Genomic DNA, 288,358 nt, shown 5'->3' with positions numbered 1-288,358 from the left:
ATATTTATAGTACAGTTTTCTGGAGCTCAAGTATGCAAATTGGGATACTTGGAATAATTGGGATACTCCCTGCAACTTTGGTCCATAGCAATCTCTCCGCCTCTTCCAGTTTAAAGCGGAGAAAGAACCAGTTCTGGTCTATCAAAGTAATTCGCTGAACAAAAATTACACTAGCTTTCCAAATGTGGTTATGGAAAATAGATTTACTGCGCAACCATCTACCTATTTGCTAGTAAAGGTAAAGGTACCCCTGCCCGTACGGGCCAGTCTTGACAGACTCTAGGGTTGTGCGCTCATCTCACTCTAGAGGCCGGGAGCCAGTGCTGTCCGGAGACACTTCCGGGTCATGTGGCCAGCGTGACGAAGCTGCTCTGGCGAACCGGCACCAGAGCAGCACACAGAAACGCCGTTTACCTTCCCGCTAGAAAGCAGTACCTATTTATCTACTTGCACTTAAGGGTGCTTTCGAACTGCTAGGTGGGCAGGAGCTGGGACCGAACGACAGGAGCTCACCCCGCCGCGGGGATTCGAACCGCCGACCATGCGATCGGCAAGTCCTAGGCGCTGAGGTTTTACCCACAGCGCCACCCGCGTCCCTATTTGCTACACAGCCCCAAAACAGTGCACAACTATGGAATCAGTTCTGCCCCTCTCATTCAATGTTTACAATCTCTTATAAAAACACCAGGTGTACTAAAATCTAGTGTGGAACTAGGGAAAGATTTATTCAGTTCTTACAAGGGCAACAGATCTACTATTCTCATGAGCTTTTGAGCAGTTTTCCCCAATGTGGGACAGACAACTCGAGGCTGGCTTCCAACAAGATCCCTGCTGCACCCAGGTCTAATATAGGAAGTCAACAGTCCCAGACACATAGTCATCAAAGCAGCTAGTTTATTTCACTGCTTAGCAGAATGCACTGCTGAAGGTCATATGCCACTGCAAGTTTTACTTTCACTTCCTCTACCACAGGGAGCCATTACTAACCTACTGATTTTTTTAAGAGTCACATAGCATTTGTAACACAGAGATTACAGCTATAATGTACAAGGAGAGAGTGAAGTATATCAGTTTATTATGCCCTACAAGTACCAGAGTCTATCTTGAATACATGAGTAAGCATAGATGTGGCGCGCTACTGTCTTAAGATGGTTCAGTAGTATAACTAAGATAACTGAGATAGTTCCATTGGATAGAGTGTGGTGCTGATAATGGCGAGGCTGCAGGTTCGATCCCCGTAAGGGACAGCTGTATAATCCTGCATAGCAGGGGGCTGGACTAGATGATGCTCAGGGTCCCTTCCAACTCTTACGATTCTAGGATCTACTCCCAGCAAGCTGCACATTCTATTTCTCTAGTTTAGCAGTCCTATAATCTTAAATCTGATTGCAGTTGAGCTGTTGGGAAAAGGCATTGCGTAAGCTAATAAAATCAAAGCAAAGTATACACGAAGATACCTACCAGGACTTTCCACTCGCTTATAGTGATAGGGATTGATGCAAACTTCCTTCTGCTTTGAACCAAAGGGAAACTCACAGCATTCCAGTGGTTTAAGTTCATGATGGCTCTGCAGATCAGGCCAGCGCCACACACGGCAATAAATTACATGGGGCAGCCCTTTCCGATGGGACACCTGGAGCCTCCCATCCAGCGAACGAGGAATTGTGACACAGTTGCTGGGCTGACCTGGGCAGCTCAATGCCTTCTCCAACTCTTCCATTGCTCCTTTTTTCTTCTTCAGTTTTTTTACTAGGGCATCGACAGCTTTCTCAGCCCATTTTTCCTCTTCGTCCCCTTGCTTCCATCCTAGCAGTCTTTTAACAGCTGGGCTTGTGAAGGAGAACAAGCTCGTCACGTTCATGGTGAGTGATCAAACACTTGAGTACAGCAAATCCTTCAAGGACTGCCCTACAACAGTCTTGGGCGAATTTATATGATTCCTTTAATCTTCCTAACCCAGAGATCTTGAAAAGTTGAAACTAACATTCCAGCTTGTCAGATGTTCTTTCTTTAGTCTTTGGGATTCCAAATGCAAGTCAGGCACCTACGAAAGGGTAAAAGTGAGAAAAGGCAAAGATCAGATCTCTTTCATACAAACAATCTGAAGAAGCACAAATACTCTACCAGAATCTTACAGACCACTGTTGGGTTATTGCAGAACTTTATGCCCGGGCAGAATTCAAACTATGGGGAAGTTGTCAGGAATTAGCATAGGAAGAGCCACTGCTTCAGCTGACTCATGAAGAAGACCAATTCCTCTTGAGTGATGAAAACTGCTTTCTGCCATCCCCTTCACGAAACCACAATTAGTCAAGGTGGCACATTTAGCCAAGTATAGAGAGAGTAGGATGCATTTCGCATCAGATTTCAAAGTCATTAAGCAGTTGGAATTAATTAAGAGATCTTCACACAGCTGGTCAGCTGACTACAACAATACAGTACTTGGATGTGTTCTGTACTCGAGTTAGAACACCAAAAGTAACAAGTCAGCATTTTCTGAGTCACCAGAAAATTTACTACATGGAAACTTTAAAATAAAAAGTTGATCAAGTTAACCACCTGCTTACAAAACCAGCAGAGACAGGACAAATTCATTTCAAATGCCTCAGAACCGTTGCGTTCTTAAGACACCTTCCAACAAAATCAAGAATTATTTCTCAAAAGGGATTTTAGCAGATATGGTTGCCGTGGCGTTTGTAAATATGGTGAGACTAGAACGTTCCAAATCGGGTTTGCACACTTGGAGGAACAACCTGAAAGGGTGCTCGATTCAGCGATGACCCTCAAAGGGTTGAGCATTTCAACCTGCGTTGCCCCACCATCACATAAAGCCTGCTGCCCTGAGGACAGTGCTGGGAGGAAGGTGTTGGAGGGTGGGGAATATCAGAACTGAGTGTATGTGGGACTTCCCCTATCTTTCACCAGGAATCTGTGTGAACCTCTGTGTACCAGTCAGTGGGATGGCACAAGCAGGGCAGTGTTGCTCACTTGCCTTCTAGACACACGGTGTTGCAGCTGGTTCCCAACAGGGTGGAGAGAGGTATACAGAGCTCAGCATGGTGGCACAGCCAATCCAATGCTTCTGCCCAGCTCACATCACATGAAGCACCCCTCGCCACAGCATCCTTTAATGGTTGGAAGATAGGTGGGCTACCTCACTGAGTTCTACTGCCTCTGCTGAAAGCATCTTTTTAAATGGTGATTCCGCCCCCAGTGCTATGGCTTGATAATTTGTTGACTTTCATTATACACACACACTTACATGCTTTCTGGCTTCTGTTGCTTTTGAGATCCAAATATAAAAAAGATAAACAAAAGATGCTACATAGGTGTTTTGAAATAAACACTCAAGCACATGTCTGCCAAGTTTCTAGTTTCCAAGAAGCCTTCTTGCTTCTGAGATTTTGCCAATACATTCCATTTTCCTTTCTGCCACTTTTAGTTTCTGCAGTGCATCATTTCCTGTATTGCTCTGAGCACAAAGTAGCCTTATCAGCCAGAAGTACAAACAACAGTTAACATGAGTTTGCATATGACACCTACTCTGTACTTTCCCAAATAAATGTACCCTTCTGAGAAATAGGCTTCTGTGCTTCCAGCAACCCAGCAACTTCCCAGCCCATGAATATAAGTGTCTGTGCAAAAGGCAGGGCACTCAACATAAACCGGTCGAGTTCCTTTCCCCAAAAAATACCTTGACCCAATTTTTGTCATCACCTGGTTCTGATCCCAATTAGCATCCACTGTTTTATACCTAGTGTGATAAAGCAGCTACTTTGAATATTAGGGACGTAGAGAGTCCATTCCTCTTTGGAATTTGAATTTCAATCCTTTGGTTATCATGCAACAACAATGAAGTAACTCAGTGTAAGCAGTTTTAGAACATAAGTTATAATGACCAATTTCTCTACTTCTGTCTGGACACCAGATGCTTAAAACTCAAGCCTACGCCCACATGAAGCACCAAGATAATATTTGGAAGCCCTTCTCTAAGCGCCCCCCCCCCCAATGTTCTGAGGTGAGATGGTGGTGTGTGGGACTGGCTGGGGAAGACCTGTTTGGTTGTGGCACCCTGCTAACCGAACTCTCTCCCTCCAGACAGAATCATCAGCCACCTACCAACATAGAAAGAAATGGGAATCCTCCAAGATTACTGCATCATCATTTATCGCTCAGACCCTGGGTGAAATCCAGTGTTGGACAAACAGACCTTGCCCTTCTGATCCTCCTCAAAATCTGCCTGCCTCTATCTCTAGAGCAGATATGGGGAGGGGAACATGAGGTATTGTAGGGGTCGGCAAACTAAGGTCCATGGGCTGGATGTGGCCCAATCGCCTTCTCAATCCGGCCCGCGGGCAGTCCAGGAATTAGCCTGATTTTACATGAATAGAATGCGTCCTTTTATTTAAAATGTATCTCTGGGTTATTTGTGGGGCATAGGAATTTGTTCATATATTTTTTTCAAAATATTGTCCGGCCCACCACATGGTCTGTGGGATGGTGGACCGGCCTCCTGCTGAAAAAGGTCGCTGACACCTGGGGTATTGCAAGGGAAAGTCACTTCAACTCATGCACCCACACAACTGGATATCATCCCCCCCCCACAACCCCGTGTTAGAAACTCAGATATACAAGCTAATCGCCAAATGGTGCCTTAAACCTGGGTTGCAGTCACCAGTACAGACCGTCTGGTCACTATTCCTCTCCCTCGTGGAAATAATAATAAATTAGAAATAAATAAATAAATAAATAAATTCATTTGTCTACAGTTTTGTAGTTTAAAGGGGGAAAATCTCAAAGCAGTTTACAACATTAAAAAAAAAATCAAATAAAACAATCCAGAATAAAACAGGGACAAGACTCAGATCAGCCTGCTGACTTCTTTTCTACCAGCCTATAAAGAGACTAGTAGCCAGCATGTGGGTGGCGCTGTGGTCTAAACCACAGAGCCTCTTGGGCTTTTCGATCAGAAGGTCGGCGGTTCGAATCCCCACAATGGGGTAAGCTCCCATTGCTCGGTCCCTGCTACTGCCAACCTAGCAGTTCAAAAGCATGTCAAAGTGCAAGTAGATAAATAGGTACCACTCCGGCGGGAAGGTAAACGGCGTTTCTGTGCGCAGCTCTGGTTCACCAGAAGCGGCTTAGTCATGCTGGCCACATGACACAGAAGCTGTACGCCGGCTCCCTCGGCCAGTGAAGCGAGTTGAGCGCTGCAACCCCAGTCATCTGCGACTGGACCTAACGGTCAGAGGTCCCTTTACCTTTACCTAGCCAGCATTTCTATGCCAGATGAAGAATAGGGGAAACCGATCTGTAATAGTTTTGCCAGCTGTGGCATGAAGACTACATCCTCTCACCCAAGCACCTGTAGAGGGCTGCACAAAGAGCCACAGGTACATGCACACCTTGCATTCGTGAGAAATATCTATGAATTTCAGCACACTGGTGGAAAGGCAGCACAAACAATTACGGTACTTTTTCAAGAACAGAGTGCTGTAAGCTTCCACAGTGCTTTTGCCTTTCCACAAAGATCCATCACCACTCCCAACTGCGACTGTTACAAACACCTGTTTTTTTAACGGCAGCTTTACACACACTGCGTGGGTGTGTTAAGATACACAAAAGCAGGATACCAGACGTTTCTGCCTATTTTTAGATCTGCCTGGTCAGCTGTAATTGCATAATTTCATCAGGACCTTCTGCAACGGAAATACATCCATATTCATCGCACAGGCATCAAAGGAAACATCTTTACAAGCCATATCCTTTTACAAACCAACACATGGTCTCATGCCACTCTCCCCAATTGTTGAATTCCTCCTTTAGGAAGGGCAGGGGATTTTATTCCTTTATCAATAGCAAAGTCATTTCCCCTTATGGTTAGAAGGACAAAAAAGGTGGGGCTTTTCTCACAGGTGAACGAAGCGGGGAGTGGAAACAACCGAGAGAAGGGGGAACTGCTTTGCCACTAATGAAGTTCTGACAAGAAAGAGAGCTCTTTGGGATCAACTTCACAAATGTGGTAGAAAGCGCTTTGGGAACTCAAACGCATTTGGGGATGTTTTGCATTTATATTATAGAAGCAGGTTTTGCTTCGTTCCTACATGTGGTCAAAAGTCATCGACTTTCCTCACGGAAAGGCAAGATCTCTTTGGTATGCACCGCATGGAGGCTCCTTTTATGGCACACAGCTGCCGCTTCGGTGTGGCTCAGGCATGCCCCATGAGGAGGCCAGCTGGAGTTAGTCAGCCATTCCTGGCAGAAGCATATCTGTCAAGGTGTTTGTCTTTCCTTACAGCACAAATCTGCTGGCAAAAACAGGGAAAAAATTTACCTGAGCATTCCTGCCCAAGCAGTGTCTCTCAAAAGGGGTGTCCTTCATTCCTTTCCCCTCCCACAGCAGCTATGCACTACAGATTTTTTTCCTCCTCAAGGAGTACGTGACCAGTCTGACAGGAGAGATCTCACTACCTTAGGAAATAGTCACTTACAGAGGATTTCATTGTTGAATGGGCTGAAGAGCCTAGATCTGCTGCAGTTTTATTAATACCTGAATCCCTTAAGCAACTAAGAGTTCACTATTCCAAATTAAAAATCCACTTGCCTTTTAAAAGCTCTGCATTGTACTTAAAGCGAAGGCACAGAATCCACTTTTTAATCAAAACAAGGTGTTCAATTGGTGTCTGTTGTCTTGACACGTGAAAATACTCCAATATCTATTCAGTACCAAAAAAGGGAAAGAGTGGTATTCAGTTAAGTTTTAGTCATAAAGGTAAAGGTACCCCTGCCCATACGGGCCAGTCTTGACAGGCTCTAGGGTTGTGCGCCCATCTCACTCTATAGGCCGGGAGCCAGCGCTGTCCGCAGACACTTCCGGGTCACGTGGCCAGCATGACAAGCTGCATCTGGCGAGCCAGCGCAGCACACGGAACGCCGTTTACCTTCCCGCTAGTAAGCAGTCCCTATTTATCTACTTGCACCCGGGGGTGCTTTTGAACTGCTAGGTTGGCAGGCGCTGGGACCGAGCGACGGGAGCGCACCCCGCCACGGGGATTCGAACCGCCGACCTTTCGATCAGCAAGTCCTAGGCGCTGAGGCTTTTACCCACAGCGCCACCCGCGTCCCAGTTTTAGTCATAGGCTCACGGAAATTAATAAACAAGGTGTAGGTCCATTTATTTCAGTGGGTCTACTCTGAGTAAGACTTGATCAAATACCACCTTTCCTCTGTCATGTTATGTTCCTTACTTTAAATAAAGCTAAGCCAAATTCCAAAAGGTAACCACACAGAGAGATGCAAAAACCCTGGATACAATAGGTGACACTTGGTCAACTAAATGCACCAAGAACAGAAGCTACAACTGCTGCCTTTAGAAACCCAGAATAGGGACTTGGCAATTCTGATGAATACTGTATATGGGCTGCTTCATACATCACAGGAAGTGAACCTGTGTTTTCTTTCTTCACAAGAAAGAAAGCACAAGCACTGGTTCTCACCTAACACTGAGCCAAGGCTCCTGGTTTCATCGACTGGACAGGGTGGAGCCAAAATTGTAAGCCATAAACCAAGGGTAGGAAACTTCCACACTGCAGACCAATTGTGGGCCACTAGGGGTCCAATTTGACCCATGACCAAATTTCCCCAAACCATGCTCACCATGGACTAGTGATGTCAGCTAATGGGTTAGGAGGACAGGTTTAAGTTTAATTCTACAATGGCTGTGTTTTGAACCCCTTAAAATGCATTGTTCAGCTACATATGTTTTGGAGATATTCAGGTTCAGTTCTCATTACATGTTCCTTTGGCAACCTCCAAAAATAAGCTTTTTACAAACTGTGAAGTTGTGTTTGATAGCAGAAACTCCAAAGCCCGTAAAAGCATATTAGCCAAACAATGTACAAATAGGTACCATGCTCAATTTTGCCCCAATATATGCACTACATATGCCTATATATCAAAAGAAGCTGCATCTTTTGAATATACACGCAAGTCCCGCTATCACTCGCTATCTGAAAATTCACTTATCTACACAAAAGGAATTATGCTTAAACCTTGCTATATGCCCCACAGATTCATTTATCTGAAGAGCCAGCGTCCTGGCTTCCTGGTTTCTTTGTGGTTTGCTGCTTGGCAGCAGCCATTTTGGGGCAAAAACCATAGCGAGAGGGAGGGAGACTGGACAAATCAGTTTCCTCCTTTGGCTACAGCCATTTCAGGAAGAAACCATGGAGAGAGTGAGGAAAGAGCAGACAAATCCCACAATAGAAATATTTCCATAGGAAATAATGGAGATAATGGACTCGTTATGCACATGCTCGTCTAACAAAAGATTTCCAGAGAATGCGTTGTGTTCGTAAGGCGGGACATGTCTATCTAATTAGTCATAAATGTGTAGAAATTTTATATAGTTAATTCCATAATAGAATGCCATTTTACTTTGCAGTTTCTTCGAGAGGGATGGAAAACATGCAGTTATTTGACTTGGGGAATCTCTAGATCAAAATTCTTTCCATGCAGAGTTTGTGAGATGCCCACTGGCATGTACAACCCAGATTTCTCTACCCTAAACCATGTTCACTTAAACCAAGGAATAGAGTTGCATTTTGGAAGCCTAAGAGTTTTCTTTCGCTGAACACAGAAAATGAAACAAGCTGTAACTTGCAGATTCTCCTCATAAATCAAATTTGCAATACAAGTCATCCAACTTAGATTTGGAACTCTTGCAGATCTAGGAATATACCAAGTTTCCTCATAGACTGCTAGTGTGAGAAACTTATAAACAGAAGTGAAAACACTTGTCTAAGACATTCAATAGAAACTGCCTCTTCCCCAATTTTCTTTCATGAACATGCAGCTGCCTCTTGCTTTAAGTTGTGTACTACAGTATATCTGATTTATAAAGGCTATGTTTGGGCATGTACACTTATGCTGAATTTATTACTAGTGCATGCAAATTGACTACCTAACTGGAGTTTCTCCCTGACCCCCAGGGAACTGCATTAAATACAAGTTTTGCAACAGGGTGAAAGTTAAGCATGTGAACATATGCAGCACAACTCAATCTGTTTAAATACCAGAGGGAAGATGTGAAATAACAGAGGGGAGGAGTCATATATATTTTTTAAAAATCTAACATTGTAGTAACCTAATTGTACACAAATCTATTTATTCTGGAATACTGCGTAACATTTGATCATAGAAAAAAATTCCACTCAGATAACGTTCATCCCAATTACACATTTAAGACAACCTCTAGTTTTACTAAGCTACCCTAGTATGCCTCAATCGTAAAAGTTGTCATGACAGCTGACAGTTCAAGTTACACATTCTGAGAAAGCCATTTTAAATATTTGGCCTTTTGTGAAATTTTTACACACCAAAGAAAGCTTATACTGTACTCCTGAAGCTTTCAGCTGGTTTAACCACAAAAGGTGCTCAAAGTTATAAATAAGTTATAAATGAGATCTTCAAAGTCTACCACCTTAGAAGTATTATCAACTTTTAAAACAGGGGCTTTTAATTTCTATCTCGAAGGATTAGGACGGGCTACAGTTGTATTACACAAGATACAATAAAGCCCACATCCTTAAGTGCGTAACAATGAGCACCAAGGCCAGGCCTGCCTTAAAGGTCTTGAAAACATCTCCAGGTAGAAAAAGTTCACAGCTGTCCAACAGCCATCAAGACCGCCATACTATTCACTCTTCTGTCTAAACCTGTCATATGGTTGCAAGATTCAGTTTCCTCTGCTCTGAGAAATCACAAGGGAATATTGGGGAGGATGAAATATAACATATGTCGTGCTCAAGTAATTTAATGTTTTAAAATAGGACTGCATTGTTTCATTTTTTGTTTTTCTTCCCATCCTTTATTCATATTGTGGATGATTTTGCTACCCCACCCTATTTTATCCTCACAAGAATCCTGAAAGGTAGGTTCAACCAAGTGGTGGTGGCTGGCCCAAGGTCATGGCCAAGTTGGGATTCAAACTTGGGCTTCCTCGTCCTTGTCTAAACAACTCTACAACATTGACAACATTTGATTAAAGACCGATCACCACACCAATCACTCCTCAAATCTACTAAGGAGGTGCGTCAGATTAGTCAGGCACATTCTTACAATACAACAACAACTGCCATCTGAAGAGTTCCATCATTTCTTACACACTGCATCTAAAAACAACAGAATAGGATCCAGAACTATTGTTCTCATTCATATTCGTGTTTAAAGCTCAACCACCCAACAAAGATTTCTTTGTCTGGGTGTCAGCCCTGGTTTATAAATATTCAAACAAAATGAAAGGTGCAGGCTTTGAAACACAACAGGAGATACCAATGCAGACACTGGTGGTATCTGCAATTCACCAACAGAAGCTGGTGGTATCTGCTTGGTACCAATTCAAGCCGCTGAGTCTTTAACAGGCATTCTAGGCAGAACACACATTTCTACTCTAGTCTCAGTTCGTGCCAGTTACTGGGACAGAGTTTGGGGGAACAAAATGGTTGCAGCCTTCGCAACATCTGTACTGAAAAGGACTCCTCCCTGGGCTTTCAAAACAGAAGCCTCAACACATCTAAGACCACTCCAAAATTTTACAGTATTCAAGGAAAATGAACATTATACCACCATTACCAGTGATGTATGGCATTAAGTTTTCTACAAAGTCTTTTTTTATTTCATAAAATTGGTAACACAATGAATGAACACAACACAACAGGGCAGTTGGAATGGAAACGATACCAGTCAAGACTAAAATCAGAGTTGTAATATCACTTTTGAGGTGACTATAACCCGGAGACACAGGTTACTAACAAAATCAGTATGTTAACCATTGTCTTTACCTTAAAATGTAAATAATGTAAAGAACTGTATGCAATTGAGTAGTCATAACTTAACATTCCAATAAAACTAATATCCAAATATCCCAATTTAAATGTTTAAGCCAGGCAGGCAGAGCAATCCTAACACAGGTGAATCATACTGGCCAGGACAAAAGGTGGGGGGGGGGGCAGGAGAAATGTTTTTGCTGAACCAGTTCCAGGCTTGTAGAACTTAAAGTCCCAGATTGGGCCCCACTCAAAAGGATGAAACAGCTTTGGATCCAGCAGATCAATGGCTGCCTCTGCTCTATCCCCACCCTGCCCTCATAATATCCCCTTTGGGGTGGGGACTACGTTTGTTACAGCCAGCAGAAAGACTCCCAATGATAGATACTCAACTGTCTACACTTCTTACTGCTTACAGGCACAGACTCTGTATGGATAAATAGAATAACATTTCGAATGAGTTTATACAAAATGTAGTAGGCTATTAAAATTTACATAAGCACTAGGACAATAACACTATACCAATTTATACAAGAATGTATGGGAATATCATATATTGCTCTCTCTCTCTCTTCTTTGCATATTTTTGCTTTTATCTTTGTTGTTGTTTTTCTCCCTCTCACTTTTCCTTCTTTTTTTCTTCATCACTTTATTTCTTTTAACTGAAATCACCTTAATAAAATATAAGGATTTTTTTTAAAAAAATTGCCTGCACTTCTCGCACCTACACCAGGAGGCAAATATCAGGAGCTTAGGACAGTTTTGCTTATTGATCCCCCACCCACCCATATCAAATGTTTTTGTTCAGCTGCTTTTTTGGAGAGGGAGGGAATGAGATAATTTATACAACATGTGAAATTTAACATGGTACATATTTAGTAAACAGACCTAAAACAAAACAAGTATGTTAAAACAAAATTTTAATTGATTTAGGGCAGCCGGAAATTTTCCATGAAGTTTCCAAATTCAAGATTTCCCAGAAAATCCACAACACTTCCTCTCTCTCCCGCTACTCAGTTCACAGGATTTGCCAACCATCACTTCCTCCCTTCTTAACTGGATTTCATTTTATATCCCTGGTTTTGGATGAAGTCGCATCTAACTCATATTGCACCAGGTGGTACAAAAAAACCCCCACAACCAATAACTTATCTGAAGCACTAACACACTGTATCCCCATGTAAAACTACCCTGGCTATTTTCTGAATGCATAAGAATGTCATCTGTACAGTCTTTTTGTTCAGCAGAATGCAACTCTTGAGGAAATAACATTTTCCAGTTTGTAGCAGAATTCAGCAGCACCAATTGGCTGAGGCTGGTGATGAGACCAAGAAGCCTCCCCCTGGAGTAGATTTTCAACCAATTTTAACTTTCTCCTTAAATATAAAGGTGCCAACTGTATTTATGCATTAAGAATTCAATTCCCCCCACCCCCGAAAGCCAGATAAAACATGTGAACTGGGAATGTGGATGGGAACAAAAGGGAAACAAGGACCAGGTCAGGATTGGAACTAGAACAAAATCTGTTCTTTTCAGTTGAAAGCCAGACACACACCACAGGAGAGAAAACTGTGCCAGTGTCTGACTTGAGATATGTCTGTATGAAACCCAATTTGCCACTTTCATACATGAAAATCAAAGCTGTTAAGTGCCCAAGCCTTGAGCAAGTCACCAAGTAGATGTTAGGAAGCTTGAATTGAACAGGTTTACACCATGTTCAAGTCACAAAGTTACTGTGCAGCCATGGTGCAATTAGTAGTTTTGAGATTCAATGGTCTCTTACATGATTTGTTACCCATCTCCATAAACATTATCCGTATACAGGAATATAACCAGGATTTGCAGAAAGCTGCATTAAGATTTGTATCTCACTTCTTTCCTAAACACATTGAATGCTTACTTTTGGACAAACAATACTAAAATGCTGTCTTCTATTTTTCAGCTGAATTTTTTTTCATGGGAATTTGGAGGTACTATTATTCCTTTATTTGCCAAAATTCCATATGCTAACATTTATCCAAATCTTCATCTTTATCCCTACAGCCCCAAGACATTTTGCTCTGAAAAACAGTCATTGTTTTGTTGCACAGTATGGCATGGATACCATAGCTAGATGGATGGCAGTGTATTTTGGAAAGACTGTTGTTCCAAGAGCATTTTCTTTCCTTCCAATCTCATAACTGTTTGATCTGGAAGCATGATTGGGCATGCACCTACCAGAAATAGGGCTACTGGAAGAAGGTATTTTCACACACTATTCAGCAAAATCATTTCCTGCATCAGTCCAAGCTGAAAGGCACATTGTCCCTTGCCCCAATTCAAGTGTATTTATGGGCCCTGAACATTCCAAAAACTTTCTACCAATCAAACCTTCTATTTTCCAGCTCCAATAGTAAGTTGATTTGTAGTGGCCAACACTGTTGTTGTGACCCAAGTCTTGTTTGTTCAGCACAAAAGCAAGCCCAGTTGGTCTGCTGGATCCAAGATCCTAACAGTGCCAAGGACTGCAGCTTGCATACAAAAGTACAGCACATGCAATTTACTTTTTTCTTATTGTTATTTGATACTCAAAAGCAGGATCTGTAGTTTCTGCAGCACCATGACTGCCACAGAGCTTGCTGCATTCACAATCTGGATTAACTGCAAAGTGTTTGCTTGCAGACAAAGCAGCTTTCATTAGCCTCCTCACATCTGTATCCCACCCATGCCCCCAAGCAGAATTTCTGCTATACAACTCTTGAGAGTTAAACTGGGCTGAATGGTGATTTTTAGCTGGACTCTCAGTACAAAGACATAATGCCAAATGGCAATGATAATCTGGTGGCCTGCTGCAAAGTGGTGTACCAGGATAAGCCAGCTTTCAATTTAATTTAATTTAGAATATTTGTAGTTTAATTTTTACTTTACATTGTTTAGTTAGCATGTGGGGGGCGGGGTTCCCCTGTAGTAGTCTGTTCTTCAATAAGCTCCCTTACCAATTTAAGTTTTATGAGAACATATTTGCAAAGACAAACAGGGCTCTCAATTATTTACTTCTAAATATTCACCTCTGCATTGCTCACAAAAGAAGAATATGGGTGTTGGAGTTCCAACACTTGCTTTCATAATATATTTAATTATGATGACTGAACTAACAAGCTCACAGGCTGACCCCCCTCATTTCACCCTGATGTATCATTTTGCATTTCACTGCTGTAAGTCAATTTGAGATCTACAGCAGGTTGGAAAGGCTAGTAATGATGCTCTCTGCAGTCTCTAGGGAGTCCACATTATACACAGCTTACATTATTTATAAAGCCTAGATGATGCGTCCATTAGCCTTGCAGGATTACACACCAAGAGATACCACTTACACTTGACAGTACTGACTGCTGCATTGCCAGCACAGCTTAATTCAAGTTTACCTACTCCCTAAGCTGATCTTTCCTTCTGTTTACATACATTAAGGTGGATTGCTGTGAGAAATTTGTTTGGAAATAATCACTGCCACTTTAGGTTCATGCTTTCATTCTCAGAACAAACCAGACTTTACACATAAAAGCTCTTTTGAGCTTCTCTCTGCTATGCAGCAGCATGCAAGTGGGAAAGGAAGAACTGTGTTTTAAAAAGCACATTTAAAATCTATTAATTTTTGCAGCATCATAGATTTACAATCACAATTTCAATCTGTTGTCACCTGTGAACATATACTTTCTTTCTCCACCTCCCACTATCCTTTAAAGTTGAATACACTTTCGGGAATGGCTTTTCCAATGTTTAATCTCCCCTTCCCATACAGAAACAAGGGGGAAGCCACATTGTCAGTTCCACAACACTGGGGGGGGGGGGGCAGAGAGAGAGAATTAACACCCACCCTCTTTCTCTGCTATCCTTGCTATTAATGTCCTAAAACAAGGGAGGGAGATGTGTTTATCTTCAGGAGGGGTATGTATAAGCATAAGAGGGTGGTGAAAAGACAGGGCTTTCCTCCTGTCCCTGTCAGTTTTACAAGAATACAGAGGGAGGAAATGATGGTGCAGTGATATGGGACAAATGATGCTTGTGGGATTGCATCCGTCTATTCACAGGGCAGTATAGGATAGCATCTGGTATAAGCAGGTGGGGATATGTTTTCTCCCACTCCAGCGCCAAGGGCTGCAGTGACATTTGAAACAGGAAAGCCATAATTTGTGAATAGTGGCAGATGTGCATTAACTGAAGGGATGGGGAAAGGCCGAACAATAAACAAAGGTGTCTTAATATTTTCCCTATCTTTCTCCTGCGGAACTTTAAAACGTGCGATTGCAGCCGTAAGAGTTTTTCGCCATCAGCGCTATTATCTAGAATCTATATTGCCTTCGCCTCTCTCAACACTGCTCAGAAGTGTTTTTGAGTCATCAGATCGTCAAGGATATACACTAAAAACCACAACTAGAGAGAGGGACAATGCAGAACAGAACTGTATTTGATTACATTTTGGGGAGCGAAGGGGTCATAATTAAAGCAAGGACAAATCACTATCCTTGTAACCTAATCTGGCCTTGAACTGAAGTGATCTTATCTGGCTGGGGAGGTGACTAGGAAGCACTGCAAGGCTCTGAGCTTTTGGAGACCCTGTTTGTGCCTTGAAAACAGAAGGTCCAAGTATTACAGTTAGCAAGTAGGATAAGCATTTCCAGAAGCTTTTTTTAAACAGAGCAGAATGGAGTTGTCTCTCAGTCCTCAGCAGTGATCTCCAATCTGTTTCTGGGTGTAATGCACACAATGAGAGTTAATCTTGTCTTGTGGCAAACCAATTTATTATGACCCATGTTTTTATGGACTCAAAGCCCATCTGACAAAGTGGGCCTGAGTTCACAAAAGCTTATGAGTCCACAGAAGCTTAATAAATGTGTTTGCCTCCAAGGTGTCATAAGACTGATCATTTCTGCTGCAAGAGACAAACACTACTACCACTCCAGAATTTTTTCCAATGAAAAATAAGCATCTAATAAGTATAATGTAGCAACAGTCTGGAAGAATATAATCTGTTTGTTACTCCCCAGCAGCCAAACATCAAATGTTTTGGAAAGAGAATCTTTGTAGTTATAGTAGTTCCAGTTTCAAAATAGTTATACAAACAAGAAGTCACATGCACAAACTGCAGAGCAAGACCATTAAGTGAGACACAACTTTTACAAGTGTTTTTGCTATAATTCAAGTGCAAACTATAGTTATACAGTACAGTCAACTTAATTAAGAATGTATCTGTCCATCCTAGGCCTGTGAAGGCACCCTGGGACCCATTTGGGAACATGAATTTTCACCAGTAAACACTTTTCCTAAGCACTGCTTAGGAGCCTTTCAGTCATAAGTAGTTGGTACTGGAATATATACAGGGGGGAAATCCGTATTAATTTTGGTCTCCACAGAGTAACTCACACATTATGTGTATACATGCGCTACAGTGAAGATCAGTTGTTTCCTGAAGCATGAAGCCACTCCTCAAATTAAAGCAGCCATTCATATTCATACCCTGTATGAAGAACTGCTAAGCCAGCCCACACACAGCTTCATCAACTATTAACAAAGGGCCAGAAATTGCTGCCCCCGGTTTTGGCATAACTTGTCTTCCCACCAATTCCCAGAAAGGTTGCTAGAATATAATGAGCCAACTATTTTCGGGCTGGGAGGGAGGAAGTCACCCCCAGATTTCACCGAGCCATCCCTGTCACCCCGGTTCGATAGAGGCTGGAAAAATAACATTTCAGAAGGGGAAGTGCTAGGGCACAGATGCCTCTTAGGAAGTCTGAGAAAGATGGCTCAGTAACATCACCCTCACACCGGGGGGGGGGGAGCATTAGAAAGCAACAGAGAGAAGAGTAAATCTATTGTGTTGGTTTCCCTGAACCGCACAACTCCGGCCTCATCCTGCCGCCCGGGAGAGAAGCCGCGTCTCAGGCGCGCAGGCGAAGAAGCCGTGGCAAGTTTCCCCCGACTTGGCTCCGAGCACAAAAGGGGCCCGGACGCCGGGGGAAATCTCCGCGCAGCCGGGGAACAAGGGCTCTTGTCTTCTGCTGCATTTCTTCTCCCTCCCTGGCTCGGGACGTGTCTCCTTCGCGCCCCCAGAGCCACCCCGACCGTCTCCATGCAGACTCTCGGGAAACAAGGGAAGATCGGGATGAGGGGGAAGGGAGGGAGGTTGGCCCGACGGGACACTTTTTAAGACAACGAAGTTTTAAGAAGGGGGGGGACCCCACCGCGGCTTCGGCCCCCGTCGGCCCCACGGCTAACTACAGCCGCCATCATGATGGGAACGAAGCCTCTCTCTCTCTCTCCCTTTCCATTCCCCTCCCAGGCAGCCAGACGCGCGCGCCTCCAGTCCTTCCCTCCTGCCTCCTCGCCGCCCTTTCGGCTGCACGGAGGAGGAGAGCGGCGAGGAAGGAGAAGGCGAAGCAGCCCAGGGAGGCAGGGACGCTCCGTTGTCCTTTGAGAAGCAGAAAGATCCCCAAACCAGGAGGAGGCCGCCGCTTGGGGTGGAGGGGAGTTGCTGGATGCAGGCAGGACTCCGGGCAGGAAGGAGAAGGGGGAGAGGGCGAGGGAGTTTTTCTTACCGGCTCTCGGTGGGGCGAGCAGAAAAGAGCGTGCAAACGAGCCACCCGCCGCCGCTGGGCCGATGAGCGAAGTCCCGCTCTGCTTTTGGGGGTTTTTTGCCTTGCCGCCCCCCCGCTTCTCTCCTCCTTTGCCGCTCCCGCTTCCAGCGTCGTCGCTGCCGCCGAGCAGCCGTGCGCTCGCTCTGCTGCTGCGCCTGGATTGATCTGGTCTCACTGGCGTCAGAGAGTCGGAGCCACCCAGCCTCCACTTACCCCGCTGCCAATATGCAACATACATATATACACACACACACACTCGCTCACACACACACACGCGTGCGCGCGCTCTCTCTAGGCCAAGTTAGGGATCCTCTCCAAATGCCCGCCCCCGCTCCGACGAGGAAGGCACCGCTGGCTTGGCTGCAGAAGGCAAGCCTCTCTCGCTTCTTCCCTCTTGTCTTTTTTTTCTGCCCACCCCCCTCGCTCCTTCTCTCCCTCTCCTCCCCCAAGGAGGATTCTCAGCCGCGGCTGGGACGGGCGGGCAGGCGGGCGGCCTGCGGCGGGGTTGGAGCTCCGTCAGCGACCATCGGCGGAGGGTGGCGAGCCGAGCAGGGCAAGGCTTTCATGTTGTCGCTTCCAGCTCCCTGCCGCTTCCGCGCGGGTTAGGCGGCCATCCGCGGAGCTGCAGCCTCGTCCTCCCGAGAGCAACAGGTCCCGAGGCTCGGGAAACAAGCGGCTGTTGTGCCAGTGGATCCCAGAAGCCCCGGTTCTGAACCCAGTTATCTGCAAGATATTTGAGAGGCTTTATGAAGGCATATTTTGAGAGAAAAGACCCCCAAATATACATTTTTAGTTGCATATACAATTTGTGTATGGACTTTGATCCTTTTGTCCATCGCTAGGCATTCAAGCCCTAGCATGTTTTCTGTTCCAGGAAATTCTCAAGACTGCATGTTATTTTGGATAGCCCTACACGTTACAATTGTTGAAAATCCTAGTGGTTCCCCAAGAATGCGTGCAAGACATGGCCATCTTACAAACAAGGTGTAGATGTAAACACATCTTTAACAACCAGTGTACACATGGCTGGGCAGCTTCCCAAATGTGTACATTTCTCTTCGCCACCAACCTGAAAACCTCCACTCCCCTAAGTCTGATTTTAGTAGCGGACCATATTGAATTTTCTACTCTTTTAAGTGAGAACACAATACAGTGGTACCTCGGGTTAAGTACTTAATTCGTTCCGGAGGTCCGTACTTAACCTGAAACTGTTCTTAACCTGAAGCACCACTTTAGCTAATGGGGCCTCCTGCTGCTACTGCGCCGCCGGAGCCCAATTTCTGTTCTCATCCTGAAGCAAAGTTCTTAACCTGAAGCACTATTTGTATGTAACCTGAAGCGTATGTAACCTAAAGCGTATGTAACCCGAGGTACCACTGCACTATCCAAACAAGCTAGCCATTTTTCTTCAAGATCTATATGCCAGGGTACTCCCATCAAGAATGAGTCAAGTTCTGAGTTGAAATTACTTGGAATGTGGGCGCTGAAAAAGCTCAGCTTACTAGATAACTCTCAGATAGGGTTTTACAAATTTGTTCCAGCGAGAAGTCTGTTTGTGCTATAGCTAGGGTTGAAAACTGCTTTGAAAGTCTTCTCATTTATTATTGTCACAACCATGAGGCCAAATTATACTGAGGCGCTCAGAGAGTTTAATTGGCCAAGGAAGGATTTGAACTCGCATAGCATGCTATCTACTACCACTTGCAAACATGCCATTCAACAACCCCTACTAAGGAAAAAAAATTAAATCAAGGAGAGTCGAAGATGATGATAGAAACAAAACCATGCACATCCCTAAAGAAAGCCTCGTGGTTGGAAATAGCCCAAAACATGTGGATTCAAGATGTGCTTCTGATATGCAAAGGCTGGAAGGGACAAAGAAGAAGGGACATACATTAAGTGGGCCACTGAATAAAAGAGTACCAAAGACTTTATTATCCACCTCACTGCCTTTTTCAGTGTGTGGACCCATGAAGGAAGCTTTTGAATCTAGCCTTCCTGGGCCTAACACATTTTGATCTGAAAACCTTTTCCTCTAGTGATACGGGGTTTGGGGACTGCTTGAAATTATATATGGTAGTCATGAGGGAGAGGCACTATGCACATGCTCAAAGACACCCCTATGTTCCAGGGCTAAAGCTGCAGTCCTAATTCCACTTACCTGGGTGAAAGCCTCACTGAGTTCAGTAGGTCTTAACATCTGGGTAGACACAGTAAGTCCAGATATTAAAAATGGGTCCTAAACTAGGCTGAAATGAGTATGAGGGCCAAAGTACAGTGGTAACTCAGATAATTCATTCTGGAGGTCCCTTCTTAACCTGAAACTGTTCTTAACCTGAGGTACTTTAGCCAATGGGGCTTGCCGCGCCGCCGGAACATGATTTCTGTTCTCATCCTGAAGCAAAGTTCTTAACCCGAGGTACTATTTCTGGGTTAGCGGAGTCTATAACCTGAAGTGTCTGTAACCCGAGGTACCACTGTACGTTAAATGTGCTGTCACATACATGCACAGCTATTATAACACCTATTATCTGATAATAACACCTATTCTCTGATACAGATTAGAACTGCCATGCCATTTTCCCAACCAGGGGAGTTGTGTCCCCAATAGTGTGGGAGGGGGCGCTGCCTCCGCCTCTCTGATGCTTTTGTCCCCTTGTCAGGCTTGACCCGGGGGTCAAGCTGTCGCTGGCTGGTGGCTGAGCCCTCCCTCTCCCTCTCAGCTGGCCCAGCAGCGGCCCTAAAGAGAAGGAGCCGCTGCTGCTGCGATATGGGAAATCTAGTGGGGCGCCTGGTTGCGTCCCTCAAAAAAATGTCCCCAGGGCAATGATCCCCCCAGCCCTGCCATGCTACGCCACTGATCCCAACAGTCCCTCCTCTCCATTGAACACAGTGGGAAATATATCTAGGTAAGTGTGCTTGGGTCTAGGGTTCCAGATGGAACTGTAACATAGGAGAGGTTTGTTATATGTGGTATGCAAGGATTTCACCTCCCTGGTAAAGGCCCTTGCCTCTTTAGCAGATGCAGAAAGGCAGATAGCACTTTGAAAGGCAGATAAGATAGCTGGTGATAGTACTTGCCAGTATTAGGCATCCATGAGTGGTTGAACTCTAGCACTCAAGAGACCAGCGAGGAGAGTAGATTAAGGAGCATGGATGTGATTGGTCCATGTGCTCTTAGTAGGAGAAGGAAGTTATTTGATACAGAGTCAGACCTACCTGGAGACAAGGAGGATTGAACCTGGAACTTTTATGCATTCAAAGCAGATGTTCTGCCACTAAGCTCCAGCCCTTCCCCAATGGAATGTATCTTGCTAGTGAGATGCTGCAGATTCTGCTGGGCTCATGAAAATTTAGAAAATAAACTGATAAAGCTTTCCCCATCACTGAATAACAAACACATCTGTATTCTTGCCAACTGAGCTTTAGCTGTTGAAACCTACCTGCTTTCTAGCAGTAAAAGGCATAGCCACTTCCGAGTAAAATAAAGTTGGCAGCTCGGCCTTATAGGATTGGTTAAATATGACATCCTATGTAAACTGACAGAGAACCTAAGCAAATGTTCTTTGGTAAATCCTGCAATCTACTGTAAAGAATATAAGGGCCTTTTTAAATAACTTTCAGTGGCTATCCTAAAGCAAACAGAAGCAGTCCCTTATTTCATCCTTCAACACAGCATTTTTCTACGGAATTAAGCACAGGTTATGAAGCACGCAGAATCACCAAGCAAATGAAAACATTCTAATATTATTAAATGCACTTCACTCTTTTAATTTAGATAATACTTCTGCAGAAATATATCTAGATGCCAAAAAAAGTATTTGCTTGGCTTCAATTCATTTATCTTTCCTGTTTATGCTCTGATGGGACTCAGACCAAAATTCATTACTTAGGTAAGATTAATGTATCCCTCCATAGCAGCCAAGATCCTGATTAAAGGTTTTAAATTAAAAGTTTGGGGAGTGAGACAAGGAGACTTGCCCATTGTCTCCTTCACTGCCTGTCATCACCACTTACATTTGGATAAAGAGAGTTCATTCCAGCAACTGTGTTTACTAGTTTAGAAGTTAGAAATCTGGAATATCAAGTTATATATTTGATGTCAGTAGGAGTGGTCTCCTTGCAAGTCGTATCCATTCTGTATACTGGAGCTATCCCTTCTCAATGCTGAAGTGGAAGATAGGGCTGCTAGCAGGCCTACTCATGCCTCTGAAGTATTCCCCACACCCCTCCTTGGGCCTCGGTAAGATAGCCTGAGGATTCCGCACGGAGTCGTTGAAAATAAATTATTTCCTTCTAACTATTCCACTTGGAGACATTTACATAACTGGATTAACGTGGTCTTCTGTTTGTATCTTGGAAGACACCTTACCATGAGTCTGCTCTGGCATATTAATTACGCTTTCCCATTTCTTATGAGCTCTGCCCCAGTTACATCTCGTTAAAAACTGCAAAGTGGTTTATTAAAATGTGTTTCGACACACAGCAGGCTCAGAATTAAATCTCTCCATTTACTAGTTGTTGGGCACTGTCAAACATTGTGGTTCGGCAGCAAAGTCAAAGGACCAGTCCGCACATGCATCTATATGTCTGCTTCCCCTCATTCCACTCAGTCCCTTCCAACTATCACTGGGTATATAACAGCATGGAGAAACATCAGCGTGAACCAAACTAGACACAGATACAGCCAGCAACTGTCAGCAACTTTTCCAGTGATTGCAGCAGCTGGAAATGGTGCTGCTACAATTGCTGCTGGCAATATCCACATGCAGCACAGTTCAAACTGATTTTTCTGTACACCTTGGGACAGCTGAAATGATGTTCATCATGCAGTGGGAGCCAGCACTTGTAAGCAGAATGCTGTGAGCTGTTCCTTAGACCCATAAACTGTCTGGTGCAGAAAGGCCTGCAAACAGCTCTGGTGATCTAGGGAAGCCTTAAAAATCCAAGTTAGCTGTCCTGGATATATTTATTTTGTCCTCCTTTAGTATATACAGCATTGAAATATCTAATCCAGTCCTCAAAGTGTCCTGTGTGGAAAAGTTGCAGCAAAAATCACTGTATTGGGAACCAAGGCTGCAGTAATATGCACACATACAATGGCAGATATCTGATTGAACTTATTTCTGAATAAAATGGCTAGTGTTTATTCACCAGAGAGAGAGAGTGTTTACAAATTGTGCATCTTAAAAAACACACACCATGAACAGACTTTTGGATGGCATATTATAAACGATAAGATTGGTAAGAAGATTGTTGTTGTAATTGACTTTTAGGAAATGTTGCAATTACCTTATAAAGTGTTGCAATTGCCTTCTAGGAAAGATTGTGAAGGCTGGATTATATCATGGCCACAATCCAAAACTCCACACAAAACACACACACACAAAAAAAAAACCACTGGCACACACATGAAGCTCAGTGTGTACAGGGGATATTCTGTTCTCTTCAGTGTCAGGAAATGCTTGTGCCCACTGCATATACACAGAACATTCCCAAACCAGTATCAGTCCCTGTGAGAGTAGAGCATAAAATAACTGGATAATAGCATATATGGAGATAGATTTCTGATACCATGCATTGTCCCATGTCACAACCGTAAAACAGTACACAGAGCGGTGCTATGCAGAAAAGTTGGTGTTAATGATTTAAAACCCCTTTTGAGTACTATGCATATATACACATTGAACATTTAGATCGTTTCTTGTAATCTAGTCGATTTACAAAATGTTTTAGAACCAAATAACAATTTAAAAAACTTTTCAAAATCATAACCAACCACACCAAAATTCACATGACCAAAGTAGTAACAAACCAATAAAATCAATCTAAGCAGCAGTGTAAAACAGCAAATGAAAATAAATGAAAAGAGCAGCAACATGTTGTTGTTTAGTCGTTTAGTCATGTCTGACTCTTAGCATCGCATTATTCTTTCAGTCTGGATGAATAAAACCACCTTGGCCTGGTGCCAAAAACTCCAGTGAGCCGCAGGCAAACCTTTCTGGATAGGGAATTATATAAACTGGGTGCTACCACAAAAAAGGCCTTATCCCTGGTTGCCACACCAACCAACTTCTGATTCTTTTAGGGGGGAGGCAGCGAAATAGGGTCTCAAATGTCAGTCTGCTAGCTAGGAAACAAAGAAAGAAGGTTGCAATCTGATGTAAAGGGCAAAAACTGCTACTAGACCCAGGGCCTTGGACTTGGAAGACAAACCTTTTGCTATCTATGCCCATGAAATTTGAAGAATGTTGCTAATAGTTATATTGTCCATAGGACAAGTAGAGAATTCTAATGATAGGCGACTTCAATTATCAGTGTTCTTAAGAGTTCCATTGGAATCAGCCACATAAACACACAAATGAAGCTATTTAGAATAAGAGTGCCTCATAAGTAAAAGGTAAAGGGACCCCTGACCATTAGGTCCAGTTGTGACCAGCTCTGGGTTTGCAGCGCTCATCTCACTTTATTGCCCGAGGGAGCTGGCATACAGCCTCCAGGTCATGTGGCCAGCATGACCAAGCCGCTTCTGGTGAACCAGAGCAGTGCACGGAAATGCCGTTTACCTTCCCGTCAGAGTGGTACCTATTTATCTACTTGCACTTTGACGTGCTTTCGAACTGCTAGGTTGGCAGGAGCAAGGACCAAGCAACAGGAGCTCACCCCGTCACGGGGATTCGAACCGCCAACCTTCTGATCGGCAAGTCCTAGGCTCTGTGGTTTAACCCACAGCGCCACCCACGTCCCTTGCCTCATAAGTGTTGTTGTTGTTGTTTAGTCGTTTAGTCGTGTGCGACTCTTCGTGACCCCATGGACCAGAGCACGCCAGGCACCTCTGTCCTCCACTACTTCCCGCAGTTTGGTCAGACTCATGCTGGTAACCTCGAAAACACTATCCAACCATCTCGTCCTCTGTCGCCCCCTTCTGGTTGTGCCCTCCATCTTTCCCAGCATCAGTGTCTTCTCCAGGGAGTCTTCTCTTCTCATGAGGTGGCCAAAGTACTAGAGCCTCAACTTCACGACCTGTCCTTCCAGTGAGCACTCAGAGCTGATTTCCTTCAGAATGGATGCGTTTGATCTTCTTGCAGTCCATGGGACTCTCAAGAGTCTTCTCCAGCACCATAATTCAAAAGCATCAATTCTTCGGCGATCAGCCTTCTTTATGGTCCAGCTCTCACTTCCATACATCACTACTGGGAAAACCATGGCTTTAACTATACGGACCTTTGTTGGCAAGGTGACGTCTCTACTTCTCAAGATGCTGTCTAGGCCTGTCATTGCCCTTCTCCCAAGAAGGAGGCGTCTTTTAATTTCGTGGCTGCTGTCACCATCTGCAGTGATCATGGAGCCCAAGAAAGTAAAATCTCTCACTGCCTCCATTTCTTCCCCTTCTATTTGCCAGGAGGTGATGGGACCAGTGGCCATGATCTTCGTTTTTTTTATGTTGAGCTTCAGACCATATTTTGCACTCTCCTCTTTCACCCTCATTAAAAGGTTCTTTAATTCCTCCTCACTTTCTGCCATCAAGGTTGTGTCATCTGCATATCTGAGGTTGTTGATATTTCTTCCGGCAATCTTAATTCCAGTTTGGGATTCATCCAGCCCAGCCTTTCGCATGATGTATTCTGCATATAAATTAAATAAGCAGGGAGACAAAATACAGCCTTGTCGTACTCCTTTCCCAATTTTGAACCAATCAGTTGTTCCATATCCAGTTCTAACTGTAGCTTCTTGTCCCACATAGAGATTTCTCAGGAGACAGATGAGGTGATCAGGCACTCCCATTTCTTTAAGAACTTGCCATAGTTTGCTGTGGTCGACACAGTCAAAGGCTTTTGCATAGTCAATGAAGCAGAAGTAGATGTCTTTCTGGAACTCTCTAGCTTTCTCCATAATCCAGCGCATGTTTGCAATTTGGTCTCTGGTTCCTCTGCCTCTTCTAAATCCAGCTTGCACTTCTGGGAGTTCTCGATCCACATACTGCTTAAGCCTTCCTTGTAGAATTTTAAGCATAACCTTGCTTGCCTCATAAGTAGTGGGAGACAAATTTACCATTTGTAGTAAAATGAACTACAAGTATACTAAAATGTACTAAAATGAGATTCATTCAAGTACAGAAAAAGGCTAAGGATGCAATACTACGCATACCTAAATTTCTGATGAGTTACATAGGATTTACCTTTACCTAGATATGTGCAGGACTGCAGTGCAAGGGTTACTCATCTGATTTTTCTCTCTAGTGTCCCAAGAAACTAAAAAGATATTGCTGCCTTTTTCATATTTATTGTGTAACTGTGCAGGTTCTGTATGGGTTTTTGACTTGGCATCTGAAACAGATTTTTTAAAGATATTGTTATAGATCTGAGGGGGAGGATTCCCCTAAACCTTAGGAATGAGGAAATATTAGGATTTTGATTAATTGGGATATGGATTAAAGTGCAGAACTGTGCCAGGCAGGGAATTCAGGAAACTCCTGGCCTAGTTTATGCAAACCAGCCTCGCCAGGCTAGGGCCATTAAGGGAACAATAATGGGCCATTGAGGAGAGGAATCCTTTAGCCTGTGGGGTGAGATGCTACCAAGGTAATGGGGTGTATGTTTGAGGGGACAGGAAAGGGGAGTGTGGAAGCAAGGGGTTTTCTGGGAAGAAGGAGGAGGAAGCTGAGCGGGAAGGCTGCCTGCAATGCTGTGGGCCATGCTGCAAGATCTGGACTCCCTCCATACAGACTGGAGATGTAAATAGGCGAATAAACCATATTTCTTAAAGCACGACAGTCTCCGCCGTGTCTTCTATTCTCCAAAGGGACACAGACCCTGTGTGTGCCTTTGACCCCATGGGCTCTTGTCACCGCTTGGCAGAGAGACGGGCAGGCACGGCACTTTTGTAACAATATAATTGTACCTGGCAGGTCTACAGCAGCCAACCTTCTGCTGGCATTAGCTGTATGCCCACCCATACTCATGCACCTTCCTCTTTGACAAGCTGGATATACTTTAGAGGGCTCCCTGGCTCTACATCAAGCCTGGATGCAACTAAACCTTAAACAGGAGATAGAATGGGGGCTGTCTAGCTCTCTGTCCCGGGGCAGCAGGTTCTTGGCAGGTACTTTATGACAGATGGTCTTGAGACAAATCTCTCTCTCTTTCCATTTGCACCTCCTGGAGCAAGATGTGCTGCAGATTCTAAGCATCCTGACAGTGACACGTTTACACAAGCTCTTGGAAATCTAACCTTGATGTGAACAAAGTTGGTAGCAAATGTCAGTTCAGTGCAAAACAGCAGTGCCTCTTCTGAAATTAAGCAGCATTGTTTTGTTTTTTTCAGCAGTTAAATGTCCCACCTATTATAAAGCATTTAACTTCACCCCTTAGACCTGATTCTAAACCACCAGTAATCCTTTGGGTTGGGTGGTAGTGGTGAAGACATGGAGAAAGGGTCCACGAGTGGAAGAAAATAGAGATGTTGTATGTTTGGTGCAGGGTAGGCTGTATGCCTGAGCCCCTTCCAGTTCTTGGATCCAACAGGGACTCAATTGCTGGAATGGCCAGACACCTTTATTGGTGATATCCCTCTAAGTATGGGTGCTTAAGGTAACAAAGGAAGTGGCTCTGTGCCAGAGGCCAAATGGGTGGGGCCATCTCCTTCAACTGTCTGGTAGTTAGGAAGACAAAAGCCAGAGTTATTTGTGTGCAGGCAAGAAGATGGAAGCAAGGCAGAGCCATGCCTGATTTCAGCTGGAATCCAAGACTGTGGCTATGGGAGAAGGAGACCTTTTTGGGTGTTAATGCTGTGAGCCCCTCCATCATAGGATTAGTTGTATATATGTGCAAATAAACCATATATCATAAAGATACCACAGTCTCCACTGTGCCTCATTTCCAAAAGGAAACACAGAACCTGGGTCTGGAACACTGCCCTAATCAGAGATTGAGATGGCATGCAACCAGAGGGATGACTGGGGAGTAAGGAAAGGTAGCCGGGTGTGTGTGTGTGTGTGTGTGTGTGTGTGTGTGTGCACAATTCAAAAGAGGTTATGCAAAAGAGGACATTTCAGCAGGCATAACTTGCATGGCAAGGAAACACAAGCTTTGTGTCTCTGTTTAGAGAGACAGCCATGATCAAAAGACTGTAACGAGAGGGTGTGAGTAACCCCCTAAAAAGGACACTCCTTTTTTGCAATGTGTAAGGAAGGGTCACCTTCGAGTGACCAGGTGCCCTCATTTATAGAGGATGCCCCACCATTTAGAGGACGACCTTCTGTTTGAACTTGAAGGAGTCTTCTGTTTGAAGTACTGTCCTGTGAGTCCAAGTCTAGTTTAAAGATAGAAAACCAGAAGAAGGGAGAGTGAGCAGAGACCCTGAAGTTGCAAATAAACACTGGGCAACAGGCTGAGTAGGAACACAGGTCTCAAGTCTCCCCCCTAGGATGAGATGTGTTTCTATTTAAATTATAGCAATCATTTCTGTTCTAATTGTTATGTTGTCTTAATGGGTTTGTTAATTTTATGTTTTAATTGTGGGTGTTAATTTTAATGTTTTGGTGAAATTGCTTTATTGTGTACTTTAATTATATGTGGTCATATTTTTGGATCATTAGTTTTATACGGGTAAACCACTTAGAAACCATTTTGGCAAGTGCTATGTAAACTACTAAATATTAATGATGATGACAATTGGCATCTATCATATAAATTGATATATGCAAATGTTATGCACATCTGTGGCCTCCTTTTTTGGCAACATTGAAGTGACTACCTTACATCCTTCGCATTTGGGCTCTGTTCTGTTTCTCCAAGCCCTTTCCAAGTGGCCCACAAGCTGAATGCTCTTCAGAAGTCCACCTTCAGACAGACAAACAAACAAACAAATGATAAGTATATCTGTTGCTTGTAATCATGATGGCTGTAGGTACCCTCCAGGCAGTGTACTACGGAATACTATCTGCCAAGAAGCAACAGGAGAAGACAACATTCTCTATGTCCTGTTTTGGTCCTCTCAGAGGCAACTGGTTGAGCATTGTGGGGGAAACCCTGTGTTACTCCTTAAAGGAATTCAATATAATAACAAAAGGTATAGAGATCAAAGCATTTTCTATTAATTACCAAGCCAAATATAGGGCCAATTATGTTAAATGAAATCACACTTTGGGGCTATGTTATCAGTAAAGGAAGAGAAGCAATACTCAACAATGATTACATATTCAACTAAATTTTACTGGCTATTGAAATAAATTGGTCTAGCTTAGTCATGTTCACTAATTTTAGTAGCTCTACTCCGACTGGAACTTAGTAAACCAGCTAAAATTAGTGAACATAACTAAGTTAGGTCCGTTCATTTCAGTAGTGACTAAACTTAGCTGAATACCACCCATACAAAATAATATTTCTTGCAGACACTGCTCAAGAAGTATGAAAGGGAGATAGAGAATCAAAGAGAATTGTGGGTTAGAGCAATTTGTAGGTGCTGTATACATTTACTTGGAATGTGAATGCCACTTGTAGCGTCTCTGATATCAAATGAATAATAATAATAATAATAATACTACAGGGATCATGTAGCAATCTGCCTGGAGTCACTCACATCATGCAGCGATAAAGGATGCAAACGAAGTGTGTCTCAGCCCTCATTAACTACAAGCATAATATACATTAGTCAGAGTAACCAACAGGAGGGACATAACTCAGGTTTATGGCTTGCATTTCTACAGCCAAATTACAGTCATATTTCAAGCCACACAGGGCAGGTCCGATTGGCAGTTGGATGGGAGACATGGAAGGAAAGTCATGAGTATTTCAGGAAACGATGGCAGGGGATGATTCAACTGCTGATACACTCCATGCTGCGTCACTTTTGGACACATTTCCAGATCTAGGGCCAACACAGCGATTCCACAAACAGATGGTTAGGGGCATTTATTGAAACCAGGGGAATGAAAAACAAACCTTCACCTTTATAGTATCAGATCACGATGGTGCTGTTTTTGCCAGATGGGCAGTTCTCCGGGTGTCACAGGCAGTTCTACGAAGAGAAGGTCATTTACCTGTCTAACCCCCCCGCAATCTAAAAACACACACATGTGAAATAGATGTCAAAGAGTTATTTCCTCAGCACACGAGCATAGACTGACCTGGAGTTGTAAAGAGAAGTCAAATGTGATGAAACAGGCAATGAGTAACACAACCCAGTGCGTGGTTTTAGTCTTAACAGCGTACCTGTTATTTGTGGAAATACTCAGTGGTGGCCGGTCCTTTAGGGCTAAGGGGAGCTGCCCCACCAACTTCAGTCTGCCATTAGCCAGTCCCTCACCTACAGCCAGCCTGGGGTGGGCAAACATTCCACATATCTGGGCAGGCTTGTCTAAACAAAAGCAACTGCTGAAAAGAGTACAGTGAAGGCGCCTGCCTCATGTCAATAGGTAGGGAGTTCCAAAATGTGGGTGCCGACATACTAAAAGATTGATTCCTTTTCATTTATTTTATGGCCAGAATGGGCCAAAAGCAGCCCTCCAGGCAAGTCTTATCTGGCCTTCCGGACTCTTCCAAGGCTAAGCTAATCAGCAGCTGTGCTCCACATGCTCTTCAAGGGCTTTTGCCTGGTTGGGGTGTTTCCTTGAACTACGATTGTGCTCCTTGCATAACTGGATGGAGAGAGGAAAGTGGGGGTGCAGAAGTTTCTGGAATGCAGCACACTGTACCAAGAGTCACCTTTGCCGCTCAGCTCCCTTTTGCCTCTGCCCCCCCCCCCCCCACTGGCCCTGGAATGTTGAACACAAAAGGAGTGCAGCCCATGGGTTGGAAAATGCCCTCCCTCACCCCCTGGGTTCATGGCATACCCTTCTCTGGTACAAGTGCAGATAAGGGGTGGGCTTTACATATTTTAATAGTAAACAGTCAAATGAGCAAATCAATGCAGAGGAGGATATGATGATGCGTCCCCAGCTGCGTTGCCATTGGCTGCGGACTTCCTGTGATGTCACAAAAGTGCACGGCAGATGAGTGGATATATAAAGGTGGGCCAAGGGGAAAACCAAGGCAAAAGCTTTTTTCCTTCCCAAAGAGAACACAGTGGCCCACAGTAGTGGGATTCAGTACTGGATGATCTCCTTCCACATGGAGGCAAACTGGCAGATAGGAAACCTGCAGTGAGACACTGTGAAGCAATGAGAAGGAGGCAAGTTCATGGGCAGAGTGGGATCACAGCTTGAAGGCGGCTGATATCCACGGTCAGAGACGGCCCTGGTGAAAGCTTGCAGATGTTGGTGGACACCATTTTGAGCTCCTTGAAAGAAAAACGTGGTACATAAATGTAATAAACAAACAGTGAGGGCAGGCTTTACAGCAGCTTTAACAGCAGATATTATTGGACTGCAACTGAGATTCATCTCTGATCACTGTTCATGTTCTCTGGGGCTGAAGGGAATTGGAGTTCAACATCTGGAAGGTCATAAATCCCCCCCCCCACTTTTTTACATGGCAGTTTCTTCTCAAGCAGAGAGGACTGAGGCAACAGTCATTTTTTTCCTAAAAGAATGTTTAGGGGTACTCTCATTTTCCTACTCATATTGAAATATTGCCCCACAATGGGGCCAAACTTAGATTCACAAAATGTTTAGGGGTATGCGTACCCCTGCGTACCCCCAGAAAAAAAGCACTGGATACAGACAAGTGTTTTTTGTAGTGGTCTGCTTATTTCCATATGCACAGGTACAACATTACAGGGGCACAAGAAGAAGAAGAAGCAGAAGAAGAAGAGTTGGGATTTGATATCCCGCTTTATCACTACCCGAAGGAGTCTCAAAGCGGCTAACATTCTCCTTTCCCTTCCTCCCCCACAACAAACACTCTGTGAGGTGAGTGGGGCTGAGAGACTTCAAAGAAGTGTGACTAGCCCAAGGTCACCCAGCAGCTGCATGTGGAGGAGCGGGGAAGTGAACCTGGTTCACCAGATTACGAGTCTATCGCTCTTAACCACTACACCACACTGCCTTTACAGGCCGCTACCATAGTTATTGTGTTTGTGTGTACATGATATGTGTCGTGCCCAATTACTCTCCATCTCCTCTCTCTTTTTCGCCTAGCAGAGAAATGACTGGTTTGAAGCTACAATCAAATGAAAGATAAGTCAATTGGTCTCTCAGCTACACCCCATTGCCATCTGTAACACAAAATTATCTCTGGCTAGTGTAACTCTTAGAACTTGTCTGTGGTCATAAATGCCTGTTATCAAAATAAAAACTACTCAGGTTTCTCTGTAATGTTTGTTTGAACTTCTGGTGCTGACTGCTATCCTTACTGCTCTGCCTCTGTATTGTTATCCTATCAGTATTGTATTTGAGCAAGCTCAGTGCAATTTTTCTGATGCCGTCCAAATGTGGGGAGGGCTGCATCCTCTTTTATAACCGTGGAACCTGTTAGAGAAGAAGCAGGAGGGCTATGCAGTTTGGGATGTGGAAACCCCAAATGGACACAATAATTGTGTTTGATATGATGTAGCATTTGTCCTCAGAAAGGTTTTCATTTATGGTAAGAGGCAGTCAGAAATGCTTATCTTTGCTTTTAGTCAGTAATGTCTATCCATCTAGAGAGAGAGACTGTGAACCATATGCCCACGAGCACTTCTTAATTTATACGAGTGTTCAAAATTAAATTAAATGACACACAGGTATTCCTACTAGCAAGGGTCTTGAAAGCCTTTAAAGGGACCAGGCAGACTTAAGCTGCAAATGGCAGCTTCTCTTTCTAAGCCACAATGGGCTAATTCAGAAAAAAAATGTACATTTTGTTTCTATATACCCTGCTTTTTATCAGTCTTGATATTCAAGGTGGCTAATAACAAATACAAAACAATCGGAAAATGGAAGAGCACAAAATGAAGTTAAAATTAAATTAAGCAGACTTCAGATGAATAGCATCAGTCAAAAGCATATCAATAACATTGCCAGCCGTAACTCAGATCACTGCATCAAAAGCCTTCTTAAGAAATAAATTGTGGGTCATGCACTGCAAAGCAGAGACGGCGCCAGGTAGACTTCCTGTGGAAAGGCTTCCCTGTCTTCTGTGCTCATCTGCTGAACTTCAGGTGGTGGAAGAGAATGAAGCAGAGTATCTGAACTGAGTTAAGTGTGTGGATAAGTATATGTAGAATGAGGTTATCTTTATCTGTCTGTACATAATGATAACTAGTTGTCAGAAACCATAGCCCCTGGAACCACAGCTTTCTACTTCCATAAGACCACCATTGGCTTCTCATGATCTAAAGGTAAAGGTAAAGAAACCTTGACAGTTAAGTCCAGTTGCAAACGACTCTGGGGTTACGGCGCTCATCTCACTTTACTGGCCGAGGGAGCCGACGTTTGTCTGCAGACAGTTTTCCTGGGTCATGTGGGCAGCATGACTAAGCCGCTTCTAGCGAAACCATGGAAACGCCGTTTACGGGCTATAAAAGCTTCCAGGTCAGGCTTGGACCTGTCTGGGCCACAGTCAGTCTTGACCTAGTCTGCCCAGATACTGTTCTGGTTTTTGTAAGCAGGATTACCACCAGATGGATTCTTCTCAAGTCCTGGTCCCAGAGACTTGTGCCTCCTGCTCCCTACCATGCCAATTACCTAACCATAGAAAATATTTACTGAAGGTGCCCGCCTTCCTACCACTCCTTAAGACTCCTCCTCTGGTTCCTTCCCCAGTAAGCTAAGGCTTGTCTCTCATCGCTCTGCCCTCTTCATTTCTCTGTGTGTTCTGGGAGACCAGGGAGAGGAGTTGCGGCAGAAGAGGGAGACTTCCTGGATTCTTCAGCAGCTTGCCACTCCTCTGTCTTCTGGCCCCTCTCCTCTCCTGCTTCTGATTCTGGATTGTCCTCTGCCACAACCTCTCCCTGCTCACTAAACCCTGTTGCCTCTTCAGCTTCCGACACCTCCTCCTCCCAGTCTGCTCCCTCTTCTTCCTCTGACCATTCATCGCCATCCCACCACCAATCCCCTGGCTCTGAGCCTCCTTCCCTTGGGGATTTCATTGGAGGTTGTTCAGCTGGTGCCTCCCAGCACTCCTCTGCATGCAGCCAGTCCATGTCATCCAGTGAGTTTTGTGGTGATTTGAAGCTAGGTCTCGAGTTCTGCTGGTACTCTCTTGACAGTGCCTGATTTAGCACAGTGTGGATGGTTCTCCTAAGGGGGCAAATAACAACAACACATATGTTGGGGGGGGGGCAAATTTTGCCATCACTCAGGGCACCGTATTACCAAAGTCCACTCCTGGTCTTGAAGCCACTCTTCCCTAACCTTGTACTCTCCATATGTTTTGGACTATAGCTCCAATTATCTCTGGTGGTTGGCTATGCTGGCTGAGGCTGATGGGAGTTGGAGTCCAGCAATAACTAGAGGGCACCAGCTTGGGGCCCACAGTTCTGGGCTGACCATAGTCCAGCTTCACAATGCCAGTGCTCTGGAACCATTTCTATTGCTTCCTTTTAGCTATCAGAACCAAACAAGTTCAATCCACTTATTTCATCATGCCTATGTCTTAGACAAGGACGCGGGTGGCGCTGTGGGTAAAACCTCAGCGCCTAGGACTTGCCGATCGAAAGGTCGGCGGTTCGAATCCCCGCGGTGGGGTGCGCTCCCGTTGCTCGGTCCGAGCGCCTGCCCACCTAGCAGTTCAAAAGCACCCCCGGGTGCAAGTAGATAAATAGGGACCGCTTACTAGCGGGAAGGTAAACAGCGTTTCTGTGTGCTGCGCTGGCTCACCAGATGCAGCTTGTCACGCTGGTCACGTGACCCAGACGTGTCTGCAGACAGCGCTGGCCCCCGGCCTCTTAAGTGAGATGGGCGTACAACCCTAGAGTCGGACACGACTGACCCGTACGGGCAGGGGTACCTTTACCTTTACCTTTTTATGTCTTAGACAGCATCTTAAAAAGCAGAGACATCACTTTGCCAACAAAGGTCCGTATAGTTAAAGCTATGGTTTTCCCAGTAGTGATATATGGAAGTGAGAGCTGGACCATAAAGAAGGCTGATCGCCGAAGAATTGATGCTTTTAAATTATGGTGCTGGAGGAGACTCTTGAGAGTCCCATGGACTGCAAGAAGATCAAACCTATCCATTCTTAAGGAAATCAGACCTGAGTGCTCACTGGAAGGACAGATCCTGAAGCTGAGGCTCCAATACTTTGGCCACCTCATGAGAAGAGAAGACTCCCTGGAAAAGACCCTGATGTTGGGAAATATTGAGGGCACAAGGAGAAGGGGACAACAGAGGACAAGATGGTTGGATAGTGTTCTCGAAGCTACCAGCATGAGTTTGACCAAACTGCGGGAGGCAGTGGAAGACAGGAGTGCCTGGCACGCTCTGGTCCAGGGGGTCATGAAAAGTCGGACACGACTAAACGACTAAACAACAAAACGTCTTCCCCAAGCTGGTGCCTTTCAGCTGTTGTTGGACTACCCTCCAGATAATTTGGACTAGAACTTCCATCACCCCTGACCATTGCTCGTGCTGGCTGATGGGAACTGTAAGTTTAAAACATCTAGAGGACACCAGCTCAGGGAAGGCTAGCTTATGTATTCACCAATCTTTAACAAATTGTGCAAATGGTGCATGGTAAATGATTGCATTTGTCAGTGAAGAGAGACATGATCATACAATGCTTTGGCAAGACTGATATAACTTGTAAGTTCACTGCCACGTTAGTTTGCTTTAGTTGTACCTTTAGTATAAAAATTGTCCAAAAATGTATGATCTCAGCCAGTGCTTTTTTTCTGGGGGGACGCAGCAGTACGCATACCCCTAAACATTTTGTGAATCTAAGTTTGACCTCATTGAGGGACAGTTTTTCAATATGAGTAGGAAAATTAGAGTACCCCTAAACATTTTTTAAAGAAAGCAAGCACTGGTCTCAGCAACAAATATCTCTTAGGTGGGATAACACAAATTGAATATAAAATATTGAGAATACGTTCAAAGGCAATGTGAAAATTGCTTTCGACAGTCCAAAATGCAAAGTCTGTGTTGTGCAGAGATGATTATGTAAATAATAATAACAATATGTATCATTAGAGCAGGGCATGTACCAAAATGCATGTTTTTTTAGAATGTGGGGTGATAGACCTGGATAGCTCAGTTGGTTAGAGTGTGGTTCTGATGATGCCAAGGTTGCAGGTTTGATCCCTGTATGGGGCAGCTGCATAGTCTTGCATTGCAGGGGGTTGGAGTAGATGATCCTCAGGGTCCCTTCCAACTCTACACTTCTATGATTCTATGGTTTACTGTGTCAGACTGGGACTTGGGGTGGGCAGATCCATTTTCAAATCCCCATGAAGCTCACTGGTGACCTTGAACCAGTTACTATCTTGCAGCATTAGCCTGAAGATAAAATAGGGGATGGGGTGCTATGCAAACTGTCCTGGTATCCTTGGAGGAAGGGCAGGAAATAAACGAATGAATAAAAAACCCAACAGTTTTTACGTAGCACTTTGAAGGACTAAATAATTTCACAAGCATTATCTCAGTTTTATTTATAAGGACCTTGCAAGGTCAGTGTTATTATCTCCATGAGGTTGAGTATGAGATATATTGTCAAGCTTAAAGCAACCTTGTGGATTTCATAGCAGAGATAAGACCTGTATGCCGGTAGGGACTTTCCAACTCTCATGTAGTCTTTCCACACTGTCAGCTCCTTTTTCCCTTATTCTTTTATTCCTACATTTACACAAATGTGGAATAGAAGTATTGTGAAAGAAAGTGATTTAACGGTGATTTAATCTTATGCATGTCTGCTTAGAAGCAAGTTCAATTTCATTTAATTATTCCCACATAAGTAGGTCTAAAAAGAGCAGCTAATTCGTTTTGAATAGCTAATTCATGATGCTGTTACCTCTCCTGAATCTTTACAAAGGATAGAAATATATGGAGCTCAATACACAAGTTAAGCTACCACACAAATGGCGCACACACACACACACACACACACACACACACACACACACCAACAGTTGATTAAACACTCCCTTCTCAATTTCAAAAACAATTTGCCATGTGGAATTTTGGGGTGCTGTTGGAGAAGAACAAATCTGGAGCCCTTTTGAGTCTGTGAAAATAGTTTGTGCTTTGGAGTTTGTGTGTGTGTGTGTGTGTGTGTGTGTGCACGTGCATGCGTGTGTCCCATATAGAAAGTGTTTCTTTTGGTGACCTGTGTACAGTGTAGCCAAAGGACAAGATTCCCAGCAGACCAGGGATAGGACCCAGCATGGGTAAAAATTTCCAGAGAGGTACCCGTGCTAGTCTCTTACAGCAAAACAAACAAAGAGTCTTGCAGCACATTAAAGACTAACCAATTTATTATGGCATAAGCTTTTATGAAGCCCACTTCATCAGATGCATGAAGTGAAATCTTAGTTGGCAGGTACATAAAGGTGGAAATTGTACAGTGAAAGTTGAATGGCAATGAGATGCAAAAAAAGTACAATCAGTACATTCGTTCTTCGGACATCTCTGAAAATTGAGTTGAAGTGCCAGAAGCAAGAGTTAATTGAATTAATCGAAAAGCACAACATTGTCTCACAACTCCCCAGAAACGCAAGCTGACAACTGAATTTAAGATAAAACTGACTCACACTCCTGCGCTGGCTTCCCCCACCTAAAGTTTTAGTGCTATCACTGGTATTATCTGAAAAAAGGGCCAGCCCTACCATTAGGCACAGAGCTTTTGAGTGTCACAAAAGGGCAGCAAATTGTTAGTTATTTAATTTATTATTGTTGTATCTAACTACCGAGGAGGAAGAGAGGTATTTCACAGATTTTGTGCCTCGGGTTCAAACTGCACCTTGAATTGTGAGGTAGGCATTATTTGCTGCTTTGCCTCAGGCAGCAAAATACCTTGGGCAGATTCTGAGGGATGCTCCAAAGGCTACCACTTTTCTGTAAACTTGCTGTGGATCAACTGCATATTTTCTGTAATGGCTGAACAGCATTCGTGCATCTCAAAAATGTGGCAAACATAATGGGCTATGTGCCTCTTTCAGCCATGTTTATGATGTATTTTCAGGCTCTAAAATACCCTTCAAATGTTACCAAAAAAATTGCAAGTGGCTCATGGTGGAAATGTGTGCACCATAAGTACAAGCACAAAGAACAGGGCCTTTTCTGTGGGAGCACCAACACAGTGGAAGTTAGTTATTCAGTCTCTATCATTGCTCACCTTTTGCCAAACAGCTATAGTATATTTTCTAGGAGCATTTTTTAGATATGATATTTTACTACAGATATCTTACAGGTGGCTTTTAGTATTTTTTTTTTAATTGATAATTTGAAATATTGTTGGGATTTAAAAAAAACACGTATTTGCCTTAACAGGACTTGCATCAGTTCATGGCAATCTTGGGCACCTCCTGGGCTCCCAGAGCCCCAGTAGAGGCCACTGCTACCCTCTTTAACCTGGAGATTCTGGACCCTCTGTGCTGTATGACTTGGAGCCACCATGTTAGTTTCTCATAATGCCCCAGGGTGATTGTGCATGGGGGGAAGGGCACTGTAGGAAATCAAAACAGTGGCTTCAATGGAGCTGGCTGCTTCCAGCACAGGTATAGTTCCCCCACCCCCATTTCTCATAAAAATCAGTAGCATCTCATGCAAATAAGTCTCACAGTGCAAATCAAAACCAAGATCCATCAGGGTGAGAGAGTTTAGATATGGGCTTTCTCAGCCAGGCCTGCGACAGCTTACATCCCTCACCCTGGCCTGGGTCAGGTGCAGCTAGTGGAACTCAAGCCAATGGAACTTATACTGCTCTGAGTCCCCACCCCCACCCCCAAATGGTGTCCCTGGGGCATGACAGGCCAATAAGAGACTCATATGTACAGTGGTACCTCGGGTTACATACACTTCAGGTTACAGACTCCGCTAACCCAGAAATAGTACCTCGGGTTAAGAACTTTGCTTCAGGATGAGAACAGAAATCGTGCTCTGGCAGCGCGGCAGCAGCTGGAGGCCCCATTAGCTAAAGTGGTGCTTCAGGTTAAGAACAGTTTCAGGTTAAGAACGGACCTCTGGAATGAATTAAGTACTTAACTCGAGGTACCACTGTATTACAAACCCCGCTGAGCTCGGTCCTGTGATGTAGGGCCCAGCGCTCAGGCCAGGGGCCCACATTTACCTGCCTGCTTAGCTGGCAACAGCTCTTCCCATAGGCTTCTGAACGGAGTTCAGAATAGGGAAATGATTCCAACCTAAGTTACGCTGGCTTCTTATAGGTTAGATCATTCTGTTAGTTAGTAGTAGTAGTAGTAGTAATAGTGGATGACAACATTAATATCAACACATTATTACTATTAACACTCTGAGAAGTTCTCCTGCATGCGCCACATTGAAATTAATGGAAGTTGAGCAAGAGCACTACCTTGCAATCATTTTAATGGCACTTGCTGTTGAACTGTGTCATTTTTTTAGACAAGGAAGGAAGCATCTGAACATTATGTTTCTGCTGACTGCAGCCATTTAATTTCAGTATCTGCAGCTGTGAAGTTACCAGGGAATTCTCCGCCATGTGTTTTCCCCACATCTGTCTGCCAAATCAGAGATACAAATGATAAAAATTGAGTACCTTGAGGCATTTTGTGGATCTGAGACACTCCCTGAAACACTGGACCAAACAGATGCAAAAGAACACAATTAGCATAGCCTCTTCTCTGACACTTATAAAATTGTTTGGGCTTGGTTTGGAAGAAGAAGAAGAAGAAGAGGAAGAAGAAGAAAGTTTTTGCCTATTAGCATGCAGGGTGGAAAACAATATTGTATCCAAATGGGGCTACAGCATATGAGACAATACATTTGGCATATGGTTTTGAAACATTATACAGCAGGGATAAGCAAAACTGAGTAAATGCTTGTTTTTAATTGCATTACAGTACCATGTTCAAGCAAAGCCCTAGTGGAATGGAAACTGAGGTTAAAGTAGATAGGCAGGACATTTTCACAGATGATCCTCAAACTCATGGTTTGAGACTGCCTTCACTATTTTCTCCTAAGTAATTTCAGCAACAAATAATCTCTAACCATGCAACTTCCTAGTAACAACGAATCACATAAACCGAGAGTTTAGTCCTATTGAACTCAGTGGACCTTACTCCTTCCCTTCCACCCAAATACAGTAGTTTTATTGATTTTGCAATAATATGCATTAACTGAAGACAATTAACATCCATACAATCTAAATGCCCCCCCTTCCACCAGACAGCTGGTATTATAATTCATATTCTATTTATGACTTATCATTTCTTTATGTATTAAATTTGTAAGCCGCCCTATACTCATAGATCTCAGGGCAGTTCACGTCATGAAATTACAATATTAAAAAAAACCCACAATCTTCACTCGTGTTTGTTTCTTATCTATTTTTGCCATTCCTTCAAGAGAGATTTTATGTAACATATCATCATAGTCTCTGTCACCCAAAGGAGATCGGACACACATGAACATTATTTTAACAAAGGGTAAGCAATCAGTACAGAAAGTCTGTGCTGATGAAGCTGACACTCCCAGAGTATTAACATATGTAGTAAATGGCCACCAACTGGCATAGAAAATATCTGGATTCTTTTTTCCCCTTCAATGCTGCTACATCATGGGTTATTTTCTCCCCAAATTCCTATTCTCCATACATTCTCAAACCATAAATCTAGTCCCATACCTTGTAAGTTTCACCAGTTTTGAACTATGGAGATTCTTGCTGCAACTAGTAACCTCCTTTACTGGCCTTTGGTCTTAATGTCTTTATTGATCCCCTCAAAAAGAGAAAGAACGGGCAATTGAGGGGTGAAATCAATTTGTCCCCAGATTATCTTTGAAATCTCCACACGCACTACCCCCTGAAAGGTCTGCACCATTGGGCAGGTCCAACACATTTGGTAGTGCCTTCCCTTATGATCACACCCTCTCCAACATGTAGGAGATAATCCAGGGGTCATATGGGGCAGTTGCACCAGCGTTCTGCATCATCTAAACAACCTTGCTAGAGCTCTCCTTAATATATGCCAATACTGACTTGAAGAAGAAGAAGAAGAAGAAGAGGAGGAGAAGGAGGAGGAGGAGGAGTTTGGATTTGATATCCCACTTTATCACTACCCGAAGGAGTCTCAAAGCAGAGAACATTCTCCTTTCCCTTCCTCCCCCACAACAAACACTCTGTAAGGCAAGTGGGGCTGAGAGACTTCAGAGAAGTGTGACTAGCCCAAGGTCACCCAGCAGCTGCATGTGGAGGAGCGGAGACGCGAACCCAGCTCACCAGATTACGTGTCTACCGCTCTTAACCACTACACCACACTACACCACACTTGAAAAGTTTGGTTGTCCATAGCTGTGCCCAGTTGTATTCACCTATGTTAGTCCCAACACTAGTTTCCCATAAGTAAACGTTACAGTACTTTTCAGTAAACAAGTGTAAGATCAGGCTGTTTGGTTCCACATTGATATGGGATGAGTGCATTTATTTTATCCCCATGCAGTAAGGCAAGAGAATCAACATACCCAGAAGCTAGAATATTGTCTGAACTGTGCAGAATCTGAGCTGGTTTTTGTTAAGTAAAGTACTTAAGTCTGCACATTTCCCCAGCATGGCAAATAGCATGGAGATGTGGCCAGCCATGTCAGTGTTGTGTTGACATATAGCATTAACTTGAAGCCCTGGGTTTTTCTGAGTTTCCATAAATCTGATGACTCCTGCTTCTTTCCTGCTGCATGCAAATGTGAAGTAGCTGGCATGCATTTGTTCAGTAAATGCTAATATTTCTGTTTGATTTCATTAATCTTGCCCACTGCTCACTCACTCACTTGTGTTATGCTGGTTGTTATGTATACAGTGGTCTGTGTCTGCCTGAGTTTGAGTCTGGACTAAGGATTCTGAGCCCCTGTGTTCCGATTCGATACATGATATCCAATCACAGAACATTTCAGGATTTGGGCTACTGCCATTGGCCCTTAAACTCTAAGTTATTATTTGCAGCTTGGGAGTTTAGACAGCCAATCATGTTGACAGTGGGAGTGGTCAAGGCCTTCAGAAATGTATATAAGCAGTTTCTTTGCCCCTGTTGTCCAGTTCTGTTAGTTCAATAAAAGTTCTTGCTGTTATCACTGTGTCTTGCTTTGTGGGAGCCCACCTACACTAGTCCAAATAATCAGAGTTGTGCCTGGGGCACACTATCTGCTGTGAGCTATTTCCTTCATCTCCAGTAGCAACTCATGGTCAACTTTCTGTATGACATGTGAAATAACTCTCCTTCTCAAGAGCGATTTTGTCTTCGGCAGGGGTGCCTGAAATTATCTTTCTGTATGTTGACATTACCTCCTTGATCACCACTGCACAAAGTGATGGTACTAACTGCTGCTGTTCTATTACTGGTTAATCCTAACTTGGTGTCATGGGCAATCGAAGTTCTGGCAGAGGACGTCAGGACCGGGGGCAAGATGGCAGGGTTGGAGCAGGAACAGGGGTCCAGAAGTCAGGAGCCAAGAGTCCAAGGGTCAGAGAGCCAGGAGTCAAGAAGCCAAGGGTCCGAGGAAGCAAGCAGTCAAGAAGTCAAGGGTCCGAGGATCAAGAAGCAGGGAGTCAATAAGCCAAAGTTCAAGGATCAGGAAGCAAGAAGCCAAAGGCAAGAAGCGTGTTGCTGTGGCAAAGAGCCGAAGGGAAATGCTGACCTTATATCCCTTCCCAGCTCTTGCCACCAGTTGCTGTGAATTACCAATCGGCCTCACCTGTGAGGCTGTGCCTTGGCTCTTCAGAACAAACTTAGGAAGGCCCCAGTCCTGCAAAGTCCTATTGGTCACAGGGTCTGGCTCCTGCACGCACACCTGACACTTGGGTCCTTAGTGTGGTGCCTGTGAAGAACAACTGCACCAGGAGCGAGCTTTGGTTATTCAGATTTCAGTGGTGCCATGTGTGAGGCCAAAGTTTGATAACCCCTTCCTTCCATTCTGCTTAATTCAATATTTCATAGTTGCGACCTAGGCTCAGTGCCCAGTGTAGTGAAACTAGTAAGACTGTCCTAAACCTGCCTCTGAACTACACTCGCAGACACTCCCCTTTGGGGTCACCCAAAACCTTCTGTTTCTCTCAATTTTATTGAATTTGAAAGTTTGGGAGAGCTGCATGCTCCCCCCCCCATTTTACTTGTTTCTTTGTTTTTGGAGGTACAGGTATTTTGGCTGTTTTTTTAACTGGGGTTGAGCATTGCCATTTTTTATTCTGTGAAATGGGCATTTTGTGGTTCTCACAATAATTTCTTAGATTTTAAAATGTGCCCTTGGGCTCAATAAAAGTTGGGGACCCCTGACCTAGGCCAAAACCACAAAGTAAATAGCATTGTACCTCAAAATTTGGAAGACCAGCACTACACCAACACTTACCAGTTCACTGTGGAATTGGATCCTCAGGCATGGCTGAGCCATTCAAAAGGAATCAATGGAACAAAACAAATATTTGAACAGGTGCAAAGTAGTTTTGCATGCCATAGATACTTTGCAGCTCAAAACTCACAGCACAAGTTAAAAATAAGGTATATTGTGAATCGGTAGTGGTTGTTCTGCAGAGTTTTATGATAATTTTCTAGAAACACCTTGATGATATTCTAGAACACATCCTTATTTGCCATTTCCTTGTTTCCATCACACTCTGGAATGACCCAGAAAGAACATTAATTTCCCGTATTTCTTTAAATAGCTCAGGCATTTTCCAGGCGTCTTCTCTCTCTTTTTCCAGCTCATCTCAAAACAAGGCACAATGTATTATTCCAGTCTATCTTGACTGGAGGGGCTCATGGAACTGGCCTTAAATTCATGCTCTCAGTCTGAACTAGGGTTGTTGTTAGGGAAAACATTAAGAACCCTATGTACTCTCTGAAAGGTAGTCACTTACGCCTTCAAATAAAGGAATTTATTCTCTAAAATAGGGACCATGCCAACCCAGATGCTTTGATTTAGGCAGCTACTCAACATCATGTCAGACCATTGGTTCTTCTAGCTTAGTTCTGCCTTCACTGGCTGATAGCAGCTCTCCAAGGTTTCAGACAGGAGTCTTCTGTAGCCCTTCCTCAAGATGCCAGGGATTGAACCTGTGACCTTTTGCAAGCAAAGCATGTGTTCAACTATTGAATAAAGGCTCTTGGAGAAAGGCCAGAATATCATTTACCCTGTTCTTCCACATTAAATCAATAGGTGAGATCCACCCAATATTTAGGTGTCATCAATATGTGAATACCCACCTCTCCTTTTGGCATCCCACAGAGGCAATGGTACCAAATCAGTGTCTGAGATCAGTAAAGAGTGAAATGCAGGTGGACACAGTTAAGATTAATCCAGACAAGATGGAATTGCTGGTGGCTGGCAGAAGAGTTGTTATAGATTTAGGTGTTTAATTTGGTTCGGATGAGGCTGTACTCCCCATAAAGAATTAGAGTCACAGGTGCCCTTAGATTTTCTAGATCTTCAGGCAGTGACACTGACCAGTTTCCTTTTCCAGGTTAGTCTGCCAGCTGCACCTGTTCTTGGAGATATCTAATCAAACATGCCTTGGTAATGTCCAGATTAGACAACTGTAAACATAATCTACGTAGGGCTGTATTTGAAGAGTATTCAGAAACTTCTACTGGTTTGAAATGAAGCAGTGAGGGTCGCAACTTGCCTCCAGGACCTATTTAAATGAAGTTCTAGAGATGACCTTTAAAATGCTGAATGGCCCAGGCTTGGAGTATTTGAAGGATTACTTCATTCAATAAGAGCCAACCTGAGCACTTGTATTGATTGGTTTTTGAGAGTGCCACCTCTCAAAATTCCTTTCCTCAGGAGTCATACTTTCCTTTTTATATTTTGGTCATCTAACACAGGGAATATGTGGCCCTTGAAATGTTGTTGGACTCCAACTCCCATGAGCCTCAGCTAGCAAAGGAGTAATAGTTCAGCAACATCTGGAGAGCTGTACATTCCCCACCTCCTAAGAAACCTTAATTTGGTGGGTACTTGGAAATATGAGTCTTCTATCTGTTGCTTCTCTTGCATATTTAGTTTGGTTGCTGCAATTCACCGTTTTATGTTATTTCTCTGCTTTTTGTTTTAATTACATTCATTCATTTTTAATTCTTTAATTTTCTCATTTTACGACTCATGATAGTATTTTTTTAAAAAAAGAAACCCAAAAGAAAATCGGTGTTATGGAGGAACTGCGTATGTGAGGTAAGGCAGAATTAAAATGTGTTGAATAAATAAATAGCATGCAGGTGTGGTAATTAAATACTCAACATGTAAATTGGGGGCGGTGTGTGTTTGTGTGTGGCAGAAACTTCCATTATGGCTCCTTAGAACACAACATTCTCCTCTGCGGTCTGGCAGTATTATGTCTTCTGTGAGTGGAAATAAATAATCGGTTATCAGCCATCGCCTCAGCCTAAATACTGTCGGAATATTCCTTATCTATGGTCTCACAACAGTTACTGGAACACCAGGGGTAGGCAAGCAGCCAAGGCGGCAAAGATATGGAGGCAGCAATTGGGAATCAGGTGGACTCAAGAGGACCAAAGGCCCAGACAGTCAGCCAACAAGCATTTAGCAGCTGCAGCTGTATCTCAGCTGTTCCCAGCTGAGGATTGCTCTATCAGCCAAGAGGGAATTATCAGAGAGACATGCCTGGCAGGCAGGCAGCAACTGTGGAGTTCTTGTGGACAGACATCTGTGTGAAGAAACGGGGCTCTGAGTCCCAGCAGAAATAGTGAAACCTGCTGAGAGTTATGTGCTGCTTTCTGACATTTTTAACATGGGATAGAAAAATGCCAAAGGGTTTCTGAGAGACAAAAACCTTAAAGTGGCATTTATTTTAGGCTTACATCTGTGGGGTTAGGGTGTGCAGCATCAGACAACATTTATTCAAGTGGTCTGTAAAATAGTGTTGGCCAGGCTGTGAAACAGGACCACATTCAGACTTGAAGAGGCCCTAAATTATGTCAAGTTTAAGAGGCCCCATGGCATTCCCCCAAAATGTGTATTAGGTAATTATGTAAAACCTGAACATTTGTTTCTCCGCGTGTTTTTTTCTTTTCCTATTTAGAGACACCTCATAAGCTGAGGCCCTAAACTGTAATTTACTAAGCTGCCATGAAGGTAAGCTGTTACAGAAGAAAGCATTTTCTAGCTCTGTGTAAAAAGCACTATCATTTTATTTGTTCATATTACATTTATATCTCACTTTTCCTCTAAAGAGCTCAAGGTGGCGTATATGTGTCTCGCCTTTTCTATTTTAGTCTCAAAGCAATCCTCTGGAGTAGGTTAGTCTTAGAGATGGGCTGCTATTCACATTTTCCTCAGAGTAGATCCACTGAAATAATGAACATGACAATGTTCGGTCCATTCATTTCATTAGGTCTGTTCTGAGTGAACTGATTACCACACATATTGACTTGACCCAAGGTCAGTCAGGGAACTTCATGGTTGAGCAGGGATTAGTCTCCTAGGTCCTAGTTGAACACTCTAACCACTACACCACACATTTTTGCATGCTAAAAAGGATATCTAAATTGCAGAGTGTACATTTCCACATATTCAGCTTAACATTTGAACTGATGAGATTAAGTCTCTTGGCTTCCTAAATAGCTTACAGCATAGATCTGTGTATGTCTGCTTGTTCCCAGGTGGGTGGGTATAGGATTTCAGCCTTTATTTATGGTTTTTGTTGCACCACCACTTATGATCACATTTCCCCCCCTCTACTGACATACCATAGAACAGTCTTGTCAGCCTGGTGCCCTTGTTCTGTCTGAACCTGGCCATTGTTGACAGGAACAGCCACAGCATGACATCTCCTAGACTAGCTTTGCATATTACCTAGAAGTACACACAGAATGTGTATGAGCAACTGGCACATTCTCTGCACATGCTTCTGGATCCAACATAGAGGGGGGAAATTCAGTGTCTACCTGCAGGTAGATTTTACCTCCTCATCATGAGCCCTCTTAGGCCTCATTTCCCCATCCCATTAGTTCTCTCTTTGCAGGAGCTAAAGAAATGTATATACAGTGGTACCTCGGGTTACAGACGCTTCAGGTTACAGACTCCGGTAACCCAGAAATAATACCTCAGGTTAAGAACTTTGCTTCAGGATGAGAGCAGAAATCGTGCTGCGGCTTGGCAGCAGCGGGAGGCCCCATTAGCTAAAGTGGTACCTCAGGTTAAGAACAGTTTCAGGTTAAAAACGGACCTCCAGAACAAATTAAGTTCCTAACCCGAGGTATCACTGTACTGTAATGGGAAGAGTCATTTCAGCTTCCTTTTGCAGCCTTTGGGTAACTTGCAAAGAAGCTTCAAGCGAAGGCTGGCCTTGAAACCAGGAAGGGACTGACTGAGGGAAAGGCTTTATCGGAAGAACACAGAAAGTGGGAGAGCAAAGAACAGAGTATGCTGCAAGGTTACACAACAGAGGACTTCAAGTCACCAAGTAGCCAGACTTGGCAGATATGACTGTTGAAGGCATATGGCAAGTCTGCTTTTGGTTCAGAAACTAAACAGGTATTAGAGTGAAGCTATTCCTAACTTGTCCTCCTCTCTGTGTCCATTCATAATGGACAAGAGTTACAGTTTACAGGCTGCTTCTGCCTTGGCTAACATTATAATGTTCCCTCTTTCCATTGGCATATTACACTTCAGAATTTGGCCTGAGGAGCCGAGTAATTCCCTCTCTGACTTCTCGCGTTCAATGGTGCAGTTTATCTCACTGTATTCACCTCTGCCCTGGCAAATCAGTTTTCTACGCAGAATTTCCAAGATCAATATGTGATTATTCTGTTTGTCCTGGCACCTCTGATGCTGAATGACGAGAGTTGCAACCCAGCTGGGATATCTGGAACTCTGCAACACTGGATTGTGGAGGCAAGGTCACTTGAGGTTCCAGACTGTTTTGCATTTCATCACAAAGCATTTGGGGGCCAGTGTTTACTGTAGGCCTTCCATCAGCTGTAATTTTAGTAGTGTCATCATGAGTTTGTACTGCATGCTGAATCTATCACTTCCTGTGGAATTTTTTCCTCCTGTCTGGATAGCCTGCATAAGTACCTCTCATTATGACATAAAATGCATGCTTTATATGCTGAGGATCACCAAATATGAAAATGTGTCAAGCTTGGAAATAAAGCAGAAAGAAATCCATACAGCTCGCTCACAGGAGTTTTTGTTTAAATAGTATCCTGTCTCAAGTTTGTAGAAGGAGCTCTTTGTCTCAGTTAGGCACATTCAGATATAAGACTATATACAGCATGAGGTAAAGTATGCTATATAGATAATGGTCACATTATTCAATCCATCTTGACTGATCTCTTCAGAAAGCTTCTTAAGTAAGGTGCATTTATGATAATTCCTTGTGGAATTATGTGTTTATTTTAATCCCCCCCCCAACTTTAGATACATGGGTTCAGTGTCTGCATCCTTGTGGGGCCTTAAATAAGCAAACAACAAATGGGATCTTAATTAATTTTATTTATGTGCCACTTCATATTCCAGCAGAAATCTCTAAGCAGTTTACACATCTCAACAAAAAGAGGAATAAACATAATTAGAAATACAATACAAAATGCCTCCAATATTTAGCAACATACAGTGCACTTCATGCTTCACTGTTCTAAGATGGGCATGGCAATCCTACCCTAAAATTTTGCCAGGGGTGGAGATTCACAATCATTATGTTGTTGGGATGGGTACTCTCCTCCTCTGTGAAACTAAGTCCCCTTTCTTCTTTTACTAAAAAAACCCAATCAAGCTAATGGCATCATTTTAACTTTGAACTACTGTTTGGTTAAATGCTTAAGCACAAATCAAGCTCTTTTTCTTATAGAACCAAACATTAGTTGGGGGGGGAAGCAGCTGGTTCAAAGGCTACAGATTCTAAAGAAAGACAATCACAGTGATTCTGTAGAGAGAAGCAGAACTGAACTCCAGAGGCAAACAACAAACAGGTGGAATCAGTTTCAAGTTCTATTTGTGTGGCCTAGCAAATTGTTAGTTCGGTTTCTGAAGGGGATTGCCTAAAGTAGGGAAGACCAACTAACCTGATCAACTCTTGTGCAAATTATTTACAAATCTAGGGAATGGGGACAGTATATGTTAATGATTGATATGTTGTTAAAGATGGTAAGGACAGATGAAACAGAGAACTGATTACACCTATTTATTTAACAAAATGAATGTACCGCTTGATTATAAGAGAATCTCTGAGTGGCTTACAAAAATGTAGGCTTTGGCCAAGAGAATGGCCACAAGACGCATAATTCTACCACAGAAGCATAGTTGGTCTCTTTTTGTAAACGGTCATGATTGGGAAACGCTTAGGAAATACAGAAAAAGAAATTGAGCTTCTTGAAGAAAGAGCAAGGCATACCTGCAACAAAGAAACCTGTTTCATACCCAACAGCAGAAGGCTATGAAGTTGCAACAAGGCATAAATTCATAATTCATATGCCCAGTGCTTTTTCCTGGGGGGACGCAGGGGTACGCATAACCCTAAAGTTTGGCCTCGTTGAGAGGCAGTATTTCAATATGAGTAGGAAAATGAGAGTACCCCTAAACTTTTTTTTAATAGAAAAAAAGCATTGCATATGCCTGTACAAAACCTGCTGTTAGGTTTATTTTCATTAAAATAAAAATTCCATACATAAACAAAGTTGATATCACTCACTCACTCACTCACTCACTCACCCCTCACCCATTAAATAGATTATAGCAGACTCCCATACCCGCCAACATTTCTCCAGTGAAAATAAGGACGTCCCATTCCATAACGATAATTTTACTATTTATACCCCACACCTTTTACTGGGTTGTCCCAACCACTCTGGACAGCTTCCAACATATACAGGATTGCCTTCAGACAGCTTAGGAGTCGAATAACTCCATACCCTCCAATGTTTCTCCAGTGAAAATAGGAACGTCCTAAGGAAAAGCGGGACATTCCTGATCAAATCAGAAACTGGTTCTCTAAATCAGGGACGTCCCTGGACACTGTAAAATAGGGACACTTGGGTGGAATCTACACACATATAAAAAGTGTTCTGAAAATGCTTTTTTTAAAAGAAGCATTTTTAAAAATACTTCGAATTTCCCATAAGGCTTACCATCACCATCTAAAATTCCTTCCAGTAGCACCTTAAAGACCAACTAAGTTAGTTCTTGGTATGAGCTTTCGTGTGCATGCACACTTCTTCAGATACCTGAAGAAGTATCTGAAGAAGTGTGCATGCACACAAAAGCTCATACCAAGAACTAACTTAGTTGGTCTTTAAGGTGCTACTGGAAGGAATTTTTTTTGTTTTGACTATGGCAGACCAACACGGCTACCTATCTGTAACATCACCATCTAGTGTCACATTGTATATTACACTTAAGACACACTTAAAACGTTTTATTTGCAGCTGAATAGCTGAGTCCTTGGAGGGTCTGGACTCCAGAATGGCTGGATTTTTTTTTTATTGCATATTTGAGCTCATCCACTGCCTCTGATTTCTAGCCGTAGGTATGAGAGGATTTTATTTTGTCCTGTTGCTTTCCCAAGGAATACCCGCTGTTTACTGCTGAATTGGAACAAATGTCAATCTGCAAACAAACAAACAAACAAACAAACAAACAAACACTGATTTACATTTGTTTCAATTCAGCAGTAAGCAGCAGGTTTCCCCAGGGAAGTGACGGGTCAGAAGAAAAACACATTGGACCCATGACTAGAAATCACAGAACAAACAGAAATGTGGGCGAGCCCATAGTTTGGCTTACCTTTAGGCCTGGGTGTTCAAGGCTAAATGATGGCCTACAATGAATCACACTCTGATGCAATGTGTTGGGTGCCTCAAATCATCTGTCAGAGGCCTACCTTCTTCTTGCATTAGAATTTCATCCCTCGTTTGAATAAGGCATATATAAGGAACATGTACAGCCAACCACATACTGACAAGCTGTGATGAGCAGAACCATGTAAAATGATTGCAGTATGAAGGGGTCTTCACTAAATCCACTTGGGTTTTTAATTTTTTCCAAGGGTATCAAAATGTACAGACACTGTGCCTTATTGTGAACTATAGCAGGACTGCTCTAACTAAGTTGTGTCAGCAGGGAGGACATTTCAACCTCATAGGAAACTCTAACTGCTGCTGATCTTAAAGTTACCATTTTGGGGGGAAAGGCATTTCAAAAGGAAACTCCAGCATGAAACCTCCGCATTACAATATTTCAGGAAATTCAATTCTGTCACCTGTGGCTTGAATTAAGATTGCAGTTTTTATCCCATTACATGCACTAATCGGTTTATTGGTATCAAGATGTTTGCCTTATCAAGAAACTGCCTTGTTCATGGCCACTTATTCTGTTTTGACGTAATTGCCTCTGTGTTCTTTAATCACTACATTTCCCTCTGACCTTGGTCTTCTCCATTCTATTCCTCCTGCCATGCTTATATATGTCTGCTAGTTTAGGATTATACTTCATGCCTGGGATGAAGTGGGCAGTCCTTCATAAAACCTTTACGCCATAATAAATGTGTTAGTCTTTTGAACATGGCTACTCATCTGAAACTGACTTCTAAGCGAAGATACTTATACTGTAGGCTATAATCGAGCATTACTTTGTAATCTTACCCTGTATCTTACCCTTTCCAGCCCTCCCTACTCCCTCTATTATATAATAGTGATTAAATGTGGTGGAGAAAGGGTGCTATGTTACAAGAAAATGCAATGATTTTTTCATATGTTTTTCATTATGTTTATATATGTTCACAATAGAAGGGTTATAGTTCACTGGTCTAGCATTAAATTTGCACGCAGAAGGCCGTAGGTTCAATCCGCAGCTTGAATGTTTTTGTTTGGTTGGAATGTGTCTTTGAGCTGTGATAATGTCTCCTGGTTGCCTGGATAGTGAATGGAAAGATCTGGGCACAGAAACCTTTGACTTTGGCATGGCTAGAATGTAGTCTGCTGTAAAAAAACAAACAAACAAAAAATGGGTAAAGGACCCCTCGACGGTTAAGTCCAGTGAAAGGCAACTATGGGGTTATGGCACTCATCTCACTTTCAGGCCGAGGGAGCCGGTGTTTGTCCACAGGCAGCTTTCCGGGTCATGGCCAGCATGACTAAACTGCTTCGGGCACAACGGAACACCATGACGGAAACTAGAGCAGACAGAAATGCCGTTTCCCTTCCCGCCGCAGTGGTACCTATTTATCTACTTGCACTGGCGTGCTTTCAAATGCTAGGTTGGCAGGAGCTGGGATAGAGCAATGGGAGCTTATGCTGCTGCGAGGATTCAAACCGCTGACCTTCTGATTGGCAAGCCCAAGAGGCTCAGTGGTTTAGACCACAGTGCCACCTGTAGTGACTCCCCGACTCTGCCCATCCCTGGCATATGTCCCTCAGAAGTCACCCATGAGGAAACCCTTGCTTCACATTGACTGCAAGTGGCTTTCCAGGCTTTCAGATAAGGGTCTTTCCCAGACCTACCTGGGGGAGTGACAGGAGTTGAATATGAGACCTTCTGCATGCAACGCGACTGCCCTGCCACTGAACTATTCCTTTACAACTGAGCGCCTCTTTATGGTCATATGTCAGCCACACAACTGCAACACTCACATCTGAACCAATCTCAGAAACCCTACTTCTGAATCTCAAGTCTTCATCCACACCATAGATTTAAAGCACATGATTTCCGCCCCAAAAGCCTGGGAGACATAATTTGCCCTTCACAGAGCTGCTCTTCCCAGCACTCTTAACAACCCACAGTTCCCAAGATTCTTAGGGGAAGCAATCCACTTCAACGGTGCTTTAAATGTATGGTGCAGATGAAGACATGAGATCTCCAGAAGTAGTATTTTTGAGATTGTTGGCCTCAAGATTTAAACTTGCTGTGCTAACAATTGACCCCCAAATTGAGTGTGACTTGTCAGCTCTATGCCCAAAATTACCCCTTAATGAAAGAATTGTTCAAGTCAAGAGGGACAAGCATGGAATAAGAGAAGGAAAACAACACAAGAGACCCCCAAACCTCTCACTCCCCCAAACCACCCTTGTTTTTCAGCTCCATTCGTGGTGGACAGGATCCATCAACAAATGTCATCATGGGGTACACGCTGGCTACATTAATCTGGCTTTGCTTGTGCAAGAGTTTACTTTTATAGCCCTTTCTGTGGCTGAGAGAAACCATCTGAGTTCAACGTTTCACAGATTTCTGGGAAGCTAGTAAGAAGTGTGGCGATGGGCCTTGCCAAGGAGGAGGCAAATGGCTTCAGAGAAGCATTTCAAGTCGCTTCAGAATCCTTTGCTGAATCTGATTAGTTTCAACGCCTGTGTGACTGACTCCACATCAAAACCAGAAAATATGTTTCTGCTCATCTTCAAGATTGCTGCTGCTAATTTGCAACATCTGCCTCAAAAGCAAAACAAACTGAAGAGTGGAGACACTGAGCCATGTGTCTGAAAAGCTAACACAGCCATTCAAATTAACAGAAGTAAACACCAGGGCTGCAGATGTGGCATCTGCTTGAACAGCAAGATGTTTCTCATAAATGGAGTGCAAAATGGTGGCTGTGCTGTCAACAGCACAAAAATGTTAGGGTTAATGCCTTTTTTTTTAAAAAAGTGTTTTTCAATGAGCATTGTTAAATATAGAATTACAAAGGGAAGGGCTGTAGCTCAGTGGTAGAACATCTGCTTTACATGCAGAAGGTCCATGGTTCAACCCCCCATTTCTCCATGAAGGGCTGGGAGAGACTTCTGCCTGAAACTGTGGAGAGCTGTGCCCATAAGTGTAGACCAGGGGTAGACAACACGATGCCCTGCAGATGTTGCTGGACTACTGCTTACATCGTCCTTGACAACTGGCCATGCTGGCTGGGACTGAGTTGTAGTCCAATGATATCTGGAGCGCAGCACAGCTATTCTTGGTGTAGCCGATACTGAACTGGATGGACCACTGGTCTGATCTGGCGGATACTTCCTATGTTTGTTTAGGAAAGACTAATGGAACACATATGACCATGCATGTATTGTCCTAATTAAAGCAGCAATTCCCAACTGGATGCAGAGGTGGACCTCTTACCATGGGTTTACTATAACTTTACCACATTGCTGGGATTTCCATGCTGCTATGGAGGTATCAGAGTCCAAGGTCTGGACCACACACCTCTGAATCTGAGGCTATGACTTAGCTCTCAAGACTTGCTATCCTTAAAAAAACACACACATGTGATAATAGGGGTCTGGGACCTCAGTCCCCATGCTTAGCAGGCAATATGAAGCCTTTGTATTTACCAGATTTAGTATTAATACTAGGAGGCGACCTACTCCTCCTGTGACTTCAGACCATTGTCTGAGATCAAAGTCATGTTGATTGCTCTCTTTCCCCATAATTCTGAAAAATCAACTCCTTCCAAATTCTTAGCAATGTTGAATAGGGGACTCCCAGCAACTAAATCCTGAATTAGTATTCGATACCCTTGCTTGACAAGCTTACTATACTCCTCCTGTCTTTTAAGAGACCACCACTGCAGGGAAATGGTAACTTCCAGTTTTTTTTCTTTTAAACACAATAGAGATGGGAAATTAATTATTCCCCCTATTTTGTTAAAGATCAATATGGTTGGTTACATTTTCAGATGGAGAAGTAATATAATATTCCAAATCTCTCTCTCTCTCTCTCTCTCTCTCTCTCTCTCTCTCACACACACACACACACACACACACACACACACACGTGGGGTGTAGCATAAGGCAGGAACCAGAGCCTATTCCCATATAAGAGACTTTAAATAACCTTCAATATTACCCACCCACACAGCTGCCATGGAACCAACAAACTGGTGCAGGACCAATTTTGCTGCTGAAACTATAGCAAGGAAGATTTACGGAAGAGTAGAGTAGTCTCTACATTTAATTTCACTCTGACCTCACTTTTTACAATCCCACCCAACCACGTCTATATATACATACAACTCAGGATAGCACTTCATGTATCTGAGACTAGTCTACAGAAACTTAGGCCATAATAAAATAGTTTAAATCTTTAAAGTGCCGCAAGATGCTTTGTTAGAGCTGGCCTTTATGATTGGCACAACAGAAGCAGTACAGTAGCCATAGGATATATTGTAGTTCTTCTTCTTTGGCGATCACTCATAGCCGAGTAAGATTGTCTTCCATAAACACGGTTTCAACAATGAGTACATTAGCAGTGACACATGTGTGAACTCACTCACCTTAATATTTTGCTTATTTATCACATCACCCTCCAGCCCTTCCGCCAAAGGGAGCAGGATATATGGGGTTATTTGGTGTCAACCTAGGAACAACCCTCTGAGGTAGATGAGGCTGAGAAAACATAGTCACTTGGCCTAAGGCCACCTATTGAGCTTCATAATGTTGGCCCAACAATAAACTCACACTAAGCTACTGGAATTATTATTATTTTAGTCTTTCCATGGCAACCACAGAAAATTAGCCTGTATTTTCTGGGAGCATGGAAATTCCATCCCTCAAGCATCCATTTCCTATTTGCCTTAGAACAGGGGCTCTCAAATGTTCTATAGCCCCAGGGCCCTGCTGAGGCAGCTGTAAATTACAGAGGCCCACCAGTCACAAAATGGTGTTTCAGGGGCTGAGCCATTAACATGATGGTGGCAGGTGAAGGTAGAGTTTGGTATAATCAGCTGGCTATTACTGACTGATGTTTAATCCATGTTTGGAAATTGCTAAATTCTTTGCCACACCATTTCCCCCATGTTAAGTAAAGGCATTTCTTCTGGAGGCATTGTAACAGCCTCCCCACTTTAGGAAGAATTTGCTGGTCCAGAGGTTCTAAAGTAGAGATGGCTTTTTCTTTTATATTTTTCCTTTCTCAATATATATTTTTTACCTAGCTCCTTCTGTTTCAGGTTTGCTCCTGTATGCACCCTGCTGTGGCTCAGATCCAGCTTCTGTTTACAACATATCAAAATATTGGGTGAGGCCATCCACATACCTAACAAGGCCTTTCCAACACATCTGAAACAGGCAATAGGATACTTGGTGGATTTCATAAGTACTCACTACCTTTGTCCCATAGTCACTATCCTTCTGTGTTTTAGAGCCAGGCCCAGGGGGCTGTAGATATCAATTTGGTAAGGGATTATGAGACAATTGCATTGGCAACTCTGCATGCTGAACATCAGTAGAGGAGGCTTATCAAAGAAGGTTCATGTGTGATGGATGTATTGAATTCAGAAGTGGTACATTCCTAATTCAGGTTATCTATATCTTTGCTTGCGAAAATACTCCTAACATCAGTCATGGGCTTATCAGTCCATTGGCTATTTAAATTCTGACAATTTTGAAATTTTCATACACCCACCTATACCACACAATTGGTGTCCATTTTTTTTGTGATGCACGTCTTCTTTTTGGGCATTGGCCAGCCTAGTCCAATAGGTAGCTGGAATATGTGAACTCAACCAGGGCCATCTTAAGCATATCTGGCGCCGTGGTGCAAATATCCTTCCTGCACCCCAACCCCTGTTTCCCAGAGTTGTTGACCTTTTCCCAAGCCTCCGTGGGGATCACTCTCCTCCCGTGGGGGCTTTTGAAGGAAGCTGCACGCCCGCCAGCCATATAGTTGGCAGAGCGCAGCTTCCATCCTAAGCCTCTGTGGCGATCGCTCTCCTCCCGCAGAAGCTTGGGAGGCAAGCTGCATGCCCACCAGCAATATGGTTGACAGGGCGCAGATGGCAGGTGTGCAGGAGGGAAAGGAGTGGACGCCGGCAAAGCCGCACAGCTCCCCCACTCGCTGGGGCGCCCATGAGAGGCTGGTGCCCTGGCACAACATGCCAGTAAACCCAATGGGAAAGACGGCTCTGAACTCAACTATTTGAAGTCAGAGATGGGGAACCTGTGGCCCTCCATATATTGTTGTTGGACTTCAACCCCCATCTGCCCTAACCAGCATGGCCAGTTATCCCCAATCTAAATTATTTCCATGAGGCTCTATCCATTCTTTGAGGACTTCCAGATGGAAATTTTAAAGAAATGCTAAAAGATTATTGTAAAGGGAAGCGGGTGGTGCTGTGGTCTAAACCACAGAGCCTAGGACTTGCCGATCAGAAGGTTGGCGGTTCGCTCTCGTTGCTCGGTCCCTGCTCCTGCCAACCTAGCAGTTCGAAATCACGTCAAAGGGAAGGTAAACGGCATTTCCATGCACTGCTCTGGTTCGCCAGAAGTGGCTTAGTCATGCTGGCCACATGACCCGGAAGCTGTACGCCGGCTCCCTCGGCCAGTAAAGCAAGATGAGCGCCGCAACTCCAGAGTCGGTCACAACTGGACCTAATGGTCAGGGGTCCCTTTACCTTTACTTTAAAAGATTATTGTAGCAGAAATGTCTGCATGAATGAATTCTCTGTGCTATCTCCTAATGGTATACAAAATTTAGCTGGTCACATATGGCAAGAATATTGTCACAGAGAAATGGGGGAGTGGGGAAATCAATAGATGACCCAGGAAAATGGGAAAGCGATTGGCATTTTTAGCATTTACTGGTAGCTTCCTAATGATGCAGACAGCATGATCAAATCATGCTTTGGGAATAGGAAGGAAGGTTGTTCTGAGATAGAAGGATGTTTTTACTAGCCTTATGACTCCTACAAGTTTCACCCAGAAGGTTAAGATTTTCTACTCTGCCCTCAGAGAGTTACCAGAAGATAAAACAGGTGAAGGAAGTATTTGCACAAATTTTATAGATGCCCAAACAGAAAACACAGCCAAAGGGAGATGTGACTAGACTTCCATATTAACCAGCAACTAGACTTCTTTACTATTTATATTTTGGATTTAATCACCCAGAATATTATGACTAAACCAAATAAATATTTGTTGTTCATTTTAACAGAACTGTAAAATTAATAGGAAAGTGTTTATTATCACTTTGACATTGCGCTTCAAAAGTGGATACATTTTGGCATATTGCTAATTTCTGTATTAGTTGCTCTTTTTATACTCCATGAGGCGGGAAGGGGATTTCTACCTGTATTGCTATGAAAACCAGAGAGGTGCAGGCCTATTTTACCAAACCAGCAGAGAACACTACCTTCCCTGGACTTTTGGCAAGCTCATCCCATGTAGCGTTCGGCTGATGACGCACAGACTTCTTGCTCTGCAGCAGTGAAGAGGAGCCACAAGGTGAACTGTAATGAGCCATTGAGCATTTCCTTTCGTCCCTTCCTCTGTGTATACTCCAGATTTTGAGGAGCTCTTGGGAAAGGACCCCCCGACCCCTTTTCTTCAGTAAGTCTTACTTACACCACAAACACCAGCTGCTGCTTCTCTTCCTCACCATTGCTACCTATGTTGCCTGCTGACCATTGGGATTGGTAGGATCAGGTGGAAAGCAGAGATATCAACAGTGGGTAGAGCCAGGCTCATCATTCACATCATACATTTAAAGCACTGCGGTACCACTTTAAAACACGGATGCCACCTTAAACAGTCATGGCTTCTCCTCCCCCCTCCCAAAAATAATCTGGGAGCTGTAGTTTGTTAAGGGTGCTGAGAGTTGTCAGAAGACACTTCTTCTCCTCATAGTCAAATCAAATCAAAGAGTTACAATACTCAGAGGGGTTTAACAGTCAGTCTCTCTTCACAGGGAACTCTAGGATTTGGCCATGCCTGCTGGGGTTGATGAGAGCCCAGAGACATATGGAAGGCCACAGGATCCCCATCCCTGATGTTGAAGTCAATGGAGGATGGACACCTGGGATCAGGGCAGCAGGCTGCAGGACAGTTCCTGCAGGCCATGTTCATCTGTTAGGAGGATTCTCAATCATATCTGTTTGCAACTACTGGATCACAGCTATTCCACCTTAATCTGTCTGAACTGACACTATACATGAGTGTGATTTGCTATATGTACAGTCTTACTAAAGTTTTCAATTCTGGTACAGTAGAAAACATATTTATTTTCAGACCTTCACATATTTATAGCAGGATCAGAGGGCAGGTGTAGATAAGGTACTGTACACCACTTCAAAAATATCTCTCAGACAAGGAATAAACATACCTCAGGGCATAAGATAGAGGCTTGTATCTGAAAAAGAAGCCTTTGATGATCTGACAAAAGCTCTTTACAAAATAGAGACTTTTATACAGGCTAACTGAAAGAAACTGGGACGCGGGTAGCGCTGTGGGTAAAACCTCAGCGCCTAGGACTTGCCGATCGCATGGTCGGCGGTTCGAATCCACGCAGCGGGGTGTGCTCCCGTCGTTCGGTCCCAGTGCCTGCCAACCTAGCAGTTTGAAAGCACCCTCGGGTGCAAGTAGATAAATAGGGACCGCTTACCAGTGGGAAGATAAACAGCGTTCCGTGTGCTGCGCTGGCTCGCCAGATGCAGCTTGTCATGCTGGCCACGTGACCCGGAAGTGTCTGCGGACAGCGCTGGCTCCCGGCCTATAGAGAGAGATGAGCGCACAACCCTAGAGTCTGTCAAGACTGGCCCGTATGTTGCAGGGGTACCTTTACCTTTACCTAACTGAAAGAAAGCGGGGAAAGCAACATTATTTCTGATCTTAATATTCATGCGGTCTGACTTGGGGTCACTGATATTCAAGAGGCAAATTAACTGCGTTAAGCTATGATATTTATGCAAAACTAGAAACAGTATGAAAATGCACTTGTGCAATGTACGTTGGAAAAGTTAATGCAGTAACAAAAGTTCTCCATTATCTCAGTATATGTGCAAGAACCTTGATTTTCCTTTTCTTAAATCAAAAAACCCAAATGATGTCAATATGGTAAGATGTGATGCATCTTTAAGGAAGCTAAATAGTAAACTTGGCAATTCAGTGAGTAACGGTGATGAGAGACATAATGGCTTGTTCCCACACAAGAATCACATCAGTAGGCTGAATTCATCATTGTGGGTTATGTTCCTGGAATGTGCAGAGAATTAATCAGCACACAAAACAGGGAAGAGAAACAATTTTGGCAGCTCTCAAAGAAAGAGGTGCCAGGCAGGGCTTGAAGAAAAGCAGTCAGCTGAAAAGAAGAAGAAAAAATAAAACAAGAAAAGCCCATTCAACGTGTTGAGACAAGTGCTCAAATGCCTCCTTTAGCAACTAGCAAGAATGTCGCCTAATTTGTAGGTCCCAGCAATTACTTGATTAAATTGTATTCAGGTGACAATGTGAAGACATTGCTCGCTTAAGGTGAAGCAGGAAGAAGAATGTTTCAGTGCATTTAATGAGAACGGGTCAGTTAAACTTCAAAGAGTGGCATCATTAGAAAAAGAGTTGAAGGGGGCAGGGAAAGTCTATGTTAGCAACAATGCTGTGCTAACGATGAACCTACACGTCATGGGACAGTCCTGTGATTATGTAGTGCACAGAAAGGCTTCTGGGCTGTATTTGCAAAAGCAGTTTTGCCAAAACCTTGTGCCTGAAACCATCCTGAACACTAGGAGCTGGATACTAGAAGCAAGAAGCAAGGAAGGATGCCATGCAAGGAGTTCAGCAGTTGGAAGCCAACTTCGTAGCTTAGCAACTAAAGCTGAAAGGGAGCTGGGAACTTCTCAAAAAAGTGGGCGAGAGGGGCAGAAGGGGCACGCAAGATGAAAAAACAAGTTTAGATGAAAAGGGGGAAGTCGGGAGCAAAAGCATTAGAAAAGGGTGTAAGGTGAAAATACAACTAAGCCGTGTGCCAAGGTCAGGGCCAAATTTAGGTTTGATGAGGCCCCAAGCTACAGAAGGTAATGGGTCCCTTTATATGTCTAGCTGTCCTTTGTCAACAACAAATTGTCGCTGTTTTTTGTGTTGAATATATGTTATATGGTAATTTGTGGACCTAATAGGTGTCTAAAGCCATTTGCACATAACAAAATACGTATTTTATCAAAGTAATTGTTGAACTAAAATACAATTAAGAAGTATAATAGTGAAATACAATTAAGAAGTATATTAATAGTGAAATAATTATTAAGCTCTAACTGTATGTAGGTTTTATTTTATTTGTGCTTATTTGTGGAGGGCGGTTTGAGAGTCAAGAGCAGGTTTATTGTGGTGTTTGGGGGTCACGGGGCGTCGTCGAGGCGGCTCCTCTGAGGCGGGCTTGGGCTTTGTGGGGCCTAGCGGTACTTGGAGGTCAGCACGACGACATGGCAGCCCAGGAACTTGTCCATGGAGACGAGGGTGCTGGCCTGGAGGAGCCCTGGGTGGTTGGCGGCGATGGCCACCAGGATACAGTGGCCCAGCAGTGCGAAGTTGACGGGGTCCACGTGCAGTTTCTGAGCGTGCAGGTCGCTGAGCTTGTCGATGTGTGCCACGGCCTTGCTGATGGCCACTGCGAACTTCCTGCCGTGCGCCATGATGTCAGCGGAGCTGGGGCTCACGTCGATGTGCACGAAGTAGGTCTAAGTGGTGGGGTGCGTCGCGAACATCCTGGTGATGGCCTTGGCGCCGATGTCCTCAGCGTAGGACTGGATCACACTCCAAACGTGCTTCATGTGGCTCTTGTCGTCATTGGTCAACACCATCCTGGCAGCTCAAAGTCTCGGGTCATTTTATTTGTTTTATATCTTATGGAAATGTACATCTAGGTTTTTCCCCTTTAATTTTTTTGGGGGGCTCCAAGAGAGTGGGGCCCTAAGCTTTAGCTTATACATAAATCAAGCACTGGCCAAAGACCAAAGCATGGTGTGATTTAGTCGTCCTGTGGCTTGGGCTTACTGAATACTTTTGCCAGCATAAAGCAGGGGTGGGCAACTATGGCATTGTAGACCATCTTGTGGAGGGCCACAGGGCCCCCATCCCAACTATCACATATATGGCCTTATCTTTATAATAACGTGTGTTTCAAAATATCCAATACCTTGGTATTGTGCAGCATTCTGAGCAGATTGGAGAATGTCATCTCTCAATGTTTTGATCATCGGAGTCAACTGGCCTTGCTCCACAACTGCAATGCATGCACACACGCACGTTGAACCTCTGACCCTTTTTGAAATGCACAGAAGTCTGCAGCACCTGGAACAGGCCAGTAATTTATGATGCATAAGAGTGCTGGAAGCTCATGCTTTAGTGTCATCAACAAAACGGTGCTCTCATCCCAGGCAAGCTTTTAAAAATTACATATATAATAATATTTTATCTTTTACTTTAATGCAAGCTTCAGTCTTGAGGCCATTCCATAAGAGCACATATTTAGCCAATGAACTTGGAAATGTTACTCATATATAAAATCTGGTTTATTAATGGATAGCTTTAAAGAAGGTGGGACTGTCCACTAGGCATTTCCAGAATGTACATGAGGTAAATGGCTGTGCTGTTTTTTTTATGGAGTGTCCATCTGGAAGCTGAGAAAAACAACAGCAGAAAAATATAAATTTCTCTCTGTCCTGAGTCTGAAATTGAAACGCAGCCTCTTGTGTCTGTCATGTGAGCTCTAGCTGAAGTGGGGGCAAAGGCATTCATCGCATTTTAGATATTCAAACTAATAATAGTTCCAAGGCTGAGTTCCGGGCAAAGAATCCGTTCTGCCTAGAAAGTGTGGCTTTCTTACAGTGAAACAGACAAACAAAAAGCTGTGATCCCTCTGGTCTCTGTATCAAGAAATATATGCCTTGTTACCTTGGGTATACACACAATAATTTGGCCATTATAAAAGCAGTTGTTAGCTTCAGGCTGATCACACCCCATTAAATCCTTCAAATGTTCAGCAGTGTCCTGTGGCATACAGATGTGATTCCAATAATAGTAAGTGAGCTCATCCTTGGTGTAGAAGATTATTCATAAGGGAGAGAATGGTGTAACTGATATCATCATTACATCACCTTTTCCTGTGCCTTATTCTCACTGCAGCTGATAGGGAAAGCACACCTCAGTCCTAAGTTATGTCTTTTTCTGCTTTTGCAGAATATGCTAAACAGAATGTGGTTTGAAAGGACGTTCTTCCTCCATTAAACCTCAGAACTGATCATCAGTGAGAAAAACACATGCAACGGTGGAAATGCTTTGCTTGTGTCCCTTTTCCTCCTTAAACATAGTTTATGTTCGTCAGCAACTGATTAGTAATGATTTTCAGCCATTGAAATACTCTTGTGATCCAATCACATGACCAAGACTGGAAACACTCTTGCAAACCAGTATACTATAATCCCATGACCAAAAATGGTTTACTGAAGCCCATTTGAACAAAGAGATTTAAGTTTCTGGAAATCTTTCAGCATATACGACCCAGTCAAGGGAATGATGAAATCGACCATATCAGATTGCAAGCATCTTTTGCTCTCATTAATTCCACTTCTAAAACCAAACAAGAATGTTCTGAAATAGTTGGGTAAAGTTGACTTGTGCCTTTTCTTTTATTTCAAGGACTACAAGAACACTATTCACATCTCATCTTTATACATATTAAAAGTACCTTAAGAAAAAACCCTCTGGGCATTGCAGAGCATGTTTACTCATCATGTGCATATCATGTGCACAGTCTAATATCCATGACAAATGCACCAAAACATAAAGACATCTCTTGTAGAAATGTATGCTGTTCATGTTTCTGGAGGTTTGTTTGACTTTTTCCATTGTGCATCTTGAAGTGCTACTAACCTTAGGCAGCAGCTTGGACTCCAACTCAGAAGGGGATGAGGTCAGCCAGTTTGTGATCAGTGTTGTGACCAGTGGCGTAAGCTGCAGAAGTGTCAAACTTGGACCCTGATGATGACACTGAGTCAAACAGCCAGAACATGCAGCCCCCTCAAGCCAGGTCTCCTGGAGAAAGTACCCTCTGAGCCAAATTCCCCCAAGAAACCCAACCCTTCCATAGAAGGGCCTTGTGCTCTCTTATGCCTGCTCACACCAACACAGGCAACACATCAGACAGGCCTGAATAGAGTGGCTAGATAACTACAAAAAAGTCATTGTCTCTCATTAGGCTCATTCATGCACACTGTTCCATCTTGCTTTGCCAATTTCGTTACCAGTGGGAGTGGGTCATACCAACTCTGATTGGATCTTTTCACCTTTTCAACAGGCTTTGTTTGCTTTACATAGGCTCTACAGGGTGATAGCTCTTGCATCTGTTGGGCCTTTTGGCTTGGCTTTGCAATAACATCATCCCCCATACCACTGCCTGTTTCAGCTGAGGATGCATTAAGCTGATGTGATGAAGAGCACTCTGCCCATGAAAGCTTATCCTGCAATAAACATGTTTGTCTTTAAGATGCCACAGAACTCTTTTCCTGCAACAAATTAACACTGGAATTTAGATCCCTTGCTATTCATTTCACACATACCCCATGTTCTTTTTTTTAAAAAAAGTCTCTTCTTAAGAGTCTGCCATGGAACTGTCTCTAATTTCCTTTCAATTTTACAGTTTCCTTTTCTACATAAACTGGCTGGGCGTTGACCACATATTACAAATGCGAGCAAACACTGCAATAAAGCATTTCCCATTTTTTCCCCTTTTGTGTATCCTAACATCCTGTTTGCTAGTATCTGCAAGGAGAATTAACATCTTTATTGAGTTCACAAAACCCTTAGCATATACTATAGAATCTTGAAAGGATTTTGGGTATGATTTCTGGAGAACCAGTAAATTTTTGTAGGATCCTTTCTAAAGTTGTTAACATATTCCTGTCCTTGGTGCTTATGAATTCCATCATTGGGGGGGGGGGGGAGGAAGGAAGGAAGGAAGGAAGGAAGGAAGGAAGGAAGGAAGGAAGAGGCAAAAAGAGAGATATTTGCATGTCCACTTCTGGTTGGATTTTCCTTACCAGCTCCTATAGTCCTAATATGTGAATCTCTATGGCTTTATATCATGGCACTACATCCAAAGAGTCTGAATAACCTATGGGGATCAAAAAGGAACAAAGAATAATTCGGGAGTCTGATGCAAAGCCAGCTTTTATGCAAGAGTCAGAAATGTGTCAACCTATGAAACATGAAACATTTGGATGCCAACATGGTTCTTCCTCTTGAATAGGCCACCAGCGGGTGACTGTGGCCTGTCAGTTGCCTCTCTTAAGCTTCTGTACGAAATGGTTTTAAGACACTCATTTACAAAGGCTGTTATTATGGTCTATGAAGTCACAGAGTCCAGTCTATAAATGTGAGCTGGCATCATAAGCTAAAGTATTTGTGTTAGAACAGAAATAGAGATTGAGAGGAAGTTTAGCTATAAAGGCTTTGTCCTGAAAAGGAATTGATAGAAAGCTACTTCCTGTCCCTTTTACAGTGCCAGCCCTGGTGTGAATGGGGAAAATATGACATTACACTATGCATGGGCATAGGAAGCTGCTTTATCAATGGGCTGAGTCAGGCCATTGGTCTCTATAGTATTGCCTCCTCTGACTGGCAGAAGCTCTCCAGGGATTCAGACAGGGGCCTCCCACAGCCCTACTGGAGATGCCAGGGACTCAGCCATGGAAAGTGGATGCTCTGCCACTGATTAGGCTATTTATCCTACAGTTAACTATTAATATTGCCTGAGCTCTGTCTGCTGTAATGCAAAGTATCCTGAAGCTTTGGTGTGACTTGGTTTTGAATGGGCAATCAAGGCCCATCAATCTTACAAAAGGCCTTTCCTGGAAATGGAAGCAGCTCGAACTAGTTTGTCAACTCTTGAGCAGATAGAAGGAAGGGGAACTCCCTAACTAAAGTGCTGGAAGAAGATATGGGATTAGACAGAATCTTGAGGTCTTGGTCTCATGTTGCATGGAGGCCAATAACTCTTCTTAAACTGGCTGCCTACACCTACAAAGCTCAGCCATTACAAAAATAACTATAATACCCCCAATAATTTCTCCTTCAAAAGGAGAAATTATATATTATTTCAGTACAATTATATATATATATGTTGATTCAGAAGCAATCCCCATTGAGTTCAATGACTTACTCCCAGGTAAGAGTGTTTGCAGCCTAAACCTCATAGAGCCATCCCTGGAAATGCAGCAATGTTGTTACTCTTTCTACCATTTTCAATATTAACATTTGGTAGCGTCTTGAAAAGAGTTCTCTCCTTGGCCCTATGGCAACCTCTAGAGCAGGGATGGGGTACCTGTGGCCCAACGCTCCTCGTCTCTGACCATTAGCCATACTGACTGAGACCAGTGGGAGTTGGAATCCTACAACATCTGCAGGGCCACAAGTTCCTCTGCAACTTTTTGCTAGGGCCTTGAGAGCATCAAATTAGAGAACTGCATGCACCAACTGCCCTCAAATGCTGGACCATTTTATTCAACAAACAGACTGGTCATAACAAAGAGCTCATATAGAAGATCAGCTTACCGTGTGTAGGTTCTTCCACCATGAGGTTGCTTGGTTGTTTGTATTACTACACTACACTATAAACACAATTTCTGCCTCCTATGAGTTGTGAAACTAGGGATATTTACTAAGTAGTAGGCCTTCCTCATGTAGTTGTCTGCAGTCACACATTATTTGTGCAAAATAAGCATACCTCCTTCTGATGTTACAACTCACCCCTAACTTTAACTACGGTATTTCAGAAGCTAATTTAGCAGGTTGACTTGGTTTAATTCCCTCCATGCAGTGTAGTGTGAGCATTGCCCAAGTCAAAAAATAGTGGAGACGGGTGTATCCCAGAAGCTCACACACCCTAAAGCAACTTGTTCTCCTGGGCAACCTGCTTTGCGGGCACACGCGCTAAACCCTGTCTGTGGTGCCTACCCCTTTCCCCAAATGATAACACAAGAGACCAGAGTATGGGTTCAAATTGGCCACAACTTTATTGAGCTTCAGAAGTGGGAAACTTGGCACAGGCCTTGGCAGGTAACCCTCTCAGCCCGCCTGGCTGAGGATATGCAGGCAGTTGAGGCCCAGTGAGAGGGGACTGCAAAGCGCAAACTTACACAGCATGCCCTTCCACTGACCTCGTCCGGGGAGTTTGACCTACATGCCGCCGCTCTAGGGCCAGGGACTCCCGGTTTGCCCTTTAATGGGCCCTGCACGCGCCGCCGCATGGGGAGGGAGCATGAATGCATCCCCCCCAACTTGATGTTAGACTAAAGGCTACCTTGCCAAGGCCTAAAACCGCCACTCGAGGCCCTAAAGGGCCTCGCCGCCAAGTCCCACAACCGAGGACCAATTAAACCCCGCAATCTATCCAGTCCCCAAGGGCTTGTCGCAAGTCGTGGAGCCAGACTTCATTGCCCAGTGGGGTCAGGTGCACCCTGTCCCCCCGGAATAGGTCAACTCTATCTGATGTGATGGTGGGATGTGGGATAGAGAACCCACCAATTTGGCGCATGGTGTTGCGCATGGCCCTGTTAATGTTACTCACCGCATAATTGAGGCGAGAGGGATTGGAAGCCCCCCTCCAGTGAAGACGGGGTAGGAGATTGGACCAGCCGATGGTCATTGATGGGTACAAGGCATGCAGGCTTTTTAGCTCTGCCCTTGCAGCAAGGGTAAGGGCAATGCCTTTTTGCTCCACTAGATCGTTCTCCCCCGCATGTATAATCAAGACCCTTGGAGGATCATGGGTCGCTGCGGCACTACGCAGCATGGGCATCAAGCTCCGCCAACGCATGCTCCACTGGGCCATCCAATAAAAGCATACCTTGGGGTGATCCCAGATGGAAGAACAGCAAAAGAGGCTTGAGCTCAGCCTCTTTTCTTTTGGCCTTAGGCCCACCCCCAGCCGGCCGTCCATTGTCCTCCCTGGCTGAGGGCGGGTCAAAGGCCAGCTCAGGCAGGTGGGTGGCACCCGCCCAGGTGAGCCTCGCTTGGTGCCGCAAACCCCGCCCACCTGTGGGGAAGGGTGGGCGGATATTGCAGTTCCTCATCCTCAGGCAATCCTGAGGCTGTCTATGTTGGCAAGCAGTGGCTCTTTTAGGCAAGGATCTTTCCCAATCCTACTAGGAGATATTGGGGATTGAACCTGGGACCTTCAGTACTAGTGCTACACAGAGTAGACCCATTAATGTTAAGGCGCATGACTAATTGTATCCATCAATTCCAATGACTCTTTGAGTAGGGCTTAGTTGAAAACCACTCTAAGTTTCTGGTCATTAAGTTATGATATGTGGGACAGTGGCTGGAATATTGGACTAGGACTTGGGAGCCCAGGGTTCAAACCCTCACTGGGTGATCTTGGGCCAGTCACTGTTGTTGTTGTTTAGTCGTGTCCGACTCTTCGTGACCCCATGGACCAGAGCACGCCAGGCACCCCTGTCTTCCACTGCCTCTCACAGTTTGGTCAAACTCATGCTGGTAGCTTCGAGAACACTATCCAACCATCTCGTCCTCTGTCGTCCCCTTCTCCTTGTGCCCTCAATCTTTCCCAACATCAGGGTCTTTTCCAGGGAGTCTTCTCTTCTCGTGAGGTGGCCAAAGTATTGGAGCCTCAGCTTCAGGATCTGTCCTTCCAGTGAGCACTCAAGTCTGATTTCCTTCAGAATGGATAGGTTTGATCTTCTTGCAGTCCATGGGACTCTCAAGAGTCTCCTCCAGCACTGTAATTCAAAAGCATCAATTCTTCGGCGGTCAGCCTTCTTTATGGTCCAGCTCTCACTTCCATACATCACTACTGGGAAACACAGGGTTGTTGTGAGGATAAAATGGGGAGAGGAGAAGTGCCATGTATCCCGCTTTGAGATCTGTGGAAGAGAGGTGGTCTGCAAACGTAATAAATAAATACCTGGATGGCGGTGGCGGCGGCAGCAGCAGCAGCAGCAGCAGCAGCAGCAGCAGGCTGCTATGTTCCCCCTTTGTTTTTGTATTTCCCTGTAGAATACAGACAAGTTTCCCTTGCATATGCAGTCTGGATGTCTTGCCCTGTAAAAGTAAGGTTTAAAACATTATAGGACACTACAATCTGGACCATATGGCCTGATACAATGATGCATTGTGGATGGCTCCTACATCTGTAGCCAGAGATAAACTTCAGGTCCCTTTGGTATCTATGAGCCCATGATTCCAATTAGAGAGCTGTTTGGATTAGAACATCACACTTCCCTTTTCCCTGCTGAAGATCCACACACTGTTTGACCTCTGTTAAGGCTGATGCTGCTAGCTTCTTCCACTCTTTCACCTGATTAACAGTAATTAGCCACCTGCAACTGCATTGTCCTTTCCACAAACAGTTTAAACTCAGGGGAGAAAACACCCCAAATGCTTGTTTTGAAAATGCCAGTCTGACTCCCGCATTTTTTGGCACTAACATAAAATTCTCCTTTCTCGGTTGTAAGTATGCATGAATGAAAGAGGAAAGAAGGTAGTAACGATCCTGCTTTGTTTTTCTTTGACAGTCTGCTTAATTTCTCTCCTTTTCTGCAGTTTGCTTGCATGCTCTAGGCTGCATTTAGCAACTGTTACTATTCCTTAATGGGAACTGCAATTAATCTTAGTTCCCAGACATTTTGGTAGGTAAAACACTTTGTGACATAACTATTCTTTTTTATAGATGGAAGACGCTGAACTATGAAGATAGTAGGTTGCTGAAAGCTATCCTCTTTGGTGGCTTTTGGAAGATTTGAACCATTTATCTGCTATGTTCAAGATGAGGACAGTGCTGTGTTGCCACTAGGCCACAAGTGATCTGATGCGGCTGGAGCTGTTCACTATTAGTCACTATATCAAACTAGTGTCCCTTCCCCCAACAGAATTATCTTGTGATCTGCATTAAAAAAGAAAGAAAGAACAAACCTCCATCTAGTTTAATGGTGCCTGAATTAACATCGCTATGCAGATAAAAGTCATGGAGGCCTGCTTCCATATGCAGATCTCCCTGGCTATTCAATAAAAAATAAGTAATAAAGCAAACATTTATTGATGACATGACTTTCTTTCTTCAATAAAGTCCTGTGAAACCTACCCTGGACATAGGAAATAATTTTGTTTCTAGTAGAGATATTGCATTGTGCACTTAAGTCCACAATAATAATAATTAATAATAACAATAATTAATGCCGTAATAAGAGTGACTTTTTTGTTGTTATTAAACATTCGAAGTCTTTAAAACTCAGTGTCCTTAACTATTCATCCCCTCCTCCAAATAATAATCTTCAATTAATTCTTTGTCTAATAGTACCAAGACAGAAACCATTCTAACTTTTTTATTTGGTAATTTATTTGGCAGAGCTTTCCAAACTTGTCATGTTAGTGACACACTTTTTAGACATGCATCGTTTCGTGACACAGTAATTCACCTTTACTAGCAAATCGGAGGTTAAACTAACCCCTTTCCAGCTTTGGGAGGAGCGCAGGGAACGTTTGTGTGACACACGACACACTGTAGTTGACACATTGACATGTCGCGACACACAGTTTTGAAAGCTCTGGGATAAGGGCTCCCCTAATCTAAATGAATTACAGGAATTAAATCTCAGTTTAATTTCCATAGGATAGGCACAATCCAGAGAAAGGTTTGCACATAAACCAATATTAACTGTCTCCGCTCTGACCCTAGTAGGTTTAGAGTATGGTGCACAGAGAAAAAGCCGTCTTGCAGTGAGTGTTTTGCTCTGGGCTGCTCTGATATTTCAGGCAACTAACCATTATTTCAGCAGGGGTGGGGAAGCTGTGGCTTTCCAGATGCACTACTAAACGTAGCATCCCTGACTATTGCCCTTGCTGGCCAAGACTGATAGGAATTGAAGTCCAACAATAACTGGAGGGCCACAGATTCCCCAAACACTGTATTTCAAAGTCAATGGGCTCCTGATGTTCAAAAATATTTAGACCAAAGTTGAAGAAAGACACCCTCTCTGTTAGTAGACAATTTGCAGTAGACTATATGATGTCAGAACAATGAAAATAGTCTGTGGGAAGGCAAATTTAGGATAACTTAGAGATATTTTTTTCAAGCACCCTTTGCATGTGCTTTAATTATATATCCAAAAGCTAGGAATATTAACTGGCCAGATGAACAGTTGATGAAAGGCAGTGCAGTAGCAGAGCCAACAGGGATGTGGCAAAACCCTGGCAGCGCAAGCCCCTGCATGTTTGCTCAGAAGTAAGCCCAACAGAGTTCAGTGGGGTTTGCTAGCAGGTAAGTGTACACACTTTGTAGCATAGGATGGATTACAGATTGCAATCCTATACACCAGGAATGTGGAACCTGTAACCTTTCACCTGTTGTTGGACTCCAACTCCCATTAGCTTCAGGCAACATGGCCAATAGACAGGAATGATGGGAGTTGTAGTCTGGCCACAGGTTCCCTGTCCCTGCTATACACACTTATCTGGAAGAAAGCCCCACTAAACTAGTTGGGTTTACCTCTGGGGAAACATACACAGGCTTGTCTGTTAAGAGCAGCAATACACTGGCCATCTCATTCAGACACCATTCTGTTCTCCAGTTCGTAAACTGGCATTAGGAACTAGGAGGCAAGGGACTTCTACAATGGTTTAGGGCAGTGGTTCCTAAAACAGACCACTTGCAGGAGTCATTGCCAACTGAATCATCTCTATTTGCTTACAAAATATCATTAGAAAGAAGCAGAGTTGACTGAATGGAACAAATGTCAAAACAGTTGTTTTAAAATGGCAAGCCTCTAAAAAACTTGTCATATGTAGAAAAGCAGAATAGCTATCATGTGCCATTTGGGGGATGGAAGCAAAATGCCAGACAAATAAGCAAATGCCACACCTATGCCTTCTTACTAAGTTTAGATTTGACTGCCGAAATAAAAGCCTAACACTATTCCTTTGGTTAAGAGATCAGCACCTGCCTAGGTGGTCAGCTTGATTGCTTGGTAAATAATAACAGTATATAGTTTTTAAGTTCAAAGAAACTAGCACTGTCAACATTTCACATTGTTCCAAAACCTTGCAATTTGATCATTAGAATTTTTGACATAATTTTTCATAGGGCCCTATTTCTGGAATCTCATGGACCTTTTGAAGAAATATTTTGTGAGGTTGAAGGGAATCTGTACAGTCTTGAAACAATCCAAAATCGCAAACTGACCTTACCAAGGTCTTAGCCAAGGAAGAAGCTCATGATTACACTGAGCTACTGATAAAACAAGAATGAGCCATAAGATTAGCAATTAACCTGTTCATTCTCACGCTACTTAGCATACTGCCATCTAATGCTTATTTAAGTGTACAGCTCCTTTGCTTCTCAGACACCATTCTGCAAGCTATATACATTACCCCCAACTCCCCCCGCCAGCTGCTCAAACCTGTCAGGACCCAGTGTGGTAGAAGCCAAACAACTTAACTAAGTTTGGGTCAAGTCCATGAGAATAACTATGGATCCAAGGGGCCCAAACAGATGTGGGCCAAGGCAGGCAGGTAAATTTTGGAATGGGTAGACAAAACATCAGAGGCAGGCAGTGAACTTCCAAGAGTTCTACTACTGCTCCCAGCGACAACCTGCTCAGAGTAAGATTCAGATGCATTATATAATCTCGTTGGTTATCCAAGCCATTTGATTCAGCTGGGCTGCAGTCCCCTTTCCTGCCATGATGAAAGGGGCGCTGTAGAGCTGAGCCCGCCACTTCTTTTAACCCCCAAGCTGACCTGGTGGAGGAAAGAATAAGGTGCTTAAGCCCTGCTGTCAGATAGGCTGTTTTGAGTGCTCTAATGCCTTATGGTTTCTTGAATATAAATACATGTGCCATACTGGCTATCTGACAAATTACAAGAAGCCCCACAACTTATATCCTAAAGTTTCTAATTAACATACTTTCCACCACTGAGAAAGTAAAATTAGATCTAGGCACAAGATCTCACTAAATTAGAAAAAATAAACTTTACCTTCTGGCACACGATCTCCACCCTCATGCTGCTAATAGATGATGAGCCTCACCTGTGAAACTGATCCTATTGTCTGTGCTGTGCAATTTGGTTTCCAAAGGGTTTTATGTACGGGCTCTAATTATTTTAAATTTGTTACTGCCCATGTAATAAATTGTGTGTTGTATCCATCTAAACCATACTCATAGTAGACCCCTTGAAATTAATGAAGCTAAATTAGCCACGTCCATTAATTTCAATACTCCTAGGACAAGCAATGGGCCCATCTTTTTAAAAAAATCTTTGTGAAAAAATGTTTAAAATTATATACGAATAAACGGGGGAAATGGAAAGCACACTCTCATCGGAACATAACTGTTGTTGCATATTTATACAGTCAGATCAGTATACCTGGTGTTTTACAGAAAAATATAAACAAAACACAGAGAACTCTAGAGCATGAGATTCTTTATCTTAGGGCTGTGGGTTCGAAACCACGGGCAAAAAAAGATTCTTGCATCGAAAGGTTGGACTAGATGACTCTCATGGTCCCTTCCAACTCTAAGATTCTCTGATTCTGTCTTGAGGAGCCTACAGTCAAAATTGTAATATTTTGGGGCTGTTGTCTTGTGTAGGATGCCTACAGTATTTCAGCCCTGGATGTTTTGCTAACATGTCTAAGGATTTAGTGCCATCTGGAGGCTATCACATGCTATAGAAACTATTTCCAGAGAGGCGGCTGTGTTAAGCTTCTTGCAGCGATAGCAACAGAGTCCAAGCTCTCATAGACTACAGTCCACTCCATCAGGGGAATAAAGTGTTGTTACCTGGTTGCTAGGAGATATGGATTGTATACAGTGGGCTGCCCGGATGTTGTGATGCTGACCATCCTAACACTGCTGGATACTGTGTCAGACTATTGATCCATCTAACAGAGTATTTTCTCCAGTGACTGTCAAGGGCCCTTCAGGGTTTCAGCTTAGCTGCACAGTATCTGCTTTGCTTGCAGAAAATCTCAGGTTTAATCTCAGGTTTAATCCCTGGCACCTCTGGGCTGAGAGAACCTTCGTCTGAAACCCTGAAGCTACTGCCATTCAATGTAGACAATACAGTGGTACCTCGGGTTACATACGCTTCAGGTTACAGACTCCGCTAACCCAGAAATGGTACCTTGGGTTAAGAACTTTGCTTCAGGATGAGAACAGAAATCGTGCTCTGGCGGCACGGCGGCAGCAGGAGGCCCCATTAGCTAAAGTGGTGCTTCAGGTTAAGAACAGTTTTGGGTTAAGAATGGACCTCCGGAACGAATTAAGTACTTAACCCGAGGTACCACTGTACTGAGCTAGATGGGCCATTGGATTCACTTGATATAAGGCAGCTCCCTATGTCTCTCCCAGTCTTACTTGGCAATGCTGAGCATTGGCCTTGAACTTACTGCTTTCAATGCAGGTGTTCTACCTGTGAGCCTATGGACCTTCCCCTTATCCTGGTCCTATCCTAGGCAAATGAACATAACACACCTTCTGTTCAACAAGGGGAAACAAAATAAAAAAAAAATCCTTCCAGTAGCACCTTAGAGACCAACTAAGTTTGTTATTGGTATGAGCTTTCATACCAACGACAGACCAACATGGCTACCTACCTGTAACTGTTCAACAAGTCTTAGTCATGTGTTCTTCAACTGCTGAAGGGGAGCAAAAGGAACCTTAATCTTCTCTTCCTACTCGCCTAGTAGGGGAATATGTTTCCCTGAGCCAGATACCTCAGGAAGAATGGCTGCAGCTCCTCCTGACTGGAGACCAGACGCTGAAAAGGAAAGAGAAAATCCTCATACAAGATTTGTTTAAAAAGCATTTCGCTTAATTGCAATGCAAGTATTGTGAATATTATCTTTTCTTCTGTTTGCTGCAGATTTTTCATTGTTCATTGAAATGGGTAAGAATCCAAGAACACTGGGCAAGGCCTAGCTGCTCCTTATCAAATTAAAATAGCCTGTACTGTAACTTCTTGTCCCTTGACAGCCGTTTTCATCAGATAAAGCAACAGTCTGGGTGTGTAACATGATTCCCCCCACCTCCCCATAGTTCAGTATCTTGTTTTCAGTATCTTGGAAGAGTTTTTGGTCCCAGTAAAAGGCTTCATCACACCCAAAGACAGCACATTATTATCTAGCTCATTCTTCGCTAACCTAGGTGGAATCTAGACACATTAAAAAGTTGTGAAAATGCTTTTTTGAAAAAATGTTTTGAAAAATATATTGAATTCGCCATAGCTTGCCATCGCCATCTAGTACCATATTTTTATAATGCACTTTACAATACACTTAAAACATTTTATTTGCAGCTGTATAGCTGAGTCCCTGGTGCCTTATGGTTGCTTTTGGACTATAATTCCCACCAGCCCCCAGCCAGCATGTGGAAGAAAAACAACAACACCTTGGAAGGCATACAAACTTACTGTGTTAGAAGCTTCTGTGGATCAAAACCTGTTTAATTAGATACACAAAGTACTGTAACTTGGCAAATTACAAACACACACACAACAGAAAGAATAATCGTGTGTATTAACTGTTACTAAGTGAGGGCAGAAGACACATCAATGCAAAAGCCATCACTATGCAAAATTTAATGCAAACAAGGTCTACAGAAGGGAGTAAAATATACAATCAAGCCTCGGTGTGATCTACTGCCAGCCATGTAATGAATGAATGGGCAAAACAAGATGAATAGTGTTTATGCACACCTAATTACTTTCCGCAGTCAGGCAGAGCTGCTCCCAATCTCCAGTCCAAGTCTAATGGTTCAGCAGCTTCTGTTTAGCCGCATTGATTAAGTGGACCATAATCCATGAATGATAATAAATTATTATTCATGATAAAAACAATAATTTGTTAACATTTAAAGGAGCCACAAAAGCCTGTGTTGTTTTTGATACCAGCTGGTAAGATCTCACAAGCTCCTGCAAAATTAGGGACTCTCTAAAGTGCCACCAGCAGCTCTTTCTTGAGCTTGCTCCATTCTCTCAGGATGTTCCAAATAACCAATATGGGGCAAACAAGCAATGTGTGCTCACTTTTGAAAAGAGAACAATATTCTCCTTAAATATTGTATCCTTGTGATATGTAAATTGGTAGCACGTTGTGGATATTTGAGTTTTATGTTGGTTGTGGTTGTTATTGCATTTGGATTTTAATTGAATGGATGTTGCTTTTGTGTCTATGGCTGAAAAAGGAGCATATTAAGCCTGGCTGCTTCTGGACAAGGTAGCTCCTAGTGATACCCAATCATCGTTCTTCCATTGCAGGTGACAAGCAGAATTGCAATTGACTTTCCACACTGGTGGGAGTGTTGTACCTTTTCTGTGTACATCCCACTACATTCTGTCTACACCACCTGGGCATGATACCAGTGGCGTAGCGTGGGGGGTGCAGGGGGGCCCGGCCGCACCGGGCGCAACATCTGGGGGTTAGGGTTAGGGGCGCAAATCCACGGGTTAGGGGGCGCAAATCCATGGGTTAGGGGGCGCAAATTACTTGCCTTGCCCCGGGTGCTGACAACCCACGCTACGCCACTGCATGATACACCCATTTTATCGTCACAACAACTCTGAGAGGGAATTGAGGCTGAGAGATACTGTGCTTGGCCTAAGATCACCCAGGGCGCTTGGTGCTATGGGAGGGGTGTCATTTGCAACTCAACATTCCACACAGATAACCGGTGTGGGGAGTGCCATTTTAAGACCCAGCTTATTGGAGCATACTGTACTGGCTTGCTTGTGAGGCAGAGAAGTAAAGAAAAATGCAGTCATTGTATCCACAAACGTTACTCTTCAGTCACTGATTAGAGAGAAGGAAAGACACTCTGCACATGCTTAAACTCCCTCTTCTCTGTCACTTCACATCCAAAGCTCATTTGCAGAAAAGGAGGGATACAACTCCCAGCAACTCTTAACTACAGTGCCCCGTTATCTGATGGAACGAATGTGCTTTTATGGTATGACGTGTGTGCACAGCCCACTGAATGTTTGCAATCTCCACCCTCGAACTGGGTCTAAAAATGCAGGTCTCATGGCTTAAACACCCAGCCTAACTTTTGGACTTTTTTGGGGGGGGGGTACTTTGTAACATTTAGCTTCAGAAAGACTTCTGGAGAGCTTGAAAGCTTGCTTTGCGGAGTTTTGTTTGGTCTTAATGAAGGTGGTGTTGCCCAGCTGTGGATTCTAAAGTTTCCAGAACCCTCATCGCCCCCTAAGCCGGAAGCTTGGCCACCAATATCACAGCTATCGCGCTGTGGCCAAGGATTCCTCCGCGGGAAAGAGCAGCTGCTTTGCTCCTCCGCTCTCCTATAAGAGGAGTCCGCGCTTCCCTGCAAGCCCCTTTGCCTCCCGGCTCCCTCCCTCCCTCCCCGCCGCGGCCGCCGCTTCCTGCAGCGGCCGAACCACAACTCCCAGAAGCCCTTTGGGTGTCGGTCTGGCTCTGAAAGTGAAAACAAACTTCAGGGCTGCCCGTTTCAGGGAAGGAAAGCGCCACATGTTTCGTTTCTCTTTTGTTTCCGCTCCGGGAGCCCAGTGATGCGTAAAGGGAGCGGGCGAGAGCCGCCTTCCCAAGCGGGGCAGCAGGAGGAGCGCGCAAGTTCTCCGCGCCGGGCTTGAAGCCAAGGAAACTCCGGCGGGAAGGCCGAGCAAGAAGCGGCAGACGCTGCCGCCGCCCGGTGCATGCGGGGCGCCTCGCAGGAGACCTGCGAACGGGAGTCCGGTTCCCGCTGCGCCGCCAGCCGCCCTTGGAGCGAGGGGCTTGAGGTGCATCTCTCCCGCTTTCTCCTGCAGCATGTGGGGCTGAAGCCGCGATTTCCCTGCAACCCCCGGAGCAATAAATAAACATGGAGGCGACGGCTGCTACGGCTGTTGCAGAAGAGAAGCCAGGTGGCGAGGAGCAGAGCCCCCCGGGCTCGGGCGCGGAGGCCCCGCCGGATTCCTCCATGGACGCCTGCCTGCGATCTCAGGGGTTGTACCGCAAGCGAGTGGCGAAGGATGGGTCATGCCTCTTCCGAGCCGTGGCGGAGCAGGTGAGTGCGGAAGGTCTCCCTTTGCAAGCGGAGGGCGCGAGGGTCGTGAGAGGCGGCTTTGTTCGGGGAGAGGGTCTCTCTCCCTCCTCTCCGAGGTCCAGCTAGAATCCCCTGGGAAGGAGGACTTTGACCTGCCGGCGCGCCTCGGCTGTCTCTGGCTTCAGGCGGCGGAGAAAGCCGGGGGAAACGAGTTGGTGGAAGTTTTTTTGCGAATCTGGGCTGCGCGGTCTCCAGGGCCAAACGCGAGCGGTTAGGGGCGCAGCCGCCCAAGGAAAGCAACCCGTCCGGGAAAAAGAATATGTGTGGAAAGCGGAGTTGAGCGCCCTCCGCGAACTTGTTGCACTGTTGAGAGAGAGATTTGCTAGTTGCCTTTTTTTAGTTTCGAGAGAAACGATTTTCTTTCCTCCCCAGCTCTTTGGTCAAGTTGTTTCGGTTGCACCTCCCATGTTTATTATGTTCCCAACTCCCAATTTTGTAGACTGCTATTTAAAATCTGCCGGTAAACGAAAGGAGACACGATATTTATCCTTCCTTTTGTATATGCTTGATGGGATGCTTGTATATTATTTATATACGATGGTGAAAGGGGGAAAAAAAAGTTAAACTTCGGCCTCCTTAAGTGCGTAGCCTGAAAACGCAAAACGCCTTGCCTCTGGTCTGCTTTATTTCTGTTGCGGCTCAGCCGACTCGTGGATCATTTATGTCCAGACTGGAATATGGCATTCGGCTTGGGGGAAATGGGTGCAACACTGTCTGGCTTGCAGAGTGCAAAACACCCCCAGGGCTGCTTTGAAATTAGGTCAGCTTCCTGTCGCTATAATGACTCTGCACCTTCCCAAAGCTGAATGTAGGGGACTTAGCTTGTGCTTAGTAACACTTCTAGGGGCAGTTGTGGGGCGACAGAGGGGGGGGCACAGGGTTGGGCTGTATTGTCAGATTGATTCCTGATGCTTATAACTGAATCACTTCTGAGAACACGTTGTTTGTTTTTTTTAAAACACACCATAATTTCCGAGTTAGATTGTTGCAACAAAAAGTCTTGTGGTACCTTGAAAAGGCTGGCAATGTAATTTATAGCCTAAGCTTTTGTGAAGTCCATTTCAGCAGATGTTTTATGCCGTAACAATTTCATTAGTCCTTTTAAGGTGCCGCAAGCCTGCTGGGTTGGCTTATCAGGGTTGTCAGGGAGCAGCTGAGTGAATTAAGAACTCCTGAGCAGCCTTTCTCCACCTGTGGGTCCCCAGATGTTGTGAATTAATTAGGAATCAGGTGAGTGTCTCTGTCTCTTTCTTCCCCTCCCCAGTATGGGAAGAAGGACAGAACTGAACTACTTCGCAGGATTGTTGTAAGGACAGCATAATATGTGTGCAGTGATTTGAAGCCTCTGAAGCACTAAATAGCCTTGTAAAATAAGCCCACAAAGAAGGCTGGCAGAGGGAAGGGAGTTGTATTTCTATATTGGGCACCAAGGAGGGTTTTTTTCTCCTCTAGCAGGCTGCTTGGTTTCTGTCATGGACCATCCCTCCTGCCTATTGACTCACTTGGGGGGGGGGCCCAAAAAGTTATTGAGCTTTTTTTGAGATCATGGGTAAAAATCCCCCCCTCAAAAAGGGAACATTATAGGTGGGGGGCAGGCTTCTGCTGGGGGAAGGAGAACCTCAGTTAATTGAGCATTTTTAATGCTTTTCACTGGACGCGGGTGGCGCTGTGGTGTAAAGCACTGAGCCTTGGGCTTGCCGGTCGGAAGGTTGGCGGTTCAAATCCCGTTGTTTGGTCCCAGCTCCTGCCAGCCCAGCAGTTCAAAAGCACGTCAAAGTGCAAGTAGATAAATACCGGTAGGTACCACTCCGATGGGAAGGTAAATGGCGTTTCCGTGCACTGCTCTGGTTTCGCCAGAAGCGGCTTAGTCATGCTGGCCACATGACCCAGAAAAACTGTCTGTGGACAAACGTCAGCACCCTCGGCCAGTAAAGCGAGATGAGCGCCGCAACCCCAGAGTCGTTCGCGACTGGTCTTAACAGTCAGGGGTCCTTTACATTTACTAATGCTTTTCAATGCTTTTTGAGGATGGGGGGGTTCAGCTATATACCACAATACAAAACCATGTAAAAAGATTGAATTGAGCAACGTCACATAACATAACATTCTTAAAATATTCTCTTAAAGCTGTGATCTGGGAGAAGCTATTGCTCAGCTGGACTTGATTGAGGGTGGTGAGGCTCTCTTTTCGTGCCCTCCTTTGCCCGTTCCAACTGAGGGAACTGGTAGGACACTGAGGCAGTCATAGTTGTCAAAGTGAGATGGAGCAGCAAGGTATTATAGCTACATCTCTTATGTCTTTCAGACTGCTTTTCACTGGACGCGGGTGGCGCTGTGGTGTGTTCATGTGGGAAATACCATTTTCAGTCTCTCCCTAAACTTGAGAAATAAAACCCACATAACTAAGGAAAAGCATGGACACACTTTTCACAGAGTGCCATACTTGCCCCAATTAAAATTTGGGCAGTCTACTCTTCCACTTCAGACTCCAGATGTGCAGATCAGGCCTCAGTTTTTGCTGTATATTTGTCTTTTATTTTGCCTTTGCTACTAAGGCAGCAGCTTTTTGACTCCTTACATTTGAGTGCATGAGCCTATGCAAGTTTGAAACTCAGTAATGTGTCTGTTCATTGGTACCAGTTCATTAAACACTTCGTCGCTGTTGTTTTTATCTGACTCCTCTAGGTTTTCCATTCCCAGGCTCAACATCTGGACATTAGGATGGCTTGTATACACTTCCTGCGGAACAACAGAGAGCATTTTGAAGCGGTAAGCAAGCGATGTTTTCATTGTGCAGGGTGTCTTATCAGGGGCAGTGCTGTTTCTCACGGCTCTGCTTTGTGGGTGTACGCCAGGTTGGCAAAAAATAAAATAAAATGCTGGCTTGGGCTGATGAGGGTTGTAGTCCAAAATGGAGGGTACCAGGTTAGCGAAGGTTGGTGTAAACAACCGTTTCCTTTCCCACTTTCCCTGGGTCTACGCTCCTTCCAACACACTCTGGCTAAGGGCAACTTTGTTTTGCTTTGTTCAGATGGTTTATGGTTGCAGGACATGGGCTGAAGACACATGATGCAGCCATCTCTTAATGCAAGCTAAGCGGGTCTGAATCTGGTCAGGGCCTGGAGGAGACGCAGCCAGGGAAACCCCCTTGTACTTTGCCTTGAGTTCCACAATGGGAAGAGATAAACGAACATAGTAAATTAATAAGTGCTCTAAATAAATGCAGTGTGGTGTAGTGGTCAGAGTATTAGACTAGGACCTTGGAGATCAGGGTGCAAATCACCGCTCAGTCATGAAGCTCACCGGATGATTTTTGGGCCAGTCACTTCTTCTCAGCCTAATTTACCTTACAGGGCTGTTGTGGTACCTCGGTTTACGAACTTAATCCATTCTGGAAGTCTGTTCTTAAACCGAAACCGTTCTTAAACTGAGGCGCGCTTTCCCTAATGAGGCCTCCCACCGCCGGTGCCCTTCCATCGTTCGGATTCCGTTCTTAGACCAAGGTAAAGTTTACAAACCGGGACACTACTTCCGGTTTTGTGGAGTTCATAAACCGAATCGTTTGTAAACAGGGCTGTTCTTAAACCGAGGTACCACTGTATAGGTGTGGCTTTTGTAGATACTTCATCTGAGTCAGCTTTTTTTTCAGGGCACTGGAACTTGTTCTGAGGGGGGTGTCCAAATACCGTGAAACCAGCATTCCTGTCAGCTGCTGCTTGCATTAGATTGCTTGCATGCATTCTTAACAGAGTAGCTGCATTTTCTTCAGTTATTGTCAATTACTTTGTTATGAACAAAAGCAGTACACATGTATGTACACACATAGATATGCATATTGTAACTGTATGATGTGTATCTTCCTAATGTTGCAAGAGTCAGATTTGTATTGTGAACCTGCTTACTTTGGCGCACCTGCCAGAAGCTTGTCATCTGGATGCATCTCTTAGATGCTCATCAGTCCCAAGCTCAAAGCTTGGGAGCTTCCTCAAAGAGGGCCCATGGTCCCTGCATGCAGTGTGGCCTGAGCTGCCTTGGGGATTTTCACATCTGTATTCTTGTGGAGGAGGAGGCAATGCGTGGCCTGGTGTATCCTCAGATGCTGCCAGGAAGAGTTTGCTGTGATTCTTGTGGCCTTGGCAATACTTTCTCAAGTTGCTTCGATAGTGGAGATGGCCACTCTGGGATGCGTCAGATCACTTTCAACATCTGTTGTGTCTTCCATGCAGATTGTGTGGCTGGGGTTGTTTTGCCTATGTGAACTGTTCTAGGCTTATTATTTTTTACATTTGGAATTGAATCGTAGACTGTTTTTGTCTGTGGCTGATTAAGTGTTATGTTGGAAAAGAAGAATCGACATAACCTTTTGTACAAAATTGCGATTGTTGCAGCCTTTATGAGTAATTTGCTGAGGGTAGGCTATTTGCCAGGCAGGACTGCATTACATTAGGGATAACAACAGTGGTTAGAGTGTTGTTGGACTAGGGCCTGGGAGACCAGGGTTCAACTACTCACTCAGCCATGAAACTCACTGGGTAATCTTGGACCAGTCACTCGCTCCCAGCCTAACTACCTCACAGGGTTGTTGTGAGGATCAAATAGGGCAGTGGTGTCCAAACTTTTTTCAAAGAGGGCCAGATTTGATTGTTGTTGACAAAGTTGTTGACCTTTTTTAAGGACTGAAGTTGTTGAGCTTTTTTGAGGACTTTACCCCAGGAAATAAACTGCCATGGACCAGATTAAACTGACCAGCGGGCTGGATTAGGCCCCTGAAACAGACTTTGGACATGCCTGAAATAGGGAAAAGAATAACTGTATGCCACCTTGAGCTCCTGGGAGGAAAGGTGGGAGAGACATGCAGTAAATGATAAATAAAAACAGTGAAGTTATTGAAGGCTTTGTTTTGATACGCAGAGTTGAATTTGTACCAGGGCTCAGCTCTGACACCTGTTTTTAATCCCAGCAATTTAACCCTGGAACATATGAAGTTCCTCTGAGCAGGTGCAGAGTGCATTTTCCTTCCCCCTTAAATCTGAGACTTGAGCAGCAGGTGGGGAACCTATTTTTAGCTTGAAGGCCTTAACTTTTTAGCAGCTGCGTGCCAATGGTTGGCAGAAAGTGTGTGGAACAATGACTGTGACTTTTACTTTTGTATGGCAGGCTACATTCTAGCCATGCAGAAGGCAGAGGTTTCTATACACCTAGGACATGTGAACACACCTGTCTAGGGCAGCAAGAGGCATTATCACAGTTAAAGGACACTTTTCAGCTAGATAAAAGCACCCGAGGATGGTTACAGACCAGAGAACCTTGAAGGCTGAATCAGCAAACCTTGCGGGTTGCATTCAGTCACAGAATCATATAATTGGAAGGGACCAAAGGGTCATCTAGTCCAACCCCCTGCAATACCAATGTGGGGCTCGAACCGCTGACCCTGAGATTAAGAGTCCCTGGGCCTCTGAAGGTCCCCTGCTCTGGAAAGGCTTTCAGATCACATAGTGGGTTTCCAGACAGAGCTGAACTTTTTCTGGAATTCTGTCAAAGCTGTTTCACCACAATTTCGCTAACAAATTCTTTTCATTGTTAATATTTTACAGTTTATAGAGGGGCCATTTGAAGAATACCTGAAGAGCCTTGAAAACCCTCAGGTATGTGTTGTTGGATTAAGTATGCAGTGTGTGATGTAAAGCACACTACTTGACTGCAGCTGGCTCATCTGTTTCCCCTAAATATTAATCCGGAAGTGTTCACAAGCTTTTCTTGTGTCTTGGCGTTACATGTGATGTGCTCTTCACAAGCCCTGCTAAAAAAATGATTTGAGTCCATATGCGTGTTTGTGGAATTTGCAAAAGGGATAATAACAGTACCCATTACCCCATATTGATGGTGGAGGAACACACATTTTGTTTTGTTTTTTAATTAAATTTTTAATTAAATTTTCCAATATACATTTATAGTGTCGAATCTAAATTTATCACATATTTTCTCTTTTAGACTTCCTTCAACCTCTCTGACAATCATCCATTATTCAAATTTTTAAATACGCATTTCCTAATTTTATATTGCATTTTATAAACCTTCACACACTTAGTTTTCATCAATACAATAGTCTTCTATCATTTACAGAACTTCTTGAAATCCCACTAGCGTTATTTGCTCATGACATACACATTTCAGATAGTCTGAAAATTTTCCCCAGTCTTCAATGAACTTTTGATCTCGTATATATCTGATCTTTCCTGTTTGTCCAGTTCAGCATACTCCATCAGTTTCATTCTCCATTCTTCGAGCGTCGGCAGTTGTTCCTGTTTCCATTTTTGGGCCAATAATATTCTCGTTGCTGTTACTGCATATTGGAAAAGTTTACAGTCCATTCTATTTATTTCATTTCCTACTATTCCTCGAAGAGAAGCCTCTGGTTTCTTAACAAACGTATATTTCAACATCTTTTTCATCTCATTATATATCATTTCCCAGAAGCCCTTCACCTTCTTACAGTCCCACCAGATATGATAAAATGTTCCTTCTTTTTCTTTACATTTCCAACACTTATTACATGTTTTATACATTTTTGCCAGTTTCACGGGTGTGATGTACCATCTATAAATCATTTTCATAACATTTTCCTTTAACGCAGTACATGCCGTAAATTTTATATTTTCATTCCACAGTTTTATCCAATCGTTAAACTGTATATTATAACCCAGATCTCTGGCCCAGTGTATCATAACCGATTTAACTTCCTCGTCTTTTGTATACCATGCTAGCAAGATTTTATACATCTTGGACAAAATTTTATTTTCATTGTTTATTATTTCTATTTGAAATTTCGATTCTTTTTCCTCATAACCTCTTTCTTTTAAGTCCTTTTTAAACTTTTCGTTAACCTGATAATAATGCAACCAATCATACACATACTCTTTCACTTCTTCATAGGGTTTCATTTTCCATTTTCCTCCTTCCTTTATAATCAATTCTTTATATGTAATACAGTTCCCCCTCATATTGACTTTCTTAAGATTCATAACTTCTAACGGAGATAGCCAGTGGGGAGTTCTTGATTCTAATAAACCTCTATATCTCTCCCATATTTCTATGAGAGATCTTCTAAAGATGTGGTTTTCAAAGCCTTTATGAATCTTTCTTTTCTCACACCATAGATATGCGTGCCACCCAAATCTGTTATCAAAACCTTCTAAGTCCAATAACTCAGTATTTTTTAACTTTATACATTCTTTCAACCAACAGAGACATGAAGCTTCATAATATAATTTCAAGTCTGGCAGAGGAACACACATTTTGAATTGCACAGACTTTGCTGGTCCCTGCAAGTAGGAATTCAGAAACCGTTTTGCCCTGTCCTTAGCTGGCTTTAGCAAGCTGCCAAAGATTTAAAGGGAGAGGAAAGCCTCTAATAGTATCTAAATGTAGGCATTTACTGTCGAGAGTGCCATATTCATTTGGGCAAACCAGGGGTCAGCAACCTTTTTCAGCCATGGGCCGGTCCACCATCCCTCAGATTATGTGGTGGGCCCGGATTATATTTTGGAAAAAATATATGAACGAATTCCTATGCCCCACAAATAACCCAGAGATGCATTTTAAATAAAAGGACACCTTCTACTCATGTAAAAACACGCTGATTCCCAGACCGTCCGTGGGCCAGATTGAGAAAGTGATTGGGCCGCACCCGGGCCTTAGGTTGCCTACCCCTGGGGTAAACAATGAAAGCATCAACAATTAAAAAACAAGAAGATACAGACCAGGCTTTTCACAAAAGGAAGTCCTTCAGTAGGCAGTACAGTAGAAAGATAACAGAGGTTTGCCACCTGCCAGATAAGTAGCTTGGGTGGGTCTGAGTTGCCAACTCGGTCTGAGTCCTATAGACCGCCTAATCAAATAGGCCAGTTGCTTAAGTCAATGTCCTGTGTGCGCTGTTGGACACATGGAAAACAGTTTGGGGAAGAGGGGTGCCAAGCATTGGTATTGGGGGCTAATCCACCCCCCCCCCCCAGTATTTTGCACAATATACTTCACGGAGGATGAGGTTATTTGGATTGAAATGACTTTTAAACTTTCATTTAATATCCCTAAATATAATTCTGATGAGCTGCAGCAAATGCACATTAGTCGAGGTACGATGAAACTTTGAAAATGTTATTCTGTTGCTGGTAACTTGATGTGTGTTCTTGAGCAACTTGGTGACTTTCCACTGGGCTTGTGGAGAAGAAGCTCTTGGTGGGCTTGTGTTCTAACTTGATGTAAAAAGTATTCTTCCTCAGTGATGGTTTTTCATTGCAATATCCCCCCCCCCTTTGATATAGGAATGGGTCGGACAAGTGGAAATAAGTGCCCTTTCTCTTATGTACAGGTAAGAAATACTTCTACATTTTCCTTCAGTATGAATCAATGCAGACATTTGGCTACTGTGAAGAATTATTGTTCAAGAATTTGGCAACAATTGATGTTGCCATTTTCTTAGTGGATATATATGGTTCTGGGACTGTTTGGATGTGGATGATTGTACTGTTAATGATATTGTACTGTTAATTTTATTTTAAAATCTGTTATTAATACATTTCCCCCCTTTGCATATTCTTTTAGAAAAGACTTCATAATATATCAGGAACCAAATTCTGCTCCTTCGCATGTAACTGAAAATGGCTTTCCTGACAAGGTAAGAGAAGTGCTAATATTGGCAAACTTGCAGCGGAATAGTTAGGGCAGAGCTGGTGTGGCATGTTTTGCCATGTGGGGATAATGGCATGCTACCTCTGAGCCCAAAGCAAGAGTACAGCATTATAACAATACAGAGGTACCTCAGGTTACAAACTTAATTCATTCCGGAGGTCCGTTCTTAACCCGAAACCGTTCTTAACCTGAGGCGCGCTTTTGCTAATGGGGCCTCCTGCTGCCGCTGCGCAATTTCCGTTCTCATCCTGGGGCAAAGTTTGTAACCTGAGGTACTACTTCCGGGTTTGCAGAGTTTGTAACCTGTGGTGTCTGTAACCTGAGGTACCACTGTACATGCTTGGCATCCTTAGCTTAGCTTAGGGTCTTGAAGCCAGACTAAAACGTTGTGTTGTTAGTTTCTCCTGCATCTTGAAAATAAATATCAACAGCTTCTATGTCGGATTTGAATCAGGGCTGGAGAGGAAGTTCCTTCCCCCTGTCACTTTTCCTAGTCTTAATGCTATTTCCCATACTGGGGAGGCAACTTACAAGTATTGTGCAGTAGCAGTGAGCATTTCTTTGTTCTGTTTCTTTTTTGTGTTTGTTCTGAAGCTTAATAACAATTGCATTTTTAAAAAAAGCAGCCCTGTGCCTATGGCTGAAATCTTGGCTTGGGGATGTGATATTTGAGGCAGGGGAGGAGTGTTAACCCTCCTCCTCTGATATCAGAGTCCCAAATCTGAATTCTCCACCCCACCCAACAAACCTGCTATCAATATTCTAAAAATTCTTATCCTGGATTGTCTACATATCTGAGCCTAATAAAATTCAAGTCAACGCACTTCTGTTGGGTTTCTTCTACTGCTTGAGTATATCCAGGAAACATAGACAGTATTCAGCTAGTTAAGTATAGAGTCTTGAAACAGTTCTACTTGCTAAATGTTTCTTTAAAATTGCTTTGTGGAGGTATTTGTTGATTTGGTTTTTGGTCAGTGTGTTGGTTTCTGATTGTACTGTTTCAATATTATTCTTCTGCTTCCTCTTAGGTATTGCTGTGTTTCACCAGTGGAAGCCACTACGATATTGTCTATCCGGTAGAATACACGGTCAATGCTGCTCTTTGCCAGTGTAAGTACTGATATTTTGATGGTGAGCCTTGGCAGACCCAGCTGAAGCTTCACGTTCCCATGTTCCTTGGAGACAACCATTTCCAGTGCTTACTTGCCTTAAAACTGCAGCATGGTTTGAAGGCACAACCTTCTGTGTCTTGTTTTGGTTTGAAGGTGGCCAACTTGTGGAAAGTAAGTAAGTTTGGATGGGAGACCACATGGGAATCCATGTATGTCACCTTGAGTTCCATGTTGGAAGCAAGGAGGAATATAAATATAATAAATAAGAGGCAGTGGAATGGACTGAGAGGAGTTTTGAGCATTTGATGAAAAACTGTGTTTTCTGCCGATGGAAGGGACTCTCCAGATCAGAGCAGTTATTCTGGCATCTGGAATACAATCTGGCATTTTCGTTATAAATCTTTTTGTTGAAACCAAGAATGGCCTTTTCCTGCTTAGGAACTGGAAGCTGTATAGATATGCTGAAGTTTTACCCAGAAAGTGAATTGTAGTATTTCTCCAAAAGTACACACAAACCGAAGAATAATTGTTGCCTGTTCATGCCAAATGTGGTTATCCAAACGCAGCCCTTGACTCGTTAATCAGCTAAGTTTTGGCTACTTTCCCAGATTGCTTAACTCTCTTGAAGAAATCTACAGGACACATTGGCAGCATCAATACCTCTCAGATAGTATCCTTGATGCTTAATTTCAACATGTAATTAAAGCTCTGTAAACTGATGTCGCATGTAGAACTGTTTAAATTATGAATGCTTAAACCTGACAAATGCTGTTTTGTTGCCCTGATTAGCTATTCTGTATGAAATTCTGTACGAGAAAGTGTTCGGGGTCGATGTGAGTAAAATCTTAAAAGAACTCAGCCCTCCTGAAGTGACTAAGGATGCCGACGGAAACAGTGAAGCGTCTGATTCAGAGGACGGAGACATGGAGTAAGTCTACAAATTCAGTGTTAAAAAGCACAGGGAGTATCATGTTGGCTGAGATGTTTGATGCCTGATACAGGGATTTTTAATTTTTTTAAAATACAGTGTTTCTAAAAAACAAAGCAAAAAATTAGTAGCAACACCTGGTTCTTCCTCTATGTCTGCTCAGAAGACATAAAAAATTCAAACTTTTACAGAATCTGTATTCCTTTAAAAACAACTGGATGCTTGCTGAACGGTTGCTTGCAAGTCTGATTTCAGCAGCCTGGTTAAACCAGAATACTTACATTTAAAATAAATTAGTCCTACTAATGCCAGTGAGTCTGGAATGGATTATCTTGCCATATTCAATTGATGTTTGCTGCTTTCATAAGGGCAAAATATTTAACACCTTACCTGGCAGCCATAGGTGGCCAGGAGTTCCATCCCAGACAGTAAGTGGCTTGGCTTTCTCTTTGCTAGACTGGGACATGAAGTGGGCTTCCTTTGTCCCCAGTGCACTTGATAGAAGGCAGATTTATTTAGCAGCCAGTGTTTCCATGGTTTTAGCCTCTTAGCAGGCTAGCAAAAAAATCTATACGTTAGTAATGTTTGTGAACTTATTTACAAAGCTGGGTGCTAGTGTCAAAACAAAAATACGGAGTTTGTTGTTGTTGCAAAAAAAGCTTTTCTATACCTTTGCTCCTCACAGAAGTGAAACGGCTGCAGCCAATCATACCAATGGATTGAAGCCACTTGAAGGCAAACAGGTATATTGCTTTAATTTTTGTTCTTTAATTTCTCTCAGTTACCTATAAGGTTCTGTGTCTCTGTGTCAATGTAGCTGAGGATATTACCATTGGCGTTTAGGAGCTTGACTTAATTTCATCCAGGGAATGCTAGCTGGCATAAGGTGTACGCAAGAGAAATTTCAGTGCACTGACGCTAATGAGTGCACCGCCATAGTTCACATTGCTAAGGCTGTACTCCTACATGCACTTAACTATTTAGTGTAGGGTTGCCAACACAACTATCGTGGGCGCACATGTGCCCACAGAGATCTTTCATGGTGTCATGTAGTTTTCCTTCCCCATGAAAGTAGGCTTGAAAAAAGCATTATTTTTTTCTGCAGCCAGTAGATTAGGTTTCATTGCATGAGTAGTGACCACAACAGTTTGTTCCAGTTTGCAAATGTGTCCTCAGACCCCCGCATGTATATATCATGTAAGAATCTAAAAATCAATAAACAGTAAGCCTGTAACCTATATGTATTTAACTTGTGCACATTCTGCTTTACACACTTGGCTAAATGAATGAACGAGGAGCAGAAAGGGAGTGACTGTCCAGGAAAAAAGGCTTTAGAAATCCTACCCGCCATTGCACCCCAATGTGTTTTGGCTATATATGATTTTGGCTTTAGTGATCCTGGAATGTAAGTTGTGGTCTTACTGTGTTGCAAACAATACTTGCATTTGTGCCCAAGCTTGTTCATATCTGTGCAAAAAAATAGAGATTTTTGAAATATTAAGTGGTATGAATGCTTTTATATAAAGAAATACGTAAAGACAAATATTCCGTCGTTGCAATGGATATTCTTCCTTAATTTTTTAATGTATTTTTTATTAAATTCTTTTTTATTTCTATTACACAGCAGCTTCACAAACGTGGAAGATCCAACTCCTTTACCTTGCCTAGAGGCGTTCTTAGGTCACTGAATCCATCAGTCTACCAAAATATTGAATATGAAGCCTGGCAGCAGTCAAAACGAGGTGAGCTCCGTAGTTTGAAATCAGTTTCTTGGTGCAAGAAGAGCATCAAGCATTATTCTGTGCTCACCTGCTAGTGTATAATGACGTGTTTTCATTTTGTGCTTGCAGATCAGCAAAAGCAAGATTTCTCTATTGCTGCTGGCATGCAGTATTCCGTTGGCGATAAATGCAAAGTAGGTGACGTTGAATGTGAACCAATTCTGCTTAACTACCATTTCTTTCCTCAGTCTTGTGTGCCACTGTGGGGTTGCCACTTCTTTTCTTGATAGAAGTTTTGTGCCTTTAAAAGCAGAAATGCAAGGCTGAAATCAAACTGGGCTCCTCCCCTGGCATAGAGATTCAGTTCTGAGGGAAGCTGCTGAAATGAAAGGCCCAGAATCTCTCTGGAACAAAAAGGTGGCAATCCTTATAGTTCATCCTCATCCTTCTCTTCCCACTCTGCTTCTAAATGCTGGTCCTTTTTGAAAGTGCCAGCGATCACAACACCAAGCGTTGCACTTGATGACAATCAGCGCAGTGCTTTTGCCTGCTACAGGCAAAGGAAATTGTATCACCCGATGTCATTTTGATGCCTAGTAAACAGACCTCCCCCCAAGCCAAGGTTAGTCTTCACAGGTTGATGCGAGATAAGAATCCATCCTGTCAGATCCAGTTCCCCCACTCCTGGGATTATGGTAACAAGGGTTCTGTTCTCCTAAACAGAATTACTACCTCCATAATTCTCCTTTCTGCATCTCGCAGAACTTCTAGGTATCAGCAGGAAACAGTGTTTTGTCTTGGATGTGGTTTTGAATATTAAAATGCCAGGCAAAGAAGTCCATAAGGTGGAGAATGTGTAGTACCTGTGCTGGTTGTGGTCCCATCTGCACTATATAAAAAGTATCATGCCGCTTTAAACAGTCGTGGCTTCCCAAAAAGAAAATCATGGGAAGCGTAGTTTAAGGGTCCTGAGAGGTGTTAGGCGATCCCTATTCCCTTCACAGAGCTACAATTTCCAGAGTTCCCTGGGTGGAGGGATGATCTGTTAAACCATACTGTGTTTCTGTGAGGGGGATAGTAGTCTCCTAATGACTCTCGGGACCCATAACAACCTTTACTTCCCAGGATTCTTTGGGGGAAGCCATTACGGTTTAATGTGGTATGATGCTGCTCTAAATGTATAGTCCAGGTAGGGATTGTGGCTCATCTGTGAGTTTTGCTTCCAGGCCAGTTAAGTCTTTGCCCCTGGCTGTAGGAGGATTGGATTGTGAGGGATGTAGATAGGTGAGTTGATGGCAGGAATTTGTGTGGGGCTGCTGATGTGACAACACAAGGGAAAGCAGTGTTATTCCTTATGTGGTCCCAATAGGAGATGTATGGATCTGCTTTGTGAAAGGTTCCAGGATCTCTCAAACTGTATTAAGTTACTTCTCTCTTCTTGGCATCTATCAGTACTGCTTCTACTTGATACTGGCACAGTGGTTCAGGAGGAGAGACATTATTTTACAGAAACATTTCCTTTCCTCTTCATTACTCCATAGGTGCGTTTAGACCAAAGTGGAAGGTTCTATAATGCTCACATCCAAGAAGTCCAGTCTCCAAACGGGCCAGTTGTTGTTTTTGTGGAAGAGCTTGGTGCCAAGTAAGTGAAACAATGTCATTTTCTGCATAGTCAGACATCTTGGTGACTGGTGACATAGGCGCAAAAAAATGACAGTAGGTGCACTAGTCAATGCTAGATTCTTTTGAATCAGTCTCCAAAATCTGCAGGTATTTTTGCAGGCTTTGTGTCTGCCTGACTTCCATCAAAAGGAGCAAAGGCAATACTGTAAACTAGCCCCAAACCGTGTTTCTATTTTATTTCCTCTGAGGTGGTGGGGAAGCTGTGGCCCTCCAGACAGTGCGGGACTCCAACTCCCATCATTCCCAGCCAGCATGGCCAGTAGATGGGGATAATGGGAGTTGTAATCCAGCCACATCTGGTTCCCCATCCTTGTCCTAAGATGCTTTTGGAAGTGAGCCCAAGCGCTGTGGCAACGGTGTCTGTGAATACAACTGCATAAAATGGTAAGAAGGACGCGGGTGGCACTGTGGGTTAAACCACAGAGCCTAGGACTTGCCAATCAGAAGGTCGGCGGTTCGAATCCCGCGACGGGGTGAGCTCCCGTTGCTCGGTCCCTGCTCCTGCCAACCTAGCAGTTCAAAAGCACGTCAAAGCGCAAATAGATAAATAGGTACCGCTGCAGCGGGAAGGTAAACGGCATTTCTGTGCTCTGCTCTGGTTCGCCAGAAGCGGCTTAGTCATGCTGGCCACGTGACCAGGAAGCTGTACGCCAGCTCCCTTGGCCAATAAAGCGAGATGAGTGCCGCAACCACAGAGTCGCCCACGACTGGACCTAATGGCCAGGGGTCCCTTTACCTTTTACCTTTAAGGTGGTAACATTAGCAATGGCACTTACAATGTTTGGAGAAATATGCTGTTTTAGTTCCATTTTTATAATGCATGTCAGCATTTTCTGGGAAATTCTCATAACTGAGTTGTGGAACTGACTTTCATCCGTTCCCCACCCCGTACTGCAGACCCCCAGGCCACATCCTGTTCTCTTCCAAAAGCTCCTCCAACCGCGGGCTGAGGGAAGGGGAAGGTGGCTGTAAGGCATAAATGGCTAAGGGAGAATTGGTGAAAATTGAGTGGCCCACGTCATGTGAGATGAAGTGCTTTCATCTAAGGCAAATGCTTCATTGAAGGCACGGCTATGTTTCTTCCATACAGAAAGTGATGGTGTGTTTTTTTGGGAAAACGTTTTCTGTTTGGGTAACTGCTTGGGGAAATGAAACATGGTCTTGGAAGGAGGGAGTGGGAATTAGTTATGTAGACTGTTTCTTGCTTGCTTCAAAGAAACACGATTGCTCAAAATGCTTCAGAGCTTGGCCGGAGCCAGAACTTGCTGATGCTGGGATGACGGGCTCCTGTTGGAGGCTAACCTAAATAGCTGGTATTGAACACAATCTTCAGCTTCTACATCCTTTAAAGGTGGGGAACCCGTGAGCCTCAAGATGTTTCTGGACTCCAACTCCCATCCGCCAACATGGCCAGTGGCTACGGATGTAGGGATTTGTAGTCCAGCAACAGACACCACAGGTTCTCCCTGTCCCTGCTTGGAAAGAAATCTCTGAGTTTTATAAGGAGTTAGTAGACCATGGCCTAGTAGACCACTAGACTTTCCAGCATCTGGCTGGAATGAGCTGATAGTGGCTTTAGAAGTTTAATGTTGGAAAACGATTGCCTTTAAATCTTGCCTGTTCGTATTTTATTGTATGTCTTGTTCTTCAGTGTTTCTTCCTGTGTGAAATATAAATGTAAGAATTGTCGATACACAGTCCCCATTGGAGGATTTGTGTGAAGTCAGGGCGTGGGAGGGGATCAAAAATGAAGGCAGCTTTTTAAATGGCAGTTTTAAACAATGGCAAAGGTTTGAATTGAGCAGGAATGGAGGAACACAGGAGCGATGAGGGAATGGAGGGTTGGGGTGAGGTGTAAAGGGAGGTGTTAGTTGGGGTTGGTGAGCAACGTGAGTCGGGGCGGGAGCTCTTGGTAATATATATTTATTGTAAACCATTCTGAGCTATGCTGTTGGGGTTGTTTTTTTTTGAGTTGCAGCACAGTGCCATAGCATTGGTGATTGCCTTCTCTTCTCCCCTGCAGGCATTCCGTACTCCTGAAGAACCTTAAGCCAATCCCACAAGCAGCTCCTCTGGAAAGCTGGAACACTGTGCCAGGGAAGAAGATAAAAAAGCCAATTTCACCCCATGGGCAGTTTAGTCATTTTGGTAGGTTTCCTTCCGCTTTTGCATATTGTACAGCCTTTTTTTTTTTTTGCCAAGCAGTCTGCCTGTGATAAATCCGGCAACCTCTTGTTGTTTCAGATGGAGACTTCAGAGGGTCAAAGAATTCAAACAAGGCAATGAAAAACGCATCAGGGCTACCTCCTCGACTGCATGGCACGAGGCAGCATCACATGTCCTGCCCTGGGATTTATTTCCAGCAAACTTCTCCGGAACACAGCACTCCAGGCAGAAATCCCTCTCAGGCATTAAGGTGAATTCAACCTGTTACTAAAACCTCTTAATTTGGAGGGCTTGGTATTTTATTCTTGGTGCTTTTAATAATTTAGGGACCACAACTTCCGAACGTTCATGAATATTCTAATATAGGGCTGCTTCCTGCTCAGAAGCTTCCTCTCATTGTCAGATTTCTGATCTTGAGAGGAGTGCCTTTATAGCAATAACTATTGTGATGACCTGTGAGTTTTCCCCCAAGAGATAGATGTGCCCCTCAGTTCTAGCAGAGGTGTGAACATTGGTCCTGAGGCAGTTAACGTCTTGTCAATCTTTGAATATGGGTGAGTTTGTTCCAGTGGGGTGAGGCTTTAGATTGGTGTTGTGGGAAAGTTTAGTGTGGATGAACCCATAACCTGGCAGTCATTTCCCTCCCTCTTAAAAAAAAAAGTCATGTAGCCATTGTGTCTCATGAGGTGTACAGTACCTTAATTGTATTTTCTAAATCGAACTCAACTGAGCATTTGAATAATTATGGGAGCGGGTATTATACTTGATGTCTTTTGGAAAAGGAGCTATTTAAACTGTTTAAGTGGCTGTAAACCATTTCTTCCCCTCTTCAGAAGGGCAGGTCGTGAGAGAACAGAAGACTTGGAGTATACGAACAGCAGAGATTGTAACTACTTTGGCCTTTCTCCAGAGGAGCGCCGGGAGAGAGAGGCCATAGAGGAAACACATTCACTTTATGAGATTCAGTTCTGGGATGAAGTAGCCTTTCCTGCGCTTTCGGTACGTGTACAGGACACAGAATGCTTCTTGAAGCGCACTGTTTCCTTGTTCAGTGAATGATGAAAATGAGTTGCAAAATCAGTGCTGCTTCTCTTCTCACCGCTGCAGTGTTAACCTGGTATATCTTTTTATGACAGTTTTTAAGTATGGTGTAAATATAGTGGTATCATAACAGAAGAGACACAGTGCAATAATCCCCACCCCCCACCGAAAATACCCAACCAGAAGAACCAACACTGTGGAACGTTTTGCTTCTAGAATAAGAGGTTCTGGGTAACAGTGGTGCCAAGTAGATTTATGTTCCTGCCTAGCACACATGGGTGGACTAAAGCCAAAGTATTAAAGATGCCACCCACAAGACAAACACATCAGAGGCGAGGAAGCATCATTTAACATGGATGGATTTATTTGTATTCTATACAATTTTTCTGCTACAAAACTGGGCACACACAAGTCATAAAACATGATAAAACATGCCCCTCCCTCCTCACGTAATCTCCACAACAACTCTGTGAGGTAGGTTAGGCTGAGAGGCAGGCCCGAGATCACCCAGTGAGCTTTGTGGCCAAGTGGGGGATGGAACCCGGGTCTCCTGACACTGTACTCACACACTGGTGAGTATACGCACACCACTTTGGCTGGACGCTCATGGTAGTAACCTGCCTGTCAACTACTGGTGGGTGGGCACCCACAGAGTGGGTGCTCTCAGTATCACTGGAGACCCCCACCAAGGGCAGTTTGCTTAGGAAATCTGGAACTGGGCCTGTCTGCTTCTGTTTCTTTCTTTAATTAAGGAATTTAGCCGGGGGGGGGGGTGATTCATGGAATAGGTAAAGGTAAAGGGACCCCTGACCTTTAGGTCCAGTCGTGGCCAACTCTGGGGTTGCGGCGCTCATCTCTATTGGCCGAGGGAAGCGGCGTACAGCTTCCGGGTCATGTGGCCAGCATGACTTAAGCCGCTTCTGGCAAACCAGTGCAGCGCACAGAAACGCCGTTTACCTTCCTACCGGATCGGTACCTATTTATCTACTTGCACTTTGATGTGCTTTCAAACTGCTAGGTTGGCAGGAGCAGGGACCGAACAACGGGAGCTCACCCGTTGCGGGGATTCGAACCGCCGACTTTCTGATCGGCAAGTCCTAGGCTCTGTGATTTAACCCACAGCGCCACCCACGTCCCTTCGATTCATGGAATAGTGTGGGGTAATAAGTAGTACTGAAGGTTAGGGACAGTATTTGGCCTTGTAACTATCATAAGCCAGCAAGATATTAGCCATCATTCTTCTGGCATTCTAGTCTGCTGAAACTGTTCTCCCCCCCCCCATCTCTCCCCACCCCCAAATGAGAAGGACAGAAGAGTGTCATAAAATATAACAACAATCCAGGTTTTCAGTTATAATCTGTGGAAGCTACCAGATGTTGTCCTCATACTGGACAGAATACAATAAATCATGGAACGTATATTTTAAACACTTCCATTTCATACATGGTGCTCCCACGGTGCCACTTTTAGAATTGAGGCTGGGGGTGGTCAAAAGCCATTTGTGATGCAATGAGAGCAACTGCTTTGCAATGGTGGGGGAAGGTTTTTTGTTTTTAAAAAGCAACCCCACCGGCTGCACCTAAAATGGCTTTTTGGATCTTGGCCTCTGTGATTTGTCTCCTAGTTGAGCAGCTACCGAGAACCTGTTATACATTCGTAATGGTATAAATCGCTTAGTTGGCTTACAGGACCGGGATGTGGTGGTTTTTGGAATTTTCTGGTGATAGAAAGGCAACTGTGACCGAAGGAGGTCCTTTGTGTGGGGGTTTCCCACTTTTGAGACGGTTACTCTTCCCACTCACCCCATTTTTAATGGAATTTAACCTACATTTTAAAGCACCAGATTTGTAATTTTAAGGCTGTAGTCTTCAGCACAGTTAGTTTTCATTGGTGGCATTGGTGGGTAACCTGTAGTTTTCCGTATGTTCTTGGAACTACAGCTGCTGTCATCCCTGATCATTGGCTGTGCTGTTTGGGACTGGTTGTTGGGAGTCGAAGTCCATCAACATTGGGAGGGTCACAGATTAGGCATCACTGTTTCGTAGGAACTTGTCTCCCCCTCCCCTTTTAATGTATTGAGGCTTCACACAAATAATGTATTGGGGCTAGGACAATGGGCATTTTCATCTTATACCAATGAGGAACTCAGTTAAGTAGAGCTTATACAGTGGTACTTTGGGTTACAGATGCTTCAGGTTACGGACTCCGCTAACCCAGAAATAGTACCTCGGGTTAAGAACTTTACTTCAGGATGAGAACAGAAATTGCACAGTGGCGGCGTGGCAGCAGTTGGAGGCCCCATTAGTTAAAGTGGTACCTCAGGTTAAAAACGGACCTCCAAACCGAATTAAGTTCTTAACCCAAGGTACCACTGTACTAGTAGGAGAGCAGTGTTCAAGGTCTTTTCAGGTGGTAGGACTCTGCTATGACTGTTATGACCAGGCCCTGTTGATAAAAAATGTGGCACACATTAGTTCTTAGTTTTTAAAAAACCCTCAATTCTTTCAGAACCCAGCAGTGTCTCAGGTAGCTACTCAAACTACTGATAACACTGGATGGAGAAAACACCGAGCATCTAATGGAGGAGGAGGAAGAAGAAGAAGTAGTTTGAAAGAAGAGAAGGGGAAAAGCAAAAACATGGAAGCAAAAGAGGAAAAAGGTATAAAAAAAATGGAAAATGGGTTTAAAACTGACACATTCTTAGTCGAAGCTCTTTGTAGCTTTTGTGAAATAAGGAAGATACGCAATATGAGGGCATTTGGGGCAGGGTGGGGATTATTTTTCATGGGTCAGCAAACTTTTCCAGCAGGGGGCCGGTCCACTGTCCCTCAGACCATGTGGTGAGCTGGACTATATTTTGGAAAAAAAATGAACAAATTCTTATGCCCCACAAAAAACCCAGAGATGCATTTTAAATAAAAGGACACATTCTACTCATGTAAAAACATGCTGATTCCAGGACTGTCCGCGGGCCAGATTTAGAAGGCGATAGGGCCGGATGCAGCCCCCAAGCCTTCATTTGCCTACCCATGCTTTAAACACTTGTCGAGTTTTGGGAAAAGCAGCTGAACGGTATTTTAAATGGCGATACAGTGTAGCAACCTTCTCTATCCATCATCATCAACAGCTAGCTTGACCACTGGGGAGGGATGATAGGAGTTGTACTCCAAAAACATCTGGAGAACCTAAAGCATGAAGTCTGCGTCATATAATATATTGACTTCATTAACGGTACTTTTTATTTTCCTGTTGCAGAATCTAACCCTGGGCAGATCCTCATAGATCAGAATTTTGAGCCAAAAATATCTGAGGTAATAACTCAAAATTTGATGAGCTGTGATGTGTACTGCAAAAACTGTAGCCTTTCACAAAACGAAAACTTATAAAGCAACTGTGTTATGTCCATTTTGACTTCCAGAACCATGGAGAAGCTTCACGAATATCGCCTCCCTCAGGTCATGGGGATTCGCAGTCCCCATTTTTGGAACAAGTAAGAGATTTTGTACTTAAATTCTACCACTCTTTTTGGTGGCAAACTTAGCTTCCTCTTTCCTCCCTATCGTGGGTTCAGATTACAGCAGAATGCCTCGTATTCCCGGGTGCTGGTTGGTTGGAACTTTGGGCACAGGATGAGGATTTGTTTGGGGTGCACACTATTAATAAGAGAGCAATGCCTTAAGTAAGGAAACACTGATCTGGTTTAGTAATGGATGCTGAGCCCCTCCACATAATAGATATCTTAGACCGGATCTAGTGCCACTTGATTCCTATCACTTGGTAACTGTAAAACTGCTCACCGGCTCACTGAATCCACCTGAAGTCGCATATGCTGTGTAGCTGACCTGGTCAGCTCAGAGTGCTATGATGGCTAATTGGAACCAATGGGTCCAGAAGCAGTGTACCTGTGAACACCAGATGCTAGGAATGAACAGGGAAAGATTGTGACTTTCATGCCCTACTAGTGCCTGTTCTTGGAAGCACCTGGGTAGGGTTCAGTAGGGTCTTCTATTGCCTATTTGCCTTAGACCTATCTTTCCTGCCTTTGGTCAAGAAGGCTCAGTCCTCATGCACAACTAGTTGTGTAAGAAAGCTGTCAAAGAAAGCTGTTCAGGGAAGTTTTTAGTGTGTGATGTTGTATTGTGTTTTTACTATTTTTTGTTGGGAGCTCCCCAGAGTGGCTGGGGCAACCCAGTCAGATGGGCAACATAACAATAACAATAAAAACAAATTAGTAATAGTTGGTTTATATTTTGTATGAGTTTGTACTTTGGGGCTGCAGCCCTGTGCTCGCTTAACAGGGAAGTAAGACTGGTTTAACTTGGTGAGGCTTCTGAATAAATGTCCTTCGAGCTGACTTCAAAGTTATTATAATACCTTCTCATTCCTGGGAAGGAGGGTATGTTGAGTTTTGCCACTGAGTTAAATTTTTCTCTTGGTTGAGGATTTGATTTGGAAACATTTCTAAGTTTTCTCTGTGGCGTCTTCGTATTGCAGAGCTTCCAGGAACACATACCAGGCGTGACTCCTCCTCCATCTTTGGCCTTTCACGAGATGCATTTGCCTCCTCCGGTGCCTTCTGTGCCAGCCGTTGTGCCAGCTTGGCCAAATGAGCCAACAACCTATGGACCAACAGGTTTGGAGAAATAAATAGCTTGCTCACCCAAAAAGAACGAAGTCCTTTAATGTCATACCTTGCTATAAAATGGTTCTTAAAAATCTGTCATGGAAACTGCTAATACAGACTAGATATTTTTTAAAGAGTCATTATCAACATTAAGTACTTTGCCTATCGGATCTCAGGGTGTCTGGTGGTTACGGTAATCCCACAATCCCTGTATTTTACACTTGATCAATCCACATCTCGTTCCACAAACTGACTTTTTAATTGGTTCTTGGTGTTACTCTTACCTAGATCTAGACAATTTTCTGTGTTCTTTTTTGTTTTGTTTTTCCACCCTTTGTGTCTTAGGTCTTCCACCTCAGATACCCGTGTCCTCAGTGATGCCGACGCCGGTGACTGGGCTAGATCCCTCTCTGTCCCCAGTCCATGTGACCTCCAGTCCAGTTACTGGGATTCCAGTATCTCTCCAAGCAGTGAACCAGCCTCTAATGCCTGTGCCTCAAACCATGAACCTTTACCAGGACCCACTTTACCCTGGATTCCCTCTAAACGAAAAGGGGGAGCGAGTCGTTACACCACCTTACTCCTTGTGCAGCACAGGGGAGGATCTTCCCAACGGTAAGGGGGAAGGAACTTGATCACCATAGCTCCAGGGGAATATTGTTGTTAATTTTGGTCAAAATCTAGGTTAGGGGTGGGTGGGTGCAACTTGGGGAGCAAACATCGGCTGTCTTAAAGCAGCCACAAATAGAATTATATAGGAAACTTTCTAGCCTTGCATCAATTGGGTTCCACTGAGAGTAGGCCAGAGGCAGCATGCCCCATTTTGCCCCTTGAGGTAAATCAAGCAAGTTCTGTGTCACCTGCCGCTGCTGCACCGCAGCCGCCACAGAAGCAGTGCTGATTTCCAGCAAGATCTCGTAATCTCGCTTCCCCACCAGTGGCAGAGGTGGTGGGGTTTGTGGTGTTCTCAGGGGGGCGCCACCTGAGGCTTCTGCTGCCTGAGGCGGCTGCTTCACCTTGCCTCATGAATGAGCCAGCCCTGGAGTAGACCGTTGAAATTAATGGGCCAAAGTTAGTCATGTCATAAATTTAAGTGGGTGGTATTCACCTGTGTTTTTACTCAATTAGACCCATTAAGGACCGCAACCATTAATTTCAATAGGTCTACTCTGAGTAAAGAATAGTTGAAGATCCCCCCTCAGTGGATTTACTCAAGAGTTTGGCCAACAGAGATAACGCTGCATCCTATTTTCTGGCTTCTATATGACTTATAGGGTGAAGTTCTAGTTGTGCTTACTCCCACTGTGTCCAACAAGGCTTACTCCCAATTTAATGTGCTCAGGATTGGAATTTGACTGGTCTGTTGATAAGCTTGCCATTCAAGAAACATACGGGCTTGTAGGAAATTGTGCGTGGGAGCAACAATGAGGATTGAAAGGTCTATAGGGAATCTGTGGCTGTTCAACACCATATTGCTTAGCAAGGATAGGTGTACACTAGATTATCAACGGAATGAAAAATGTGTCAATAGTTCATAGAGGTTACTGCCCTCTGGAGCAGTGTTCTTTCTTGTCTTCCATCTCATTGCCTAATTTGGTCAAGTTTTGTAACCCTCCCTAAAAATATGTGTAAGCAATACACTTAAAGTCAGTACTGCAAGTCTTCTGTATGTCATAGATTCAAGTCCTTTATTTAAGTGTGGCATGAAACCTTGAGTTGATTCCCAGGCCATATTACAAGACAGTAAACTCTTTTGCATGCAATACTAAGCCAGTGTCTGGTTCGTGGTTTATCTCCCACAGACAAACAGGTGGAATGCTGTAGAACATAACTTGGCTACAGGTGGTGGTACACCTGAAATTGAAAAAAACCTTAAGACCAGTTTCAGATGCAATACTAAGCAAAACCATGAGTTAGCAGCAGCGACACCATGAGCAGAGTGGTCACTATCTTCTCTCTCAGAACTCAGTTTGTGCTATGAATCAGTAGAAATGAAAAGCTTTAGATGAGGTAACACAGTTCTAATAGTGACACACACACACACTCACACGCGCACGCGCACGCGCACACACACACACACACACACACACACTGGAATTGGGGGGAAACCCTTTGAATTTGTTTTGCTTTTTCCTTTTCTCAGATAAAAATACCCTCAGGTTTTTCTTCAACCTTGGTGTAAAGGTAAGTTATCTGTATTTTCCACTTTAGTATTGCAGAACCAAAATATGCATGAGCCCAGATTTCTTTTTCAAAGAAGTAGCAGTTTTAGAAAAATTGAATGCCTCAGGATTCTGGTTGTTTTGAAGTTGGAACAGCTCATCTCCGAAACAACTAAAAAAATCCTCAAGTCTTTTCATCTTTCGGAAGGGTATTTTACAGCCCATATGCGCTGGGGGTTTGGCTTCCTTGTGGCTCCTCCACCTGCTCATGGAGCAGATAGTGGAGTAAGGTGAATAGATAGCTCTTCTTACTATATTTGGCTTATGCTCAAATGCATTTGGACATGTTAAGCTTATATTAACATGGAAAAGTCTCATTGAAATGTAAAACAATGGAAAGACTATCTGTTTAGAACTAACTTGGCACATCTAGCATGCCTACTGTTAGGGGCAGGTTATGCCTGTCTTGAGAGTGTGGTCTTATTTGAGCCGATCACATCTCAGCTTAATAAATCAAGGTAAGAGCACACCATTTGGCTGTACATGCATCCCAGCCCCTTGAGTCCTCAACCCTCCCTTCATAGCGTAACCAAGCAAATGACAATTTGCTTTTAACAACTCGGAACTTTTTGTATTGTCCGAATTAGAGAACTATGGTTAACAGCTTTGAAACGAGGCAGGAGATGAAAGCCATAATTTGAAGTTGGCTTTCATATCCTAGCTTCTCCTAGTATAGTTGGCCAGAGTTTCTTGGTCCAGATGAAAATGAAAACTTGTGTTGATGGAAAACTTCCTAGTTTGCAAAGAGAGGCTTTAACATCTCACCAACCCGCAGTCTTTCAGGACAGATGTGCTGCATAAAACCTATCATCAGATAGGATAAAATCCAAATGCACCCTGTTGCACCACCTGCTGGTTGCAAATAGTAAAGTAGTCCCAAGAAGCAAGTCTTTATTCTGCTCAGCTGTGCCACAACAATCTCCCTGTATGAGGGGGGATTGTAATAGTGTGGCCGTCACCTTAACAAATAGTTAAAATTATTGCTGTTCTATTAAGAGTGCTTCTGAAGACCCAGAAGAAAAACCTTAACCCCATTTAGGAAGGTTTGCCAATATATGGGGGCTACTTTATAAGGGAACACCTTTAATTTAGTAATGTGAGTTAATGTAATGATATGCCATTGAGGTGTCATGCATTAGGGAAAATAACCTATGCACATTAGAACTGTAACTGGATGGTGTTAATCAACATACTGCATTAGGCATGAAAAACAAGAACTTGAAAAACTAGATCGAGGATTTTTCGTGTGAAGGTTCACCCAAGTTTTCCCTGTTTGCGTTTCTGCAGGCGTACAGTTGCCCCATGTGGGCCCCTCACTCGTATCTGTACCCTCTTCATCAGGCTTGCCTAACAGCCTGCCGAATGTACCCGAAGGTGTCCCTGGCAGTGTATTCCCACAACCCTTGGATGCAAGAGGTTTCTTTATCTCAGAACGGAAACGAAGCTGCCCGAATAGACGGACACTTGCCTGGGCAGAATGAAGTCGGAATGAATGGCCAAAGTCCGCAGGCTGACACCCGGCCTCCATCTGTGCCCCTCTTCATACCGGCTGCTCAGGTGCCTGAAAGCCAAGGACTTGTCTGTGTCGAGTCTGAGAATCTAGGGCAAGGCCTTCCGGCTGAATACGACGAGTCCTTCGGGGGCCAAAGTGTGTTCCCACAACCTCCATTTGGGCAGAATCAGTTTCTAGGACCTGTTCCTGTTGCACCAGTGTACTCTCAACTTTGGTATGGGTACCCTGTTCAGGGCTATGTTGACAATTCTGGGGTGAGACAAGTGGTTGTGCCTCCTGTGGACAAGAGAGCTGATGCCGGCTTGCCTAAGGAGGGCCTTGCTGCAGCGACGGGATACGCAGAGTCGTTTCAGAAGGCAAGGAGTGAAAACTGCACCCAAGGCTCACCTGTCTCTGCAGCCACTGCAAAGAGTGACTGTAATGTTCTAAATAAAACCTCAACCAGAGTACCTAGGGAGAAGCAGGCTTGTCCTGCTGCGCCATCTGCTACACAAGCAGAGTCTCCACTCCAAAACCCACCCACAGAGATGCAGGACAGCAGAAGACAGGTGGTGTCAACGCCAAAAAGAGAATCGAAAAACTCTTCTTTTAGCCATAAAGAGAAGAATGACCAAGCCAGTGCAGGCCTAGAGGATTGTCGGGTACAAAGGCCAAGGGAAGAGAGTTCTGAAGATGAGCATGAAGTGTGTGATATGCTGAGGAGTGGCCGGTCAAAACAGTTTTATAACCAAACTTATGGAGGTGGTAGAAGGCCTAGAGGTGAATGGGGCTACCCTCCTGGACGGGGGGGATACCATTACTCAAGAAATGAAGAAACCTGGCGGGGGCCACATAGCAGAAGCAGAGATGATGGCTTTCAGTATCACCGCAATTACAGAGGAAGGCCATATCGGAATGACAGAAGAAGGGCAAACATGGGAGATGGTTATCGTGGGCAGCAACTGCCTTAAGAGCACTTCTTCCGGAAGGCTTCAACATGCACGAGAATGTTGACTGCTGAAATGTGCCCAAAGGTTTCCCCTCTTTGTTTTCTTTAAAGAGCAGAAATCCCTTTTCTATTTTTGAAGAGTGACGTGAGGCCCAGGGGGAATAACCTCACGAGGGTTAAATAACTTTTGGAAATTAAAAATAAATAAATGCTAGTTGGTTTATTTAAATTCCGAAAACTATATAAACTATATTGTTTAAAATATTGAAAGGTAGGTTTGGTGTTTGGACTTTTTCTTTGGAATTTATAATAGAAAAAAAAGTGGCTACAATGGAAACCTACTGCAGTTGAGTATTTTGACAGATGACAGTGAAGAATGTTGAACCAAATAGAATGTATGTCCTCGCATACTGCCTCTTGGGTCTGAACACTTGTAGCTTCCTGGACAGTTGACTTTGATGTGCTTCCAATCCAAAGGCCTTTCATCTCAAAAATCTGTGAAACTTGAACATGTGAGGTTGAGTTTTGCTTCAGTTAAGATGCCACATACGGTAGTCAACTATCCTTGTGTGTCCTAGGTGGTTGATAGTGTCTTACTCATAGGGGTATATATTTTTTAATTTTATAAAGCATTTCTTGTACTTGTAAAAAGCAATCAAGAATACTAGTGTATAAACTGGTAGGAAGTTGTTGTGAATTCTTCCAGGCAGTCTTAACACTGGTATGATTGTAATGGTGCCTATGCCAACTATGTACCCTCGACAAAAAGTACATTTCCAAAATAGTTTTGCAACTGTTACAACAGAACTTTTAAGATACTTTTGCACTGACAAATCCTTAAAACACTTGCTGTGTGAGAAATGCATGGGCTAGATCTAAGCTTCCCTTTTCTGTTTAAGCAAGGCTTAGGCAGTGAGTTGCTGTTAAGCCTCCTTTGCCTGCCCCTTTACACTGTGGAAATGTTTGTATTGTTTGTTCTTTCCTTTTTTAAAGCCTCCTTCCTGCCTATATATAAAAATATATATAAAGCCTGGTTACCCATCTTTGAGTGGGAGATTTCTAATTTACATTACACTATCAATCTGGTTGCTTTATTTTGCCTTACAAAGCACTGAAATATGTGCTCCATTTTTTCTCTCTGTAAAGTTGAACTGTGTATATTTGTGTGTGTATATCAGTGGAGAAGGTGATGGCTACTGCTATTTTGTGTCCAAGAGATTGTATAACTTCCATCAGGAGACTTGAATGATACTGTTTATGGATACCCTTCTGATGCATGCTATAATTAAAAAAGTTTTGTTTTTTCTGAATTTCTTTATATGGTGTGAGTGGTTTTTAAACATCTACTTGATAACTAGATGTAAGTGAAACTCAGGTGTAGACTAGGAAGCTGAGTAAAGTTTAGCTTGCAACAATTTTGCAACTAAAGCTTAATACCTAGTTTAAAAAATACCCAGGAATAGTTGGGCTCGGCAGAGCATATTTTCTCCCCCCTCCCCCCAAAGATGTACTCTGCCAAGCCCATATTCCCAACATGTTTGCACTTCTGTCTCAGTGACGTTTATGTTGGCTTGGTCAGAATGGAAGATGGCAGGATTCACAAGGATGTGCTCTTTGGGGAGCTGGCAGCAGGCCTGCAGCCAGACAAACTGTATTATAGCCTGCAAATGTGACATGAAGGCTGACGACATTAACCCCGCTATGTGGGAATCCCTTGCAGATAACCTCAGTGCTTGGAGACCAGAGGAGAAATGACTGCTGGGAGGAGCAAGGAGAGAAGAAACGTAATGGTGCACATGTAACAGCGGAAATTGATGCCTTCAACTGCCCCCAGCTTCAATAAAACATTTCTCTCCTGCATTGGTCTCCAGCCACAGCAAGTGCTGTAACACTCCAATACAGTGGTGCCCCGCAAGACGAATGCCTCGCAAGACGAAAAACTCTCTAGACGAAAGGGTTTTCCGTTTTTTGAGTTGTTCCGCAAGACGAAACGTCTTGCGAGTTTGTTTCCTTTTTCTTAAAGCCGCTAATAGCCGTGCTTCGCAAGACGAAAAAACCGCAAGACGAAGAGACTCGCGGAATGGATTAATTTTGTCTTGCGAGGCACCACTGTAGTTTGACTTTCCCCCCCATTGGTGCACTAGCTGTGTCAATACAACATGCATTAAGACACAATTACAAGGGCCTTGCAGAACCCTATAGGGCTCTCTGCTGTGAACTTTTAAACATGAAAGCAAGTACATGTGCACCAGCTCCGTAATCCAAAGGTAGAGGGATCAAATAGGGACTAGGCAGACTAACGTTCAGGATGGTGTTTTCTCATTACAGTGACTTATATACTGGAATTGGTTTAATGCATTACTCACAGAACCTCAAGGGAGAAACTAGACTAACAACTCATAACTATGAGTCCCTGTCAAGGACTATGCATGTTTACAATCTGATCACTGACATTCAAACAACAATTGTAGATTTAGATGACATTTATTTATGAAACCCTCATTTACAGAGAGTCAATCTTTTAAAATAAGCAATTTCTATATCTTGACTTTTTTGTAAACCATCTTGTACAGAAAACAGCTCAAAGACTTAAAATTGGAAACATGTCAGCGTTTGGTACATTAATAAGTTAGGTTTGAACCAAAATATCCCCATTGTGGAAAAAAGTACATAGTATCTTGGTATGGTCACTTCAGCTGTCTCTGCTTTGAAATATTACATCAAAAGATGGCCTTGGCAGGCACAAAAAGAGGTGCTCTGACACTGCTACTGGGCAGGAGATGTTACATGACAGTAACATTCTATTTTAACCTCTGGAATGAGAAATATTTTAAAACCTGATTGCATTTCATATAACAAAGTTTTCATTTTTATAAACTGATGATCAATTTTTCATTTAATCATCCAAGAAAAAGTAGTTCCCACTTTTCTTCTGTTCCACATCCTGTTAGAAGAAGAAGAAGAAAAAAACCATTAGAAACCTTACCCTTGCTTGGTCATCCAGCATACATTTTTTTCTTCTATGACAGATTTGAAGAAAGCTTAGAATTCTTACCTTGATTGAATTGAGTTTGTTTATTCTTGGTCTGTAATTGTTTGGATCTCTTCTGAAAGTAATCTCAAGCTGAGACAAGAACTTATTCATGCCAGCCAAAAGAGTTTGAGGACTGTGAAGAAAGCAGGTATATATTACTTTCTCAAAGGTGCTTTTAATGGCCTTATAAACCTGCATAGTCTGGAGAGGCAAGAGTGCAAGCTCTTTTTCCTGCACTTCCGTCAAAGGGTCCTTTTTTTTATTTACTTTTGCTAGGAACAGAATGCACTAGGAAATCATCTTGGCCTCTTAAATCACATCCCTTATTAGCATTACTCCCTTTCCACCTTTGTAATATTGGTTCCCTAGTGGTGCAGCAATAAAACTGCTAGTACATTTGCAAAGCTAACAAGGGTCCATCATAGTTTCAAATTGGAAGGGGGACCACGTGTTGAGATTCTTGAATTGCTGGGGGCTAAGTCCCAACCCTACAATTTTATGATTCCCGCATAAACTGATATGCTCGTTCACCCAGTAAACACAACATTTCTAATCCAAGTTCTGTATTTGCACTAGTATCAGGCTAAAATGCCACCCCTTTTGCTATACTATTCACAGGTTGTAAAGATGGGAGAGACATGAATGAGGTGAAGTATGTGGAGACCTTACCATGGGTGTTGATTGTGCTTCCTGCTGCTGGGAGTTGCCAATTTTTAAAAAACCTACAAGACTCCAGTGCCAGGAAGTACTGCCCTTACTCTGATTGCTTCACAACAATTCCATGCAATAATATCACATCAACATGAAGCCAACATGAATACCACAGGGATTGAGCAAATAGCAAATAGCTCAATAGCACAAAGTACAGTGGTACCTCGGGTTACAGACGCTTCAGGTTACAGACTGTAAACCCAGAAATAGTACTTCGGGTTAAGAACTTTGCTTCAGGATGAGAACAGAAATTGCCCAGCAGTGGTGTGGCGGCAGCGGGAGCCCCATTAGCTAAAGTGGTGTCTCAGGTTAAGAACAGTTTCAGGTTAAGAACGGACCTCCGGAACGAATTAAGTTCTTAACCTGAGGTACCACTGTAGAAGGATCCAAATGCAGAAGCGGATCCTGTCGCCATAGGAACATATGCATCAAAACTGCACTACAATACCCCCCCCCCGCTGTACATTACCTGTTTGCCACTGTGCACCTGGATGGAATGCCATCAAAGACAATGACACGATCTGCAAGGTAGGTAGCCATGATGAAGTCGTGCTCTACCACAAAGGCAGTTTTTTTAGCATGGAGAATGAAACTGAAATGGAAGGGAAAATCAATGAGGCTTTTGCAATTTTTAAAATGTTTTTTTTTTTAATAGTTAAACTACCTTCAAATATCAAATGAAACCTTTGCAAACATGCACTCCTCTTTCCCTATCCACTACCCTGCTTACCGTTTGACAACTCTAGCCGCCATCAGACGTTGTTCTGAGTCTAGGTATGCAGAAGGTTCATCAATCAAGTAGACATCAGCTGGCTTGCCAAGACAGAGGGCAAGAGCGACCCGCTGCAATTCACCACCAGACAATGTCTGCACCTGGTTGAAGCAATATTAAAAAATTCACTTGGTGTAAGAGGGAAGGGACCCATTGATTACAAAACATGGTGTCACATGGGAGATAAATACCTCTTGATCAATGATATTTTCAATCTGTAGAGGTTTCATTACATCAGTCACAAACTGGGGGTGTGTATAGGCATCTCGAATCTTTTCATGAAGTAGCTGACGTACACTTCCCTATCAAAATAAGTTCACACTTTGCTTAGTCCAGTTCCCCTCATTCTTACTCTGACATTGCCGTTACTATTGCTTAGAAAGTAAAAATGTGAAACAAACACTTACAGTAGACTTAGGACTAATCTTCTGTGGCTTATAACTAACATTTAAAACTGGTACTTCACCTGTAAGAGAAACATATGTAGTCACAGTAATAACAAACAAAATTAAAGTTTTAAATATGTTAAATAAATACACAAAACATTACTTTTATCATCAGGTGTCAGTCTCCCAGCAAGCATGCGAATGAATGTCGTTTTTCCAGTTCCTGTAAGATTAATACATATATATATAATCAAAATTAGCAAAGCATAGTTTATGGCTAGTCTTTAAAAACATAAATCTGCATATAATAAAATTGGCAAAGCTTTGGGGAACAGTACTGTTTATAGAGATCTAAAGGCACCATATAGGTCCAGTTTGCTTGTTTCAGTAAACTATAGTTCATGTTTTATCATGAAAGTACCAACTGTAACCAGTTCCCTCATCTCCAGAAGTACAGGGGAGAAAACCACAATCTGTGGCAAAATGTTACATCCAAACTGGAGTTTATGGTTCTTGTTCCATAAACCAGAATCTATGCTGAGGTTTGTCTGGAACAAAACAAACCATGATCTCCAGGTTTGGGTGTATCACTAAGCTGGAGATCATGGTTTGTACCCCACCTCTGGCACTAACGGATGCAATCAGGGTAAAATATTAACTATAGTGCACCATGATGTACAAATGCTTCCATCACTGCTGCACTAAATTTTTTTACTAAGAGCAGAATACTAATAAATCCCTTTTTAAAAAACCTGGGTTCAGTGTTGTTTTTACTTGCATGTTTATTATGAACTGATGTAGCATTCCTAATCTACTGCTATGTGTTCTACACGGGGCCAATATGCAGGATGGTAAGAAGGCTCAGTTGGTGTGGAATGCAGTTGATTTGACTGTCATTTAACAGCAGCTGGTCACAAGGTGCACAAGCTCTCAGTTCTCTTCCAGGCCCAGTTCTAATGCGATGAATTTTTTACTTTAAAAGTCATAAATCGGTTTCTGGGCCCATGAAAGACTTATAAGAGACCACCTGTTCCCTTGTGTTCAATCAAAACTTCAGAGAACTGAGTCCATGCTTGGTTGAAGAAAGGTATTTCATACATGTATAGTGTGACTATCTTCCTGCAGCTAAGTGTCAAAGTTTACAAAGTAGTGAAACTAGCAGAAAATAAGAGAAGCTGCTTACATCTTGATCCAAGTGGGGGGACACTAGCCACTTGCCGTTCATTTTTAAATGATGGTTTTCAGTCTATTCATTTCTTTTGCTAGCATCCATTGAGACATTTGAAACATTTTAAAAACGGTTTAAAATATTGCAATTAATTTGGATGAGGCCAGGAAACAACCAAACGCTGTTCCTGGGGAGTTTTGCTATGTCCTCTATTTGCATCAATTTGGATTCAGAAGGGTTAATACAAAATTGGATGTGCCCCAACTTTACCAACTGGGATAAGCAAGTAATATCCTTTCATTCTGACACAGCCTTTGGACCTAACCCCTGAAAAACAGACCACAGTGAATTCTCCAGTTGAAATACACTCACCATTTTCTCCCAGCATCACCATTATTTCAGAGTCAGTGAATTCTCCAGCAACGATTGACAGCTCAAATTCCCCCATCTTTTTTCTCATTCCGGGATATTTATACATACACATCTTCTTGACCTCTTCTTCGTTAGCTGTCTCTGCCACCTTAAAAACAAGAGACGCATCTCGGAACCTTAGGTTTTCTGTTGGAACATAGCCATCCAAGAAAATGTTTATCCCTGTAAGAAAATAAATCATCATTAGTAAAGAGCACCTAAACCAGGCATAGGATTATCAAAAGATAAATCACCAACATGACAGAACAGCAGACTGTTAGAATTCCTGCTCTATGACTGCAGTCAAGGGATTGTTGTCTTTCACATGACGGTATATGTTTTGACTCCACAGAGTGGGAAGTGACGGAGACAGGATGTTTGTGTTACTGTGTTCCGTGAAGTGGGACTATTGTCCTTTGTTCTTTTTCTCTTTGCTGTCTGATGCTAGAGAGGGAGGGAGCCACGTTGCAGTGCTCCGTGTGTGTTTATATGTAAATAAAGTAGATTAGCTAAAATGCTGAGTTGCTGAGGTCTGTCACGCAACTGCACAAACTCTGTGGATTCCTAAGTTTGCTGATGTCTGTTGGCATCGGTCGCTGTGATGTTTGGGCTGAAGAAAGCTAATGAAGCTCCCGAACGATCGACCAGGAGGGAGAGAACATGCCAGTTGGGCATGTGTCTCTGCCAGGGTCCTATTCGAGTGTAGGATGAGCTCCTGACACAGACAACCCAAAAATAGGACTCAGCTCTATTTAGGGGTACTCAGGGTGTCTGCTCTTCTCCTGGAAATGCATGTCATATTACTTTCATGGTACTGAGATGAAACAGATGAGAAATGAAGTGAATAGAACTATATAGATAGAAATAACTATATATTGGTAAGGGCAAGAGCTAACCCAGCTCAGTAATTTGTCTAACGTGACCTATTTTTTAAGTATGATATGCCTGAGAGCATTTAGGAAGTATTTATAAAAAAAACCCATGCACACTAAAGATGTCAAATTGTTTACATCACACATAACTATTTTGTAGGAAGAACACATAATTGAGGAAGAAGAGAAAGTGGATTTAAAATATAGTTACCTTCTCTTACACTAAAAGGCATAGTGACAACACCATAAGCACTTGGCACACCATATAAGCAGCAGATGAAGTCAGACAAATAATCAAGCACACTCAGGTCATGTTCCACAACAATAATATACCTGAAAAAACAAAAACAAAAAGACAGTTGAATTAATTTTCTTCTGTTTTTAGATTCAAGCAAAAATATGACAGCATGAAATTTTTCTGCTAGTACATGGTATCATACGTACATGGTACCATTTCATAGTGCATTTAAAGCAAAATTGTAAATATTGCAAATCTGGTTGCCGTTATTTTACTAAGATATGAAAGTCAAAAAATGTCAGTTTCAGCTTATTCTCCACTTTACCCAATAAATTACAAAAGTAGATACAGAAAGAGACATTTAAATCAGAAAATAATAGATGTAAATGGGATATTCTCCAGGAGCAAGCAATGTCCACCCCTATTATTTCTACATTAAAACTACAAACAAACAGGAGCATCCTGAGACTCTGCATCTCTAAGTAAGTGCTTAAGATAAGGCATACTGGCATCGGTTTTGGTTGAAATCACAAACCCTGAAATGAATTCAGGCACTAGTGGGCAGGATAATACTATGAACAATTAGTATTATTACTAATTTAATTATGCATCACCTTCTAACTGCAGATCTGAAGGAAACTTACCAATATTAAACACATGCAATAAGAACTATAAGTAAGGATACTAAACATCCCGCCTCCAAGTACATATCTCTCATGTAATCAGCATTATGAGGCTTGAGTAATAGTACCTCCATTTATAATTCCATTACTTACCGGTCAGGATTTATTAGAGATCGAATAGTAATGGCAGCCTTCAGACGCTGCTTAACATCCAGGTAGCTGGAGGGCTCATCAAACATGAAGCTATCCCAAGAAAAGAAAAAAGGGGGGACGACAGGTTTTATGTTCATCAAATTTAACAGACCACCCATCCTTCCCTAAATTCCATTTCTCTCTACTAATAATGAACTGAGAACCAGTAAGAATGGAGCCAAAAAAAGGGATTGTTGAGAAACAAGAGGGAGATGCCAGCACCATCAGGTGCACCTAAAGGTATGCAGAAGTACAGAAAATCTTTTTTAAAACCCCAAAGGAGCAAAAAGCTCAAAACGAGTGAATGGGAAATGAGCCTTGAGGGATGAAATGTCATGTTAGTAAAGAGAAAAATGAAAATGTGTCTTATGTAGAGGAATGAATTGGCCCATTTGAACCATTTACAGAGCTTGCAATACCCTGGAGGGCTGGAATCCTGAATCCTAGTACTCCTGCTAAGGGGTGAGGATACAATATTCTGTTGCCATGTCCCATTTCTCAAAGGCTTAATAGCCCCACCTCCTCTTCCTCCTCCACCATGCTCTGGCATTTGGTGCCTTGTTCTTCTGCCACAGTATCACACAAAGCAGTGATAACCCACTGGGCGAGCACAGAGGACCCAGTTATCTGTCTGGTTTCACTCAAAGAATTCCTCCAGTAAGTTGTGGAAAATGTCTTTTCAATGTTACACATGGACAACTCCACGTGAGCTTCCTTGCTAGAAAGTGAACACTCGTGTTAAGTCACAGCAAGTATTTCAGCCCCTATGTTGTCTGCAGAATAGATTGGTCCTCATGAACAGCATCCCTGGTTATAAATACAAGTTTAAAGCATGCTGAATGCTAAAATTTGAATACTCTCTTGTCAAAACGCTGCATAAAATAATTTGTAATAGAAATGGTCATGTGACTATTATGGACTCTTGCCAATTTAGAAAGTCTTCAGTCTTAACATCACAAGGTTGTATCCAATGGTGTGGACGTGAGGGGAACAGACTTCTATTCATATATCTGAAGGCAACCCTGTATTAGGGAAGTTTTTAATATTCAATGTCTCATTGTGTTTTCATTTGTTGGAAGCAGCCCGGAGTGGCTGGGGTAACCCAGCCAGATGGGTGGCATATAAATACAACAGGACTTCTCTCCTGTAAACCCTCAAGATCTGCTCTGGCGTGTCAAGTGATTCTTCAGAGCAAGTTTGGTGGTTGTGATGGGCTGCAGGGAGGAAAGACAGCTCCACTTGCACAACCCTAGATTTCACACAGTTTATAAACCCTAGTCAGTAAAAGACGTGAAGTTAATTAGGTAAGTGAAAAAATTAAGGTCTAATTTTGAACTTTCGAAATGCCTGGCCTGCATGACAAAGTGAGTGAAAATTATGCATACAACTCAGGTCACAAACAATATTTTAAAATTAGCAAAGTTACTGAAGTCACTATTAAAAGCCAAATTGCTACATACATGTCAGCTTTTTGAATGCAAACCACAGCACAGGCAAATCTCTGAAGTTCTCCTCCTGATAGATCTTCAACGTTCCTTTCCCTCAGATGAGACAAATCTGCAAATATATTTTTCTCACAACCAAGTACATACAAAATATGCTAACATGTCAACTGGTTACAATTAAATATATTAGTTTCTACACAAGACCTTCACCATTCATCTCAATAAGTAACTCTACACATTAACCTGGGTTGCATCAACAGTGTCCACTGCACAACATGTACAAGTCCCAAAATGAACTGATGCCCTCTGCAAATGAAGTTAAGTGTTGGCGGATGCAACTATGGCTTCAGCTATAGCATCCTTCTGGGTGACCTTTTTGGAATGAACCTTGAGACATAATATTTTATAAATGCTTTTGTTCATTCCTAGAAAGTAGGCTCTGGAAAGGCAGTGGTGAGGGACTACTGCTCTTCCTTGTGCCCTTTAGCCTATAGGGTTCCATCATATTCCCATACTGTTCATAAAAAGGTGAAAACGTGCCTTTTTCAATGACCTCTTGTGTTTGTAATTTGGGCCTCCATTTGGTAATTCTGTGGCATTTATTTTATGGTTACTGTATTATTAATTGGTTTTATTGTGAATGAGATGGATCCAGACTATCAATACCAGTGGAAAAAGTGAAGTTCTTCACAATTAAGTCCAACTGATTTCAATGGGTCTACAGCATGACTAACTTAGTCTGGATCCAATCAATTTTTAGCTTAAGTCCTATTACTGGGACACGTGATTATACTTTTACAAAGAAAGCCTAAAATTTCATAAGTAACTAATATTAATCACCATTCTGCACTAAGCAATCTATAAACATTCTAAAATTTAAAAAATATCATGCTGAATGTGAATTTAAAAGTTTAAGGTTTATGAAAGAAGTTTCAATTTTAAAAACAAAACAGAAAGCTTTTAGGACTAATTACGCAGATTATTTTAAAACTTTGTATAAAAACATCACTTACCAAGCTGCTGACATACAATAGTCTGTGTGCCAGTTTCATCTTTCCTGTCCAATATAGTGCCCACTGTTCCCTGTCACAATAAGATGACAATCAGGACTTTACTTAAGCCACGATATGAGATACTATACTAAAATTATAATCTGCTCTTGACTAAAACTCTGCCTTATATCTTTCATACAGAACGGGGTGAGATTCCATTGCTCTGTCCCAGCTTCTGCCAACCTAGTGGTTTGAAAGCACACCAGGGCAAGTAGATAAATAGGTACCACTATGGCAGGAAGGTAAACGGCATTTCCATGCGCTCTGGCACTCATCACGGTCCTCTGTGTGCCAAAAGCATTTAGTCATGCTGGCCACATGATCTGGAAAGCTGTCTGTGGCCAAACATCGGCTCCCTCGGTTTGAAGCAAGATGAGCACCACACCCCATAGTCACCTTTGACTGGACTTTAACCATCCAGGGGTCCTTTACCTTTACCCCATACAGAAAACCGGCCTGTTTCTTCCCCCCATCCCATCTTACAGCACAATCCTAGCCATGTCTACTCAGAACTAAGTCCTACTGAATTCAATGAGGTTTACTCCAAGATAAGGGAACTTAGGACTGCAGCCTTAGCCAACAAGCTTACTCACCTTAGCAGCTTTAGGGATCTGGTCCACATACTGGGGCTTAATGATGGCCTTGAGGTCATCTTCCAAGATCTTGGTGAAATAGTTCTGCAACTCAGATCCTCGAAAGTAAGTCAGGATTTCTTGCCAATCAGGAGGATCCTATACAAAAGCATTTCAAATAAACACTTGAGAGGTATGGAAACACGTCTAAGGACAAGAATATTTCGAATGGCATTTTGAAAAAATGTTTCAAGTGCTCATGAGGGAGAAGTGGTCTCCTAGAGCAACATTGGCTGTGATCACACCCCAGTTGTCTGTAGTAAACACTGTACATTGAATGTATAAGTGGCTTCCTGTTTTCTAGTCCCCTAGCAGAAGGGGACTGGATATGGAACAACTGATTGGTTCAAAATTGGGAAAGGAGTACGACAAGGCTGTATTTTATCTCCCTGCTTATTTAATTTATATGCAGAATACATCATGCGAAAGGCTGGGCTGGATGAATCCCAAGCTGGAATTAAGATTGCCGGAAGAAATATCAACAACCTCAGATATGCAGATGACACAACCTTGATGGCAGAAAGTGAGGAGGAATTAAAGAACCTTTTAATGAGGGTGAAAGAGGAGAGCGCAAAATATGGTCTGAGGCTCAACATCAAAAAAACGAAGATCATGGCCACTGGTCCCATCACCTCCTGGCAAATAGAAGGGGAAGAAATGGAGGCAGTGAGAGATTTCACTTTCTTGGGCTCCATGATCACTGCAGATGGTGACAGCAGCCACGAAATTAAAAGACGCCTCCTTCTTGGGAGAAGGGCAATGACAGGCCTAGACAGCATCTTGAGAAGTAGAGACGTCACCTTGCCAACAAAGGTCCATATAGTTAAAGCCATGGTTTTCCCAGTAGTGATGTATGGAAGTGAGAGCTGGACCATAAAGAAGGCTGATCGCCGAAGAATTGATGCTTTTGAATTATGGTGCTGGAGAAGACTCTTGAGAGTCCCATGGACTGCAAGAAGATCAAACGCATCCATTCTTAAGGAAATCAGCCCTGAGTGCTCACTGGAAGGACAGATTGTGAAGCTGAGGCTCCAGTACTTTGGCCACCTCATGAGAAGAGAAGACTCCCTGGAGAAGACACTGATGCTGGGAAAGATGGAGGGCACAAGGAGAAGGGGCGACAGAGGACGAGATGGTTGGATAGTGTATTCGAGGTTACCAGCATGAGTTTGACCAAACTGCGGGAGGTAGTGGAGGACAGAGGTGCCTGGCGTGCTCTGGTCCATGGGGTCACGAAGAGTCGGACACGACTAAACGACTACACAACAACAACAACAACAGCAGAAGGAACAAAGCACAACTCCTCTAATTCTAGATACAGGAATTTTAAAATTTTGTTTCAACTCCTCTAATGTAAGGAATAAAGCAAAATATGTGACCTAAGTGTTAGGTCCGAACCAGAGATCATGGTTTATTGCACTCCAAACAAGCCATGATGCGATGCCAAGATTTATTCTTGAACATGGGTTGTTTAGAAGTAAAGAAATCACAATTCCCATTCAGTTTTAACTGGAAGCTAGGGATTATGCTTTTCACTCCCACTCATGCTAGGAGAGAAGAAAAGCAGGTGTAATCTTCACATTCATGCTAAACTATCAGCTATCGTGTAATGTGACTCACAAATGTGTCTATCATGTGTTTCATAAAGCAGTAGCAGCAGCAGCTTACAGCTCTGTTCTTTTTTACATCAGAGAAATTGTCAGGTGGTATTTTTGAGAAGCTAGTTTTAAACAAATCATGCAGAACTAAATTTAACCCATCCAACTTGTATAGAATACAGTTAGCAAGTCATGACATCTACTTGTAGGCAACCATTTTTTGTACAAAAACTTAACTTTAACATCAATCAGGTCAAGTAGTCAGAACAGAGATGTCTGAACCTACTGCTTACTTATGCATTCTGTCACAGAAATCTAGGATTTTAAACTTTTAATGGAGGTATAAAAATGATATTCCTAATTACGCAAGGATTCCCCCCCCCCAAAAAAGTATGGTATATCAATTCAAGCTTTGGGGTTTAAAGTTTCCACAAAATACTACTACACAAGGCAAAAACCACGAAGTGTTTATGTGGGATGTGAATGCAAGTGAATTCACAGCTGGAAAGGGGGAATGGAATAGGAACTGTATTTTGGTAGTAGAGCATGTGCATTGCCTGCAAAAGGTACATTGCATGCAAAAGTTCAATTCCCTGCACCTCCAGCTAAGCTAGGGCTGGGAAAAGACTTCTGCCTGAAACCCTTGACTGCTGTTGCCAGTTAGTGTAAGCAATATTGAGTTAGATGGTCTGACTTGGTATAAAGCAGCACCCTATGTTTCTGTGTTTGTAACACAGAATGGCATAATAATGCATAAAATAAAAAAGACCAATAGCAATAGAGTGGAAAGATGCTTATGGCAAAACCTGTCATCACTGCTGCTTTACAATGCTCGTCCTTTCAACATCCTCCTTTCCCCACCCGTTAACTTCTTGGTCCAACAGGAAAATGATGGTTAACATCCTCACGTGAAAGACGTTTGTACATCTCTTAGCATACATAGTTGTGAACTTCCTAATGGTTAAATGGCTATATAGATTTTACTTATTGGGGCAAAGTAATGCTGCCAGTCTAGCAAGCACTACTCGTTTTCATTTGCACAAGAACTGCAAAATGCAGTTTCAAAGGATATTAGGAAATCACATTTGGCATATATTTAAAATACATACATCATATTTTCCAAGGTTTGGCTTCTGTTTTCCTGCTAAGATTTTCAAGGCAGTTGACTTTCCAATACCATTGGTTCCAACCAACCCCAGCACCTCTCCTGGACGTGGAATAGGCAACCTTCATAAAGTAATCCAACATTTTACACAACAATAAACCGACACAGCCTTATCTAAAGCAATACAGAATTTAGGTGTTAATTCAATATGCTTTCCTCTCTCAATCCCATTATGTGCATCATTTTCATCAAAAATAAGGAAATATAATTAATGATATCTGAAGTGATCTCTATTTGCTCTGGAATTTAACATTATATACACTATCCTTTAATTACTTTACAAAGGCAAACAAGACACATTTACCAAGGAGAGTAATTCAGAAGGAAAGACTTTTCACCATAAGTCATTCTCTCTCTCTCTCTCTCTCTCTCTCTCTCTCTCTCTCTCATACTCCTATCTTGGAAGGAATGGCTTCTTTCTTCTAAACCAGAGCTTTCCAAACTGTGTGTCACAACATGTTAGCTGTCAAAATACGACAGGCACCCACTATCTGCACTTTCTGGAAACAACTGAATACATTTTGTGTGTGTGTGACAAGCTTTACCAGCTGGATGAATAAATCTCTGTCATGGGTGTCCATTCTGTATTGTTTAAAATTCAAATCCTGGTCCCCCCTCCGTTAACTTTTTAACAGCTGTTATTATTTTATTTTGTACATTGCCTTGAAGGAAAGTGGAAGATGATTAACAAATAATGACAATAATTTATATTAACAACTTTTCAGGGATTGTAGCAGAGTGATACCTGTGAAGTTTGAAGGCATTGGCACAGTATCTGTGTGTTGTTTCTTTCTCCAGGTTGCTAGGCAAGTTAACAATGGACAAGGCTCCAAAAGGACATTTCTGTAACACAAATAAAATAAGCTTTACGTTACAACAAATAAACAAAACAGAAGCCAAGTATAGTATTGGAATAAGACCGTTTTTCACTTGTATTTGGTGCCCCTATCCTACTGTGTTGTCAGGAAACAAGCCATGGTCTGATTTGCCATCTGAACCTAGACTTACATACAAACCATGAGAAGCAAACCAAGAACAAACCTTGGTTTCCCTCTTGAACTTTGTCAGGAGACCCCCCCCCCAAAAAAAAATGGGGGGGGGGGAAGACAAGCGAGACCACAACGTATTTTCCAGCAGCAGTGGGTGGGTGAGAGCAGCAAAGCATGTTATCTCAGCAACATTTACCAGCACACCGCTTGTTCTCATTAAACCAGTTTATTTTAAACTATGGTTTAATGTACTGTGTGAACCAGGCCACAGTGGGGTTTTCAGAGTTTACAATGGTACACGCAAAGTAGGCCATGAACACGTCACTGGCCATGCTTATTTGAATGTCTGGGAGGCACGGGACGTGCGGTGACGAAGCACACAAGCCCAAAATTCTCAATGTATGGAGGTGGGATGGGGAGATGAGATCACCCATGTCCAAACAGCTCTAATGTGACATATGTTTTAAACAGATTTCAATGATTATTACTAGATATAATCTTTACCTTTATGCAAATACCACATCCAATGCACAATGTTTCAGAAATCCATGCTATTTTGCACTGTGATGTCACTTCTATGCACAGCTTCCCTGGTGAAAAGGAATATTAAAAAGGTTAGACACGCAGGTCTTATTGAAAGCATTAGTATGGAATATGATCTAGAAACCACGTAGTAGCATCAATTTGTGACTTAGACCTCAAATAGTCATGAATTTGAATTCCACATGATGCAGTTTTCATGGTTTTGATTGCCCCAAATTCTCCATATTCTTGATATGATACTGTACTTTCCTACATTCCAAAAACCCCAAAAAAACTACTGAAGATGGCAGATATGCTGGATACTTAAAAATCTGACTCTGTAGTCTAGAAACCAGTAAGTGAAACATTCAACCTGATTTAATTTTAACAGAGTTTTGTATTAAGAGTTTTCAGTTCCTTACCCATTCGAACCACAGGACAGCTCTTTTTGCACTCTTGACGGCATTTCTTTGGCTTACACTTGTCATGGCTGACAATAGCAATTCTTGTTAGCTTATCAGCCATTGTGATGAACTTAGAATTACGCAGATAACACAGACTTGAGATTCCAAAACAATGGAATTGGATAATTCAAGTTCTAGGTGGAAACAAACAGAATGATTAATAAAAAGTGAGAAAGCACAGGATTGGAGTATGCTATATAATGATATAAGAAGTGCAGTCCAAGATCAAGCATGTTCATTAAACTCAGACATGGGTTCTCATTTTGACAGGCAATCATTGTGGGCAAAGTCTAGAAACTGGGAATGTGTTGCCCTCCCACTCACACCTGCCCCAGCCAGCATGAGCAATAGTCAGCAATAGTTAAGACTCCCAACAGCATTTGGAGGGTCACGGATTCCCAACCTGCTCAGGTTCCCAATATTTATTCAGCTGGTTGTGACAGACAAGGAAGAAATACCAGTTTTTATATGGAAAACTACAGAGACTGAGAAATGCAATGAAAGAGAAAAATCTGGTTACCTTCCTTATGCATATTTCAAAGATAGGACCTATCCTGCCATATTTTAATACTTCAACTTATATTCAACAAAGTGTCAAGAAAATATATCAAAACCAACCTGCAGAGCTGATGAAATGTGTGTGTATATTCATACACACAATAAAATGTACATACCGCTTGACTGTAAAAAACCCTCAAAGCAATTAAAATATAGATATATACACATACTTCTAATTACTTTTTCTTGCAAAGTGACAAATTATTTCTGGAAAGTATTTTTATCCAAGGAAACATAAAGAGGTCTCTTACATTTTTTTATTCATGCATGCTTATATACACCACAGTAATTTTATTCTCCACTTTAAAAATTAATTGTGGTAATTGGTGGGTCATTTTGATGCTGTGAAAAACTAGTGGCACATACTGAATGACAAAGGCATTATCTCCTAGCAATGGAAACAAGTCTCTGGCTCAACTCCACCCATCAATATTACAAGCTTCTTTACTACCATGGATTGATAAATTCACTTTCATGTATAACCAAATTTAAGTTAACACTTGAACTGGTAAGGACTTAACAGCAAGATGACTGGGAATATGCTGCCTTCAAGAACATTGTGCTTTTGCCTCCTGCAAAACTGCCTCATTATCTCCGATAACTATGCTTCCTACCTCTGAGTTGGACGCTACAAAATTATAAGGTAAATCAAATACTAGCATGCTTCTAGTGCCATGATCTTTAGCTGCAAGTGTACTGTCCTGAAAATCAGGTATTACAATAACTAGGTGAGCAGAATAGACAATTTTATAGGGAAATCTTTTATTTAAAAAATGCTTTAGAAATTGGGCCCCAACCAGAGATTGAAATGGTAATACCATGAAAGTACACTCTGCAGAACAGTAACTGTTGAGATAAGGGGATACATCTTTAAGTATGTTCAGCATAACAATACAATATGAATACTTATAAATATCTTTTTGACTAAGCTCTTTACAGAAGTAGTTACATAATCAAAAACATAACAGACCAGACGTGACAATAGGACATACCATGAATATAACACATGATTAAGTAATACAACAATAAAATAGGATGGAAGATTAGAAAGACAGAGAGAAAGGAAATTAAGGAATAGAATCCCAATGGGACAATGAGTATTTCATGAAAAAAATAAGAAATACCATTGAAGAGCACACTTCTGAGCCAGAGAGGAATAAGGAGTTTTGGGGGTCTGCCTCAACTTTCAGATAAATGTTTTCATATAAACAAAGATATTCTATCTTATTCTCCTTCTCTCACATCCTTAATGTAAATACATTAAAGTGTTCTATGTACAGAATGCTACACCCCAGTGCATGTTCTCTATTACTGGAAAATTCTTATTGCTAGGTAGGCTCTATAATAAAGCTGTTTGCACAGCAGAAAACCTTGGACCAGTCTGGAAAACAGAATGGTCACTGTAAAAACAAAGTTGGCCATCCTCATCATATTACATATATAATAGACTTGCCTTTAAAACAGACAACCCAACCTTCTACCTACACAGCAAATGCCTCAGTGTGACAGAAAAACACTATTACTTCAATTATGTTACTGTAATTCTTTTTAAAAAATTGCTTTAAGGTAAAACATATTTTATTTGCAAGAAATTGAAAAAGTGCATTGAAAATTAATCATATTTACATGATCAAACCTTCATTTAACTTCTGATTAGCTTCAATGTGAAGACATGGTTTCCACTGAGACAAAGCTATCAAAAGAAGTGTTCTTTATCCATAGTCCAAATATTATGCAGGCAATGCCATCCCAACACAAACCAAATAGGAAGTCAGCAACTCACTCTTGAGATCCTTCAGTTGCTGTTTAGCACCTAAACTGTTTTTCGGCCAGTTAGTAACTGTAAGCAGATGCTGTCACTGTGAAAGCTGTGATGCACCATAAGGTCTGAAGATACTGTCCACATAATTGAAAACAGGAGCTGCTAAAGAAGCTGCCACTAAGATGAGCTGTACTACTGTGTTCATCTTGCTGATAAATGTTGGCTTTAACTGAGCAGTGGCATAACATGGATTAAAATATCTAAGTGTTCTTAGTGGAGGAACAGTTCTGTATTGCACATAAGAAACAGCAGCAATTAATGCAATGTCCCTTAAAATTATCATAGATGTAAGAGGAACTGGAATAAGATTTGCACGAGTCAGGCTAATGTACAGGACGCTGATAACAACTTTATCAGCCAGAGGGTCCAGGGCACTTCCTAAAGCAGATTTTTGGTTGGCCCAGTTTCGTGCAATAAAGCCATCCAACAAATCTGTTATTCCAGCCAGAGTAAAGACACCCAATGCAATACTGAAATTTTCTTTAACAATCAACAAGCCAAAAACTGATGCCAGACCAATCCTTGCCATTGAGAGAAAATCAGAAATTGTCCAAGAGTTTTAATAGTTTGGCATATCCATGGGAAGGCCTTGCTCTCCCGGCACCGTGTTCTGAGTTTTCTGTGGGCCACCTACGACCCTGTAGCTGGCTCACTTGCATCGTGGCTGCCTGGTCCAGGCTGAGGTGAGCAGCTGCCAGGAGCCCAGTGGGTGCAGCAGCAGGGGAGGGGAGGCGGCAGCCACAAGTGGCACCTGGGAGAGGAATCTGGCGCTGGAGGCTTCACTTGGGCCCGCGCCCCTCAGGAGCCCCCAGCTGCAGGCATCAAATTATGTTAATTCTGAACAGGGGTCATGTTTGCTGGTATTCTACTTGATATTATAGTTGGCCAGTAGTTAGACCAAAAAGCTCCACCCTGTAGGAATGCAAAGAAAGGCCACTTTCTGCCTCTGTAATCTCCACCCTCTCTTTTCATTTAAAGATATCGGTTTTTCCTCATGAGGGCCAGGAAAGAGAGAAGTGACTAGCATTTGCTGCGAGAGAGTGAAATATGCTGTGAGAGCTTTGATATAGCAATAATAATAAGCTATTTAAGAAGCTGGTCTTTCTGGCAAAGAGAACTGCTGACACAGGAAAAGGAAGCAAAGCTCCAGCTATAAGCCAAGTTCTCCCCAGTGCAGAGATCCTGTTTTTGTACCTCAGTTGGGATTTCTATTTCTGTACAGCATTTTTCGTAGACCACTTTCCATAATTATTGTCATAAGAAATGATATAATTCTCAATGTGTTTTGACTTCTAGTTCCTTCAGAACTGCCTGATGTGACTGAACAAACATGAGTGAGAATATTTTTAAGAAGCTGTTAGCAATAAAAATGGTTAACCTTTAAGGTACCTTATCTCTCTCACTTCGGCTCCAACAGACGAAGACGAACACACCTATTTTAACTTTAAAAAGAGTTGAACTAATCATCCTAAAATCCACAATGGAAAACCACAGAGCAAGCATGTCCGGCCCACTGGTCTGTTTAATCTGGTCCTTGTGGCAGTTTATTTCCTGGGGTAAAATCCTAAGAAAACCTCAACAACTTTGGTCGGCCCTCACGGCCCTTCACTTCATCACATCTGGCCCTCTTTGAAAAAAGTTTGGACACCACTGCCATAGAGGGACCATCCTTAACTAAGCCATTACTTAATGCAGGGGGGATAAAGTGCACATTTTTATGGTACCTTCCAACCCTACAATTGTATGATTCTGTGTAATAAATAGCCTTCTAGCAACTTTAGACAGCAGCAGCATGTCAAATTTTCCAGCAGAAGACCAATTTATCCATCTCAACTAATTTTGTTAAAAAGAGACACTAGTCTACTCATGTCAATACTACTGCCACACCATACATTTGAAGTACTATAAACTTCAGCAGTCGTGGCTTCCCTTAAATAAACATGGGAACCGTAGTTTGCTGTGGATACTGAGAGTTGTCACAAAATGCCTGTTCCCTCATAGAGCTACGTTTTCCAAAGTGGTTTAACAAGCGACTCCTCTCTCCTAGGAGCTCTGTCAGGGGAATATGGGATCTCCTAAGGGCTCTCCACACCCTGAAAAAAACTACAGCTCCCAAGATTCTTTGTGGGAAGTCAGGGCTGCTAAAATGCCACAGCAGTGCTTTAAATGCATGGCACAGACGTGGCCTTACATCTCAGAAGATTAAAAACCAAGGGACTGGAACTCTCCCTCTCTCTTCACGTATCTATGTATGGAGGGCCACCGACACTAAATTTAACAGGAGATGGAGGATACAGCCTACAATGCGGGGGGCGGGGAAGGTCTTGATTTATGACAAGCTTACCTGAGCGGCTCATGCAAGAGGAAAAAGAAGAGTAATTTTAACACCTTTTGACAGTCGACCACTGTTTTAACCTTTCTCACCAGGAGGGTCTGTTTAGCTGGAGCCAACCCGCCCCCCCCCAAAAAAACCATTTCCCCTTTCCAAAGCGTGGAAGCCCCCCAGGCCCCAAACAAAGGCCTCTGCGTGGGGGAAAAAGGAGCCAAAATCATTATGGAGGCTCGGAGAACCAAGGGGCTCGACAACCCGTGGAGATGGCGAAGAACTATGGGGGAAGGAAGGGACCCCGAGAGGCTGGAGCCTGCCCTGCCTACTCGGCAGCTGGAGGGCCGGCGGGGCCCTGCGTGTTCCTCATATAGCCGAAGCCGGCCGGGAACCCGCGCGGCCCAGCCAGCCTTATCTCCAGCCGCTCAATCGGCCCCACTTGCCCAGAGGAGGAGCGGGTGACCGCCAAGTTATCGCTCTCCGGCAGCTTTTACTTACCAAGAAGCGAAGGGGGGGGGGGAGAAGGGGAGGCCTCCCGTCCGGGACGGAGGGAAACGGGGAAGCTGCGAAGGGCCCCCTCCGGGGCTCGCAGCTGGGCTCGGAGACAACGTGCTCCGGCTGCCACCCGGCCAAAATGGCCGCCACCCTAAAAGGAGGAGCTGGCGCCGCTCACCATAGAGATGCGGCTTGTGGGCGAGCTACGCGCCGCCGCCGTAGACAAGGGTCAGAGCGCCGGAAGCGCAGGGCGAGGCGGCCACTCTACGCGTGACGCCATCGCTTAGCGACGGGGTGTCTGTGAAGCCGACGGGGGGGAGGGGGTTGGCGGAGGAGGGGGCGTGGCCACGGAGCCGCCTGCGGCGCCGCCGGACGCGGGAAGCGTAAGTAGCGCTGCTGTTGCTGGTTCTGTTGAGGGAAAGCCGCGTCCCTCAACAGCATCCTCGCTCTCCTTCGCCTGTAATATATGTGCCCTTTTTCCCCCACAAGAGAAGGAGATTCGGCCCCTAACGCTACCAGTTAGGATATTTATCGCGCGCCGTTAAAATTCAGGAGGAGGTAAGGTAGCAGTGGAGACGCCCGTCCTCGCCCACCTGCCGCTCTGCCTTCGCCAATGGAGGGAAACGGGTCCCCCCCCAAAAAAACCCCCACACAGATCCAGCAGCCAGATGTAATGGGAGACAAGAAAGAAAAAAATTGAGTGGAGAAAAAGAGAAAGAAAGGACATGGGATACAGAGATGAAGTGTAGGTGAAGGTAAAGGTAAAGGTAAAGAATCCCTGGACGGTTAAGTCCAGTCAAAGGCGACTATGGGGTTGCAATGCTCATCTCACTTTCAGGCCAAGGGAGCCGGCGTTTGTCCACAGATAGCTTTTTGGGTCATGTGGCCAGCATGACTAATCTGCTTCTAGCGCAGTGGGACACTGTGGTGGAAGCCAGAGCGCATGGAAACACCATTTACCTTCCCGCCACAGCAGTACCTATTTATCTACTTGCGCGGGTATCCTTTCAAACTGCTAGGTTGGCAGAAGCTGGGACAGCGCAACGGGAGCTCATTCCATTCTGTGAATTCGAACTGCCGACCTTCTGATCAGCAGGTGTAGGGGAACGCTTTGAGTCAGGGTGTAGAAAGAGAAGAGGTACCTTCTTAAAACAGAAGGATTTGACCAAGGGAGGCAGTGCCCCTGCTCATGAGCAGACAACCTTTTCTTCACGACCCCTTTCCTGTCTGGGTGTACCCAAGAAGCTAATGTCATGTGCCTTTACCTCAGCCAGAGTCTTGATGTTGCTCTTTTAGTTCATTGGACTGAAGGAAGATGGTAGGCAGAGACTTGACTTGGGTTAGTGAGGCACAGGTGCTGATCTGGGTTATCTGACTTTTCTGGTAAGTTTATTACCGTCCATATGTGCACTCAAAACAATGCACCCTGCAAAGGGCACAGCATCTCCTTTATGTCTTTTGTTAGAAGGATGGCTTTCTATGTGGCAGCACCTGATTCAGGGATGGAATGGGTAAGAGGCAGGGCTGTGGGCAAAGTACTTTCTCATGTAGGCGTTCCACAGGCACCCCCGTCACTATTAAATTCATTGGCCATTGGTGCCACTGACATGCTAATGATTTAAGGAAACTGGCCAGCACAGATGCCAGGTGGTTTTAAAAATCACAGGTTGCATGTGGAACATGTGTTCACTTTACTCATGTCCGTTTGGACTGTAATGTTTCGGAACTTCACATTCATAGCACATGCATACACATGACACATATAGCCACAATCACATATGAGGACTGCTCATGTTGTGACAACAGCAAAAACAGCTTGGTAGGCCTGTAAAAGTCTGTTAAAGTAGCAATGATACTTGTTTAGAAGAAGATGGAAGGCTGTGCTTTGCAGCACCCTAGCACATGTTCCTTGGTACTCTGAGAGGGATGTGAGATAACATCCTATCAAAATATGCCCAACCTCCTAGTTGTCCACTGTGATGGAGTCTTAGGCAGCCTGAGTTGAATCTGATACAGTTGTTCTGCAGACCTCTTCATTGCCTAGCTTGCCACTCAGCCTTCTCTAGCAGCCACTGTTAATGAGATCCAGCTAGGATAATAATAACTAAAGGAAGAGGAGGAGGAAGTGGTGGCAGCAGCACCTAGGACTTCCCTTGGCAGCAACTCATCTCCCTCAACTGAAGACTGTTGGGGGAGTAAAGGAGGCAGTAGTCAGATCCTGCAATAGTGGGAGGAGAACACTGCTTCTTGCCTTCAGCAGTTCAGATGTCAATGACCAGGCTTGTTTTTTTAGCCAATACTGGTATATATTTTATAGTCCATTAGGATTCATCTATTTGACAACTTATTTGAGTGACCATTATGTCTGATTACTGCGTCATTTTGGCTTCTTTAGAGCATATCGGCACTCAAAATTTGAAATAGGTTCTGGCATATGTAACTATAATAGTTTCAATCAAATTAACAATATGAAATGCTGCCAGGCAACAGTTTAGGAAGGGCCAAAAGTGGCCGGTCTCTCAGAAGAACTGATGGAATGGCCATGATTCCTTCACATAGGCGGCAAGGCATTGCATTCAGGCAAATGAAAAGGCTGGCAGTAGAGGGATGGAGTGACTTGTCCCATCTAGCATAGAACCAGGTGGGCTGCCAGAGAAGGGATGCCCTTTTCTCCTGGCCCAGCTTAAAAATGCAGTGGGTTGCTACAGGAGGGATGGAAATTTTTGTACTTCCTTTGCAGGCCCTTTGTTGGTGGGCTTGTTTACAAGAATGGATTAGATTATCTAGAGGAAAGATCAGAAATTGCAAAAACTGGTCTTTTATTAATTGCAAAAACAGTCTTAACCACCATGTCTTATATTGTTTGTCTCGCAGAAAAAAGTGTGCCATGATGTCTGACTTCCTGAATATTTGCTCTGTAATTGTGTCTAGGGAAACATTCTTCATTTGTGTTGCATGAAAATTCTGTTTTCCAACCATCAAGGCAGCATGTTATTACAATGGAAAATTGCTTCCTAAGAGGCATTTGGTGCATGGTTGCAAACCACAGATTCTTGACATTTTGAAGAATTTGAAAACTGTTTGGAAACCAGATCTGACACACTGGAAATTGTTATTGCTATTAATAAATTTGAAACTATTCCAGTAGCTGTAACTAATACAACTTAAAGGTCTCTTTGAATTTTCCCGTTGTGTAATTATTTTATAATTCATTCCTGATAATGGCTCTTTATGTTTCTATTGTGACTAGGTCCACAAAGAACAATTTAATTCTTTTACTGCTTGTGCTAAACAGATGAAAGACCACAACAAAAAAAGATAGTAGTTTGTGGATATTTTGTTCAGAAAAGACTGCCTTCTGGTGTCTGATCTGGGAACTGCTCTTTTAATTACAGCTTAAATATGCATTATTTTTATTAACTTAATTTGATATATTTCAGCTAAATCAATGATTAATTAATCATGCAAAATAATGGAAGGAAAAATAAAAAGGAGGGTCAAAAAATGCTGATTATTTTGATTTGTATCCCAAGGAGTTCAGAATTAGGGCATCTGTGATGCTTTCTCACTTTATCCCCACAAGCTTGTGGGATGGAGAGATACTCATGGCCCAAGTTCACACAGCTGAGTTTCCTCCTGAGTGGGGATTTGAACCTAGCTGCCCCTGGTCCAAGTCCTAACTGTCCCCTATTCCACATAGGCTTCTGAAAAGCAAAAGTGCAATTATACAATTCTTTCAAAGTTGGTTTTCTGAATATATTTTGCACAGATTTTGTTCCCACTAGTCCAGATAGCTTAATATGTCTTGTTTCCTTTTCTGTACAGTGTTCAGACTAGCTATTCTTGCAGCCTCATCCCATTGCATGTTTATACTGAAGTTAAGTTCAACTTACTCTTCTGTAGGTGTCTGTAGGTTTGCAGCCCTACTGTATAACTGGACCAAGAGTGGCTAACCTGGGGCCTTCCAGAGCTGCTGGTCTGTTAACTGCTATTAGTCCCAGCCAATGTGACTGGTGGTCAGGGGTGATGGGAGTACAGCAACATACGGAGGGCCAAAGGTTAGCCTCAACTAGACCGTACATAGTCTGAAATATATCCTTATTAATATGATATATCATTATTGCATTTATATACTGCCCTTCATCAAGAGACCACAGGGTGCTTTGCAACATAAAATGCAGCTTATACCTAGACTTTCCCCATACAAAATGTTAAAGGTGATGATTGTGATCCTAAATGCTGTAGCGCCTTCTTCAATATGTTAGGTTTCTCTTTTCCTCTTCCAGCAGCCACTCAGTAGCCTGTATGCAATTCCTTGTTGTCTCTGGCTACCAGGTGAGTGATTAAATAAAAAGATATCTATCTATCTATCTATCTATCTATCTATCTATCCATCCAAGTAAAGTAAAGAGGTTCCATCTGTTGTGCTAGCATCAAGTGCAGACATATTTAACTAGATGACTACATATATGCTATTTGCATGTGCCAAAGAGGCTGTCTACATTGCCACATGTGGGACACGGGTGGCGCTGTGGGTTAAACCACAGAGCCTCTTGGGCTTGCCGATCAGAAGGTTGGAGGTTTGAATCCCCGCTACGGGGTGAGCTCCCGTTACTCGGTCCCAGCTCCTGCCAACCTAGCAGTTTGAAAGCACATCAAAGTGCAAGTAGATAAATAGGTACTGCTCTGGCAGGAAGGTAAACGGTGTTTCCGTGCACTGCTCTGGTTCTCCAGAAGTGGCTTAGTCATGCTGGCCACATGACCCGGAAGCTGTACGCCAGCTCCCTCGGTCAATAAAGCGAGATGAGCGCCGCAACCCCAGAGTCTGTCACGACTGGACCTAGGTCAGGGGTCCCTTTACCTTTACCCTTACATTGCCACCCAAAGTTGCTGTGTTTGTGGCAGACTCTCAAAATATTGTTCTTCTCCTTTGTCTTGCACCTGGATTATTTTTTTAAACACATTTGTAACTTCTCCTTTTCCTAGTGAAAAATGACCACTGCTAACAAGACACCACCCGGTGCAGATCCAAAGCAACTGGAAAGGACTGGAACTGTTCGAGAAATTGGATCACAAGCTGTTTGGTCACTTTCCTCTTGTAAACCAGGTAAGTGCAAAGTGTGCACATACAAACTATTCATATCCGCTGAATTTCTCAAGTACTACTTAGAGTGATTTTCTGTGTCAGTTTAAATTATCTAATGTGTATCTGCCTTTCTACGTTATATGGCCTTTTGATCTAAGAAAAAAAAATAGAGGAATTTGGAACTGTACCAATTGTCCAATATTGCTAGTGGAGTTTTCTGGATAACTATGGTGACAGTACTCTATTATTAGTTTGTTCCCATGTTCAGAACCATAACAGGGCCTCCCAGATCCTAGGATATATGATATTAGAGTGGAACCTCAGTTTTTGAACCTCTTGGAAGTTGAGTGTGCCACGTGGCTTCCGTATTGAGTTTTCCTGTAAGTAAATGCTCCCGGAAGTAACTGCTTCGGTTTTTGAACATTTCGGAAGTCGAACAGTCTTCTGGAACAGATTACGTTAAAAACCCCGAGATTCCTCTGTACTATGATGTTTTTGACATCTCCATCATAGGAGTACAGTGGTGAAACCCATATGTACTTTTTCACGCTAGGATTCGGTGTGGATCAGTTACGAGATGATAATCTAGAAACATACTGGCAGTCTGATGGATCACAGCCTCATTTGGTGAACATTCAATTCAGGTAATGAATATTTTATATATTGGATTTTATGCAGTCATTATTACTTTCATTGGAAGAAGGCAAAAGATAGAGGCTGCAGAAGGAGTGGGTTATTTTGTTTTACTTATCAGAGCTAATCCCCAAACATGACTTGTAGTAAAATGGTCTGAAGTTATAACTTTTGAAACTAGGCCCACTGTAGCTTGGCTTCATAGTATTATAGTTAGTGGATATTTGGCTTGTTTAAATCTGTTGCAGCCTAAAGGTCAAACATAATGATTGAGGAAATCTGAACTTGTTTCAGGGCCAGTAGTTCTGAATTAGTTTCTATAAGCTCAGAATCCAATGGATTCCCTTTCTCAGTGGCTTTAGTTTAGTTGTTCTCATATTGCTGCAAGTCTTGTCTTGTCTTGACTTTGAACTCCATCCACCTTTGCATGTGCTGAGACAAGACACACTTTATTGTTCATATGCTTACCTGGAAAGAAAAATAGTTGAGAGGTGCAAGTTACCCATAATGGCCCTCCCTTCTACCACCCTCAGATTATATGCATATAATTAGGCATTTGACTATTTTTACTGTAATTATTTGTATGGTTTTATTTCTGTCAGTGTTTACTGGGTTTTTTAATTATTGTTTTTTTCTATGTTTTTAGCTGTTGTTTTTGAATATGTCAGCTGACTTGAGTCCCTGTCAGGGAAAAAACCATGGGGTTTAAATAAAAATAAATATAAAAAATTATACAAGGAGAGTTAAGCTTTCTAAGGGGCTGAACATCAGGATAACCAAGGAAGCCAATGATCCTTTAACTGCAGAGCTGTCTGCATACTTCCATGTCTGCTGTGTGCCTAACCCAAAGTGTTCTGAATGACCTTGAAGGTCTTGGAGCACATTGGCCTAAACATGCTATTCCATACACTGGTGCTAATAACCTTGCAGCGCAATTGTGACCGTGTCTACACAGAAGAAAGTCCTTTTAAATTCAGTGGGGCTTACTCTTCCAGTGAGGAAGACCCTTTTGGTGCCTTCCTCCTGCCAGCACAGCCATATTGAAGGCATATGAGAGCTGGCCCTTGAACGATTCTCTTGGGAAGTATATTATAAAATGACGGACATTGTTCTTGATATGAAGCAATTCATTTCTGTCAGCTGTCTTTTTTGTTAGGGATTTTCACCCACCATTCAAGCATGTTCCCAAAATGGCTTGTAATGTTTCAGAATAAAATAAGATAGACAAGGATAAGTTAAGTGTTGAACTTTCCATACTAAGTAAATATATACTGTATAGGACTGTCTGAGTCCTTAAGTCCCACATTGATCAGTGAGATCCTCTGAAGGAGTGCTATTAGTTTTCCCCCTTTTTGCAGAGGCTGAAATGGCCTCTACTTTAGTGTTGCCAGACTGATGCTATGGAACACCCTTCCACCAGAGATTTGGTAGGCAGCTCTTGAAGACCTTTCTATGCCAGTGAGCCTTTGCAGCTGTTTAATTAGCCAGTCACTAACAATGATCTGTATTTTTTAACAGTGTTTTATGTTTTGTTGTTCAACACTGTCCTGATTGCTTATGAAACAGCAGTATAGAAATACGTTTATTTATTTATTTATTTATTTATTTATTTATAAATAAATAAATAAATAGATAGATAAATACATAGCACATACACATATAATGGATAATTCTTAACAGGGCTTCAGTTTTGCCATTTTTAATTATTATTTTTACTTACAGGAGGAAAACAACAGTGAAAACGCTGTGCATTTATGCAGATTATAAATCAGATGAAAGCTACACTCCAAGTAAGATCTCTGTAAGGGTAGGAAACAACTTCCACAATCTACAGGAAATCCGGGTAGGTGTGCTTTACTCCTTAAAACATTTTGTCAGACCAGTTATTTTCAGTCAGAGAATACATTGTCTATGGTGCTTGATTTTTTTTTTTTTACATGACATTCAGTTAAAGCTTTCCAGAAACATGGTGAAACAAGTTGAAACAAGGTAAAAAGGCTACATATCAAATAAAACTGAGCAGTGTACGAAACAGAGTTAAAAAGTTAAAGAATTAGAATCTAGCAAAGATACATTATTTAGAGGTGTTTAGAAGTCACTGCTGTCTCCATCTCACGAATTAGCTGAGGGAGGTTCTATCATTGAGAAGACCCACTTGAGGAGACAGTGGGGCAACCTCTCATTTTGTATTTAGTTTAAAGTTAACACAAATTGCCAGCGCAGAAAGAAATAGCATTAACTAGGGTTTAGAGCAGGCTTCACCAACCTGGTGCCTTTTAGCAGTTTTGGACTACAAATCCCATCAGCCCCAGCCAGCACCGATGGTACCAGCTTTACCAAGTTTGGTTTGTTGTTGTTGTTGTTTAGTCGTTTAGTCATGTCCGACTCTTCGTGACCCCATGGACCAGAGAACGCCAGGCACCTCTGTCCTCCACTACCTCCCGCAGTTTGGTCAAACTCATGCTGGTAACCTCGAAAACACTATCCAACCATCTTGTCCTCTGTCGCCCCCTTCTCCTTGTGCCCTCCATCTTTCCCAGCATCAGTGTCTTCTCCAGGGAGTCTTCTCTTCTCATGAGGTGGCCAAAGTACTGGAGTCTCAGCTTCACGATCTGTCCTTCCAGTGAGCACTCAGGGCTGATTTCCTTAAGAATGGATGCATTTGATCTTCTTGCAGTCCATGGGACTCTCAAGAGTCTTCTCCAGCACCATAATTCAAAAGCATCAATTCTTCGGCGATCAGCCTTCTTTATGGTCCAGCTCTCACTTCCATACATCACTACTGGGAAGACCATGGCTTTAACTATACAGACCTTTGTTGGCAAGGTGACGTCTCTACTTCTCAAGATGCTGTCTAGGCCTGTCATTGCCCTTCTCCCAAGAAGCAGGCGTCTTTTAATTTCGTGACTGCTGTCACCATCTGCAGTGATCATGGAGCCCAAGTTTGGTTTAGGACACATAAATGTGTGGGAATGTGCCTGCCTTTCCATCTTATGCAAATTCATCCCTCCACTCCACCTGCATTATGTATAATGCATTATGTATAATTATCCCCAAAGTCGAATAATGTAAGGTAGGTCAGCTTTCCCCAACTTTGTGCCCTCCAGCTACAACTTCCATAAGCGCTGAGTTCCAAATTGCACTGAGTTGGTCACAACTGTCTCATCTAAAGAAGCATCACAGTTGCATCCTGGGTGTTTTAATTTAATCTCTGGGTCAAGAAAGGAAACAAAACAACCTTTTTTTAAAAAAAGTAGAACTTGCTGCTTTAAATGAACATTCAGAAAGTTTACCCATTGGTGATTTGTGTGTGTGTGTGTGTGTGTGTGTGTGTGTGTGTGAGTGATTGCTTCTGCTGTCTGCAAAAAGATTACATATTCAGGAGGCATTGCTATCCTTCTGAATGTATTTGCCCTCAGTGACAAAGACACTGGTTGGTTCTGCAGTGTTAGGCCATCCTGTTTTAAGAAGTGATTCCTGGTCGGCTGGGAGCAGCCGCTTGCCTGATCCAGAAAGAATTGCCCTCACTCTGAATAGCTTTGCTTGCATTTAATGATACAGTCATGTAGTGAAATCTGTTGGGCCATGTGGGATTGTGATGTCATCCTGTTTGCTGTGTGATCCCATATTGGCTAGGATAGCTCCTGTTACAAATACAAGGAGAAAAAAACAGTAATTGGAATCATGGGGATGGGGTGGTACGGAAAGGGCGGCATATAAGGGAAATAGCAGAGAACAGGATTGGGCAGAGAACACTCACAATTACTGTGGTGTTTTCTTTCTCCGGGGAGGCAAAGGTTTCTCTTGCACCTCCAAAAGCGTTACTTCCAACATGAAATTAAAAATCCTCCTTCTTATCTGTACTTCCTTTTTTACATTTAGTGTCCACTAGATGTCATTGTTGGCTTTAAATACTAGCTATTGGAGTCATGTTCCACCACCCTCTCTACTCGTAGTAAACGATTATACTTCTATAATGATATGTAGTTCTACGTGCATCCTTGGTAATTTGCAAGGGCTCGGGGAGAAACTTGAAAGCTTCTGCTCTTCAGGCCACCCTTGATGTGTGTGTGTGTGAGAGAGTTTTGAAAATATGCTTCAGTTGACAATTTTAGGTTTTCATAGACACAAATTATAAACCAGGATGCCTTTCTCAGCTGTTGCCAAGCTAATCTGGAGTACTATTTCCCCCTGCCCCCCCAACCTCCAAATGTTTGTTTCCTCTTTGTAGTTTGATTGTTGTTGTTTTAATTCATGGAGCAACAGTGATCTATAGGCAAAGTGGTTTTGCCTTATTACACTATTCAACACCCCCAAACAGAAAACATGTCACAAGTCATATTACTTTCCTTATTGCTCCTTACGGCCTGTGATTTAACAATAAATTAATAAGAATATGTGTCTTTAGTCTGTTAAGCACTAACACGTCTGAAATCCTGATGATTCTGTAAATTGTTACTGTCTGTGCTTTGTTGCGTGGTTTCCAAGTTTCTTGTTGGCGTCTGTCTGTTGTGGGAGACAATGGAGGAGTGCGTCTTTGGGGTGAAGTCAGTCTGTTGGGAGAGTTACAGCACCTGCTGTGGCTGTAGAGGCTGATACAGGAGAGACATGTTTCGTTGCAGCTGGAGCAGATGAAGGTATCCGGTTGTGCTGCTGCAGATGCACCGTGGCGTCTCTTCTCTCTGTGCTCCTCTCAGCAGTCATACCACCTCTGGTCATGGCTGTGGATACACAACCTGACTGTCCGTGTCCAGACACTGCTGTTGTCTGCAAGGGATTCCCACACTTTGGAGTGATGTTGCTACATATTGGTTTCTACATGTTTATAGAAAGTTTGGAGAAATAGAGTTCATTAAAATTCTACAACCCAATTCTGTACATATTTATTGAGAAGCTCAATTTGGCTTTCTCTCAGATAAATGTGCGTAGGAGAACTTTAGTTCTCTGTGTGCATGTTTAAAATGTCAATACATCTTTTTGATTTTTCCCCCTAAGGCAGGTAATTAAAGAAGGCTATCGGTGTCTTTAGACGTAACACTACCCCATGATTTATATGAGCAAACGTCAGCAGGCCTTTGGCTTGCTTGCTCTTCTCTCTCCTTTCTTCATTTAGTGTAGCCATGATGAAGAGAGATGAGGCTTTACGTTTACTATTGTCTGAATGCAGGCAAACGCTAGTTGATCTGAACAAAATTAAGTTGTAACAAGCCAGCTTCGTAAATTATGGCTTGAAGTTAACTGGTTTCAACTAACCATGGTTAAAATTAACCACAATTTTTCTGAATTCAGATGACTTAACAAACCGTGGTCAACCTATAAGCGGATGCTAAAGATTCTGAACTTGCACCCGTTTGGTGGGAGGTGTGGCAGAGTTTGTGAGCCCAAGACTTGTTGCTTCGTGTTCTCAGTACAGTATGCAAAACCTGAATCAACCCAATGTAATTTTAAGTTATTTTAAGCAACGTCAGTTCTTTGTACAGTTATTCTCTTGTTTTGAGGCTGATTAACTGGGTGGAAAATCCAACTAAATAATTTTTAATATTTTTCCATGGATGCTTGCCCAGCTCATGGTGTATAATGAAAATCCCATGATGTTGTCCTATATTTCCTCTCTGTTTACAACTGTTATAAAACAATGCCTTCTTAGTGTTAGCTGAGATTTTGTACCTGATATGAAGTGTGTGTTTACCTTTCCTGGAGTAGCCACTCTAATCTGGAAAACATTTAAACTTGGGAACCAAAATACGTATATTACTGTCCTTTGGATAGTTTCAGTCTCTGGAAACTGCATTTGAACTATATTTCTTCAACTTTTTGAGACTGTATCCGTGAATCTGTCAGCATTTGGAAAGAGACAGTAATTTGGCATATGGGCCAGCTTCACTATAAATTATTTTTTCAACCTGCCATTCTGTGGTAGCATTAGCACTGGAGACCTTTATCAGTGTACTTAGAGGGTTTGTTAATCCTGGGTCTAGCAACATGTTTATTTTTGTCAGGTTTTTCTCTGTAAAAATATTGCGATCTGTAAAATGCACCTAAATGAATGCATGAGAACTGTTCATAGTGGGACCTTGTGGTGAAGAGCAGGTAAAAATCTAAGAAATAGCAACTATAATATTAGCTGGGGTTCTGGAACTAGATAAGAGATCCCGCATGCGATATCACCAGCTGCTTTTTAAAATTCCCCACGAGGTTCAAAAACGGTTGTATCGGAAAGCTGCAAGAAACCCAATTAAAAAGCCTCATTAGTATATGAAACTACGTAGTTATCTGGCTGATGTGATCCTGGCCATGCAATTTCATAAAAACAAACCAATAAAAAACAAACATTGCCAAGGCTAAGTCCAAAAAAGGTTAAAAAAACAAATAAGGAAGAAGAAGGGGAAAAAACCCTATCCTTCCTATTATATATAATTAGCAAAACATTTTACCATTGTGGCAATGGTAAACATGACAAATATCCCCAGTAAAGGCAATTGGCTTATCAGCATAGCTTTTGTACACATCCAAATGTACTACCCTTCCTCTTTCTAGGGAGACAACCGACAGTGTAGCTGTGTTAATGTGTGAACATGAAGTCATGATTTAGCGCTAGTTGGACAAGCCTCCACAAACATGAGCAAAGCCTTGGGCTTTTCCTGTATGACCAGGAGGAGGACTTGAGCTGAGTTTCATTTTCCCTTTTAAGCAGTAGTGGGCAGTGGGGGTGGGATGCGCCACTCACTTGGTTTCCAGTTCATAGAATAGAATCATAGAATCATAGAGTTGGAATAGACCACAAGGGCCATTGAGTCCAACCCCCTGCCAAGCAGGAAACACCATCAGAGCACTCCTGACATATGGTTGTCAAGCCTCTGCTTAAAGACCTCCAAAGAAGGAGACTCCACCACACTCCTTGGCAGCAAATTCCACTGTCGAACAGCTCTTACTGTCAGGAAGTTCTTCCTAATGTTTAGGTGGAATCTTCTTTCTTGTAGTTTGGATCCATTGCTCCGTGTCCGCTTCTCTGGAGCAGCAGAAAACAACCTTACTCCCTCCTCTATATGACATCCTTTTATATATTTGAACATGGCTATCATATCACCCCTTAACCTCCTCTTCTCCAGGCTAAACATGCCCAGCTCCCTTAGCCGTTCCTCATAAGGCATCGTTTCCAGGCCTTTGACCATTTTGGTTGCCCTCCTCTGGACACGTTCCAGTTTGTCAGTGTCCTTCTTGAACTGTGGTGCCCAGAACTGGACACAGTACTCCAGGTGAGGTCTGACCAGAGCAGAATACAGTGGCACTATTACTTCCCTTGATCTAGATGCTATACTCCTATTGATGCAGCCCAGAATTGCATTGGCTTTTTTAGCTGCCGCGTCACACTGTTGGCTCATGTCAAGTTTGTGGTCAACCAAAAATCCTAGATCCTTTTCACATGTACTGCTCTCAAGCCAGGTGTCCCCCATCTTGTATTTGCGCCTCTCATTTTTTTTGCCCAAGTGCAATACTTTACATTTCTCCCTGTTAAAGTTCATCTTGTTTGTTTTGGCCCAGTTGCGTGTCGAGGTCCCCAGGTCCACCCCAATAACTCACACATCACACAGAATTTTTGTTTAAGGTTTTTGGCATAATTTTGGCCACAACTTTATTAAAATACAAATTTGTGAGTGGTTGCTTAGGCATTGGTTGCGACTATCTGCCCCCACCATGGGGGACAGACTGACATTCCGCACGATGCGAAAGTCAGAATGGGGGAATACACTTGGGGGTTACGCGGAGCAGGGAACCTGCCCTCACCCCAAATGCAACCAGGAGCTCATTGCTATGGCCCGAGCCCCCTTGACAGAGTGGACAAGCAATAGTTAGCCCCCAATTCCTTTAACGGAATCCCTTGCAGCAGCAGCATTAGAGGGGCAGGCACTCAACCTACCAAGGGCAGGCACTCAACCACTGCCCCTCAACCAACCAAACCATAAACCAATGCCTAACCGCAACCTTACAAGTTGTGACGATTTGCTACGCAGTAGGCAAAAACCAAATGGCCCCAGCCAATCAGCCAGATGGACAAAATTCCTACCAGGCCCCCGCTCCAAAGCAGACGACCCCATGACAGGCATAGCAAGGTCAAAGCGAACAACCCTATTCTAGGGAGGGAGGGACGGGCAATCCGCTGCATGGGCGCAAAGAGGAAATCCTAGCCTCGTGCAAGGATTTTTAGCATTTCTGGCTGTCAATCAATAAATGGCAACATTAATTTCTTCCCAACAACAAGGGAAGCCCCAATCGCATCAGTGGCCAACGATCGGTTAGCCCGCCCCCAACTTTGGAGTGTCCTGGCGGCCCCCACCGCAACACGTGCTCTCCATGAAGGAGAACACGCTTTCTCTAATCTGTCAAGGTCGTTCTGAAGTGTGATCCTGTCCTCTGGGGTGTTAGCCACCCCTCCCAGTTTGGTGTCATCTGCAAATTTGATCAGGATGCCCTTGAGTCCATCATCCAAGTCGTTGATAAAGATGTTGAATAAGACCATTGGTCATGTTACAGAGAGTTGATCATGTTACAGGGAGGCAAAGGGTGGGTAGAGAAACTGGCACAATGGAAACACACTGGCACTAGAACTGGATTAGCTCTGCTGTTGCGTTTATCCCTTGCTACCCCTCTGCCTCCTAGAAAGCAGCAGCAGCTCAACTAGGCAGAGGTCAGGGGAGCAGCAGTGCCACACCATGCCATACTTTATAAAGAAATCTTGGCATAGTGTTATGTCTGAAACAAAAATCTAGGTTTAATCTAGGTTTAAAGCGAAGTGTGGTCAGTTTTCAAACAAGTCAATTTAAAGCCACCACTTATGAAGCTGGTTGCTTAATTAACCATTGTTTTATACCAGGATCCCTGGTTCATATGTAACACTAATCTGAGATTTGTTGAAAGCAAAACTAAACTCTGCTGACGTTCTCATCCTGCTGCATAGCAAGAGCGGAGGATGGAGCATATAAGCCCAGTGCTTTACTTAGGTTTGTGGAGGCCTTGCCCAAGTAGTGCTAAACCATAGTTTGGTGTTGCCTGTGAACTGGGCCTGCGTGTAAACTGTGGACAGACCCAACAATTCAGGCTGAAAGACCTATCATAAATGCATTGTATGGACTGGGTTAAAGCAAACAACCATACCAAAGGCTGGGCTATAGCCCATTTATTCTGCCTCTGTCTCCATATATCTTCTTACCATATCATTGGTGCATAGAAGTTGGATTTTTTTATAAGACATGCCAATTTAATTTTAAAGTCATGAAGTGTTGGGATTCAGTGGGGCTTCTTCCAGTTTTATTTATTTATATAGATGTATAGCCCAGACTATACTAAGGGCTCACATAGCTAACATTAGTTTAGTAGTCTATATACGTGTATATATGAGGCCATATACCTAAAAGAGCCCCCCAAAGCAAATTGATCACTTAATTGGGCGGGGTGGGTTACTCTGCCCCTCCTGTGTGATATGCTCTCTTGTGAGGATCCAAAACACATAGATATTTCTCATATTTTGCAGCATTCTGCATCTTGCTGTTTCCTTAGTTAAGTACTGATGTTTCATCAGCGACTGGGAGGCAACTCCACATTTTCTTCTTCTGATCCCCTGGTCTACTCAGTCATGGCCCTTGCCCTCTGCCAGTACATTATTCCAAATAACTAAGCTATGCCTTTAAAACTGGACCAGCTAGTATATGGTAGTGTTAAAGGACAAAGAGAACTTAAGAGGAGCTTGTTGGAGCAGGCCACAGCCTCTCTGTTCTCGCAGTGGTCAGTCAGCATGGGAAGTCCAAAAGCAGGACCTGTTTGCACAAGCAGGTGGCTGGATATTTATTTATTTGAGGTATTCATATCCTTCTGTTGATCTGAAGATATATAGGCGGGATACAATAATTCAATAGACGCACAATAAAACATCAGTGAAGCTAAGAAAACAGATCTCAGTTTACCATCAGTAACATAAAAAAACAGAAATAGCACCATGGTATGCTTTCCCCAGCCTCGGAAGATGTGATAGCCAGAAGGACATGTTGCTACCCTATTTATCACCCTGGAATATTTGCTGCTTCATAAGCCGATGAGCAGCTTCTCTAAACTGGATGGCGGCTGTTAGTCAATGATCACACGCTGAGGACTTTTCCATGTGTATATATTGTTTTATTGCATTAGAATTTGTGAATAATTTTAATGGTGCCTGTTTGTTGAGTGACAAGTGTCTATTTGGACGCTTGATTCTTCCGCTCCCAGCAGCCCAAGCCAGCATGGCCATTTGTCAGGGATGATGGAGGTTGTAGTCCATAACATCTTCAGGGCAGCAGGTTGGGGAAAGCTGCTTTTAATCATGGCTACATTCCCAGGGACTGGGCACTGTGGAACACATAATTCCTGTAAAAATGAAAGTGTACATACATGATGTATATGGATGGTTCCAAAGAACAGCAACTAATTAAATGTGCCCAGATGGCTTTTGACATCTACTTTTATAATAACAACATTGCTACTCCCTTCTCCTTGTTACAAGCTGTTTTGGAAAGTTGTTACTATTATTCATTCATTTATTTAAGTTATATACCTCCCTTTACCCAAAGATCATAGGGTGGTTTAAGCATAAAAGTACAAAATGAAAACACACAATGTCTATCATAACAGCAGCAGCAGCGACAACGACAATAACCATAACAACAACAAAAACCAATAATCCTCTCCTTGCAACACACACATTTAAAAGGGTCCAGGTCAGTTCATATGGGGAGAGGCAGTCCTTGAGGTACTGTGGTCCGGAGCCATTTAAGCTTTACAGGTCAAATCCAGGATCCAAATTCTGCACCAGCTGAAGTTTCCAAATTGTCTTCAGAGGCAGCACCTCAAATAACATTTCACAGCCGCATGTATAACTCATTGCACTAATCTAATCTAGAGGTTATCAGAGCATTGACAAAAGAAGTTAAGCTATCCCTGTCTAGATGCGACAGCAATGGATCCAGGAGTACACCCAAGCTACGTACCCGCTCCTTCAGAGCGTGTGTGACCCCATCAAGAGCAGGCAACCTTCCATCCATCCTGTCTAGAGAACCTCCCACTAACCGTGCCTCAGTTTGCCTCTCCCCATTTGAAACAACCGGGACCCTGTGATCATCATCTGATGCCCTTCTCCATGTGCCTCCTCCATGAGCAGTCTGGAGGGTCGCAACATGAGAGTTGGCCTTTTCTGCGGTGGCTCCCTGTTTATAGAATGCTCTCCCCAGAGAGCCTCACTTGACACCTTCACTACATAGCTTTAGGAGAAAACGTTTCTCTATAACCAGGTTTTTGTCTGATTGAAATGTGTTTGTGTGAGGGGTGTTATTGTTTTGTTTGTTTTGTTTGTTGTGTATTTTGTGTTCTCATTTTGTATTTTTATGTTGTGAACCGCCCTGTGATCTTTGGATGAAGGGCAATATACACATTCAATAAATAATAATAATGAATAATCAGTCTTCTTTGGATTGTTGGCTCTCATCCAGTTCATTACCGAGGCAAGACAGCAGTCCAGCACATTCACTGCCACACCTGCAGATGTAAAGTAGAAGTAGAGGTGTGTGTCATCAGCATTATTGAAAACATACTCCAAAGCTCTGGATAACCCCACTGAGCAGTTTTATGTAGATGTTAAACAGCATTGGGGATAAAACAAAACCCTGAGGAACCCCACACTGAAGGCTCCACAGGGCCGAAGAGCACTCCCCAAGCATCACCCTCTGGAGATGACCATCCAAGCAGGACTGGAACCACTGTAAAGCAGTGCTACCCACCACTAACTCAGACAGCTGCTCCAGAAGGATGCCATGGACAATGCTATTGGTAGCCGCTGACAGGTTGAGAAGAATTAACAGGAACACATTTCCTCTGTCTCCCTCCCGACAGAGCAACCAAAGTAGTTTCTGTGCCTATATATCCCCAAATCACATCGTTGCAATCCTGATGGGTTACAATGTAAAATTCCCAAGCTTAATAATGGATTGGACTTTTTTAGGTGTACATGAGAGGTCCTTTATTGTTCGTGCTCATAGTCTACAAAGCAAAAGACATACAGGCAACTCTCCATTTACATGGGGATTAGGTTCTGAGGCACCACATGCTTACGTTAAATCCCATATAATTGGAACACCCTTTTGGAGAAGCCTGCAAACACCTTGTTCTGTCCCACCTTGCTCCATTCCCTTTTGTGACTTTTGGGATCACTTCTAGGTTCAGCGTGCTGCAAGCTCATTGCTAGTTCTTGTCACTATATAATAGAAACACTTGCAAACAAAATTTCCCCTGCCAACAAAATTGTAAGTGAAGAAATTCCATAAGAAATTGGAGTATCCTCTAAGAACCTTGGAATGCTATGATTCAGTCATTGGAGAGGGTTGGAAAATCATGTACTGAATGTGAGCATGCTAAATATTTCAATGAGTTTTGCTGTTTTGATAGGCATGTGTGTGTTAAAAAAAAACTTTAAAACTTGGTTTTTTCACTTAGAGCTGGATTTCCAAGCAGTTGTTAAGTTAGCTAGTATACATACTTCTCCATCTTCCTTTGGTCTTCTTTCCTTGCTTTTGTTGTAAACTCCTATTTTTCTGATGAAAAGGCAAGAATGTTTGGCTTCCAACCACACTGTGTTGTAATGAGGGTGGAGTATGTTTGTCATTATGTAGTGATGTCTGATTTTTGCATTAGTGAGCCAATATACAGAACAGTACATCTGGATATTCAAGAGCATGTTCCTGTGAATCTATCAGCATTGTGTCCTGGTAGAAAGCAACTGCAGCAAATGGACTGCTCCTGTTTTTAAAACATAAAATGTCACTGTGGTCCATCTTTTAAATCTGTTACAGCAGTGATGAGAAGATTTTATTTAAACTATAAAAAAATGGGGGATGGGGAAAAGCATAATGCATTATTTCCTCTCAGAAAGAAGTACTCAAAAATACAGTCTCCAGTACATAATTTTGTCTGCTTAAATGATGTGAAATGTCACATGGAAAGAAACTGCTTCGGTTTGGAAAAGAACAGCAGGAGACAACTATTTTTAAATAAAATATAGCTGTAAAAATAAGTTCCGAGAACCTCAAAAGATGACATGCTTGGATTCATTATAAGCCACAGGGAGATGATTGTCTTCTTTTAAAAAGCAATGATCAAAATTGCACCTGATATCTAAAATGATAGTTTAGTTGACTGGAAAGCTAGCTTACAGATGGTGGCTTAAAAAAAAAAAAAAGTCCCTTAGATTTGTAATGAGGGGGAAATGATGGTATGTTTCACCTAAAGTAAGAGAGACAATATGTAATAAGGGATTTTGTGGTTTTACAGCTCAGTGCATGTGTTTGAAAGCTGTTCTCTCAGCATCGTGGGTGGCAGGTTATGCTACCATATAATGTATTGTAGTTGGCTCTCCACACTTGTCAGGGTTAGCGTTCAACCATTCGGAAAATTTTCCCATTGTTCTAGCATGTGAACCAAGACTAGCGTTGAATTCCCAATAACTTGATGGGGAAGGGGGGGGGTGGAAGTAGTTTAATTAGAAAGCTTGAAATGTGATTACTTTTCTTACTGTCTTAATGTATTTTATATAATTCAAATCCTCAATCTGTGAACACAATCTGTTTACAGTTACACTTGCTCAGCTTTGCAACAGCACAGAACAACCTCATCTGCAACCTTACAGAAATTTTGTATACTCTATTCTGCCTTTCTTCAGTGCTGGCTCTCCGTTTCCATCTTAAACATGTTTGCTTTAGATGGACCATAGCTTTTGGCAGCTTTTGCATTTTTAGCAAATAATACTGTTTCTAGTAAGAGTCGCAAGCAAAAGAAAACCAACAAAAAAAAAACTTTGTGTGAGGTCCTTGCAAACTGAACCTTGGGAAAGTTATGTTTCTGTATTTTCTCCTTTGTGCTTCTTCCCTATTCGTGTCATGGTTATAAATTATATAGTTTGAAATGAAGAATTAAGAACGTTCTATTTTGTGACTCTCTCTTTAAAAAAATAGATGGGGGTGCAGCTTTCTCTCTTTTATGTGCCTGGCTTTATTTTCTCTTTACCTGTTTTCAAGGCTGGCACACAGTGAAATAAGCAGTTATGGCATTGAAACTCCATTGTGCCAGGGCTTAATCCAATAAAAACAGAAATACCGCCTGCTGAGTTGTATGCAGTGTGCTTGTGTGAACATCAATGTCTGCTGTTCACACACATTTTCCCCCCTTCAAAGTTCTCTTTGGAATATTGGAGAGTGTACTGAGAGGTTTTTTTTGGCCCTTGTGTTTTAAAGGTTGTAGCGAATATTGTTCAGTTTGCTTTGGTAGGCTCACTAGATGGATTTCGCAGATGATCATTACTACATCAAAAAAGAAAAGAAACCAACGGTGGTGAGGGAGCTGGATAAAGTAAATAAGTGTTGCGTCAAACACACACACACACACACACACACACACACACACACACACACAACACCAGATGCTCTTCTATCCTGTATTTGATTTTTCTGCCTTGAAAGAAAAAAACATTGAAGGAGTGTTTGCATGTATATGTGTGTGGTAGCAGGGGAAATGATAGCTTTAAATATTGACATATAACCATTGAAGATCTTAAACTTGGATTTCATTTTAGATTAAGTATAACTTGGCTGTACAGTACCTTAACAACAAAATGATTGCGCAGATACTCCTAGTGTTAGAATGTTTAGATCAGCTGTATTCCGTATTTGGTCAGATGCAATGTGCACATCGTTTCCAAGATAAAAAGCTCCCGTTGATGCTTGCTTTTTCTGTTTGGCTTTTTAATTAATTCCCACCCCCCAACACACAGAGTTTTCAGCATCTTCATCATAATTTTGAAAGCTGATTTGCAGAGTTCAAGCGATGCATTGGCAGTTTGTAACTTACCTCTCAGGTAAACCATAAATGAAAAAGGAGGGGGGGAAATGTAGATAGTCACAAATGCAAAAACTGCAAGCACTGGAAAAGGTTTTTTGGGGGAGGGGGTACTGCTTGGAATATATAATCTATTTTTAGTTTTTGAAATCTGGCTTGCTTGCCTTTGTTCGTACGTGATGGCCAGTTGTACATCACTGCAGAAACATTTATCTGCCATTATTGAAATGATGCAACCCTCAAAGTCAGCAAGAACTAGTGAGGGTGATTGTTGCATGAAGCTGTAGCATAGTTAATATGCTTGTTGCACCATCTTTAAAATGCAGTTGAAATAAACAAACTCATTTGAATGTATTGCTGTAATAAGAGTTCTGCTGCCACCCCCCGCAAATGATTGCCATCACAACTGGTACCACAAAACTTTATATATATCACAGCATTACTCAAATACTGATATCAGCTCTTGAAACCTGTGTTCTTTATTCCCTGAAAAGTGATTCCTCCCCCCCCCCCCCACTGGCAGAGTTGATCATCGAATTTGCCACATGGTTTTTTATTGCAGTCCACTTCCTCATTCTCTACTAGTAAAGCTGAATACAGTGGTACCTTGGATTACATACGCTTCAGGTTACAGACTCCGCTAACCCAGAAATGGTGCTTCAGGTTAAGTACTTTGCTTCAGGATGAGAACAGAAATCGTGCTCCGGCGGTGCGGCAGCAGCAGGAGGCCCCATTAGCTAAAGTGGTGCTTCAGGTTAAGAACAGTTTCAGGTTAAGTACGGACCTCTGGAACGAATTAAGTACTTAACACGAGGTACCACTGTACTTTTACCTCTGTTCACTTGTCCGGGAAAAGATCTGGAATAGGAAAAACTCTAATGGAGCATCCTGTCCCCCCCCCCCCTAAAATCTGTGGTCCAGGCTCTGATGTGGAGGCGAGAATAACCCACTACCCCCAAGGGTTTGTCTGATTATATTTCCTCTTGAAGCATGGAAGTGAACTGAGTGAAAGTCAAATTCTGGCAGCACCTCTGCTGAGCATTTAGTATGCAGCTTGCTTGATACGTTTTTTTTACCTTCGTTTGAATACCAAAGATGTCTGAGTGAGCAGCGCACCTCAGTAGTGTAGTTGTTCTTCTAACTAACATTAACATGGAATTGGAAGCTTGTATGATGCAAACCCTACAAAGGATGTAAGATACTGGTCCAGTGTGGCATTCTTGGTCTTCTTATATTCTGTAGCCCTTTAGCATATTTCTGTTCAGTTGTGCAGATGCAAAATTACTTTAATTCCATTGCTTAGTTTATTTTTTTATATATATAGATTACTCATTTTATTCATACTCAGGAAATCTGTCTAGACATAACAAACAATTTTCAAAGTAAATTATGAACTTTCTTTTTGCACGTTCATAGTCTCTTTCCATTATATATGATAAAAACAGGGCAAATTGAATTAGCAGAGAGTTGAAGTGAAGCAAAATTATTTTCCAACAGTCTTGTGTCTGTATGGGGATATGGTGCAAAAAACAAAACAAAACCCCAAACCACTGCTAGGAAATAACTAATTATTTTCCCCCTCAACATTTTGGCATGCACTTTTTTCTTTTTTTATTAAAAAACTTCTCACTATGGCAAAACAAAACACTGTGAATTGTATCCAGTGCAGCGTTTGCAGAAGAGCACTTGCCCAAGGGCATTTCTCTGCTCCTTCCTTCTCATTGCAGCCTTTTGCATGCCACGAAAAGTCTGTCCTGAGGGTTAGGAGACGCTTGGGGAAGGCCTGGAATGTGAGGTGGGGGCCACACTGAGAGGGGGAATGGGGGGAAAACCAAGTGGAGGCTGCTTGCAGTCTAAGCAGTGTTATCACAAAAGCATCCCAGTTCTGTAGATAGACGCATCTGTGTTAATGTGCCAAGTGGCTTGCATTGATGTAACCACAGTGACATCAGTTGCAGTTTGTTAATGTGTAACCTGTGTAAAGCAAATAGAGAAAAACTGTCCTGGTTTGCTACTTGTCAATTTAAAAAAGTAGTAAAGAGAAGATGAGCAATACGTACTGTGAGCATGCTTCTGGGATTTACCTATAACCTCAACCCACGATGCTGGGAACCACTTTTGATTTTTTGAGCTGAGTGCAGAAGAGGAAATTTTGGGCCCTGTGATCAAAATATCACACCTACCAGAATTCCCTCTTTTGCCCAAGAAGCAGTTCTCTGCCCCTTTGCATCTAGTCTATGCCTTTCTGCCCCCCCCCGCTTTTATGTCAAAATAGGAATGATGCTACTGCTGCAACCCACTTTAGTTAAGAGTGAGACCCATAAATTGAAGCCTAATGTACTAGGTTAGGAAATCTGTAAGCTATCAAAAATGCTTGTTTAGATAATTCTTTTGTCCTTAGGGAAGGAGCTTGTCTGCAAACCTTGGCTAAAAGAGCATAAAACCAGTAGACTGGACGTGTTGTCATTCTTAAACCAATCCAATGTGGCAATCATGTTCAGAGTTGTATCATTTGCAGTGTAAATAAGTTAAGTCACTGTATGAGGTATTGTCTAATGTTTAGCCAATTGCTTTTTGTGCTTTCACCTCCTGGGCATATGTTGATCCCATCCTAAGCCAGTGCATTCAGTACTATGTGGTCATTTTTCACACTCCAAAGAAGATCTGTATTGAGCTGCCTGATCGTGATGCTGAGATTTCAAGAAAACTATTTCATAACTGCTTTGTGAGGTCCCTGAAGTGCCCCCTGCAAGATGTACTATTTTAAATAGCCTACAGTTGAATTATACTGCATAAGTAGTTCCAGTTTAAGCTTGCTTATGTATGTCACAGAGACTGGGGACCTTAGCAAAGCACCTTCTCCATTTATACTCAGGCAAGTGTATTGTTCTTTTTAAACCAGAGCAGACAGGGAATAAGCTTTTCAGCTGCAATCCCCACTTTAGGCTTGGGTGCTGGTTTAAGTTTGCTCTGAGTTATATCAGATACGACCAATGCCACATAGCTCAGTCTGTGCATCTGAGCAAGTCATCTGCAAGACATCTGAAGTACCACAAACAGACAGCAGGTATGCTGTAGATGTCCAAATTCTGTTTCTTGTACGTTGCCATGACAATTATCTTTAACAATATTCTACAAGCAGATAAATCTTTACTGTTCTGTGTGCAAAGTGTGTCATGAATTAGCTAGCATTGGTCTGTGTTGCTGTTTTTCTATAGTCAAGGAATGTTTATTGCAGTGCTAGTCCTAGTAAATGACAAACCCAAAGTAAGGGTTGTGCAAGTCATGATGCATTTGATTGAACTTCCTTTTATTTGTGGCCATGTATGAATGTCTGAAACTTGCAGTTCTTTTCCTACTGTGGATAACCTCCAAGTGACGTCTTTTTTGCTTTCTTATAAATCTAATGAGGTCAACTTTCAGTTAGAACTCTTCAGGGCTCTAAAATTTTAAGAGGGCCCAAGGACCTTTAAAATTCCCCCCTTTGCACATACAAAAGTTACTGATGACAGAAGACAAGTCAGTAGGAGATTCCAGACTTTTATAGTGTCCCACACAGTTTCTCAGTAGTCCAGTTGACTTTTCTGCATGCAAAACTCTAGCAAGAAGTATCCTCTTTCTTTTTATTTAAAACATTTATATCCCACCTTTTCTTTAAAAAAAAGTCCCAAGCTCTGTTTCAGTTACTATGGCCGTGTGCCATTCATTCCTTACCCTGCTTCAGTTCCAAGCCATTGATCCATTTTCGAAGTGATGCAAGTAGTGAATTAAGGTTTGTGAGTGGAAACAGATCAAATGTTTCCCCAGCCTGTCAGCGACAATGGATAAACGAAGCAGACAGAAACAAGGAATGGGTAGCGTTTGTCACAGTGACAGCATTTGACAGTGTGGTAGACCTGTCATAAATTTACAATACACTCTAAGTAGAATTCAGATGTGTGTGATGGAAGGAGAGGTACTATATGACTGTACAGTCATGTTTCTATTGTGTTCATTCAGTGCAGCAGCTCCCACTGCTGAAGAGACAAGCCTCTCCTTCAACTAATGGCTTGTTGGACATTCTTACTTTGGTTCAAGTAACTTTTCATACTTCTGTTGCCTAGTACCTATTATGTATTGAAACACACAAATAAAATATTATGTTTGTGGGTGGCTAGGTGGGTTGTAGTTTTGTTGTGTTTACTGATCACTGTCAAATAAGATTTTATTTTTTTTTAAAAAGAAGAAGACACATTCACCTATTGTTTCCTTCAATACGTCTCTGAGGGCCATATCGCGCATGTCACTTTTGCTAAATAGACAGTGCACAGTTGCTTCCAACTATGTGAGCGCATGGCAAAATACAAAATTGTGATCTTTTCTACACCTGTTGGTGTCCACAATTTTGTTTAATCCTGCAGGAAAGAGGTTGTGTGTGGTGCAGAGACTGTTCCTCTGAGCCTTCATTGGACTGTGTTCAAGGATTCCCTGCCATGGCATTTCGTCATTTCCACCATCTTGATGGTCTTTCCTTTTCTATATGTTTCCTTCTACAAAAATTGTTGTTGAAATATTTTTTTTTCATATTTGGCATTTATTTGGAACCGGACTGTCTTCCTGTAGACTCTCCAGGAATGTCTGTTTTAGCTTCTTGAGTGAATAGAAAGCTCTTCTGACCTAATGGGCTGAAGTAAGCCACGTCTTGACCATTTACAGGAGGTAACGGATGGTGGCCACACCGTCACCTCCCTAGGTGGTCGTTGCTTCACGAGGGCAAACGAGTCGGCCTCTTCACAGTGAGCTCTTTGACTGGAGTTCCTTCTGCATTTCTTGTAAAGCTTCTCTTGTGGTGTCCCTCCTTTTGACTCACTTGGAATTTCTGAAGTTTCTCTTGGATACGCTTCACTTTCTAGCTGGAACCGGTGCATCATTGCTATTAACTTGTTCTCTTCTGTCTTAAGCGAAGAGATGGCAGGCACCCAAAATCTGCTACTTCATGTGTTGACAGTTCCAGTGTTGGAATTGCACAGCAGCCTGCTGAAACCTACTCCTTGTAGTTATGTTGTGGTACATGGGAGCCATGGGGCAGAGACTGCAAAATTCAGGATAAGTTATTCTTTCTTTAAAGCTATTACGAGGAGGCACGTGCACTTCAGGGAAGTGCAGCAAACTCACTGGGGGGGGGCAGGCGGGGGGGTATTTTTTGTTTGAGTGCCAAGATACGGTGCATCAATAAATTACTAGAAATCATTGCCTACTGAGAGGACTTTTCAGCCCAGCGTTTAGAAGTGACAAACTTGAAGTGTGTGTGTGTGTGTGTGTGTGCGCGCGTGTGCGTGTGTGTGTTCATTCTGGTAAGAATTTATTTTTGCAAGTTTTATTTGTGAACCACCCAGAGAACTTTTTGTTCGTATCATTTGGTAAACTATATCATGATGAACACTTAAAAAAATGGATTAGCTGGATGTTTACTTTATTTTATTATTGTGGTTATAGCCGTTCTTTCCTCCCAAGGAGCATAAAGTAAAATACATAGTCCCCCCCTTGCTTACTAATTTTAACAAAACCCCTCACAATAACCTTTTGTTGTAGTAGGCTGAGGGATGAATAGCCCAAAGTCACTCAGTGGCTGAGTAGGGATTTGAACCCGACTCTCATTTTAAACAAAAGCACACAGAAATTATAAACAACCATGTTGCTCACAACTTTTTGGCATTTCGTTTGACCTAATAATGTTGTTATAATACTGTAACATTTTGGATTTTAAAGGGGCAATTAATACGATTTTAAAAAAGAAATCCAATTTTAATGCTAAAAATCTAATTACTTTTTGAAAATCGTTTATTTCTATCCTCGCTTATTAAATATCTGACCTCAGTTTGTAAATCCAAAAATAAAGGAATAGCTGTTTCATATCTGAAACCAGTAATCTAAGTTTTGATTCTGCCCTTTGTTCCTTACTCCACACCATATTCTGTCAGTGCTCTTCTAACACAGTTAAATTGTGTACATTGTCATATCCATGTTGCAACATGTCAGGAATGGATGGTTGGAATAAGATAACAGGAGTCTAAATTTTGCAGGTCATGAAATTAAACTTGTTGTGAGATATTAATCTTCATGGTTTTGTACATGGCAGTGAACTTCTCTGCACATAACAACTAAGCCATGGTTTATCACTAAGTGTATCAGTTGGACTGAGTCTGAGAAAAGCTCTGGCTCTTGCACCCCTTCCTCTCCTCCTCCTATACGGCCAGGAGAAGGATTCTGCAATGTTTAGTTTTACTTTCTATGAATCCTTGCTTTCTCATCATGTATGAAACATAGACGGTGGTTTAAAACAACCTCAGGTTAGTTAAACAAGTCAGTTTTAATAACCCATGGTTTGAAGCTGGCTCATTTTGAAACTGACCGGAATTTGTTCATGGAAAGTGAAACTAAATGCAGCAGAAGTCCTCCTGGCTGAGAGAGAGGGAGAAGGTGCAAGTACACAAGCTCGGGGCTTCGCTTAGGTCCATTCCCACTCATGCACATAGCACTAAATTCTGATTTATATGCTAACTGCACCAGTGACATGAAATTTCACAAACCGTTAAAATAGAAAAACTTAAGATGTACAGCATGGGGGGGGGGGGAGGGAAGGGGACAACCTTTTCTTCTGTCTTGCTAAGAAGATAGAAAAATGCTTCACAAAAGTCTAGCAAACATATTTCCTAACATGGCCGTAACTTTTCAGTGTTGGTAGCTCCTGCCCCATGAACGCTTTTACCTTTGGCAGAACTACAGTGGTACCTCCGGTTATGAACTTAATTCGTTCCGGATCTCTGTTCTTAACCCGAAACTGTTCTTAACCTGAGGCGCGCTTTTGCTAATGGGGCCTCCTGCTGCTGCTGCGCGACTTCCGCTCGCATCCTGGGGCAAAGTTCACTGCCAGGAGCACCTACTTCCGGGTTAGTGGAGCTCATTATGAAGTGTTTGTAAGGAGGACGATACGTAACCCGAGCTTCCACTGTATGTATCTTCCTTGTTCAGATGTAGAAGTGGCGTTTTGCAGATGATTAAAGAAAGCATTACAGGCCTTCATTTTCCTTCTCAAGGTCCTTGCTGGACTGTGTATGTAGCAAATGTGAGACGACTGTGCGATCATGTATGCTCAACTCTCATTTTCCACTGCAGTCCACTTCCTTTTGTACTGAATAATTGATTGCTTATGCTAAGTGATAATTTAATCTGATTCCATTTCTACCTTTTTATTCTTCTTTTCTTCTCCAGCAACTTGAATTAGTGGAACCCAGTGGTTGGATTCACGTAGCCTTAACAGATACTCATAAGAAACCTATCCGCACTTTTATGATTCAGATTGCTGTTTTAGCCAATCACCAAAATGGAAGAGACACTCATATGCGGCAAATCAAGGTGTATACGCCAGTGGAAGAAAGTTCTATTGGTAAATTTCCTAGGTGTACAACAATTGATTTCATGATGTATCGTTCAATCAGGTAAACAAAGCTCAATTTTGTACTAAAGCATTGTATTTTTGTTTAATTTTCAAATAAAGACATAAAATCTTGTTGCACTGTCTAGTTCCTGGATGTGTGTGTGTGCACTGCAGACATCCTCATGGATGTAACTTCACTATTGTTTATTTTATTCCACGAAATGTATTGCTTTTCCTTTCTAGAAACAGAAGGGGGGAAATCTCAGAAGCTTCTTCATTTGATCATTATCTGTTAGTGTATTTTATTGTATAATTTCATTATTACATTGGGCTCCTCCACAAGTGTAAATGGCTTTTTAAAGTGTGATTATGTAATTTTGTTCAATGTACAGGGAAGCTGATGAATAAATTCATGAACTTTGCCTTACTGCCTCCTGTAGGACCAGACTTTCTTAAGTGCTGGTTACCCATAGCATATACAGAGCTACTTCTAAGAATATTTTATAGAGATTTGAAGGAAGGCAATCTGAGGATATAATTTTATTTGATTTTGTAGAGGTAAAGGATAAGATTCTTATTTCTGAAACATAGGAGACTTGCTGGATTAGACCAAAGGTCTGTCTGATACAGCCAGATGTTTCTAGGAAGCCATGACCAGGGCATGAAGGCATTAGGCCTCTCACACCATTGCCTCTCTAGTAACTGAGATTTGGTTGCCTACTGCCTTTTAATCTGAAGGTTCTGTTTATCTATCACATCCAGAAATTCTAATTATTTCATTTGTCTAATCCCACTTTAAGACATCAGTGACCATCACTACACCTTAGCATTTGCTTGCAGTAGTTCCTTCAAGGGGGGCCTTTGTAGTAAAAGTCAAGAGTCCCACACAGAAGAATCAGCAGGAGAGCCTCCAAATGATTCAGGACGGACTTATCACATTTTGAATTAATATACATTACCTGTGTGTGTGCTGTAGAACCAGAGTCTGAAATTACCTAACTGCACTACTTCCCCAGCCTAGTGTTTCACGTTGTTTCCAGGATGAAGGTTCATAAGAATGCCTTGTGTTAGGGGGCCCCAAATCCTGGAGCCGGCACTTATACACATCTCTCTAAGGCAGGGCTGGGGAACTTTGGGCCCTCCAGGTGTTCTTGGATTCTAACACCCGTCCGCTCCTGCTAGTGTGACTAAAAAGGTGAATAATTTTGGAAGTTTGGGTCCAACACCATCTGTAGGGCCAAAGGTTTCCCATCCCTTCAGTAAGGTAACTATGACAAGGGTGTGTGTGTTGCTTAAATTTTGCTAGAGTAATTTGGATCTACATAAAACTTTAAATTACAAAGCAGTGTTGTGTTGCTTGTACAGTTGTGTTACTGGAAGTTGTGAAGCAAGCTTCAGTCTCCTGAACATTTAAAACTATAGTTACTGCCATCTTTGCTTTCTGCCACAGGAGTCCAGCCCATAAAATAAAGCATTTTCAGACAAATGTTGCATTGTTGGAAGAGCTCAAATGGCCATGAAACTCCACTTTACCACAAAGCAGGAGTCTTCATACAACAATTGTGCAACCCTGCCTAGATATTTTGTGCAGTTGATATTAGGCACTATTTTCCCTGGCGGAGGTTAAAGACACAAAGTACAGCTCCAGAGGACTATGAAGTCCCAATTCTAGGAATAATCAGGGTGTGCTAAGTGAGTATAACTTATTTTTAGATACTACATTGACTTACTATATACTTTGACCTATATATTATTATCCCCAAATTTGTTAGAAAATAATTAGCTTTAGTACGTGTTTGGTATATGCTATGTATATATTCCACCAATTGTGGTAAACTGGGGTAGGATTGTGTCTCTTTTTAGCACCATTTTATTAAGTATCCTTTGCATTGGCAGCAGCACCAATTTAAATATTTAGATGTCTGGATTTCCAGACACATACAGTTAATGCTACAGGAGAATCTGGATCTGATTCCCTCATTCAGTTCAGATTTAGGCAGGTGCCAAACCCAGATTCTATTGAGACGCATGTGCTTTGTCATTTGATTGAGGGTCTCCTTTGTCGTCTTCTCAGTATTTCTTTCTAGTATGGAATACTAGAGAGCTGATTTGTTCTTCACTCTGGGGTCAATACTTTTGGTTGAGGACAGACTTCCCTAAAGTATTGATGAGGATTCTTGCTTCCACATTTTGCCATGTGCCTCGTCTCCTTTCCATGGTTACTTAAGAACATGGGTGACCAACCTTTTATTCTGTTGAGGTCTGTCCTCTGTTTTGGTCCACATGTTGGTGGTGGGGAGGCAGAAGGTGATGGGTAGGGTCTCCTCCTCCTCCCTCTTTCTCCTTCCCCAGCAAGCTGCCACAGGAAGAACAGATTGCTCTTGCCAGAGATCTGAACTGATTGTTTGTAGAGGGCTTCTCATAGTAGATTGAAGGCCACTCTGAGACCACCCCTGATTTGGAACATGTATGTGAAAGCTAGGTCCTATTATGTATCCTAATCAGTGGACGTCTCATCTCAAGTTTCCACCTTAGAAAATCGCATGTCGTTTGAACTGATTAAAACATCATTTTGACTCTGGCTCAGTGTAAAAAAAATGTTTGTGAAGACCTCAAAGCTTTCTGATTGTGTGGATTCTTTAGTAGGATGAAATAAAGAGTCAGCATATTTGTTTTCCCCATTAAAATATTTATCCATTTCCAGAGGACCAGTCTTAAAAACTCCATAGAGCAGGGATGTTCAAACAAACCAGGATCTCAGAAAATCCAGAGTGCCAGAGATTTAAGATTAGGCTTTAATCTGCATTAGGAACCTGTGCTGGTAAATCCTGGACTTAAGTGCTTTGCTTATTGAAGATGAGATTGTGAACTTGGAGCCACGGCTGCCCAAATGTATATGAAATGACTTATTCAGCTATATATTGGTAGCTATGATGCTGGGATTATTCCTTAATCAGAGTGCTGTAAAGTGAACATTGAAATAAGTATGTTTTCATTTAGGGGACACACAAAGAAGAACTAATGTATCAAATAAGCTGAATCTCAAGTATTTGTATTATGCATCTAGAACACAGTCCCTAGCGTTTGAATTAGTTGGCAACATCAGTGACAATAATAGTGAAGGCAGCTATTTCAAATGGTAACAGGTCCAGATGGAATAATAATGCATGAAATGCTGAATATTAGGCATATTTCGGCAGCTGCAGTCCCATGACTCCAGAACATAGCATACTGTGCTTATTTAAAAAACCATACCTCTTAATATAGCAATTAAAAATCCTTTGACTTGCACATCAGTTTGTTTTCAGTTTTTACAATATTGTGCAATATGATGCATCATCACTTGTATTTCCTTTTTTAAAAAGGAAATACTTGAGAGAGCTATAGGGGAGCGAATGCCATCATGCGCTTCGTGGTGAACACGTATAATAGATTTAACAGAAATGCACTTGATCTCTTCACCTCTTCAGAGTAGATTAGGTGTCTTAGTAAATATGGCGTTAGGATCTTCCATTTTTACAAAGTTGCTAATACACTAGGTTATTGAGGAAGCCAAGTACCTTCTACCACCCAAGTAGCATATTCATGGGCAAATAAAACAACTTTGGTCTTTTTATGCTGTCACAGTATATGGCCCTATTATTGCTAGCTTCCATTTGGAAATCCTTTCTTAATTCAGGGTGTTCCTCCCTTCACACCGAATGTGACAAAGCCAGAAGACAATAGAAGTTGATGCAGGTCTCTCTAATGTTATTTACATAGTTTAGTTCTTTCTTTACTCTTCCTCTTTTAAAAAATCAGATTTTTATCCACCCTGATTACAATTCAAAAAAAGGGGAAGTCAGAGTTTAAACAGAACATCTGCAGAACTACAATTACAAAATAACTACTAAATATTAAAAAAAAGCTTGCATTCTATATCAAAAGGAATTAGCCAAAGTGAAAAAAGGAAAAAAGACAAGAATCCATATCATACCTTTTTGACTATAGATTCAAATATAATAATATAACCATTATTATACCCAACTCGCCATACCCAACTTCAAGACTCTGTAAAACCACAATATGTTTTGATTAACCCCAAATCCATGCTGTAATCAATACATGGCTGTGAATTTCTTGCAAGTTTGTTGTGTCTTTCTTTGCATCTGATACAATGAGTTAACTTGGCCATTGAAGAAAGCTCTCACATTTCCTCACTCCATTAACAACTGGAATCATTGCTGATCTACACTTACTTAGAAGTAGTTTAATAATAAAGACGGGGGCTTATATCCTTTTAAAAATGCTGTTGTACCTCAGTTTTCCAATTACTTTGCCATGGTAGGGTTAGCCAAAGGGATTCTACCAGGCCAGGGGAACTGGAGTCCAACAAAACTGGTTCCCCATCCCTGGCCTAAAGTCATTAGCACTTTATAATGGGAGACTCCAGGAACACTGGCATTTGGCTGAGGATATTTTAAGTTCACTCCATTTCCTCTTCCCTTTCGAAGCTATTCATTAATTTCAGTTGGATTTTGGATGAAACGGAGTAAGTTCAACCATAAGCAAGCAGAACCTCAAATAATGTGCTCTACCCAGGAAGATCTTTCACCTTTAATGCAATTTGTGTCGGCAGAGCTTTTTTTGAAGCTCATAAACTTAAGACCAGGCACTTCCCTTAAGATTCCACAATATCTTCCATATTCATTCTTAACTGTGCTTCTCAAATTACCCTCCCTTGGCACGTCATTTTTGTGTTTTTTTAATGGTTATGTGAAATAATTAAATATTTTGATCTAATGACCTCCAAGGCTGTGCTTACAATGCATTCAGATGATTAAACAAACTAGTACCCAGGTCCCTTGTTCTTCAGGCCGGTGGTAGAGACCAGAGTGTCCATCTCTTCCCTTCTGTCATCCCAGGGCAGTTAACAGCTGGAACTTTCTAGCCAGAAGGGAGGGGAAGAAGACTCTGCAGCTGCTCATTCTCTGGCCAATCTTTACACCTTGGTGGGATGATGGAGCAAAATGGCTTTGCAATGGCTTGGATTTATCAACAAAATTAAGCCAGCAGCATCACTGGGTTTTGTTACAGTATTTAAAAAATATTTTTGTTCCTTGTGGGCAAGTCCAGGCACTTACATTTTAATTGACCGCAATCTAATTTGGCAAGGTTTTTTCTGCCCCCCCCACCCCTTTACCCCTTCAGCCTTAGCAAAATTTAGTCAAACAATCTCTTGACTGTAGTCCTGCATGAAAGCAATCACATTTCTGTACTTTTCCTATGACAAATTTATTTTTCCTATAAGCTTTCATTGGCTGGTGCAGCTGGCATGGGCTTGCTGACAATGAGCCAGGAGATCTTAGCTTAAAGGAAAACTCACAGCTCTCTCAGATACTGGCACAGAGCAGGGTAAACCCATCCCTGGGCATTAGCACTAACACTTGTTGGTATTACTGGCACAGCACCTATTGGTACATACACACCCTTGGGAGTAAGAAAAGGGACGTGGATTGTGTAGGGCAGGTTGTTGGTTGGTTGCTGGAGCATATGAGCAGGTACTGTTTGTTTTTAGGAGATGAAATAATTTGCTTTGTAGATTGAAAGGTATGATTCAACAGAGGGAGGGAGGCACATGTGGATAAGTTATAGCCTGCATTTTATTAGGTGTTTATATCTGTGTAAAAGTGTATGACTGTTGAACATCTGCAACTTCTGATGCTACTGTCAATAGGACCCCTCCTTCTGAATCATAGGTTGGTCCAATAAAATAAAGTCAGTTAAGCAAGGCTTTAATAACCATCTGCCTTTCACAGTTGTGATATGATGTCTGAAGTAAATTTTAACTTTGACGGTAAGGGTTGGGGCAATTTTAGGTGCAACACTTCTTTCTCTTTTTCTTAGTGTTTGTGGTAAAATTCGCACAATTGCTTAATTTGGTTGAATCTGTGTCCATTGAATATTCATTTGTTGAGTGAACGAAGGCTCAGATGCAGAGATAAAATGAACTGGAAATGACATGACATAGTATGAAAGTTTCATTTTTAATAAGTAGGAAATGACAAGTTTTCGTGGTTAAGGTTTATTTTAAGGAGCGTGAAATGGGTGGGACCATTTTGTGTGGTCCTGCTCATATTTCTATTGGATAGATACAGGGTACATTCCACCAGAAGAAGACTTTGATTGACTTCCAAGTCTGACAAAATGGGAGTTTAATACATGTATGCAGTAATTGTTTATTATTGAAGCCGAAAAACAAGCATAGTATTTAGACTAAGAACTATGAACTTGCCAAACTTGACAGAGCACAAGCTTACAATATAGATTAGTCTGAACATTTGCTCTTTGCACTTTTTTGTGGGGTGGGTGGGTGAGGGGAGAGATATTAACTTTAAAAAAATCATACATAAGATGTTGGGGGGGGCCCTCACTAGCTAACTGACAGTGAAATATCAAAATCATGAGGGATCTTTCACCACAAAATTATGAGCATTTGTCATTTGGAAAGCTGAAATTGGGCTCATGTATAAGTTGAAGGCACTGAAATGTATGAAAATGGGATATATTGAATTGTCTCCTGTATGACAGCCAACGGTCCACTAGACTCTAGAGAACCATAAAGGACAAATGCAATTATTTTGTAACATAATGTTGCACTGGATGTATTTTGGCGCTACCCCTGTGGTATGTTAAGGAAGTAACAGAGGAGCACTGAAACTCACTATGTGCTGCACCTACAAATATCCACTGAAATAAGAAATTTGATTTTTTTAAAAAGCAAAACGTATGAGGGGAAAACCTGGAGTAGCTAGTTTTTCAGGTTAGGGAGGTGAATATGGTGCTTTGAAGCTAAATAAATTGAGTAAATATGTGCCTGTTTGAACAAAACACAGGAAGTTTTCTCAATCAGCAAATTGGGAAGAACCAATAAAAAAATTCTTTACAAATTATTATTAAGGTTGGCCTGGAACTGCTGTTACAGTGCTTGAAGAAAATACCAATGTACAGTTAACAGCAAACTGAGCATGTGATCAAAATCTGACTGAATCCTAAATTTGCAAGGGAGGTAAGCCCCCGGGGGGAAAAGAGCTATAAAAGGTGTTCCTATTTCAAGTTTTGCTCAAGCAAGAAAGTCTTCTTGAGCTCTGGTGAGTTCCTGGAATCTTTGGCTGTCCTTTGGTCCTGTCTCCTGGTTTGTCTTCCAGCCCTAATTCAGTTTGAGGCCCAATTTGGTAACCCCAATTAGGCCCCCATCTAGGCCAGACCAGTCGAGGCCCAACTGGGGGCCTTTCACAGCCCTACCATTTAATTCCAGTTTTAAACCCTAATTAAGCAGGTAGGTGAGGAGAGGTGTGATGAAGGAGGAGTATCTCACCTCTATAATTTCTTCTCCCCCGCCCCACATATTTATTCTGGGTTTTAAACCCTATATATTGACTTTTTTGAGGCAATAATAATTACCTTCATCATTAACTATACTGAGTGATAACCAATGTTAGTCATATTCAGGACATATCCTTTCAAACAGTAATTGAGTGGATATATCCTGAGTATGACTTGGTTGAATATCACCCACTGTAAGGGTAGAAGATTGATGTAGTTAAATGTAGGGCCAAATGTCTATTAGTGAACTCACAAACCCTATTATCTAGTTTTCTTAAGTCAATATAAACTAGTCCCATTGATTTCTCAGGGACAGACCCCTATCAGACTTTTAAAAAAGTGGATATTTTAAGTGGAGTGTATACACACACACACACACACACACACACACACACACAAACAAACAAACACAGTGGTACCTCGGGTTAAGAACTTAATTCATTCTGGAGGTCTGTTCTTAACATGAAACTGTTCTTAACCTGAGGTACCACTTTAGCTAATGGGGCCTCCCTCTGCCCCCACACTGTCGGAACACAATTTCTGTTCTCATCCTGAAGCAAAGTTCATAACCCGAGGTACTATTTCTAGGTTAGTGGAGTCTGTACCCTGAAGCGTCTGTAACCTGAAGCATCTGTAACTTGAAGTGTCTGTAACCCAAGGTACCACTGTATATAATATCTCTGTATGTGCACTGTATTTTAATTGTGTATAGATGAAATTGTTTAAAATGTCATTTATTGTTGATATTGTTTATCATTTCAGGATGTTTTATAGGAAGTGTTTCAAAAGTGGAAATATATAAATAAGTACTGTGGAGTTTGAGTATCAAAGGCTCCAGGTCCTGAGATAATGCATCACTCTTGCTGCCTGAAAATTCATTTGATTCTATGACAGAGCTGCAAAAATCAAGCTCATTCAGAACTGTTTGATTGGGAAACCATCATGGAAGCCTCCATTTCCATTTCACTTGAATCCTACCAATTAACAACCAGAAAAGTCAGAATATGTATGAATTAAAACAGTTATCTGAATACGTATCAAATCGCTGAATAAATTGTAGAGTTTGTGGGAGTACACCTTGGTCCTCCAGATATTGCTGAACGATGACTTACCTCATCCGTGGTCATTTGCCATTCTTGCTAGGGCTGATGGGAGTTGTAGCTGCAGGACCGGATCATCACAGTCATGTTTCTTCAGACTTGTAACACATTAGACCTGGCTAATCTTTCCTCTTACAGGTTTATACTGGTGTGCTCCCATTTATTTCAGAGTGTCTTTTAAATAAACTATAATCAAATACAGCATATTCATACCTATCCATTGTAAGCAGTCACATGTTGTATTTTCAAAGCAGCTCAATATTGGTAGTGACTAAATATGGGTGGCTGGGTCACCCCCCCCAATTGTATTATGTAGTTTCACCAGTGAGTACATTATTGAAATTAAGATAGCTTTGGTGAATACTTTAGTCCTTTTAAGAGTGTGTTGAGCCCATAGTTTTTTCTAGAAAATTTAGATATGCTGTAGCTAGTGCTGTGTACAGTCCCCTTCCTATCCAATTCATTCCAACCCAAAACAGCTTTGACCAGGGATAATCAGAACTCAGCTCAAACCCTAGATCCAGTTTACTATGGGGGGGGGGCCCTTTGGAAATTCCATTGACTTGCATTAGGAAATCAAAATTTCCATAAATTTATTTTTTTCCATATAGGTGCATCAGATTTGAGTTAGTTACTTAGTCACTCACTCATTAAAACCCTTTAGCCAAATTTCCCTTTTATTCTTTCCATCCTAGTTAAGCTTCTTTTGACCTTGTTGAAGCACAGGTTTGTCTTATGGGAGTGCCCTGGAAATCTTCACTTCTGGTACTCCTAGCTGTCACCAGAGACCCACGTCCCAAGCTCCTTCTTACTTCCCTCAGGACTGCAGACAGGTTCTCTTGTCTCTTCACTGATTCAGCTATCCCTAGCAAGTCGTTCCAGTTGCCTCTGAGGCCTTCCACCTCCTTGGCTTCTGGATGATTCCATGAGCACCAAGAACCAACAAATCCACCCCAACCCTCCTCTGCTGGACCAGCACCAAGCCACATGGAGGCTTCTTCTATAGGCCCCTTCTTCTGTAGGCCCCTCTAATCCAACCCCAGCCAATCACACTGTCTAACTGAAAATTCTAAACCTGCACCCACCAATTGAAATGTACGTAGCTTCTACTCTTCTTTATATCACCAACCCTTCCTCACAGTTCTTAGTCAAGGTCCCTACGACAGTTAAACTAACTTTCACTGGTCCAGACAGAAATCTTTCCACATGAAATGCATTACCATGTACAATACAAATGTCAGAACACATTACACAATACTCATTAAAACTTAATTCAAATAAACAGGATTTCTTCACATATGGTGCTATAATTAATAATTGCAAAATGTAGGAGACAGCTTGTCTGGCTTTTTCAGAGACCATTCTGAGCGTTGGTTCGGCACAAACTGCTGCAAATGTATTCTGGTCCACCTGACTGCAGCAATTTGTAGCTGCCTTGACCCAATGCAGATTCAGCCAAATTGATACAAATGGACCCAATTCGGTTTGGGATTCAGACAAATAAAACTGCAAAGCTTTAGCTTTCGTTTTAGTTTTAGTCTCGTAATGTCCCTCTGAAGGATAGGCTGGCAGATACTGTTTTTCCTACAATCACTCAGCGAGCTTCATAGCTGAGTGGTGATTCCAACCTAGGTTTCTTTCCTTTGTTGAAACCCAACAACAGCATCACAATGCTTCTTTCTAGGGATGCTGCTGTGTGAATTATGGAGGAACCATCCTTCCTAATGACTGATTCAATAAAGAAAAAGCTTGATGATGTGCCAGAGAACTGGGAGTGAACAATTTCAGAGTGCCTGGCCAGGTCACCCTGTTCTAAATGAAAAATTGTGAGTGATTGAAGCCAAGAAAACATCTAAAAAGATTTTTTTACACACACATGGACACAAGCACAGAGAGAAGAGAGAAAGAGAGATGGGATCATGGACTGGAAGCTCAGATCTAAACCTTATGTATGACCTGAAGGAAAAAGCAAAGCACAGTACTTGCCAACCAGCTGTATGGAGACATTTAATTATTATGGTTTTACAGTAGTTCAAAGAAGATGTAAATACAGTACATCACTATGGGCCATATCTGACACCTTCTGGAATGGGCACAATCTGCATATTACCCTCAGCTGTTCAAAAGTGTTAAGGTACTGCAACATCCAGATTGAAGTCCATATTAAGAAGCACACCCAAACTAAAATAATAATAATGTTGGACTTGATGGTACCCCTAACCTAGTCACTAATTTCTGGCAGCAATTCTTTATGGATAAACATAATAAAGAGATCTAATATACGTGTCAGATTTCTTTCCATTGAGCATAAATACTGGGAAAGCCATTGTTAAAGTGCATGCCAGATACTACACAACAGAGGTGAGATATGGGCTTTCTGTTGAACTTTGTGAGAAGTGAAAATCTGAGCTGGATTCCAGTTTCACCAGATTACGAGTTTACTTCTCTTAACCACTACACCACACTGGCTCCAAAAGTTTGAACACCTACATAGCCCAACAAGAATCCACCGACAGCATACGAATCAATCTGGCTAACCTGGTCAAAAAATCCACTTCCTCTCTCTCTCACACATGTAAAAAAATATCACTACAGCCAACCAAAGACAACCAACCACACCCCAGGCCACCCCAACCCCTCTCACTACCAAGGAAATATAACAAGTGAATAGTAAGACAACCCATACAAGTGACGCTGACACAAAACCCCACACATACACTAAATAGAAGAGAAGCATTGCCACCTTACCCCACTCACCATTCCCCCTCTTCCTCTTTCCCCTTCATTTCTTCCCAACCTAATACTGTATGCAACACTAATGTCTCACAAGAAATGAAAATGATCTGTATAAAATACAACTTGAAAAAAGAGACAATGCATGAATTTTGTAAGCTAATAAATCTTTAATAATAATAATAATATGCACTGCAGAACTTCCAACCATCGGCAGATGTTGGTGTTAGTTTAAATATTTTACAAAAGTTTTCTTACACTATTATACTAATTCAAGCTTTGGTAGCTGCCAGCATGGTCACATTTTTTTAAAAAAACACACCAGTTATTGAATGAAGGGCTTCTAACAAGATACGCTACTACTGCCCTCCATTGTCTTGTATCTTAAAGCAGTTTCAGATAGTACAATCAGCAGCAAGGAAAGAAAACACAATTAACTAGCACTTTTACTCCTCATGTTTTTTCCAAAGGTGAACCCAACGGCCAAATGTGATGTGATGTTTCTTTAGAACAGCAGCTGTGTAGGGAGCTAATCTGATTTGGGACTGTGGCATAGAGGGGATGGGGGCTTTAACCATTTGCAGTGCTGTGGTCCTGATCCACATTGCACTCCCTGCCCAGCAGAGCTGGCCCAGTACATTTTGGCACTTGTGGCGAACTCACAAAATGGCGCTCTCCTGCCAGGGAAGAAAGGGTCTGTAAAGATCTGTGGCTGTAATTAATAATAATATTGAGATGAAGGTGCATCAATTAATAAAACCTTTTACATGTTTAAATATTTTGATCCACTTGGGGGAGAAATATTCTGGTTGCTCATGTCTCTATTGTACTTCAACATTTATTTATATTTTTATATATTTATTTATATATTTCATGGACTTTGGAAATCTGTCTTTAGAAAGGTGTATTATTAGCTGTAGTATTTCACTCTCTGCCCTTAGAATGCAAAGAGAGCTCTTCAAAATTTACTATAATTTCTCAAGTTATTTTTGTACCAGTTTGTCTAGCAGCTAACCAGGTTTGCTCAGTAGCCTAACCAAATCCATCCTAGATTAATTCTGCTTCCCTAGAACTATTCTTTAACGGGCTATGCTGCTGCAAGCCAGGTGGGAACACATTTTATGCAGTATTCAGAGGTTGAATAATAAGTAAAGGAGTCCAGGGCAGACTGAGAGTGATATAAGTAGTGGCTCATGACAAGTATATATTAATCATTAATATGCATTGTTCTTTAAATGAGAAAAACTTTTAAGATTATTTTAGATTTGAAAAGATTGAGAAGGTAAGGCTGCCCGCTTTTATCTCTCTGCATTGCTTTGCAAACCGTAAGCACTCAGAAATAATAAATGATGTTGAGATTTCTATTTCAAATCTGTTTCATCTGCCTCTGGTTGTATTGATGTTTTTCTTCAGCACCCTCCCTCACCCCACCGCTGCAAACACCTGAAGGATGTTCAAACCCCACACACCCATTTGTTAAAAGCATCAGCCTTCATTTCTTTGACAGAAGCTTTGTGAAATACAGCGTTTCTCCGAAACAGTTGGAAGAAGGCTTTCTCCATCCCTTGTTTTGTACTTGGTGATAGCAACTGAGCTCGGCAGCCCTGAGCGGCGAGTCCCTCGGGCCCCAGCTCTCACTTGGAGGGAAGCTGACCGCTTTGACCCAATCCAGATCTGATTCTCAGTTCTGGGGGTGTGGATTGGTATTAGCTTACAGCTCTGGCATGCCATTGTGTGAGTCAGCCTGCACCTTGCCCTCCCGCTAGTGCTATGAATAATAAACTGTGGGGAGAAGTGGCAAGCCAGTTAATGTGATGCTAGTGCAGGATGTTGCCTTCTCGTGGCCAGCGCCTCCTCCTCCTCCTCCTGCTCCTTCAGGATATCCAGAATCTGGCGTGGCTGGAAGCTAGGTACATCTGGAATGGGCTGGAGCAAAGAAGCAGAGCAGTAAATGAACAAAGAGGACCTAACCCTGCCCCACCCTGGAGTAAAGAGGCTTAGGTCACTAGAGGGGAGGGCATATCGCTGTGGTGGGAAAGTGAGGCAGGGGAAACAGAATCAAATGTTTGTTTAAGGATTGAGAAGATCGGCCCAGCCCTTCTGCCTTGCCAGCATTTATGTGCAGCACAGTAGAACTTAACTGTAACCTCTCATTATCTTTCCATTATATATCGCATTAGGCTTTGGCAGTGAAGACAACCTAAGCCAGTGGCCTTCCTGATTTGTGGTTTCTACTTGGCTTACCTTACTCAGTTGAAATTTATTTTGTTTTGTTAATGGCCAATGACAGAGCAGGCCTCCAAAGCAGAGCTGCTCTGGCTGAGAGTCAATATATAAACATGCTGTATTACTGTGGGTTCTGGAAAACACAGTTGAGCAAATCATTTAAAGCACATATTAGGTCTTGACAAAGGCGATAAGGGACATTTCCCTCTTTTTGATCGAGCCATTATTGCCTAGCACGGCTTCAGTGTCTAGGGCCTCCATGCTTCATGGTGCTGGAGGCCTCTGTTTCTGTGAGGTGGGGGATTAGTCCCCCAACCCCTCAATATCCCTCCTGCTTTGGGGGTTGTTGATAGCCATGTAGGATGATGAGGAAGAAGAGTGACACCCCCAGCATATTGGTGCGGATGGCAAACTGCATGTCTGCCACCCTCTTGAAGAGAGAGAGAGGGGGATCAGCCCATCACTTCTGCTTTGCATGTAGATGGGCCCTTGCAGACTGTAGAAAACCAGAGTCAGCCTGGGCTGCAGGAACCCAACAGCCTGTCCAGGACAAAGCGCCACACCCACTGCTGTACCTGCACCCAGGAAGGACCTCCTCCACTCCCACCAGCTGGCAGCAAGGACCGTTATTGATGCTCACAATTTATGTAAGGTATTTCATAGAATCATCTGTTAGCTTTATACCCTCCAAGGGGCTGAGTGTACATGGTTCCCTTCCATTATATATTGTAAAGTAAGTTAGGCTTGGAGATAGTGTCTGGCCCAAGATCACCACATGAGTGTCATAGCTGAGTGAGAATTTGAACCTGCGTCTCCCTAGTCAAAACAATTTAACCACTACATCACATTGGATCTCTAATTCATTTTATTGTATTGTTCCTAGTATTTATTGTCTGGATCAAAGCTCGGTTCGTATCCACCTTGTTTATTTATTACACTTGCATCTTCCTCCCTCTTTAGGCCTTTTCAAAATCAGGTACTGTTGGTGACATCCTTCCAACCTGATCCTAACTATTCCCACTTGTAGGAAAGGCCCATTGGGTTGCATCCAACAAAGTTATACTCTAGAGTTGGACCCATTGAAATGAATGGACCCAAGTTAGTTATGTAGGAATAAAAATGGGTACAACCCATTGACAGTTATGCCCCATTTCCCCATTAAAGTTAGTATTCCGATTAGCAGCTGAATTTTATGCACAAACTGTTTACATTTATGTTTTGCAATAGACTTTCTGTTTCATAAGATGCTTGGCCACTATGTTTCCATGACATTTCAAAGTCGCCTGAAGGTATATAATGCAGTCACCTTGCTGAAGCTAAGGAGGTCTGGGACTGGGAAGTGGCTGGAGACCCAGATAGATAGGTAGATAGATAGATATTTAAAAAATGTCGAGTAGCACCTTAGAGACCAACTAAGTTTGTTCTTGGTATAAGCTTTCATGTGCATGCACACTTCTTCAGATACATGCATGCACACAAAAGCTTATACAGTACCAAGAAAAAACTTAGTTGGTCTCTAAGGTGCTACTCGACATGTTTTAAATTTTTAAAAAAATATTTTGACTGCATCAGACCAACACAGCTACCTACCTGAAGATAGATAGATAGCCTTGTGCTCCTGGGAAGAAGGGTGGGATTTACGTGTAATAAACTAATGAATAAACCCTGAGCTAATCTTGAAAATGGGCATTTGGAAGAGTCGAGACTTCTCACAAAAGGTGTACTTTGGAAGTTTCTGCTGATGAACGTTACTGTATAGCACAGGAGTGGGGAATCTGTAGCTGTCCAGATCTTGCACGACTACAGCTCCCATCATCTGTGACCATGGACTATGTTGGCTGGGGTTGATGGCAGTTGGAATCCAACATCTGGAAGATCACAGGTTCCCCATCATGGGCAGGAACGTGTGATAAGTTATACCTGAAAACTGGTGTGTGTGTGTGTGTGTGTGTGTGTGTGTGTGTGTGTGTGTAAGGAAATAATGCAGTTCAGTAAAGGATACAGGGAAAGGGTAACCAACAACATCTGGAATATGACTGGAAAGAAGGAATAACTGAAAGTGCAACTCATAAGGGAAAATAGAATGCAGATTGCAACCAATTAGCAAAGATCAAAAGTTCCCCGTGGAAAGATGCTGTGGTTGAAAGCAGCCTAAGTATTACAAAAGACAAACGTAGTTGTTTCTTCTTACTTGGAAAGCTTTATTGGAGCTTCCTCTCACACTGAAGATCTCTGCATATTTAGCTCAGCTTGATATTTGGGCTGCAGCAAATCCACTGAAGTCCGAGGCATGGTTTCCAAGTGGCAGGGCAAAATAAATAGCAACTTGCGTGGCTCTGCATTCAGAGCTTGTATTAACATTTCACAGACTTCTTTCCCAACCCACACAGCAAAAGGCTCATGATTTCATTATTATCTTAGGAAAGGCAGCCACACAACTATCTTGTGTAATTTGCCACGACGTATCATTGGCTATATATGTTACACTGCATTGGCACTCATAAATCATGTTATCATCACCTTTTCCGGTCACATGGAGCCAATCATAACTGCCACTCTCCATTTCATGCAGAAGGCAAACTTCAAAGCAACCCTGGGACACCTCCAGCACCAATTTTTCTGTCTCAATGCACGGACTACAGCCCAAAGCCTTCTCTTTTGGAGAAGCCTTGTGCCACCACTGGAAGCCCATCTGACGAGGAAGCATTGTGAAATATCTGACATCTCCAGAAAGGCTTTGCGTCTGCCCTGTAATAGGTTGCAGGGATGGGAAGGAGTCCCTCCAGCTTGGAAATGTAGAACTTTTCCTGACCATTGTACCAGATCCTTTATTCTTCTCCCTAAGTCTTCCATTGGTCTTGTGGGCCACAATTGTGCAGCGGAAAAACCCTATAGGCCTACAGGGAAACTTAAGTGCAAACTACAGCTGCTCATTGAGTTGAGGTTTTTAGTTGATTACCTAATCAATTTTCAGACAAATTATTAATCCATAAAACTTAAATAAATGTGTATATTACCAACACCTCAAAACTGGTACCTCTTGGGAATATTGAAGGAAGTTCAAGGTGACTTACAGTTTAATAATCACAATTTAAAACAAAAACAAAACACCACCTGGATATTTTCCTTTGCATTTCCTGCCTTAGTAATGGTCCAAACATAGTTTTAAAGATATAAAATATGCCCTTCAACAATTAAAACCTTCTCCTACGAACCTCTCACTGTTAACTCACATTCTCTAGCGCTACAATGAAGATCTTGTACAATTAAACAATGCCATTCATTCTTGAAGGCTAACCTTGTCCACTTTTGGAAAATGGGGAATAGAGTATCTCCCTGCAGGTGGGTAGCCAAAACTTGTGGTTTTGCCACAGGAGGAGCCATCAATCTAGAAACACCCTTAAAATCTCTAAATCATATGACAGCTGCTTGGATTACAAATGTGGGGATTGCTTTATTTGCTTGGTGTGTGTGTGTGTGTGTGTGTGTGTGTGTGTGTGTGTGTGTGAGAGAGAGAGAGAGAGAGAGAGAGAGAGAGAGAGATTCTACTCATGCAACAGAACTTCCCCTTGCTTTCCAATCCAGGCACCCCCACAAACATCTGCTCTGTAGAGTCCTCCAGTCCTCTGCAACAGATTTTGAAGGTGTGTGGGGAAATACAGGGGAAAGCAGAAGAGGGGAAATTCCATTGCGCAAGTAGGTTGCATGAGTGGAACAGCTGCACTAGAATACAACACATTTTGGAAGTATTTTCAACCCTGACAAAGTGCAACAACATCCGTGTTACATTGTAATAATCACTACCCTCTGGAAACTTACAGCATTGTATGACCATGAACCACTGGTGAGCCACTTATTATTATTATTATTATTATTATTATTATTATTATTATTATTATTATTATTATTATTATTTATTCCACTCGTCTGACGGGGTTGCCCCAGCCACTCTGGGCAGCTTCTAACAAATTACAAAAGCACAGTAAAACATCAAACATGAAAAACTTCCCTATACAGGGAATATTGATGTTCTGTTTGTTCTGCTATATGGTTAATACGACAGAATCAAAGAATGGCCATGTTGGATGAAACTCATTTTCTATCATTCTGTTTGCACCATGCACATAACAGGCATGTATCAAGTTCTCAAAAATAAAATAAAATGATGCTGAGCTGTTTTACTCATCAGTAATACATAAAAATGATCAAGTTACTTTTGTTGCATCACTGACAAAGCAGCTGTCTGCAAGCAGCGGATCTTTGAAGGGAACATCCTGACATTCTTCCTCGCTTCTGTTCTGCCCATTTGAAAAACTTGCTGTGGTTCACCCTTCTTGCTCCTCTTCATGCTCCAAGCGCATGCAGCGCAGCTGTTTCTACAGCTTCATCGCTTCTTAGGTGTTGTTGTTTAGCCGTTTCTCTTGCCTTCCTCAATGCCTCTTTCATTGAGACACAGAGAGATTGTCAGGAAGAGCAATATTGGAAAGCCATTATACGCGGTTTCTGCCAACAACTAGACCAAAAAAAATGCTATAGTTCATTTAACTTATTCAGATGTTATCTGTATCCCATCCACAAATGCTACTTAGCAATGTAGAGAGAGAATAATAACAGAGAACTGAATTTTAGCTTTAAAAAAATTGAATTTGTTTGATTCTGTGAAGATAAGCCTTGATTCTAGATGGTAGATTCTTGACATTTGAGTTATTATTATTATTAGTGTGTGTGTGTGTGTGTGTGTGTGTGTGTGTGTGTGTGTGTGGCTTTTACGAACAGCATTTGTTTTTTTAAACTGGACTTATATTGGGCAACTTGTTTGGCTTATTTGTGTATTGCAGTTTATCTGTGGGGCATATCAACATAAATTTGCAATTACCACATGGACGAAATATCGGATGAGTTTAAAGTAGAGTTAAAAAAGGATGTTGACTAGTTAAATTAAGCCGGGCGGAGGAGGCAGCTCTGCATGTTCAAATTTCACTTTGGCAGGTCATCAGGAGGTGATTTTACGTCAGTCTTATGAATGTAACCTCACATAATTTCATTTGCTGTACGGGAAAAGGGAATCACTGCAGGAGGAGCAGGTGCACAAGGGGCTGATACTACTACTACCTGTGTGACATCCACTCTGCCTTCAGCCTCCCTTGTTGAGCAGGGAGGCCTGAAGGGAGTTTCCAAGTTCATTTGGTTGACTGCACAACTGGGAACCCTACATTATCAGGTCCCAGGTGGGAAGAATAATGGAATCAGAGAATTGGAAGAGAGTTGCAAGGGACCCTGAGGATCATCTAGTCTAATCTGCTGCAATGCAGGAATTTGCAGCTGTCCCATACAAGAATCAAACCTGCAACCTTGGTGTTATCATGGGGGGAGCATTGGAACAGGCTGGTGCTCATCCCCATGTCTCCTATGTATGTTGTGATCCCTGTCATAGCTCACTGGTAGAGCACATTGTGACTCAACAGGGCTAGAGTGACATCAGGCATTACTGTGCTAACCAGGATCCATGAGATGGTGAATGCCGATCTTCATCAAGATCAGACGATTTTCCCTTGTCAAAAGTAACATGCAGAGTGACCCTCCTTTGTTGTAACTTTCTTGTAACTTGGATTTTACTGAATTAGTGCTTTTCAGTCCAACCCTAACCATGTAAATAAGTCAGAAGAAAGTCCTGTTGAATTAAAGAGGGGCAGGGTTACTCTCAGGTAAGTGGAGGTAGGATTGCAGCCTCATCATCTCAATCTATTTTCACTCAAATAATAAAAACAGATGAATTGTTTATTGAGCACCCGTCTTGATTTGCTTGCGGAAAGGTTGTAGCGTGCTCTTTCTTATTTGTTTATGTGGAAGGTATACAGCAAGTAGCATTCATTCTGATTTCATTGCAATTTGGATGATGGTTGTACATCTATCCATTAATCAGTTGCTTATCCCACAGTGCACTTCCCCCTCACTTTCCTAACCACAACTTTTAAAAAAGTGAAGTTGTTGTTCCAGAGCAGTTTAATCGACTTTAATTGTGCAAATCTGAATTTCCATCATGTGACTGAATCCCTCCTGGAAAAGACTGACATTCTGAAGGTGACCAACAACAACAAGCAGCCAAACAGCAAGGGAGAGGTTAGGCTGAGATAGTGATCTGCCAAAAAGGCGCCCAGGGAGCTTTTGTGGCTGTGGAGAACAAAGCCTAGGCCCCCTGCATTCAAATTTTAGCTCATTGAAATAATATTTAGAAGCACAGAGATGCCTGTGCATAAACCAACTTCCTAAAGAGATTTTAAGCATTAAGTATAATGCTGTTGGGTTCAATTCAAAGCCAGATAATGGCTTTGAAATGCAGAATATTCAGCAGTCAGATGCAAAAAGAGCCAACAGATGGAAAAATGAAATGTGCTCTCAATCTACTTGGGAAGTTTGACTTGTCTGTAGATGTAGATGTTGATGAGAGATCTCAGGATTAAGTTACCTTAAAGAAGTGAATGGGTGGTCTTAACAAAAATTAATATTTGAGATAAAAATCAAAGTGGAAGGGTACAGAGAGAGGGATAAATTGTTAACCTCTCTGTTTAGACAGGGATTCAGTTTCAGTAGAAACTCATTTTTTAAAAACATGACAGCTTTGGCTTTCTTAGCAGGGAAATAGTTTGTGGGCAGAGGTATGACAAACTTCCACAGCTGCTCAGAAAACGTTTTTTGGTTCACCTGAGGTTTTGCATTTAACTTGATGTGAAATGGTAAAGGACAGCTGTATGTATGCATGCAAGGGGTAAATAGCTTTAAAAAAAAAAAAAAAAAAGTTATTTTTTTTAAACCAGAAGAGTAATAACGCAATTTAGTTGTGTTCTGAGAAACCCATTAAAAGATTTTCCAGAGGGATAGTCATGTTGGCCTGTTGCAGCAAAAAGTGCCAAGACCTTAAAGTCCTAAGAAACCTATTATGGCATATGTTTTATGGACCACTGGAATCTCTACTTCATCAGATGTATGAAGTGCAATCTTCAGTTGGAAATCAAATACATTGTAAAAATGGGGAGGTTGGCATTAAATGGCAATGAAATGCAAAAAAATACAGTCAGTGGTGATTCAATTGGATCTTGAATGCATGCAATAGAAGCATAGTGGGAGTAATAGATGCTTAACAGAAATAGGACCTGAGTGCAAAAGCAATTCCAGGCAGCTGGTATCCAGAGACATATTGCCTCCAACAGTGGAGATAGAGCATAGTTGATTATAAACTGATTGTAATTTTTGTTTCTATGGTGCAGTTGTGAATTAAATGTGTGGAAACTTGCAGTCAAACCTAACAATGCTAGTTAGTATATGAAGGGGTTAAGGACCACAGAGTTCTAAATTGCTAGAGGGTCACATCCCCCCCCCTCTTCTCCTGAGTGTGACCTTAGGATTAAGTAAGTAAAGCATTTTTTAATTTACTTCAGTGTGGCCTGTTTCATTGCATGTGAGTAGAAGGGGGCCAGCTGCCTCAAGCAGCTGGAATGGAATTAAAAGAAGGTTTAATAGTCTATTCCTATGCTTCTTTCATCTGCCTAACAATAGGATTTAAACTACTACCAGGACTCTTTATGTGATAGCTCTGTGTTTTTAGAAACGGGCACCAGCCATTTCCCCTTTGTTAGTCAACCCACACACATGGGTCCATAGAGGATTTAATATAATTAATATATCTTCTTACCAATACCCATCATAATGCATTAGCCCTCCTTTTCAGAATGATAATGAAAGGCAAAGTCCCACAGTTATGATGGGACTGCGTCACATCAGAATTCAGGTAGGAGACTGTATTCTAGAGCTCGTACAGTCACATGAGAGGGTTATATATTATACCTGCCTTGTGTGCTTACATTAGTTCTAAGGATGGATTATCATGTTTATTTTACCAATGGTAACATTTATACTCAACAAAATTCCATTGTTTTGTTTTGTTTTGGGGTTTTTTTTTTGCACTGGTTCCATTTCATACAAATGCCCCCCGTCATGTTTCACCCATAGTCTGATATGGCATAATCCTACATTAACAGCCATGAGCCTTATACCATCTTAAAGACTAAAAATTTATTATTTGCATTGACTTTTAAATTCCACGTGTCTTCCAAGAAGCTCAAGGCAGTGCCCAGTTTTATTTTGGCACAAGTTTTTATGGACTGGAATCCACTCTAGCACTCCTACAATATGATCATCAGTTTATATAGACCAGGCCTAAAACTTCTACACCAATCACTGTTATTTCCATTTTTAAGGCTGAGGAGATGGAGGAATTTGTCAAGGCAAAACAAAGCAGGCCTAAAGCCAAGATCCTGCCAACTGGACCATTACTAGCCTAATTGGAACAAAACATTGAAAGGGTTGCAAGACCCTTGGCAAAAGGAGGCATGACATTTCCCTTCTCCTTCCATCCAACTGAATTTTTCTGGAGTGATGTCCAGTTCCCAGTCCCCACCCAGGCAGCATTGCATGAGGTAAGGGAGCCCTCCATGTAGCCCCACCACTGGGTGCTGTGTTACGCTTTCCCTGCTTGGAAGTCTCTCGTAACTACCTCACACCTGGCTATATTTCAAAGATTAATGAGCAGCATCTTGTCAGGTTTAATATATCACCCTGCTTAAGTTTACTTTGACGATGTAATCATAAATTCCCTGACTTGTGGACTACTCCTTCAGGATTTGCATGCAAATTATAAGGAGAAAGGAGGGAAAATACAGAAAGGATCATAAAATAGAATAAGTGCCAGTTTGGAGAAAAGGAACTGTTATTTTTATTAATTTTTTTTAATGTTGGGTTTTCTCTCTCAAGGATTACATGCAGACTAAACAGAGTTGAAGCCATAAAAATTTAAAGACACCAGAAAACATAATAAAAATAAAATCCTTTTTAGGTATGAGGAAAATTTATACCCAATTATGCCACCCAAGCAGAGCTGTTAATTAATCTAATGAGAAAATATGTTCCATTTCCATGCTCCAAAAGCATCTGATACTTCTCAAAGCAACATCTATTCATTATGCTGAAGACACATCCCAAAAATGGTACCTAGAAGCAAGTTCTCAGGCAAAACAAAGAGGACAGAAGAAAATTCCCTGTTAATGGTATGTGTAAAACACTAACAGGTAAAGCTAATCTCTTTGCAGCTATGGAAGCCTCCATTAAACTCATAGCATAGAACATAGGACTGCTGAAGAAGCCTTTTCTGTTTATTTCTATGAAAAGTGATGGTGTAATGTCAACGTGACTCCTCTGCATTGGACTATGTGCCGTGTATGTTGTTGGAGCTCCCAAAGCAAATAGTTGATCTCACCCATACAATATTATTATTGATGCTAGCTTTCAGATATATCTTCCTTGTAAAAAAACCAAGGTGCAACATTTGAAATGAATGTGTGGAATATCCATGTATGGTGATGTGATGAACCTATTAATCAAGAGGAAGAACCCATGGCTAGTGCTCTTGTAAAATTCACCATCAGACATACTGGTTAAGATAAACCCATGGGACAATGCTTACATTGTGAGTCCTTAAGTTATCACAATGTGACAAGCTTCACATCATTCAAACAATGCCTTAGTCAATGCCTGGGATTGGCACTATGTGACCCTAGGTACTCTGATGCTACAGCAGATGGAAGGAATCTTCACCTTGGATCACTTTGGGAAATGGTAGAATATTGGCCTTGCATAAAGAAGGTTCTGGGTACAATCCCCAGTATCTCTATGTAGGGCTGGGAATACACCCAATCCAAAACCCTGCTGCCAAACCCTGTGTTGATACTGAGTTAGATAGACCAATGGTCCAGCTCAGTATAAGGCAACCTTTTCATAAAAGGAAATATGGAAGGAGGCAGGTGAGAGCCACACAAGGGAGAACTTACATTCATCACATTACATTTTTGTAGAGGGATAGCTGTATCTACAGCAGGATTAACATAAAAGAGTCTTGATCTTCATGGACCACAGTCCACTTCCTTAGCTGTCGCAGTCAGAGAAGATGCAGCTACTGCACTGCTGCTCCTGCTCCTTTTGTCCTCACTGCTAACATGGCAGTGATGCTGCCAATCGTTTCCTGGAGATGGTGCTCCACTTTTTGCTGGTAGGCTGTGCCTTCAAGCAGGTTCCTCCTAACTTTTGGGTACTTGCTCTCCTACCTCGCCTGCTTTAGGTGGCAGTTAAAGGAGGAGGGACAAGAGGACTGGTGGTTAAACAGAGTGGGAAGGCTGTGCAATGTCCGCAGCTTGTTTTCTGGGCCAGTTCCAATTTTGGGAAAGCCTGGGTAGAGCACCCCCTGGTGTATGCCCTTCCTTCTGGTAGTGTTTGTGGCCAGCAGTTGAGTAACACCAGGAGGCTAAGTCTACCCACTATTTAAATTCCCCCCCGGAGTGGGGCAGAGCTGCAGAGCCACCCATCTCTACTGGCATCCCTACAACATACCTGGATGGTAATGGGTCAGGGTGGGTTGGCAAGGTTGGGGCTGTGCAGGTGAACTAGTGGAGCCAAACCAATGAAGCCTCCTTCTGGCTCATCCATGCAGCTCTAACCTGAACACCATTCTGTCCCATCCCTGTGCCATCCAGGTACATTACAGCAATGCTGGTATCAGAAGGGTGGTTCTTCAGCTCCATCTTACCAGAGGGGACACTACGGAGGTTGATACAGGTCCTGCATGTTAGGTGCTCTGGAGTATTTAAAACTTGCAGGCACCATTTTTTTTTGGGGGGGGGGAAAGACCTGACAGCTGAAAGCTTTTGCCACGTAACCTCACAAATATCATTCATACAATATACATGGTTCATCAAAGTAAGCAATGTTTTACAGACTTTAATTAGCAAATATATAAATATCAGTTTGAACAGTAGAGACATTTAAAGCCAAAGAAACAGGAGAAATGAGAGCGGCATGTTGATTCCTGAATCTTTAAGTTAGATACCCACCTCCAATTAGATCCCCTAAGTCAGTAGCTGTCATAACACTGCAATTGATGGAGCTAATGTTAGTGTTAGCTTGAGCTGGTGGCATATGCCCAGATATGGTTACAGTCCTCCTAGGCTTCCTTTTTTGCAGTCCTAAATGTATTTGAGCTGCTGGATCCCTGTAAACGTCAATGAAACTTCACTGGCACAAGTGCATTTGTGATCACAGCCAGGATAAGCAATTGGTGTTTTTGAATTGCAAGATGACACAGTTCATAAATAACTCTCAGGGTGGGTCTGACCTCACAGTAATCCACCAGCATTCAAGGGACACATGAAGTCCCAATGTACTGAACTACATTTTCTCTCACTTTTGTAAATTTCAGACTTTATTGAATATAAATGTAACATGCTATACTTCTTTATTTTTTAAAATCCATTTCCTTTGCTCTTGATCTCCTCCTGGGTAATGGAGCCATCAAAGCCTTCTGTGACCATTACAAACTGCAGCTGCAGCAATAATATTACGTTTCCTAGCAGGTGTACTCTCCACCCATTAGTTTGTAATATTGTGAGGAGGTGGGGTCCCAAATGCAAATCCTTTGATTCCAAGCTGATCAGGTGACTCCACCCTTCCTGGCAATTGGCGATGAGCGTCCAGACAGCATAACACCTGAAACACTCCCATGAGACAGATTGGTATTTTTTAAAAAACCTAACTATAATTCTACTGAAAAAGAAAAATATAACCCAGATGTTGTTTTGAGGTGTTGATGGAATGAAAGACTCATTATTCCAAATGGACACCATCCTGAAATCATATCCTGGCACGTCTCTCATTTCAATGAGATTACTTAAATGCAGTGGCTTGCAGGATGGAGGCCAGCTGAGCATTCCCAGGACTTGAGGTAAAACCCATGTGCAAAGTTCTTCAAAACAAAAATGAAAGGTCAGGTGCATATTAATTACAAGACGTATAAATATGTCAGCAGGTTTTTGTAACTTCTTAATAAATCACCAAAGCAAGCAAAGCCAGCTCATGATGGCAGCACCATATGCTGAGTAATTAGGGCCTGAGCCTTATGGAGTGATTTTCTGTGCAACAGAGCCTATCAAATGTAACACATATTTTTTTTGGTCCTCCCTCTGATATTATAATAACCAGGCGCAACTGGATGGAAGCAGAGGTGCACCTCTCTCCATCACCATGGCGGAAAAGCTGCAGCTGTCATGCAGCTGCTATGGGCACAGTCAGGAAAAAATAAAACACTGCAACAGAAGGGAAAGGTGAACCTGTTTTGTACCAGCTCAAGCTCTTGCCTGCTTAGCTTAGCTTAGCCTTATCTGTCGTGGGTAGCAGCAATTCAGGGTCACACGTAGAATCTTTCATGTTGCCTGCTACCTGATCCTTTTAGCTGGAGGAGCCAGGGATTAAAGCTGGGACCTTCTGTCTGCAGATCATGTGGTCCACCACTGAGCTACAGCTGACTATAGCAAAAGTTGGTTGCAATGTTGGTTGCAAAGTCAGCAACATGTGGGTTAATTACATTAAGGCTGCAATCCTGTGCATACCTACCTAAGCGTCAATACCACTGAATTCAATGGGAATTACCTCTGAGTAGATGTCCCTAGGCTGCTGCTGCTAAATCCCATTTCACTGCTTTTTATTTTTTTGCATTTATATCCCACTTTTCCCCCAACATGGAACCCAAGGTGGCATACATGTTTCCAGGTAGTCTTCCATTTGAGCACTGACCAGGCCCAGACTTGCTTAGTTTGAAACATGGGACTAATAACTGGGCTTCACTTGTAACCCTAGGCACATTTACTTAATTTCATCCTTCTCCTTCAAGAGTCATCCCCCCAACCAAACAAATTCTAAATGTATTTTGTGGAGTGGGGAGGGATATAGCAGACATACTTGGAGAGATTAAAAAGTAGATGTTTTATTGTTATATAAGCAAGCAGACAATGTTTGAAAAGTTGAAGGAGAAATACAAATATGTAATATACTAAACTTCATTAACAATATGTAGGCTTTGTTGTGTAGCATTGAAAACCAAGACTTCAGCTATGGCTCCTTTCTTCCTTGTTCAAACACATGTCTCCCATGCTTTAGCTGATAACATTATGATGTCTATATACACTAGTGTGATAAAGATATGCTACATACAGAATGAGGATATCTATAATCATGTGTGATCTGAAATCAGTGTTAGAGCTGCACTTATTTTAAAATAATTGAAAACTTTTAAATCGTAAAAATGCCATAAAAAGCCACCCCTTACTCCTTGTAAATGCAATCCTGCAAATTATCATGTTACAGGGAAGTTGTGCTGAGCTAGATCTGCAGGCTTGGTACAGGAATGGGCCAATGAACATCACTGCTTGTTACTCCAGAGGCATGGGAGTAGATATAGGATTACCTTCTTCATTTGTTCAGACCTCCTCCTATCTGGACTAGCCACATATCTCTGCATGTATCCTGTTGTACTGGTGCTTTGTTTTTAAAACACTAAGAGCTACTCTTTGTTCTGCTTGACAGATTAATCATTAGGCTAGGAATGCTAAAGAGCTGAAACCAAGAAAAGCAGAGCCCTGTTTTAGTGTGATGAAGAACATAAGAGGAGTCTGCTGGATCAGACCAATGGCCCATCTAGTAGTTCAGCATGCTGTTTCCGCAGCGGCCAACCAGTTGCTTGTGGGAAATTACTAAGCAGGATTTGAGCACAATAACACTCTCCTCTCCTGTGGTTCCCAGCGACTGGTATTCAGAAGCATTACTGCCTCCGAACATAAGGGAACCTCAGCCTTGCTGTTTCCTTAACATTCCACACAGATGACACTGTCTTGTGATAAGGAATGATGAGGAAACCCAAAATACTGCATTGTCTAGCTTATCACAAAGGGCAGAACCTGCTCTCTGTATGCCATTATAGGTACCAGTTGAGAGTGGGGCAGGAATGGGTCTTGTTTTGCTCATGATTTCCTCACTATGCAGTCAGGTACTGAAGGGCATAAGCACCAGAGAGGCGTGGAGTGAGACCCAGATAATTTATCCACCTAGCACAGGACCAGCATATTCAGACTTCAAGCGTGACCAAGCACCCTGTCCCGACATCATCCCATCCAGCATCAGCGTAGGAAGCTGAGCTCTGAAAATCCAGCATGTTTGGAATGTAAGAGTTCAGCAGCCCTCTGCAGTTCTGGACACAGTTAGTTATTTTGAGCAGTCATAGAAAAAGGAAATTAATGGAAATAGAGTTGCCCATGTTTTCCTTACCAGTCCTTAATTCTATGATAATTCCATTGATAGCCTGGGCCTCTCTACATCCATAGATTTCTCTTACCTTTGACTGTACCAACTGATCACTGCACCTTCAGTGGTACAACTTCCGCCCTTAAGGCTGCAACCCTGTTCCCAATTATCTAGGAATATGGAACATGGTGGGATATAAATCCCAGACAACATACATAGACATGCCCTAAATTTCATGCAGTTCCTTTAACATGGACTTGGTTGAGTGCCAGTCTGTGGCTTTTGGCCTAATCATATGCCCTGGACATGCAACATAATAGTCAGCTGACAGAAGAAAATATACAGGCCTGCTATAACTAATTAGAGAATAGCTTAATGATGGCACCTTAATATCACAAGAACTGTGACATTTCTGCCAAATATCCAGGCTAGCAAGAGTCATGTAATGACAGACCAGTGGGTCTACACACACTTGTCACTAATTAATGGTTGCTATAGTTATTTATAGATTATTAGTTAAATATTTTTCATAAGAGCGTTCTTGTTTGCATTGTTCTTTAAAGGTGAGAGATAAAATTACTGAAATTCATTCAACTTCCTAAGTAGATATACGCATATGCACTGGCATATGCAGTTTTTTTGCGCATGAGAGCACTTTCTACCCCAAAATATCATTGCTGTGGAAACAAAGACAATATTTCAAAATAACCTCATTAGAATTGCAGACCAGGAGAGGCTGATGAAAGAAAAGCTTGAGCACAAGTACAAAAGTCATGTGCTCGTCTTTGAGCCTATTAACTGATTGCCCCACCGACCTTAATTTTTACTGGGGGCAAAAGTTTCATGGTAAACTTCATTTTTAGGGTCGCATTGTGAGTTGCCATGGTGTGAGCTTAATTAGCAATGAAATTGTCACAGAAATAATTTACATATTTTTGCATGCCATTACTCAAGGTAATTACTATATTCTGTTTAGCCTCTTTTTAAGCCTAAAGGGCAGTTTTTAGAAATAAGGCTTAAAGTCATCCATTGACTTCTTCAATAATTGTGGTGCTTTTCATAAATATGCAGCTTAGTTTTTCAGTGAATTTACTGAAAACAATTTATTTCCATCAGGGAGTTCTCATGCTATATTATATACTTGTAGGAGACGTTCACAGACACACATTCCTTTCCATATTATTCCAATTTAATATTTTAATTGTGTAGTTTGGGCTGTTTCAATTGCTACTCCAGTTCAATATTATAAAACAGACTTTGTGTCATTGCCACTTGCACTGCAATTAGTTATTGCAAATTGGCAAGAGTTTTGGGTTTTTTTTTGTATAACCACTAACAAAATAATGCCATGATTTCAGTTATTATATATCCCTGTGTTTTTTTATGAACCAACGTGTGTGGTTGACATATTTACTCACTTCAAGCTTTTAACCTTCTATAAGAATGCAGCCTTGGGCTCTTGTTACCACAGTTTACCTTCTATTGTTTAAATTGCTTGAAAAACATAGGAACCGAACATATTTACTTGTCATAGATGAAGTTTTGCTAGCTATGAAAAAAACCCCTCTCTTTCTCCCTCACCCAGGTCTGCATGGAAATACCAGCTATTTGAATCATCTAAATGTGAGTCGCTTGTAAACGTTGCAGTAACTTCATTCTTACTCTGGCAAAGCTATGTGAACAGTGTAATGTGTAATAAAACAGCACGATTTGATAGATTTAGACAGCTGCCTCATTCTCTAGAAGTTCACATTTTGTTAATGCCACCCCCACGTTGAATAAGAGAAGATTAGAAGGTAAGGTCAATGTACAAAAATGGTTGCCAGGACATTTTTTTTTAATTGTAAAACTTTTTGTGATGTGATTCAGTAAAAAGACTATAGGGAGAAAGCAATGGAGACAAAGGGCTGCTATTAACCTACAGATGCAGGCTATTGCAGGGTTCATTGCGAGATTTGTCACACTGCTTAGCCAATGACGTGCTAGCATGACTGGAAGAGACCACCCTTTTCTGGGGTAAGAGGGTAATTTGGTCTCCATGCTCATTTAATCCTGAACCTTCTCTGAATAGAGTGTCAGTTGGGTCTACATTGTGCAAAATTATGCATGCACTTTTTAATGCTGCCCCATTGTTCACTAAGCACTCGACCAAGATTTCTCAACCAATTTCCATTTGTCAGGAGGTCATTTGAAACCCAAGAGGAATCATAGGTGGATGGCAAGTGCAGGCGCTGCTTCCTTCTGCTGTCTCTAAAACAGATGTTTGGACACCAACAGCTTACCTATTGCGTTTTGCTTACAAATTGCAGCAGTACTAAAAGGTATGAAGAAATGGCTTGATTTCATTTAGTGACTGAAGAACTCGCTCTTATAAATGCGTTCCCTCTCCTACAGATACCATTCTCAAGGAGGCTGGGAATGTTTGGTCAAAGTGTCAGGCTACATTGCTTAAAACACTGCACACTGTTGGTGTAGGAGGAACAGGTGTTTGATGAACTGTGGGACGAAGGGCACCCTTGCTCTTCCCTTCTCTCTGTGTGGGAAGACTTCTCTGCAAAAACAATAGCACAAAGAGAAATTGATATACACCGCAAGTATGAACACACAGACTACAGCACAAGTATTGCAGGAATAAGCATTTTAAATTCTGAGGGTGATCCTATAGTTCCAATATTAATCAATACTTTAACAATTCTGAATACAGCATGTACATCAAATTTATTGATACATTTACAAAAAGGAAACAGCATTATGTTAACTCTCCAAGAAACATTTACATTTTGAACCATATTTGGCAATAATCATAATTTTAATGATTTGTACAAGTGTCCTCTTAACACAGGCAAGACTTTAGCTAAAGTGAGCTCCCATCCAGTGAAGTTCCATTCAATGTGAATTCTGCAATAAATTCATATACCATATAAAAATGGGCCAGTCCTGATATAGTGGAAAGAACTCTATCAACATTTGCAGCGACTGGTTGATTGGCTGCAGCTGTTTCTCCGTCGATTACGAACAAAGGCTGACACAAGGATACATTTCTACATTATGTCCACAACACATTAAAGAGTGTGTTTGCTCTTTCGCTCCCCATCATTCCAATTAATTTGGAGAAAAAGGTAACTTTAGTATTTGACAGGACATGGCAAAGCTGTTCATCTAGATGATGTCTATATTATAAAAAATTAAAATAAAATAATATAAATATGTAACACAAACCCAGTGCCCATTGTTAAATAAGATATTCAGTAAAAAAAACAAAAAACAGACCTTCTACAATGACTGGTTTTAAAATATGCAGATATAATTTAATTATGAAGAACTTGAAACAGTGTGGAAATTAAGCTGCGATAGCCAGATTTTTGCATCTATGCCAGATAAAGTAGTTAAGTGCATAACATTCTGTTACATTGATAGAAGTGTAGATTACAATCTTACAATGAATTGCCTATATAAGAATGCATTAAGGAGTTCCGAAACATTGTCTTAAAACGGTGGGGTAGATTCACATGGTCATGATTTAATGTCATAATTTGTTCATCTGAAGATTCCAGTGGATAATAGTTCTTACTACAATACCCTTTTCCCATCCTGTTTAGAGAACAGCTTTTAATGGAAGGGGAAAAAACCAATGTGTTTATTGTTACATGAATTTGATGGCAATTGGTCATTTGAATCCGCCTGCCAAATATCTTAACCATGGTTAAAATCAAAATTTAATAATGGCCAACAGTTTCAAAACTCCTTTTCTGATTGCTATACTCAGATAGTTATACACAAAAAATGGTGGGATATCAAATATTCATAGTGACACCATTGGAAATTATTTGTGGTAACAGTGGCATTTCTGTGTAAACTACTTCACATGAGGAAATATAATTTTGGAATTCCACTAGTTATGCAACCAGATGTTTGTGCGTGAATTGTACGTTTTTGCTTCTCTGAAAAGGTAAAAAGGCAGATCTACAAACCCAGTGGAATCACTGGAGTTTCAAAGCAGGATAAGAGTCTTTTGGTGGGGGGGGGGGGAGAGAGAGAGAGAAGAGAAGAGAAGATTTGAAAAACAAATGCCCATTGAAAATGTGGTATCCAAATAAGTCCCAGACACTATACAATGTAGCTGGTTAGATCCAGCAAATAGGATGTCATGTCTATGATCTGATCAAGAATACCTGCCCTTGTCACTCTTCGGATGTTTCTATCCACTTGCTCACACTGAAGACCAAGATATCCTTTTTTACACATGCATTTATTTGGTCGTATGCAGACACCCCCGTGTCGACAGGCTGGTTCACATTTTGCTGTAAAAACACACACAAAAAACTCTTATGTAGAGGCTTTCCCAAGAATCAGGAAAAAAATCCATATGTACAAAATGGGAACTATTTCTCCATCATAATGGCAGCAGTATGGATTTATTTAGTTATTTCCAAAAAAAATGAACCATTTGCTTTTGTCTGTTTCTCAGAATATAAAATAGGCCATGATACATTATGGGAAAAGAAACTTGGATAAAAATATAACAGAAATATGTAAAAGAATACCTTGCTCATGAAAGTATCTCTCTGATTTAGGGAGTCTGCCACATTCTTATCAACTGTTATTCTGCATATGGGTCAACAGAGACTCTTGGACAGGGTACATATTACATCCCTAGACACTGCTCTAACTCACTAGGATCCCTTCCTGGAGTGCATTGCCCTTAGCTGGCCAGGTGGCGGTGGTCAGAATGTCTCCTTTGAACAGAATGACCGTAGGAAGTTCCTTCTGGTCTTTGAACAGTATGGTGAGACAGATGTCCCTCAAGGACTCTATGGCTGCATGCTTCAGAGGTTTCCTTGCCTCACTCATTCTCTCCATTTAACCTGTATCCCACTTCCATCTTCTCATCCCCAGGTCTACTTCCACAGCTCCTCTTGTATGTACAGAGAAACTGACTGAAAGTGTGGAGAAGCATTTGAAGGATGGCAAAAGAATGTTTATGTTTGGTGACAGTGTTAGTCCCCAGATGTGTGTCGTTTCATTCCAGTGGTCCCAAACACACTACATATGAGCAACATCCAGGATAGCTTTGGCACAGTTTATCAAATGCACACATGTCATTTGATGAAAGCAAATTTCCGAGTCTCTTGCTCTTTGTGATTTCCCTTCCCCTCCCACCCATTCATTGCTTGCTGATAGAAGCTTGAGTAAATGAGGAATTTAAAATATATGGATTTTTTTTTAAAAAAAACTTTTGTCAGAAGTTGATGGAAGCTTGCTATTTCCATGAATTATTGTGAACGGAATACTAACCAATTCTGCAGAACTCGCCTTCCCAGCCTTGATTACAGCAGCATTTCCCCGTGGGAGTGCAGTGCCCATTTCGACAATGCCTTGAGCATTCAGATGTCAATATCTGGGCAGGAAGAGCTGTTCTTTTGCATTCTTCTGGGACTAAAGGCCTGTAGAAAAATATACAGGCAACATACATTTTTAAAAGTCAGGGTCAAAGAGAAATTGTTTACACATAGACTGGATTCATTTTTTTTCCTCCAAAAGAAAGCTGTTTAAAATGGTCCATGCAACAGAGTTTATGAAGTTGTGGAAAATTATATCTTGCATACATTTTAAGAGTTTTTATGATGATGAAATCCACTGTTTTAGAGCAATATGCTATTCAGCAATCATTATAGCCAGCAACAATATTTTCAAAGAAGCCTGGTCACACTGCTTTATAGGAGCTTTATAGCTCCTCCTAAGGTCCTCTTGGACATTCTACTATCTTGGTAAAACCAGAACTTTTAAAAATTAGTTTAGGTGCTAATAAGAATGAAGTTGTCATCCTTTTTTAAAATCTTATTTCAAACACACCAGTATCAGCAGTTAATGATAATGGTGCCACTGATTTTTTGAAGTTCTTACTAATATTTTTAGCAGAGATATATATATATGTAGGACTAAAATGGCATGCACATATTCAACCTACCTACCTACCTACCTACCTACCAGTGACTACACACATCATAAGAAGAATCATTAACTCATAGAGTTGGAAGGGGTCATGAGAATAATCTAGTTCAAACCCCTGTAATGCAGGAACTTTTTGCCCAACGTGGGGGCTCGAACCCATGACCCACTATAGTTAGAGGGAAAAAGAACAAAGTATGTGTAGGTGGAAGGGGGAGAGACCTGGGATTGAGGAACTAGAGTAATGAAGCAAGCACAGAACAGGAGAACCAGGAGGGACAACTGGACCTGGGGTCAGAACTGAACTTGAGGCAACTGGAGGTCACCTATGTTTGCAGGCTAATAGACAATTTCACATAAGAACCAATAGTTTTGTACATGTTGCTTTTTATTTTCCCTGTGTTTGCTGTAGCTTAATTAATCTTATTTTTAACATGTACGTTTGAACTTGTCTGATCTATCACTGCTTGGTTCAGATGGTGGAAAGATAACAGCAGTGGACTCCAGTTTAAACAGAGTGGGAGAATCTCTGCTGGAGAAAGTTGGGAGCACATCAGAAAAAATATCTCACAAAAATTCCCACATAAGCTACCATCTATTCATATAGCCCAGAAACCGAAACTGACACAGATTATTATAGATTTAAGCATTCAGAATGTCTGTTGGCAATCATATATCCCAGTACCACACACACACATTAGGATTGCAGCTCTGTAATATACCGCAAAGGACCTAGAGAAGCAATCAAGTTTTCATGAATACTGTGTAATGAAATAAACAGAGCACCTTGTCTTATGGTAGTGTCACACAATAATAAACCTTCAGGTGCTGAAACTGCCTTGGAAGGTACTGAATTCTCCCTTGCTAGAGGTTTGTAAGCACAGACTGGATGGCCAACTCTCAGGAATGTTCTGGTGGTGGACTTCCTGCATTGCCGCTGAGCTAGATGAGTTGAGATCCCTTCCAGCTCTGTAATTCTATGCTTCTATTACTATATGTATCAATGAGCTCCAGAAATGCATTACTGGATACTTTGGGTCATGTTACACTTGTTTCATTTTTTAAATTGAAAGCATTTTGCCCCACATTTCAATTAAAAAGAGTTCTTGAGCAGCACAGAGCAGCCCACAACACAAGACAGTTCCTGCGCTCAGGCTTACTATCTAGAAGAAACAACATAAAAGGGAAAAGGGCAGGAGGAGGAAAGGGCTAAAAAAACTTCGACACCAGCTCTTAAAGCTACAGTTCTTACAATGACAAGTTGGGATAGAAACAGTTCAGGTAGACTGATGGAATGTGCATTACTAGGTGACAGATGAGAGGAGAAAACAAGGGACACAGGAAGCTTGTCTTTCAGCACCGATGGAATAGCCCTGCTTCCATTCTCTCCCTCTGCTGGAGCCTGATGGAATGGCTGCTGTGAGGTGACGCTTGAAGGAAAGCCAAAGGCAGCTGGCCTCTCAGCAGAGCCAACAGAATGATAAGTGAAGCCGGAGTCATGGACAAGTCAGGGGAGCAAACCACTTCATGAGTTCCAGAGGCTTAAGCTGATCTTCATACTTAGGAGCCTCTATCAATGTGATTTGGCAGCCCTGTGTTTGACATAATCAGTCACTGTATATTACATACAACGGCGCATGTGTATGCCTGCATGCAGTTTCACGCTGACATGTACTTTTCTTCCTGAAAGCCCTGTTCATGGGATCTCTTTTTTGGGTCTCTGTTCCAAGCCCAGAAGCAGTAAGCCGCAACATATGCTGATGACACACAGTTCTACTTCTTCTTTATATCTGCAGATGTGGCAGTGGACGTGCTGGACCCTTGTCTTGCCTTGGTAATGGACTGGATGGGAGCCAACAAACTGAAGCTCCATCCAGAGAAGATTGAGGCACTGGTAGTGGGCAGTTCTCTAGACTGCATGGATGAGAGGCTGCCTGCTCTTGATGAGATTACACCCCCTCTGAAGAAGTGGGTACATAGCTTGGGGGTAATTCCTGGATCCTTTGCTGTCAGTTGAGGGTCACTTTGTCTTAATGGTGTGGAGTGTCTTCCATCAGCTTCAGCTGGTGGCCCAGCTGTGCCCCTATCTGGACTTGGATAGTCTAACGCCTGTTGCCTATGCTCTGGTAACCTCTAGGTTAGATGACTGCAATGCATTATACATAAGGCTGCCTTTGACGATGCTTTGGAAAGTTCAGCTGGTGCAGAATTTTGGGGCCAGTTTGCTCACTAGGGTAAGATGGTTTGAGCATATTACATTGATCCTGGCCCAACTGCTCTCCCCATGTAAACCAGCCCAGACCCTGCAATCATCATCTGAGTCATTTCTTTGTGTGCCACAAGCAGTCTGGAGGGTGGTAACATGAGAACAGGCCTTTTCTGCAGTGGCTCCCCATTTGTGGAATGCTCTCCCCAGGGAGGCTCACCTGGTGCCCACATTATATATCTTTAGGCACCAGGTGAAAACATTTCTCTATAAGCAGGTCTTTGGCTAATTACACTCTATACACCCTTTTAAATGTGTTTGTGGGAGAAGGGTTTATTTTTTCTTGTTGTTCTTACTTTTATTATGTATTTTGGGTTTTCGTTTTATATTTTTATGTTGTGAACCTCTCTGTGATCTTCAGATAAAGGGTGGTATGCAAATAAACAACAACAACAGGTTTACACAAACATGCATTCAAATGCACACCCACCAGCAATGTCAAAGGCTATCTTTACAACAACAATTATAGATTTGAGGGGACGTTATGAAACCCCATTCCCCTGTCAGTGGCAGAAATCCCACCTAAAATTGTCTTTATCCAGGTGTGATGGAAGAGGAAGTGGGACCAAAGGAAAGAATCAAAACTTTTCTTCAGAGGACAGCAATGCAAACATTTTCTAATTAATTTCTCCTTAGGCCTAATCACCAACAGAGGCTTCATCACTCTTGGTTTTAAAGAAAACCCTGAATATGTTTTCCCCCCTGGTCTGTATTTGGTTAATCAGCTGCATAAAAATAATGTTTAGCAGCTAATGCTTTTGTTTTGAATATAATGAATTTTAATTTAATGGTATGTTTGCTATTACTGTATTTTATTTTATTTGAATACAAACTGCCTTGTGAGGGCAGTGTGCCCTAAAAGTCAGGTTAAAAATTCTTTAAATAAAACAAATAAGTAACTACTTCTCTAGCATAAACACAGCACCCCTTCAGGTATGATTTTTCAGTACATTTGCTTTCAGTGCTGGGAGGCATGCCAAGAGCTCATTACTTGATTTACTACAAGGGAACGATGTGGGGAGGAAGAAAAAGAGCCTTCCCTGCTTTCAGATTTTTAAACCCAGCAGCATATCAAATTTATTCTTATATGGTATACTTGTTCATGACCTCTAGTCTTTAAGAAATTCTGTCATATTTGAAAACTAGTCCCCAGCGGAGCCTGTATCAGTGTTAATAGCTGTGAGGTCAATGCAACTGCTAAACAGTTTGTATTACTGTCAGGGTGGTCATGAAAACAACACCTGCTGCATGAGGCCTTGGCAGCTGGGTCAACAGGCACTGTGGGAATTTATCAATTTAGGGGGCCACTTGCATAGCACTTTGACGGATGAATCGGGAAAGAAACTGGCTTACGGGGCTAAAGCTGCTCAATTATGTATTACATTCTTTACGGCAGCAGAGAAAGCAGCTCCGTGTATGCATCTGAAAACAGGCAAAATATAAACCAAAGAGGTATTTTTTTGCCTTATAAAATGAAGTACACAAAGAGGTCCTTAATAGCCAATGTTAGAAAGGAAGAGAGGGGGAATGGAAGTGCCCTGTGCATGGATTAAGATGTGACTTTAAAAATAATAACACCCCCCCCCCCATAACTGATGTTACAAAGTTTAAAGTCTTTGGGTTTACAAATTCAAAGAAAGTTAATGTGCATGTTTCACCCACAAGGAAGGCAGCTGCACGTAGATAGGAAAATGAGCTAATTATGTTATTCTAAATATACATATGTATTTTGAAGCACTCGTTCTGGGCTTCTACAACTGCGAATGACTTTAAGGATTAGGTACATTTTAAATCCAAGGGAATCTCATGGTCTACTTGGGTGGATTCCCCGGTCAACTGCTGTTTGCTGACAGCTTTATATTGCATAGTTCCACAGTATTATTTAAAGGCAATCGGGCATAAGAAGATAATTGTGGAGAAGAGGTTTTCATTCTGCGTGTTTTATGGAATCATAGGGTTGTAAAAGGGTCTGAAATCATCCTGAGGAATCACTACCTTAAAGTAGGGTTCCCCCCCACAAAGTTATATAGATTGCAGTTTTATGCTCTTTATTATTAATTCATGTCTTCTAACGTAAAGTGCTCCTTACAAATGAAACAGAACTGAATGATGTTATTTGTGCCAGAAGTGTTTGTACAGTGCATAGGAAAACTACTCCAAAAGTACAAGAAAAGTGAGCTAAATGTCATTGGTGCTCATTTATACAGGACAGGGTAAATAAAGTATTCTGCAGCAGTTCTTATCTCATTCCTCAAACATGTTCATCAGATTTGGCTGAAAGATCATTATTTGTCTAAGGCAGTGGTGTCCAAACTTTTTTCAAAGAGGGCCAGATTTGATGAAGTGGAGGGCCACGAGGGCCAACCAAAGTTGTTGACCTTTTTTAAGGATTGAAGTTGTTGAGGTTTCAGATGATTAGGCCCCCGAAACGGACTTTGGACATGCCTGGTCTAAGGCTAGCCAGGTAAGACATATCTGAACCACCACCAGCACAGTTTCATGCTTCTTTCCATTGCCCCATGTTAGTTTGCTCATTTTCCATATACGTACACGCTTGTAGCTCTCAGATTTGTTTCTTTGTGGGTTTCTTTTGCTCATGACTATTTACAGCTTCATGTGTACTAATGCAACATTCAAAAAATAAATCCCTCCAGAAGGGAGGGAGAGAAGCTAGATATGTCTGCAAGGCATTTGTTGTGCTCTCCCTGCAAAGAAATTTAGAGAAGAAATGGAGCAAGAAGCATGACAGGTAAATAAGGAAATGTTGCTTTTAAAACTTTATAAAATGTGGGAAATGCCCTCACTGTGGAAGAAGGTGGGAATGAATGTACAAACAGGAGCAAATTAAATTTCAATTAAAAGAAGACAAAATAATGAAACAGGGTTATTGTTTCATGGCATCCCTATTTAAATACTGAAAAACCTGCCTGTGCTCTTGAGCAGGGTTAATATTAAGGGAGTTCAAAAGACCAACAATATGTTGAAAAGATGGCTGAGGGGGATTGTAGGAACATGTGGGCGGCACTCCTTCCCCACAATCTGTGCATCTGGTTGGTGTCGAAAGGGATTTTATACAAGAACTGTGGAGTTTCCTCACATAGTGATTGAACATGCAGATATGTGTGGCCACAGTGTGTGTCAGCAATGGTGGTGAGCCTGCTCTTTGCGGCTCTGCAACCCCCATCTGAGTTCTTCCAAAGCATGTGGAGGGCACCTGAAACCCCCTTATTATGATGAAAGTTGTTCCTTGAAGTGTTGTTGCCTTACTTCAGGCAGCTTGGCAATGAAGACTTTCCTCATCTCTATGAAGGCTGAGCACAGATATGACTAATGACGTGTGGAAAACTTCTGCTGTACAGGAGAAGCCAATAGCAATTTATTTTACGATATCTCAATGCTGCTTTTCAGGCAAACCTTACAAAGTGGTTTACATTAAAAAAACAAATAGATCAAGAATCATGAATGCGTCTCTAGAATGAAACAGTAGCAGCAAATTAGAGGGTGAGGAAACTTATGGAAAGCCGTATTTGTCCTCCTTTCAAGGCAAGATGGTTCATGAGTAGCCCTGTAGTAGCAGTTGGGGGCAAGAGGGAGGAGTCACCTCTCCTGGAACACTAGGAGGTACCCGTATTTTTCGCTCTATAACACGCACCTGACCATAACACGCACATAGTTTTTAGAGGAGGAAAACAAGAAAAAAAATATTCTAAACGAAACAGTGGATGTATGATTTTTGTGGTTCATGCTGTGGCCACAGACATGTGATCTGACAGTGAGTTTGGAGTAGCCCAATGCAAAAATCCCGAGGATCCATGTGGATCCATGCTTTGTAACCACGTTTTTGCACCACTGCAGCCCCAGGCAACAGTGGGTGCGTGATTTTTTGGGTGCAAGGTGTAGCCATGGACATGCTATGTGATCTGATGGTGAATTTAGGGTGACCCAGTGCAAAAATCCTGAGGATCCCTGTGGATCTGTGCTTTGTAACCACGTTTTAAGTGGGGAGGGAAGGAAAAGCACTCAAGGGACAAGGAGCACGCGTGGGATGTGTGGAGAAGGATGCTGCTAATAATACAGAAGAGGGGTTTAAGGGGAGAAGGAACGTGTGGGGTGTGTGGAGAAGGATGCTGCTAATAATGCAGAAGAGGGGTTTAAGGGGAGAAGAAGCATGCGTGGGGTGGGTGGAGAAGGATGCTGCTAATAATGAAGAAGAGGGGTATAAGAGGAGAAGGCTCCTCTTCTCTCCTCTCCTTTCTTTAAAGGAGCCAACCGGACAGGAGCCGCTTACACTCGTGTAAGCGGCTCCCCTCCTCTCCCGCTTTGCTCCTTTAAAGAAGCAGGCTCTCTGTCCCTCTCTCCTCCCCACTCAGCGGCTCTTCTCCCGCTTTGCTGTTTCAAAGCGAGCCACAGAGCAGGGAAGGAAGGGGAACCATGGATCCTCTGCTCACAACTGCAGCAGATCCCCCCGCCACCTGTAGGCATTCCCTCCATAACACGCACAGACATTTCCCCTTACTTTCTAGGAGGAAAAAAGTGAGTGTTATGGTGCAAAAAATACGGTATGTGGTTGTCGGGCAAGTGCAAACGGCTAGAGAGCCGAGGGGGGAGACCAGCACTTATAGAGAGCCGAAAGAGCTTATTAGCAGCTTCTCATCTGACTCCGAAGAAGAAACAGGGAGGGGGGATTCCGAGCCCAGAACTAGCTATTCACGGAACAGAGGAAGTAAGAGGCGGGTCTTTCGTCGATTGGCCTGCTGGGGGAGGAGGAGTAAGAAAAAGCCATTCGAGGCATCTGAGGGAGACAGGCAAGGACATGCCTTTGAAGCTCTTGTAACCATTTGAACTTTGTAAATAAATCTTCAAGACAGAGACTGGCTGTGAGCCTGGAGTTTTATCTCTGCTAGCTTTGGCAGCACCAACCCCTGACAGTGGTGGTCAGCTCTCAAGGCTCCTCACCTTTCTCTTCTCCCCACAAATGCAATGCAGTTGTAAAGGTGACAGAAGCAGTGTTCAGGGTTCGGCCTGTTCATTCTTTGAAGTGACGGATTGTGTATCATGTATATGAATTTCAGAAAATCATTTTATTGACTTTCATCACTATCAAATGTGAGGCAGTTCTTGGAGCAGACAATTCCAACTCAGTGGCTTCCAAAAGCACATTGGGCCACTGACAGCCTCATACCATGACCTATTATCACCTGAAAGGCTTGACTTGTATTTTGATTGTATTGTATTGTTAATTCCCCTGGGTCTGAGAGCTTTACTTATTGTGAAAATGCTATCTTACCCACTTGAAGCTCAGTTAAGCAAAATTTCTTCAGTTTTTCTGTGCATCTGATAAGATCCAGTTTTTAAGATAAATGTCAGTTCTTATTGACTAGACATCTAGCAGGTCTGTTCTATTTATTCTAGGAAGAAATGCTTGGTGTATTTAAAGGGTATTAGGAAATGTTGCATGTACTTGGGATGTTGCATGTACAGAAGAGCAGTTTTTCATGTTCTATCCCTACGGAATCCTGCTGCTTGCATCAAACAAGAGCAGAGCTACTGCTCTGCCTTCCACTTACAGAAACTGGTGTGGAATCCTACTGCAGAGAAGTAACAAGGGAATTCTGTGCAGACTGGCAGGGAAAGCCCACTGGTATATTTCCATCTGTACTAAGCACTGCACATACATGGGAGAACAGTACTATGGCAATGCTGTGCAAAGAGCCACGTGGCCTTAGTTGTACAGAGCACTTTTCTAAGTGTGCTTTAGATCTAGCCATTTCATTCAAAAGCTGTACTGAGTGTGAAATAATGATTTCAATGCAATTTTGCCCACATGCCAAAACACCCGTAAAAAAAAATCTTGTGAAATCCTCTAGTGCTGCTATCTTAACAAAATATTTCCTGGCTTTCCATTTTTTAAATCGGTTTCATTTCGAATGTATGCCAGAGTACATAGTGTCATTAGCACAGTATATTTCCCACTCTTGTCTTATTCTAGCCAGATGCATTACCCTCTGCCACACATTAAATAGCTAACCAGGAACTCTGCATTGGGAGGTCTGGCCTTTCAGGTATGTCATTTTGAGACCACCCTAATCGCCGAGGCAACAGGAGCACAAAGCCAAGGTCAAACAAAGCAACCCCCTTGTAATTAGATACTAATAGTGGATTAAAGGTGTAAAATTCGCCTAAATCCACACACCAACAGACTAAACAATCCAAATGAAGCCAGCAAGATTTGTTTTGCAAAAATACTTTTCCACCTAGAATTCATAAATAAAACAAATATAGTATGCTTGATTGACTGCAGTAACATCTGCTTCTTAATTAATAACATTTCAGTAGCAGATACATGACAAAGTAATGGAACTTTCCTATATGTTATTAATTTACTGTTAGGTTGTTCAAAATTCTGAATCACTTATACCCCTCTGTCAAAGCAGAGCCCTCTTATTTCAGCTTCCATGCCACTTTGCCATTTCCTGCACATCTCAAGAGTCTACACATCCAAGTATTGATGGACTACCCTGCCTCCACAATACTCCACAGTACCTTCTCCATTTCCAATAAAAAAGCTGTTGTTTTAATATTTTACTCATGATTTTGAAAGCTTATTCATTTGAATGACAAAGAGTGGGTTTTCATAGGGAAGGCTCTGGAGAGAGAAAAAAGGGTGGGTGGGTGCTTGGACTGTGCCTGGAAATAACAGAGGAAAGGTAAGTCTGGATAAGTCCATTTTCTCTCTGCTTAGCTGTGTGACTCTTGGCAGTGCTGTTTTTCTTTTAAAAAATGGGGGGGGGGGAAAGAGGTACCAAAACTCACCATGAATACCTCCCTTGTTCTCTTATAATGGCTATGGTGCCCACCTGAGTGGTGCCGGAACTGAGCTCTGGAGAGTTCTGGCTGAAAAAAAGGCCTCCTTGTGGCAGGTGAGCCGGTGCTGCTTACTGGGAGGAAGAGGGGAGGGTAGCATAGTGCAAATGCACAGGAAGGTGTACTGGATTGGTTCCACCTATGTGCTTGTACAATGTCCACCTCGCCACTGCCTCACCTCTAGGTAATCAGCACCTCACTCACTTACTAAAGCATCTCTTACCTTTTGGGGTCAACAATTTTGTAGAGCTTCCCATTGTGAGAGTGTGTCATGCTTTTACTGCTTGCTAAGATGTAGACCTCACCTGTTAAGAAAACGCATACCATAAATGATTAGTGGTATCCACTAAAAAACTGAAAAGTTAATGTACAATTTGTGGCTCTTTCTTGTTGTGCGGCAAGGATATTACAATAATTATTTAATTCTGCTTTACATTAGTATTTCTGGTTTCTTTCTTTTTTTGTTTTTTTTAAAAAGCTAACAGAACTGATAAAGAACAACTTGGCTGATAAAGCCCCAAAGATTGACAGCAGGGCATGGAAACTGAACCCGGGACCCCCTGGTCAAAGTCTAAAGATCTGAATATACATTCTGTGCTTGAGATGCACAGTACACTGTGCATTACGGAGATAGCTTGTCCATGTTCTGGAAACCTCCTGTTTAGACTACTGCAATGCGTTGTAGGTGAGTATCTCTGAAGACTGCTAAAAAAATGGTAAGCAGTAGAAAACGCAACCCATAGGTTACTAACTGGAGCTGTTGTTGAGAATATATCTTGCCTGTGCTTATGTAGCTCCATTGGCTTTTGTTCTAGTACTATTCCAAGTGCCAGTGCTTACTTTTAAGGCTCTGCACAGATTAGGATGTGGATATCAGAAGGAAAGTCCACTTCTATCTTTGGAGCCCCTTCTTGAGCACCCACACTATCTGAAGTTTTTATTTATTTAAACACATTTATAAATTGCTTAATATATAAAAAAATCTCTAATTGAGGCAAGAGGTGACAGGGCCTTCTTGGTATTGACCTGTTTATGGTATTCTCTAGAAAGGCTCTCCTGGTGCCTACACTAAGTTATTTTGGGTCCCAGGGGAAGATTTTTTTAAATTTCCCCAGGCTTTTAATATCTGATGAGCTTTTAATATTTGAGTATCTTATTGCTACTTTTAAATCCTAGTGTTTTATTGTTTGCTTTCAACTTATTACATTTTAAAATATTATCTTGTTTCTTTTTTCTTGTGAACCACCCTGATAATAATGTATTGAATCGCAATATAGAACTTTTATAAATGCACACATATGTAGATAGATAGATAGATAACACAAGACACATCTTGGCCAAGTTTTTCTTATAAATATAATAATATCCTAAAGAAGCTGTTTTTGTCTTACCTACTTCATCTTCACCAAATCCCAAGATATGTCCTGAAAAGAAACCTCTACATGAACCACTGTTGCCCAGACAAAGTGGTTTCTCTTGCCACTGTTTGGTCACGGGGCTCTGTTGCAGTGTTAAAAAATTTCTGTAAACACAAATTAAAAAAGGGACAAAATGTTACACAGTGTGCTTTGCACCAATAAAATCTAGAACTATAATGAACGTATGTAAGATGGAGTCCTTTAAAATCTGAGCCATAAAGCCTACAATCCAGATTATACTTTGTGCCTCTGAGCACTGATAAATTCTTATGAAATATGAAACGGATTGACATAGCACAATGTTTTGATGAATCCAGACCTATTATGCTTTGGTCACTGAAAGCTACTTGAGGTGCTCTAAAAGGCTTTCCATGTGATTGGTTACAGCAGCGGAGCAAGCTGATCTGGTGCCTGGGGCGGCATGTGTGATCTGCGCCCAGGGGCTGGGGCAGCTGCATGCGGGGGTGGGGCCAGCCAGGGCAGGACGCTCTGCGGGGCCTCCTAGGAGTCTGCCTGCCTCCTCCAACTCTGCCACCCTATAGCCGGGGAGGAGGAGGCGAGCGGGCCAGGAGAGACGCATGGCTCGGGCGCGCTGCACACCCCACGGTGAGTGCCGCCTGCCATTTTGTTACCCCAGTCAGTGGTGACACCCGGGGCAGACCGCCCCCACCATACCCCCTTCCTCCACCCCTGATGTTGTTGTTGTTTAGTCATTTAGTCGTGTCCGACTCTTCGTGACCCCATGGACCAGAGCACGCCAGGCACTCCTGTCTACCACTGCCTCCCGCAGTTTGGCCCCGATAGGTGTAGCTTTTGATTCCGCCCTCTCTTGGGAACAACAACGGATCTACCACTCGCCGAAAGATGTGGAGCCCTCAAATATCCCACAGAACCTATACACAATGTATTTCACTCCTGGTACCATGTGTTTTCTTCAACACGAAGTCCCAGATTCGATGTAGTAATTTCGACCAGATATTTTCTAACAAGCAAACACCCATACATGTGCAACATCCATTAACTGAACATAACCTTCCCTAACTGAACAAACTAACCGACAGGCTTGCTCTTAAGAAGCTGTTCATCTTAAACATACAGTAGCATATATCAGCATGGGATGTGTGCACAAAGGGGACTGCAGACTAGGAGAGAGGAGAAGGCATGGAAATGGGGGTGATCTATGCGCAAGGGACAGTTGAGATAAAGTAAGGGGGCAGGGAGAAAAAGGGGTGGTTGCCGAAAAGGCGGGAGGAGGAGGAAAGGGAATGTAGGTGAAGATGAAAGCAGGGGCATAAAACAGTCTACAGCATCAGAGGAAATGGTGACTTCATAAATGGGTGAAAAGGGTGCTTAGTAGTTGCCATGTGTGGGAGGAAGAAGATGCAGGCACTTACTATGAGGGGGGCTACATCTGTATTGCTTTTGTGCGAGTTTTAAAGAAACTTACCCATTACGGTCTGCAAATATGTAACTTCCATAAAGTCTTTCAGACTGGCAGCCTCTGTATACAAATCCACCAACCAATGGCCCACTACTGAATGGCTTGAATTCCAAAAGTGAAGGCTCGCTTTCTAAAAAGGAACTACCATAGTGTTAGATTAAATGCAATTTCGTTTGTTAAAGACATGTTTTAATTGAAAGAGGAGAGTAAAAAATCAGGATATTTGTATTTCAACAACCCCAGTGCTGCAAAACCAGAAAATGCAAGGTAGAATTTAAGCTAAAATAACATTACAGTTTCTTTAGTCAGCAACATTTGTCCAGCATTAGATCTTATGCAGCACAGTCCTATGCATGCTTTAAAGGAATTTTCACAGTCTACTTTTTGCATTTCATTACCATTTGACTGCATCTTGCACGACTGTTTTCTCTCTCCACTTCACTCCTCAGATGAAGTGGATTCTAGTCTACAAAATCTTACATTTTCATTACTCGTTAAGATGCCACAAGATTCTTCCTTGTTTTCCGAAAATATATAATTTTAAATGATTGGCACAGACATGATTTTTGTTTGCTAGACTCTAGCAAGCTGGAGACTACTGCACTTATTTTTTCCTTAAATTTTGGAAAATGAATTTGCATGTTAAGCTTTTAGGGTAAGTAAGACAATATTATGCAATCTGATAAATTATTCTTTTAAGCAAGGGACCACAGTACTTTAATTGCATTCTTCCCTGGGTGGTCATAATTTTGCATCACAAAATTGCTTTGTTTCATCTTCATTAGAATAACCCAGAATTCCACTGGAACTGTGGCTTAATAAACCACATCACTCTTTAGTATGGCATTTATAAAATGTACCCACAAATATGTGCAATAGCTAAAGCTGAAATCTAGAAGAGGGCTAGTCATGCTTTCAAGTTCCACTGATTTCAATGGGTCCTAAGTGCTCATAACTCTGTTCTGGGTTGTAGATAATGCTGCAACATTTTAAAATCATGTATCTGTAATTATGAGACTAGAAATACTTTAATTTGAAAGGAGTGTAATGGTAAAAATATTTTTAAAATCTTCCTTTTGCTTCCTTTCACATATTACATATTAGATATGCCTGTAGGGCTGTACTCACTATCCTACACATTCTTGGAAGGCTATCTAAATATACTGTACGTATTATAGGACTTACCATAATCTTTCCCCTTTATTATCTGAAGGATTCTTGCTGAGGACCTGTTCTTCCCATTGGAGTCTGAACAAAGTATTGTTAAATTAATATTTACATCAGTTGGTTGACGATCCACGGCACACCTGTTCAACAGCATGTTAAAAGAGAGATGAAACAGCAAACCTTCTGTCATTTACCACTTTGCTTCTATACCAAAATACAAAACAATGCTTTCCATGCTGAAATGCTGATCCTCAAGTGCATGTAAATGACCATTCTTATAAGGTTTGTTTACTATGCAAGTTGGAAACCTTAGCCTGGGAGGTGAATATGGCCCTCTGGTTCTCTATGTATTATCCTCCAGACAATCCTTTACCCACCCCACCCCAGACCACAACTCGTTCTGGCTTTGCCCCTAGCACTCCTTAAATGCTTTTGCCCAGCTGGAATGTGTCTTTGAACTGTCATAATGTCTCTTGCTGGAAAGATGGAGTGGTATGTAGGTGTGTGGGTGTAGTTGCAGAAATCTTTTGACTTTGAAGCTGGGCTAGAACCTACTGTTGTCATGTTGTTGGATTTGCTATTGATGATGCTTGCGTAGCCACTGTTGTGGAACATGAATGAGTTAATTGCTGACGCAGGCGGGGAAATTGCTGCAGCATTACGATGTACTACTTATTTATAATTTTATATAAATTATTCAGCTGGTTTGAGTTACTGAGTGGAAATCTAAAATACTTTATACTGGCATTGTGGGGAAACTAAGGGGTAAACATACATTTGGAACCTGGGGTATGTGTTAGTGTTGAGCGGAGAAGGTATTTGGAGTGGAGAAACTGGAACAGGAAACACAGGCTCTCCTTCTGCAGCTTCTCTTGCCATCGGATTCACCCCTCCTGAATATGTTTCTCTTTTGCTGTGGGTTAAACCACAGAGCGTAGGACTTGCCAATCAGAAGGTCGGCGGTTCGAATCCCTGCGACGGGGTGAGCTCCTGTTGCCAACCTAGCAGTTTGAAAGCACGTCAAAGTGCAAGTAGATAAATAGGTACCGCTCCGGTGGGAAGGTAAACGGCGTTTCTGTGTGCTGCTCTGGTTCGCCAGAAGCGGCTTAGTCATGCTGGCCACATGACCTGGAAGCTGTACGCCGGCTCCCTCAGCCAATAAAGCAAGATGAGCGCCGCAACCCAAGTCGGCCATGACTGGACCTAATGGTCAGGGGGCCCTTTACCTTTACCGTACTGTTACGTGTGTGCTGTAATATGTAGCTAACCACTTAGTTTCACTAAAATCAGGGTATCAAGCATTTGCAATTCATAAGTTACATTGAGGCAGTGATGGCCACCAACCTAGATGGCTTTATAAGAGAATTAGACAGATCCATAGAGAGGGCTACTGATGACAACTAGTCATGATGGCTATGCTATGCCTTCAAAGTTGGAGGCAGTAAAAATTCTGAATACCAGTTGCTCAGAACTGCAGGAGGGGAGAGTGCTCTTGTGCTCAGATCCTGGTTGCAGGTTTCCCACAGGCATCTTGGTTGGCCATTGTGAGAGCAGGATGCTGGACTAGTTAAGCCATTGGTTGGATCCAGCAGGCTCTTCTTGTGTTCTTTAAGGACTACCTGAATATTTTATACTAAATTAGAAAAACAAGCCCTTTGACAGACACAAAAACCCATTTTGAAAATTCCTGGACCAGAGTGTTTGTTTCTGATTTGTGCAAAAGCCAAAAGAAATTCATACAACTTGATGCTCGGCATCCGCCTGTCTTGGGAAACAATGGAAGAGTGTGCCTTTGGGGGTGAAGTCAAGTCATTGGAGAGTTACAGCGCCTGATGGCTGTAGAGATCAATAAGGAAGAGAATGTTTTGTTGCAGCTGGGGCAGATGAAGGCATCCAGTTGTACTGCTGCAGACACACCATGGTGTTTCTTCTTTCTGTGCTCTTCCCGGTGGTCATTCCTGCTCTGGTCACTGCTGTGGATACACAACCTCACTGGTTCTTTCCAGGCACTGCAGTCGTTTGCAAGGGATTTCCACACAGCAGGGTTGATGTTGCCAGCCTTCATGTCTCATTTGTAGACATCTTTCTAGTGAATAGTTGGTCTTCCAACAGGCCTGGTGCCTGAAGCAGCTCCCCATAGAGCATGTTCTTGTTGTGCTTAGATGTATGGCTGGCAAAGTGATTTAAACTCTAATCTCCCTATGGCAACACCAGTTCACCACAGGGTATTTGTTTAGTAGACTGGAATGTAATGTACATACTAATACAGTATTTCCGAACGAACACATGGATCTTCTTTCACAGTTGTAAGACCTTGTTCCAAATATACATCCCCATGAAGAACACACACACACACACACACACACACACACACACACACCCTTTCAGTTAAATTATTTTCTTGTCTTTTTCCTCCCTTTCCCTATGAAGGATTGTCTCTGAATATTCAATTTTTTAAAAGTGTGTTTATCTCTTTGTTAGTTTATGCTCATGTTGAAAAAGAAATATAACCTACTTACCTGCCTGGATTGTGGAGTCCATGGGCAAAAATTTCAGGAGGCTGATTGGTGCTGTTAAAGTGTGGGTTGCTCCGTGGTATGGAATAAGGCACATGGCAGAAATCAGTATCTACATCCAGGCGTAACACAGAACCTGTAAAATCACTGAGAAAGTTGGAGGATAACACAATTGATTTTTAAAAGGATTTTTACTGGGCAGCATTCATTTAAATAGTAGTGCGATAAACACAGGAAATTACCCAACAAAAGAGTAATCTCTGTGGGTTTAATGCAGCATACTGACTCTGTACATAGCTCTAGATTGCCTCCACTTGTTATGTCTCAGTTTGGCCTCTTCAGGAGACAGAAATGACATGCTGCATGCACCTATGATTTTCACTGGACACATTTGCTCAAATGAGTTCCTCCATTTTGGAGGACTGGTACTTGTGTTTAGCTATATCGAGTGGGGAGCAGTATAAACAGAGCAGTATGGATAAAATATATTTTCCTCCATTAAGCATTAATGCTTCTATGGTGGTCTGCATCTTGTTATACTAATTCATTCACTGAAGTGATCAGCACATGAATTGTATAAATATAGTGAGTGAGGGGTATTGGCACATGTTTTCAATGATGAAGATTATATTACTGATCTGTATTGGACATCTAAGTGGTAGAATTATTTTAGAGGGTGTGGTGCTGAAAAAGAAACAATAAACAAGAAAGATTTTATCGACTGGTAATTATTATACCTCAAACCATCCATTTCCTCCATATCATCTATAGTGATCATCCCATCACCAAGGAATGTGTATAAAAACCCATCAGGGCCGAACAGCAGCTGTCCTCCAAGGTGTTTTCTGTGTAGCTCTGCAACTTCTAGAAAACCTCTTGCTGTTCTCGTATCAACCTGATGTGGATTTTTCCTGTAGCACAGAAAAAGGATTGCGGAATTAATCTCAATAATATATTTCAATTAAATTTATGTTTAAAATGTTTCTTCTCTGCCCCAGAATCATCCTTGCATTAGTTCAGAACGGCAGGGACATATGGTTTTTGAAATAAAGCTTTGTCCTAGGTCCTTTTAAACATGGGTGAGGCATGATAGCTTCCACTCAATTGGCCTGGGGGCCAATGATTCCTTAGTAGACTGTGACTGGTCATCAAACACTGTGCGGGTTTTTTTTTGGTATTGTTTTGTTGCTTTGCTTGCCATGTGGCAAAGGTTTTGCATCCTGAATATATCTCAGGTTTTTGTTGCTGATATTAAGAGATAACCAGTGTGGTATAATAGAGAAGGGTTAGGGAAGCTGTGGCACCCCAGATGTTGGATGTTATTGCTGAACACTAGCAACGCTGCCGGTGCCTGATGTGAGTTGGAGTCCAACAACATATGAACAGCCACAGGTTCCTCCTCCATGAATTAGTCTTAAACTAGGACTGGGGTGACTCAGTCATAAGATGACCATGGACCAGTCACTATTCTCTTAATAGGGTTGCTGTGAGGATAAATTTGGGGAAAATGTGTATGCCACCCCAAGGTCCTTGGAAAAAGGGTGGGACATATGGAAATAAATAAACAGATGTTATTTAGCACAGTTGTAGGTGGTGAGGACATAGATTGATAGTGGATTTTAAGGGATCGTTGGAGAGAGGTACAACTGAACCTCTCTCCAAAGGGATCTCATTAAAGAGCATTCTGAGGCATACCAGTAACTAGTCGGTCACATGTAGTATGGCTGCCAACTCAGTTTGAGGCTAACATTCCTCATTCCTTCATGTCCAGGAAAAAAGGAAGTGGGTATGGTCAGTTTAAGCCATATTAAGACTTGAGAAACCACCATCAAGATGAATTTTGTTGCTCAAATGCCACTAATAAGCTAGATCAGAAGAGTAGTAGGTTAGCATAGCATTGTCCTGCATGGAGTCAGACTTTGTTGCAGATTCCTCAGTCAATAGTCAACCTTCTTAATTCCAAAAATAGTGATGTGTCAGATCTTTCCAAAAGACTAGAATTTTGTATCAAATACAAAAAAATGTGCATTACTAACTGTGTATTTTTTTGAAATTATTTGGGATATACATTTGAATAAAGATTGGTTCGACTGATTATATTTCTATGCCGCTTTTCATTCAGGTAAATATCCCATGGTGGCTTACAAACAATAAATAACAATAACATGATAGAACATAATACAGCATTAATCATTATAGAATAAAGAGGATTCATTGAAGAGAGCAAGGCACTGCACTTTGCTGCTTGCCTGAGCAGCGTTTGATTGAAATCTGTCACGGAGGTTTACTGACAGTATCCAGATGGATCCTATGTAAATGAGTGGCAACCTGTTTAAAAGCAAGGCATGCAAAAGCAGAAAAACTGGGCTTGGGGACTGACAGATTCCCAACATATGACACAACTAAGCCGAAGTACACTGTATATGGGGACTTGCTGCTGAAGCTGCTTACAAAATTCGTACCTGGACACGGTGTATTCTACAACCCTAAGAATATGGTCATGTGGCCCAATGGCCCATCGTTCTTGGTTGGTGGTATAGGACACATACAGCTTTCCATTTTTTTTGTAATTGGGATGGAATGCAAGGCTTAAGAGCCCTCTTTCATCTCCACCCTGCAGTCAAATGGGGAAAAAAAGCAAAACAAAGAATTGTGAAGTTAATTATGTTCTTTATTGTGTTGAAGAGGGACCCCCCCTTAAAAAAAGTTTCTTTCTTTCTTGTGAGCAATCTTTGCCTGCCTCCTTTCTTCTTTTCTTTCTTCCTTTTCTAACTATGGCACAAAAAAGGATTATAAAACATTTCATCCGGTTTGGGGAATGGGGGGGGGGGGCGCGGCGGTTGTTGCTCCTTGAGAGTCGGAAGAGAACAATTGTTTTGTGTAGCTATTGGTATACAAGCCTCCTCACTCCTTTTCTATGGAGAGATCTTTGGGAAGCCATGAAGACAAGTTTAAGTGCTGCAGAGAATTCTTTCCTGGATTACTAGGTTGCTTGTTATAAGCAGAATGCAAATTAGGAAAAAGGTCTATAATCAGCAGTCACTTCAAATCCAAGTATCCAAGCCCTGAAACACAGTGCCAACTCCCACTGTCTTGGCAATATGTTTAGAAAACAGTTAAATTGCTTGTGTAATATGTAAACCTTTGTTTTACCCTGGAGGCAACTACATCACTTGTCACAACGATGGTGGTCTGTTCATCATTGCTAGCATACTGTAGGTAATAAGCAGCCTCCATTCTCACTGCATGAAAGCATCATTCTGTACGGGGGACCATAGCGCAAAGGATTTTATTATTTCAAAAAACAAAAAATAGAAAATGCCCAAACATCTTTCTTTCATTATTTATGTATGCCACACATATTAGTACTGTTATATGTTTAGCATCAGTTTCATGTACTGTGACAATACAAATGCCAGCAACAAAATGCAGCAAAACACACACACACACACACACACACACACACACACACACACACCGAACCCCAAAAAGGGAGGGGTGGGAGGGAAAGGGAGGGGGATCTTTTAGAGCTCTGAAGTGCAGAATGCAAAAGAGCACCCTCCAAGCATACTAGCATAAATGTATTTTTGTACAGAAAATCTCTAATTAATAAGTATTGATACAAACAGAGATTCAAAAATACACTGAAAGGGGTATGATCAGAAAAGAATTTTCTGAACACAATGAATAGTTCACACATAAGTTAAATATGCTATTGTTTATGAGGTGATTCATAGGCCACCTCACTCTAGTTATTCCTGCAGCATGATATACTTAAGGCTGCAATCCTATACTCTCTTACCAAGGAGTAAGTTCCACTGAAGTCAATGGGGTTTACCTCTGAGTAGGCATGTATAGGCATGCACCATAATGATTGTTATCGGTGAGCTTATTCTTTCCTTTAGTGATCTTGATATATTGTTGTTCATTTTCTTCTTCTTCTTTGCTACTTGTACTTAAAAAATAATTTTGAAATGGAGTTCCTTAATATGACAAATCATCCATGATAAAATATGATACAATGTACTTCTGTATGTGGAGACTGTGCTTGTATACCAATACATTTATAATAGGACATGAAGACTTTGTATATTAATATTTTTACACTATTCTGTTTCAGGGTGCTTTTTCTTGTTTGCACACAGGACCAGAATGCAAGCTTTCATTCTGGCAAACAAAACTGTACAATCTGCATAACTTGAAATGCATTTTTATGCCCTTTAAAATAAATATGGGTTAACTTATAGATTGCAGGTTGTGAAATTCTATAATGATTTCAAGAAGAAAAGCTACAGCATGAAAACATTATTTTCATGAATGGCACAATTACATCAGTTCTTTACTCTTGAATTGGAGCTAGACTCTTGCCTCAACTAGACCCATTTAAATCAGTGGGCTGAAACATGCCTTATCCTCTGTCAGATTGCGACCTCTGAGGTGAAATTCTGTTATTATTGCTGACTTAGCAATATCAATACATTTCAGAGTTTCTGCAACTTTGGGTTGGATCCAGACTTGGCTATGCATAGAATATCCCCACTGAAATCAATGGGGCTAAAGTTTATAAAGACATAACTTAAATCCCACTGATATCAGTGGGTCTACTTTAGGCATAACCAACTCCAATCTGTTATATGCAACTGGGTGCAAAAATGGACTTAAATGCAAAGTTAATGCAAAGTTAAGCTCCTTCTACTCCCATTGAAATCAAAGACATGGGTCAAGATCAAGAAAACCCATTAGGAACATGCAGGCCCTCTTGCAAGTACCAGTGGGCCATGGAACCCCTTGTTTCCCCTTATGATTTCCCCCTCTTTATGTTAAATTAGAGGCCACCATCAGAGACCATTGTTGGACTTCCACTGGGTTTGAGTTGCTGGTTTGTTTGTTTTTTTAGTAATGTGGAGAGCTGCTTTCAGAAAGTCCCCACTGCATTCCCAGTATGGTTCTTTGGACCCCAGCAACAGTTAATTACATTGCACTTTCAATGGCCTCATAAGTGCTCATTCAATTAGCAGCATCTAGGATGAAAGGTTTGGTAAACCATCCATCCTCTTTCTAAGTTCATAAACAAAAAGAATCTGCAGCTGCTGCCAAGTTGCCATGATATGTTGATTTCAGTATCCTTACACAAAGTATAATGGAACACCCGTTATCTGAACTGTGATTATCCTGAACCTAATATCTGAGGTCACTGCCGTGTATTCCATTTGAACTCATATTTGCACATTATGCTTATACAATACATGCATTTCATTCATTCCTTGTGATCTCCAGCCCTGCCAATTTCCCCGAATGGCGTCATGAAGAGCTGCTATAGTCTGAAGATCTAATTTGCATTAAAGTGCATTGATGCCCAGTTTTAGCAACATTGGTTTAATGATGTTATAGCAACATGGGATAATGATGGCTATTTAATAAGCTAGCCACGACTGACCATTTAAGAACCTTTTGACTTTAGCTTTTCATAACACTACTGTTTGAAAAAATAGAAAAAAATTACTGCCAATACCCAGGTGAATGTTTGTAGCTTAACTTTTCTATAGTGAAAATAGCCACCTGCTATGAATGCAGTCTGCGTGTTCTCAACAGCCAATGCATAATTCAAATAGCTATGCTGAGAATATTTAAGCTGCAATTGCTACATCATGTTCCCAACTCAAAATTCAACGTATATTTGCTATGCAATGGATAAGCATCTATTCTATGAATGTGACCTTTTGGGCCCACATCAAGCATGCTTCTTCACAACAAATTCAAGAGGAATTGGTTGTTGACACTCTGCAGCAAAGTTGCTTTTCAAGTGGTTGTGATCAAGTGGAAGAAGCTCAGTGTGCTGAGATTCACCCAGGGAGCCACTGTTTACATAACCGAGTGAGATCATCCGGAGGAGCACTGATAGTTATCCCCCATGTTAAAGAACGCCAAATGAACTTAACCAAAAATCGACCACTTAGTGTCGCCAGTCCCATGCTGTGAGACACACTTCCAGCAGAGATTCAGCAGGCAACATCGCTTTTGGCATTCAAGTGAACCTTGAAGATAGGCTTATGTAGCTGTTTGAAATTTTCTTGAGTAGCTAGTCATTTTAAGAATTGTTTTGTACTGCTTTTAATTTTTATTTAATGCTTTTAAATTGATGTACACTGCCCTGATATTATATGAGGTGGCAGTATATAAACACTCTTATATTGAATGAATGAATGAAGCTGGAAGTCACTATGGCCCATAAAAAGTTGAAGCTGCCATGTCTTTTGGCACACATTGCTGCAGCATGAAAAATGCAGGCTGAGTTGCAAGTCTGGGATAAGAGCAACCTGGATGGATGCACAATGTACTTTTGTGGATCATGCTTTGTGGGATGCTACTCCAGAGGGTTCCTTGTCCTAATTTGGGGAGAGCGTTTTAGGGGCAAAGGGAGCTGTTGTTAGAAATGGGTGGGGAAAGAACTGAAAAATCTCTGACGCATGCTTGGAAATTGCATACAGAACTTTGCATCCTGGCCATTGTAAAGCCATCATATGGTCATATTTACCACTGATATGGATCCACTCGACCCATATTTTCAATAAACCTATTTGTGGCAGCCTCAACCCTGCCGTGTGGGGTCATCACCCTTGCAGATGACCTCAGTGCCTGGAGACAGACAGACAGTTTGTATATCCATAGTAGTGAGCAGAAGAGAAACAAGCACAGAGAGAAGAAACACCCTGGTGCATCTGCAGCAGCACAACCAAATGCCTTCATCTGCCTTCATCTACTCCACACTACATCTGCCTGCAACACCTGTAAAATTTCCTGCAGCAGAAGTGTCATATCATGTTTTGTACAACCCAAAGTGTTTTTTCTGGGTACCACCGGTCCTAGCGTCAGGCTGTTCTATATATTTCTATGATCCAAGAGCAGGAAAACATGCCACAATGATTGCTCTCTTGTTGTTACACACCCTCATATTTTGATGCAGGCAGGCAGGCAGGCAGGCAGGCAGGCAGGCAGGAAGGAAGGAAGGAAGGAGATACTGAAATGGTTGGGAGATTTTACCAACCAAATATTACTAATGATGAGAATGCTTGGCTGGAGTAAGAAATACGTGGTTTCTGACTCCTTGTTTCCATAAAGATTATTTTATGGTCTGTAGCTAATATAGTGGTCATGCAGCTAAAGGCATTATCTTCGCATCATTAGAATGAAACATAACACTGGAAATCCCTGACTTCATTGCTTGAGGTTTCATTGGTATCTGAGATTTTATATTTCCCATTGTAAATCTAAATAAGAACTTGTGCTGACCTTTATTAGAGCAAACATTAAACATTAAACAATTTAGTAAGATTACTACTATGAAAGGGAACTTTTAAAAATGTGTTTTGGACCACCAAGAAACAATCATAAATTTAAGGAAATATGAGGTTACGACCATGTGACTTCCCTTGCCGAGTTATGTAACAGATTGTTGTGACTTAAAGGTCATACTTTTTTTTTAAAGACACATTTTAAAGAGATTTATAAAAATTTCTATTTATACAATGTTCATATCAACAATTTAAAAGGTATACGTTACTAGAATAACATATAAAGTTCAATTCCTATGACCCCCTTTACAAAATACAGAATACTGGGCCAATAGTAAATTATATAATCTAGAGCTCTATTAAATGCATATCTTTTAATGGACAAGCAAATGGTTCATAATGATCAAATTTTAGTTAATGCTGAGGAAATGCCAGTCTGCTTATATGCTAATTTTTAAAACTGAGAATTGATATCTTTACTTCATTTACAGCCTACCCTAAATGTAAAGTTGAGAGAGGGGGAAAACAGAATAATAACTGAAATTAGTTGCACCAGCCCAGCAAAAGCAATATCCATGGTTTGCCCTTCTGTATATCTATTTCTTACACATGCAGCTATGAAGAAAGGACTTGGAAGTACAACTAGGGCAGAACCACATAGGCTGGATCCATGGGGGTGGGCAGGGGCTTGGGCAAGCTGTCAGAACTCCAACTTGCTGCCTCCCAAGTTGTAATTCAGTAAGAAAACAACAACCCACCAATCCTCAGCCCCTAAATGTCAAGAGACTTCATTCATCTCCAACAGCACATCTTGTTTGTCCCTTGGCTTAGATCACATCCTGCTTTCCATGACAAATCATTTAACTGTATATCAAAATTGAGTTACATGAAAGCTAATGGCAAGAATAACAGAGCTAGTGCTATCAACTGTATGTTTTGTATAAACAATCTTCACAACAAAGATAAGAGGGACAGAATTTTTAAGGCTGCTTCTTCCCTTTATAACAATTTACAATCTAGGAATGAATAAGAGCAAGGGAGAGCGAGCATTAATAAAAGTCAGCCACCATTATGATGTCACTCTCCTAATTTCCTCTGAAATAAACTAGCAGGTACAAATAATATTTATAATAAGTGACATCATCAATGTATCTTTCCATTGCTCAGACCTTGTGTTATATATAGCAGTGTTTCCTGTTTGTTGTAAAGAACACCTTCTGGGTGGAATGGATTCCATTAACAAAAATCTGTCTTATGTTAAGCCATCTTTGTTAAAACATACGTACACACACCAGACCAGGAATGATACAGATACAATGTAGCAATTTATAAAAACTTAATCATGTGTTACAAATTAAGGACTCCATCCTGTGTTAAAGTAATCCATAGCTACATAAAGAAAACAGAGTCCAGATAATATGAATAAAGCTCATTTCCTAGGAAATTCATCATCTCTAAACAAAAAAATTCCCATACACAATGCTTGATCACAATTATGGGACTAACTACAAAATACTGATGTAACCAAGCTTATCGGAGGTATGCTGTGGCGTACAATTTTTAAAATTATTTTTTAGAATCTGATAGAGAAGAAGTCATGATTGTTTTTTGAGAAAAGTCAAAGAGCCTGATTTTTGCAGAACTGTTGAATCTGTACTGAAAAATCAGTATGCAACATTTATGATGTCCATTCATAAACATCTGTTTCCAGAAAATCTTGGTCATTTCAAGTAACTTTGTAGGATGATGCCCAGTTCCCCAGGGAATGTCCATTCATGTGATTTCATTCAGAGTTTAATGCCAGTGTGAGGTGAATGCTGGCAATTCAATGTGAACAAAACTAATATAATCTGTGGGAATCCATGATGTCTGCCCAGAAGAAAATGAGTGTCTGGACAGGCTCTCAAAAGTTTCATTAGTATGATTAAAATATACCTGTGAATGAGAAATTTGCTTGTGGTTCATGGTTGTTGTTTTTTAAATCTGAGGCAGAATGCAACCCCAGTTTATATCAGCACCAACATTTGCCTGGGTGCTTCTGAATGTGATGACTAGGAAGCCTTCTTCAATTTCAGCTACAAAGAAGATCCAGAGACAGCAAATTCTCTTTACTAATAATGCCATTGTTTTTTTTTCTGTTTTTTTCTAAAAAAATGTTTAGAGGTCATTTTGACTCAAGAAAGCCACCATTTTATAGTTCAAATTGGGGAAAATAAATACAAGAACAAAGCCACCATTTTATAGTTCAAATTGGGGAAAATAAATACAAGATTAACAAGAACAGCAATTTTGCTTGACCACAAGGGAAACATGTTACAAAGTACTAAGCTTGAAAAATAACTTAATTTTAATAAAGGGGAAAGGAAGGGGAATAACAGTTTCTATAAATACAAACAACAATAGCTACTTTTTAAAATAGTAGGTAATATATATATAAACAACTAACTTAATTGTAACCAGGGGACCATGTCTGAAACTGCCTAAGCATTCATTAAAAAGCAATATAATAACATCCTCTGTTTATAACTGCAGAAATACTCCTTCACATTTCTTATGTTCTTAAAACTGATAAACCAAGGCGGCGGCGGCGGCGGCGGCGGCGGGGGGGACACGACTAAACTGGCTCCAAAGAATGACGAGTGGAAAGAAAATTAGCGCAGTTCCACAAATATATGACAAAAGGTTTACACAGTGCTCTAATTGGCAGGTTCTATAATAGTACTCTTGAGAGTCCCATGGACTGCAAGAAGATCAAACCTATCCATTCTTAAGGAAATCAGCCCTGAGTGCTCACTGGAAGGACAGATCCTGAAGCTGAGACTCCAGTACTTTGGCCACCTCATGAGAAGAGAAGACTCCCTGGAAAAGACCCTGATGTTGGGAAAGATGGAGGGCACAAGGAGAAGGGCACGACAGAGAACGAGATGCTTGGATAGTGTTCTCGAAGCTACCAGCATGAGTTTGACCAAACTGCGGGAGGCAGTGGAAGACAGGAGTGCCTGGCGTGCTCTGGTCCATGGAGTCACGAAGAGTCGGACACGACTAAACGACTAAACAACAACATAATAGTACTCACATTTCCACTGGTGCAAGAGATTACACAAGCATAAGAATATCCTTTGAGATTCATTTAATTTGTTTCACACAGTGGGAAGCACTGCACCTATGAGTGGAACATACTTTCCACATGCAGAAGGGCACCTTTAGATATAACAGCACATGCAGATTATAGAAAATCGAATGTATGCCTTAATGATTAAAGCAAACGATTTATTTATGTTATTTATTAAATTTCCATACTGCCATTCATTTGAGGGTCACAGGGCAGTCTACAATATAAAAACACAAAAATACATAACACAGTAACAAACAAAAGCAATAACGTCTCCCATATATTGTTTAATGTTTTTATTTATTATATTGAACCATTCCATTGGCCAGAAAAACCAAAGGTTTTCTTCAGTCCCTTATGATTTATCTACATGCTGTCCTGATTTTCATTAAGTCATATGTATATGGGCATAATGAATGGTTATATGGTTGCCTGATATTCAGAAGACATCTTAAGGCAGCCCTGTTCAGGGAAGTTTTTAATATGTAATGCTGTACTGTTTTTAACACTGATTGGGAGCCGCCCAGAGTGGCTGGGGAAACTCAGCCAGATGGGCGGGGTATAAATAATAAATTATTATTGTTGTTGTTGTTGTTGTTGTTGTTGTTGTTGTTATATGGCTGAAATCTGATAACAGTTGGGAAGCCTTCACTAGGGATGAGGGAGAAATCCACTCCAGTAAACTCAAGCATGGATTCCTTGCCTTGTGAGGCTTGGTCTCCTTCAAACAAGCACCAGTGTTTTTCACTGTTTTTTTCTTCTTCTTAAAGAGGTCAGTGAACTTTATAACACCATTAATTAAATAAGGTCAGTTGTAACATTTGTTTCATTTCATGTTAACTTCTCTGGGCGTCTGTCGCATTGGCACTTTGGCAAATCCAATAAATGAAATAATAAAAGAACAGCATTGTCTGATGCCTGAAGCAAACTGTATGACCGCTCAAAACTATTACATACTCAGAATATGAGAAAATTAGACATAAAAATTAACCAAATGTTCATTTGATGGACTGTGTTGATGGACTGCATCCAACCATAGTGAAGATTTCTTGAGGTTTTCAGTATTACTGCTACTACTGCTATTATTACTATTAATACTGCTACTATTTGGCTTAGCCCTATGGCTAAGCCCATTGATAGTTCTCACTTTCTTGTTGTTTAGTTGTTTAGTTGTGTCCGACTCTTCGTGACTCCATGAACCAGAGCACGCCAGGCACTCCTGTCTTCCACTGCCTCCCGCAGTTTGGTCAAACTGATGTTGGTAGCTTCACCTTACAACCTTAATGTTATAAGATTCAGGACAGATAAAATGCTTCTTCATGCAGTGCATAGTCAAACTATGGAACTTGCTGCCCCAGGAGGCAGTGATGGCCGTCAACTTGGATTGCTTTAAAAAAAGGATTAGGCAAATTCATGGAGGAAAGGGCTTTCAATGGCTACTAGACATGATGGTTATGCTCTACCTCCACAGCTACAGGCAATAATGCTTCTGAATACCAGTTGCTCATGTTCTGTTTGCTGGTTTCCCATTGGCATCTGGTTGGTCACCGTGAGAACGGGTTGCTGGGATAGATGGGCCATTGGCCTGATCCAGTAGGCTATTCTTATGCTCTTAACCCTAACTACATCCCACTGGTTGTGAATATGTACCTCAGCTTGCTGTGCTCCAGCATGTACAGTGGTACCTCAGGTTAAGAACTTAATTCGTTCTGGAGGTCCATTCTTAACCTGAAGCTGTTCTTAACCTGAGGTACCACTTTAGCTAATGGGGCCTTGTGCTGCCGCCGCACGATTTCTGTTCTCATCCTGAAGCAAAGTTCTTAACCCGAGGTACTATTTCTGGGTTAGCGGAGTCTGTAAGCGTATGTAACCTGAAGGGTCTGTAACCCGAGGTACCACTGTATAATGTATAAAGACTGTGCTCTAGTCATTATACCAATTGTTAGTTATTTGACCCTTTCCCTTTTTTTAAATCCTCAAGTATTTAACTTTACTTTCAACATTGCAAGCTAGTTCAATGACAGTACGATATTGCTGTTACATTTTACAGTAAGTTTACAGCCTAATTATGAATTAAAATGGTTTTCCAGATACAATGTGTTCGGTCTTAATAATCTCATCCACCTTGCTGTAACACCCTTTTATTTTATTCACATTCCAGAAATTTTCATACTTGAGTGGGTATCTTTAAGCAGCCTCTGTTCTGATCATATAGATTTTAATTTCCTAACTTTCCCCTTTAGGCTATTTCTGGTTTCCGTGTTATTAAAAAAATGAAGTTTCCTGTGAAATTATTGGTTTATGTTATGATCCCCATGAGAGGATGCCAAGTTTAATTACATTATGGTCATTGCTACCAAGTGGCTGAACCACACATTTCCTGAATCGGACATGATTTTTGTCAAGAGCAATTTCTTTCCTTGAGTCTTCCAGAAGTAGCTTATGAGCAATATGGGTTTTTTTTGCTGCACATATCCTCAGAAGGAAAACAATTTAGTGGATAAGACTAGTGGAAGAACACCGCCTCCCCCATATTAACAAGCAGCTTAGGGTTGATTTATACAAGTATCAGCCCATGACACACAGCAAATTCACAGCTGACCATGTACTGAAATAGTTAATGCCCCAAACTTGAATCTTCACATCCAGGAATTGTCCTTTTTATATATTTTTTGCACCAACAAGCTTTACTCTTAAGCTTGATTGTTACTTTTACATTGTAGGTACCCTGCCCTGGAACCAATTGGTGAAGTGGGAGTTATAAATAGATTTAATAAATAACAGGCCAAAGTCCAGTAACAGACATGGCCTCAGTTGGCTGAAAAGCACTCAAGAAGAGAGGCTGAAGAGGTAAGTGGCAGGTGTGGGGCAGCAAATACTTATTCAACGAACTTAGTAAAGTTCAGATACTGGGAAACACAAGCTGTCCAGCTTTGTTACACTCTTCAAGGAGTATTACTATTTAACAGAGACTTCACCACTTTTAAACTGCTTCTCAGGCTGCTTACTGGAAATGTAAATTCTTTGAAGAAAGCAGTATGGAACCTGTTTTCAGAGTTGGTTGTGGAATTCAAAAACTATTTATCTGATGGGAACCAGAGCTTTGCTATATGCACAATGGATCCTAGTTGCTAATCAAATAATTCTTTCTCTTTTCTGTGAATAGCCATCCTTTTTTGTTTTTGTTTTTACAAAGAGAAGACTAAATGAATACATCAGAAGGAGGTTTATAGGTTTCTTCATAGTTAATGAATAAATGAGAAATGCAATACATGGATAAATAAAATTTGAATTGTTGCAATGTATGAAGTACAATTTAGTTTAGATAACTGTAAATGTTACTCCATTCAGGTGATATTACTGAATGTTTAGGCTCTGCATTGCAAATTCATTTAGCTGTATTCCTGCGCATATTTCCAAATTATTCACACATGAAGGACGTTTTATTTAAAAGAACTGATATTTACATATGGTTGTGCATGGTGTAGTAGCTGAAAGGGGCATACAGTGAATCTGAAATACCAGGAGTTTTGTCTGTCATATGTACAGTATTCACTATACCGTGTATATATATATATATAGAGAGAGAGAGAGAGAGAGGACTTATTCACCATGAAAATAAGTTGCATGAGTGGACTGCTTTGTAACAAAAGGTTAATGCTGCAAGCAGAAGTCTGCCTATCCCATTTTTCCAGACATTTGACCTGGTCCTTGAATATGTTTGTCTACTGGTCATAATTTTGTGCTGTTCCATAGTAAGTTTGTTAACAATCTTTTATTATTTTGTGTAATCTCTTGGGTGGCTTGTATTTGAAGTTTAAGGCTTGTTTACACACACTTTAAAGAGCTTAAGTTTATGAGAAAACAGATGCTAAAGAATGATTGTAGCAACACTAACCGTCTCTCCAAATGCATATTGCAGATAAAGTTTAGGGGCAAAAAATGAACCATAGAAGCTAATCAAATTAGATTTCTCTGAATTTGAACAAATCTAGAAGATTTTTTTCCTTACCAGTCCTTTAAAAGTGTCCAAGGTTTAGTCTGTGTGCCTACCGGTAAACACTATCTGAAATTGGACAGGGAAGTTCAGAAGATTATGGCTGTATCCTGAAAAATGCTTCACATGCACACACTGTTAAAAATCATATTTCATATTTCACATCCTAATTGCTAAAGGGAAACCATGTATATGCCATTATTATTATTATTATTATTATTATTATTATTATTATTATTATTATTATTATTATTATTCTAATATTTGCCAAAGGAAGGAAGGAATACAGGAAGCCACCTCATACAGAGTCAGACTATTGATGCATTTAACTCAGCACCTATGCTGTCTGGGAACAGCTCTCTGGGGTTTCAGAGAGGACTCAGCCCGTTGTGGAGATGCCACAGGCTGAATGGATCTGGGAACTTTTACATGCATGGCATGTGCTCAACCAATGAGCAGGGGAGAAAGAAGAAAAAGCATTTCAGAGAATTAAGTGCTGTCCTTTAACAACAAGGTCACTGATTTTCCTTGTAGCAAGGAGTATTTAACAAAATCTAATAGCACCTGTCACTGTACACATCACAGGCCTAGAAGTACAATCTTCATCCTTTGGAAGGAATAATCTGGTCTTGTAGACTGGCTTGAGTTGCAGTGATGTAAGCTGCAGTGCCCCAGCTGAAGCTCAAATATTATACTTGGGAAGCAGGATGGAAGTGGCTAGCTCCATCACACTTCTTAAAAAAGTATTTGGCTAATGTAACTGCTTTGCTTTGCTTTCCATTCCTCCAATGCAGCAAAAGGCCAAAGGATGCCACACAAGCTGAAGGAAGAGATACTCCATTCTGTCTTCCACTGTTGAATGGAAAGTGTATGCCACTGTGTGCCATGAAGAGAACATAATAAGAGCCTTGTTGGATCAGGCCATCTAGTTCTCACGGTGGCCAACCAGATGTCTATGGGAAGTCCATAAACAGGACCTGAGGTTTAGCAGTGGTACATGGAAAACCAATGGTATAAAGCACCAAAGGTAGCTCATGTGCCAATTTTTTATTTTTATATATTTAACACACTTGCATCCAGCTTTCTTCCACCATGGAAATCAAGGCTGCAGACAGTTGGTCCCCAGATGGTCTTCCATCCAGACATTACCCACACCCAGAAATATGTTGCTTTGACAAGACAGTTGCATCATGTGCCTCCAGACAATGCTTTGGGACAGATTCTAAAACTCACCACATCCTATGAGTGACTACCTCAGGGCAGTGGTTCATAGCTTTTTCTGACTTAACTAAGGCTAGTCAAAATGATCAAGTGGGTGAGGGAATGCCTTAAAACTGACTGGAAATGGGCTCCTCTGTTGGTGAACCATTAACCACTGCTCATCACTCAGAACCTCTAATTTTAATCACACCGGCCACCTAAATGTGATTTGTGATATGATAAAAGTCCTAGGTTCTGAAAGGGGAGTGCACACACATGATCAGCTTTCCACATGGGACAACATTTGTTAAGTCAGATTTCATAAACAGGAGGAATTTCTTCTATCTGGCACTACAGTAGTATAAAGTATTTTGTTGATTGCACCTTCTAGTACTGACATACAAAAAGCAGATCATAGCTCTTTTCAGATATTCCCTCTGTGTAATTATAATTCCATGGTGGTGGGGCAGCACTCTGCCCTTGCATCCTTTTCCAGGCCCAGATCTTGCCTTCTTTTGAGGGGTGACATCTGGAAAAGGTTGGGAATACTGCATGATGAGCATTCTTGGCCAGGAGGAGACCATATCCTTTCTAGATGATCTCTTCAATGAATGGTTTGGGAAGGGAGAGGAAAGGGATGTGAAAGGCACAATGGTGGAACAACCCCATTCTGCCCCTCCAAGTGATTACAACTACATGGAACAAATGCCTGACCTAATTCCTGTGTGACACACACTGGGGTATGATAGGCCATCTGGACCACCTTTAGTATGACCATGGTTTGGTTTTCATCCCTTTCCTAGGTTCTCCTCCACTTTCCCCCCCCAGATTTGCCATGATTTGCACATATTTTGATATTATTGTTGACTTCAGTGCCCCTTGTATCTCTTGCACAATATATATGTCAATGGAAGTATACTAGCTGTATCCTCGCTTTGTCAGGACTTGGGAATTGCTTAGAGCAATTGCTACTTGCTTCAGATGGTTGAAGCATAAAGCATACCATCACCATTGTGATTTTTGTGGGGCATAGCTGAAAACATGCCAGCTGAAAGCCCACCAAAGTGTACAACATGTACATCAAGAAGAAACATTTCCCTATGATTATATCAAGTACAAAGGCCCATACAAGGAAAAGCAAACACATCTGTGCTTAGCACTATGATGGCTAGCACATTATAAATACCTAAGAAAGTAAATTCAGGGACCTGATCTTCCTAGATTAGATAAACCTCTGTGTTGTCATAACAGACCTCCCTGATGCTAAAACTATGAAATGTCTGAAGTAATTTGATCACTGAATGTTGGTGCTTCACTTGAAGAAGAAAAACACCCACAGAAGTATAGTGCTCTTTTTCTGAATTTATCTACTTTATATATTATTTTATAACCTTGTCACATCATGTAGGCCAGCTCCTCATAAACATCACAAAAAACTTGACAAGCAGCTCTGGATTAGGCCAAAGGCATATCAAGTCCAATATTCTGTCTCCTGCAGTGGCTCCCGGATACCTCTTGAGAAGCTAACATGCCCTTGCCTTTCTTCCTTTTATGTCAAGGTCTCCCCCTTTGCTTTCAGAACTGCTGCTTTTATCTCAGGAAGAGCCCTGGTTCTTGCTTCCTGTTGAGAACATCCGTACAATAAAGCAGAGTTATTCAACCCTGGGATACCTAAGCTTGGGATACTTCCATACTATGGTAACATAATCAAACCATGTGTCTCTCTTCAGTTCACATCATTGGCTGATGCTGGGGTTGTGGGTGGGATACCGGAGAAATGTTTCTCACAATACGATCCTTGTCAAAAGAGGGGAAGCCTGGCTTGCCTTTTTGGGCAGGGATCCCACATTCATTGTCATGCCTAGTTCACACCACAGGTTATGGAAATGAAGTCCATAATATTGAACAGAATTCAAGCAGAAGTTCAGTAGAAATTTCTATCATAAGGAAGAAGAAGAAGAAGAAGAAGAAGAAGAAGAAGAAGAAGAAGAAGAGGAGGAGGAGTTTGGATTTGATATCCTGCTTTATCACTATCTCAAAGCGGCTAACATTCTCCTTTCCCTTCCTCCCCCACAACAAACACTCTGTGAGGTGAGTGAGGCTGAGCGACTTCAAAGAAGTGTGATTAGCCCAAGGTCACCCAGCAGCTGCATGTGGAGGAGCGGAGACGCAAACCCGGTTCACCAGATTACGAGTCTAACTCTCTTAACCACTACACCACACTGGCTCTCAAGGATTCAACTGACAACATGTTTACACCTTGTAAGAGGTCTGTGGCACAGATATACTTAGTTTTCTGATTGTCATTTGTGCATTGTGTGCTGCATAACACAGAGAGGCTTGGCACACTTAATCATATGTCAAAATATGGTTTGAATAACGTGAATAACACATACATAGAATGGAAGATGACAAGATCCTCAAGGATGTGCTTTACAAGGAGCTGGCTTCAGGCACTAGACCTGTTGGCAGACCAATTCTATGTTACAAAGTTGTATGCAAACGTGACATGAAGGCTGGCAATATTAACCCCACCATATGGGAAACCCTTGCAAACAGGCGCAGTTCCTGGAGACAGCCAGCCAGGTCGTATATCCACAGCAGTGACCAGAGGAGCAATGACCACTAGGAGGAGCGCACAGAGAAGAAACTCCATGGTGCAGCTATAGTTGCAAAACAGATGCCTTCATCTACCCCAGCTTCAACAAAACATGTCTCACCCGTATTGGTCTCTACAGCCACAGCAGGCACTGTGACTCTCCAACAGTGCGACTTTATCCCCAAAGGTGCACTCTCCCACTGTCTAGCATTTGTGCAGCTTTCAGGATGGGGCAGAGTGATGGTGAAAATAGGACTGCATGGCTGCACTTGTGAAGGCAACACAGCGATTCTGATAATACTTCAGTGTACCCACCACCCTGTCCCCATCAAAGTAAGCTGCAACCTCTTGGTGTCAGGAAGGCACCTCACCCCACCACATCATCTGCTACTGGAAAGGAGACAATGATATGGTCACTTGCCATGTAAGTATGTTCTACTTCCAAGGTTACAGAACTGTGGCCTGCAATGTAACCACATAGTGGTCCCTTCTTGTGTGATATTTCCACTCTGGCATTATCAGCAGTGGCACCACACCACCCCTGTGACATAAAATGAATCCAGGAGACCAGACATACAGCAACACAGACAGAAAGCACAAATACATAACTGGATTCCTTCACCAACTCCTGATTGGCTGGCTTGGTGGGAGTAATTTGGCAACTATCCCCTGCTGGCTCTTTTTCCAGAACTTACTGCTGATTGAAATTATTTTAAAGGTGGATTGTGTTCCTTCTATTCTTACTGAGGCCTTTTGGTTAGTATCATTAAAAAAAACACCCTGCATTTCAGCTTCTGAATTTTATTTCAGTCTGAACAACTTCTATTTTAAATAAAAAACAAATGGGCAACCAGATCCCACAGATCATATAGCCACTTTTCCAAATTAAATATAATAGCCAATATTGGTTTAATGGCAATTTATTTATTTCCAAGTAGGAAAAATGTGAGTTTTAGCTGGGAAATTACACATGTGCTGTTGACGAAACAGCTTCAGCTTCTCCTTGGCACTTATTTATTTATTTATTTATTTATTTATTTCAGCTATAGGAGAAGAATGCGACCTTCACTTTAAAAGATTCTACACAAACTAAGACCAGATTCATATGATATAAGGTAGAAATGATGAGCAGAAAGGTAAACCATCTGTCAGCAGGTTTCGCCTTTCAAAAATCATGTTATATCCTGCTAGAGCTCTGCCTGTGAATTAGGAGGAAAAGATTGGAGCTGGAAATGTAATAACTTATCACACAGTGTATAACTTAATCACACTAAGTAAGCTAGGGGTCTGACCCCTTCACATGTAACCTCAGAGATATGGGAGTTGATCATCATCCTTTGGTGGTATGTTTGGTGGGTATTAGTGAAGGGTGCAGCTGAGTAGTAAACCTTGCAGAATGTCCATGATTCAAACCCTGGCACCTTCAGCTAAGGCTTGGAATGCCCCCTTTCAAAACCCCGGAGAGCCACTGCCAGTCAACATGGACAGTACTGAGTTAGATGGACCAATGGACCAACTTGTTATAAGGCAGCTTCCAATGTTCCAGTGATATAGTTCCGCAAAATCTGGAGAGCTACAATTTCCCCCACTCACACCTTAGATAAAGTTCATTTGTCCTGATATCTGAGGACATCAGCTGGGGTGGAAAAGGGTGTATTCTTTTAAGAGGCTACAAAGAAACACACTGGGGAAATGGTATTGTGAGAGCTTTATGCCTCATGACCCTGATGTTTTGTTTTGATTTATTCAGTTATAAGCCCGTTCTTCACTGATAGCCCCAAGGCATATTACATATAATAATATTTATTTATTCAATTTATAACCTGTCCTTCCTACCAGAGGAGCCCAGGGCAGCAAACACATCAATAGCAATACCATTAAAAACATTCCGCAAACAGTTATATTCTAAAAACCCTCACATTCCCTGTGTCTATAATTTTAGGGTTGCTAGCAACAGTTTACCCATTAAATTCCTGGGTAAACAGAATTGTTTTTAAATTCCTCCTGAAAGTCAACAATGAAGGAGACAGATGAGGGGGAGGCATTCCCACAAAAGGGCAACCATCACTGAGAAGGCCCTGCCATGTGTCAATGTCAACCAGGCAGCCTCCAGTAACCTAAGCATGAATTAAAACACCAAAAATGATATAAAACTGGATCCTAACCAATGTTATATCAAAGCTTTCATCAAAACTAGAATGGAAACAGTAAAATCTATTACACAGCTAGCATATCTTTAACAAAATAAATAAATGAACTTCTTCAAAATGCTTGCACAGAGAGGCACGTCTTCAGTTGCCTATGGAATGGCATCAGCACTGATGCCAAATGTACCTCTGGTAGGAAGTCATTCCAGAGATGGGGTGCTGCCACAGAGAAAGCCCTTTTCTTTGCATTCCCTCCCTGTACCTCAACTGTGGGTGGGATCATCAAGAAAGCCCCTCATAGAGATTTTAAGGCCAGGGCAGGTTGATATCAGAGGAGGTGCTCCTTCACATCATTTAGGCCCAAGTCATCTAGGGCTTTATAAGTTAACATCAACACCCTAAATTTGACTCATAAACTGATCAAGAATCAGTGTGGTTCCTGGAAAACTAGCATTATAGGGGCCCACCTCCTGATACCAGTTAGCATCCTGACTGCTGCATTCTGCACAAGTTGTAGCTTCCAAATTATCTTCAAGGGTCACTCCACACAGAGCCTGTTACAGCAATCCAGTTGCGAGGTTACCAGATCATAGGTAACTGTGGCTAGTCTTTCCTGTCTTTGTGCCTCCATTGCTTGTACTGACTTTCGACAAAGGACCTCAGGATGTGGCTATTCGCTCTCTCTCTCTCTCTCTCTCTCTCTCTCTCTCTCTCTCTCTCTCTCTCTCTCTTTCTCTCTCTCTCTCTCACACACACACACACACACAGCCAACCTCCTTTCTTTAATTACATTTTCTAAATAACATCTCATTTAGTTGGTTTTGAAAATTTCTAAATAGAATATTCCTTTGCTTACAACAAATGGCATGCCAGAAGAAGACTTTTTAAACACTTTTTAAAATTGTTGAATGCTCTAAAATGAGTTGTACACATAGCAAAATTGAAACACAAATTATCTAGCACTGTGTGTGGGATGCAGCTCTAATTCATACACTGCATGGAAAAGAAGCTGGCAGTCTTCACCCTACTGCACACATCTCCATAATAGCAGGGTATAAGGCATACAATTTCAAGGAACACCCACAATGAAAACTATATTTTCCAAATAGAGCCTTGTTTTGGAACAAGTTCAGTTAATTGACACCATGGGATTCCTCTTGAGGAAACACAGAGCATTAAACCTACACATGTTCATGGAAAATGATAAAGTATCATCCTTATTTCTCATATAGGTTCTTCTAACCTAGGACACTGGGCCCAAAATCAACAAAGGCCATAATGTATTTAGTGTAAAACAGACTGCCTAAATATTACTGCAGTGTTCCACAACTGCAAGCAAAAGCTAATAGTTATCTTGTTCAGAGCTACAGGTCTCTATAGCACTTGGGTGCATTCCATATTTTTCATCTTATTCCAACGAAAAGGGGAAAGGAAGTGAAGGATGCTGGAGTTCACATGTTCATGTGTTTTCATGGAATGGAAATCAGTGAAGCAAAAATGATCAGTATTCATTCACATCATCTCTCTCTCTCTCTCTCTATATATATAAGTCTGCAAATGGTGTGTAATTCATGGCTTTTAAAAACATTGTTTTGACATTTCCTTTACATTGAGATGAATGTAAGTTATGTAAATGGTTACATAGTTTATGTAAGTTGCATAACTTACATTAAATAGCAGAGAGGAGAATGGCATAGTATTTGGCAGAAACTAAACTACAGTGGAATGGAAACGGCGTTGATTGTGAAGAACACAGGTTGGGAAATCGCTGCCTTCCTACATCCCTGTTCAGAAAACACCAAGCTCTATTTAATCCTTACAAAATGTCAACAACACATCCTTCTTTAGCAAACTATCAGCACGATCCATTTCCTTCTCTTTTAAGATCCAGTAACAGTGGTGCCACACCAGTGGGAGATATGGTTCATATGAAAGAAAAGAGAACATTCAAAACACTTTGTTCTGCTCCTCACCACAGTTCTGAAAGGGAGAGAATAAAAAAAATGTTTTTCTTTCTAATGCAGTGTTGGATAGAAGACTCTCATCCTATCTCTGCCCTGCAGTGGAGGCCAAAAGGATTGGAATCTGCTCTGCTGTAACTCTGCCTGTTTGCTTGAATATTTGAATGTAAAGGGAACATTTTTTTTCTATTCAGGGCCACATTCTCTCAGGAGTAATTAGTCAGAGACTGCATGCAAGTGGTGAGCAGGGGCCAAAGTCAATGGTGGGCAGGGGCACTGCAGTTTTCTTTTCTTTCAGTCACCCTCTTTTCACTTTCTCTCTCTGCTACTCCCTCCCCCCCCCCTGATTTTCCCTCCTAGCATCCTGCATGGAATCCAGGTTCCCTGACCCACATATTGGGGTCCCCAAATAAAGGCATTTATGACCAGAATTTAGGGCAACTATTTTCCATTTATAGGGCCGCCATTCAACCGACTTGTGTTGCTTTCAGTGGTTTAAGCTTGCATAACTTCGTGCAAGATTGTGGCTACAAGGCTGTTCAGGCAAGGGTTCTCTTGCCAAGAGACTCTTTGTGATGTAAATCATAATATGGAAAGTGCTGGTGTCTAGATCTTCTTGTGAGGCAGAGAGAAGTACAGTAAAAATGTAGGAACAGCTCGGTTCACCTGTGTCTGAACTGAGCACATATCCCTTCAGATTCTACAATGGCAAAAGGTTCTTAGCTCCTTCTGCATTTGGTGTACTAAAAATAAACAGCAGAAGCAGCCGCAAGAGCAAGTTAAGGAAAGCCAGATCTTGCAGAACAGGAATGGAGAACCTGTGGCCCTCAGGTTGATGAACTTCAACTCCCATCAGCCCCAGTAAGGACGGCCAATGACCAGGGGTTATCATCATCATCATCATCATCTTCATCTTCATTTTTAAATTTATTACCCACCCTTCACCAGCAGGTCCCAGGGTGGGTTACAACAGTTTAAAATTCGTAATTAAAAATAGGACAGAGTGTAGTCAGGGTAATAGTTTGGGGTCCTGACACATCCCAGGTGTCAAAGGCTAGGTTGTTGTTTCTTTACAATCAAGAGGCACATATAATTTGTGAAATAAATAAAATAAAAATAAAAATGAGGATGTGTGTCTTCAGCATTTATTGAAAGCTGTATAGTGAAGAAGCCAGACATACAACTTAGGGCCTGCCATGGAGAATACGCTCTCCTGGGCCACCGCCAATGAACCTCTGAGGGAGGTGGAAATGCCAAGAGGGCCCCCTCTGCTGATCAGAACAGCAGGAGGGTCTGTAGGGAAGGAGATGGTATTTCAGATATTTGGGGTCTAAATAATTTAGGACTTTAAATACTAGCATGATTGCTTTGAATTGGACCTGAAAGCAAACTGGCAGCCAATGCAGCTGTTGTATGAGAGTTGTAATTCAGCAACATCTGGAGGGCTTGTCACTCTGTTTAGAAAGAGGGGTTTCTGAACCCCTTAACATAGAAATCATCTCTACAGTGACAATTTTGGTATATTAAATAGTGGCGTCACTGCACACAAAAAAGAAATCAGCTTGAGATGCTGCCCCATTTCACAGCCAGTGCACAAGTATGTCTATAGACAAATATGTTGATGCTCTCACAAATGTTGTACAGTGGTACCTTCGGTTAAGTACTTAATTTGTTCTGGAGGTCCGTTCTTAACCTGAAACTGTTCTTAACCTGAAGCACCACTTTAGCTAATGGGGCCTCCTGCTGCCGCCACGCCACCGGAGCATGATTTCTGTTCTCATCCTGAAGCAAAGTTCTTAACCCGAAGCACTATTTCTGGGTTAGCGGAGTCTGTAACCTGAAGCGTGTGTAACCCGAGGTACCACTGTAATGTTCAATGCCAGAGATAGAGGGGAAACTGCTGCATAAAGTGTGAAATGCACCTTATTTATCTCTTTATTTTCTTCGTAGAAATTCCATAGAATCTATGAAAGCCTCAATAATGAATAGAAACTGTTTGAAGTTTGTTGCTTTGGAAAGGAGCACATGCGCAAATGCCAGCACTTGTGAAAAAATCGGTTGGCAGGCAATCGACTTAAGAACTCAATATGCATAGCTGAAATACCTTCACATTTATCTGTAGTACACTGTGATTGTGGCAAACTGTGAACTTTCGAAATTATTCCTAAAGGAATTATATAAGAATATTTTACTCCCTCCGCCCTGCAACAAAAAATATATATGGAAACACTGAAGTATGTATAGTTGGCCTCGCTGAGGGATTTGGCTGCGGAAAGAAACAAAGAAGCAGATGTGGTTCGAGATTTAGGGAAACTTTCTATTAAAATTTAAGCCATTGTGACAAGCAAAAACAGTTCATAGCCTGGAGGGGAGCAGAAGGTGGCTGAGGTCAAGGAGTCTAGCTCATATATTCTTAAGAGCCTATCTTCAGTATCATTTCCCTGACATATGTTTTCTCTTTCACGGGGGTTCTTTCATTCTCTTCAGAGGCTTTGTGCTTTTATCATGTTGTTTTCATTAGATTTATTATTAAAACACTACTATCATTACTTAAACGGTTGATCTCAATACAATAGAACTTTGATACAATAGCTTTGTAAGTTTCAAAGGGACACGTTTTGTTCCATAGTCTGCTGCTCAAGCTGTCTAAAAGAAAAACAGGGGAAGTTTGTCTTATAGCAGCCTTTGCCAACCTGGTGCCCTCCAGATGTTTTGGATTGCAACTCCCATAGCCGTGCTGGCTGGGGCTGATGATAATTGTAGACCAGAACAGCTGGAAGGCACCAGGTTGGCAAATACTGTCTTATAAGATCTGCAAAAGGACTATGTTATGACTCTATACCCTCATATAATTAAGTTACCAAAACAGTATCTTGTTATTACTGTATTATTATAATTATTAAATTTGCATACCGCCCCTCTGCCAAAGATCACAGGGCAGTTCACAACATAAAAATACAAAATGAGAACACAAAATATGTAATAAAACAGAAGGAAACCAATAACCCCCTTCCCACTAACACGTTTAAAAGACCATAGAATGTTAATCTCTTAGAAATCATTTAGACATTTCCTGAAAACTGTTATTCAGACAATGTGTCATGCTTTAAAAATATGTTATTGCTAGATGCACACTTGGAATTTATTCTGTGGGCACTTCGGTATTATGGGTCAATCAATTTCCTAATGGACAGTCCTATACATGTCTACTCAGAAGTAAGTCCCACTGAGGTCAATGATGCTGGCTCCTAAGCAGGTGTGTGCCATACGGATGGAGAACCTGTAGCCCTCCAGATGTTGTTGGACTCCAGATTCCATCATGCTTGACCACTTGGCCATGCTGGTTGGTGCTGATGGAAAATGAAGTCCAATAACAATGGGAGGACCACAGGTTCCCCCATCCTTGCAGACTAAAATACACTGAGAGCATTTTTCAGAGGTTCTCACATGCATGGTAACTGCACACCCATTTCAAGAAATTTCCTTGAAATAACTTTGCCCACCAAATCCCTAAACTGCCCAAATCCACTATGAACTGCCATGATTTTTATTTATTTTTTTGGTTCTGTGTGAAAATTACTGAAATGAAAAAACAGGCAAAAGTAGTGCACATGGTAGACGGAAAGTCATTTCTCCCTAATGTAGCTTTCACTACTTTCAAACTCCCAAACTTCTTTGGAAAAAGGTGGACAATCAGACCATGGGAGGTACTTTAAGGGATAAAAGGAAAATATGCATACATGTTTTTGAATTGCAGAATTGCAGAGCAATTCTTATTCACTCAGAAGTATGAGTTCAACAAGACTTAACTCCTAAGTAAGTGTTAGAGATGCAGCCTATGTTTTTCCCATGAATGTTATAGTTGGAATTGTAATCAGCATGTAATTTTCATTCATTATAAGTGTCAGCGTCAAGAACATGTTCAACTCTCACCTGTTCGGTCTAGTGACAACAGTTCAACAGCACCATCCTATGTGTGCCTACTCAGAAATAATGAAACATACTTCCAAGTTAAGTGTCCATAGGATTGCAACCTGAAATGATTTTGATATATTATGTGTGTTTCTGCCCTTGTGTGTGTTTTTTTTAAAGTTTTATGATTTTATTGTTGTTATTTTTTATGTTAGTCACTTTGGTTATTTCTTATGAGGCAAGTTAGTACATACGGAAAATGGGACAGATTAATACCAGCTATGAAATGTGTCAATATCCCTCACTGCCCAGAAAGGCAGACCAACTGGATTTTTTTTAATAGAAAAGAGACATTTTCATTAGGTCATATGTAGTATGCATTGCTACAAGATTTGAATTGTACATAGCTAGATAATGACAGAAGATGAGAACAGATTCTTCTTCAGTAATGCAATTTTCTATAACACAAAATTAAATGCCATTTTGTGTTTAAAGCAGTAATGAAATAAGGGAAACTTGCACTTCAAATGAGCAAAACAAAAAGGATAACAGCTTCTGGTGTTCAATGATGCAACACTTTTTATTTTAACTTGCTGCATTTAGGAGCAAAACACATTTCAGGAGGTTGAAAAGCTTGCAAGTTACTTAAAATCCAATCAATTCAAGAAGAAGGAGAACAGAGCATAGTTGCATCTTATCATGCACCGAAAAGGCCAAGGAAGAGCCATCCTCTCAAGCAGCTGATGCAGTGAGAGCTCCCCCTTCTGTATTCAACAACGAGAATGGCTAGCCACATTAGGTGTCAAGAAACAAATAGCTAAAGGATCAAAACTGTTTCCATAGAAATCAGCTATAAAGAACCACATTCTTGAGTGGAATAATTTGCGGCCTGGATTCAAATTATTTCACTGTAATCATAATATTATGCACACAATTATGTGATAAAGAACAAATATTTAAATAGAAAGGTTTAAGTTATAGGTGTCAATGGAGCCGAGCATTTTACTATATGAAGCCTTATACTAAAATCATGCCTTTTCCTCTGGCTGGTGGCAGCCTTCTAAGCATTCAGGGACAGGGATTTCTCCAACCCTGCCACATGAGCTTCTTTGCTAACTGGCAGTGCTGAAGACTGAACTCAGAACCGTAGACATACAAAGCCTATGTCCTACCACTGTAACTATATTGCTGTTGAGCCTATTGAATTAGCTGGCCAGTATAAGTCTAAATGAATGAATCTTAAGCATAATGAATGTTCATTGGGTTGGAAAGAGAAAGAGGAGAGATGTTTTATTAAGAGATCAATTAGCTGGCACTCTCCTTTTAAAATATCTGCATACTATTTTATCTTTTAAAACCAAAGGTGACAAAAGTTGAAGCTGTAGAAAAAGTAATGTAGTGAGTATATCAAAAAGCAAATAGGCAGGCAATGGTAAATAAAAAGAATTCTAACCTTTATTCCACTTTGAACAAGCTTGTGTATGTCCAGAAATGGCTCCTTGATTAAATCCCCTTCAGGTGTGAAAATCTTTACATATCCCTCTTTCTCCAGGATGAACAGGCGCTGTGATCCATCTCCACAATGTGTTGCTCCAACAGGCTGCCTCAGGCCACTTGCAACCTCATGGATGCAAAAGCAGTTGTGTTTATGCTTCCTTAAAAAAAAGTAATAAAAAACCATTTTTGTTATACCTATAGATTACTGCCTCCCTATTTAAAATTTCCTGCAAGAAAAGCAATTTGCAAGACATCAGAACATGTGCTACAATAGGCAATGTCTTGCTCCTACTATTCACATGGTTAGCTGTATTCAGTAGGGCAAGCAAAGGCAATGTTTGGTATCACATATTTCAATCTGAAGGTGAGGTAGCTTTCAATCTGACAGAAAGTGACTGAGGGAGATGCGACAACATGCCTCAGCTGCTGGCTGCCCAGTCCCTTGTAAGCCAAATTGGTCACCAATAGTCCAGGACTGCTATGGGAGCTAACAACAGGACTAAGGTCTCCTGATATCTGAGAATCTCTCTCAACTATTTGGACACAGATACTACCTACAGGTAGGTGACATCACTCCAGGTGAAGGAAGGAGGTAGAGGACAGCTACAAGTGGGGGGGGGGGGTTTGAATAGAGAGGCAAGGAGGGAGCATTTAGAGGTTTTGGTTGGAGACTTTGGCTGAAATTAACTAGAATAGGGGAGGGGAACTGCCACCTGTTGAATGTGTGGCTTATTTGTATTTGTTGTGCTCTGCTTCTGTGTTCGCACACATAGGATTGTGGTGCACACAATGGTAAGTGAAAAGTAATGGGCAGATGCATAACTGACCCATAATCTTACTTAAATGCAACATGTGATTAATTTCTAAATGCCAACATATTCAAAATTAAATTAAAAACAGCACACTATTTGAAAAAGGACTAAGACTAACTTTTGGAATTGTTACAATTAATAGTAATTATAAACAGAACAAAGCCCAATAGCTTGTAGAGATAATATATACAACAGAATGTATAATACATAACATATTATTATTAACTTTTATGCATTATATAATACACTATATATTACAGGATAATATAATACACACCTACATAAATATTATTTACAGATTTTTTTTTTCCAGAATTGGAGGAATTAGGGGCAAATATACTTTTATCTGAATTTTAACCTTTGAAAAAAAAGGGGGGGGCATGAAGTATTAACCCAAGGGGTCACTTGACCATCATGGGGTAATATAGATGTTAGAATTAAAACAGGAACTTGGAAAAAAGAAGAGAGAGACTGAAGCAAATTTATGAAAAATGAGACTGTCCTTTCAACTCCAAACTCATGCTGACCCTAATCTCTCTGTGTTCAAAACACAGGTTAAATTTCCCATTACCCTGGGATGAGTACTAAATACTGAACACATAAGAACCCTTCAGCCTGGGGTGGATGGGTTAATATTTGCTGTACTAAACTTAAATGATGGAAACCCATTTTTGGTCATAAGTGGATAATGTAGATGAGGAGCAAAACAACAACCAGGAGTGGTTAACTGATAAGAAATCAGAGGGGAAAATCAAATTACCAACAATTAAATTTAGATAACATTTCAGATAACACATCTGCAATGTATTTGATCCAGAATGAAGTCAATGAATCATTAGTAAAGTACGTATTACACAAGAATTCAATACATTATAAAGAATGGACTGCTAACAACAGCAAGAGAAGGCAACATCTGGATGACACAGCTGGGAAGCATAAGCAAAGACTGACTCAACTCAATGTCAACTACAAAGATTTGTCAGATTTTTTAGATTAAGCAGTATTTATCTTTATGAACCTGCTGATATCTTCTACTCTGCCATATTCGTCCATCTGGTCCAAATAGTTAGAAGCTGGTCCTCGAACTTGTTTTCTTGGAAAATCTGGAAAGCACAAGCCACCATCTTTTCTTGTATAATAGAAGCAAAAATCATCCGCTGTAGTTTGGAGAAAACCTTTAAAAGTGAAGGAAAAAATGTTTAGCTTATTAATGAATATGGATATTTTTTTTTTAAATATACAGATAATGAACTGTATTTAAAGCTAGTCCTACTCAGAGTAGTCCTACTGAAATTATTTGGTCCAAGTTAGTCATGTCTATTAATTACAATGGGTCAACTCTGAGTATCAATAATCCAATGTTTCCATTTTAGGAATTAGACCAATCAAAGAATCTACAAACAGAAGCTTTAAAGTATTATTGCATGCAAACATCTTATATACAGTTATTGTGTTTTTTTAAAAAAGAATGTAATAATGATTTTCATTTGTATTTTCATTCTGCTACCTATTTTACAAATGATTGTTCAAAAAGGCCCATCAGTGTAAAAACCAAGGGTAAACAGCAAGAGAATTTATGATACATTAAAACGTCGTGGCATATGAATGCCTTAGCAATTCTTAAAGCCACTTAGATAACACCAATGAAAACAATAGAGCCATTCACAGCAGTCACTAAAATCCATAACTATTGCTCTATGAAATAACATTCTCTTGTGAACACTTGCCATTTCTCCACTAGCTCCACCTTTAAATTCCAAGACACTCCACTAGTAGAAAACAGAGCAGCAGAGCAGCTAGGCAGCCACAAAAATTACGGACTCTGGTCTAGTCACTATCTCATAGCCTAACAGTGCAATCCTAACCATGCCTGTAAAAGAAGTAAATCCTACTGAATTCAGTAGGGCTTACTCCCAAGTAGGTATGGTTAGGCTTGCAGCCTAATTTACCTCACTTTATTTTGAGGATAAAGAGAGGGCAAGTACGCCACCCTAAAAACTTTGGTGGTAAAGTGGGTAAAATGTATTTTTTTAAAAAAATAACCTGCTAAACATTTAGCTGAAAGCATTTAATATGCATGGGTTTGTGTCAAACATTTGTTACAAGTTTATTTTTCTTGATTGGTGACTGCATATTTGCAGTGAAACACCATCTCATGAATAAATAGATCAAGAAAGAATCTGATTAGAAGACATGCCAAAAACTCAGAATTAGAGTCAACAATGAATAAACCACACCACAGTGCTAATGTATTTACAAACATAATTTACAGAAACAATTAATGGCAGGATATCCAATATCAAAACAACAATAAGGCACAGTCAGTGTGGTCTCATAATAATACAACTGCCTGCCTGATATGGATGCATGATGTTTCAGCTTTTCGGCCCATCTATGGTTTCTCATTTGCCATTCCTAGGAATCTAATCCAGATGAATTTTCATTTTACCCAATAATACCAAGCTCAATCCCCCTGCAGAACTCATATTTCCATCTACCTATGTGGAAATTGTTTGCCCCTTAATGTTCTCCTCTCTTAATCTCCCTTTCATTATGAACATGTACTTCTGAACTGTGTCTATATGGCCAATGAATTCTGTGTTTGAGGTGCTCCCTCTTCAGCAGCAGGTCACACCCTCCCCATACACATAAAATACATGGCTTTCCCTCATGAATCCTTGCAACTGTAATGGTGCTGGGAATTGTAGTTCTGAAACTACAGTTCCCAGGATTCTTTGTGGGAAGCCACGTGCTTTGCATATATAGTGTGGATGTGACCTCACAGACAGAAATTGAGGTAAATTGCCCACCTCCTGCTTATCCACCTGTTTCTATAGATTCCCCTTGTCAGTCTCAGGGTCCACCCAGTGTCACAGGAAGTCACAAAGCCCCTTAGCCAGTATGGCACACTGATTAGAGTGTTAGACTAGGACCTGGGCAAAACCAGGGTTCAAATCCCCTGGGGTGACTTTGGGCCAGTCAATATTTCGTAGCCTAACTCCCCTCATAGGGTTGTTGTGAGATAAAAATGGAGCTGGGAACTATGTGTGCCACCTTGGGCTTCTTGGAGGAAAGTTGGCATAAAAAGACAATAATAAAAAAGCAAAGCCTACTGCTTTTTCAGGAGCTTGACTCCCTCATTCTTAGATTTCTGCTTCTCCTACTCTTTCTGCTCACAATCCCTCTAGCGTCACAAAACAGATCAGCCAAGCACAGACTAAGGCTCTTCCTAGTACCCTGTTCCACTGTTACATCCAGTAATTGCTAGAGACTTCACCAAGACACCACTTCCAGCACTAAAGTCCCCTAGTGCTTGATAGATAAGGATGCTTAGGCTTCACTCACTGATATGGATATGCAAATATTTGAGTTACTTCACCACAGATAGAACCATGAAAATGTGATGCAGACAAAGTCCAGGGCACCCTGTCTGGAAGGTGGCCATGTTTATGCCTCTTATCCCAGAGGCACAATACAACATCTACTCTTCTTCATAAGAAAAACAAACATGATAATAGACAGCAAACCAAGCCACAGCTCTGAGGAAACATGAGGATTTATATACACTAAAACCAGTCTTGAAATGAAATTGACAGAGGGTGGGATCCAATGAAGTGTGTCCGCTAGTGTAAGGACTTTGGACAATGCAGTTGAACTTCTGTTCCCTCTCCTCTCCCAGTATGCTCCCTAAATCTGCTATGGGTTTACCCATAACCCTCTAGAGCAGATCTGGGTAGGCCACAGGGGCACATGGGGAAAGGAGTGGAAAGGAAGTTCATTGTGCAAACAGAAATACTAGGAAAAAGTACTTAGTTATGCACCACTCAGTTTCCAAAGGCATTCAGGAATGTATCTCCACTTGCAGAATGCAACTGGTACTCTGCAGTACTAAGGTAAGCTTATAATTGAATGGTGATGAACTCCATCTCCTCTCACTGGAGTCTTAACTTTTTCTACTGCCACTGGACAATGATGCATTCCCATAGGTGCTTGTCAACAATTTTTATTTTTATTCATATTTTCTAGCTCAACTAGAAAAGAAGGGTTTAAATGTGTATTGCTTATGCATTTGGAACATGTAGGGAAGAGGGGGGCACCTGCGGGTATAGGGAATAAAAGAACAAGCTATATTCCCTTGATTCACCCAGTTTTTTTAAAAAATGCCTACATTTAAAAATGGGAATGTTAACATAACTTTATAGGTAGCAAAAACAAATATACAAAATTAAAATGGCATTCCAACCCCTCTTCCAAGTAATTTTCCACTGAAAATTGAATCTGAACCTGAGTTCAAAGGACTTTTTTTTTAAACCTTTTCTGGTGATAATGCATTTTTATGACAAATATTTGTTTGCGACTGGTAGAATCAGTTGTGGGGTGCTTTGATCCTTTGCACTCTAATTCAGTGTCCTTTATAAGCCTATTTATTCCTGGTTAATGTTTCTAAGTTATTCTCAAAGCCTGCCATGACTTTGTGACATTTTGGTTGGTCCTGTTGCCCAATTAAGAAGTTTGGATTTTCTTCTTCACATGGGCCAACACAGCTACATTTCCATTTTGAGATATAACAGGCTGTTGTAAAATTTCCTTTTGTTTCCCATTCTCAGGAAAGCAATAAATGTCAGCTGAATAAAGCCAGGTACTAAAAAAATTCTTTATACATATTTCTTATGGATTCAGCTGTTAGGAAGCAACACCAAAGAGTCCTATGACAGCTTAAGGTGAACAGGCCTAAGCTTTTGCTCACTAGAGATTTTAGGTTGCAATCCTAACCTTACATGGTAAAAAGCCCCAGGAATTCAATAGGACTTACTTGTGAGTAGACATGGTTAGGTTTGCTGCCTTAAGGCAATTGAAGTTTGTGCCATAATCAATTTGTTACTCTTGTTGTTTTTGCTGAAGAAGACTACTCCTCTGGCAATTGTTACAGATCTTAGAAAGAGATGCAAAGATCAAATAAACTGAAATCTTTATGTGTTTTCTGTTAAAAATTGCTCCCCTACTTGGTTTTAATATCACAGAACTATAGAATTGAGCCATCAGTTATTTGTCACAGAAACCAAACCTCAGCACACCATTTTCAGGAACCATTGAATGATCACTCTGCCAAACAAATCAGTTAACTTGGTTGGACATGGGTGTATTTTTTTATTTATTTATTGTCCTTGTGGCCCACTTTCAGAACAAGTCTTTATAATGATTATTAGCATCTGATTGATGTAGGAAAAATCCTACTCTAGCTGATGCTACAGCATGTAAGCCATTTCCTCCAAAGCCCAGTGCTTAAAAGTTATGTTTTCATCTGGTTATCTTTCAAGGCAACCTGGGTGGTCACAAAAAGCACTTGACATCTTGATGCACTTCAGCAGTTTTACATATACACAAGCTCTGTAGGAAAATAAATTTGTCATTCGTCACCACATATGTTGATCTAGGGAGTGAGGCTCTTTCGACTCCAGCTCCTGTGCAGCTCAGATCGCTCTCTCTCCACTTCCTTTAGCATTTAGCATCTTATTCTTTTCATAGCGTGAAAGAAAATTTTCCTCAAAAACAATGACTTTTGTACACACACACACACAATGTTAAAGTTTAGCAGGATGTGCTTCTCATATGTGATAATTATTATTTTTATTTAAATAGTATTAAAAATAAATAAAAATAAAAAGAAATTCTTCTTAGTGGCCTCCAGCATGAGCCAAACATTTAATCTAATCTGTTATCGCTGCTCAGCAGGCAGTCTTGGCAACTCTGATCTATTCTGCTTTGCTTTGGGGAATGCAATAAAGAGCAAAGAACAGCTGGTTTAGGAAAGTCTTAGAAACGTCTCTGTAGTTTACAAAGACAATAATAATATTTTCATATTTGAATGAGTTTAGATACATGTTAAACCACACCAAAGGGGAAAATCAAGCCTTTTCAAAATGTTTTCTCAAGTCAAAGAACACTACAAAAATGTTCTGCGTCCCTGAGAGTTAAAAGAAATCAAGAACACTGTACATAAATATTCTTTTGAAAAGCCTTTTTTCCAAAAGTGCTTCACATTCGCCTATGCCTTGTTTTAACTCTTATTTTTAAAAAGCTGCACAAATTTCATAAATAATTATTATGCAACTTAAGGTGTGATAGAGTTGCACCCGCTAATTTCTTCTACTCTTCACATGACAGTGATTGCATTCAGATGAAATACCAAACCATAGTTTGGCTATAGATAGATGGGCAGAGCTAAGGAGAGTCAAGAATCAAGCTTGAGCTATCCTCCCTCATGTGCTAAGGATTTTAAAGTTGATTTCCTGTTTGTCAACAAACCATAGTTTCCCATTGTGTCCAAGTGCAGTGTACTATGGTTTGCTCCAATGACAGTTTGCTCTTAAACCAAGATCCCAAACCACAGTTTGATCCTAGTTTAAGAGCAAACTATGATTTGAGCAAAATATATTCATTGCTTTTGGATCTAAGAGGAAGTCACTTAAGAATCCTCAGAGGAAGGATGGAGAACACAAGGCTGAGACTCCGTTTTACACAGTTCTGTTTGTGCACATTAGTGCCAAACCATGGCATTAATAGTCTTACTGCCTCAGCTTTCTTATACAACAACATAATTTACACTTTTAAGGTAAACATGGAAAGAGATAATACAAGGAAAAACAGCTTTGCAATTACCGTATATAGTCACAACTTTGTATTTCAAAAGGTGGTACAATATCAGAGAGCAGGACACAGTTCATTTTGTTGATAGAGATGGACAGAAACATTTTAAAAAGCAACAAGTAGTGTCTGTGGCCCAGGCAAATTAATTCTCATAAATTTAAATGGAAGGCATTTAAGCACTGTGGAACAATCACAGTGGGAATTAAAAGTGTCTGTCTTTGGCTGCACTGTGCTCATAATCCTTTGCTAGGGGACAGTAGCATATATGCAAAGTAAACAAAAAAAGCAGAATAATTTATGATAATTAGGTTAAAGTTGGAGCAGCTGGAGGATAAGACATTTTGCAAAACATTTTGATAGTACAGAGAAAGGTGATAGTAGACTACAGGGACAATCCAGAGAAAGTTGAGTGTTTCTAAAACCCATTGGTGTCAAATGACTTGAGCACAATGTAAATTTATCTGGATTGTGTCCCATGTATGGTCACCATAGATCTCATGGCCTAGATTCTCTTCTCTATTACATAATACATTAAGAATAACATTTACTATGCTGTGGTCTCATATGTTTATCAAATGCCACTATTTTGCCCAATGTGTTTAGCAACACCATGGAACTGGTCCAAATCCTACAAATATGTTGAAGGTTTGCTTTAGTCCTCTAGATATGTTTAACTTCTATTACAACAAAATCAGCTTTCTTAAAAGGACAACAAATTTTCTAAAAAATGAAGTAGACATCTCATGTAGTCTTCTGAGTCCATATTTGTATTTCAATATTTCAAGTGAATATTTCTTGTGAACATTTCTGAGGCATCAGGCATTTTGGGGCTCCTTGCTGATGATTTAACACCCACTATTCCACCTGAGGCTGCCTGTGACCTCTGATATGGCCCTTTTAGCACAGTGCTTCAAAGAGGACAGGACATCAACTTCCTTTATTGCTACCTGGCACTCTCCTGTTTCTTTGCTTGCCTTTCCTTTGATCCTCTATTTGGACTGAGGGGTTTTTCCCCTGGTCTTCCATTTCTCCCTATGGCTGGGATTACTTTCCTCTGTGACTTCATTTGAAACATTCCTGAAAACCCAACCTTTTTTATTGGTCTTCCTCCCTTACTGCTTTTCTGGGTGTGTTTTTGTTGTTGTTTGTTTTTTACAATTTTTAAAAGTGTGATAATAATACTAAACTTACATCAACAGTTTCTCCCATATACCATTTCCACATTTTGAATATTTTTTCTATGTCCCCTTCCCCAATGGCTTGTCAATATTTAGGCTGAATGTCTTTGGGCAGCTTTCAATTGCAACTAAATGCTTAGTTTATTTTAAGTGCTATACAAAATAATAAATATTGTGATGATGATGATGATGATAACTCCACTTTGAATCCAAATTATAGGGTTGAATCAAAAGAACCATGAGTAAAAAATAAAAAACCCACTAATGCTATTTTGTAAACAGTGCTGTAGTTGGTTAGGTTCGATAGCAGTTCCCATTCTTCTGCTTGTGCACAAGAATATAGGAAGATGTCTTATAATGAGTCAGATCTCTGGCCCATTCAGCTCAGTACGGTCTGCACTAAGTAGTGACAGCTCCTCAGGGTTTCAGTCAGGAGTCTTTCCCTGCCCTACCAGAAGACTGAACCTGGAACCTTTTGCATGCAAAACATTAAGCAGTGACCCTTTTATAGTATTTGCAGAAGCAGGAGAATAGTTTCAGATTTAGTTCCACTTTTCTGACACACAACACTCCAGCGAAAGGTATAAAACAGGCCTCTTCTCCATGAGAGATCCTCAGAAGAGAAATAATAATGCACATTCTGAGGCTGTTCATTTGCACACAGGTATGATGCTTCAAGCCAGAAGCAAGTTGTCAGTTAGGTGCTGGTCTCTGCCTTCTCTGGGAACACCCACTGGGAGCTCTCCCAGGTCCTGCAGAGCCTGTGCTCAATCCTGATTTACCAGAGTTTGCACTCTGGACCTGTTGCCTAGATCCTGTTGCCTTGAGACTAAGCAACTGGATAAAGGGCAGTGCCCAGGAGTTATGGCTTAGTGTCCCATGGGGAGAACAGGACAAACTGTACACTATGCCAAGTTAACATAATGAATTTTAAGAAAAGAAACACTTAACTGTAGATGATCTGATTATCTAGATCAAATTGTAAGACCCCTGAACAGTATTTTCTGAATAAAACACATTAGGATACACATAGGATGCTTTGCACAATGTGTTAGCAATAAAAGGTATACACAATTATAATACGTTACTATTTACAATGTTGATTTACCTGGTATGTGACCTCTGCAAGTGTAATAGAATTCTTTACAATAATCCTTGCACAGGAAAGGAAGGACTAGTTCTCTTCCCAATGCCTCCTTCTCAGTTGAGTGGAACAGATTCTGAGCATTCGGCGAACAGTGTGCACATTTGATTTCCTGCAGCATCTTCACACATTCTGTGTTGTTGGTAACTGAAAAGATCTGCAAGCCACAAACCAGAGAAATATAAGCTTTCCCGCCTTCTGCAAAAAGGCCTGTGAACTAATGCAAATATCTGATGCCAGTTTAAGCAGGGCAGTTATACAGGAATACATGTAAAAGCAGCAATGTCACAGGCAAACACACATAAGTCTAAGCAACCGAGCACCCATAATTCACCAGTATTTTTAGCACGAGTCTGTGCAGTTTTTCTGCAGCCCTGAAAGCCAATCGGTTTAGTCAAAAGCCAACTCATTGCCAGCTCTAGAATGGGATTGCTTAATTATCACTGGCCCCATATCATCTTATGAAGTTGATCTACAGCACAGTAGAAACCACATACATCAACAAAAATATGAGTATTTTTGCTTTTAACATTTGGAACACTATCTGAATGAATGCACAATGTATAATGAACAGTCACTGAAACTTGTCATAATTAAATTCATAGTTGAATAGAAATAGAGAACCTTAGGCTTAATGACTAAACTTTCCCTTTTGCCAGCAACACACCCATAGAACTGGCCACATCCTGCTTTGGTTTTCATTCCAATCTGATCAACGTGGGGATACTAAACAGAGAAGCTCATGAAGGTGGTAGTGGTAGCTGGCTACTGCGTTTCTGATAGGTACAACAGCTGTTGGTTTATATGGTTTAGATTGTTTGGCATAGTTATGTCACCAAATCTCATATTTCCTGTCTTGTCAATATGAAACTTGGAGGCTCATAATGTTTCAAATATGGAAAAATAATTTTCCTCCAGTTTAGTTTTCAATACAAACTGGTGAACAATTTAGTTTATTTTCACCTTTCCATGGTCATCTAAATCCTCTCTCCCTTCCTTCCCTCTCCCATGCATGACAGTCCTCTGTGATATACTTACATGGCACACTCCATACCAGGGATGGTCAACAGGAAGCCCTCAGTCTATGCTAAAATATATTAATCTAGTCAACAGATTTTTCTAAAAGTGGATTGTAAAATATTGCCAGCAGTTGCATTTGAAATGAAAAGAGTTATCAAAAGGTCTTTCTTTGTGTTTTTGTGTGTTTGTGTGTGTGTGTGAGAGAGAGAGAGAGGGGGGGGGGGAGAGAGAGAGAGAGAGAGAGGGAGAGAGGGAGAGAGAGAGAGAGACAGTGCATGAATGTGATTCCAGACTTTAATGTTCCAACACTCTTTGGATTTTGTGTGTGCCATAACAGGGAAATCCTTCCTCCTAGATGACACCAACTTTATTAAATGACCCCATCCCTCATAAGAGAGATTTTCCACCTGTAGGCCACTATCTGGAGAATATTATGACTCCCCCAAGAATATAGAAATTGGTCAGTAAACCCTTTTGCATTGAAAAGCTCTACAGTCAAAAAGCAACTGCATTTATACATAAAAAGACACGACAATATTTCACTCCTTACATGTTCCCATTTATTTGTAACTTATTACCTGAAAGTCAAATGTAATATTTATTTCAGCATGCATATGGATGTCTTTTAATATTTTTTTCCAAATTTTTAAAGATATAACATGGATAATGTCCCAGCCACATTCTGCATTCTGGGAGATTTTACAACCTAGAATCAATTTGATATTCAACACTTAACAATGTTATTCAGACCATGGAGTATGTGGGATATGTGGTGTTTCAGTCTCTGTAACGTCATACTGAGCAGTTCTTTTGGAAAGAGTGCAGTAATTTTTCGCTACATTGCTCCATTCATTCTGCTTGAATTAAACATTTTCTATGCCAAATCCAGCTCTATTACTTAATTCAATTTGGAGTCAGCCCATAATTAGTGTATATTGTATCATGGCTCTTCTGAGACACCACAGTACAGTAAAAAAGTTTGGAGTCATCACATTTATTGGCTTGGTGGCAATCACATAAAACTTAGAGTCAAATTAGATCAGAGAGAGTGTTTCATCGTGCTAAGTGATCTGTCAGTGGTTTCATTACACTTGTGCCAGTGAAATGCACTCAATTCACTGGAACTGTCTTAGCAAAAAACCCCACCTAAATTTAACCATATGACATTTTAAACCACTTGCAAGCATATTTTTCAAGATAGCCTGCACTTGTGAAGCACTGACAATTCAGAAAATTGTACAGTACTCTCCTTTAGCTCTATTATACCCTGTTAATTGTTTAAATCCCCCAGTGTGGCAACTGTCTCAGCACTAGATTTTGGCATCTCAAAGCGAAGATGGCCCTTCATTCTTAAGGTCTTAAAGGGTATGTCCAAATGGAAGCTTTCTGCACTTCCAATTCAGCAGCACAGTACACAACTTCTTTTCCTGGGACAAATGACTGCTACATCTTCCATGGAGGTGGAGGTGGCACCACTGCCAATGAAGGAACTGGAAGTGATGGAAGCACCACAGATAAGGGATAAAGAGCATGATGAGGAGAAGGTAGCACTGAGTTGTTGGTAACTGCCTGAATGCATCACCTGATGTCACCAGGCCTGAAAAGAAGCCGCAGCTTGGAAAAAGGAAGCTGAAACTGTCTGAGTCTAGCAGGAAGCCATAACCAGGAGAAAGCCACATAGTATGCTGAGATAAAGTGGTACAGATTTTTTTATGTTAGTTTGACCACAGAGAAAAGAAAAATGCATCAGACTAGGCCAGGCAAAATAAGTCCACAAATAAAACTCAAAAGATGGACAACTTATTACTCATTAATTGAGAGATTGCCTTATCCCTTATATACCCAGTAGATCATTGCAGTCTGTGGGAGAGATTCTCTTTCAAGTTCCAACGACCTTAGAAGCCTTTTCCACAGTAAGTCAGAACAGGGGTTTTTGTGTGTGGCTCCCCTATTCTGTGGAAGTGTGTTCCTCTCAAGAGGAGGCACTCATTATCTGCATTTGCAGACAACTGAATTTGTTTATCCGATAAACTTTCCCAGCTTGGATGAAAATGCCTCTGCCATGGGTCTCTACTTATGTAGATATAAACTTTTAGATTTATATCCAGTTATTTACTGTGTTGTTTTTGGCTGTGTTTTATTGCATTTTGTACATCATGTTAGGATGTGTATGTATGTGTAGAATATGATTAATAAATTATAAAATTAACATTACACATAGTTTCCTGATGGGCTGTGCATAGCTCAAGTTTTACCAAGAGGTAACTGCTGTGTTTTCTTCTAGGCAGCTGCAAGATTTAAGCAGCTGTTGGAGGTAATTCACTAGAATATTCAAGCTCTGAGCTAATTCTCATGGAACTCCCCTCCTAGGGTAATTCTAACAGCCTCCCTTCTGATTTCTGCAAACAAGTAAAAACACTGTTGTTTTAAAAACAGCAAAGAGCATTGTGGTACCTTAGAGGCTAACAAATTTATTATGGCATAAACTTTTGTAGATTACAGTCCACTTTATCAGGTGCCTGAATTTACAGGTATATACATACACAGGGAGAGGATACTGTAAACAGGGAAATGAAATTCAGAAAAAGAATACAGACAGTGATAATTACATAATGAAGAGTGGTAATTCACAAAGCAGTTGTTAATAACACAGACATCCTAACTTTGGTAAGACAATTACCACATACAATGCACTAAAATATTTTGCTTCAAAGGAAATCTGATCAATCTGATGAAGTGGGCTGTAACCCATGGAATATTGTGCTGTAACAGATCTGTTAGTCATTAAGGTGCCACAATAAATAGCATTGACAATTAAATTGACCACTGCAGTACCCCTCATAGGAAGGACCATGGGGTTAAACAACATCCCCAAGCACCAGTCTCTGAAGATGACCATCCACGTAGGACTGAAACCACTGTAAGGTGGTACCACCCACTTCCAACTCAGACAAATGCTCCAGAAGGATACTATGGACAATGATATCAAAAGTCTCTGGGATATCAAGGAGAATCAATAGCATCATACTCTGCCTGTCTCTCAACATACAGGGCAACCAAGGCAGTTTGCATGCTAAAGCCAGGCCTAAACTCCAATTGAAATGGATCCAGACAATCAGTCTCATCCAATAGAGCCTGGATCTGGTTAGCAGCAACTTACTCAATGTTGCTCAAGTAGCAGTCAGTCAATAGTTGTTTAAATTCTCTGAATCCTGGGAGCATTTCTTATGTCTAATGTCTTCCTTTAAGCAGTTAGGGATAACTCCCTCCTATGCAGAGATGTTAATCACCTCCCTGGCTGAGCTAGCCTCCCACTCTTTACTTAGTTTTCATTAGCCATGAAGGGCAAGGGTCAAGAGCAAATGTGGTCACCTATGCAGATCCAACAATTTTGTCCATATTCTCAAGCCATACCAACTTAACAAAACAGGACACAATAGCGTTCTGGATATCTGTTGAGAGTCACCTGCTGCAGTGAAAGGCATGGTGGATACAAGGGACAGGGACATGGTTGGCGCTGTGGTCTGAACCACGAAGCTTCTTGGGCTTGCTGATCATAAGGTTGCCAGTTTGAATCCACGTGATGGAGTGAGCTCCTGCTTTGTCCCAGCTCCTGCCAACCTAGCAGTTTGAAAGCATACCAGAGCAAGTAGATAAATAGGTACTGCTGTGGCAGGAAGGTAAACAGTGTTTCTGTGTGCTCTGGCGTTTGTCACGGTGTTTTGTGACCCAGAAAGCTGTCTGTTGGACAAACGTTGGCTCCCTTAGCCTGAAAGCGGAGAAGAATGCTGCACCCCATGTTGAATTTGACTGGATTTAACCATGCAAGGATACTTTACCTTACTTGGATACAAGGGATTTTATCCCCAAAATGCTTTACAAAAGTCACAATGAGTCACATTGGTTCATCCACCTCCTTTGGGCCGAGTATAAAAGGCTCCATACTACCCAAAAAGCTCTGTTGTGTGGCATAGTAAGGATGCAATGGAGGCAGCAAAGTGCTTCTTCATTATATTCACTGCTATTGAGGAGACTCAATAATGAACACTCACTAGCATTCAGTTGCATTCATCTGGATTTTTCTTCTACGTGTACTCAAGCTGTTTCATTGCTCTAAGCTCTGGTGATACCAAGAAGTCAATTTGGCTCTACCAAACAGGACAGGGTGCTCAAGGGCAACCATAGTTCACATCATCCACCTAGTCCACAGGTTAAGCAGGATTTTGACAGCAGTATCTCCCAGAGTAGCCTGGAACCCAATTGGATCCATCAGCCTCCAAACGGCAGACGATTCTAATAGGTCTCCAGCTGCTGAAGAGGGAGAAAGCAGCTGAATACCTAAATATGAACAGAACATTATAAGACTATGACAAGCAACTGAAGTTAAACCCCCCCCCCCACTTTCAGATCACCCTCTTCCCAGCTGGTGGACCAGATCCAGAGTGTGGTCTGCCATATGCATTAGGCTGATAGCACCCCATGGTTATTATTGTGACCATAGAAGTTCTGAGGCATCCAAGATTTAGTGGCCTCAACATGAATGTTGAAGTCCCCTAGGATCAACAGCCCGGGGTGGGGGTGGGACAACACTACTTCCAAGACCGCTTCTGTTAACTCAGGCAGAAAGACTGCTGGGCGGCAACCTGGATGGTAAACTAGAAGAATCCCTAATCTGTTCCAATTGCCCAATAAAAGGCACAGACACACTAGATTCCCACTCAAGAAAACAGGAAGCCTGGAGAGAGAGAGATCCAATTTCTACTGTCACAGCAACCCCTCTTCCCTGACCCCCAAGTTTGCCCTGACACTGTACCAAGTACTCAGGTAGGGAAAGGTGGGTAAGATCAGTTAAACTCAGCAAGTACTGGTAATACAAGCCAGGTCAGCTTCACCATTCACAAATTGTGAATGAGGGAGATTTTACAGTGGTACTTAATTTGTTCCGGAGGTCCGTTCCTAACCTGAAACTGTTCTTAACCTGAAGCACCACTTTAGCTAATGGGGCCTCCTGCTGCCACTGCGCTGCTGGAGCACAATTTCTGTTCTCATCCTGAAGCAAAGTTCTTAACCCGAGGTAATATTTCTGGGTTAGCAGAGTCTGTAACCTGAAGCATCTGTAACCTGAGGTACCACTGTATTTAAAACTGACCTGGTACTTAATAATAGCATCTGAGGGCTGGCTGATAACAACAACCACAATTACTCTGGCAAGAGAAGAGGCTGGCACAGCCACCAACTCTCTGTGTCAAGTCCCCCTTACTTGGCATGACCCTTCTCTCACACCATACTTCGTCACTGCAACTGGGGCCTGCTGAGCTCTCCCCAACTGATCCTACTGCAGACACATATCAAAAATCATCAACCCAAGACTCAAAAGAAAAATAAGACCCCAGACTGTGCTTTTAAATTTTAACTGGGCAAAACAGCCAATGTCACAGAATAAAAGGCCCACATAAAGCCCCTCATTCAGTAGATTAATATCTACTGGTGGTGGCCCTTGCCCTTGAGTCCTCCCCAAAGTGGTGCCACCCACATCTGCCCAGCTCTTGCACTCCCAGCTCCCAGAACTGAAGCCCAGGCAGGGCTTCCACCCAAAGCAGCAAGGGATGGACTTGCGCACAGCTGACAGTGGAAGGCCAACATTGTTGGGCATGAGAGAGAGGAGAAGCAGAGCAGCTACAGAGCAGCGGTTGGGCAAGGAATGCCCACAAGCAACTTGGTAGTTGCAGCTGCTGCGTCCTGCAAAAATTCAGACTACTGTACTGCACATAAAATGAACAAAAGCTGACTAGGATGTAATTTTTGTGTCCTCTTTTTAAATATCTCTCACTACATTACTTTCTTCCCTTTTTACTACAGTATTTAAGGCTCTTGGGACACTGGGATCCCTCTCTCACAGGCCTTGAGCTGCTAAGCTGCCCCTGTTTGCCTCCTCCAAAAGCACAGGAAGCAGCTCTGTAGTGGGCACCCCTGGAATTTGACACTCCAGATTTGCCTAGTTTGCCTTTATGGTTGGATTGGCCCTATGAAATACACATTAAGGACACACCCACACAGGGACTTCCCTCACCTATGGTGACACACACACACACACACACACACACACACACAATCAAAGGTGTGCCCAGAGAAACAGGCCTAATGGGGTGTGAGGAAGTCTCTATGTGAACATGCCCTACTTGATCTTGTCTCTGTGTGGTATGTTACTTCATACTGCTCTCGTATTGCAGACTTAGCCTACTTTGCAATATATGAGTTCTGGTACACAGGAAATAGGCTTATACCAACTCAGCTTTATGCCAACCCAATACTGCCTACTCTTGAGTGGCAAGCTGCTCTTAGCCTGAGGCCATTCACATAATCTGTTACCTAATTCTTTTGACTAGGACCTTCTGCATGCCAAGCAGGTGTTCTACCACTGAGCTATGATTCCTTCTCAGATTACAGATCAGTTACCTGAGATCCTGTTAACTGATGATGTCAGGGACTGGGACTTTCTGCATGCATCAGTTCCTACAGACCCTGTTTAACTCACTGGCAAATCTGTCATGGGCATGGCAAATGTGGATTAATCTGAATAAATGTGCCCCTCCCCCCAAATGTAAAATGTATCTTTAAGAATGAGCATACATTTTTTTTAAAAAAATCAGATTTGTTATACTCAAATTAGTTTGCTGTTTCCAAAAGCCATATGTAGAACCATGAAATTATAGTGGCTTAAGCTTACAGTATGCTTACTAATTATTATGCCTACTGACTGATTCATAACATATGTTAACTCATCCTTTAATCTCTACCCAGGAAGCTGAAGCCAAGAGAAGACAGGTGAGATAAATATGCAGGGACTTGTAGTTTACAAAGTTGGGTTGGCACTATTAAGCTAAAGGTGAAAGGGAGCATAATTTCTTCTGATATAGGAGCATAATTTCTTCTGATTTTACAAGAGAATCTGGCCAACACAACTTGTACCATTTCACATGGGTGCAAGGAGGCAAGTCAGCAGAAAAATCATAGCATTCAGTTCTGATGTTAATATGAAGCAGTATTTGGTATACAAGTAATTATTCCTGCGAACAGAATGCTTTCAAGATGGTTCAGCTGCTAGTTTCAGCATATGCTTCATTTGGTACTATAGTACTAGATTATGTCATTAAGGAGTTCAGTTTCAATTTTAGGACAATATGTAAATAGATCATTGTACCAAGGCAGCTGTTACAGGGACCCCAAGATGAGTTATTTGTTTAGTTGGATGTGTTCAACAATAGCTTTTGTTGAAGAAAGAGCCAGAGCAAACAAATGATTGTAAAAGGGCACACTTGAAAACAATTACTTTTCACCCATTCCCTGACAGCCTTGGCTGCGAAACCAACTAAGGTAGAGAAGATCACTGTGTTTGACAGCCTGTAAGAAAACTTAAAAAACAACAACAACAATGTACAAAACTTTAATATGTCATTATTTGCTTATGGATTTAGAAAATCAAATGGTAAATGGAGAATAATCCAGAGCACTAGAAGGTAGGGATAAAATGTCAATGACATCATGCAAACAAAAAAACAAAAAACAAAATAAAGATGATAAAGGGAGACTGTAATTTCATGTGTCTGTGCATTTTCTGTTGCCGCTTCGCACTACTTAAGAGGCTGGCAGCATTTCATTAGAAATACAGATCAATAATTTGATCATTAAATTGCCAGAGGGTTGACAAATGTAGTCTTAAACCAAGAGGCTCTTTGTGATTAAAAATGACTGCTGAGTGTGCTTCATTACTTTTAAAAACTGCTGAAACACTTCTTTCTTATCACGCTTACCCTTGTCTGTGGGTGGGTATATCATAAGTGCAGTGTCACAGCACAGCCATAGGGACGTACTTCCTGGAGCATTTCCAGAGCACCCTGTTCAGAGTCTGCTATCACTAAATCTACTAGACACATTTTGCATGGAAAGTCATCCATTATGTGTCACGTGAATCAGAAGTGGCAAACTTTCCAAAGCACACTTACCTGAGAGCAAATCCCATTGAAATCAATGGGACTTGATTCTGAGTAAGCATGAATAGGCTTGCACTGCACATGAAAATGGAAAAAAATGCATATTTTTGTCCATCTGGTACACAGACGTGCAAAAATGTTTATTGCCAAGTTTTGTTTAAATGAATGATATGATATATATGGTTATGACATAGCCTGAAATGATGGGTTGAGATGTACATTAAATCATGTCCTTCCAGTTAAAAGTGTTTTTAGATGTCACCAGCCACAAAAGAAAGAGTGCTAAGAAATCAAGTTCTGTAGCTGGGTAGAAATGCAACTATTGTGTAAAGTCTGTCTCACCTTTAATCCACCACAGAGAGCTTATTTATTACAGGGAGATTTCAGAGAGTCCATCCAGCAGATGCTGCTGCTCATTTCTAGATGTTACTAACAGGATAAACTAAGGACACCCCCCCTCCACGCTTGACTCTGGCATTTGTGGGTTTCAGTTAGAGACTTTAGGAGGTTATCTGAATGTAGTTAGTGTGTAGTTTAATGTGATTACCACACAGGAGCTTTGCTGACACTACCTCTGGCCAAACATGCGGAGAAAATATTCAACCAAACTCCTGCTGCATCTGGTAAGAATAGAGTTTCCTTTGCTGAAATCCCTGCAGCAAAGACAGCTCTCGCTCATCTGGGAACAGAGGCGATAGGACAAATGCTCTCTCAAAAGGCATGAGCATTTGGACAGAGCTGGGGACTGAAGGAGAATGATGTTCTCCAGTTTCACCCATTAGCGAACCAACCAACAAATACAATGGTGTTGTTGTTATTCTTTTGCCATAAGCAACAGGACTCTGTGTGTGGGCAGCAGTTTAGTGGGGAGGAGGATAAGTCGACCCCTTTTTGTCCTATTGATTTTTTCCCTATTTGCATGACTTGAGCAAATTAAATGATGCAATATGGCTTTTTGTTACAAAACAAAGTGAGAGATACCACCCAGACACATATGTTGATTCGTAGAAGCTGTTTACATGAGAATGGAGTGAAATCTACCGTGAACTGAGCATAAAAATTCGATTCAGGCTGGGTATTTTTTTTTTATTATGCTTGGGCCAGAAAGACTGAAACACAAGTTTTCCAAGACGCTCTCAGACCTTGACAACTGCAGTGTTGTAACGGAGGAATTCTTAATTAAACCTAAAAGCTGGAAGGGGGAGCAGGGGGAAAGAGGGGGCAGTGAGAAAGACACCTGATTGTTTATTTCACGTGCAGTGATTCTCAATGACATTTATTCATCACGTTTCCCTCCCTAGATCCAGCATTACACATTGCCCTTCTGATCGAAACAATAGCCTGAAAAACTTAGAGAACACCAACACGCTGGAACGCAGAAGAACAGCAGACCCCTGAACAGGCGCCCTTCTTATTCCAGGAGGATGCCTAGGATTTTTCATTTATCCTCAGAATGCCATCAAGTCTAATGACGTTAAAACTGTCGTGCTGCAAAAAAACAAATTCTCTCTCTCTCTCTCTCTCTCTCTCTCTCTCTCTCTCTCTCTCGCTTTCCACACGCACAATCCAGTAGATACCCTCCTTTTATCCCGTTTGAGAAAGATCCATTTGCAACCGCTCCAGTTTGTCGAGGAACAACTTCAGGGAATCCTCTCCCCCCCCCCCCTTTTCTCTCTCCAGAGCAAGGGACCGACCTAATCGGTGGAAGAGCTCGTAAAAAGTTTGCAGCGTCCTGGCATCATCTGCTCTCCCAATCACCATCTGCTACCCGAAGTTTCCTGACCAAACATGTGGAGAGAATCGTACACACTTTTCTACCCTCAGAAAAAATAAACGGGGAAACCACCGCCACCTTAATTTACAGTCCCACGGCTGCCAGGGAGCGTTGACTGACTCCAAGAAAACCCTCCAGACTTTATTGGCAGCATCTCTGCCCCCCCCCCATCCAGTCCCATGTCTCATCCAGACCGGGACGAAAGTCTACCTGTTTTCCAACTCAGCTTCTTTCTGCTCTCTTCTAGATGGGACCACCTGACAATTGGGGCTTCCAGGGGCTGCAGCATCCCTTCACTATACAGTAGTACACAAAATTTCCCAATAAATAAAATTTCCCTCAATAAATTGTAAGGTTTGGGGGTTTTTTTGTACAAACTATCTGCCCCGCGTCCAGATTTTGACATCGCCACTCTCTGAAGACCCAGCATCAGCGACCATCCAAAACCTTGTAAGAGGTTTTCCAAGGACTGTTGTGCTTGAGGTACAACAGAAACCTGCAGGAACCAACACACACACACACACACACACACACACACACCGTGCTCCTGAAATTAACACCCCATCCTAGAAGAGACGGAAAGGAAACAAGGGCACAACAGTATCAAAGGTGCCAGTATCCAAGAAGAACAGCAGCGCTCTCTTTCTTGCACGTTTATGCTCAAAACTAAGTCAAACTATACTTAATGGGGCGTACAGTGCGAGCCAATGGAAGTTCACTTGCAAGAAAGTTCAACGGAGTTTATTCCCAGGCAAAAGTCCCTTTGGGATTGCAGCCCTCTCTCCTTTGCTAAGCCTGAGTTTGGGATAACATGTGGGTTGATGAAAAAGATATGGGCTCCTTGGCCAACAGAAATCAGTCCAGGTGAAGATATCTACCTATCCCCCCCCCCCACTTTCTCCTCTACTGCTTCGTGCATCTGATGAAGCACCCAAGCTCAGGCCACCTTTGACACCTCCCCAGAGCTGCTGGCCTTCTCACCACCTTTGCAAGCCTGCTGAAGAGGAGAGAGACAAGACAGATACAGGTCCACCTCTCCTTGGTTCTCCCCAAGGAGTCTCCTTCCACCCTCCCAGATCACGAGGAGGACACCCCCCCCCCCCAAATCCTCCTGCTGCTGCCCAGGTGAGCCCCGGAGTGCGCAGCCCTCCCCCCCGCCGCCGCGCGCCTTACCTTGTTCTCCACGTGCAGCGAGCCCTGGCTGTCCGCCCTGGGGCAGCAGGAGAGGCGAGGGTAGAAACCCCGGCACATGAGTTCCCCTCCGAGGGGCGGCTCCAGCAGCATCAGCCTCCTGTCTCGCTTCTTGAGGCGCCTGGGGGGGCTGCCGTTCAGGCACCTTCTCCTCTTGGCCCCCCCGCTCTCCCCAAAGCGGGCCTCCCCCTCGAAGAAGCAGAGGACCACGGCCACCAAGAGCAGCTTGAGCGGGAGCATCTTCAGAGCGACCATGCCTCCGCGAGCTTCGCTGGCAAATCCCAAGGCAAATCCAAGAGCGAGAGCTTTCCGTGTGGTGTGTGTGTGTGTGTGGGGGGGGAACCCCTTAGATCCGGGGGTGGAGGGGGGGGAGAGAAAGAGACAGAGATGATGGGGGGGGGAGGCCTCCAAGGAGGGAGCGAGTGATGTCTGAGGGACCAAAAAAAGAGGGGGGGGGGAGAGCGCACGTCGCGTGTGGTGTAAGGGGGGCGGCGGCGGCGAGTGAAAGGTGCCGCGCACTTTGCGCGGGGAAGTTTGCGCGAGGGCCGGTTTAGTTGGCGCGGCTGAGGCGTCGAAATTGCCGGCGCGAAGGGCTCCCGCGTTGGCGCGCGAAAGAGAAGACGAGGAGGAGGTGGTGGTGGTCGTGGCGGTGGCGGCGGCAGCAGCAGCAGCAAGTCCCTTCTGGTCGTTCCATAGAAAGGCGGCCGCAATTCAGCGAGGACAGCCTGGCTGGGGTGATGCCTCCTCTGCTGCTGCCGGCGGGAGCTGGAGCTCACTAGGGCTCTCATGTTTCGCTCCCTCTTTTCTTCTTATTTTTAAGCAGCGCGCGGGGAGGTGCTGCCACCGCGCGCCCCTTCACGTCACCGAAAAGAGGGACTAGCGGGGAGAAGAGCGAGAGAGCGTGCGTGTGTGGCCGTGCGCGCGCGCTGGGGAGAGAGGGGAAGCGGACGGTCACCGGGCGCGAGCGCGCGGGGGGAAGGCGCGCGCGCACGGACTAGGCGACTGGCGGGCCGGCTGGCTGACTGGTCGGCGCGCTCGCGCGCGCTGGGCCGAACTGCCTGAGGGAGCAGAGAAAGAGAGTGGCGGGGTTTGGGGGGGGGGCACATAAGCAGCAGCCACCGTTGGCTGAGAGGAAGGTCCGGCAGCGACAATAGCAGCAGCCGCTGTGAGGAGGGACAGGAAAGAGGCGAGTGAGGAAACTTGAGGGACTAGCCAGCCCGTGGCCCCAGGGACCCTTCTTGAGCAGGAGTCAAGAATAGAAAGACCCCCCCCCACCTCCTCAAAAGATTTGTGCATTGCAAGGGATAGGATTAGATGTCCCTCTTGGACTGGTCTAACTCTGCAATGCCTGCAGACCTCCTGTGCTTTCAATTAATTCAGTATAGTGTGAGGTAGCCCACTTGGCCGCTCTGCAGAACTGGCACGGTTACAGGTGCCGCATAATACTCCTTCTGCATTTGCAAGATCTTTTCATGTGGCAGCAGCTACACTTTGCAACTCCCCGCCGGTTGGCATCAGGCAGGCACCGTCTCCATACTCTTTTTCTTTTTTTTTTTTGGCACCTGCTAAGAACATTTTTGCTGAGGCAGGCCTATCGGATCTCGACGTGTAGTTGTTGAGGTGTCTTTACTGTTAATTTTAATATTAAGAGTAATACAGTGGTACCTCGGGTTACATATGCTTCAGGTTACATACGCTTCAGGTTACAGACCCAGAAATAGTGCTTCAGTTTAAGAACTTTGCTTCAGGATGAGAACGGAAATCATGCTCCGACGGTGCGGCGGCGGCAGGAGGCCCCATTAGCTAAAGTGGCGCTTCAGGTTAAGAACAGTTTCAGGTTAAGAACGGACCTCTGGAACGAATTAAGTACTTAACCCGAGGTACCACTGTAATGTGATTTTAATATTTCCTGTAAACCTGCTTAGAGGTTTTATTACAATCAAGTAGTGTATAAATTTTGTTAAACAAATTAATAAATTAAATGTCCTCTCCTGGAAGCCCTCACCTGCAGAGATTTGGTGGACGGCTACTAGAGAAAGGAAAAACTCTGGGGTTGTGTCTGTCTTTCTGTGCTTAATAATAATAATAATAATAATAATAATAATAATAATAATAATGGATCTCCTTCCCAAAGGAGACCCACCTACTGCCTCTCCAACTATTCTTTAGGCACCAGGCCAAGTTTATCCTATTTATTTGATTTGCTCCATATGGTTTTGCATCCCCAATGGATGTTGTTTTTAACACTACTAGGGTGTTTTTTCTTTTTTCTTTGTTCATTGTAATTGTTCATTGCCTTGGATATCAACAATTGGAGATCCATAATTTTCAAATAAGTAAATAATGTTTTTGTACATATTTTATAGCTTTTCTTTATCCCTGTGAGATGAAAGAGGCCTAGCATGGACTGAAGCACCCAGAAACTGGCTCCACGGAAGCAGTGCATGGGTTACTTCAATTAGCTATCAGCCTAATTGCAGTTTTTAATGGTTCAGCCCACCATTGATGAAAACCTGTTCCTTGATCCTAGGAACCATCATCCTAAAAATTTGGTTAAGATATTTTAAGACATGTCCACATCCACTGCAAATAGAAAAACAACTTTCCAAAATACACTCTGTTTTGTATAAGTTATTAACATGTCATAAAGTCATCTTAGGGATGCAGGTGGTTCTGTGGGTTCAACCACAGAGCCTAAGACTTGCCGATCAGATGGTCAGCGGTTTGAATCTCCGTGACGTGGTGAGCTCCCGTTGCTCGGTCCCTGCTCCTGCCAACCTAGCAGTTTGAAAGCACGTCAAAAGTGCAAGTAGATAAATAGGTACCGCTCCGGTGGGAAGGTAAACAGCGTTTCTGTGCGCTGCTCTGGTTCGCCAGAAGCGGCTTAGTCATGCTGGCCACATGACCCGGAAGCTGTACGCTGGCTTCCTCGGCCAATAAAGAGAGATGAGCGCCGCAACCCCAGAGTTGGCCACAACTGGACCTAATGGTCAGGGGTCCCTTTACCCTTTATCTTTTAAAGTCAGCTTGAAGGTTGCATTCTGTGATCTTCTTGATGGCACTGGCTCCTTGGAAGCTGTGACAGGGTCAGTAGAACAAGTATGTGCAGAATGTATACATACCTGTGCAAGCATGTATATGCATGGTCTTAATTCTTTATATCTTTTTCTGTGCATGCAGCTTCTGTGCACTGGGGAAAATGCACCACTGGTTTTACAGGTGAGAAGGAGCAGAGGGATATCTTTTTTCTTTGGTTTAATGTAAAATAGGCTGCAAAACTGATTATTCTTTCTCATTTCATGAGTTTTTCTGATGTTAACTGGATGCTTCTATGATATACACGTGTACTACTAGATGAGTGGAAGGATCAGAGCTCACTAGGTGGGTTCCATAAATCTTCTCTTTGCAACATGTGCTATCAGTTTAAGGCTGGTGCTGTGGAAACTGTGAGGCTGACACAAACACAGCTTTTCAAATTTGCAAATCAAATGCATTCGTTTCCTTTTGGCAACAGCTAGAAATTGCACCATGTGGATCTGTGAAATTTGTTGAGCTCAAGGCTCACTCTGAATGTTATTGCCAGCAACATCTTGTGCTTTGCAACATCTTGAGAAAGAAAAAGGTAATGCAAGAGTACATAAAAACCTTATCAGCCGCACACCTCCCAGTTTAACTAAGTGAGAAGGAAGCAGTAAAATATAAGCCACATTGAAATTGAAATGTGGTCTGTATAACTTGTGCAGGGCTAGCCCAGTAGCTGGATGACTAATGAACAGATAAAAATTATTTCCTTTCCCTTTAGTGTCATGCTAAATTAAGTATTTATCAGGGTTTATGAGCAGCTGTGCCTGCAACCTCTCATTGCATCCAGTTCATAAACATAATTCTTACATCAGATGTACATGAGGATAAAACATGGATAGTTTATTCTCAACTGAAAAGGAAGTATCAATCATATTGTAAAGTCTTCCTATTTGTGTTCTGTGGCCTAGCTGAACAAAAAGTTCCCTTTGTAACACAAAATGTACTGTCTCCATAGTTCCTGCCACCAAATTGATCCATTGTGTGTTCTAAGGGTTCACAATACTTGCACCCTGTCTTCTGAGTTATGGTTTCCTTGTCAATAATTTATTTACTAGTGTTGGCATGCTATGACAGGGTGCCAAATTAGTCTGGATTCTCTACTTCATTGTGGCAAAGTGGGTAAATTGGAAGATGGTGGTTTTTGCTCTCCACTGAGTTCAGTCAGTGGAGTTTGACTTATGGTACTCCATAACTTGCCAGTGTTGGAGGTAGGATCTGAGGAAGCACAGGACCTGACAACTTCCTATCATGGTCCCATTTCCACGTAGCTTGGAACGTCCCTTCACTGGTGAAGTTGTATCAGCAATACAAATATGCCAACGTGGACTTGTGCTGATGTATCTGCAAAATTATGCTTATAGATCTTTACTGGTGGACTGCGCACATCTGGGACTGCTGTATAATAATACCCCCATCCCATCCTGCAGCCGGCATATCTCAAGAATGGGGTTGCATCCAGAGTCTGACAGGTGCTAAGTCACCAAAGTTTATCCGCTGACATTAAACCTCTTAAATATATTCTGAGAAGAAATACTCACCTTCCTCGATTATTCTACATGTGCTACAGATACTCCAGATGTTAGTGTCACGGCTGTTTCTAGGTAAATATGTGAATTAAGATTTTAGGTTGTTATTTTTTAAAATATTTGTTCTAAGAGAAGATGTAAGCAGGTTGATGCAGTCACTTAGATCAAATTCAGATGCCAATTTGTTCAGGAATTTCGGATATGAGACTAAAACTACTTTATCCCTAAAGAATTCTACCAAAGGCACATCAAGCCCTTATGAACTCTGACTGAACTTATGGCAGAACCAACCATATTTCAAAATAATAATAGTAAATAAATACATAGCCCAAGATGTGAAAAGGGTTTACAGATGTTGAAACCATTTGCTCTAGGCGCTTTCTGATTAAAATATATATACATATGTACTTTACTACACAGGTGTTGCTTCCCTTCTACAAACGTAGGTTGAAAATGGGATCCCATATATACTAGTCAATCCAGATATATTCAAAGCCACAGTACTAATGGAAAAGAAACAAATTGAACTGGTTTGTGTCTTTAAGAAAAACAGGCCTTTTAAGCATCTGCCTGTTTTGCTTTTGCTTTAAAGATTATTTTTTAAAGTTAATTTATGAATTGTTTCATACGAGGCATCCCAAAGAAATTTACATTATAAAACAGATAGAAGATTTATAACCCATGTAACAAATCTTCCCAGCGCAACCAGTTTGCACTATTAAACTTTCCATTATATTATGTTATTAATTAATACACTTGGTATTACTGAGAATATTCAGCGCATTGCATCCCTGTTTCTTGTGCCTATGGCTCCCAAATCTACGGTAGCTCATAAGGTTTTCCAATTAATAGTGTATGATGGCTGACTTATAGGAATATCTCTGAAATTGCTGTCATTGGAGATTTAATAACATCCTCCATCCTCTCATCTAGCCTGTTTATGAAAACCACTAGGCAGTTTGTTGGCCCAAGACTAATTGTAGTACCATATCTACTGTACAATGGACCACACATTGCAAGTTTTAGCAGTCGCAGCAACATAACTGATCACATTGTCTTCACTCCTTTTCAGCTAGGATGGTAACTTCGCCTACTTTTGTAACCCACACCCACTTTCACCCACTGTTGTAACAAGTAGTTAAATTGGTTTTGATTACTTGTTTAGCGCTGGTGTCAGTCTTGTGAGAAATCAGGTGTGGGGGAGATGTTGATCAGGTTTGAAGTATAATTCCTGGTATTATTTTTCAGCAAGAAATTCCCGTGCACCTTTTTTAACGTACATATTGCGGCACAGGAATAAATGTAGTGCAAATCATGGAAACAGTCCACTCTTTCCCACTTCTATATATTGTTTATTTCACCGTGTATTAATGAACTGTAACCCAGGCTGTGTTCCAGCCTGCTTAGTGCCTTTCCCATAGCCAATATTTCTCTCTCTCAAGCTCTGTTAAGTATTGTGCTTTAAACTCATACTACATTAGCATAATTTATGTCATGACAGATCCATAAAACAACATTTTCCAGATTACTGAACACATAGCTTCATATAACCCTGTCTGTGCCAATTATGAGTTCATCTACTAACAGTTTTGGACTTAAAAAAATTCAGACAGGGATGAACTGAACAACCGGCCTTCTTTTGTCTTATTCATGTCAAAGAGCATTTCCTGTTTTTGGCAACTTTGGCCACTTGTGAACACATTCATGTTGTGTCCATGCCAGCAATGTTAAGTAATGACTGTGCTAAATTTTGTTCTTTATCTGCATGTCCCTCACATTTTGGAGGGTGGGGGACACACCTTAAACTCAAGCATTCTTAGTCTTGACTTTTATAAACAAAGGGATTTGTCTTTTGGGCACTAGGTGGCAACAATATCAATATATCTTACTCAAGTTAGGCTGCAATCCAACCTCACTTTTTGCTGGGCTCTGTGTGTCTTGTCTGTGTGGATTGGGTGGCGGTATCCCTCCACTCAGAGCTGGTCCACCTATGAGGCAGGACGGGGCAGCTGCCTAAGGTGGCAGAACCCAAAGAGGTGGCAGTGAAGCAGCAGCAGCTTCTGGCAAGATCTCACAAGAATCTTGTGAGATTTCACAAGAGCTCCATGAGATCTTACCAGAACCTGTTAACATTGCTGCTTTTTGGGCACTGCCATTTGACCTAGGTAAAGAAAGCTTCAGTGGTGTGTGTGTAGAGCTTTTGCGGGGATGGGGTGGGGTGGAGAGGCACCTTCCTGTTTTGCCTCAGGCGGTGATACGAGATGGGCCACCCCTTTCTCTACCCATCCTTCCCAATCTCCACCTGTGGTGTTACACTGTGGCAAATATTGCCATTTCGGCATCCTTTTTTTGCACCCATTTTGACTGGTTCCAGGTATTTTAAATGTCCTCAAGAAAATTCTTCAACATCTTAGCACAAACTTCTCCTGATTTATACATTTTTGGATGCAATTTTGCCTAATACACAAAATTTTGCAAAGCAATTATCCCTAATATAATTTCCTTTTTATATGTTCTTTTCACAAAATATGCTTTTCTATGCACACATATTGTAGTATACGTATTTTTACGCACATTCCTTGACTGGAGAACTGTATTGCAAAATCTGGAGAAGTATAAATTTTGAAGGATGGCTGTGTTTCAGTTCTCAGGTTTCCCCCCCAGAAAGTGTGATTTAGGGAGGTTCATCTTTAAATGTCAGCTGAATCAGATTTCTCATTAATCCCTAATCATTCACTGAATATCATCTGACTAAGGATAGCAATCAGTTTACAACTAGACAGTTGCCCAGTAGCTGTAACAACACATTTTATAAAGTTACTGCAGGCTCAAAACATGACGACAGCAACTCTTCCTTGAAAGTAAAGAAAATATCTTTATTAAGGCCAATAGCTCAGCAGCAAGCACAAGGACCAGAAGTCAAAATTCCAAGGAACACGAGCAGGGCAAGAGGTTTGTAACTGAATGGAAGGTACAAAGATGTCCTAACAGTTGACACAACCATCCTTCAACAGGATGAGATCACTTACAAAACTCTCCCCCTCTACAGTTCCTCTGCACATGCACATACCATCTTGGGGAGGGGAGTGTATCTAAAGGTGTTGCCTGGTTCTCAGCAAGAAGACTATATTTACCCTTCTGCCTTCAGCTTTGCCACCACTTCATCCTGTTCTGTCCTTCCCTCTAGTTGGTTGAAGGATCTTCCCTTTCCTGCTTCCACAGGAGGGGTGTTGGGGAGAGCTAGCAGGTCTGCTTTCTCTCTGATGTCTAGAGTCCTTCAGCCCTTCCATTCCCCACATCTGCACCTGTTCCTTCCTCCTCAGTCTTTTGCATCTGGGGCTGTCGAACCATGCCAGATCCTGATGGAGCTGAGGGGTAAATGACAGTCACAGTGTTGTCTACTGAAACATTTAATTTTAATTGGGGTGGGTTTTTTGTGTGTATTTTTGTTTTGTTTTAGGAATTCCTATCCCACTTTTGGCATTTTCCTCACAGTGGTTAACAACATTGTTTTGTTCATTAAAAATAATATAAATATGCTTTGTTCATGGAATATAACAAAATGTGTAATTTGTGATTTATGCAAATACTCTCCCCGAGTTATATAACTGTACTGCCTAGTTCGCAGACTGGTAACATTGTTGTTTACTTCATGGAATAAGCAAAGTCTTTCCTGAATTAGGCAGAACATTTCATCACTGACATAATGAATCGGTCAATTGCATAAATTATTACGCAGAAACTTCGTTTCATTAATGAATCAACTGTCATCATTGGCTATTTTGAATTAGGCAGAAGCGTTTCCAATTTTCATTTAATTACACTGGGGATTTGTACAAGTGATGGATTAGATGTGGTTGCCCATTTTTCATATTTTGCTTATCTGAACAATGAGGCAAGAGTTAAGACACCCATGTAAATCCATTGTGCAATAATACACTACCTGTCATTAGCATAACTATCGCTGTGGATTGTGAACCTCTCTCCAAGTACACATCCCAAGCGTTTGACATGTCTGCCCACAATTTCTACCTCTCCATCAGTCTTGTAGACAAATGCAATTTCACCATCCATTTAGCATATTTGTGTGCAACCACACACATTCAGGTTTGGAGCAAACTCTGGTTTCTCAAAAATGTTGGTATTTGTCAAATTAGTGTGCCTTTGCAAAAATCATCATTTTTTACTGTAACCCAAATGCTCCATGACTAGGAAAATCCATTCCACATGCTCCATGTTAGCTTCAGCTGCAAGGAACCTTACTGTGAGGGATATGGGAAAGGTCAGTGCTGCATTCCTCTTTTAAACTGCTCAAAATGGTATCCTCATACCACACAGGAGAATGGGTGTAGCCAACATAAACCATTTTCTAACCACAGTGCATAAGGATTTAATTATAATAAATTGCACCAATAATTTTTCTTGCTAATGAACAAAATACTTCCATAACCTCAAGAGAGACACACAAGCTCTATGTGCAAATTATTATCCACTTAATTCATGTAATGTAAAGAGAGACATTTCACATTCATGTGCATTTGGGTCACAATCCAGAAAAAAAAAAAGGCAACTGAACCTTCATGTCTATACATGCGATCTGATACATGTTTACTCAGAAATGTACCATTGTGTTCAATGGAGTTTCTTCTCTGTTAATTGAATTGAATAGAATTGCAGACTAAGCCACATTGATTTCAATGGGATGTTGCCATATTTATCTTCTGTTGGCTTTCACGTTTGTTCTTCTGTAGTGTCATTAGACTTCCACTGGACCCTGCAAGTCAAGAGATGTAACGTTTTTAGAAAAATAGGGCCAACTTGGAAGTTTCTTGCTCACAGTCCAAATATACCTTTCCTCTGCAGGGACTGAGCTCTGAAAAAAATGGTTCTGCAAATTTGCAAAAGTTGGCTGAGGATGATAATATAAGGTACAAATACATGTGACACTCTGCCCACCTGCCCACAAAAGGCTGCCAGCTGCCAGAAGCATGTAAGGAAAAGAAAATCTCATGGCTGATGGAGCAATGGAGCATTCCATGTGCTGGCATGCACATCTGTCATTGGCAAAACCAGGAAGAAGTCAGGCTCAGGCTGTGACTCCGGAATTGACTTCAGGTACTTTGTTCATATTATATCTGTCTTCACTCCCAACAGAGTAGAGTGCTTGTAGACTGTAGTTCTGTATGCAACCTTATTTTATTGTTAAGCGTCATAACAAACGGAAAAGAGTTTGAAAGATAACAGTCAATGTTCTAAAAGAAAGCGATGGCGATGGTATCCAGAACCAGAATAATGAGTCACCATTTTGGCCTTAGGAACTTAAGTTATTGATTCCTAAATTATGCTGTACAGTATAATAGTGTATATTATAGTAATGGGGGCTGGGGACCAATCTATGAAAGGAACAAACAGGTGGTAAAGAATGTGAGTCATCTTAATTTGTATGTCCTTGACATATTTTCTCCCTTTGTTCGGTCTTGAGAAAACTTTAAAGTATTAAACTTCACTTGATTTTTGTATTAAAAAGCTGCATAGAATTAAAACCAGATTTTATTGACTAGCAGCAGACTGTGAATCACTGACGCATAGACTTAATGGCCCGCCTGAGACCAGAGAAAGTTTTTTAAATGTTGAAATTGGCTAAAATAATTTAAAATTTGTAAGGGTGGTGAAAAATCCTTGGCTAATGCTGTACTTTTTTTGAGTACCCATTTAATATAAGTTTCTTGGTGTACTTGTTAACAGCATGTTCAGTCTTTTTTAATTTCTGATCTAGTAGAACTGTGTGCATTTTTTAAAAAACATTGACCTTAAATGAAACCAATATAATAACTCAAAATATCTAGTAAGTGTTATTGCTTTTTAAAAAACATAGCAGCGAACTTCCACAAAACTCTATTGAACCTAAATAAAATGGCTTTGTGGCTTGAGGTGCAAAAATAACACCATAGTTAGTTGTCATAAGTTACGCAGGCTATGGAAGTCTATGTTGCTTCGTTGGAAAGCTCATACGGACACAAATCCCATTATAGAGTGTGCAGAGGTTGCCATATATGGAGCGGTGGCTGGTGCTAGGGTACAGGCAGAGAAGTTTTCTGAGTTTTACTGTGACCTGTGGTGGCACAGTTCCAACTCATTCTGGGACTCTGGCAGTGAGTCAGTTGACTTGGGCGGTGGGTTCTCCACAGGTTGCAGAGACAGCTAGCTTCCTCTGGTTTCTGAAAGGACACCTAGTAGGCTCGAGTGAGGATGGAGCAGCTGATTTAATTCCTGATGGGATAAAACTGGCTTCTGCATCTCACAAGGGTTTGGATTCAACCAAAGAAAATAACAAATGTGGCTGAGAAACAGAGGAGACAAGCACAAGAGCCAAGGGAAGGGAGCTAGCTGCAGCATCCATGGGGTCAGAGCAAGTTTGGAAAGGAGACACGTGGAGCTGTCCAGCGAGCATTAAGCCCATGAGACTGAATCTTGGAACAGTGTGATGATCTGCAAGATGTCCAGCTATAGAAAAGAAACTTCCTGATGGGCATTCACTGTAACACCAAGGCTAATTACCTTAATGACAAGTCTTCATGGAAGGGAACTCTGAATGCTAATAAATTCAAGTATCAAGTTACAAAACAGATCAATAGCCTCCTGCTGCAAAGTGGCAAGGAGGTTGTAAGGGGCTTTGGCAAAGCAGACGTTACAGCAAAGTAACTGAGGTTTCCCTCATAGAGAAAGGCAGTAACATTTCCCAAGATATGCAGATTTAGGCTTAGTCTAATTACCAGTAGAATATATTTGCTGGAAGAAGCCTTTAGGACCAAATAAAGGTGTGTGTTTGCATGAGATGTTGCAAGGGTTCTGAGGACAAATGAACCTTGCACCTACGTACGTTGCTTTCCATGTGACTGTTCAACTCCATGCATAGCTGCTGCTGTGAGATACTATCCTTAAACTAGCATTACCTTCTCTGTTACTTTGCAATGGCATCACATTCATTACCCAGAGCAAAGCCAAAAGAGAAACATGATCCTAGGGCCCGTGCAGAGTTCCAGCTGAACCAAGCTTCTTAGTAGTAACCTCTGGACTGCATTTTACCAATTCAGAGTGGTAAAACAGAAATAGCCTACCCTCAAGGATCTATGTCCTGTAACATCAAGAAGTAGATTACTGTAATCTACCTGCGGGGCTGTTTCTGAAGATGGTTTTGTAATGGATATCAGCTCAAAATACCTCTGGAAGAGAACTAAGTTCACATTATACTTGTGTACCACCAAATGCACTGGAACTCAGTTCATTTCCAGGCTCATCTTAGTGTTGTTTTTGACCTTTAAAGATATTCATGACTTGGGACCAGGGCACCTGAAGGACTCTTTGTCTTCATATGTGCCAGGTGCCAGCCCACACCCTGGGATTTTTAGTGGAGGACTTTCTTTAGTTGCCTGTACCATGTGAAATGTTGTGGAGAGTGACAAGGGAAATGATCTACTTTGTGGTATATCCCAGCTATGGAAAACGCTTTGCCTGGTACCAAACTGGATGTCATTTTGAGAATGAGCCAATACTTTACTTTCTCCTTCTTCTTCTTCTCCTTCTTCTTCTTCTTCTTCTTCTTCTTCTTCTTCTTCTTCTTCTTCTTCTTCTTCTTCCCCAGGGTTCTTAAGCCTCCACACATTACTTTTATATTGCTTTGTGTTTGTTTCTATCTGTTGACAACTTTTCACTACTCTTTTATGTTACATATTTTTTACTCTGTTTTATTGAAATTTTGACTTGTTGAATTCTGTCCTGGAGCTTGTTGAGGGATGTGGTATGAACCTGTTAAGTCAGTCTTTGCCAAACTGGCACCCTCTAGATGTTTTAGACTACTTGTCTCTTCCCTAGCCACCACATGGCAAAGGAGGCTGCATTAAATAAACCAATAAATAAAAGTCCCTTTCCATCTGGAAAAGCCCTGTTGGAGGAGACCATGCAGATGCAATGAGACGCAACATCATTTCTTCAGATGGTTCTAAGACATGTTAGGACAGCTTTGTACCAAGTTTTGCTCCACTTATGTTCAAGCCATCATCACAACTATATCATATCCTGCACTCTTCTATGAAAACCAAGGGAAGACCAGGGGTTTGGTGGCTAGGAAAGGATGTGTAATCACCACTGTGTCCGGCACTTGAGTCAAGTCCTTATTCCATGAAAGGACTAGGGCTAACTTTAGACAACTAATCCCCTAGAGTTGCCTGATTCAGATCTTTTACATCAATGACAGAGTAGAGACCAACTAGAGATGCAGCGGAATATTTTATAGCACTTGTATTATTCGCTGACATGGATACTCTCAGACTTCAGATTCTTCAGAAAAGTTTTAAAAGGCAGGGTGGACATCGAGATTGAGAAAACCCTTGATCAAGAGAACCTTTGTTTAGTTGATTTTGGGAAATAGTATTAAAGAAATGGAAGTGAACGATTTCTTAATCTCTGTAACATATTGTGTCTGACATAACTCTGTGACAGAGAGAACTTCATAGTGGCATTTACATTTTGATTGGAAAAAATCCACATTATTTTTCCTACAGAGATCTGCAATAACAATTGAGATGGGAGGTATTTCCTTGAGATTAATGGCTGGTTAAGAGGAGTTGATGGCCCAAGGCTCAACTGGGGGCCATTAAACACAGCCGGTCATTATTCTGCAGGAAATGCTCCAGGCTGAAGTCATTACAACTAGTATAAAATGGAAATGAAACAAGCCATAGGTGTGTGGATTATTATTATTTTGCAATAAAGCCATTTCTATTAGTATTAACAGGACATTTATAGGGATGTCTGTATTACAGAAACTCAATTGCTTGAATTAGCATCCATATTCCATTTATTCTGTGACATTTTATAGTTATAGGATTCTTTATATTTGTATTAAATTTGGGATCACATTCACTATTGTATCTGTTTTGTTTTTTAAGCAAAATGGTCTTTAAAACTAGGCCCAAGTGAGAAATCCAGATTTACTGACTCAAAATTTCCAGGGAGGTCTAGCTTTAGGATCAGATTTTTACTTTCATGAAGATAACCCCCCCATGCATATTTTATAATGGTAGCGTTTCAATACTGTCTACATTAAAATGTCAAAAAGTATATATGTGTGTAGTCTAAATACCTTTTTTCTTATGCACCTGGTTGCTAATTTTTTCCATTTTGGATGGGGAAACTCATTGGATTCAAATGAGTTGGCATTTAAAGGTGAATCTATCAAATTTGTACTTTCCAAATCAGCCACCCTTCCAAATTCACACTCATCCAAATTTTTTGAAGCAGTTCTCCAACCAGTGTTTACAAAAATAAACTATATTAGGAAAAAGTGTGCAAAAACAAAAATACATTAGTGAAAATAACATACAAAGATGCACTCTATTAGGAGAAAATACTTGCAGAAATGTGTACGTTGGTCAAAATTACCGTATTTTTCGCTCTATAAGACGCTACATAAACATGTGTTCATTAGGGGAAATCTACTCTAAAACGCTGAAGAATTTTCATGAGGTTTTCTTTTTATTAAAAAAATTGTAAATTGCTGCTGAAACGTAGGGAACTGAGTTTAAGATTGGAAAAATGAGAACCTGAGGGGTTCTACAAGCAAAGCTTCTAGAAAACGGAGATAGACAACAACAAAAGCTTTAGCAAGTGCCATATTTTCTGCTCATTTCAATTTCTTCAAACATGGAATTTATATGTTTGAATTTAGTCTGACTAAACTTTTCAAAGATGAGTGCATGATATAATTTGGGTCAAAACCATTTGCATCCAGAAATCCCCATCCAGAACATTGGCACAGAGCATCTGCAGGGCACCAACGTGGGCAAGGCTGCCTTACATTAATTAAGTGTTGGTTGCTTCCTTGATTTGGGGGAGTGCTCAACCAACAGTTTATGTAAAACAATTTCAATTACTTTAACCATACTTTGTGGATCACATTTAATAAATTTGGTTCTGTACAGTGCACGAATCAGCTATAATGTTAAGCATAGTTGCACATGTCTCCCCCTTGTAGAAAATGTGATCTGATGAGGTTATGTTTTATTGTAATTTCCATAAAAGAATACGTGGGGCGGTGGCTCCTAGCTGCTATGTTGGGAGCTTTATATAAAATGTGCAATGAGTACTTGCTAATTAAATAAAATGAATTATCCCATTTAGCTAAATCTCTTAAGCCTTTATCAATGATGACTGGAAATCCAGCACATAAAATATGTAAACATCTAATAAAAGCTGAAGCACATCATGAATACATGGCAGTAAAAGTCCAGAGAGCCATAGAATAAATTACTTACGTTCACTTTAGGTGTTCTGGAAACATAGCATCATTTTTCCAGTTTTGACTCATATCAAGACCACCCTGAAGAACAGCTTAATTGAACCAAATCCCCAAAGACTCTGTATTTATCATTTAGTTTATAAGTTTGGCAGCTAACTAGACATAACAAAATATGCAAATTAAATTACATCTGACGATTACACAAAAGCTCACGCTGTTTGCACCATAGAATAGCAGTGTTTTTAATTTGGTAGTAACAGCCAAACCTAGGGGTGGCAGGGGGAGAGGAAGAAAACTTTAAAATAATTGACAAAAAGATGTCATGCTTACCCAAGTGTGACCCAAATCACAACTGATCCTTACATGCCTGTCTAGTGAAATAGTTTGTGAGAGACTTAAATGTGCATGAGAGGATAATGATGTGCATCCTTTAGTTTTAGGAGCTACCAAGGGCAAAGGGTTTGGGGGAGTCATGTATAGCAATGTTTTCTAATAATGCTGAGTATAGTCAGGAATGCATCAATACGACAGAGGTTTTAGGGCAGAGGCCAAGAACCTGTGGTCCTTCAGATGTTGTTGGATTCCAACTCCCATTATCCCTGACCACTGTCTATGCTAACTGGGATGGGGGATGAAGAAATATCTGTAGGGCCACAGGTTCCCCATCGCTATATTTGGGAAATAATGGAAAGGTCTAAATACACAAACACCTCTGGGTCTTGCCCAGAATTTTCAAATAAAGGAATGCTGCAGTTAAACACATACACATTATTGGAGATATATCAGTACAGGAATAAATAGCAAAGTTGCTCCACTGTTTCCTGTTCACAGATTCTGTTGGTAATGTGTGTGCGTGAGTGTACACACACAAAATTGAGGAGAAAGCTGATATTGTGGCTTCCCAGTTTTTGCCGTTTTGACCCCAATAAAAGTCTAGAGAGTGAGGAAATTAATGTTCTTTACTGGCCAATGGACTCTTCTGCAATCCACTATCAATATTCTTGTAGGATACTTGGCATCTGATTCTTTCATTACTTTATTACTTTATCCTTTTGTTTATCTTGATGAACAACCCCTTTAGGATTGAATAAAACTGCTTAAATCTTTCTTTTGGATATGCAGCCACAGTGTGTAGCAGGAGAAGCATCCATTGCATATTGAACTTTCCTGGCAGTATATCTGTTTTGCAGGGAGAATTTGCAGCCTTTATATACTCTGATGTACTATGACATATAGATTAACAGTGTGAATATGGCTCTAGTCAAAGACAGGAAGTTGAGTGGTTATTGCACTTAGCAAAAGCAGCACAGTCTCTGAGCCAAACCCGAAGAGTACAATGCCAGCATTTGACAAGCCAAATCAGTAATGCAGGATTAGACTGGAAGCCTGGAACCAAAGAACTAGCTGATAGGTTCAAATCTACATGTGATATTCAGTCTTTCCACATCCTCCCTTTTTTATTAGCTTCTTCGTGTTTCAGCCTCTTGTCTCTTGCTCTTTCTTATGAGCCTCCTTTCATTTACTTTCCCCTTTGGTCCGCACTTCTCAGTCTGTTGCCTACACTATATGTTTTCTTCAGCTACCTGTCTTCCAGCTTTCCCACCTCCCAGGATCTCTTTCCAGTCTTCTGCCTCCCCACAAAAGTTGCTGCTTGAAACACCCACACCACACATTTAAAGCACATTGCTGCCCCACAAAGAATCCTGGAAACTGTGTATCTTGGGCCCTGTGATCTCAACTGGCTTGGGGCTAGAGTGGCAGTTGCTGTCAGGTGATCTCATGGACTGGTTGGACGCAGAGGAATGGTGAGAGGAACTAGCTGGGGAACCACTAAGGGAAGAAGGCTCAGAGCCCAGGGAGTAGTGGTGGGATAATGATGAGGGGTCAGAGGGAGAAGAGGAAGACTGGGAGGAGGAAGTGTCGGAAGCTGAAGAGGTTAAGAATGCTTAGTGAGCTGGGAGAGTCTGTGACCGAGAGAAGCCCAGTCTCAGAGCAAAAGCTGGAAAGGAGGGAAGCCAAGCCACAGAGATAAGTCAGGCAGAGTCATTGGTGTCTCCCCCTCCTGCTGTGGTTCTCTTCCCCAGAACCATAAGAGGCATGAGAAGGGCAGAGGAGAGGTTGGCTGCATGAAGGCGCAGTCACCACATTGGAACTCTAGCGCTCTACTGCAGCCAGGGATGGTGTGCTCCATTTCACCACTCTGCCCTGCTGCTCCTGCCACCACTGTGTCTGCCACCACCTGCTCTGCCACCGCTGTGTACTCTGCCCTATCTGCCACTGATAGAGAAGTGCTACCGCCATTGGAACCAATTTCAAGTGAGATTGTGCCAATTTGGGGTTAGATCTCATAAAAAATGGACACAATCTCACCCAAAGTTGGCACCACTGGAAGATGCGGTGGGGCGGGCAGGGAGCCCGCGGGAGTGCCGCTTTGGGGGCTTCTGCTGTCCAAGGCAGAATGTCTGTGCCCAATGTCTGTGCTGCCGCTGACTACAGCTAAGCAAGACAAGGACTCACAAAAGACACGTTGGGTAGGGGGCACATCTGGCATATCCTGTACGCATGCCTGTGCTTGGAATGCTCTGGAGCATTCCATGTCATCACAGCAGCCCAGCCACTCAGTGCTAGAGGCTTCATGGCCACAAATATAATGCAGTGTTAAAGAAATAGTATGGTGCAGGATACAGGACTGTATAATATCCTAACTATAGCTTAGAGGCGGCATCAAGAGCAGTAGTTATGAGTCATAATATATACACCTGACATAACAGCAATATACACACGACTTGATGAAATCCAGAGAACATTCCTAGGCATTCCTGTTACTATAACTACAGGTGCATGCTAGCAGAACACATGTTTATGGCAAATAATGCAGCTTTAGGAAAAATGCCTTAGCGGAAAATATAACAGCCTGGAAAAAGAGGAAGCTGAACTGAGTAGACAGTCCATTTTGTTCAAGTCTTAATCCTTCATTTCGAGTTTGTAGGATAGGGTTCTTCTGGATAATTTAAACCAGGGGTGGGAAGCCTGTAATCCTCCAGATGTAGTTGAACACTTAACTTTCATTAGCCCCAGCCATGCTGATGTTAACATCAGGCAGTAACAATCTGTAATCCCCACCTGCCTGCCTTCTTACAGCCAGTTCAATGGGTGGCCCTGGCTGTCAGCTTCCTCCTCCTAAGTCTCAGGGTTACCCTTCTAGAACTTGGAAGGTTGGGGATGGGGACAAAACTGGAATCAACTGGCTCTCCCAGTCATTGGCTGTGGCTCCACCTATCCTTGGTACACATTCACGCCATACATTGAAATCACTATGATACCACTTTAAACAGTCATGGCTTCCTCCAAATAATTATTGGAGCTAAAGTTTCTAAAGAGTACCACAAGTTGTTACAAGACCCCTGTTGCCTACAATATTCAGAGTGGCTTCACTATCTGTCCCTCTTCACAGGGAACTCTGGAAATTGTAGCTCTGTGAGGGGGGGAGTGGGGGGTCTCCAAACAACTCTCAGCAACTTTGTTGTTGTTGTTTAGTCATTTAGTTGTGTCCGACTCTTCGTGACCCCATGGACCAGAGCACACCAGGCACTCCTGTCTTCCACTGCCTCCCGCAGTTTGGTCAAACTCATGCTGGTAGCTTCGAGAACACTGTCCAACCATCTCGTCCTATGTCATCCCCTTCTCCTTGTGCCCTCCATCTTTCCCAACATCAGGGTCTTTTCCAGGGAGTCTTCTCTTCTCGTGAGGTGGCCAAAGTATTGGAGCCTCAGCTTCAGGATCTGTCCTTCCAGTGAGCACTCAGGGCTGATTTCCTTAAGAATGGATTGGTTTGATCTTCTTGCAGTCCATGGGACTCTCAAGAGTCTCAGCAACTTTAAGAAACCACAACTCCCAGAATTATTTGGGGGAAGCCATGCATGTTCAAAGTGGTATCATAGCCCTTTAAATGTATGGTGTGAATGTGGCCTTGGTCTTCCTGCCCTTCTGGTTTCAATGGTCATCATTGGTCACTGCTGCCAGCGACCCTGTGTAATGGCAATTCTTTTGGTAATAGCATGTATGGAGCAAAAGCAGGTGGGCAGAACGCTTTGTTCTTAAGGTACTTTGGTGCATACTCTTAGGTACAGCAGAAAAGGGAATCAAGAGCCTGATGTGGGGGATGTAGTCTAGTTAAGGAAGAAGATATTTATTAAAGCCCAGCACATCTTAGATTTCCATCTCATTTCTTCACTGTCCTATTCAGGTAGGTCATGGGCTGCCCATGGATGAGAGAAAGGCAGGGTGGTAGCAGCAACACAACAGCAGTTACTACCGCAGAGAGCTAGCTCAGCTTTCATTGCTAATGAAGCAGTTTTCATTTTCCATTGTTGTTTAGCAAAGAAAATAAAGTCCTAAATTAGAATTTTGGTTTTAGAAAGTAGAATGGGGTAATACCCTTCAGCTGGTTCTTTGTTAACATTCTGTTTCTTGTTACCTTGTTGGGCAGTAAATAAACGGAAAAACCCCAAATTAATTATTTCAGTGTCTTTAATATACCGATTTGCCTTCAAGCTACAGTCTTGGAAAATTCTAATTATAAAGCAATTCGGTTTGTTTATAACATGCTTTTGATTTTAATTTTACTGTATTCTACTGTTGGAAAATCCTTTTGACATCTGGTTTGGGGAAATCCTAGCAGCCAGCTTGTGTGTTATAATAGTACGCCTTGTTTTAGAGACAAGAAAAAGCTGAGCTCCAACTTAACGGTGAGATTTTTAAAAACAAACCACATTACCGTAACTTTGTTACCAATTATATCGGCCTCAGATTCACTGAACTGCAGCCCTGCAGCTACTTTTCAGTGGTAACTTTTTTTTTTACTTTCACTGTGTTGATAGAAAGAAGAGGAAATTGGTGCTTTGGATGTGCACTTGCAGCTTGGGTAAGAGGCACCATGCACCCCCAAAACCACAGTCTTTTTGCACGGTAAATGCATATCTCAACTGCCTCCTGTAAACCAATTAAAAACGATAAATCAAGTAAAGTGATTGTGTTAATCTCAACACAAAACAACCTGTAGCTGCATGGGACTTGAGACTGTGTTTATATATTTTTTTATGGTTGATGTTTTTTATTTTTAAATTGCTGCAGGATGTTTTATGAGAAGTGATACACAAATGGAATAGATATTTTTAAATAAATAAATAAATAAATTCAACATATAACAACATCATACAGATAAATAATGAAATACCCCACCCTAATCCAGAAGCTGGTGTTCAGGCAAGGCTTACAAAATAACAACCAAATAACTTAAGTTCTTATCCCCAAATACAATTTCTACAGAAGGCAATAAACAATTTAAGTTTTATGATGTGAACAAATGAAAAGGATAAATATAGAAATATATGTACAGTATTAGTCTTACCCGTTATAGTTAACGTAGCTAAAATTTGGGCTAACGCCGAAAGCTAATGACTGGTACCTGAGTAATGCTGATGTTTGCTGTTTTCATCAGAAGGTCATATGACAACAATTCATCAACAGCAACAATATTAGAGAGTTAAAAATATTGCCACAGCTGCTTCATAGAGCGCAATGCTACCTAAGATGGTTTTGATGTGCTCAGGAAATGGATGCCAGCTTCACTTCTTAAATGTGCCCCAACACATTTAGAAGATTTAGGGGGAGGTGTACTGAACCATGGAAAAGGAATTACATTTCTTAATTTTCTTTCCTGTGCTCCCATTTTTGGTACAAACTTGTGCACAAATTATTGTGATATAGTTATATCACAATTTTGCACTGCATATTTTTTAGTTATATGCCTTCCAGGTGCATTTTATGTATTGCAATCTTATCCTTGATCTTACATTTTTAAAGTTGTTCCTCACAGGCTTGTGATTGATGTGAAAGGCGGTATAGGTGAAAGGTAGCATAGAAATGTCTAAGACTCTAAGTAAATAAATCTGCCAGGAGACAAATCTCCTTGTTTTTAGGCCTTTGGAGAAATTATGGAGGAGTAGATTTGAGCTAGGTTCTAGTTAGTTCTGTTTTCACGCAAGCATATAGGAGTATAAACTGAGCATATATGATGTTGAAACATTTTCGGTAAATCACTGTATGCCATATTCAGGGAATGTACTTCCAGGTTTGGATGGAAGTCGCTGATGTACTATGATTACTCTTGCTTTCCGCTTTGAACTTGGGGAGGGGACATAGCTCAGTGGTAGAGCATCTGCCTTGGATGCAGAAGGTCCCAAGTTCAATCTATGGCATCCTATCTGAAACCCTAGAGAGCTGATGCTGCTCAGTACAGACAATGACTATTGAGCTAGATGGACTAATGGTCTCACTCAGTATCAGATAGTTTCCTACATTAGAGTGATGGACCCAGGAGACCAGGGTTCAAATCCCCACTCAGTCTCATTGTGTGACCCTAGGCCAGCTACAGTCTCTCAACCTAACCTACCTCATAGGATTCTTGTGGATATAATGGAGAGGGAGGAGAACTATGTACACTCTCTCAAACTCCTTGTAGGAAAGATGGGATATAAATGTATAAATACATACAATAAATATAATCCTGATGATTTAAAGCAGCAGCCATCAATGCCAGACTCTGAAGATCAATATGGGAAACATTTGGGTGCTATCCAGTGTTAGCCACACTCAGAGTAATGCGAAGGACTAGCAACTTAAGTCCATTGATTCCACCTAGTCTACTAGACTTAGTTGAATATTGTCCTTTACATCTAGCAGTTCAGACAGCAAAATCTCTCACAACACCTCCATAATTTAGTGATGAAGAAATCGCCTCTGTAGAACAGAGCGTGCAGGAACAAGTTGCTTCAGAGCCATAGAGCAAAGGAACTTTTCCTCAGCATAGTTTCCATAAAATAGTGGTTAGAATTGTGCAGCTGTATTCCTGATGTACTGTAAGCAGCTGCCTTCGGAACCTTTTCTCCATTTGCCAATCCCACCACACGTTCCAAGGGAGAAATGAAACAATATCCTGCCTTCATATGTTGTGTCAGTTTAGTATGTGAATCGAAGACCTCACAAGAACACCTAAGGAGTGGTAATAAGAAGCATGTCAGGTGTCAAATCCTGCCATTTCTTGAACATAATAACAAAGGGGCAGCAGCTCAGGGATGGAGCACGTGGTTTTGGTGCAGAAGGTCCCAGGTCTATCCCTTGCATCTCCAGGTAGGGCTGGGAATGACCTCTGCCTGAAACCCTGGAGAGTCATTGCCTATCAGTGGTCTGATGTGGTATAAGGCAGACTTCTATGTTCCTAGAATTGCCAAGACACTCAGATGAAGAACATCTTGAAGAAAATGAGATGCTCCCATTTGTATTTGTGTTCCGCAAGGCCCATTACTGCATAGAACATTTACGAAACAACAGGATCAGAACAAGCAAAGGAAACGTAGGTGATGCAGCCTCCCTGCCCATTGTGAATACAGTTTCCTGCTTTTGGAAAAAGCAGAATGTCTGAAGTGTTTTACAAGTGTGTGACAGTTTAGCACTTGTATCTTTTGCTCAGAAGCATCTTTGTCATGAACTGATAGGGAGAAGGAAGAGGCAAGGGGTGTAGCTGGGACTGGGACATACCAGGGCAAGCAGGTGAAGGGGAAGGAAGTACTCACAGGGTGATGGAGGATGGCAGGGGAATGGGGGTTGATACACCAGAACCAGAGCAGCAGGACCCACCACCAGAGCCAGAGGGGCTTCTGTCTCCATGAATACGGTGCACTCTGAGGCATAGGGATCTTGGGATGCTTTAGGAGGCTGAGGCAGACAAGGGCCCACAGCCCAGCTCCCTAGGTGGCTAGGTGGTGCTTACTAGCTCTGGGAGGAGGGGTGTAATTCCTCAGCTGGAGTAGGCTTACAACAGGTGAGGGTCACATGCCTCGTCAAGCCCAGATGCTGCAATCAGCATGCAAAGTGCAAAAGGGAAGCAGAGCTGAGGTGCTATCTCATGTTGTTGGACCTTGGCTTGGATGCACCTGGCGTTCTGTAGGGCTGTGCTTTGGGTTTGACTCTGGATTGTATCCTGACTCCTGGACTTCAAACTTGGCTACTTGGATTGACCCTGGACTGTGTTTCGTGGGCTTTGGATTTTCGACTGGGCATACTGACTTGCTGCCAGGTAGGCCAGGGGTTCAGGACAATCTTGCATTAGGATAGCCATATTTGTTACTACACATTAAACCTGATTGTGCCATGTCTACCAGTCTTTCCCACAGCAGTGGACATTGTACACAACACAAAAGCATCTAGAAACGCTGGGCCAACTGTACTTGATGCATAATTGACATTTTTGACATTTTGTTTTCTCGATCTGCACAAGGTAAAACTGGGGAAGGGCCAAAACTCAGGAGCAGAGTATGTGCTTTCTGTACAATCCTTTGGCAAGTCTAGTAAGGACTGAGAAAGATTCCTGTATGAAACCCTAAAGGGCCCTCAGGGGCAGATTTAGGGGAGTGTGACCAGTTCTACTGCACTGGGTGCCAAGCCTAGGGCATGCTGCAGGGCGTCACAACTATGCTTTGCGAATTGAGCAGAATGGAAGGTGAGAGGTGGGGGTGGCGCTGAATTCAGGTCTCACAGAGGGGACTGCTGAAATTTGAAAGACCCAAGTCTGCTCCTGGGGCATTGCTGATCAGTGCCCCCAACAGCTAGATGGATCAGTGGTCTGAGCTGGTATGGGTTAAGTAAGGCAGCTTTGTAGGAGAAAGTGTCAGCCTCCAGCTGGAGGTCCTCACAGAAGGGGTGCATGGCTAGTGCCCCGCAATGCTTTAGGGCCATTAATTTGCACTTGCAGAACATGCTTGCTAACAGGACAAGAGGGCTCCATTCTCAATACGTGTCCTACTCCAGTCTCAGTTGGATCTGGCATTGCTTATTTCCTGACATAAAAATCTAGGTTTCCCAAGCAGATGGTTATTGGAAACATTTGCCACATCCCACCCCAAAGATGGTTGCATTCAGTCATGGGTGGAGTTTTCTCTAGCTATAAAATGTATCCTCCTTCAACCATCAAGTACATTGCTTTGGGTGGCGTGTGGTGTGTATTATTAGCACTGTGGCAAGACTACTGTCTCATTGCAACTTGGTGATGTGCTGGCACAGAGATTCAGTGAGTATCAGCAAGTCCTTTACAGAAGCGTCATGCTGAACAGCAGGAGGCATAGGCATGACACGGAAGATGTTGGAGCTCAGGAGCATGCTTTGCATGTTGAAAGCCCCATGATTCAATCCCCAGCATCTCCAGTCAGAAAGATATTGGGTGGCAGAACAGGGAAAGGCTTCTGCCTGACATCCTGGAGAGTCACTGTTGTCAGAATAGACAAGGCTGATTTAGATGGGCCAAAAGTCTGACTTGGTATAAGACAATTTCCAATACTCATTTGAAGAGTTTTTCAGAATTGGAGCCTGTCTTGTGTGATTTCTGATACAGTGTGAAAAAAGAAATGGAAACGAGGCCCAATATTTCATCTCCGTAGAAGTCAGAATGGAGAAACTGTTCAGGGATGTTTCATTCTAGTGAAAATATTGCCTTTGTAATGTTGCCAGTTTTCTCTTTCATGAATCAGTTCTTTGCTCATCTGTGGTTGTTTTCTTCTCCATCCTTTCCCTCTTCCTCTTTGATTATTCAGACCAAAATAGTCCCCAGCAGTGGCCATTGCCCCATTTTTGCTGAGGCAGCTATCCATTCTGCAGGAACACTTTAGGAACAGCATTAGTCAGGGATACCATACTTTCTTCTCTGTACAGGACTCCCTCTTATTCCAGAACTTTATAGAGCTAGGTCTGCTATGTGCAATGGGAGATGCAAAGCCTCATAAAGATGTGAGTAATGTCAGGTCTACTTTGGTCCTCATTCTCCAGTACATACTTGTGTGATATAGATGTCAAGTGATGACGCACTGTCCCTCCAATGAATATTTTAAACATAACATAGAAGAGTGCAAAAAGTTGGCATGGCCAAGCAGTTGCTGGAGGAAAAATGGGTCAGTTAAGTCCAGTGAAACTTGGAATCGGGGAAATGCATGCTGCTGAAGTGCAGTCCAATGAATGTGATCTGCAAGCACAAACATATCTTTATTCCTAGATTTCCACTACAGAGAGTGCAGGGCTTGTTGTGGAAAGGGATGTGGACCCACAGGCAGCATCAATATGCTCCTACACCATGTAGCTTTCCCCAGACTGGTTCCCTTCAGGGGTTTTGGACTGCAATTCCCAAAATCCCTGACTACTGGCCATGCTGACTGGGTATGACAAGAACTGGAGTCCTACAACATCTGGAGAGCACCAGGTTGTGGAAGGCTGTAACGCATGCACTACTGAACAGGTCTGTCAGCAAACAGCATTTGTTGAGTACCGTAATTATTTCTTGGAGCAGGGTGGGGTGTTTGCTCCCCGCTGCTTCCTAACAGATGATTGGTGCCATTAGAGACAGTATTGGGTGCACTCCTCCTTCTGCTTTGGGTTAAATAGCTTTGAACTGCCACCATCATCTTCAGTGTCTTGAGAAACAAAGCTGCTAAGAAATGTGCAAGGAAAACTCTTCCAGTTCTTGGGACTGAAAATATCATTCCAAAAAATCCAGACAAGTTTCTGTTTGTGGGTGGTAGGATGGAAGCTCAATTACACCGGCTTTCCACCCCGCAAACAGTTCCATGACATCCTTTACTCTCTCTGCTCTTTCGTTCTTGGCTTTGTACATTAGGACAACCTTCCCTTGGCTGAAAAAATGTGTAGCCTGTGTGTACTGAAAATGGCCTCATAGGGTTTTCCCACCCTATACGTCTCACTGTAAATTTGAATCACAGACATAAGGGTGGTGTTGCAAAGCCTGTATCAATTAAGAGTCGCTCTACATGAGCTAAGCATGAGGAATCACAGAGCTTGCCTCTTTTTTTTCCATGGAAGGCATGCCATGCAAACTTTGCATAGATCTAATTCATGTGAAAAGCCCAAAGACAATGTTATTTCAGCTCCTGTGTTAATATCTATAACTCCCTCCCTTTATAAGTTCTGTAACTACTTATGAATTTATAAGTTCATTTGTAACTACTACTACTACAATATTTTCTCAGGCGAGAACAGCTCAGGGTAATTTGTGCATTAAGCTGCCCTGGGTTTTGGCAGCTTGGAGATGCATGAAATAACATGATCACACCAAAACTCTGAGCTCACAAGAATAAGGAACAGGTCCAAGTTCCCAATGATTTATAACCTGAATTAGGTATCGACTCCCTTTCCATGTGTGCTTGTGAATGAAGGGTCAATGCAAGGTGAAGTTCTAGGTTGTTGAAATACAAACAAGTGCAACTGAACTTGTGGGTGTGTTTTAAACATTTTACTTTATTTTTAAAAATCCTTTTCACAATCTTTTTTTTTAAAAAACAACAACTTATAATTAAAAACAGAACTTGCAGATTTGTCAAAACATATACACAAATTCTGAATTATATTTATAACAAGGCAAAAACATTGAGAGGGTGGATATTCTCTTGATAGTTATCGTTCCAGAACATAAAGAACGAAGACCATTTTTCCATAAATCAGTTTGGTTGGTGATCTTGTATTTTCCTACAGTATGACAAGTTAGTCAATATTAAGATGGACCAAATTTTGTTAAACAAATTCTGTTATTTGGGAGGCAGAGTATAACATAATGAATAAAATCTCAGGATTTGGACTGGGCGGGGTGTGTGGTTTTGAGTTCCAGGTAAATGCACGGTGAAAGAGCAGCTGAGTAATGAGATTAAGGGCCCTGCATAATGCTAATGTAAACAGTTTTTAAATTGTGGGAAATCTAAGTGATTTGCCACTAAAACAAAGCGAAAAATCTGATACTGCAGGAGCACGAGGTGAAGATCTTATAAAATTCATATTGGACATGTTTCTCCTTCTTCACAGCCAGCACAACAACCTTTTGTTTGTGTCAATGACAGTAAAGCCAGTTTGCTTATATTTCAGAGGATATGGCTGGAAATTAGTAAAGAAAACACAATGCAGAATGCCCATTTAACCTTTTTGATCTGTTATCAGGATCAAATGAAATTAGACACTCCCGAACTACAATACAGTGGTACCTCGGGTTACATACACTTCAGGTTACAGACTCCGCTAACCCAGAAATAGTATCTCGGGTTAAGAACTTTGCTTCAGGATGAGAACAGAAATTGTGCTCCGGCGGTGCAGCAGCAGCGGGAGGCCCCATAGGCTAAAGTGGTGCTTCAGGTTAAGAACAGTTTCAGGTTAAGAACGGACCTCCGGAACAAATTAAGTACTTAACCCAAGGTACCACTGTATACTTCCTGTGTTTCTCCTGTATAACCAGCCATACAAGTTTCTATGACCTGGAAGAAGCACTTAATTATGCATATTGTGAAAATCACTCCAAATATCAAAGGGCATGTTTGTATACTACACTGCAATGCTGCTATCCATGATACATGGTCAGAAACCAAATATGAAAGGAAATGTTGCATTAAGGTGATTGAAGGCAAATAGTGTAAAGGGGTGACATTTGATTGATGAGGAGTGGCACCACCCTGCTGGCGCAGCTGCTCATGTGTTGACATAGATGTGCAAGCAGCTACTCAGGCATAGGTTTTGCCAGCTCAGATCTCCATGGACACAGGGTTGGTGTCAGCAGTATCAGATTTAGGGCGGAGTGGGTGGTTCCCCCCCCCCCCCCACAGGGCACCAAGCTGCAGGGGTACCACATTGAGAAGATCCATAATAGAGAAGGTCCATTTGGCTTCACTCAGGGCATGGTATTACAAAAGATTACCAAAGTAGGCCCCTGGGTGTCAGAATTCTGGGGGGCTTGGCACAGTCTGGCTGACAGGCCCTCTGCTGCCGATGGTTGCCTGCCCCTCCCCTTTGGGGTGGCAGCACCGCTTCCCCCTGACCCCCTATTCTTCTTCTGTATCTTCGCTGCTGAAATTGTGGGGACAGGTCTGGTATCTTCTTCACACCCTCCCTCAGCACCTGGCCTCTGAGAAAGGGCTAGGAGAGTGAGGTGTTTTGCGGGAGGTGGCTCCACCAGTTTGCTGTGGTTGCTAGAAAAGCTTAAACTGAATTTTAAATGCCTTGTCTTGTTGCCGAGAATGGCAGGCTCTGAAAAGAAAGATGTATTTGACTTTCTCAGAGCCCAGACTAGTGGTGAGTGAGTGGGTAGTAGCCTAAGGGGCCCTCCTGAGTCCTGGGTCTCTTGCCCCACCCAGCCAATCACCTGCATGGTCACTTGGGGATGCAGGAAATGGGACCAGCAGCAGGGTTCTGCTCTGCTCCAGGGTAACTGTATGGGACCCGCTTTGCATGATGTATGGATGAAAGGAGCTAAAGAAATATATTTTTTCTTGTGAAAGCAAATAACATACTGTATGGATAATACATATTTCCTTTCCGCAGCTGGTGTTTAGCTTCACACATAAGTAAATGCAAAAATGAAAAAAAATATGTAAACATAAGAATACAACCACCCTCATAATGTAAACTCTCTCCCTCCAGCTCCTCTGAAATTCTTGTAATAATCAAAGTACAAATCGTGCAGCATTTTATCTCTCTTAGGTTTTTATCTCTTGAAAGAAGCTCTACACTTTCAAAACCAAAATGACTTTATGTCATGGTATGGCTCAGATTTTGTCATCAAATAATTGATTAGGTTAATCAGTGAAAAACATTTTGGTAGGCTGAAAATCTGTGTCCTATTAATCAGTTAACAGGTTAACAGTCCATTATGAGCAAGGGGAGGCATCTCTTCTGGGATGATGCTTCCTGCAGCAAAGGTGGAGAACCTGTGGCTTTCCAGATGTTGTTGGACTCCAAAGCCTGTCATCCTTGTCCACTAGCCATGTTGGCTGGGGCTGATGGGAGTTGGAGTCCAACAACATCTGGAGAGCTGGATGGAACAGGTATTCCATCTCTCATTTTAAAAAACAGAGAGATCGTTTCTCTTTACAGCCCCGCCCCTACTAATATGGTTAACAGATTAATCAACCAAAAGTCATATGATTGATCAACTAAGATTTCTTTACAAATTCCCCCCCTCTCTTTAGCAAACTGGTGCTAAATATTTGCTGAGTCGTAAGTCTGTTTTATGCTCCCAAGTCTGAGGCACATGATTTCCCATGATCTCGCTTGCCATCACTCTGCTCTCCTTTTTCGCCATATTCCCCTCTTACCCTAGTTAGATGTTCGCATATTCTGGAGTTAGGAAAACAGACTAGTAACCGTCTGTTCCTGCCATGAATGCCACTCAGTGAACCAGCCACTAGGTCATGCTCAAGTGCAATGCAATCTTGTTTTCCCTTACACAGAAATCTTGTTTCACCTCCACAATGCTTTCAGTTTTTGCCAGTCTGGCACTTAATATGAAAATACAAGCAACAAATCAAGCTTAATTAATAGCCTTTCACTATTGAAGTTGACAAACTGAAGCTAGGGGAGCATTAGCTAGGTTTACTCATTCGGCCAGCTTTTATGGATTGCCCAGTCCTATGAATCAGCTTCAGTTGCCTGCTGGGCTGTAGAAAGCTGCAGGCAGCAAACAGAGTAGGCATCCCGCATGCACAGAATGAGCAGCCCACCCAGTTCTTTCAGGTGTTGCCTGTAAGATCAGGTTCTTAGATTTTTCAAAGTTTTTCAGTGTGGCATCTGTGAGGATACTTTTTCTTCTGTCGTGAGTTCCTCTAGCAAGTTATCTGGCTGATACAAGCTCTTGCAGTGAGAAATTTATAGAAGTTAGAGAGCTACTGCAGAGTGAATCACAAAGTACCGGCATTTCTAAGGTCCTATCTGCACCATGCTTCTATTTTTTTTTAAAAAAAACCCACATTTTATTTATTTGCATTTCAAATGCAATTCAATATTGTTATGTCTTTTATTACTTTCAAAGATGCAAACATTAGTGGACTTGCGCACATACATCTAAAGCACTCTTATCAGTGCTATTTTTCTAGAAAAAGAGGAGCTGGAACTCACCATGAATGCCTCCCTTGTCCTCTTCAAAAAGCAATGGTGCCCACCTGAGAGGTGTCAAAACAGAGTTTCAGGCAGTTCCAGCTGAAAAAAGTCATATTATACCCTTTAACAGACGTGGCTACCCCCAGAGAATGCTGGGAAGTTTGTTAAGAGGGCTGAGAGTTGTTAGGAGGCCCCTATTTCCATCACAAGAGCTACAATCCTGAGAGTTCTCTGGGAAGAGGGTTTGATTGTTAAAACCACTTCGGGAAAATGTAGCTCTGTGAGGGGAATAGGGGTCTCCTAAGTGCTCCCCAAAGGTATGCGGGTGGCGCTGTGGGTTAAACCACAGAGCCTAGGACTTGCCGATCAGAAAGTCGGTGGTTCAAATCCCCGTGACGGGGTGAGCTGCCATTGCTCGGTCCCTGCTCCTGCCAACCTAGCAGTTCGAAAGCACGTCAAAGTGCAAGTAGATAAATAGGTACCGCTCCAGCGGGAAGGTGAACGGCGTTTTCATGCACTGCTCTGGTTCGCCAGAAGCGGCTTAGTCATGCTGGCCACATGACCGAGAAGCTGTACGCCGGCTCCCTTGGCCAATAAAGCGAGATGAGCGCCGCAACCCCAGAGTCGGTCACGACTGAACCTAATGGTCAGGGGTCCCTTTACCTTTACTTTAAGTGCTCCCCACATCCTTAACAAACTACAGTTCCCAGCATTGGTTTGGGGGGGGGGGGGAGCCATGACTGTTTAAAGGGATATGAGACTGCTTTAAGTGCAGATGGGGCCTAAGTCACATCATTATAGTTGATCATAATGACCAAGGTCATAATCACTGTGATTGTGATGACTAGGGCTGATGGGAGCAGTACTAAGGAGGGCACCAAGTTGGACCCCTGACTGCGAGACAGTGACTTCATGGTCAAGTGGACATCTGAAACAGGGTCTCTAACCACTGCACAGCATTACATTATGTTCAGATCCCAATTAATGACAGGAAAGTAACAACAAAAAGCAAGGCAAGACTATGTGAATCCAGCGAGTATTCCACATTTGGGATTTGCTTTCGTATTGGAATTGGGTATAGGATGTCTCAAGCAGGTGTCCTGTTATAGCCTGGGCCAAAATAAATAATACAGCAGCACTGTGGACTAGGGATATGAAAAGGCCTTGGTTTTTTGTTGCATCCTGTACTCATCGCATGCAGCATTGTTTCCATTCTGCTGCAGGTCATCTTCTGCCCAGAACTACAGTATTTGTCTCACCGTCAACTGTGGTGAAATTTTGTAACTTGGATAATTAATTATGTAAATTATATCACCATTATGTTATTGCTCTTCATTCCTTTCAATGCAACTGCAATTCAATGCAAATAGAAGCAAGGGGAGTATAGTCAATTACATATGGTCTGCACAATGAAAGCAACAATCACAGTGAATACTGAACATATTTGCAGGATTGATTTCTGTTCCAGACATAGGGAAAAATAAGCAAACACTGGCAATTTCTGCTCCTGTTTGCATTTTTGGTAGAATTCTGCAACATCCACACTGTGGACATAGTTGTCTATTGGTAATGTAAATATCATTTTCATATATGAAATTTTACAATGGAACCCTCTTACAGGATATTCCATTATCAATTTGACCTCTCCTCAGTCTTCCGTCTCCTCCCCCCATAGACACACAGTGTTCTGTGACTACTACTGAGCATGTACAGCCATATATTTGTATGCATATATATCCACATATACATATACCTTATTAAATCTTAAACATACACAAATTGAACACTCAACCCTCCCTTCATATTACATTGTTGAAAGAAAATACAAAGAACCAAGACCAGCGCATTGTGTCCACAGTCAAATCCTGTACATGCTTATGGAGATCATGCTCTCTGAATAAACTTATACCAAATGAATTTAATATTATATTTCTTTTTCTGTTCATGAGCAACTCTTAATTTTTGTGTTAACTTTTCAAGCAAGGCTATCTGTCATATACACATGCACACTCCTCATTGGCCTTTATGTGTGGGTGTAGGCATACATTTAATACACACACACTTTTGCAACCCTTGGTGTTCTCTTGAGCTGGCTGATACCTCCCTCTTTCCCCCCAAACCTGCTCATTTTATCTCTAACCATGATGACGCACACCATCTGAACTCACTATTAGAGGGCCTGATGATTCCAGTTTTCCAATTTATTTTCTCCTTCCTTACTCTTCCATATCCGTCTTTGGCTAATTACTGCTAAAACCTCCAAGCAAGAAACTATTGTGTTATAGCTATCATAACAACATCCAGGTTTGCTAAATTAAATCTACATTTGCAGCATTTGAGTGACACACAATAGGTCCTTTAGAAATAACAAATATACACAGAGGTCATTAAAAAAAAAACCCACCCACATTAGGTTATGAATAAAACAGCTTACTCTAAATGTTTTTGGCAAAGAACAGGGGTGGGGAAGCTGGTCCTGAAAATACCATTAACGTTAATTATTTTAAAATCAACACTGTACTCCAGTTTCAGGCTTACGTCCAGTTTCAGCTGTGTATCTCAGATAACCCAGCTCACAAACACAAATGGCCCGCCTAAAATGTCTTTTCCCTACATCGTTGCTCTTTCCATTTAAGTTTTTTAAATAGGTGAAGGAAACACAGATCCAGGGGGGGTGGGGGGGAAGCCCACTAAGGAATTTTATTTATTATGATTGGAAGGCTGAGGTTGGCCCTGTAAGGATCACTTTATATTTTATTTTGATTGGTGAGATGGGAGGAGGAGATATTTGTCCTGCCAACCACAATTCTTAAATGCTTCTCTTGCACATGGGAGCCATGACCTTTTGCAACAGACAGAATGCCACAATACAAAGTGTTAATGCCTGGTGGGATTTTATTTTTATAGGAACCAAACGAGTCACTAATTTTCTTTTGCTGTCAGATTTCTTCCTTTGTTGGCCTAACATTGCAAAAGCACAGTTGTATACCACACCATGCTTTGCACATAGCTGGCTGCTTATTTCTTTGTACAGCCTTTCCTTCCCCTTGGAGATTGGGGAAAAACTCAATTTATTAGGAACCTATTTGGAAGTGCTCCTTAGGGAGCACCTCAGTTCATTGCAAGGCTGCCTCCTTTCATTTTTATTATTTATTTATTTATAACCCCCTTTCCTTCAAGAAAGCGAAGGCAATGTACATGGCTCCTCGTTCCTCATTTTTATCCTCTCTACATTTCTGTGAGGTCAGTTAGGTTAAGAGGTAGTGATTGACCCAAGGTTTTCCAGTGAGCTTCTCAGCTGAGCTTCTTGAACCCAAGTCTTTCCATTCCTAATATGACATTCTAATGCAGAAATAGCCAGTTGCTGTTGGGCCCTAACTCCCATCCGCCCCTGCCAGCATAGTCAATGACCAAGTATGATGGAAATTGTAGTCCAACAAATGGAGGGCACCACATTGACTATCCATGCTCTAACAAATACATCACATTAGTTCTTTTATCCAAGGTTATTGCAGAATAGTGGACTTAAAAAGCAATGGCCTTCTCCTTATTTGGGCAGTATTTTTATACTTGTGTATTTGTTTGGCCTCCTTAACCTTCTGTGCGTGAGCCATTCTGATGATCCAGCAGAGCTTCAAAAATAACATTATTTATTTACTTATTACATTTATATTCTGCCTTTTCTCTAACAAACTCAAGGCAGCATACATGGTTCTATCCCCTCACCTTTATCCTCATGACAACCCTGTGAGATAAGTTACAATGACCGTCAGTGGATGGCACAAAATCAGCTAGCGGGCGTTGTGTGTGAGTAGGGAACTGAACCTTGGTCTCCCTAGTCCTAGTCCAACACTATGACCACCATGCCACAATCACACACTGTCAGTGGCGTAGCGTAGGGGGTGCAGGGGGTGCCGGCCGCACCGGGCGCAACATCTGGGGTTAGGGCAAATCCACGGGTTAGGGGGCGCAAATCCACGGGTTAGGGGGCGCAAATCCACGGGTTAGGGGGCGCAAATTACTTGCCTTGCCCCGGGTGCTGACAACCCACGCTACGCCACTGCACACTGTATATACATCAATGACCTTCCCCTTCAGCAGTGACTTAGCAGTCTATACTAATGCTGAATCAAAGGTGCTACAGACCCTCAAATTCAGATGTAGCCTAGTTTGAGAGGGGAGGAGATGTTAGATCCCTATGAGCAAAAAGACTCTGTGATATGCCTCTGCTCTGGAACTAGTGACTTTGACCACCCAAGTGGGCAGCCTGAATCTGTCAATGAGTAAGCAAGCTGAATGCCCTGAGGCTTCTTTCATCCTGTGTGATCCCTCACTTACTATGACAGATGATGACAAACCCAAAGGCTACTGAGTAGAGTAGGAATGCTAGGCCAGACCCATTCATTTCATTCCATTCTCCATGGAGGTGTGGGGCTTAGGCTGCCACCAAGGACAGCACCAGGACATGAAGCCCTGTTTGTTGGTTTATTATTTTTATTTACATACTGTCCTTCATCCCACATAATCCCAGGGCAGTGCACACGACAGAATAAAAACAATTTGCTTGCCCAATGTCAGTATGTAACATTAAACCACTAAATAGCAAATGGCAAAATACCTCTGTTCATGGCATCCTTGATCATTCATAGACCTCTTTGAAATGCCTGAGGAGAAAAGATGTGCTTTAAGCTGTCACCTATAAAACATCAGTGAGGGACACAGCCTTATTTCTAGAGGAAGGAAATTCCACAAGTAGGGGATCACCACAGAGAAGGCTCTATTCCATACACCCCAATAAGAGGCAACACTCATTTATGGGATTGTGAGAAGCGATCTGCAAGGAAAGCCCAGGTCCTGAGATATGTGGACAGGTGCTCTTGCATGTAGTTCAGTTCTGAGTCTTTAGTGTGTAACTAACACTTTGGGCCCACAAGCAAATAGGCAGCCGGTGCATTTCCAGCTAGATCAGTGTAATATAATTTGTTTTTGCTGCACTGTTCACAGTTTTGAACAGTCTTCAAGAGTAGCCCCATGTATAGCACATTACGAAAATCTAATCAGGAGATCACCAGGGCATGGATCATTGTTTGTTTCTTCATTTTGTTGAAGCAACTTTTCTCCTGCCTTGAAGCTTCCTGTGATTTTACAAATCCTGATTCCAGCCTTTGTCAACCAAATGCCCTCCATCCTGCCATCTGTCCCCAGTGCCCAACAACAGTGTGTCCAGTTGGAACCTGTCATTGTTTGCTCACTTGTTCATACCCCACTGAAATGGCTTGGAACCCAACTTTCATTGGGTATTGGATGGTGTGTTAGGTGAAATCTATCTATATGGTTAGGGAATGGGAAGTGAGGTTGGTTCATTGCATGGCCATAATGGCATTGCAACTTGGCAGGATGTGCAAGGCTCCAATGAATTCAGCAGATCCTAGGATCATTGGAACCAGAGCCAATCCAACACCTATGTAGCATCAGCTGATGGTGTAGGTGATGTGTCCCCTTTCAAATGTGTTGCAGTGCTGCTGCAAATAAGAGTGGAGAAGATGGGATCCCTGTGTCCTATGGACCTTTTATGTCTACAGAGTTCAGAGGACTGTGCTGACCTAAGCTCAGAATATGGAATAGGTTTTGAAGGATGTTTGGACAAGATGCCTTTAGTGACTCATTCCTCTTTGGGTGTGCTCACCTCTTTCCTGTTATCATCACTTTCTATTTGCTTGCCCCTCCATAGGGAACTGAACAGTGACAGAAAAGGAGCTAGATTCAGGCTTGGTATGCTTAGGACAGACTTAGTGAAATTAATGGAATTTATGTTCCGTCATAGCCTGATTAGATTTCTAATCTAAGGCTCTGCAAGCACACATTTGAAGTACATTTTCCCCCTCAAAGGATTCTGGGCACTGTAGTTTGTTAAGGGTTGCTTATAATTCTTTGAAGGGAGAAATGTGTTTTGAATGTGCTTTAAGGTTATACTGCACACCCAACCTTGGTCTGGATCCAGCCTTATATATTCAAAGTATTTAGCTACTTTCCAAGGCTCTTTCTGTTATATACGTACCTGAAGCTCAACCTGTTTCTCAAACTGGCATCTGGATGGAGTTACAGTGCCGGCAAAGGCATATGCAGTATGGAAATGTAGACATAAGAATTCCATTTTTATTGGCCATATGCTTATAATTCTTCAAGTGCTGCAGAACATATGTTGCATCTTACTCCTGCCTATTTTAAGAGATTCTTTGCTATGGGATAATAAATAGAACTGGCACAACAAATGAGATTGCTAATGACATGCCAACATTTTTATAGCACAAATATTTGAGTCTAGGGTTGCCAGAAAAGTGTGATAAAGGGAATGTTGTGCAGTGGCTGGATTTCCAAAGGAGGGAAGGGGAGTTGCT

The 288,358-nt window shown here is 42.0% G+C and overlaps 6 protein-coding genes, 1 long non-coding RNA gene and 1 pseudogene across 14 annotated transcripts in view; 3 read left to right on the top strand and 5 right to left on the bottom strand.

The window, feature by feature from the left end:
* Positions 1–17,814, bottom strand: part of SMAD1 (SMAD family member 1) — a 36,461-nt gene extending 18,647 nt beyond the window's left edge. Inside the window, exons 1-2 of the mRNA XM_028743453.2 lie at positions 17,399–17,814; positions 1,462–2,044 (exon numbers count right to left, since the gene is read on the bottom strand). Coding sequence (XP_028599286.1) covers positions 1,462–1,861 — 400 coding nt within the window. The 5' untranslated portion in view covers positions 1,862–2,044; positions 17,399–17,814. The remainder of the gene's footprint in view (positions 1–1,461; positions 2,045–17,398) is intronic.
* A 42,747-nt stretch (positions 17,815–60,561) lies between these two features.
* Positions 60,562–61,112, bottom strand: LOC114604622 (hemoglobin subunit alpha-A pseudogene; annotated as a pseudogene).
* Positions 61,113–76,581: 15,469 nt separating this feature from the next.
* OTUD4 (OTU deubiquitinase 4) lies at positions 76,582–105,177 on the top strand. Of its 3 annotated transcripts, none has more exons than XM_028744136.2 (21): positions 76,588–77,202; positions 79,927–80,010; positions 82,836–82,886; positions 85,563–85,609; positions 85,843–85,915; positions 86,958–87,039; positions 87,831–87,969; positions 88,655–88,712; positions 89,594–89,711; positions 89,820–89,884; positions 91,232–91,332; positions 93,397–93,521; positions 93,618–93,789; positions 94,373–94,538; positions 97,089–97,239; positions 97,836–97,891; positions 97,999–98,070; positions 99,075–99,213; positions 99,550–99,819; positions 101,348–101,388; positions 102,714–105,177. In XM_028744136.2, the coding sequence occupies exons 1-21, from the start codon at positions 77,017–77,019 to the stop codon at positions 103,887–103,889; spliced, it is 3,372 nt and encodes a 1,123-aa protein (XP_028599969.2). In that variant the 5' UTR covers positions 76,588–77,016; the 3' UTR covers positions 103,890–105,177. The 3 variants fall into 3 exon arrangements, with proteins under 3 accessions (XP_028599972.2, XP_028599969.2, XP_028599971.2); XM_028744138.2 differs by lacking the exon at positions 76,588–77,202 and adding an exon at positions 78,452–78,471; XM_028744139.2 differs by lacking the exons at positions 88,655–88,712; positions 89,594–89,711; positions 89,820–89,884; ... (9 more) ...; positions 101,348–101,388; positions 102,714–105,177 and having other exon boundaries at positions 76,582–77,202; positions 87,831–87,973.
* A 1,155-nt stretch (positions 105,178–106,332) lies between these two features.
* On the bottom strand, positions 106,333–125,491 carry ABCE1 (ATP binding cassette subfamily E member 1). Its single transcript, XM_028744140.2, has 18 exons — positions 125,346–125,491; positions 120,100–120,275; positions 119,660–119,745; positions 118,912–119,009; positions 118,111–118,228; positions 115,365–115,502; positions 114,733–114,802; positions 113,735–113,831; positions 112,236–112,325; positions 111,433–111,554; positions 110,311–110,532; positions 108,934–108,993; positions 108,792–108,850; positions 108,576–108,686; positions 108,343–108,485; positions 108,082–108,204; positions 106,923–107,034; positions 106,333–106,811 (listed from the first exon to the last, which is right to left on the bottom strand). Exons 2-18 carry the CDS (start codon positions 120,200–120,202, stop codon positions 106,764–106,766), a joined length of 1,800 nt encoding a protein of 599 aa, XP_028599973.1. The 5' UTR covers positions 120,203–120,275; positions 125,346–125,491; the 3' UTR covers positions 106,333–106,763.
* On the bottom strand, positions 120,181–125,336 carry LOC114604220 (cardiolipin synthase (CMP-forming)-like). The gene has a single exon (XM_028744141.2). It carries the CDS (start codon positions 123,048–123,050, stop codon positions 122,556–122,558), a length of 495 nt encoding a protein of 164 aa, XP_028599974.2. The 5' UTR covers positions 123,051–125,336; the 3' UTR covers positions 120,181–122,555.
* Positions 125,492–125,597: 106 nt separating the features above from the next.
* On the top strand, positions 125,598–185,016 carry ANAPC10 (anaphase promoting complex subunit 10). Of its 6 annotated transcripts, XM_077934071.1 has the most exons (6): positions 125,602–125,725; positions 130,329–130,449; positions 130,982–131,072; positions 132,784–132,904; positions 182,570–182,607; positions 183,165–185,016. In XM_077934071.1, exons 2-5 carry the CDS (start codon positions 130,335–130,337, stop codon positions 182,594–182,596), a joined length of 354 nt encoding a protein of 117 aa, XP_077790197.1. In that variant the 5' UTR covers positions 125,602–125,725; positions 130,329–130,334; the 3' UTR covers positions 182,597–182,607; positions 183,165–185,016. The 6 variants fall into 6 exon arrangements, with proteins under 6 accessions (XP_028599975.1, XP_077790195.1, XP_077790197.1 ...); XM_028744142.2 differs by lacking the exons at positions 182,570–182,607; positions 183,165–185,016 and adding an exon at positions 153,220–153,517 and having other exon boundaries at positions 125,598–125,725; XM_077934069.1 differs by lacking the exons at positions 182,570–182,607; positions 183,165–185,016 and adding an exon at positions 145,904–145,954 and having other exon boundaries at positions 125,601–125,725.
* On the bottom strand, positions 183,608–252,942 carry HHIP (hedgehog interacting protein). The gene is given in 16 exon segments (XM_028743637.2): positions 183,608–185,285; positions 186,280–186,428; positions 196,287–196,368; positions 197,455–197,585; positions 198,929–199,052; positions 200,108–200,229; positions 202,609–202,752; positions 203,343–203,516; positions 205,068–205,219; positions 230,279–230,480; positions 232,153–232,309; positions 240,069–240,261; positions 252,063–252,575; positions 252,577–252,621; positions 252,624–252,784; positions 252,787–252,942. Coding segments are annotated over 16 exon segments (2,625 nt in total). The 5' UTR covers positions 252,869–252,942; the 3' UTR covers positions 183,608–185,091.
* A 2,144-nt stretch (positions 252,943–255,086) lies between these two features.
* LOC114604536 (uncharacterized) lies at positions 255,087–262,593 on the top strand. Its single transcript, XR_003708343.2, has 3 exons — positions 255,087–255,299; positions 256,526–256,765; positions 261,554–262,593. It is a non-coding gene; the product is annotated as an uncharacterized LOC114604536 (long non-coding RNA).
* The last annotated feature ends 25,765 nt before the right edge of the window (positions 262,594–288,358 follow it).

This window comes from Podarcis muralis, chromosome 9, assembly GCF_964188315.1.
Source record: "Podarcis muralis chromosome 9, rPodMur119.hap1.1, whole genome shotgun sequence".
In the NCBI taxonomy this organism is placed as follows: domain Eukaryota; kingdom Metazoa; phylum Chordata; class Lepidosauria; order Squamata; family Lacertidae; genus Podarcis; species Podarcis muralis.
Note: the sequence above shows the minus strand (reverse complement) of the source record. Positions and strands in the feature narration are given on the sequence as shown.

What these genes read in the sequence shown, in the direction of transcription:
- LOC114604220 (XM_028744141.2), bottom strand. Translation starts at nt 123,050, where the DNA reads ATGGCAAGGATTGGTCTGGCATCAGTTTTTGGCTTGTTGATTGTTAAA.
- ANAPC10 (XM_028744142.2), top strand. Translation starts at nt 130,335, where the DNA reads ATGACCACTGCTAACAAGACACCACCCGGTGCAGATCCAAAGCAACTG. An exon ending in ACTTTCCTCTTGTAAACCAG is followed by an intron (nt 130,450 to 130,981) that starts GTAAGTGCAAAG and finishes TTTTCACGCTAG; the next exon opens with GATTCGGTGTGGATCAGTTA. An exon ending in TTGGTGAACATTCAATTCAG is followed by an intron (nt 131,073 to 132,783) that starts GTAATGAATATT and finishes TTTTACTTACAG; the next exon opens with GAGGAAAACAACAGTGAAAA.
- OTUD4 (XM_028744136.2), top strand. Translation starts at nt 77,017, where the DNA reads ATGGAGGCGACGGCTGCTACGGCTGTTGCAGAAGAGAAGCCAGGTGGC. An exon ending in ACAGAGAGCATTTTGAAGCG is followed by an intron (nt 80,011 to 82,835) that starts GTAAGCAAGCGA and finishes AATATTTTACAG; the next exon opens with TTTATAGAGGGGCCATTTGA. An exon ending in CAATGCTGCTCTTTGCCAGT is followed by an intron (nt 87,040 to 87,830) that starts GTAAGTACTGAT and finishes TGCCCTGATTAG; the next exon opens with CTATTCTGTATGAAATTCTG.
- ABCE1 (XM_028744140.2), bottom strand. Translation starts at nt 120,202, where the DNA reads ATGGCTGATAAGCTAACAAGAATTGCTATTGTCAGCCATGACAAGTGT. An exon ending in AATGCCTTCAAACTTCACAG is followed by an intron (nt 118,229 to 118,911) that starts GTATCACTCTGC and finishes TACTTTATGAAG; the next exon opens with GTTGCCTATTCCACGTCCAG. An exon ending in AGGTGCACAGTGGCAAACAG is followed by an intron (nt 107,035 to 108,081) that starts GTAATGTACAGC and finishes CTTTCTTCACAG; the next exon opens with TCCTCAAACTCTTTTGGCTG.